General features: G+C 31.5%; 10 protein-coding genes across 22 annotated transcripts; 4 read left to right on the forward strand and 6 right to left on the reverse strand.

Moving 5' to 3' along the window:
* Nucleotides 1-7,597: 7,597 nt before the first annotated feature.
* Nucleotides 7,598-85,645, reverse strand: LOC113517221 (potassium voltage-gated channel subfamily H member 8-like). Of its 12 annotated transcripts, none has more exons than XM_052894637.1 (17): nt 85,332-85,645; nt 84,135-84,442; nt 46,089-46,202; nt 27,345-27,575; nt 25,712-25,849; nt 23,051-23,235; nt 22,635-22,869; nt 22,397-22,560; nt 22,012-22,228; nt 18,482-18,661; nt 16,594-16,793; nt 13,810-14,059; nt 13,622-13,737; nt 11,934-12,217; nt 9,863-10,064; nt 8,721-8,870; nt 7,598-8,445 (listed from the first exon to the last, which is right to left on the reverse strand). In XM_052894637.1, exons 3-17 carry the CDS (start codon nt 46,162-46,164, stop codon nt 7,972-7,974), a joined length of 3,102 nt encoding a protein of 1,033 aa, XP_052750597.1. In that variant the 5' UTR covers nt 46,165-46,202; nt 84,135-84,442; nt 85,332-85,645; the 3' UTR covers nt 7,598-7,971. The 12 variants fall into 12 exon arrangements, with proteins under 12 accessions (XP_052750597.1, XP_052750596.1, XP_031768323.2 ...); XM_052894636.1 differs by having other exon boundaries at nt 23,042-23,235; XM_031912463.2 differs by having other exon boundaries at nt 23,042-23,298; nt 84,135-84,391; nt 85,427-85,644.
* A 13,084-nt stretch (nt 85,646-98,729) lies between these two features.
* On the reverse strand, nt 98,730-105,539 carry LOC113517390 (protein kintoun). The gene is made up of 3 exons (XM_026902046.3): nt 103,398-105,539; nt 101,343-101,463; nt 98,730-100,265 (listed from the first exon to the last, which is right to left on the reverse strand). The coding sequence occupies exons 1-3, from the start codon at nt 105,422-105,424 to the stop codon at nt 99,822-99,824; spliced, it is 2,592 nt and encodes an 863-aa protein (XP_026757847.2). The 5' UTR covers nt 105,425-105,539; the 3' UTR covers nt 98,730-99,821.
* Nucleotides 105,540-106,618: 1,079 nt separating this feature from the next.
* Nucleotides 106,619-112,174, forward strand: LOC113517464 (rRNA methyltransferase 3, mitochondrial). Its single transcript, XM_026902131.3, has 5 exons — nt 106,619-107,179; nt 109,245-109,492; nt 110,348-110,503; nt 110,876-111,179; nt 111,919-112,174. Exons 1-5 carry the CDS (start codon nt 106,776-106,778, stop codon nt 112,085-112,087), a joined length of 1,281 nt encoding a protein of 426 aa, XP_026757932.2. The 5' UTR covers nt 106,619-106,775; the 3' UTR covers nt 112,088-112,174.
* Nucleotides 112,175-116,568: 4,394 nt separating this feature from the next.
* On the forward strand, nt 116,569-212,572 carry LOC113517409 (transmembrane protein 132E). 2 transcript variants are annotated; one of them, XM_052894664.1, is made up of 21 exons: nt 116,570-117,029; nt 189,906-190,737; nt 192,437-192,583; nt 194,611-194,878; nt 198,822-198,965; nt 199,459-199,633; nt 201,519-201,667; nt 202,510-202,711; nt 203,369-203,541; nt 203,961-204,129; nt 204,668-204,940; nt 205,498-205,629; nt 205,975-206,015; nt 206,477-206,681; nt 207,244-207,550; nt 208,190-208,295; nt 208,370-208,491; nt 208,865-209,154; nt 209,243-209,320; nt 209,654-209,826; nt 210,365-212,572. In XM_052894664.1, the coding sequence occupies exons 1-21, from the start codon at nt 116,999-117,001 to the stop codon at nt 210,377-210,379; spliced, it is 4,032 nt and encodes a 1,343-aa protein (XP_052750624.1). In that variant the 5' UTR covers nt 116,570-116,998; the 3' UTR covers nt 210,380-212,572. The 2 variants fall into 2 exon arrangements, with proteins under 2 accessions (XP_052750625.1, XP_052750624.1); XM_052894665.1 differs by lacking the exon at nt 209,654-209,826 and having other exon boundaries at nt 116,569-117,029.
* Nucleotides 212,573-213,278: 706 nt separating this feature from the next.
* On the reverse strand, nt 213,279-216,356 carry LOC113517500 (39S ribosomal protein L16, mitochondrial). Its single transcript, XM_026902184.3, has 5 exons — nt 216,191-216,356; nt 216,025-216,102; nt 215,013-215,170; nt 213,928-214,170; nt 213,279-213,554 (listed from the first exon to the last, which is right to left on the reverse strand). Exons 1-5 carry the CDS (start codon nt 216,231-216,233, stop codon nt 213,339-213,341), a joined length of 738 nt encoding a protein of 245 aa, XP_026757985.2. The 5' UTR covers nt 216,234-216,356; the 3' UTR covers nt 213,279-213,338.
* Nucleotides 216,357-217,801: 1,445 nt separating this feature from the next.
* On the forward strand, nt 217,802-227,127 carry LOC113517302 (transmembrane protein 17-like). The gene is made up of 5 exons (XM_052894639.1): nt 217,802-217,906; nt 218,959-219,118; nt 219,209-219,322; nt 219,980-220,202; nt 226,622-227,127. Exons 2-5 carry the CDS (start codon nt 219,017-219,019, stop codon nt 226,903-226,905), a joined length of 723 nt encoding a protein of 240 aa, XP_052750599.1. The 5' UTR covers nt 217,802-217,906; nt 218,959-219,016; the 3' UTR covers nt 226,906-227,127.
* On the reverse strand, nt 220,594-224,285 carry LOC113517303 (glycolipid transfer protein-like). Its single transcript, XM_026901953.3, has 5 exons — nt 224,149-224,285; nt 223,687-223,742; nt 223,167-223,279; nt 222,801-222,951; nt 220,594-221,585 (listed from the first exon to the last, which is right to left on the reverse strand). The coding sequence occupies exons 1-5, from the start codon at nt 224,282-224,284 to the stop codon at nt 221,415-221,417; spliced, it is 627 nt and encodes a 208-aa protein (XP_026757754.2). The 5' UTR covers nt 224,285; the 3' UTR covers nt 220,594-221,414.
* On the reverse strand, nt 224,676-226,772 carry LOC113517301 (uncharacterized). Its single transcript, XM_026901950.3, has 2 exons — nt 226,633-226,772; nt 224,676-226,340 (listed from the first exon to the last, which is right to left on the reverse strand). Exons 1-2 carry the CDS (start codon nt 226,633-226,635, stop codon nt 224,685-224,687), a joined length of 1,659 nt encoding a protein of 552 aa, XP_026757751.2. The 5' UTR covers nt 226,636-226,772; the 3' UTR covers nt 224,676-224,684.
* Nucleotides 227,128-261,579: 34,452 nt separating the features above from the next.
* LOC113517249 (magnetosome-associated protein MamJ-like) lies at nt 261,580-262,315 on the forward strand. The gene has a single exon (XM_026901874.3). The coding sequence runs from the start codon at nt 261,623-261,625 to the stop codon at nt 262,121-262,123; it is 501 nt and encodes a 166-aa protein (XP_026757675.1). The 5' UTR covers nt 261,580-261,622; the 3' UTR covers nt 262,124-262,315.
* A 3,768-nt stretch (nt 262,316-266,083) lies between these two features.
* LOC113517411 (magnetosome-associated protein MamJ-like) lies at nt 266,084-267,560 on the reverse strand. Its single transcript, XM_052894661.1, has 2 exons — nt 267,438-267,560; nt 266,084-266,734 (listed from the first exon to the last, which is right to left on the reverse strand). The coding sequence occupies exon 2, from the start codon at nt 266,715-266,717 to the stop codon at nt 266,253-266,255; it is 465 nt and encodes a 154-aa protein (XP_052750621.1). The 5' UTR covers nt 266,718-266,734; nt 267,438-267,560; the 3' UTR covers nt 266,084-266,252.
* Nucleotides 267,561-275,042: the final 7,482 nt, after the last annotated feature.

Here is a 275,042-nt window from a genome sequence, read left to right on the forward strand (position 1 = left end):
AAGTAAAATAAAGAATATAAAAATATATTAATCTCATAGCTAAACATATGAGTATAATTTTGACAACCTTGAAAATGTAAGCGTCGCTTTAAAACACTGCTTCATGTTCCAATGGTTGTGGATTTCATCTTTAAACAATAAATGTAATTATAATTTAATCTTTGCGCAGTACAAACATTTGTATTCACATATATGTTTCTTGATCTGAATGTCTTTCATGTATATACGAGTATAAATGCCGATATTTATAAAAAAGTATTTTTCTATCAATTTTTGGTAGCCATACTACTTTTACTTAGTCTGAGACTAGAATCCTGTTTAAGGGAATTTTAGCGTAATATTATAAAAAGGACCTAGTCAATAGCAAATTCACGACCTTTTTCACCTGGTACCAAACCACTACTCTTATGACAAGACATAATATATCAAGTACACTTACATTAAGTATAGCACGATGAGAGTAAAATTCACAAATATTATTCTTAAGTTACGTTAGGTACTTAAGTTAACGTTATTCATAAATAAATAATATAGAGGCGTCAATAATTTCAGAAGGAAAAGCTTGATGTTAAGTTTCGCAATTTGTCGATTTCAATATAAAATTTTAATCAAAATTTAAAATCTATTATGAAAGTTTTATTCCACTTATCTGTAAAGAACTCCAAAGAATAACTTTACGCAGATATCCAAACTTTGAAGATAATATAATTCAAGATTTTGACAAACTTTCTTATCTTCCTTAATTATTATTTAGTTTAATGGCAAAACATTTATTTACTTCTACCTTTACATCAAACTAACTTCTTGTCTCTTCTTGTTGTATGATGTTGCTTTAAAAGTGAATTGAAGGTGTTTCTTACAGAAAATTGAAAGGGGGTTGTTAAGAGACTGCTTTAAAATAAAATTATGTTATTAAAACACAAAACAAAATATTGCGTTTGAACATTTGGCAGTTTTTCTTACAAATTAGTATATTGAATTTAATATTAATCGAAATATAAGAGATTTACAATAATTGTTAAAATGAAAAAGTACAACAAAATGTAATTTTTACAATAAAATTAAGAAAAAAAGATTATTATACAGTGGATTTAAGTTAAAGAATTGACATTTTATGAACATTAAACATAATTGTAAATAAATTAATAATTGAGTGAATGAATGAATGAATAACTAAATAAGGAAATAAGTAAATAAATAAATAAAAATCGATTTAAATAAATCGCCGCATGTTTTTATCCGAATTCATTCATGAATATATGGTATATGTACCTATTCTTTGAATTCTCGTAGAAACTAATAATGAGGTATCATTTGTATCACCTTATTAGCTAGAAATGCGACACATAAAAAATCACCCAGTCTCTGTAGAATATAAATTTGTTGAAGTGAAAAAATCTATAAAATATTACTACTATGGAAGCATAATAAAATTCATGTATTTTTAGGGTTCCGTATCTCCAGAGGAAAAAATGAAATCCTCCTATAAGGGTTCCATTTTACCTTTATCCTTATAGGATCACTTAGTTGTTTGTTAGTTCGTCCGTCTGTCGTCTGTTCTCTTAAGATTGCAGACTTAAGAGGTGCTTTAAGAAGCAGTGGAAAATTAAGCTTCTAAATCGATCTAATCAAAAGTCACGGCCGTTTATGTTCCATTTATGTCGCATATTTTGACAAGCAACGAGAATTAAAACCTATAGGGTACTTTTCGTTGACTTAAAATTATTTGGCAAGAAGCAATGTCATGTAGCACAAGTAAAGAAAAAATTCGAAAAACTTGATGATTTTGTTCCGAACCTTCGTTGCGCGAGTCCGACTCACACTTGACCGGCTGTAACATTATAATCATTATGTACCGTCTATTAAATTTCATTAAATTTATGAAAATCAAGCATTCTAGACTTTATGTCTGCTGCTTTATTATTTACATCAAGTTCAATGAAAACAATTAGTACACGAATAGTACGTTAGTATGTTATAGTAATGTCTATGTTTATGACAAACGAATATGCGGTTAACGGTACTTTGACAAACTGGAAGTAGAGAAATTACTAGTGCAATACACAAAATGTAGGTTATAGATGCTAATACAAATATAGAGATACGTGCAATTCGTTTGGGTCGCATTTCTATAGCGCGATTATATGTACGTTGTTATTATTTATAGATGTTTTTATGAGCTTGTTATTATTAGAAAATTGAATTGAGAACCTTAAAAGTTTTTTTTTATGCAACTTAAAATAGTAAACAAGCTGACGGCCCACCTTATGGAAAGTGGTAATCGTCGCTTATAGAAGTTTCCGTTTGGTATATCATGTGCCAATTAGATCTCAGATTTAAATGAACTTGCGATTATTACGTGAACTTGACTGAAAAACTTGACTTAAATGACTGTTCGACAAACTGAATGTCGAAAATGTATAATTCAGTGTATTAAATAAAAACATGTGTCATAAGTATGATATAAAAACATTTATTTCACAATTTAGGTGCCTATTTTTTATTTGAAGTGGAACACGTACTGACGGCCTCCGGATGAATTATGGTATCAGTAATACGTTACATTGTTTTGTATTTCATAGTTTTTGTTTTTCTCTTTGTTTTTCTTTCGCTATTGTTCACGCGACAACTTTCTGAACTGTAAAATAATATTAGGCTCTTCTGGCAAACTCTCACATAAGACGCAATAATGTTGGTACATCTACACATACTTATTACCAGTAAATTGTATATTAATCCCTATTGATTAATATTGATTGACAAATATTCCCTATCTTATGTAGGATCTTACCTTACGTAGGGGACACTTTGTAGGATATTTGTCATACCCATATACATAGTATAACGTATCCACAATTAGGTAATACAGAACTATAAAAAATGTAATATTTAAGCATATTACCAATAACGCCTATCAACTTAACAATAATACTAATTCCCGATAATTTAATTATTTGGCCCATGTTTCAAAAGTCCAAAATTTTGAAAATATTATTAAAAATGTTTGTCATTATCGATATTCTATATTATATCTAGATTATATTTTTAAATTTATCGTACTATTGTGACAGAAATATACAAATAAAATCGATAATTTATTCTACAGTTTTTATTAAAATTTATAGCAGCATTCATATGCAAATTTACGGGAACGCTCACAGGCCAACTACCGACTAGCGGCAAATTAAAGTAGGCAGTGCTTCGTTCGCACGACCTACATTTACGTCATTACGTTTGTTAGGTATGTACTTTAAAAGCTGTTAAAGCAACCCGACTGAGTGCTTACCTGACTGCGAACAATCGGGTTAGTTCAGTAACGATTTTGTACCTAAGCTTACTATAGTATATTAGTTGAAATCATATCTATATCTATTAGTCATAATATACCATGAAATACTTATTATATATACATAGATATCTGAATAATTCTAAAGACATGTTTAGCATATATAGTGATATTTTACAGGTTGTAGATATGTGTATGATAATTCAGGAAGAGTGAAGTAAGGATTGCCATTTGTTATGTAGGTCGACCTACACGTGGTCTATTCTAGTAACCATTGAGATTAATTCCTATTGAATTGGCTACGCCACGCTGCTTTTTTTTAAGGAGAAGGGATTGTTAGTAATGCGGATTATTACTCACATCGTTAACAATATACCCTGTAAGAACGAACTCCATGTGATCCCCCCTGAAAACCATCGTGCTGAATTCCAAGTGTCATCATGATGGGCTAACTGACCTGTTTTTCATTCACACGTATCATCCCTCACTGGTACCTCGCCAGTGTATACGTTTAGCGTAGGCGGGGTTACCATTCCATTATCATCCATTAAAAAAAAACTGCTTTTTTATCCTCATTGTTCATTCTCCATTGGTGCCCTGCATAGTTAAGTGCACCATTCAATTTTCATATCATTAAAACACTTCTGCATTTGCGATGGAGGTCAAATAAGTATTTTAAATGATATAATTTATAAATTATATGAACAATATATTGTGTCTGTAGATTATTACATATATAGTATGCAACATATTGTTAACATATAAGCCGATTTTTTTTAAACTATAACCAGTTTTATATTCCGCCACTTTTCTAGGAGGTGAGAGGCACTCGTTTGTATATATTTATTTAGGCGTTTATGTAAGTACATGTAGGTAAAGTAGATATTGTAATGAGAATGAATTAATTAGCTATTAAATAATAAAATGAAAATGAATTACTTGTTACAAATTTGTATGGACGGCAGATTTTGCAAATTTGCATGTTTGCACAATTTTACAATTTTTTGTACAAGTTTACAATTTTCCGCTCCTTGTAAGGAGCGGAAAATATGTACACATATCTACCGACTGCAGGTTGCGGACTATACAGTAAATCTAGTATATGTGTAGCAGCATGTATAGAAATGAGATCACAGGCCACTGGATTACACAGAAGAAATGAAATACCACCACCTCAACATCAAATTGTCTTTATTAATTTTACTGTAACTATCTTTTGTACTACAAGATAAGGATTCACAATAATACTTATGTACAAAATATTTTTCTTACGCACATTTTGAATGCGCAATGTAATAAGTAGTTTAGATTTCAATAAATGTTAAAGATTAAGTAAATCAATAAATGAGAATTTAGGCACTGCACGTGTTTAAACATCATATCACATTCATGGCCTCTATACAACGTACACCACGATTATTATTCAATTATACTAATAAGCGTTTCCGTTCTTATATCAATTATTATCAGAGAGAAATTGGATTCCATTACACTGTGAAATAATCAGGTTGAACATTTATTTTTCCCAAACTTTTATAACATTGTAAAAACGTATCTGTAATAGTCAACACAAAGACTTTTCAGAACATTTAAAGAGTTACTATGTATATACATATATTCTATTGTTGGATATATTTGAGAAGTGTGTATGTAAAAAGCACATTTGCTTATAAATTGCCTGTCCCATTAAATTTGTTTTAATACCATTATCAAGAAACAATTTTATAGTGTAGGTATATACAAATAATAATGATATTGCTTAGAAAGGTAAGTATTAAGTTTAGTACACTCTTCAGTAATGAATTTCAACCATTAAAGCTATAATTGCACATTATCAGCGATACCTATTTGTCTTTCACTCTAAAGAACATTTATATATCCTATTATATAATATAATTTATTATGTAATGTTAACTACTACGATTTAACGACATTGCTATTATTAAAATTGAAAGATATACTATCGTCAGTTTAACATTAAAATGTCTTATGTCAGGAATGGGGGACTATTTAAGAGTAGCTGAAACATTACAATTATCTGATGAACGAATTTATATGAAACTTGGGTATTATTTATAATTTTACTTAATAGGTTACATACATTTAAATAGAATAAAGAGTGTAAGAAAACGTCCAAAGCTCCACAATTGGGTAACAAATACGACTGGATCTGTACTTTTTCATACTGGCTGTTTAAATGTTCAGTTTTTTTTCAGGCTGTACATAAGTATGACACTTTATATTATATTATAGATATTTAGATTATATTAAGAATAATTTCTTAATATAATCAATAATAATATATAAAAGTAATAAAAATATAAAATTACGATTTGTGCGATAAATATCTGTAATAATAAGACTAATACATATTTATATCTTTGAAAAGTAATTTAAATTGTTTTTTTTTTAAAAAAGGTTGACGTCAGTAATGAGCCACGTTTTCTAAATCTTATTATTTATAATTTTACTTTATTCTGTGTTATGGTATTTACTGACAAAAATTACTTTATTTTTAAGGCAAACATCAGACATATGTGGTCAGCTGACATACCTTTGTTAGTAAAGTGTAAGTAAACCCATACCATTATTTGTTTATGTAGATAGACAATTACCTGGGAACATTCTTTAACTACGTTAATTTAAAGGAATTTATATACATTCCATATATTTATTAAAAACATTGAAATAACAAGGATAATACTGGATTTTAGCCAATCATCTTAAACAAATATGCCTTATTTAATAAAATAAACCTTTTATTCAAGTTAACGATTCATACTGACAATATTGGATAAGTTTTCAATATGTATTGTATTTTATACTTATTACTTACACTATTATTATGTCTAGGTGATAAGGTGAATATAGATTAAATACCAAACAGTCTGCAATTTAATGAATGTAGATAAAATAATAAAATCAACACTGCACTAAAGTAGTTAAATTAGCCGAGTATAGCCGTTTAAGTACAATTTAAGTATATATTTTTTTATATAATTGGCACTACTATCTAACAAATATTCCTAGGATGTTATTTTTTATTTAAATAACAGCGAATAAAAGAAAAATAATAAAAAGTTTATCGTATTAGAACTTTAATTATTGTGTAATTTAAAACATTTAAATGTTAACAAACAATTTGTGAATGAAATTTGAATCCCTAGTTTCTTTTCTACGCAAAACTACTGCATCAAATTTATTGAAAATTTTTACAATTGTCTGAAGGTCGAATTTAAATTCTGGAGTATGATTTATTCAAAAACCACGCGTATAACCATCGGGGATAAAAGGGGATATTTATAGCATACATTTTTGTTTATTTTATTTTTAGATGACTAAATTGTTTAAAGTTGTTTTTGATTATTTAATAATTATGCGAAGTAAAGAAAATTAGATTATAAATTTTTAATACGGATATAAAATAAGCTGATTACTATAATATGTATAATATTACTATAATGGGTAACACACTTAAGAACCATAACAAACTAAGCGATATTAAGGTATGTAGTATTATATTACTGTTCATTCGTTGCATAGAAGCTCAGTAAGGATAAATTAATTAATATAGCTACTATCTTTGACGTAACTAATTAATCATACGATTAATATAACAAAGGAGTAACCAATCTCACATCAACGTCTGGGTATCTAAGTACCTAACATGGATTACATATTACTCGTAAATGAAAACAATTATGTCGTTTATGTGTAATTCTTATATAAAAATAGTTCTCATATTAATGATTACATAAATGTTTTTAGTTCTCTAAAAATACTGTTATGTAATAATTCAATAAGATGTAAAATGAAAAGTTTTCATTGATAACAATATCACTTTATGTAATTTTTCATATAATTTATTGAAAAAAGCTTATCAGAATTTGGCACCTTTACTCAATAGGAAAATATGTAAAAATAATACTGTTTAGTAAAATGAAAGGAAGACGTCTACATTTGACACAATTATGTCAACATCATCGAAGAAATGATGTTTTTTTTTTATATCATTTTGAAAATTGCCAAAACATATTTTTGATATATGCATACCTATAGGTATCCTTAGGCTTAGATTTTATCTACATAGCTTATTTAGTATTGTCCTACATATATACCAATATAATGTTATCGGTATCTTCATTATATACTATATTCATTTAACTATTCATAAATCACAAAAAATATTTTCTTATATCTAATTTTTATGTTGGTATATAAAGATAAACCTGAATAAATTTTTATAAGGTCCCCTTTTGGAGCACGTAACGCTAAATAATTAAATATTGGTCTATATTTTAACGTGTTTATTTTTGGGAGGGCAGAGGGGGGGGGTGTTATACTTTATGATAATCGTTCCCAAATCTTTCAACATACATTTAGACAGTGACTAGAATATCTAAATACTAAGCTAACAATAACACTTGATATGTACATCTTGTATTAAATACGAAGATAAAAATTGATTAAAATAGTAGATTCGTTGATAGAAAAAATAACACGTATAAAATCTTTTTTGTAAGCTTATAAAACAGGCATCCAACAAGCGAATCACACTAAAGAAGAAGGTAACAATGATCATAAATTATATTGATATTAAAAGTATTTTAAATCTAGTAGTTTTATTTCATTATTAAAGGCTAATGAGCAGAATGTACTAAGTAATATGAAAATGGAATATTCATTTAACTGTTGATGTTATATTTAAGACTCCGCGTGCTAGGATGAGAGGCCTTGGTCGCTAGTAGGCGCTCCGAGGCGTCGTGTAGGTCACTCGTAGAGTGTCTACTTCTCTTTAAATTTGATACTCTTTCTGGTTCAAGCAAGCGTTTCAGTTCTGGTTGTGTATTGAGATCCTTGGCACTTCCGCTGAGGCTTCTTGTAGTTTCGAATTTCTCGCTAGCCGAACTGGACGGCGTTTGACTTCCATTTTCAGATTCCACTATTTGTTCGAGTACGCTCGATCTACGGGCTCGAGGGTCATAGTAATCTAGAGTTTGTGTCATAACAGGCGCGAGATTGGCCATCGGGTCTAAGCCTAGTAATAGCATGACTGTGGCCGGATGCTCCATAATGTATTGCGTGACGCAGTGAAGGAATGGTTCGGTTTGTGTACTCCTATTTGATTTTGGTCGTTCTGGTGTAAGTGGTCTCTCTTGCTGTAGGAAAAAAATAAAGTAAATGAGTTTATTAAATACTCCTTATGCTTTTAACTCAAACTTATAGACCGCGAAGGTTGTTATTTAAATGAAATTTCTGCCTCACTTGTTGAAGATGGAAAATGTTGATAATAAAACTAAATCAATTCGAATGATGTTTGTGAAAAATTAATGACAATTTCATTTTCAAACAAACTTCTTTAAAGTGTGGAGAAGACTGACCATAGGCTTGAATATGGTCAGCCTTTACATAAAATAAGAGCATGGAAGCTTGCCTGATCCCAACAAAATACGTCTGGCGGGTGACTACAACTGCGTGCAAGCTGATTGGGTGGTGCGTTCCATTGCAAGTTCGGATTGGAGTGCGCTGCGTGCCAGCCCGCTGGCCCTGTCATTTCTTGTAGAGCTTGGATTGCATTTCGAACCTAAAAATACCAAAACTTCAGAAAAAAGCAACAGGTATTAAATAGGTGGTATAGTAGGTAGTATGGTCTAATCTTCTTTGATTAATTTGTTGTATACGGTTTGACATTGAAATTGTTACCATCTTTTGAAGTGAGTATTCTACTAGTATTCCGCAAGCGGAATTGAACATTTTTATCAAAGAAACATAGATCGAAAACGATGAAAAAATTTGAGTTTCTCATTACTAATATGGCGCATTGAGCTGTTAAGTTAGTATGGGGGTGAAATTTAGATAATAAACAATAATGAATTTGATTTAACCAGAGCGTTTCGTTCGCACTTTATACAGGTACATGTATCTAATAAAATAGTAACTAGACTGTCTTTGTCAAGCTAGATCTACTGGACAATTATTTAAGAAATAATGTGTGTGTAATTACATAGTATTTACCTGGGATGGATATACGTTATATCCATTACGAACTCCTTATTACGGTAAAATATTTTATTTTTATGAGAATTTACAAAAATTATTATGCGAACGACTTTTCGAGTACGGCGATTATATGGATTTAAGGGAATAAAAGTCAACAGCATTTTCTTATATATTATAAAACCGAGAAAATGGAATTTGTGTCACTCCTATTTAATCTAAGTAGGTGGTAATTTCTAAGACAAGAAAAATGTGGAGAATAATGGGGAAACAACAAACATATGTATTATTTCCATTAGTAATAAACATTTATCAAAACCTTGAAGTAATATACCTATCTTAAGAAGTGCCTTAACCTATTAACAATGTAAATAAGATAAAATAAAATTAACATACACCTACAATATTCTCATCTAATTATTTAGGCATACTATAAATGTCTATTTGTTATTTGGCAACATAATTATGTTATAATATTATTCCTACTATCTGAATGATATCACGGCGGTAAGAATTTGTTTAGTACGTGACAAATGGGTTAACGTTAATGTGCTAATATGAGATTACTATTTGACTTGCCTCCATACTGAGTGCGGCTACGTCGTGATGTAGACTGGAGACTTGAGTGTCAAGCCTTTCTACAGATGACCTCGTGTTGTGCACCTCCAAATTTAATCCTTCTAATGAATCCGCCCTCGTTATCTTTGGAGTAGCAATTGAGCGCTGTCTCTCTATCCTTTCTCGTAACTCCCGATGCGAAAGCCGCTGTTGACCGTCCGACCTGAAAATTAATTGTTACTGAGTACATAATATAAAGTTACCGCCGCGTTTTCTGTCTATTTATATAAGATAAGCTCAGAGTACATTATTTACTGTAGGTACATAAATGCACGCAAAATGCATGCATGCAATGCAAATACTAATTAGAAATTAGTTTCTCTCAAGAAAATGAAAAAAAAAAATTGTCATTTGAAGAAGAATTATTTTTCGTGTGTATTACTGAAATCAACACATTGTTTTCCCCTAAGTTTTATCCGCAATTTCACCCATGTCACTAGGATATATTGACTAGCCGTGATAAAATGTCGCCTATGTCCTCTCCATGACAAATACTACGTGTGTACTAAATTTCATGACGATGACGATTGGGCCGTTAAGGTGCCAAGAGATACTTTCACATTTATAACGTTAGTAATAATAGTTGATACATAAAATTAGAGTGAGAATTCCATTATTATATGCAATTCACGGAGTTAATCATTTTATATTTACGTTATTTTATTTGGTTATGACAGTAATGCGAGGTTATACCTATACTTTACTCGTGCGAGGCCAGGAAAAGTCGGCTAGTTCTTCGTATAATATTGTTTAAGGCGCCTACATTAAGTTTTGTACCTACAATTTAATTATACGGAATAAATTCAATTACTGGGGACTGTTTGTAAGTTTGGAATAGGGTAGCTAACTAAAATACGTATAGTGGAGATGAATAGAAGGAAAAAAATATTACAAAAATCTTTTAAAAATAAAAAAAATAATGTAAATGAACAAAATATAAATAAGTCTATAAAAAAAAGGAAAATTAGGTTCAGAGACAGAAATAAAGTTGAAAGAAAGAGACAGATAGTTCTCTCTTTGATTGTGTAGTTTAATCGAAATAATGTCTATAATTTAAATAAGTTATTACTATTAAAAATTGATAAATTATAAAATATGCTAAAACAAGTGATAATTTAAGACACGTATAAAATAAAATTAGATCTAGGAGGAAACTTCGTCCGCTCGTAGATCGATTTCTTTAGTTCCGATGGGAATTCTCAAAAATCTTTCCTTAATAGTGGACGCCTACGTTACACGAGGAGTCTCTGCGCCAAATATTGTTTGGAGGCTTCGTGTGTCCAGAGATTTCAGGATTAGCTAGTGAGTGGCATTTCACATATACCTAAGTACACATTCGTTTTATACGCTTGACACTTTAGTAAACAATCCAAATGTGTACCATAAACAATCAATGATTTTTGTTTATGGAATTATCAGTGCATAAAATAAACTAATACTTTTTTTATACTGCTTAAATCGGCATACAAGTTGATGCCCTGTTTGATTAAAAGTGGTAATGTCGTCCATAGAAATGAACAGGACCAACTGTGTATATGCATGGGGGATACTGTAATTCCCACGGTACCCCACATGCGTAATTTCACTAGAATAAAAATATTTTTATTTTCAACTTTGAAAAAATGGAGGTTTTCAAATCAGTCGTATTTTTTATATTCATTACCTCATAAATCCGTCAGTAATAAACCGATTTGAACTTTTTTTTTATCTAAAAGGATATACTTATAAATTGGGTTTGGTATTGGTTCTTTTGATTACTTTTTATCTTATTTTACAAGGAATAACTTAATTGTTTACTAAATGTTAAGTGTAGGAATATAAATTTATACGTACATTACAGACATAGTACACAACTTCGATATAATTTTTAACATATATCGAAATAGATGCCCTAGTTTAACAAATTTTGTTTTTCACCGAAGTATAATTTTATGTTACCTAAGTAGATGGTTTCTTATTTTATATAATTATTCAAATTATTTCCCAAATTTGGATAAATTACTGTGCTTATTAGTTTAAAATATTATCAAACCTGAATTTAGGATGGCGCGGACTATTCGCACTAGATGTAGGTTTCTTCGGTGATAGAGCGTGGTCTTCGGCAGCGTTCTCGTCGTCTTCTGATATTGACGGTAACGTAAGTGAAGGGTGACCGTTTCCTTCAGATTCTTGTTCTGCTTCATAACCTTCTCTCAAGTTGTATGTGAGATCGTGTTGTATGTCATGGATGAATTCTTGTTGGTATTCAGGGTACAAGCGAAGCACTTCAGCCAAGCCACCCATATGAATACATTTCAAATCACAATAGGTTAAAGCCTGGAATTATAAATATGTATGAAATAAAATTATTATATATATATATATATATATTTTCTTTTTCTAGTTGAATGAATTCCGCAATAATAAATAAAGCTACACATATATCTGAAAAGAAATTTATTTAAAATAACTTTTAAAGGGATCGTTAGAAAGAGTTAAAATATACGAGTACATAGTTTGATAATTAACTAAATTCCTACAGCTGTTACTGGACACTTAAATTAGATTTAATTTAATATAAATTATGTAGATAGGTAATTGGATACGGAATATGAATAGCATCAAATTGAGATTTTCTTTAGGAGGGATTTGATTTCGTAATTTGACTCGAGCGGTGATTTAATTTCATTGCTAACAGTACAGGTAGAATAGTACCACTGTACGGAGGTAGGCGGTGGGTTGGTTGGTATGCAAAAGGCATCACTTTAGCTCTTTATTAAAATCGAAGATCTAATAAGTTCATGCATATGTAAGTAATGTAAAGTACGCAATCCTTTGCAAGATGACGAGTAAAAAGAACATGATTAATGCAAATAACGCATGAAAGGTAAATGTATTTACAGTACCTAACATTGGTTATGAGTGCTTCTTGACATATTATGTAAATATTTTCATTCGATTTTGCTCAAGTCGCTATCGTATCATAAAATAGATATAAGATTATTTTCAACTTACTTAGATTATATAAAATTTAAATAATCTTCTCTAATACTTATTACATTCAAGTAAGTATTCTATGAATATTTGTCAGCCTGTTTTTATTTTACTCTTATTAATACTTTTGAATTTATTTAACTACATTCAGTAATTTGATGAGTTCAAAAACTCAAAAATTTAAATAACAGGATCTTAGATAAAACAGTACAGTCTGTGTTATAACTGTACAGTTATTACGGAGAGTGGGTATAATAGTTATCCTAAATAATCAACCTAAGAAGTTATACTAGAATATATCTTAAATAATCAATAACATACGTAGAAAGATTTAATTAAATTTGAGTTATCGAAGTACTCGTAGAAAGGCTGAGACTTCCCATAACAAAACTATTCAAACAAGCTTGAAGATGGTGTCGCCGATGCAGAATCGGTAATGTACGCAGTACTTTTCATATAATTTAGACGTCTGCATATTAATTCATGATTATATCACCTCAGTGCCGTAAAACAGAGTAAAATTTATTATGCTCCTACCTGTTACAATCATCTTTTACGTAATTAAATTGTAAATGTAAATATATATTTATTTATTTTACAAAATAAAAACATAATAAAATTTACAGCTATATATTTATAGTTATAATTAAATTGGTATCACCCTTAAAAATATAATTCACCTTAAAAGGTCAAATAACTGATACCTATTTAAAAACTAAATATTACTCATTAAATTAATATATGTACCTTCACATCGCTGCTCGATTTAACGACCACATCAGGATTATTAGATTGGGGTTGTCCCGTTCCATTGTAAGCTTGCAAATGAGTATTCATATCGCAACCCACTAAATCTCCTTTCCCTGTTTGATTACAATAGTTGAATTAATTGATACGATCAACATAAATTTCATAAACACTATTAGAATACTCACCCAAAATTGCGACCACCATGTCATTCTGCATAACTTCCATAGAACCGTTGCAAATGTAGTAAATGTACGTGAGCGCATCTCCTTTATGAACGAGATATTCTCCTGGGGCGCAAAAGTTGTTACGGATATGCAGAGAGAGCAACTTCAAACATCCCTGGGAGGCTGACTCGAATATCGGAAGTGATAATATCTCCCGATGCAAATGTAATGATACGTCGCCTCTGAGTTCCTCGGGAAACTCCTTCAACGTCTAAAATAAGTAGACCCGTAGTAAACAGATAATAAAATAAGATTTTCGACAGAGTAAGTTCATCTCGTTTACGACTTCAAAGCGATGATCATTAAATTTGCCATTTTATTATATTATCTATAAGCGAAAGTCGTATCAGACATAGAACGTTTTCAGACGCTTTTTATTGTGAGTCTAGAAATGTGGTCTAACTATGCTATTAGCGTCAGCCGAAGTTTATAGCTTCAAAGTGTTTTTGCTAGATCACCAAGTTTGTTACGGAGACTCTAGACACTTCCTAAGTTTAAATTACATATTAATTACACAATATCGTCTTTCTTGGTTGTTTTCATCAGATATTATATAGATATATAAAAGTAGGTACATAAAAAAGAGAATTGTTGTGAAATGAAGAGAAAACGAAAGGATCAAATGATATATTGGTTTTTATCCACCAGGTGAGTCTTTAGCTTGCTTGCCTTTCCAAGTTAGTAAAGAAAATTATTGTCTGACTACTTAATAACCGTGAATCGAATGTGTCATTTATATATATATATATATATATATATATATATATATATATATATATATATATATATAACGCGGTAGTAACGCTGTTGACCAAATACTACTAACTTTTAATATCTTTTTATGTAAAATTAAGGAAAATAGTAAAATACAACCGTATTATGTGACATTTAGTAAGATTATAAATATATATTTGATATTTTTCTTATTGTAATTCCATACGATAATTCAGTGCATTCAAAAGAAGACGACACAAGAAAATTAAGTATAAAAACAAAGTACAAATATTTACTTTTCACCTCCTTGTCAGATTGCATGTGTACGCGTAAATACTTCTTAAACAAATCTTTTTAACGGCACAAGGCTGGAGAAAGTGACAAATGTAAAGCATTTGTTATTTTCTCCGGTTTTGTACAGTTACGTACTCGTATGTGTTGAATTTTATGTCTTTGAATTTGTTTTGAAACTAAAGCCCTACGTTAACTAGATATCGTTGGTATATTCTAAGGAACACTACTTTTTATAAAAAATGAAGAATCTATCAAAAATGTTAAATGTTTAAAAAATATGTTAACCAATGATCTACCATAAAAAGTTGTGGAATGTGTTATAAGCTTAAATTCAGTTTTTTTTTTCAATATCTAATAATAAGATTTCATAACCTTTTACAGCGAGATTGGCTCCATTTTTAATATGGAACGTTTTTGATGACATCCGTATAATGTTTTTCATTAACGTTATTTTTGATGTTGAGGTTTAATATTAAGCAAAATTTCTATGAAATATTATATAATCTTTCTGAAATATTAACCCTTATTTAATAAATCAGTCATCGAAGTTTAATGAGGCCAGGTTTAGAATATCAAAGTGTCATGTCGACGTCACGAACATCACAAAGTATATGATTTGTACAATGCATTGAGTGTAATATAGGTGTATAGATGATCATAACAATAGATGATAATTATCCAGCAAAAATATTATGGGAATCTATTCCAAATACATTTTATCATATTATTGGTAATAACACACATATTAATGGCTCCTTTAATGGAAAGTTATGCTAGTCATCTATAGATATGAACGACATCATGGATATCAAATCACATCATCCTATCAAAGTATAACAGGCCCACATAAAGGACGTGGGTCTCTCACTATAAGTAGAAGATATTAGATTTTTATTTGCTAGCTAGATAATAGCTAGTCAGGATTGTATAGAGTTTAACTTTTGAAGTATTTTTCTGAAGATATCGATATTTCTTATTTGATTCCTTCATTATAAATAATATTGAAAGAAAACTATTTTGATTACATTTTTAATTTTAAGACCAAGTATTGTATATATTTTTCCTTTACCATATTCATAATAATTATTATTATTTACTAAGTATTTATTCATAGTAAAATTCATATTATGGTTATCACAGAATTACTCTGTGAGGCCCTAATAGCCCCCGTGCGTTTTACTATTTTTGGGGAATAAGACCTACATATATATAGGCGTTTGTATTGAATGAATTTCATTAACCACATTATTATTACTTGATATGATATAAAATTATTATTTCAAAATTAATATTTTCATTTAATTGCAAACTTAATTGAATTACAAAACATGACTTGACGTCGAATTTTAGCGATACTTTTAATCCTATGTCATTTGACGTATCATAATGTTACAATAGCTCGTTCCTGTATCTGATACCTATACTTTGGATGTAAGGATATAAGATAACAATTGGTTAGTGACAAAACTCTACTTGAGTTAAGAAAGTTCTGTTCTTGTCACAACATTAATAATGGTGAAATAGGTAAGAACTTCTACAGGAAAAATGAAGTTCAGAAAATGTCACAGAAGAAATATAATAAGAATACGAAAAGCTTTACTGCAAAGACATACTTATATATTATTGGGTTGTGTGTGAGTAGTAATGCTACGCTTATCAGACAAGTAATTATAGGAGAATAATTAGGTATCTATCCATATGTATGTGTTGTTATTAAAAGTTATTTAATATACTTACTTCATGGATGTCTATACCGTGGTTAAGTGACCACATGGTCTGAAAATAGTCCTGCATTCGCTGCTTTAATTCTTTTGGCACTTGGTTCAGTGACAGAAAGTCTTTTAAATCACGCCATTTTGTTTGGTACATGGAACGACGTGAGTACATTCGCTGTATGATAGCTGTTACATTACCAAATACCACGGCATGCATCAATGCTGAAATAATAATTATAAATATATTCTATATAAACATAAATTATTTTAGGTCTACTTTCATGAAACTGTTCGACACGAATTTGTCTTTTTCAAATAACATTTTTAATAAGTATAAATTTTTCATGAACTTTCGGAAGACTTTAAAATATGTAAGTATTCATAGTAGGTAGGTAGGTAGTATACAAAATAGGTACAGTCAAAATTTTGCAATTTATTTAGGGAAATTAAAGTAATTTGAAACGATATTCAAAAGTAAATTATAAAAGCACCAAAATAATATAATGGCCGAGGCCGCGTCGTTCATTTTTTTATGAAATTAGATATTTGTTGTTTTTTACTTAAAATATAATATATTATTACATTACTATTACCTCTATATATTAAAATAAATGATTATGTATTATATGTGTATTTCTTATATAATATGTATAATAATTTCAGTATGTTACAATAATAATTATGTAAGTACTATAATTATGTCACAGATTTTTCATCACTTTTGCTCTTCATACGCTTTCTTTTTTTATCTCATGGTTAGCTAATAGAGAATGCCATATGGCAATAAGGTCGACACTTGTACAAAGTTTTGATATGCAATAATGAATAAATAAATAATATATTATTAATCTAATTTTACTTTTTATTTAAAATTCTAAATTTACACTTTTATGTAATTTTTGTACTAAAATATGATGATTATGAGAGATGATGACTCTAAAGTTGTTAGTGAAATTGTCAAAGTTGTTTTATGGAATAAACCTATTGTACTCAAACTAAAACAATATTAAGATACCAGATAACAAACATTTGAGAGCACAACCCATAACGCTGAGTTGAGCCAATTTTGTAAGGTTCATTTCCTAAATGGACCCGACTCCGAATCGTTGTACCCGTGACCCTATTTTATTATGCAAAGTGGTGTAACTATGTATATGATTATGTAACAATAATATTAGATAATTTTATTACGTAGTTATACCCTTAAGTATGTATAAATTATTACGTCATAAATTTATATGTTTCAAAATTTAACTGAATCCTTTATGTTTGCATTGAGCGGGTTTCTAGAAGTTGCTAAGCAAATAGAGTACAAGATATAAATATTTTAAATAAATACTTTTATAGGTAGTAAGTAGTACCAATTCATATTAAGTAGTATTATCAATTCATAGTGTCAGTAAATTGAACGTTAGATAATACAGGACAGGACATGTTATCATAATATATAAGAATTCCATCAATTTACAATGCATACAATGAAAGGAGAAGAAAATCTAAGAAAATAATAAAACTATTAAAAAAGGCATTGATTATTACAGTGATATTTAAAAAAAATATTTCTCTATTTAATTTGTGATATCCATTACATAAGAATTCAAAGACAAATACAATATAGTGTTTAAAGAAATGCTATAAAATATAATCAAGTAAATTAAGTAATCAAATAAATGCAACTATAGTTTTTTTAATAGAATTTTATTATATTGTAAATAAACGAATAATCGACTCGATTATGAATCTGTTGATGTCCAATAGTAGGATATATTAACAATCGATTAATCGAACGAATGTTACGATTTATTACTAATTTGTATAGTGAGTGTTTCTATGATATTTTCAACGAGATTTCATTAAGTTATAGCGAAACAATATATCTTTTAGATAACATTTAAACTTGATATTCATACCTCCAATTAGCATAGTTATTATGCTAAAGACCTTCTCTGGCAATGTGTTGGCGGAAACGTTACCGAAGCCCACGCTCGTCAGCGATGAACATGTGAAGTAAAGGGCCGTGACGTAGGTTTCGCTATGGGAAATGTTGGGAATTGGCATTTTCAGTCGTTCTGCTAAGTTATTGATCCATCCTATAGACAAATAAATACAATTAGTGGAACTTTGTAGTTATTAATATTGATATATTACGAATATGAGTCTACACGTGATAATTATTTATATTACTTATAGATTTATATTCACATTTATTTAATATTATTAAATATATTGTATATTTATCAGTTTTGTAATTTATAACATCCTACTAATATTATAAATATGAAAGTTTATAAAGATGTTTGTATGTTTATTACTCAATTATGCTTAAACAGCTGGTACACGATACGAGTAACCAAGTTTACACTAACTTGTGACTACGAATACTAGTAAGGTATTTTATATTCTGATTCATACGAGCGAAGTCGTGGGATACAGCTATTTTAGTTACAAAGTTTTAGTATCACACATACTATTACATACCAGACACTACACATTTATATTACATATATAACATTGAATTTTTAAATTATAAAGCTTCTTTATATATTACGAGTTTGGTGGGACGAAATCTATAGAGGTAAGGTCGCTTGTTTGTATATATCTAGATTTGTTTGGCTATTATCACATTGTTTTTATATCCTTTGTGTATACAAGTATAAAATAAGTTAAATATAAGTTGCGAATCACAGTATTATTGAATAAAAATTTACTAATAACAATAAACAATATTGATTTACAGTTTTAAATAAACGCAATTGAATGGTGTTACAAAAGTAAAATAAAATATTTGCCATTATTTCGTGTTTCATAAGAAATAAATATAAACATAAACGAATAAGTATGCATTTATGTAGGTAAGTACATATAAAAAGTAATGATCCTTCAGCGAAGCACTTAACTCGGTATCGAGATCAACCACCCCTGAAACGGGTTTGAAAAAAGCTAACAAAAGCTTTTGTTTCATGAATTTGTACGATAATTGAGAAGCATTGGGACAATCGATGAAAAATAAAGTGATGTAAGTAGACATGTTATTAATATCTTTTTAGAATACAATCGAAATCGTTAAAATCCTTTAAAGGGAGTGTTTTAATAACAAATCTGAACAGTTTTATTAAACAAACATGGGGCGAATAACGACAAAAATATTTAAGCCATCCATATTAATACAGCGCGTTGAACTGTTAAATAATATGGGAGAAAATTTTTGGTTACTTTTTATTTTCAACCGACTTCACAAAATTGTTCTCAATTCGGTTGTATTTTTTATTCTATTTTGTATTCTATGATATCCATGGTGCTGTTTATAGATTACCTTTTTCTATCAGGGTGTCCGTTTGCCTATTTACTATTCTTTGTTGCATAAATAAATGCGGGCAACAGTTGCGCTACAAATGTAGGTAGGTGCACAAAAAAATACATACAATGCAATTTTGTGCACATTTTTATACCATTGTCACTAAGATTAATTTGATTTACGAGTATTATAAAGGTGCTTTCCAATACCAAAGAATTAGTCGGCTACAGTGAAATAATTTATTATTGACTAAATTCGAACTCATGACCTTTACGGTCTGAAGATGGGGCAAAAACCAGGGGGCCATAACTTTCTCAACAATAATATTACAATTTCATTATATAATGGAATTTGAATAAATTAATCACACATCGTTCATAATATTGCTTCAGCTGAATTCGGATTACAATTTCCCTCAGCCCGGGTGAGGTCATGCTCACGGTCAATTTAACATCGAATGCTTTATCAGAAACAGCCAATTTTAGAAATAAGTGAATCAGTGATTTGTAGGTACCCATTTATTTTTATAGATAGTAAGTACTATTGATTTACAATAATTTAAGATTTTGTTGTGCAAAAAAAAATAGCGTCATCAAATATAATAAAATTTATATGGAATCAGTATGATGTAGGTACACTATATGGATTAAAAAGAATTATAAAAATAACTTTAGAATAGGCGAAGATATCATCAACCCTTTCCTTTTTGAAGTCGCTTAAGAACTAAACATTGCTATTCTTACTATGAAATAGAGTAGATCATCATCATCACATCAGCCTTTAACTGTCCACTGCTGAACACAAGTCTTCCCCTTGGAGGATTTAGCCAGTAGTTGCGACGCTTGGCAGGCGGATTGGCAACCGCAGTTAGGTTTTGGAGATGTTCTAAGAGGGACGATGCTGCCTCAAACTCACTATCTCACGACACCCTCGGGAAAGGAAGGGGTAGCCTATTCTATGCCGGGACCTCACCTAGATAAATACAATTAAAAAAAAAATCGACTACATAAACGAAGAGATCAATTAACACAAATTCCAAACTTTCCATGTCATTAGATTTCTTAATGGTATATTATATGATTGAAAATTATTAAAAAAAATATGTCGTCCAAAATAAAGCTCCCAAACTCATACTTATATATGAAGTAAATCTCTAAAACCACCTTTTACGTTTACTACTAAGTAATTAAAATATCTAATTAAATAAAGTTAATATAATAAAATATTAGTTATTTAGGAGGTATTAACAATAGAACTTATGTCGATTAATCGCGGCAAACAATGGCATTGACATTTCGACAATCGATGACAAATGGTAGTCGCTTATTGCAAAGCTGGCTTGTTGCTTTCGATCAATGGGTGAATATAGTGTTTTATATCAATCTATGTTTTAACAATTCGACTCTGTTTACTTATATATTTTTTTAAAATCTTGTAATCCTTAATTAATATTCTCTTATATTGATAAAAAGTGCATTTAAGTTACGTTATAGTATTTATGTGTAACAAGTAACTTTAAAATAATATTGAATGTTCAATAATATTATATTTAACTAATTTTGTAACAATAGCTACCTACAGATGCGCAATTTTGAATGTGTGGGATTATTCAAGGAGTTTAATTTTATCAGGTTTATACCCACTTCTTCTGGCGTTCAAGGTTGTATATATATATTTTAGGGCTTCGTACCTAAGTTATAAAAAATATCAATTGATCTTTACAAACGCTGAAATTATACTTTATGATTATCCAAACTTGTTTTATCTTTTTTTTTTTTATACAACTTAGAATGGCAAACAAGCTGACGGCCCACCTGATGGAAAGTGGTAACCGTCGCCTATAGACATGAGCAGTACCATGGACATAACAGAGTATACTGTTTTGCCCATGATACCCCTCATGCGTTGCCATTTCTGAGGACTCAGGTGTTATTCCTCTGTACCCAGTAAATTCAGGCCATATCCCACCCTTCAAACCGAAACACAGCCATGCAAACACAACTGCTTCACGGTTGAAACACGAATGGGACAGAGGTACCCAAGCAATCGACTTTTGTACAAAGTCTCCCACTGGTAAGGCTGTGGTATCCGAAAATCTACAAAGGCTGTGGTATCCGAAAATAACGTTGTCATGTACTTACTTACCTAAATCCCAAATTTCATGTTTATGATGTTCAATTTCTTTTTCAGCTATTATGAACCAGATACAGGCCAACCAGTGCGCCACCAAAGTAAACGACAACATCAACAGTGTCAGTATCAAGGCAGAGTACTGCGAATAACGATCCATTTTTTGTAACAAGCGCGCAAGTCTTAATAACCTCGTTAATTTCACTAAATGCACGTTACCGTGTGTTGACTCCTGAAACAGACAAATTACAATTCAATTTGCGGTCTCCAGATTTAGGGACAACTTGGAATTGCTTGTTAACTTTTCGTTTTCTTGGAAGCCGATCAATTGAAAGTGCTCGTTTTAGCAATAATTAAATAACAGCACCGTAAAATTAATTAGTTTGTTTTGTTAGCTTACCGCTCCGCTGTAGACATCGGACGCGTAAAGTAGGTCAAATGGTAGCGCGGCCAGGAGATCCACCACAAACCAGGATCGGATGTAATTAAGAGCTATCGCTTTCGAGTCCGAGACTACTTCACCCTTTTTACTTACAAACGTTGTACGAAAGTTTAGTAATATATCTAAAATAATGTAATACATTAGTATCATGAATATTCTTATGAAGTAAATTAAACAATATCTTTATTTAACATACCAATAATGAACAGAGCTTCAACTAGGACGTCCATTGTTACACTAATTCTCGGATGACCTTCGTCAACAAAACTGGCGTTATAAGGAACGACAACTGCCACGTAAAATGTGGCTATGAGAATAAGCCAATCCCAAAATGTTTTGAAAACACCATAATGTGATATTATTAATCTTGACCTTTTTATTGCCGATGTTTTGTATTCAGGTAGCGGTGGGTCCGAGGAGTGTAACAAATTCTAAAATGTAAAACAAATACTTACATATTCATTTCACATCATCCACAATTCTTTTTATGAAATTATATAATATTTGTAAGAAAATTAATAGACCAAGGCCCATATTACTTATTCGTAATTATAATAAAGTTGTATTGAGTCTTCTCAGCGAGAGTTTCATAATAAAGTTTACCTTACTAACATTGTTGAGTTTAAGTTTTGTCTTCATTTTATCTGGCTTATAATGTCCCGAAAGCTGGTATAGTACTGCCCTCGAGCGCCTTCTGCCCATATTGGCAGGCGAGGGTGCTTCAGGGTCAAGATTGCCATTTGGGTCTGGAAGTAGGCAACTAGATTCAGCGCGAAACCGGGCGCCCAAGAGTGCCGCTGCGGGTACAAATGGGGATAACGCTAGAGTGACCACACCAGCTGAAGGCCGCACCGCGGCTCCTGCACGCATAAACCACCCTGTTACTATCTTGACATTGATATCTTTAACAAACTACAAATTACTACTTTGATAAAGAATAAACAAGATTATCTTTAATATGCTATTAGAAAGAGATCTCTTAGTTATCGTAGTTTAAATATGACTTCGATTTATTTTCATATTATCAGAAGACTAAGATGAAAAATAATTCAAAGTGCGTTAACATTAAGCAAGTTATTCGAGGTTAAGTACTATATGATCTTTGAATTCTCTTTCTAAGTTTCAAGAGAAGCCAGAAAATCTTGTTTAATTTAAAAATTATGGGATTAAAGCCAAATCTCAATAATCATTAATGAAACATTAATCAAAGAAAATACTTTTTATGAGTCTTCAGTTTCATCAAATAGTAAAACTAAATAAATTGAATTTTATTACCATTCAATTATGAGATTTAGCGTTTAAGTAAATGTCACCAGCTAAGCAAAACTATTTACCATGACATAAAAATAAGTAAATGATGTAATATATTTGACTTATAAATAATATAAATAAAAGAAGTAAAATTTGGCAGCTTCTAATGATGTAAATAAGCTATCTACTTATTTAGTGCGAAGTCATGCTAAGGTGTCTCTTAATATATATATTTATTTATAGATAGATATGTATGTATGCGCGATGCAATATGTATACTACAACACTATCTAATAAATAAATTTATAAGAATAATGACAGATCCATGCATGTTATGACTGAATGTTTATATGAAAATATAAAATGAAAACTCAAAATGTAGTCACTTTGTTACCAATAGATAATTAAACTTTACTAACATTTTGATATTCGTGAAATAATATTATTTGATGAGCGGAAAGTCAACAAGCCAACTATATACGTAGGATTAAATAATACATTTCTATATGACGATATATAATAATAATATAAAAGCGAAATATCTATCATTCACTGACAAACCCCGAAATCTTCAGAATTATAAAATCAATAATCTTGAAGTTACTTCAGTTTTTCTTGTGACAAAGACATATGTATGTAGGGTTTTGGGAAATGCAAATGTCAACTGAGAAGAACAGAATTCATACAGATAAAACTGCGGTTTTTACTTCTACTCGTATGTATAATCGAAGCTTCTATGTTATAATATATATGAATATGAAAAGGAATCCCTGTGTAAATAGAAGATCCCTTCGGAATTTTCAAAAACCCTTTTCAAGTTTGTGGGCTTTACGGTTTCAGAGATTTCGTTGTCAGAAAGTCAGAAATGAAGTGTAATAAAATATTTTGCTTATTTTTATTTCGATTTCTTACATCTCAATTTTGCATAATGAAGCATTTATATTAATAAATATTCAGCGAGAACATCATAATTTTGCCTGAGGATTTTGGTTGCCGTTATAAATTTTCATATGCCCCCATTCTTTATGGTACGGTTAAGCCTTGATAAGACAACTAGATTATTGTATAGGTATATGCTTCTTTTATGCTATTAAATAACGTACACTTTTTTGATAATTAATATATATATATATATATTGAATGAACATAATTACATATTTTAATGAGAAATTGCCGTAGTTATACATGTTTAATTAATATAAAAATGAGCAAAATAAATGATTTTCAGTATCGAAGAAGCAAACACTGGCGACATAGTAATGACGAAATGTTTATTTATGCTAATGATATGTTAAGCATATAAGATAAATATTAATGAAGTAATTCAGGGTGGTTTTAAATTACTGAAATAAGAGAAAATTAAATTACTGAAATGTGAAAACATGTAAGTTAAGTGGGTTGGGTTGGTATATACCTAATTATGTAATTATGTGAAAAATTTCGGGAACGAATAATCGTTATAGAAGCAGAAAATATGTTTATTTATTCGTAATGATTTATAAGCATGTTATTTACCTTAACAATTTAAAAACCTCATGTGTATGTACTTTTTGGAATAGTAATATAATCAATGTCTGTGTAGGTAAAAGTAGTCAAGTAATGAAGTGTACTAAGATATTGTAAAGTGAAATTGAACTAAGTAATGCAACTCAGACTGTCTACAGACTAATTATATCAATGCTACTAGTAGGTACATAGTGGATAGTTGATACAAACAGTCGTAAGGAACTTTACCGTGCGGTGATGCTCGCAACTCGCTAAGGCCCAACTGGGAGCTACAGGAGCTCAATCTAACGCTATCAACCTTATAGAAGTACCTATAGCACTAAAACAACGTGCTCAGTATGAGTTAATACAAATGCATAACCGACAACAACTTCACTTAATATTATTATTATTATTGTTATCAAATAGCCTGGTAGCAAGACCTCGATATAATACAAAACAGGTTCTCGTAATCACTTTCGAAGCTAGTATTTTTCTTTACAAGAGTTTCAAGAGACAACCTTTATAAGTACTTACCGCTATCAAAATCCTCATTAGAGTTCATGGCGGCCATCTTGGTGTTTGTGATGTCCTTGAACGAGGCGAGAAATAAAACCACTTCTCGTTTCTCATTCTTAATTGGGACGATGTCGAGCAAGCACCAAAAAGGAGTACCTGTGAATTAAAAAATAATATTATTTTAAGATCAACGAAATCCTTCAACTATGATGGGTAGATACAACTACTGATGAATGTAATATATTGTATATTGATATTGAACATAAGGAAAATACTTTTTAAATTGTTGTGGTTATCTTTGAATCACAATTATTGATTTACGGAAATACGCAAATATTTCGTGTTATTGACTTCTGCAACAGGGGCAACGGCAACATGTCACTAAAATCATGATCCCCGTCACACCCGCCAGTTACGCATTTTACAAAAAATATTATTTAAGCTAATTAAATATGTAATGTTTATTGTTTCTTTTTGCAATGATTCCAAGTATACCAGATACCATAACTACGTCATTCTTAGAGGCAGTAAATGAGTGGTGACGACAAACATCTGCGTGCTTGTAAAAGTTTAATTTTGTCGAGTGAAATCGTAAACCCCTTATTGGTTTTGAGTTTACGATTGTTGCTCGGACAACGTATTGCAAACTGTTTGAAAAGACTTCAACAAGTTCTTAAAAATATTTTTGTGTAATAAAAAAAAATAGATTCTTTAAATTAGCTAATTGGCTCAAACGGAACATGAGTTGACGAGTCATACGTAGTATCCACTCAACATAAAAACGCAGCGGATTCAAAGAGAAAAGGTCCGTAATTTTATAAATTGATTTCCGGATCTGACCCAAATCAAACACTAGCTCGCTTTGAAATGGAATTAAAAAAGTAGCTTTGATCAATTCGTATGTGAAATTTTGATGAGGCTGACATTGTTTAAATGTGACTAGATTGGAAAAATATAAACAATGTATTCTTTGAATTTTCATGGAAATTATTTTGGTTTTGGTTTCAGTAGAATTAAACACTACACATATAGGTATAGTATACGTACTTCCATTGTAAAGAGATATGGAATAGGAATATAGGATATTGCCATAGTAGTTAAGAATTTTTCTTAATGAACGAGCATCAAATCTATTGAATAACTGCCGCAAATTTCGTAAGTTTTCAATAAATATCTCCAATAATTTATATATTTATTTATTTCCATAGATTTATTAAAGAGAACAGAAGAAATCATGAAATTTTATACATTTTTTTTTATACCACTGAGGTGGCAAACAAGCATACGGCCCACCTAATGGTAAGTGGTTACCGTAGCCTATGAACACCTGCAATACTAGAGGTATTACGTGTGTGTTGCCGACTCTGAAGAAACCTCTTTACCCCCCTTTTGAAGAACCCCATGCTGTAGTCTCTTGGGAAAACCTCGAAAAAAATTTATAAACGAATAAAAGTTATCAATATGTATAGATGATTTTTTAAAATTAATTATAATTATAGAGTGCAATATTAAAGAGCACATAGAAATTTAACTTAGCAGTTTAAGCCACTATACAAGGGATGAATGAGGGTAGTAGTACCTAAATAAACAGTATATGTATACAAACATTGTCAGTACCTATTCAACTTTATTGTTAAAATATGCTGCTTACCAATTTTTTTATAAAATATGAGTTCGAGCTTGAGCTCGTGTTTGGATTCGAGAGCTGCATCGATCTCATGTCGATGCTCCTCGCGGGTGTCCGGTCCATGTAGAAATTTGCACGCACAGCCCTTTTGCATGATGTGTGCTCGTGCCCACCCAGTCAGCTCACAGAATCCATCTGAGCAATATACGATTGGGTACGCAGGTACTTGAGCATTGCCCAGGACGAAATTGCTATCTGTAAACAATACAAAATGAAGTATATTAGAGATTTTTAATCGCTTTCAGAAAATTAGTATATAAGCCGTAGAATTGTTCAAAGATAATTTTGATAATGGGATGAATTGTAATCCCCGAAACTTTCTTAGATTGTACATCACATATGACATTGTACAGTGCTATTTTATATGTTACCTAGTAGAGTCATTTATCATTTTTAATCATGAGTGTTATTTAAGAGCGGGGGTGATATAAAATAAAAACCACTTAAGAATAGATCATAAAAATATATTTGTTGTCATTTATACATTTTAAAATAATTTACGGTATATGTACTTAGTGCAGATAGGTAGGTTTAAAATATTTAAATATTAGAATTGCGATCGTGTTAAGGTAGTATAAAAAAAAGTAATGATTTTCAGCACACTATAATTAAATAGTCAAGAACTTATAAACTCATATACAGCTAGGTGGACGATGATTAAGGGACTACTCACACTTATTCAGCTCTATTCAGTTTTTGTCCATAGAAAACAACGATTTTGTATGGAGAGGTGTACGCACCCATTCAGCTTTTCGCGTCTATTCTGCTTTCGTGGCAACTCAGTATAAAATGTGGATAAATGTGTATTTATCATGCGAATGCTATAGAGAGCGTTCAGCGCTGTTCTGCTGCGTTTACCGCTGTTCCGCCGTATTCACTGACAAATGCGGTGAAACAGCTCTTTACAGGGATGTTTCGCGACTCCTTGTCGACAAGTTGCGACCTGTATTGTTTTTGCATTGATTTGATTTATTATTGCGTAATCATTATGTACGCAAGGATTAAAGAGTGCAAATATATTTTATAGTAATTATAATTATTTTATTTTTACGAAATGCAGCATATTCAACGCCGTACGCAGTAGATAAGCGTTTCAGCGGAGATAGCACGCTATGACGGCTTTTCTCATTCTTACAAAGCCGTATGCGGCTGATAAAAGCTGAGCTGTATAAGTGTGACCAAAATCGTTCAGCGAAACGCGAATGGAGTTGAATAAGTGTGAGTAGTCCCTAAATTCTTGTTCTCTAATAAGCTTCTGTAATTCATTAAAATCCACTGGCCACTGGCTAAGTTCGACGGGATTGGTTATTAAAGACTTAAATATGACAATGGACATCACGAATCAAAATGATGCTCATGTTATTCTTCACGTACTGCTATTTCAAAAGATTAAGTTGCTAAGACTCACGTTTCCTTGCTCTTTAAATAGACATCATTGTGTAATGCTGTTTCATGGCAAATATAACACAAACTCTTCAATATATTTGTCTATTTGTATCTTCATTACCAATTTTTGTGAAGTTGGCAAAATATTTTTTTTTTATTTGACTATTGCAAGTAGGTACCTAAGTAGATAGGTTCAGTAACTAGATTTTACCATCGAATACGTAATAAGGATACTTACCTTATTAAGAAAATAGGATGTGTCTATGATAGCTTTGTATGTCATTTCATTTTAATCTACTTATATAGAAGAGAAGGGATTGCTGGCAATGGGGTCTAACAGCCCTATTGCTAGCTATAAATCCTATCTGGTCGACCTGCATGAGGTTCTCCCTGGAAATCGTCGTGGTTAATTCTTATTGAATTTGTCATGATGGGTCAACGGACCTATCTTCACCTATCGTTTCTTATTGATGCCCACGTCAGCGTGTACCGATGGCGCTTGGAATACTATTTTATTTTCACCTATGAAAAAATCCACTTATTGATATATTTAATAATAAAAACAAAATCTGTATGATATCTAAACGCATAACCAACAAAATTACTGCAACTTAAAAAAAAAAAAAAAAGAAAATTTTACGCATGTTCGCACTCATAACAAGAGGTTTTTGTCCTCATTATGTAAGTTGGCATTGAAAAGGAATTTCCCGTATTATTACAAAATATTTGCTTTCAGCATTATTTAAAAATGGACTTAACCCACCGGGTCAAGTCTTCTTCAAAATTGTACTATAAGAGCTATTATTATCGAACTCCCACTTAAAAAACAACTTACCTAACAACGCACTTGCCCTTCGAAGGAACCCCATTGATGCATACTAAGACCTTTTTCTTGTGTAACTTTAAAGGAGCTATGTTAAAAAAGTCCAAATGGAATCTTATACCCATACTAAAAGTTGTTCATCTTTATGTATTGAAAGGGACTCTTTCTATATTTAAAACGCAAAAACTAATATGTTATTTTGAAATGAAATTTAATCTGACAAGAAGTTTTATAAGAAATTTGTTATTATAATTTGTTGTGGGCAGTATTAAAAAGTTGAGGCTGATTATAGCTATGGCCCATATCTGTCATATGTTATATGCACTCGTATATTACGAAAGTGTCTTTATGGCTAACTTTTTTAATTATTCACTCACATATTTTCGAGTCAAATTTTTAATTAATAAAAGCTACATATGTATAATAGAATATAATACGCACAATAGGCCAAATGAGAGACTAAGCGTGGAAAAGAGAGTCCAATTTACATTAATAGAATATAAAGAGATATCAAATGTGGAAAAATATTTAATTAGTTTTATATATCTTGCTGTGTGGTCTCAGCGTAGAATAGGCCAATCCTTTCTTTTCCGTCTGTGTCGTAAGAAGCAACTAAGGGAACTTAATGGTCGAAGGATGGGTAGCAGCGTCTCTCTTAAAACATCTCTAACGCTTAACTGCGGTTGCTAACCCGCCTGCCAAGCATGGCAACTACTGGCAAAACCTCCTAATAGAGGGTCAACTAGATTTAACAGATGAACGACGATGATGATTAATTAAAACCGACCGGCTAAATGCATTACACGCAAATAGCTTGAAGTTACAAATAGTTCATTTAATGTGAAAATATTATTGACTTAAAAATGATTTTGATAATTTTTATTCATATACAGATCAATCGTATTCTATTAAAGTAAATAGATTTATGTATTATAGGTATGTATACAAGCGCGACCAATATGTATGTATATATTATACATGACTGATTTGAACTCAGCTCTAGGGTACTAAATGAAACATTCTGGAAGAAATTTTATATCAATAAAATGTTTAATAAAACCATGTTTTTATTTACTTATTCTTTATTGACATTATAAAAAAATGTTACGTACAAAAGGCGGACTGAATATAGCATTCTCTATCAGTCAATTTTTGGTAAAACAGGAATGTGATTATGTGGTGAAAAAAGTGAAAAGTGTTGTAGATAAATAGTTACAGATATATCTATATTGATTTACATTATTATTATTATCTATGTTGGAGCTATAATCTCTTTGTAACTGTAATATTTTTAAAATTCTTTTTTGGTAAATAGTTATATATTGTACACCATATTACCCGTTGACATTGATGCTTTTACAATAACATATAAATAAATAAATGATTTATGTTTTGGTTACAATAACCATTATAAAAGTTTATTAAGTTTATTTTTAATTTTTCACTTACAGTATTAAAAAAGGCAATGGCAAACTTTTCTATTTTTACCACAAACTGAATGTTTGTTTCTCACGGAGGTGGTGCCTAATCAAAACAACTCCTGGAATTTCTGGTTATTTTATAATGTCTATTCAAAGGCATCTCATTTTATATGAAAAATTTCAAAAATATGAAAATATCGATTTCTTTTGTTTTGCTTGATGTTTATAAAATAAAAGAACTATTAAAAACCAAAACATTGGATTTCTAGGTACAGACTATCTCATTATTTATCATTAAACTTTCACATTAATCATTTTTATCATCACAACAATAAGTCGTGGCGTTCACAATCTTTAACCTGCCACTGTTGGGAAAATTTCTTTCTATAATAATGTAAAATAGTGGCAAAAAGCATGGCTTCTGTTATGACTTTTAATTTATAATATGAGCCAAATTTATTAAATATTGTCAAAAAAATTTTATAATTTAGAGAAACTTTAAAATTTTCTACGGTAATAAGTAATATTACTGAAACTCAATTCTTTGTTGTCTAGATATAAAATCCTTCAACTTAACTAGGGAATATAGAATTTTGTTAAGCAATGTGCAATGTGCTATGAAATGTTATTTACTACAATGACTGCATGCAGGTTCTCAATTCGCTTGTTTTTTTTTTGCAATATACATAATATTATCGTCCGTGTATCCTTTTAATGCTATTTTCGACAATTTTAAATTGATATAGAGAATTCATTTTGATGTGATTTAACTTATCTACGGGGTTTACTCTCGTGTCGGTTCCATATTAATTTTGTTACGATTGATAATCTTGTTTCTTAATGCGGATAACAATTGTAAGTAGTTTACTAAAACCAGGTTAGCTTAAGTAGTTTTTATTTAAAAATCTATATCTACTTTATAGCAGATAAATATATTTTTTATATAAAAAAGACATCTGTTTGCCTGTCCCAATAGTGCTGTTACAAAAATTATAAATACAGTGAAATTATTAAGCATGCAGGAAGCTGATAAATGTGCCGTTAATTTGTCATTCTTACTTAAAAAATAGGTAAGAAAGTTACGTAATAGGATTGCTCTTATATTCCGCAGCTAAGTATTATAAGTAGAATACCACCTACAGTCCAAAATTGTTTCAGTCACTTAATATTAATCACGCCAAGTTAAAACCGTAACACATGAACTATGGAACCCAATTAATGCGAGTCTGACACGCTTCTAGGCGGGTTTTACTTATGAAACGAGGGTTTTTGAAAGTCATCAATTAAGAAATGTGTTACAACATAATAACGGTAGTCTTGCTTCTACATGTTTATTTACATTAGTATATACTCTAAATTGACTTCGAAAAAATAAGGAGGTTTTTAAATTCGGTTGTATTTTTTATGTCTGTTATCTTAGAACTCCGTCATTTATAAAACCAATTTGTAAATCCTTTTTTAATCTGAATAGATATATTTTCACATTGGTTTCATAGAAATTTCATCAAAATTGGAGTAATTGTTTGGTTTTTAATCAAAATAACTGGTTTTACCTCAATTGAAGCCGGTGGCTTTTTTATAGAAAAAAATCTACTTGTTTTGTTATCCTTTTTCTCATAATACTCGTATTTGATTATAACTGTCTATTACTCGTACTGTGCTTGATATTTCTGTAGTGAGCATTAAGAAACAAAAACATGGAGTCTATCTCTGACAGTTGGTTGATTAATAACAGATGTTATAATAATAATATTTTAAAAATAAAATTCGTGGTCATATTTCACATTTTATCTAAAATCCTATAAACGCCTTTATGATTTATAACTGAAGTAATTTACGATTTAAAATTTCCGGGTAAGATGGCGTTCCAGTTCAAAAAAGTAATCATATAATGTTTTTTTGTTTAGTAGGTACTTAAATACTATCTCACGTTATGTATTACACATAATGTAGTAATGTAACGTATGCACATATTTTGCTACTTTATTTTATATTAAGAGGAAACTTATTCGTAATTTTGCAACATTTTTTTCATACACATATCGATTACTGAATTATTTTGATATCGATTTTTGCTATCTTCCTAACTCCATATAGAATATTAGAGATGTATTAGCTTATTTAACTAAAAACAATAGAAAGTATATTAAGTTATAAATTTCACTTTTTAGTTTTAATATATACTATTAAATCGCCATCGACAAGCGTACATTTTATTTATTAATAAAGTTTAAATAAATAAAAATTATAATTGCTTTTCTAATAATCACTAATTGAATTAATTATATTTTAGTTACTTATGCCCAATTATGTTAGTGCAAAGTGGTGTAAGTAACAATTATATTTTGTTTAATTTTTAAATAAAATTAATTTTGTATCCCAAAATAAAAATAAAATATTAATATTTTTAATAAATAAGAAGATGCTTTTTTTTTTTACAATGACCCTCACAATTACCGTTTTTAGTAAAACTTTAAGCAGTATAAAACAAAGTAATTGTTTGTAACTTCGCTTATTTCTTTTAAATCACGCATCGGATTTTTCTGAAGAACATTTGGACAGGCATGGATTCAGATATTTTTATAGAAGGTCTATATGTTTGCAATCATGTAAAGCCAGGGTAGAACACTAGTGCTATATAAAATAAATAGGTACGGTGTAGAGTGAGCAACGTGATATATTTCTCCCCAGAAGTTAACTTGATTACTCATAGGCGCGTAATATTTCGTTAGTAACGTACCTATGGTTAGTTGCCTCGACACCCAGGGGCAATCACATAAGGCCACATATGCGTGGTATAAATTATATAACAATATCATTATCATCATAAATAGATAAAAACAGACACAAAAATTATAAAAATCCGTAACACAATTTATCGACATTTTAATTTCATTTAGATCTAAACCTTTCGGATTCCAACAGGCGTTACTAAGCCAAGATTGAATTTTTCAATAGATACGAATTCTAAAGTCGATACTGGATATCGGGAATTTAATGAAGCGAGACGCCGTGACGTAAGCACCGTATTCAACTTGAAGAAGACTTCCATGTGAAGACGAAACAATTATCGGTAACGACAAACATAGCAAAATTATATATTTTTTTATATTCAGGATCATTAATTAAAAATGAACATAAGTTTTAAAAATAAATTTTAAAAGTTAGTGCTGGATATTTTTTTCAAAGTAATTTGAATAAAACATTTGTTATATTATATACTTTTTTAATCCAGCATAGTTTTATAATGTTGTTATATTTATATAGTTGGCATGTCTGGCAGCGTTGATTTTATAGCTTTTCCTTTTCCAGCAGACCACGAAATGGCGTTTTCCTTTTAGTGCTCTATACTTGAGGCAGACTGGTTCACGCATCGCTGGAACAGCGTGAAATGAAACTCAAACTTAATTATAACGACGTCAATATTACAGGAAAGACTTTAGTTGAAGATCGCATATAAAAGCAATAGTTAAGTGAATTTTAATAATTTCCATTTAGTATAATTTAATATAATATCAATTTAAAAAAAGAATATTTTTAACAAAAGTTCATTCTAAGTTGCATTAAAAAAAATATCCTCGTTAGTTGTCATTTGCAAGTACATGTTAGGTAATCCTGTTGTGTAAACACGATTTTCATCAGCAATTTTCTTAACGGTCGTCAGAGACACTTTTAACACGCGAGTCTTTTCATTTTGCTTCACATATGTATGTGTCTAAAAATAGAAGTGTAGGCTACCAACCTTTTTCAAACCTATATAGTGACAGAAAAATAAATAGTGACGTTCTTGACAATCTTCTTGTCTTAGCAATTTTGACGGAACTATATTTTGTATCGCGACTTATTATATCTAGATTTATTTAATGTAAATATTATTAATTATACAATTTCGTACTAAGTCTTTCTTTCTTTCACTCCTTCTGAATTTATATATATAAATATCATCAAGCCCACATCTCTACATTTCTACATTGGTGACTCCCTTTTGAACATTTTCATTCATCGATTTTTGGAAGAAAAAAAAATGACGGAGAGCGGCACCGTTTCCACAGTACGAGACGACACGTCATCCGAGGTATTTAAAGTCGCAATTAAAGTTTCACCATTTTGGCCAGAAGAGCCAGAGATATGGTTTGCTCAAGTCGAAGGCCAATTTGCTATTTCAAAAATTACTAGCGATCTAACAAAATTTAATTATGTAGTCGGACAACTAGACCATCAATTTTCTAAAGAAGTTAAAGACATTATTATCAGTCCGCCAGCAGAGGGAAAGTATGAAAAGCTTAAATCGGAGTTGGTTAAGCGCCTTAGTGCATCCAAAGAGAAGAAGGTGAAACAATTGCTAATGCACGAGGAGCTAGGCGACCGTAAGCCTTCGCAATTTTTAAGGCATTTGCAGAGCTTAGCCGGACCTAAGGTACCAGATGAATTTCTTCAAACTATTTGGACCAGCCGTCTTCCTCCTCGTATTCAGACCATCCTTGTGGCACAACCTAACGCAGATTTAGATGTGTTAGCGGATCTAGCAGATAGAATTATGGATCTCGCACCACGTTCACCTCAAGTTGAAGCGACAGCTCGTGATGATGCAGCTGCAGGACCAAGTTCTAGCAATCATATGGCGAATGAAATAGCGGAGTTGCGCAAGCAAGTAAAGTCACTTACCATGCAACTAAATCGTCGCCAGCGCTCCAGATCTAGGAAGCCTCAACGTAGCCGATCAGCATCAAGGTCTCATTCTAATTATAAGAAATTTCCCGTTTGTTGGTATCACCATAAGTTTGGCAGTAAAGCTAACAATTGTATCAAGCCATGCGATTACAATCAGGAAAACTAACAAGGCAATCGATAGCGGCGACCAGCGATTGCCCAACCTCCTGTAGTCGCCTTTTCGTTATGGATCGGAATACAAAGACTCAGTTTCTCGTCGACACCGGAAGCGATCTCTGTGTCTTTCCACGATCACTACTACGACAACGTCGGCCCAAGACCAATTATCAACTGCGTGCTGCTAATGGTAGCGTCATTGATACCTACGGTTACGCACATTTAAACCTAGACTTAGGTCTACGTAGACAGTTTCCATGGCGTTTTGTAGTCGCTGATGTAACAAAGTGTATTATAGGTGTAGATTTTTTATCCTTTTACAATTTAATGGTTGACTGTCGCAATCAACGTTTAGTAGATAATACCACTACACTCACTGCTACAGCTTCACTTTCACACCCATCCAATACAATACAGTCTGTAAAAGTTTTGATAGGTGATTCTAAATTTCATAATATTTTAATTGATTTTCCTGAAATTACACGACCAGCAGGGGTACATAGGACTATTTCACACAACACAGTTCATCACATACGCACTACACCTGGCCCACCCGTGCATTGCAATCCCCGGCGTCTTGCTCCGGACAAGTTGAAAATTGCCAAACAAGAGTTTGAGTCCATGTTGGCTAATGGCACAGCTAGGCCTTCAGAGAGTCCGTGGGCATCGCCATTATATTTAGCTCCGAAAAAAGATAACGGTTGGCGTCCTTGCGGAGATTACCGTATGCTAAATGCACGGACGATTCCTGATAGGTATCCGATTAGACATATTCATGATTTTACTCATTCCATTTCTGGATGTAAAGTGTTTTCTACTATTGATCTTGTTAAAGCCTATAATCAAATACCCGTAAGCGTTCAGGACATACCGAAGACTGCCATTACAACCCCATTTGGTCTATACGAATTTCCGTATATGACCTTTGGTTTAAGAAATGCAGGTCAAACTTTTCAAAGATTTGTTGATGAGGTGACTAGGGGATTGGATTTCTGTTACTGTTATTTGGACGATTTCCTCATTTTCTCCAAATCTGAAGCTGAACATGAGCAGCATTTACGTATTGTCTTTGCCAGGATGAAAGAATACAATATTGTAATTAATACTGCAAAATCGGTCTTTGGCGTATCGGAAGTAACCTTTTTAGGCTATCGAATTTCCGAAAAAGGTACTAGGCCCCTGGATACTAAAGTGCAGGCGATCAAGGACTTTCCTCCAACAAAAGATGTAAGGCAGCTTAGAAGGTTTTTGGGCATGATAAATTTTTATAGGCGTTTTCTGCCTCATGCTGCCCAAATCCAGGCTCCACTTAATTCTCTTTTGGCAGGTACAGTTAAAGGCTCTAGTCCTATTAATTTAACTGGAGACACATTGAAAGCCTTTGAAGCCTGTAAAGAAAGTCTCTCGAACGCTGCACTGTTAGCTCATCCAGATTGTGAATGTAAGCTAGCTTTAGTCACAGACGCCTCTGATACAGCTATTGGTGCAGTACTTCAACAATTTAAGAATGGTGCATGGGAACCTTTAGCATTCTTTTCCCAGAAACTCAGCCCTTCTCAACAAAAGTACTCACCATATGACCGAGACTTGTTGGCAATTTATGATGCAATAAAATACTTTCGTCATATGCTTGAGGCTAGACATTTTACAGTCTATACTGACCATAAACCGATCAGTTTCGCTTTCCATGAACGGAAAGCCAACTGTTCGCCTAGGCAGTATAGACATTTAGATTATATTTCCCAGTTTACCACTGACATTCGTCATATTTCGGGTAAAAATAATGTTGTGGCTGATACATTATCACGTGTTGATGAATTGCAAACACCAGTCAGTTTGAAAGCCATAGCTGAAGCACAGGAAACTGATCCTGAATTATCTCATTATCTAGATGAACCAAATTCTTTACGTCTAGAGAAACGAGAATTACCTGGGAGTTGTATCTCATTGTATTGTGATATCAGTACAACAACTCCTAGACCATTTGTTCCCAAAACCCTCAGAAAGGTAGTATTCGACAGCCTTCATTTTCTGAGCCACCCCGGGTCTAACGCGTCTGCTAAAATGGTAGCTCAACGCTTTGTATGGCCCGGCATCAGAAAGGACTGCAGAGTGTGGGCTAAGACTTGTCTGGCTTGTCAGCGATCTAAAGTAAGTCGTCACGTGTCTGCTCCGTTAGGCACTTACAACTTACCTCGAGCACGATTTAAGGTAGTACATATTGACCTTGTCGGTCCCATGCCTCTGTCTCAGGGTTATCGGTATTGTCTCACTGCCATCGACCGTTTTACAAGGTGGCCTGAAGCAATACCGATAACCGATATTTCAGCTGAAACTGTCGCCAAGGCTTTACTTTCAGGCTGGATTGCTAGATTTGGCTGTCCTGAACAAATTGTTACGGACCGTGGCCGCCAATTTGAATCGGCGCTGTTCGAACAATTATCTCAGATTACAGGGTTCGAACACAAACGAACTACAGCCTACCATCCAGCGTCTAACGGCCTTGTTGAAAGATTTCACAGGCAGCTTAAGACTTCCATCATGTGTCATGCGAATAGTACTTGGACGGAATCTCTTCCGTGGGTACTATTGGGCATACGAAGTTCTTTTAAGGAAGACTTACAAGCTTCTTCAGCAGAACTTACTTATGGAGAACCTTTAAGGCTTCCAGGCGAATTTTTCGACCGCCATTTGGAAGGTTCTACTGATGTCACTGATTTTATGGCTCGTTTACGTTTATTCGCCAATAAAATCAAACCTGTTGCTGCTTCTCGTCATAGAAGTGACAAAATATTTATTTTCAAAGATCTTGCCACTACCAATTACGTTTTCCTTCGCGAAGACGCATTGCGTAGTTCTCTCCAACCAGCATATACGAGGTCTGTCCGGAAAGTTCGTATAAAAGTGTTCTGGAATGCGAGAAAGAGGAGTGGGGAGGCCAGGTAAGCGCAGGACCCCTTCCTTATGTCCCTAACAATGCTTCAGTTCTGGTCTGACCGCCGTGCGGTGCGAACTGGCTTGTCACGCCATCTGTGAAGTTACCTCTTAACGAAACCCCGTCGGCATGGAGCCCGCTTCCGTTGAAGAGCAGCGCGTCGTAATCAAGTTTCTCTCGAAACTCGGCAAGAATGGCCGTGAAATTTTTGCCGATCTAATTCGATAAGACATCCGGGGAACCACGAACAAAAAAATCAAGAAAATCCCGCTCAAATGTCAAGACAATGTTGATTGTTTTTTTCGATGTTCGGGGGATTGTCCATCAAGAATTCGTCCCTCCAGGCCAGACAGTTGATGGAAAATTCTACGTCGATGTGCTCAGACGCCTCAAAGCTCGTGTGGCACGAGTTCGTCCAGAATTGGCGCGAGAGGGGCGTTGGATTCTTCACCACGACAATGCCCCTGCCCACACCTCTCTTGTTGTCCGTGAGTTTTTGAGTAAAAATTCCATTACGGTGACCGAACACCCCCCCTATTCGCCGGATTTGGCCCCGTGTGACTTCTTCTTGTTCCCAAAAACCAAATTGGTACTTCGGGGGCGGCATTTGGGGGACATAAATGAGATAAAAAAAGCTACGACGGGGCAGCTGAGAAACCTACAACCAGAGGACTTTCAAGGAGCCTTCTCACAGTGGAAACGGCGTTGGCACAAGTGCATTATGTCACAGGGGGAGTACTTTGAAGGGGATAAAATTGATTTACCTGAATAATTGTAAAATAAAATTTTTAAAAAACTTTTATACGCACTTTCCGGACAAACCTCGTACAGGACCTTATCTTGTATTGCTCAGAGGTGACAAAACCTTTAAATTGCTAATCAAAGGTAAAGAAGTCACTGTTTCTATAGATAGGTTGAAACCTGCCTACATTTTAAACGATCACACTACACTTAACAACCAAGACACGAACAATCCTGTAGCTAGGACTACTCGTTCTGGACGTCGTGTCCGATTTCCAGATTTCTATCGCCCTTAACCAGGTCTCATGGGGGAGAGTGATGTAGGCTACCAACCTTTTTCAAACCTATATAGTGACAGAAAAATAAATAGTGACGTTCTTGACAATCTTCTTGTCTTAGCAATTTTGACGGAACTATATTTTGTATCGCGACTTATTATATCTAGATTTATTTAATGTAAATATTATTAATTATACAATCTCGTACTAAGTCTTTCTTTCTTTCACTCCTTCTGAATTTATATATATAAATATCATCAAGCCCACATCTCTACATTTCTACAGAAGTACTCTTAGTATTTGTGTTCCTTACCTGTCTCTAATGTAAGTTTCTGTTTAGAGGAGAATATGCCAGATAATCGATAATTGTTTTATTATATTCCTACGAAATGATATAATTAAGCAATTCATTATTTATTAGGTAAGTATGTTCAATAAAAATATTAGGTACCTATTTAATTAATAGATCCCAATATAGCCAATTTCATATAGATGTATTCTTAGATACTATATTACGAGTACATATATAAATATGGTGATGAATTAATAAATAATTGTATTCAATTCAAGACCTCTAAATAGGAAGTTGTCTCGTGTGTATAATAAACATTTAAAATATTTCGATGTTTATTAGGATACTCTATACTTACGTGGGATATTTGAAGCGATCAAATTTAAACCGTTTTTAAACAAGTAAATGTGTATGGCAAAGTAATAAAATCAAAACTGCTAGATTACTAATGCCGTATTTATTTTAAATAAAATACTTAAGTTTAGTTATATAACTACTATAAAGGGGAATCTAATGACACTCTTAATAAAACGGTCAAGTGCGAATTGCCGTAAGTTAAATTAGTATTTTCTTTAGAAAAAAATTTATTTCATTACTTCCTAATTATAATTTTCTTTGTCATAAGTTTTGTCACTCTGAAGTAATTTGTATAAAAACATTCATAATATATGATATAATATACGAAGCTTAACTAAACATTATAGTTTATTATTATAATAGATATAATAAATGTGAAAGTTTGTAAGGATGGATGATTTAAATAAAATTTGGTACATGGGTAGGTTATATCTTAATTTAGCAAATATAGGTACTTATGTACTGATTCTCGCAGGTGTAGCTAATAAATAATAAAAAAAAATCTAGATTTATTCACAATTGAAGCCTACACGTTGCGTGAACGTACTTAATATTAATATATATATACATCCATATACCAGAAAAACATCACCTTTGTTATTTCGACGGTAAGATAAAAAATGTATAAAGTAAATAAAATTGAGCTGTCTAAAACAAAATAACACAATGGAAAGGTTATATGTCGTAGAATTTTGTAAGGTTCATGTGGGTAAGTAAGATACGTGCAAGTACTCGTACTAATGTCACAGCGTTATATATATTTTAAGCGACTTCTAAAAGGAAAAGCTTCTAAATTCAGTATTTTTCTACGTATCTGTGTTTATGTTTGAGGATTATTTTTCCAATCGATGGGATCTTTGTTGTCATTGTGAAAATCTTTTTTTTGTTTACGTTTTTTACGTTTAAGCTTTATATGCGTGATGTCATGTGTTTCTCCTTTAAGTTGAAATTTTCAAAAATTCTTTCTTAGTGGATGATTATTATTATCTGTTATAAATTTCAGATTTTTAAACTTAGTACTTTTGGGTTTGTATTGATAGTAAGGTAGGAAAAATTATTTTATCAATTATAAATATATATGAAGGTACTGAGAACTAAATATATATGACCGTGTGGTTCCGGCATAGAATAGGTCACCCCTTCCTTTCCTGTGGGTGTCGTAAAAGACGACTAAGGGACGGTGAGGGATGGGCAGTAGTGTTCCTCTTAAAACATCTCTAAAGCCTGACTGCGGTTGCCAATCCGCTTGCCAAGCGTGGAAACTACTGGCAAAATCCTCCAAGGGGGAGGCCTTGGGGGATTTTATGTTGTGTTTTATGTAGAGGATTATATGTAGTGGACGGTTAAGGGTTGACATGATGATGATGATGAAGGTATTAGATTTATCATAATAATAGAAAAATATTTAGATTGAGACAAAACTGTACTTATTCATGAAAGCGTAAAATGTTATATAATGACATTATACTGTTTGTTTTAAAGGCAAAGTAAAACCGCAGTTAAAACTTCATCAATCAGTAATGGCTTCATTCAACTCTAATTAGTTAATTAACTGTCAGAACAATTACCGATCGCAGCAGACGCAACTTTTAGAAATTTTAATTTACAAGTTTTGTTTATAAAAAGAGTTTTTGATTCGCGCATTTATCATCTTCGTAGGCACGTTGGTAAGTAAATATTCCTAATTTCCTGGGTTTGATTCTCAATAAGATAATTAAGGAACATTTTTTTTAATTGTCTCGTTTCTGGGTGTTCTGTGGAGTCCGCAAATGTTTGTTCTCTGATTTCTTATAAATTAGGGTATCCAAGTTTATGAGTTAGGCTTGTGTGCCATTCAATATACTGCATGTACATATATTATTTAGCTGTGTAGGTTCCGGCATAGAATAGGATATATAGAATAGGATTGCAGTTTATGTCGCTTATTGTAACCTTAAAAATCATTTAGGTTTAATTTTCATATCCAAAGCACGGAAGCTTGCTCCTCAAAGAATAATTTTAAAATATATGAAATCTGCTTATGTTTTTTAATTAGTTAAAATGGAATGGTAACCACGTCTGAGTTATTGATGTAGCTAGCTATTTTTTATAAATTGTTTTTAACTCCAAAGTATTATTCAAATGTGTTTAGTTATTCATGCAAACAATATTTAGATGACTGAGAAACAGTCATCCATGCATCTTTGTAAACTTTAACGTTTATAATATTAGTGGGATTACCGTTGTGGCATAATATGAATTCCATTATAACACTAGAAATAACTTTATCGCGGTCATGACTGCCGTGGTGCATGCTCGCGAATCTGTAGCTAATTTTACAACCGTTGGTTGCATGGCCGGTCAATGCGCCGACGATTCACAAGACACAGAAATAACTATTTAATTGAAACTGGCGCCATATTCACCGATTTAATCTGCAATCAAACTACTTCAGTAATATGATGCACATCAAATTTAAGCTCATAAGTAGGTACTACGGGTTGCGTAAGCACAAATTTCATAGAAATAAATTCTAGAAATAGACTTTGAAATTTTAAAGTACTATATAGTACTTACAGTATAACATACCTATAACAAATTGCAGTTCGTGAAATTGTACTTCATAAATGACGTACAGATGTAGAATTCAATTGAGCAAGGAACATTAAAGTTTGTATAGATGATATATTTACTATGTAAGATGTCGATGAGGTAGGTATAATGGCAATGTTTAATCCATTGCTATATATTATTTAATATAAAGCATTGCGGAAAGTAAAAATGATTGCCCATTGAATTGCGTTCACATTCGCTGTAGATTTCAATACCGCCCTCTTTACGAGTTTTTTATTCTCCCCACTGGGAACACTCAGCATTTAATATTTCAGGTTCAATCGTTTATTAAGAATTTGTAGGTATCTTTCATATCCATTAAACATTTTCAAATCAGTGAACGTTAATTAATAATTCAGGTTTTATTGATCTCAAATCGATTGTAATATAATTCTATAAGAGGCACCGGAGAAAGATGATATCTTCTTCGCTATTGAGACAGTTTTAATTTACGAGAAAGTCATATCTGAGAAATAACTGAACTCCGTAGAGTCTCCTAAACAGATAGGATTTATGAAAGGTTTCAGGATATTAGATTTTCTCTGTGAAAATGAGTGATTGTAATTTCATATTACTATTACTCGTGGAGGGGTGTCACAACAGAACTGCTGATGATACGAGTAGTTTAAGATTTTCAATATTACCTTTTATATATACCATAAATTAAAATAATATATCATATATTAGTCCATATCCATATCCTAGATATATTGAATAAAAGTAGCCTGTCTTACTCCATAATTACATACATAATTATAATTATATATAATTTTATAAAGTTTGATTGAGCCGTTAAGACGTAATCAAGTAAAAACTCATTTTCACATTTATAATTAGTAAGGATACCCGTGTTGAATAAGAAACATTAGAAATAAAATTTTATATCAAACCACCTGGTCAATGTGATAACAATTCATCTTATATCTCTCAAAGTTTCGTGCCCAGTAATGGGATTATAATGGGGTTATTACAGATGGATGACGTAGGCGTTCAATAAGAAAGGATTTTCCGAAATTTCCACGAGAACCAGAGATAATTCTGCCGGTTCGTGCCGATGAAGCAGCGTAAATAAACAGCATATGCTGACGTTCTCGCAACACAGAACTGCTGACGAGTGCTATGCGGAAATCAAATGCTACTGATTGCGTATTTATTATTTGTTCGTACACAAAATCATCTGTAACGTGTATAGCTATTAGTAATTGTTGCTTAATACAATCTAAAAGATTTATAAACAAAACGTAGATAAAATATACGATCTGCTCTAACAAGTGAGTTTATGAGGAATTCTATAGTTTAATCTTTACCAATTTATATCCACAACTTTGTCCTCATGACTATCTTAATTATTAAATTGCGTGACGATTTGTCGAGTCGTTGAGGTAATAAATAATATTTTTTATAAAGTAAGTATCGTTAGTTTTTACTAATGATATTGTTCAAGTGAATATAATATGTTCACTGGCTAAGATAAAAAATAGCTTATGTCCTTCTCTGTCTCATATGGAACGTATATACCAAATTTCACAGTGATTGGTAAATCAAATTGACTTTCACATTAGTAAAAAGAGTATAGTAGTACATATATAGTATATAGTTATACTTTGTTTATTATTTCTATAGTTTATTAACATAGAAATGAGAAGACAGCGAGTGTAATGTAACCACATCATTCCCGTTGATATTGCGCTAAAGTTACCGCTGCTAGTCCCTCAGCTCTATTATTCACGGGAGCGTCGCTTCATAAAATGCAGGCATCACAAACTGCTGTAACCGCTTCCGCCAGGCACGTTAATTCTTTTTTAAAAATAATTCTACTTTGGTCTTGTACAGATTTAATTTTATATATATATATATATATATATATATATATATAGTTTGAAAAAGCAATATTATTATCATATAAAAATAATTTTATTTCTATTGTTGATTTTTTCCGTTTAGAATAGATCTTTACGCCGATTACAATGTATTTCATTCTTCTATTACAGACTCTTTTATATAAAGGAACAACAGAAAACTCAAGTATACACGGAAACGATCTCTTTATAAATAAAGATAACGCAATAAAAGCTCCTTGAATGGATTGAATTTTCATCTATGCAGAGCAGCAGGGTGAAGATTCGGAATCGGACGTTTCATTCATACAGTGCCACGTTCTATTTTATTCACCTACTTGTTATTCAGAACCAATCGTAAGTTAGAGATTTATGAAAAAGCTTCGTTACAGTGTTTGTTCAACTATTTAGTTTCTATTGGAGGTTGTGAAAAGGGAAAAAATCCAAACAAGTTGGTAGACTATGCAAATTTTGCTTTGAATAAAAGGCCTTTTCTATTCAAAGTTTTTATTAGTATATTTTTAATATAAATAAAAACTTTATTATAAATTTGTAAATTAAATAAATATTTTAAATATAAAAACTCCTTAAATTAAAAGATTTTTTAATTTTAATAAAAATTTGCTAAAGTTAGATTATATCGGAGAAACAAACATTTAATTTTGAAAATACTTAAATATGTAAATATTTACTAATAGAAAAAAAGGCCCTTCGTTTTTAAAGAGCTTCATTGTCATTTCAAAATCCATAAAAACTCGATATGCGTTTTCAAATTGAAATTATTTTATTTATGGTTATTGATATAATACTATTTACGTTAATATATTTATAAGAATATAGTGAAATCTCAATCAGCAAAAGATAACGCATCGAATTGGCCGCATACAATAGTAGTTGCCATTAAAAAGGAATGCTTCTGTATAATTTTATGTTTCGCTTAGTTCCCTTTTTAACTGTATATTAGTCGAAATAAACACTCATGATTTCCATGGGTACTTCTGTCTCACTTATGGATTTAGAAATTGTCTTTCGTGTTTCTTTATGGTATAGTATTTTTAAATTGTATTGATTTGAAGGACAGAAAGGTATACCATTTTAATCCACAGGATTGTCTGTTGTGATAGTTATTGTTTGCTATCAGATGAGAGACGTTAGCTTATTCGCCACTCCAACTTACATAACAATTATATAAAAGTAAAAAGTGAAAGACAAACTCACGTGTGCCATCAAACCGTGTTGCGATGGTATCGAGGAAGGTATTCTGGGGCGCGAGCAGCCCCTTGCGTGCGGGCATCCCCCCGCACCGCGCACCCGGCGCACGCCACTCTCCACCTGCACACAAGTATAGTGATATCCTAAGTAAATATTACAAAGCAAGTTTTCATGAGCGTCGGAAACTACGAGTATTTGAACAGATACGAATCTTTGAAAGTAAACATAGTAAGTATGTATGTGTAATCTGCTCTTTATAAAGTACCCCCTTTTTGTCATGTTTTTTATTACATATATCTACCTATATGGATGCAAGTCATTACATAGGTTCATTTGTTAAAATATAATGTACATAGTGATTTTGTTTTAATTGCATTTCACCCTTATCACTTGCTAAAAGCATTTCAGGAGAAAACTTTTGGCGGCCGCACATCGCACCGGTTAGAGTAGAAACTCTTCCGGATCTTCTATTGTGACAGTAGATCAAAAAGATCTACGATTAGTGTCTTAGGCGTAAGAAAGTTGTGTAAATGCAAACAGATAAGGCAGAGAAAGCCGACCGCATGATAAATGCAGACACAATAATGGTAAATATGCTAGGATATTAAAGTAACTGATTTAAACTTACATTACGAGAAGAGTACAGATATCGCTTTAAAGAAGCTGTTACCTTTCATAATGTATCTATTTTTGATGGAGGACACGGGCTACTTTTTATCCCGTTCTATCAATGTATTTCATCACGCGGATGATATCACGAATAAAAACTAGTATTACATATGTTATGTTCAAGTACATTCGGCGTGCCATTATCCTAAGAGCGTTTATAACGAAGCGTAACAACGATGCAAATATCTGTCAATTTTTAAAAATAATTGAAGATTTCTAAGGTTTCTGATTGATTATTTAAAAGTACTCTACGAACTTAAACGTTAATCATGCAATAATATTATTATTAATTTTTCCTGTTACTGAAAATTTTGATATTGATGGCAAAAATATATTTAAAAAATTTCAAAGCAAAATATGGTGTATATTTTATTGCATAATTTACCATTTCATATATTGCTACATTACGTTCGTATATGTTTTAATGATGGTAAAATACACCCGCCCTCGATATCGATTTACCAATTCATTAGGGAGTATGCTACTGTTCGGTTAAATCGATTTGTACGAAAACATCACTACATTAATCAAAAAATTATTTATATTAATTGTACAATATCTAATATTGTTAACATCTATACTGTAAAACAGTTTTTTCGAGTTTTTTGCAGTGTTTCGGTTTGAAGGGTGCAATATGGCGTGAATTTACAGGGTACAGAGGAATAACACCTGAGTCCTCAGGAACGGCAACGCATGGGGAGTATCATGGGCGAAACAGTATACTCTGTTATGTCTATAGGTGACAGTTACCGTTTTCCATCAGGTGGGCCATCAGCTTGTTTGCCATTCTAAGTTGTATAAAAAAAGTTTAATTAACTGAGAATTTTGTGCAAATATCTCTTCTAACACAGTATTATTTTATTTTTAAAAAACAAGTAATTAGCTCTTTTCAATCATGAAAGCACCTAAGTAGTTCCTAACATGATAAATATTGTATATAACTTGAAGAACTAGTAAAATTATATATGTAATATTTTGTGTATTTCTATTTGTGTATGTGTATTTCAAAGACTAAAAATAAAATAATTTTGCGTATGTTTGAATTGAGTATAATGAATTTTAAGAAAGACTATTTAATCTGATAAAAATATTCAATTATTATTGGCCTGTATGAACTGTAACTTTTCATATGAATTAAATTTTATATTTCATAAATGAGTTTATTTCTTACACCCTAATTGCAGAAAAGTATGTGCTAAAATAGCAGTTAACAGTCTCGTTTAGTTAAAAAAGGAATTAAACTTGAGATTTAAATTCAACTTTTAAACTCCCTTGGGATGTATTCGACTTCGCCTCGTCATTCCAATCTTACTCAGCTACCAATTACTTTATTCCCGGTCTCTATAGTAAAGTATGATAGATTATAAATTCTGTACTAAACTTTATTTTAATACTTGTGTTTTGTGCTTAGATGTTAATTTTTTGTTTCTTTATTTCAGAAGTTTATGGTATTTTCATTTGAGGACATATCGCGTTTCTGGACTTTCATTACTTAATTATATTTCTATTGCAATCTCTCCTAAAATAATCAAAGCTACTGCTTCCAACAGGTCCGGATTTTCATTAGCTACTACTATAAATCTTGCTGTATAATTAAAGCTTTATTTAAGGTGACCCATAAATTGAACGATGCTGGAATATGCCTGCAGCCTTTCTACCTTCTCGTAAACTTTTTATGTTTCATAAATGCGATGGCAGTAAATATGAATTAATGGGTATTCGAGGTTACGTCCTTTCTCTATCCATATTCTTTTAGCTTGACATAAACACGCTGTGTTGATCTTGCAGGTTGGCCAAAGCCATAATTTGATCATAAATCCATTATTATGGTTCCTGTAATTATAACCAGCTGTTCGTATTTACACCCCGCTCAGCTTTTATCTATACGTTTAGAGATCGCTAATGATTGGTTTCAATGCTCACCAACCAAGTGAATAGAATAATGACCACTTATAAAAATGAGCAATGAATAAGTACTTATTAATGAATACTACTTATTTATTGTAAGAAGTATAAAATTAAACATTATTTGTATTGGATTAATATACATTCATTACTTATTAAAATTTCTTCTTTGATAATGTATTCCTAATTAATATTTAAATATAAAAAAAATGTACATCATTATTCATTCATCATTATTCATTTTGAATTTATTTAATTCGGTTGTAAGGATCAGATTCTTTTATCAGAAATTAGAATAAATATTAACTTAACATTACTGTAAATACTACTTCATTAGTGGATCACAACTCAAAAACTTTCCAATACTATAAAGTTCCAAACCTATCTGGCCGACACCGATGGAATGGTTTGTTATATTCATTGAAATATGATATATTAGTAGCAGGAATAATTATCTACTAGCAGTTTCTTTCTACCATAAGTCAAACAGTATCGTATTTCGGTATCTGCTTTTCATCGTTTTATTTGCAATCAGACAAGTAATGAAATATCTAAAATATCAACAAGTACCTAAGTAATTAATCTATTAAGACATTCTACATAACGACTATTCTCGACCGTCTAATTAATTGGAATAGTTTATGAAGATCGATGAATCTTGGTATGTACAAGTTTGCCCTGATCGTTTCAAACTTTTAAATTGAACGATAATTCCCTGTTGTCACGTTATTGAAATAGGACGAATAAACCGATAATCACCATCTTACCTGTCATACACACTACCTCGTACCTGATGTTGTTGCTAGGTAAAATGGGGAAATCGTGACAATTGAGTTAGTACTTTAAATGTAAAATCAGAATATGTAGTATCGTCATTATCAAAAACCTAATTTTAAAATGATTACCTAATTATTAATTAAAGAGAGATTTTGTGCATATGTAATTCACAATGACTTCTTGTCCGACTTCTATATCTGCTGTCATAATGTTTACTAACCCAACTTGTACGCAGGTGTTTCGGTTGGAATGGTGACATGAGGTAATTAACTTATAAGGAACTGAGGCATGACTGCTTAGTCTTCAGGAATGAAACGTTTTGCCATCTTATTGCTAATCCCAATCTAATAAAATGAATAAACCAATACAAGTTAGTAACACTTTGCTAAACAGAATTTTCAAATAAACTTCTCGCAATTCGTCCCTAGTTCTAACGAACGTTTCGCAGGGACAAATTATAGCAGGCTTCTGCCGGAGGCGCGTATTATAATTACGGCGTGTTGAGCGGTGTATTAATTTCTGTGACGAACTACGGATACGTCAAGCACACATTCGCCGTGCGACGAGTTCTCGCAATTCATACAGTGCTCTGTATGTGCGCTATGCACGCTTGTTCCACTAAGCAAATAATAATTTTATGCTATCTTTATGATGATTCTATCTATTTGTTTATTTGACTAGGGATTAAATTAAATTAGATGCTTATCAAAATGATTAATATTTTATTATTCTAAGTCAGAGAAATTTTCTAAATATGTCGTCTGCTTGATCTCTGTTACACCGTGTTTCTGTCACCAACTAGTTGCACTTGCTGTATTTTGGTTTGAAACGTAAAACATGCTTGTGAAATTATAGAGCACGCAAGCATATGAACTTTTCCTCAGAAATTACGACGCATGAAGCATAAGCATTACGCTATATTTTAAATAACTGCTTATGTCTATAGGCGACGGTTACCACTTTCCATCAGGTGGGCCGTCAGCTTGTTTGCCATTCTAAATTGTATAATTTTTTTTTTAAATGTCCATTGTGCTGTTTATGTCTTTAAGTACTTAACAGTTCATTTTACATAAAAAATATACCAAAGGAGTAAAAAAAAAACTAAGAAAAACAAAAAAAAATTTGTATAGAGTTTGTTTTTTTGTTCTTTTAAATTATTGAGTATACCACAATCATATAAATTTATGTATTTACGATTCTACACCGAATTGACCCTTTCCTAGTAATTTTCCTTCCGTTGTGGTTTTGATCCGATTTGGTTACATTTCTGGCACATGTGTGACATATATTACGTAAATACGCATTATATTGTATTTGAAACAGAAATGCTGGGAGAAAGGTATATATTGTATTAAACAAGCTATTATTATCCATATTTCATTTTATATTTTCTAGTAATTATTACTTATACAAAATTCACATTTTCCCATCTCCGTTTTCCAACGTTTATTTACATTATGTGAATTAAAATAAATTTCCAGACGAATATATATGATTTTCATATTTTAATAGACAGTTTGTCTACTTTAAACCTATAACCAGTATTAATGTTTTAAAATACTTTAATAGCTAACTAAAAATTCTTTTCCTACTACGTTGGATTTTATTTTTTAATACATGTAAAATTGCGTGATTAATGTAACATCTCATTAAACTTTGTAGAATGAAAATTATTTATTCTCCTGAATACGACGAGCGCACTCGCTTATTTTCTAATTCGTAACACAAAGTTTTAATTCCTTTTACCCAAGCATGTAGATAAGTATGCTTTTCCAATACGTGACAAAGGATCGATATTACTGATTGAATTCTGAGAACAAAAGATATTCAGGGCGCGATTAAGCTATTTTCCCAATTCGGGCAAAACATACTTGCTGCCATTTGAGTATTGTATTGTGTTGATGACGAACAAGAAATCATGACGAACAAATAAGTAATACCGGTATGTGTAGGATAAGCGGCACCGCCTCATGCTTTTTTTAGTCGTCAGTCGTCCTCTATCTCAATTTTGCCGATGCTCATTTTTGGCTCTTTAAACAATTACGTAATTTCCTTTATAGATCAAGCTCTGAAATTGTCATACCGAGTGTGTAAGGTGTTATCATTAGTTGTCAGCAATCTGCGATTGGGTAAAGCGGCTAATATCCTAATATATCCATAATTCCCTAAAGTTCTCCATCCTTATATGTATAATAATAACCAGGATATCCGAACATATACCTAATCCTTAAATGTAAACTTTATAAGATTTCTTAAGCAATGTCTATTAACAAGTACGTGAGGATTTTTTTAAATTGAGTCCCTACAAATCTTTAGGAGGAATGTTGTGATTTCCTCCCCCTTATGTGGTATTTACCTGTGAAATTTTTATATAATAAAACTGATTCCATTGTGTTTATTCATTTTGATTCATTTATTTATTTCAATGAAATAATAAGAAAAATAATGATGCAGGCGTTCATAGGCTACAGTAACCGTTTACTAGCAGACGGGCTGTATGCTTGTTTGCCACCTTTGTGGTATAAAAAAAAAGAATAATAAGTTAACGTTAAATTTTCATAAAATCCCCTCTATAAACGAGACTTGGTGAGATTTTGTCACTCTCCTCCTCTCGTCCCTGTTTTAAGCTCACGTAATTAATGGACACCCGCTTATCTTGTATATTCGTGGCAAGCTCTGTCCATAATTCAAATAATAATGTTAAACAAAAATTGAGTAATGAGTTGGCTCACACGGTACAATAAGTTTAATTATTTCCTAAGTTAGAGCCAAACATTTAATAAAACAAAGAAGCTATTATACATGTAAGATCGTATGTATCTTACATACGATCTTACATGTAATTATATGATAGTCGTAGTATAAATTGAGTTTAGTTTTATTATATATTTAGTTTTCATAATATGTATAATATATAGAATTAGAGAGTAGAATTATTAAAAAAGTTTTTTATAAATTGTTTAAATTGTTGTTGTTTAAATGAATTATACAATTTTATAAATTGTATAAGTCATTTAAACAACAATATCCACAATATGGATAGTCCACTATCTTAAGCGTTTCTCTAGTTTTAAAGGTTTGAAATTTAGTAGGAATCGATCTTTCATCTTCGCTAGTCATAATCTAAATATTACCTATTACCTATATTACCTACAAAGCGAGGGTTATAAGTTCAGTTACTAATACAATTTTAGCTCATTTGCTACTTTTTGGCTATAGAGCATCAGATGAATTGTTTTTACGACAAGAGTTTTGTAGTTCTATAATAAAGTCGTATGATATAAGATATATCTCGCAGCTTTACCCATGTGTATCAGTACATAAAGTATGCTAAGTTAGGATATAACCTAACAAACATCCATCTATTATTAGTAACTTTTGCATTTATTATATTAATAGAATTAGTAAGAAAATTAAAGTAACAAAAGATCAACAAGCTAGAGTGGTAATGAGTGCAGTACAAAATTGTCATTGGTAATAGATTGGATTTACATCGATATTAAATCCAAGAGTTGTTCAACTGTTTATTTATGTATATTTTTTATTTAGATTTTAATGGAGCAGGAAACGGTAGACGTTTTTTATTTGTATATTATTGTTTTTTTTTGTTTCCTTTATTCTTGTTTTGTATGTTATTGCGTAAGTCGCATGATTCTTTGAATAAATTATTTCTTTCTTTCTTTCTTATATACAGGATAAAATAAAATATAAAATTGTATTTCAGAAGATTCAAAACAAATCTGAACATGACATATAACGTATAATGTTTGTTTTCTATAAAATAATTCAGAATGAAAATTATGAATACTGAAATAAAAGTAAATAATAGTTTTTTCTAAAATTGTAAAAATGTATATTTTTGTTTAGATAAATAAAAAATAATTATTTATATTCCTAGTTTTATGTTTGAATTAGCTTTAGAGTTTTTAAAATTTATTTTCCATATAAAGTTTTTTTTTTAAACTAAATGCTTTTGAAAAAAAAAATTTACTGACGAAAATTTAATCGAAAATAAAGATATCAAAAGCAATGACGCATGATGGTTAAATGAGACAATATTAATTTTCGAAAACTTTTCCAAATCCAATTTCGAAGTATACTAACGTTTCATTATGCATTAGAATAATATCTTTTATTATTTATTAGTATCACATCGTCAGAACGCGCTAAATGAATGGATTTATTAGATACCTACTCGCACTGTACACACATATATATCTGAAAAACTTTAGTTTTCTTTTGGGAAATGAAGGGAATGGGATATATGATTCTTGGATATTAGACTATATGGAGCGATGTATTTCGGTAATTTTATAAAAAATCTTACCTTTAGTTACAAACAATCTCCGACAGAAGCTACTAATGATCATTATTCAAGTGATGAATTAACGTCACTCATTAGCTGATTTTATGGGATTAATAGCAATACTTTGTTTATTGACTTACTTATTACCGCTGATGTGTTTACTGTGCATCGTTCAAGAGTTTATATTAAGGGTTGATGTAGCTCCGTGTTAATTAGAGCACGCTAATTGCTAACGTTATTTCGCTCACCGGACTAACAGTACGAGAGAAACACTATTTTATACATAATTTGTTCGAGTTGAAGTACCCATATTTTTTCTTAAAAGCAGATAATACTCTAAAAGCTTTTACTTAAACAAATAACAGGGAAAATAATGCACGATATTGTAAACAAGAAATGCTGATTCCAGGATATTTATACTAGCATTCGCCAAATCTATTGTCTCGAAATATTTCACAGAAACAATCTTGGGAACAATGTTCACTGAAATTAACTGTAATTTATTGCCTAGATGGCATCAGGCGGTACCCTGTGAAACGCACTGAATTTTCAACAACGCATGATTTAAAACTTTGCATTTATCATGCTCAGGCAGGAATTGCCGCTTCGGATTGAATTATTTACGTTTAAGTTTTATTTATTCAAATACCTACGTTAGTAATATATTGAAAATATCTTATTGGTATAATACACTATTCTTTATTAATTCTTATTTAAAAGGTGCGCTTTTGTCAGTGGAGCTCTTGCTCTACTCACTACGATTTGCGGCAAGTCTCTTTACTTACGATACGACACTAACTTTTTCTTTGATGTGCTTGATGTAATTGAGCCTTGCTCTTCCCTTTCCCTTCCTTTCTTCTATCTTATTTTCTATTATGATGTTTATGATTTCGTATGTAATATAAAAATATAATATTATCATGTAAATAAATGTTATACCTACACATGTAAGCAGACAAACTTACCTGAATTATTTACATAGGTATATATTCGTTCAATCTTTTTATTTTGGGAATTATGACATTTAATACTATTTATCAATAGTCATGTTTGTAATCTTTTGCGTGGACTTCATTGTAAATTAATATGTATATATAATATTATACAATATAAACTTACTATTAAGTAATATTTATGTGTCTAATTGAAAAGATTAAATACAATTCGCTAAAACGTTACAGCTAATTAACCTAATTAGGTATTATTTTATAAGGCTGTTATTAAAATTAGATTTAATAACAAATATTAATATCAATTTGTAATATTTATTCATAAAAACATTATTTTGTTGATTACTTATTATTCTTTAGACTTTAGCAGGTATTAATTATTTATAAAAGGTAAAATGTATTTGACTTAGTCCAAAATGTCTTTAAGGCAAAATTTCAAAGTAAACTTAGGAAGTGAATGAAATATGAATTGTATTTAAGAGTAGACAGACAACTCGCCTTATATTTTGTACCTATTAAAATATAAAGTGTAAACGTAAGTAAATACATACGTTTACATGTACTCATATGTACCTGCTTATGTTTAGTTTACATAGGCATTACCTATGCCTATGTAGGTATTCATTCATAATAACACAAACAAAATAATAATATACTTCTTTATGATTTAATTGTAGCCAATAAATAGATTGGGTTTAATTAAATAACTATAATGAACAAATTGAATAACTCTCCCCAAGTAACAATGGTTTCTATTCTTTTTATACTAATATTATAACTATGAAATTAAAGATTTTTTTTGATGTTTGTTATTCATTCAATTGGATTTTAATGAATGAAAAATATTCATCTAAAACAAAGCCTGGATTATCAACCTGGATTAATACATTTTATCGTAATTTACATGTTCCCAGCCGCAGGGTAGTTCGCAGTAGCTAGTTGTCGCTAGCCACGAAAATAATATTTAAAATTTCCATGCAAACGCTGTGGTTACGAATTCGATTTAGTATATATGAAAGGTAGAAAAATATTTTTATATTTCAATTTACATATGTTTGTTGGGGAAAGTTGTTCGGTTTTATGAATACTATCGCTGAGTTTCAGCTTTATGCATGTATTTCAGTTTGGTGTTTATTTTTTAATTTCCATTTCTCCTTTGTAGTGTATTGATAAATACTATCTACTTACATACGAGTAGATACTAGGTTCTTCCGAATTATTAAATGCACATAAAAATACGTAACTCATAATTGTAATTTTACTGTATAACCTTACCGTCCAAACTAAATAAAGCCTATAAAATATGTACACAACTGATTACTGATAGAAACAACTGACGGTCAGCGAACGATTTTAGTACCTACAGTCTCCTGATGTTAGTAGAACATATTTATCATGTTAAATGTAAGTTGAGCCTGCTCAACTGTACTCACTACATTTAATGCAACTGTTTAAATATGTACTACAAAAAATCGACTTCATTTTTAAGAAAATCCGTGCGAGAAAATTCAGGAGCTTTGTACGTTTCCAATATACCATTTATTCAAAATTGACGAAGATATCTCAAAAAATACATCAAAAACAGTATTTTTATATATATGTTCCTCAAAAACGCCTCTGACTACTCCATTCGAAATTGTAGTCGTATCAATATATGTATAGTCTATAGCTAGATTACACTTCATTGTGAAGTTTCCTTATAACAATGGTAACATTTGATTGTGAACAATATTATAGAGTGTTCCGTATACGAAGGGTCCAAAGTCCGAATAGAAGTTACTACGGAAACGTTGTCAGTCTGTCAAAGGATCTAGTGTCCCATCAAAATAGACGGGGCATGATATTCACTTGTGCTCGTATTAAATTATAACTAACAATAACACAAATATTATTAGAGTACAATTTTTCTAAAATTCCAAGTATTTAATTAAATTTTGACTTTTAAAAATAATTGTTATTTAATATCTGTTCACATTTGACTGAAATGTGGGAATAAATCTTATTATACCACTGCAAATCTTTGCATAATTAGAATCCATATATACCAAACAATTCAGGTAAAGTGGTAAGAACAGGCTAATATCCTTCTATCAGTAATAGAATAAACCATGAAAGTCGTTTGCTTGGGTATACGTGTGAAATTTATGTTTCTATTTCGAAGCAGGTTGTATGGTTGTGTTTTGGTTTGAAGGTGTAACGCCACTATCTTCATGAATAACAACGCGTGAAGAATAATAACGGTAAAGAGTACGTGATACATTACAGTGTGCTGTTTATGTCTACCAACAAAGACACATCGGGTGATTTATTAGCTTGTTTGCCATTCCAAATTGCATAAAAAAATTGTGTACGATTTTTTACTTAAACAATTCTTGATGTTAAAAGTCAGTAAGATCCATGTTTATATAACAATTAATAAGGACTAGAGTTTCAAGCTTTTGTACATTGTTTACAGGGTCATATTTTATACAAACATCATTTAGAAATTGAACTGTCTCATCTTATTTTCCTTTTCTCTGTAAAGTTAATTAATGCTTTCAAAAGGCTTGCGTCTTTTCAAAATAATCCAATTAGTAGATAGGTCGGTTCTGTGGTAAGTCAAATAAAGTATTTTATTTTTGCTTGAAATTTCACTTCATTTCATACCATTTGAATAAACTTAAAATATATTTTACATGAAATACATATTGTTTGTTTTGAAACGTTATTATCCATAACAGATTAGATACTTACCTATATTAAAATGCAGTTATAGCTAATAGGAATATCTAAATAGTCTCTCTATTAAAGATAGGTGAACTTATTCTTTAGAGGAAATTTTTTACTCTATATCTACATAAGGAATAAGTTCTTTTTTAATGGATGACAATGGAATGGTAATCCTGTCTGTGTTAACAGTGTCCGCTGGCAGGGCACTAGTGAGAAATGATAGGTTAGAATGAAAAGACAAGCCAGTTAGCCCATCGTGATGAATACATTTGAAATTCAGACAAAGACAATGTCTATTGCCACCGTTGTGAAAAAAAAAACGGCATAGGTACTCGAGTCACTTACGTTTTATCAAGCATCGACTATCTAAATCAGAATATAGTGGACAGCCTTCTTATATCACTCGTTTCTCCGATTAATTGATGATATAGTGGCATCGCGTATAAATATAAGATTTTGTACAATATCTACCATGCTTGATTGGGGTAATTTAAGACAGAAACTTTTCTAAATGGCTCGGGTCTGGTATTCATGGTTAAAACACAGGAATAAATCTCAGTGTATTTATTGTTTTGGGTATATCCCACCTATTTATATAATAGTTATAATATAACTGGTTATGCCCTCAGATATTCATTGTCTAGTTATTCTTAGTACCTACGTAATATCTTGGGGTTATTGGTATGTTTGCGTCGTACTTAAGATTTGGTTTGTAATTTGCATGATTGCAAACAGAATGTTAGCTGAAAACTTATAAATAGACCCACAATAAATTAGTGTTGTTGTTGATTGGTGCCAGATTAGAACTTACGAGCACTGAGGTTTTTTTAATCGTAGTATCTAATAATTTAATTATTGTAAAAAAGTAAACTGATTGTAATACTGATAAAATTAAGTGAATGCGTCTAATTAAGGAATAAAAATTTTGATTGAAAAATAAAATTATCAAAAGCGGTTTACAATTAGCAAATATGTCGTATAACATATATTCATCAGAAATAGAACCGAATTGGAAACCTCCTTCTTTTTTAAATTCGTAAAAAAAGTAGGTCGGTAAGAGTAAATTAGGTCATGGTGATCTGTGCTGTGTTCACGGAAGTTGATAGCCGGGTTAGCGCGAACGAAGCTGCGATATATAGCTAGTCATTACATTTACAGCTAAAATGACGGACGTGATACACGGACTTATCATAACTTGCAATATATCCCTCGCGTGATGTATACCTGTATCACGCGGGAGAAAAGGATAGTTAGTAATGATGGACTAGAAATTCCATTGGTGATAATATATTTTATTAGATTGACTTCCATGTGATTCCTCCAAGAAACCGTAATCAATTCTTCTTGAAATCACCACGATGGGCCAACTGATCTGCTTTCATTCTCACTTATCATCCCTGACAGGTGCACCGCCAGCACATACCGACAGCGTAGGCGGATCTACTGTACTATTATTACCCATTAAAAAACTGTAACATGTAGGGTAAGTAATTAGATACAGCTTGGATTTTATTGTAAACACTCAGATTTTGACCTTGGGCCGCACAGCGTGGCTTTACTTCATACTCTCCGTAAAATGCTAAGAATAGGTACAAATTATAACGATAGAGTATACAAAAATCAATTGTTTATTTATTAGCAGAGGTCTTTAGGTCTACATACATTATATTTTTGGAAATAAAGTAGGTAGTATTTATATATTATATTCAACCTTTACTAGGATTTTCAATGTTTAAGCGAAACTTTTTCCATAACCATTCGCTCGCCTCCGCGTGTTTGAGCTTGCCTCAAGAGGGCTTGTCAAGTTTTTGCGAATATTGAAATAAATTCTCAAATATGCTTCAGATGTATTAGATAGATATCTGGAAAGTATGAATATTATATAATTCTATTAATAGTCTAGCTGTGCATATGATTTCATCCTCCGCACAAAATGAAATTAAAACAATTATTATTTGATTCTTGAAGAGAGTGATATTATGACAGAGAGTGATATTATTATTATTATTTTTCCAAAGAATGGTTGTGGGTGGAAGAAAGTGCCTTGAAAAACGCACGGTGGAGGACCGCCACTCGTCCAGATGATTGGGATGAAATTTAAGTTTATTTGTAACTACCTAGGTATGTTTTATCTAACTTTGTACTTAGAGGAATTGTTTAATATAATGCCTACGGCCGCTTTCTACGATCGTACAGTTCACCTGATGGATAAAGTGGTAACTATTAGTAATGCGGATTATTTGTCCCATTGCTATAGTCCCCCAATCACATGACCAGTACCGTATATGGACATAATAGAACCCTCAAATTATGGAATGAACTCCTTGTCGTGGTATTTCCAAGAGATTATGGCATGGGGTTAATCGTCTTCAAGATACTGGTATGGTGGCGTTCATAGGCTATGGTAACTGTTTATTGTTACTATTTCTGAGGTAATGCAATTATCTAATTTATGTAAAATGATTTAAGTAGCATTTTAAACACAATTTTATTCACTTTAACAATGCCCTTTATGTTATATAATACTCACTTCAAAGATTTTTCGTCATTTTTCAGAAACTTTATAGGCAACTTTTTTCTCTGTATTTTCGACTTATTTTATTCATTATAATAAGTCATATTAAATATTAAACTTATGTCAGTATTTATGTATAAGTAATTAAAAATAATGATAAATAAATATTACTCTAAGAATGATACAAGTTAACTATATAGATAAAATTTTTATGCAACTAAGAATGACAAACAAGCTGACCTGATGGAAAGTTGAAACAAGAATGGGAATAACAGAGATACCCCCTATATGTTGCCATTTCTGAGGACAAATGACTATTGTCAAAACGAAACAGCAAAAACAACTGCTTCACGGTTGAAACACGAATGGAACAGAGATACCCAAGCAAATGATTATTGTACAGTCTTCCTTTGGTATATATATGATATGTGTTGGAGTAATGTACAGATAATAAATTCATATTCATAAATAATAAACATTTTTGTAGCTGGCAACTTGGCCAGCTGACCTTTTTATATGTCTATTTGTAATTTTATATTTATTCTTTTTCATATTCTTTTTGATAAATTTATTTTTGACAGCTTTTTCCTTGTTATTTATAATATATAGTTTCAAGTGCCATATGTTTTACTGTTCTCCAGTCACAATAATATTAGATTATTTAATGTAAAATATTAGCGAACGCATTTATAGTCTCTGCTTTCCACCCCACGTAATAGCCACATATTGACAACAAACTTCAAACCCTTATTTATTTTCATAAAAATGATAAAAAATATTTTTTGTCTTTTTATAAAATTTCTTTATCGAAAAGAATTTAATGGTAACCCTACCTCTACTATTGGTTTACGCTAGCAAGAGAACAAAATGAAAAATAGGTGATGCTAGAATTAGGTTAATTAATCTATCATTACGAATTTCTATCTTAGACCTGACAGGGTACATCGCTAGCAATGAGGCTAGTCCCCATTACTAACATACGACAACTCATGTGGAACTCATTACTATTACTACACTACCTACTTATTTATATATGTATCTCGTTAATATTTTTATGTTTCAATGAAAACTCTAAATATTTAACAACATGACATTTTATTTGTGAAGTGTTTCTGCTACTTTATAAGATTAAATTTGCATAATACCTACCATGTAAATTATGTAAACAAACGAAGAAAGTTAAGGACTTACGAATAAATATTATTCATTCAAAAACGACTTTATTTAATCTTTATTATTTACAGTCTAAAGTAAACTTTAGATTTATATTATTATAATTTCATTTGGAGCAAAAGTTAAAGTTATAGAGTAATGCGTTGAAATACAAACATAAATATGACTGAAGAAGTATATTTAAACAATACTATCAATATATTATTAACCTACTATGAAAACATCTTTTAGTATTATGGATGCAGATGAGTTGATTGATATTACAATTAAATAATTCTAAGGCGTTAATAGGTATGCATACTTACTCCCAGCTTACTTTGAAAGGGATTCTGTGTGAAGATAAATAGAACCGCGTTAGGTGGTGTGTGAGTAATATATCTATATTTCTGTATATATATATATATATATATATATATATATATATATATATATATATATATATATATATATATAATTTTTCTATTTATACCTGAATTATTTTGGTAAATAATTCTATTATTGTTGTACTGATAACTATTATCTGCGTTGTTATTATATGTATGTCACCACATTTCAATTTTCAGTGTCGGTCAACGTGATAGCGTACGTGACAACCCTAGTGTAGCAGGCGTCCATAGGCTATAGTGACTGTTTATCATCGTACGGGCTGTATGCTTGTTTCGTGGTATAAAAAAATTGCATTTTTAAATTGATTTTCACATTATTTCGATATTTTCGATTAACCGATAAACTGAAAATTACGGAAATGATGCAATTATTCAGTTCAATGGAGTTCCAATAAGTACTACGCACATTTATATCATGTGGAATTTATGTATATAATATTTCTAAAGAATTGGTGTTGCGCACAGCCACTACTCAGAAGTAACAAGTACCTAAAATCAGCCATTTATTTAAATCGCTACTCTTTGTTATGAATGTTATTTATTTATTATGCTTAATCTTTCATAATTTTAACTTTTTTATTTTTTTATATATATTACCTACCTACTTACATTCTATTCTTTCATAGTTAGAATCATTATGATACCTTTAAAAACTTTCTGATATTTAGGAATAATTAATTATTAGAGAAGAAATTATAATAAGGCTCATGGATAGTTATAAACTATTAAGAGTTTTATAGTAGCATAAATAAATATAGCTTTGCTAAAAAATATCTTCAGTTGAAGTTATGTCATTTTAATTTACTATTTACATAATTAAAAATCTACTTTACTACTATAACTGCAGATGACCAAACTTTGAACATAGTTTTTGTGTATACAAAATCTATATATGTGTATAAATAATTTCCGTCCTACAGAAACTCTCAATGGAGATTAGTAATAAATATCTATATTTAATGTTTTATAAATGGTTTTCTAAGAGAACCGCAATCAGCGCAACGTAAGAAGATTTAATGTTAAATAACTTTTTTTATAAATATATCTTCAAAGCATATAGCGTACGATTAGACGGATAAGCTTTTCTACAGGTTTTTATTATGTATGGCGTTGGATATACGAACGTTTTATGAGTAGCAATCCGTCATTCTCGTAGTGATATCATCTGTTTCATTTTTCAATGTGCGTAGTTAATCCAATGGATAATCTGTACCTAAATAATTATCAGTTAGTAAATTTAATAAATGACGAATGAAAATATTCAGAACATATGATTATAATTAAGTGCTTATTTTTACTATTTAGTTATATTACATGTTTACTATTTTTCTAAACCTTTATTAAATCGTATATCTTTTTCAAGAATAAAAATGTATTAGTATTATTATTTATATGTTATTCTAAACATAATTATGCCTAATTATCTTGTAAATTGTATTAATTAAAAACTTAAATCATAATACAATAACAGTATAAATGCTTGTTTTTATTAAGAAAAAATAAGAAGCGTTTATGACTAACTGAAATTGTATAAAAATAACTTTGTTTAATTAATAAATTGATTGCAATATTTGCGAAGAAAAAAAAAACAATTAACGATTATGAATGGTTTCGTGTGTAAAAAAGTGTTTTTCAATAATTTTTTAAATTGCATTGGAATATTTTGCTATCTCGGCACCACGGCGAACGTGGAAGTAAAAATCTAATTATGGAATGTAATTTTATGTAAAAAAAAAATGTTGATTGAAGTCTTGCAGGTCAAAGTCAAACACCAGTTAAGAATTACTTTTTAATCCATATACCAATAGGCTTCCGAATACTAATGTAACTATACTGAGTTTATCTCTGCCTAGGTTAGTCTAGGCTTATTGTTATTCTATCAGGAAATATCAATAAATTAAGTATATTCATAAGTTATACCGTAACATACAAACTGATCTCCTTTATTGAAATTGGCTAAAATGCGAATCTTTGCATTCTCAGAAAATTAATTCTCTGCGTATAAGTACTGCGAAATTAATATGAAATAGATAGGCACATTGTACAAATTGAAGGCCAACCATATAAAGGTTGACCACAAGGGAAATATACTTGGCAAGATAACAAAGGAAGGCGGTAGATAGAGATTATACAGAGTTCATATAAATCACGTTAGATCAAAGGGATCTTCTAATGCAAGAAAATTAATACTAATCTAATACATGACTTTGTAGTTAAAGATCATACTACAAAAAATATTCAAAACAATGTTTACCTAAACAGTGTATAATAAAATTTTGTTTAAGTGATTAAATACCTATTGTTTAGTCAGTGTAATACTGTTTATTTATAAGTTTAAATGCCAAAGTCTTATAAATAAATAGATTAATATAATTAAATGTATTAATTCAAACAATTTATTTTAATTATATAAGACTTTCTTTTATTTATATATAAAAAGAGATACGATTTTGTAATATCGTCAAAACATATATTGAACACCTGTTTATTGTAAATATAACTTTTGTCACAATAAATATGAGAAAAAATAAACATCAAGGTCAAATTATGGACTTAAATATCCCTAAGGGATCATGTTTTCTTCCAGTCAACTTCAAATTGCTTAGAGATATAACTGGAGTAGTATCAATATATTATAGGAATTGTTATATAAAAAAAGCTCAAGACGTATAATTAGAGACGAAAAAGCGGTAGGTAAGTAGGGTAAATGGAGCACATTCAACCAAACTATATGCACCCATTTGTAACCAGTCAAGTGACATTTATTCGCAAATATCTACAAAATATCATTAAAATCGGTTGTGCGGTTTCGAAGATATTCGTTTACGCTAATCTCTGAAAGGAGACACAAAACGCCAGCTTTTTATATATTAAGATAATGTTTAGCCTCGGTGTTTTATTTACGGCAAGTATTCAAATTTGTACGCTGTCCTACGAAATAAATTATATTTTCTTTTATTAAATTTTATTTGGGGAAGCTTCAAATGCAACAATTGTACAACAATATAAATTTAGAGGATTTATATGTCAGTGATTGTAAATATCCTCCTCCTAGACCCATGTTTAGAATAACGATGCCAATATTAATCTTTTTTATACCAGTGTGGATGGCAAACGAGCATACGGCCCATCTGATGGTAAGTGGTAATTAAAGTAGGTGTTAGAAAAGATGAAATTAATATTATGTTAATAAACTAATAAATTGCCCATTTACTATCTTTATGTTCATATATATTACTTAGTTGATAGAACTGAAAATATGATAACAATAACTCATACTGATGACTTAGGGACGGCTCTAAGAGTCAAGTTTTGTCCTGATTGAGAGAGGGTCGGGTTAAATTTCTCATCGCTTCATCTCAACTCTCAACTGAAAGCTGCGCGGTTAGTGGAAGTTACAAACCTCAAGTAGGTACTTGTTTTTAGTGTATACTGTTCAGATTTCGACTAAACCTGTGATAGTTGTGGTTACTTTATCGTTATTAGGTACAAGGTATACATACTATTTTGTTCGGTTCAAATATCTTATAATATAAATGTTTGTTGCTCAGTTACGCTTGAATGGCTAAACGGATTTTAATAAAATTTTAAACACGGACGAATCCAAGCGTGGATTACAATAAAAGTCTTTTAACTTTTACTGTAATCCACGCTTGGATACAACTAGCGTCTATTTGGAGTGAAATGATAATATTTTTTGATAAGATTTTTGGTGCTGTATATTAGTTTATTGCGCCACTACTTTATGAATTTTTATCTTTATTTATATACTTTAGTAATTTGTCACGGCACAAAATATTATATTTGTATAGATAAGTAAATATTAAATAAGGTATCTACATAAAAGTATGAAATGTGTAGTATTAGTAAATAAGGAAATAATTTGTTGATCACACAGTAAAATGCTTCAAATTGTAGATTTTACCTACTTCCTACATGCTAACGTATTAGAAAGAGACGAGTTGTGGTAGCTATTAATCAAAATAATTGTCTGTAACAAGGGGTGGTAATAAATTTATTATTGTGTTACTAGTCGTCAAGGAACGATAAGTTCTATCCGGTTAAAACTGGGTGCCTTTAGGAGGTTATATTATTTAAGATACCAATTGTAGAACCGGATAGACGGTTATGGTTTTCTGCTAGTACTTAATAGGAGAAGTGGGTTCCATAGGGGTCGTATGCATAATTTTTGAATTAAGTTAAAAATAGATAAAAGGACTCTGCATGGTGTGACCGCTATAATTTTCCCGTGTGAAAAGGGTTTCGGATTGTTACTCTCTCTAAAGTGGTCATTGAATTTAATTTTAAATCTAAATTTAAGGAAATAATTTTTTGTTTTTCTTTATTTTTATATTTTGTATGATATATTTTATTATTTTTTACTTTAAACTTCATTTACATTCTTAGGGGGTTTTCATTAATACTGTGATCTAATTTAGAATGCATAATATCCTGCTCGTGTTAATAGGTGATAGTTAATATTTTTTTAGGTAAACTGTAAAGCAAATTGACTATTTTAAGTTGCGTAAAAGAAAACAAAATACGCAAAAAACCTATAAAAATATTTTAATAAAGATAACAGAGTATTTTAAATAATATTATATACATAATTTAAAAAAATATGTTAAAATTCACATAAAGCAGACCATGTCTTGTTATTGAAAAGGCTTCATGGCTTCATGCAATTAAACGTTAGGCTTCGATACATCAAGGCAATATGAAATAGATTTTTTTTGCAATTTTTGGATTTTTCCTGTAGAATTTCCTTTTCTGTATGTATTATAGGAAGAATTTCACAAAATACGTATTGAATATATTACGTTCAATACATTTTGTTACAAAATTTAATAATAATTCTAATTTAAATTTTGTGTAGAAACGTATACACAGTTTATGATAGAGTTATTTTTTTTAACTACTACGGTGGTAGACATGCAATTGACTTAGTATTTAAATTTAAAGAATACATATGTATAAATATACTTTAAACCATTATGACTTGAGTCTGAATATGAAAATTTTGCGGAAACTTGTTCATTTTCATGAATATGATTTCGTTTTGTTATACTCGTTCTATACAGGTACTTTGTAAAGGCATATTAAATATTCTGTTATAACTACTGAACTCTGTTAATCGATTAACTAATAGTTCATCTAAATATATCTTATGACCTGACTATAAGCCAACAATAAAGGTATTTATCTATAAGTAAAGTCAAAAACACATTAGTGATTCATCAAAACGATTTACTGTGTCAAGTTATCTTCCAGTAGTTTCATATACTTGGAGTAAATGAGATCATTTTAAACAAATAACTAATTAAGTCTCATGCAATGACACGTGTTTCATAGTTTAGACAAAAAACGATAATTCTATGTCATTCAAAATCAGGCAAACAGGTATCTAGGACACAATACAGTATACTTAGACCAGATTAGTTTTAGAAAAATTCGTTTCTTAAATTGACCTAACTGAGAATCAAATTTTGAACTTCATTAACGTTAAAGTTAAGCTACGTAAGTATGATAGCAACATAAAGGTTGACTATCCCGAAAATATGTTATTCGATATTCGAATACATAAATCCTTATTAATTATGGAGAGGTCGTAAAAAAATTTATTAATATTCACTTGATATATAGATCTTTTATTAAAGCCTTCTTGGATATTACTACGTTCCAATATTACCAGAAAATGAAGGCAAGTCAAGTGTTTCATTGACCATAATAGTAGCAGTCAATAATGGTTTAGATTTGCTCTTAGTTTGAAAAACCAAGTTTTTCTCTTGTCAAAAAAAGATTTTGAATACAAAAAATTACGCAAGTAATGAAAAAATCTAGATATATATTTTTATGAAACTGAACAAAACGTCACGTATTTACATATGTAAACGGTTTATATCTAGTCTTATATATTTACGTACATAATACATATAACTTTTGCTTGTGGAAATGTCACGACAACCGATTCCACTAAAATACATGTCGCAACACGTGAACATAACTTGATTTGTGCCATGTATTTTAGTGGAAACAGGAGACAAAAACAAGTTATTACAATTTCCCCCGAGAACGGAAAATAACAGTTACCGTGAGAACAAAGTTATAATAATTTTTATTACGTATATTTTAACCTTTAACCAAAATTTTATACCGTAATTGTGACCAAAAAATATTTTCAGTACGCAGAATTGTTGTGTACGTGTTACACTTTTAAACGGTTTTTAATAAAAAGCAGAACAAGTAACATCTGTTTTAAGCCAAGAAGACATATAATGGTTTACCTACATTCTAGAACAAATTTATTAGCATCGGAAATCATTCGGCGCTATTTGCAAACAAGTAATGTGAACAGAGCCGCTGTATTTATATATAATTATTACAAAAATATGTTTGTTTACCATCGATATAAGGAACCCTACGTCATTGTCTAATACAGACAATTAATCTAGGGTGCATATAAAAATAACTGATTCTGACGGAATGGTTGATTTATCAACATACAGAATGAATTATTGGGGTTAGAAACTTGGAAATTTGAAATTTGAATTTATTTTATTAGTTAATTTAAATGAATGTAGTGAATATAGGAAAAGATTTCCTGAAAATCCCACGAGAATAGGAGATAACGGGTTCCACGCGGGAAAGTTGCGGTAAGCAACTAACGCAATAATGCTTTTAAATTCAGGTGAACAAACTAATAAAATGAAAAATTGGGATGATGACAGATGTAACGATAGCTATTAAACAATTAAAGTGTCGTTTGATTTTTGGCTGTGATCCAGCGTACCACTCATATCGCTACCGTTGCAATATCTAGCGCAACGCCGCGCGCCGCGCACTCTACAATGGGTTTTATTAAAATAACTGTTAGGTGTATTAAAAATAGCATTACTTATCCCTAAATATAGACGGTGGTCGTCGTTGACCGCAATTAGCCACGTTCATCTACAATGTTAGGTAAATCCTCGTTATAATTAATAAACAAAATATAAGTAGCGTTCTGAAAATACAACGAATTAACAGGAAGGATTTAATTGGTTTTATAAGCTAAACCATGCATTATCATTGTAGCACTAATTGATCAAAAAAAAAAAAAATGAAAAATTAGTAAGTCGTAAAACATGACGACTTATGAACGCAATATCTATGAGGGTTATGTGTGGTATTTTACAAATTACCAATGACGTCTCCGGATTTAACTAGCAAGCTGACAGCAGATCAACATCCGGACTCGACCTAACCTTGGATACATCATGTTTCACGACATGCCTGTGATTCAGTGTTAATTTTTATTTGTATTATATTCGTACAAATTTATATTTGTAATCTATTATAATAATATATCTATCTACTGATCTACTACGATTATTAATGAACGCTGTGAAATGAAGTCTAATTTCTTTAGAGAAATTACAAATAAATTCATATGTATGAGATAAAACGCGACGGCGACATGCAGGGTCTCATTGTTTCTCATATGAACACTGACTTAAACGTATCTATCAATAGATTTGTTTATCATTTGTTTTGGGTTCGATTCTGGATCACTACTAAACTAGGAATTTCAAATTTTAAACTCATCCGTAAATAACACAATTATGATACGTCAAAATAGGCCAAGAATTCATACAACGTATCATTATTTTATAAGTTATTCCAGCATAAACCGAATATTGTTCGAATCCTAAAGATATTATAAACATTTTTGTATGTGTGTTACCCAATCATGTTTAAATGATTGGTTTGAGTGAATTTTAGTACTTACGTAAACTCATCATATCACAAAAGATATTTTATAACCTATTCCTAGAGGCAAAGCCATGAGTTACAGCGAGTTTTAAATATTGCATGATTTACGACATGCTGGCGCGAAATTGGGTCTTTGTTAGATGATTGATGTGTAAAGATCATGGTAAAATTGTCTTAGATTGGTTCCATATTGAGAGATATTTTCACTGCTTTTTTTCAACCGACTGCACTAAAATATCTTTGTCAACTGATAGAATATATTTTTTTTTATTGAAAGAGTTTACTCCCCGTTTATTTCATACAATTTCTGTCGAAACCTATATTAGTTGATTAAAAAAAAAATAACGTCGATCCTAATTTCACTTTATAATTTTTTTTATACAAGTTAGAACAGTTGACTAGGGGACCAGCGAACAAAAGCAGAGCCATTAGGCGTCATCTATATGCAGTCTACAGAATATAGTATATCCCGCCGCCGATGGTACTTTTCATGTGTTGCTGTTTTTGAAGACTCCAGCCTCCATCGTTATAAGAACAAAATATAACATTAGACATGGTCAGGCATAATAGTGAGGTATTTTTTGCGTAAATGTGTGCGCATGTGGTATCAATGAAGGATGATAAGTGAGGATGATCTTAGGTCAGTTTGCATGTTATGACGGATTAACCAAGATTTAAGCACGAATAATAAAGCTCTTTGTCGTGCGGATTGTGCGTGTGTCGTCTTTTTTCCCGTGGTTATTATAAGAGGTGAATAAAACTTAAGTGTCGAGGGATGGGCAGCAACTTCCCTCTTTAATTATTAATAAGGGAGGGGGAAAGGGATTGTTAGTAACGGGGTCTAATTTCCTAATTGTTTTAATCAATACACCCTAGCAGGTCGATTTTCACTCCGTTTCACCTGAAAAGTAATGATTATTAATTCTAATGGAATTCGTTACGGTTGGCTAACGAACCTGTTTTTATCGTCACCTATCACTCTTTACTGGTGCCCCGCCAGTGTATACCGATAGCGCAGGCGGGTTACCATTTCATTATCACCCATTAAAAAAAATATTAACAAAGCTTAATTGTGTTTCCTAACCTACACTACATACCTGTACAACGTGGCAACTACTGGCAAAACTCCTCCACTGGAAGAGGTTTGTTCAGCAGCGGACAGTTAACGGCTGGTATAATGATGATGATGATGATGAATAAGGTCCAAGTAATTTTACTGAAGTATGTATGGATCTATAATTTATTTTTGTTCAAATCTAATACAAATATAATTCTTTTTTTTTTGGATGTATGGATCGAAGTGTAGTGGAATAATGATCCTACCTTAATGACAGAATCTTTTGCATATTCTTTCTGTTTTTTTCTTTGTGAAACAAAATCTTAAATTATTAAGAATTAAGAATTGTTGGTTACGTGGCTTGGCAATCTCCCAACATCTGGAAAACAATGCAACTTGCCTTGACTCGTTAATTGGTTTACTTTTTGGGAGCAATAAAAATTGGTACAGGAATGAACAATATGGTTTACAAATTAATCCAAATTTCGGATTGAGGTAATGCCGTTTTAAAATAACCACTGGTGTTTCTGTACACGGACTTGATAAAATAAATATTGCTAGAAATAATTGTGTTTGGCTAGGAATAAACATCCGATTGACCTTGTGTAACAGCAACAAGTAATAATTAAAACATATATAACATACATCTATTAATAGAGTGAATATTGAACAATTAATATATTATTTAATATATTCAATTATTATATTATTTACTAATAATTATTTAAAAAACTTACTATAAATGTTTTTAAAGTAATTAATACTAGTTTTGTTTTCATAATATTGTAAATTTTTAGTTCAAGGGTTCTTTTGGAGTATCACTTGAAAAATAAAGAAAATAACTGGGTTCGAAGGCATTAAAACTTTTTCCTAATGAAAACATAATAATATTAACTAATATAGATTAAAACAACTAGCTCAAATTTGTTATATGTATATAAGTTAAATGTCAATAACGGATATTTTAATATATTTATCAGAAACAGCAACATGAGGTTCCATAAACATTAGTATTGGAGTTCTGTAATGTCCATGGTGATGCTTTAGTCTATAGGTGATACTTACCAATTTCCATCACAGAATGGTAACAGAGGTATGAGTTTGTCAGCTTGTTTACTATTCCTAGTTGCAGCAATAATTTTGAAAAGATCATAATATTGTAATGAGTTTTTTTTAAATTATTGCTCGTTAGATCTATTAATATCGTTAGAATAAAATTTAGTAGAAAATTGATTAAAGATGTTTTAATAAGAAAGATTAGAATCGGATAGTGAAATTTATAATTATTTGATTTTTTACGTTTATTTTTTTATAATTGTTGTAGAACCTGATATAAAATTAAAATATAGCCATGTCATAGTAATTAATTGACTCCCCTTTGCTAAATATCTGCTAGCTGGGTCTCTTTTCATAAGAAAAGGATATTTTTAATTGATTATTTTATGGTCACATTATTATCATACTCGTCAGGTAGCAGAATTTATGTACTGTTTTATAAATTTCAAATTTTCCTTCCTTTGCATCTGTGTTTACGTTTTATTTTGTAAATGTAACTTGACTCAAGAAGTAAATTTCTCAAAAATAACATTCTCATAAAAAGCGAAAAAATGTTTGAACTGGTATTTTTTACTAACCTTTTTAAATAATTTTCATGATGCACATATTGTGTATAAATCTCATCTCATAAATTTTATCTAATACGTACAGACTTGTGACAGATTCATAGAAATGTAAATACAACAATAGGTTTTAAGTAATTCCTAATAATTTAGTTATAAGTATAGCTAAATTTACTCATATACCTATTTGTTACATCCATTGAATTAGTTTTACCTATCTGACGTCTATAATTAAATCTTGCAAGTTAAATTTGATCCATTTCTTGGTAGATATTCAATTGAGGGGAAATTTTGCGTATTGTAAAACGGATGACAATACAATATTATGGTATAATTGACATCAACAACTGATGAAATATCTATCTATATTCTATTATCAAAATAGCTATCTTTATGAAATTTATAATAAAATAATCCAACCATTGAGTTTGAGCATCTTTTAATTTTAAACAGGGATTAGGTCTAAATTTTCACTTGAAATAACTACATATAAGAGTGTGTTTTAAAAAGTGTTTTTTAATATTTTTTATACCAGGTAGAATAGCAAATAAGCAGACGGGCCATCTAATAGAAAGTGGTAACCTTCGCTTGTAGGTATGAGCAGTATCATGGACACAACAAAGTAGACTGTTTCGCCCATGATTTGCCAGTTCGAGGACTAAGGCGTAATGCCTCTGTACTCTGTAAATTCACTGCCATAAATATATTTTAATCACTACATGTATAAAACAATACGATGGAATTAAAAAGAAAATGATGTTTGACGACGAATATTAGAAAAGATTAAAGTATAAAATCGCTAATCAAATCTTCTTTTAAAGAAAAAAGAAATAATATTTTGGTATCCAGCCATGGATATTCCAATACGTCTTAGAGCCTCAGGATTATCTTACAGGGATTTGAGTGTTTCCATTGGTGTGCATTATCTACGAGGTTATTTTCCTATATCCCTTCAAAAGAATAGACCCGTAACTAAGCTAAATCCGATAGATTTGCAGAATGGGAAATAAAGGAAGTAAATAAGAGGCAGAGGTTTTATCTATTTAAAAAATACGTAAAATCTACTTTGCATTGTTGTAAGTTGTTTGAATATGTTTGAGCATACAAACATATTTTAAGAATTTACAACAAGATTTTGTACAAATAAAATCAAACTTATGAGATTAAATGCAAACGCTAAATAATTTATACATAAATTTTATTATGTCGAAGGGTCGAATTTTTTTTGTGACATATAAAGGTCTTCACCTAATGACCTTTTTTGTTAAAAATTAGAAGGCACATAGTATATATATTAGGATATAATATATAATTTCGATTCAACATGCACATAACCATTTATTTACTAAAAAAAGTTGTGTGCATCAGCAAAATGTATTTCATAAATATTCTTAAAAAAATGTTCCTCTGATTCTGAATAACCTGTGGCCTACTTTCAGCTCTAGAGGTACTAAGTAAATACATGGATGCTTAAATGTGTCTATTTCCCTCAGCTTTTATTTTTATAGCCTTTTTGTAACATTTCATTATCTTTACTTTCTGTCCGACTTATTTTTATAATTGGATAAATATTAAATAAAACTAATTCGTTGTAGCACTTTAACACAAGTACTATGACTAATTAAGAAAAAATAAATATCTTTAATAAAATTTTACATTACGATAATTAGGTATTTTTTATTGACTACAATAGGACTATATTTTCATATTAGATTTTAACTTTAATGTAAGAACACTCGAATTAATTTACGTATATATTAGTCGAGAATGTTAGTACGATAGGGTTTACGATATTTGTTTCATTTAATAATAAAACACCTTTAAAAAATCTATTATAAAATAGCTTTTTAATTATTTATATGTTTTATTTACCAGATAGCTACAAAAAAAGATTAGTTAATATATAATAAATGCCAATAAATAATCTATTATAAAAATGGTCATATCGCTAGCTATTCATTGTAACGTTGTAAGTATCTAGCTGTTATAAATCATCTGTTATTTATTTATTTATTTATAAATATTTCACCACACTTATAGTATCCCAAATCGTGTAGTGAGCCATAGGTTTATTTTACAAACTTAAAAATTTTGAATACATATGAATCCTTCGGGATTCAAATGTACTAATAGCCATTTTGACTGAAATGAGATATTAGCATTTGAGGAGCTCATTCTATTTCAATATTTAAAAGTTAAATTCGCAAAAATATTTCTATCTCCCAAATTTATGCAAGATTTCATTTGCTGTGAAAATGCTCTGTGTACCAAATTTCAATCAAATTCGTTAAGTAGTTTAAGCTTAATTGAGTAACGTCTAAAGATCTTTATAAACTTTTACATTTATAATGTTAATAGAAGAGATGTTTGCTTTATTTGATCTGCTTATATATCAAATAAGTAGGTAGTAGTACTTACTTACTTGTTTTAAAGCCCAACCTAGGTCCCACCTAGGTTTTTTAATTTATGATATAATACCTTTCTTTTGATGATATGTACCTAAGCAAGTCGCATTACTTATCTATATGAATTAATATTTATCAATCTATCCCAGGAATTCGGTTTTGAAAGTAATCTAATATTTAATTTATAAAATTATAGCAAAAATATATATGATAAATAATTGTAAACGTAGGTGGGTTCTTAATCTATGGTTGGTAAAAATATATTTGAAATTGGATGACATTTTTTGATAAGGTTTGTCCAAAGGTTTGTCTAAATACTTTTTGGGTGTGGGTAGGTTTACTTAGATAGGCGCATTGTGTAATTTTATAGTGTATAGTATAGTACAGTATAAGTAAATATAACTAGCGCTGCGGTCTGTGTTTCATCAAGGATACGACTATGGGCATCAAGCATTTATTATTAGTTGCTATAATAAACAACAAGATAATTATTAACATGACTATTCTAAAAATATATATTTAAATATATCTGACAACTCTAAAAAAATTCAAAAGTATCATGAATTTTCGAAGTCCTTACGTGGAATTTAGATCGATAAAAAAGGTATTTAAGACAAAATTTTTAAAAAGAAAATTTTACCCCCACTAAAACTTTCATAAACTTGTTATCAATGCTTAAATAGCTTTTGTTATATTACGATAAATAGTTTCAGTATGTGTGGTTTCCATATAAGTAGATTTTATCGTCTATCTCTGTGGATTACTCTATCAGGACCACTTAGTTTTTGGTACTTTACGGATAACTTATCTGTCGGTCACTGTTATCAATGTTAGAATTACCGCTAAAATATAACTAAACTACGTACAAATTTTTATTGCAGTAATATAAGTCGTTTAAAAAAAATCCGTGCAATATTCTTTAAGTAGTATTGTTTTTCGTTGATACCTAACTATGGTTTATATGAATAGATGTTAGGTACCCTTTGGGGTTTTCAGAAAAAAAATGTCCTTTTTTATCAACTAAACTTGTCATAATCCGTTTAGACTCTAAAGAACATAAATTTCAATATATTAATATATAAAAAATATATATATCATCTGTAGGTTACGTATTAAAGATAGATGAGTGTAATAAGTAATTATCTATTTTATATATTTTCATGAAATAAGGAAATTATAGAGTTAATAGCATTCCTTTTTCGTCAGAATTACATTGAACAGAAAATTACTAAGGACGGTTTCCACCAGTACCGAGTAACAAGATAACATACTAAATGAATATTTTAAATAATATCTATGTATAGGTTGCAGGTACCGATTATCATTTGACGGAACATAAGTTTTATTTCCAAACCATAAATTAAAGTAACACAAAAAATTCATACATGTAATTAAATTGCCCATCGAAAATTATGTATTGAGGTCCATAAATCAATAACTTGATAGGTAATGTTCACACACACACACACAAAGTAATTAACCAATAGGATGTAATTACTGTTTCACTTTTGTACAAGTGAGTGGTTATTCAATTAGGAGATTCCATAGAGATAATCAAATGAATGCAAATAAAATACAAACTATTATTAAACTAAGGAGGAAAGGATTAGCAATTTTAAGGTGTTATTTAGTTTAGCAAATACACAACATTTAAAAAAAAATCAGCATTTCAAGAGCAAAAATGAGGTCTATGATTGATAACAATAAACAAATAAATAAATATATGAACATATAAGTCCTGTTGAAATTTATATTTATGACAGCCAACAGATGAGAGGTAAGTTGAGTTTCAGTTTTACAATAAACATCGGCTGCCGACCCTTAAAGAGAAAATTTATAAAAACAATGAATACAAAAAATACATAAATCATATTTTATCGGAAATAAAGAATTGCGTTTAATAAAGTTTTGTTTTCATTGGTAACTTTAATACCTTTTTCATTTTTTTATTTGTTATTGCTTTTTTTGTTTAAAGGTGGGCTTTTATCAAAGAGTATTCCTTAATGATACAATGATCAAGTTAAAATTTGGCAAAATAATCTTTTATTATTTTTATGTTGTAGCATAATGGGGATATTTTATTGAACTAGGTGTAATTTTGCTTAAGTCCATAGCATTGATTACAATTATTTTTATTTAAATAACAATCGGAGATTGATGTCTAACATTGAACGTCGTATAAATTCTACTAATAATATTAGTAGTTAGTCTTTAAATGTAGCAAGTCGCACGCGTATTAATAGTAGTGGAATTAAACAAAATAATTCTAACTGGGAATATATGGGGATAATATTCCGGTAGATTTTACTGTAAAACAACTGCCTATATTTGTTCAGATTTTTAAAAGTTGATCTAATTATAATTGGTACTTTCTCACTGTCAAATATCTCATTATTTAAATATCAGTAATAGTTTTTCTTCTATTTTAGTTATTCGTCACCAGTATTACGCTATAATGCACAAACTATACCTTATGACGAAAGCAAAATTGCGTGGGCTATTTGTTTTAGTAAGCTAATTTTATACACATTATGATATATAGACGTACTCTAAAATGTTTAACGTAAAAATTACTGATATTAAACATATGACGTCAAGTTTTAGTAAAAAAGTATGATTCAGTTAAGTAATTTATAAATATCGCCACCTGAAAGAAACTGGGCTGCTAAAGATGAATTGGTAAAACAATCCATTCCGGAGCGATCTTGTGTGAATTTTAGTTGAATAAATACTCACAATTCGAAGAATATTCTAGTTTGGAACTTGCTTATTGTTTACAATTTGAAAGCTGTGATTGTGTGATGTGATAAAGAAATGTATATGTTTTCAGTCATAACAATCCTGTCACATTGTTACAAATTTGTAATATTTATGTGATTAAAATAAACAAATTTATCTAGTAAATAACATATAGTTGAAAATCATATATCATTTGTGTTATTATTATTTTCCATAATTTTAATATTAAATTTATGTAATAAATGTACCTATCCATTACTGAATGCTTTTTTAATATTTTATACTGGGTATAAATGTTAAATTTTTTGGTTTATTTTTATTTTGTATTTATATATAATGTATTTTAACGATTTTTATTGTAACTATATGTAAATTCATGGAAATATGGCATTGTTATTACTACTTTCAAAGCTATTAGACCTCTAATGCAATCCTTAACACATACGTCATCCGGACTGGAAATTAACATGGAAGTCCCAGTAATAGTTATTGCAAACGTTGATTCTCAAATAACTAGGTCATTGGTGTTTGAATGCACCAGTGGTATCTTCATATCAATCAATCAAATTTAATTCCAGTTTACTAATGAAAAGTTGGAATATATTAATTTACCTTCTACTACAGTAACTACATTAATATAATATATTAACTAACCCGGCAAAAATTGCTTTGCCCCCTACTGACATGTACCGGCTTCATTTTTATGGTTCCTTAATGTGAAGATATGTCCGTCCGTTCATTCGTCTGTCACTGCGTTATATCTCATCAACTAATAATGTTATCAAACATTTGAAATTAAAATTTGGAATAGTTTTACAAATTCATTGGTCTACATATATTACAAAATATTTTTAATATCTATGCCAGGACCTAATACTCGAAATTATAGTACATACACAAAATTTCAAAATTGGGCTACTAGTCCAAATAGAGTATTATATGATAAGACTTCATTTATATATTTTATAACTGATTTTTATTTATTTTTATGTCGCGTAATTTTTCCAATTAATATTGCAAAAGTTAGAAAAAAGGATTATCCCTTCTACCTTCTTATATCCTAATTTTCTGAAGCGTAAAATCTATAATATTTAAAATTTATAAAGATATATGTGAATATTGAAGGAAAAATAAAACGTTCTTTCTAATAAGCACCGGTTTTGTAAAATTATCAAAATACCTCAAAAACAAACTATGATATGCAGTCCCGTTTTTAATCACAATAATAATATACTATTAGCCATCTATTTTATATGAGAAATACAAAAAATAATCTCATATTCATGTAAAGAACCAGGGTGTACGAGTTCAACAAACACCTGATCGCCTTTTTAAGGAGATAAAAACTATCCTATATTTAAAGTTAGAGCAAATAACATATTTGAAAAGTTTCATTAAAATTTGTTGAGCAGTTTCGTGAATAATGTTCCTGTGTTTTCACATTAAGTAGGTACGTAAAAGAGTTTGTATTTATGTCCATAGAAGTATCAAGTAGGTAGTACAGTTTGCGGCAAATAACTTGAACATAACATTGAACAATACTCAGACGCTTATCTACTTATAATTTTATATGTGGTATTAAAATCTCGCCCGAATGGCAATACACACAAAATACGTACTTACACAAACTGCTGCTCATCAGAATTAATTTTCGCTTTTTGTTTATAAAGTAAACTCATGATACAGCTAAAACCACCACGAGACAGGTCATTCTATTATAATTGTTATTAATATGTGTAAATATCGTAAATATGAAAATACCAGATTCACATTGCCATACAAAAGCAACATCAGATCATCAAAAGCAACTACTTTACCAGAGGGAGACTTTGTACAAAAGTCGTTTGTTTGTGTACCTCTGTCCCATTCATGTTTCAACCGTAAAGCAGTTGTGTTTGCATGGCTGTGTTTCGGTTTGAAGGGTGGGATATGGTGTAAATTTACAGGGTACAGAGAAATAATATCTGAGTCCTCAGGAGAGGCAACGCATAGGCGAAACAGTGTACTCTGTTATATCCATGGTACTATTCATGTATATAGGCGACGGTTACCGCTTTCCATCAGGTGGGCCGTCAACTTATTTGCCATTCTAAGTTATATAAAAAAAACTCCGTTTTAATAATCTAGTATTGTTGAATTATTTTACAGCTCACCAACCCACCTAACAGTAAGTAGTCACTATGGCTAGAGATGTTATATGCGTGTTGCTGACTTTATTATTATAAATGAGAAAGTTTATAACAATCGCCACCCAAACTGTGAAACGAACGGTTAACACTAGGTATAGTATTATATTAGCTGTGACACTAGACTTCGAGCAGTGATCTAATAATTTTCCTAAATTCACCTCTAAACGAAGACGTCGTTTAGAGATGAACCATGTGTCGCAAAAGGCGCGTGAACAAAATGGCAGTCGAAGATTGATAGTTAATATGAAAGCTTGTGGAACTTCTGACAGTAACAATGATAGTCAATCTTCGAGTGTTGGCAGTTACACACATGCTAATAGTAGCTGAATTAAATATATAATAATCCTATTTAAATAAGCAGTGTCAGTAATTAAGTTTACTTGAATAAAAAATATGTTATATATACCCGTGGGTGTCGCAACAGGCGACTAAGGGAATTTAATAGTCCAGGGAATAGATAACAACGTTCCTCTTTAAACATTACCAAAGCCTAACTACGGCTGCCAACCCGCCTGCTAAGCGTGGCAACTGTTGGTAAATCACGCATCAGAGGAAAACCTATGTTCAGCAGTGAACAAGCAATGGCTGATATGATAATAATAGATTTCGTATCTAAATTCTAGAAGTTGTTATTTCTATAAAATTTTAATATTCAAATGAATGCCGAATAATGAATTTTTCGGCATTCATTTGACTAGAAATGTTATTGTATAATTAAAAATTTGTACATAATTTAGTTGAATGCACTCTGTTTTTAATTTGACTTTATTTATTAATTATGCATTGTTTTTTATATCAATGATAAATATAAAGTTATTTGCTGCTATCTGTACATATGTATAGAGACGCTTTTAAATTATTAAGAATAAATTATTAATTGCATGGAAAGCGACGGCCGTTTATGGCGTGGCCCTTTTATGAGGTTTATTTAACCACAGCCTGACCTCAAAATACGAGTTATTTATCTGCTAAAAGAGGTGAAACACGTGTTGAACTGTTGATTTATATCTACCTACCTTCTAACAGTGAAGGACTGGCGATCATTAAGAGATGAGGTCATCGGTAAACATTTTAGTAAACGTAATGCAATAGAAATTAATGTAGGTGTTAGGGTGGTGCTCGATCAAGAAAGATCAGTGAAAACAAAAATACCTAAAGACGTTCACGGAAATGAATTATATTATAAAACGATCAAATTTTTTTGTTAAATTATATTTTACGTCGAGTTAACAACGTCTAATAACTTCACTTATTTTTGTTAATGATTACTTGTAACTGCGATACTTAATTCGAGAAACGATTGTTTCGTGTAAAAGGATTAATGTTTAATCGTGCTATTACAAGGATCTATGGGTCTAATTGCCTTGTTGAATTATTACTATAATGAAATATTTTTATATTCTCTTACTACTTACGCGCTTTTATTTCAATTTTTGTAATAGAATAGTAATCCATCATCATATCGGCATGACAACATGACGAATGACTGTAAAATTTAAGTTAACTGAGTTAAATAGATAGGTACAAACGAAAGTTGCATATACCAGCAATAGTTAAACTATTAAACTAACCATTGGCTCGTAATAACTGGTAGCTTGTGTGATGATGATTCTATACCTAATGTTTTGTTACATTTATTTATGACTATTTATGTTCATGACTTCGTTTACTGAGTCGTACTGAGCAACAAAATTCCAAATATGGTAGAACTCCTATTTAGTTAAACTTAGTAGTTTACCAAATTTTATGAGTCATGACAATTCTATAAGTTAGTACGTTAAAGTGCCTAGGGGTTAAAAATAAATATAGTTTTTCACATTTTTATAATATTCTGCTATATATATATGCGATGCGAATAATTGTTAAAGAAATATTGTTAAAATATGAAAATATCTTTTGAGTAGTTTTAGGTACAAATATACGCGTACGTTGCAAGTTGTATTTTGAAAATTCATCACGTATACGGCTTAGAATTTATCCCTCAATGCCGCAGCAGCATATCGAGGAAAATATCTATTGCTTATATTACTTTGTATAAGAAAACTTCAGAAAATATACAAGTATATGGCAGGCGTAATCTGTATAACTATTTATATTTTTATATAATACTATTTGAGCAGTATTTAACTACCAATACCTATGTACTTTGTTTTCTATCTAGAAGATTGATAAATAATAATGAAAATAAAAAAAATAATTGCCTTAACCTAACTAATTATATTATCCTTACCAATATTATAAGTGTGAGAGAGAGTTCTTTGATTGTTTGTTACCACTTGACGTTTCAAAGGCTTGGTTTATCGTTTTGAAGTTTGGTATACTCATGGTACTCGTACAAGAGACGGAGAAGGATATAGGTTACTTTTTATCCGCGTCAAGAAATCTATCCAGGTCACAAGGACAAAATCGCTGGTAAATCTAGTTTTATTATAACAACACTTTTTTGGGTTTTTAAACGTTTACAACGTTTGTATACAATAGTTTGTATCAAGAAAACATATGCGAGTTGCGTTGCATGTAGTATGGCATGAATTGCGAACGCAATGCCTAACGCGACTTGCTACACAGTTATTCGCTTATGTTTTTAGGTTGTGCTGCTTTAATACGACGCACAATAGATACTCACTCATTATTTTTTCTAACACATCCAGTTTTATTCCTTATACATCCTTATCTTGCTATAACATCCCACTTTAGGACACAGGTTTTTCTATTAGAGGAGAACATAGCCTTTTACTATTAAGTAAATTGGGTGGATTCGAATAGGTTTTTTATAGTTATTCTTTTCTCGCACTGGTGCATTTCGTTTTGTTTCCTAAACGCCTTTAATGACAGAACAAAATAAGTCGATAATATATACGCGTTCGTATTCCGTTTCTACATGGAAAAACCACCACGTGATCCTTATTCATTTGGCAGTAATTATTCGTGTTTTCTTTTATACTCTTCCCCTACGCTTCCCTAATTATACTGGTTAAATAAAATACTATATAAATGTGTGTCTTAGATTTGTTTCGTAATATAAAATAAAAAAAATTTGCGTAGACTTTGGTATTCATATAATATATTATATTTATTAGGAATTGACAATATATAGGCGAAATAATCTGTTTTCTGTGTTTTAAACAATGTTATTTGTCATGACTAAAGGAACTTAATGGTAGAGGGATTAGCAGTGGCGTCCTTATGACATCTCTAAAAGCCTAACTGCGGTTGCTAACCTGCTTGAAAAGCGTAGGATCTACTGGCAAAACTCCCCTTATGGGAAAGGCTTATGTTCAGCAATGAACAATTAACTGGCTGAAATGATGATGATAATGATTTGTTATTAAAAAAATGCGGCTCAGTTAAGCATGTGGCAACATTCTTTGCGTGGTAATTAGTAATTTCTATCTTAATAACTGGATAATGTAATAAGGTCCAACTTTTACCTTATTTATATATATATATATACACATACATATGACTGTGTACATGATAATTATGTATTAGTGTGTAGGTAATATCCGCAGTCAATACTTATTACTTTTATGTAACTAAAGATTGTATGGTATAATGAAAAGGGTATAAGAACTTTGATATAGGTAATTATAACTGTTGCCTTCGTAAATATTTCTATCGGGCGTTTAGTGTAACGTAAATAAATATTTCCCGCTTGCTAGTTTATGATTGTGCTTTCGTGAAAGTATTTGTGTATTGGTAATGGCTGCCATGCTCCAACACCCAAATAAACTGACTTCATTAAATTATAGTCGTATACAGTTGATTAAAAAGAAACAGAAAACATTGTACCTGGCAATTCTCCATGCAACAATGGTGTGCATTTTGACTGAAACATGAAAATATTTAATATTCCTGATATTTACTGAGGGTAATTGCGACAGGCGTGACATTTGATATATCGTGCATGAATTATTAAGAGAAATGATAGATCTTCATACATCTCGGCTTACACGGACGAGTAAATGTCAAGTACCCGTAATAATAAATATAAGCAATGATTGAAATAGATCTAAGTAGGTTCAGGTGGTTTAAGAGAAAATAAAGGATACAAAATTATTGACCGTATTTCAAAATATTTTTAATGCATAACCTTTTATTTGTGAATCCTCTTTGAAAAAAAATCCTTACAAAGACTCGATTAGGTGGCATTCGAATCTACATCTCTTTTATATCCAAAGTATAATCCTAGTTAAATCACAGAAGTAATATTATTATTCGGTAAATTATCAATTCTTTTTTCAAATTGGGAATCCCATTGCATCCGACAAAAGCATTCAAATAGTACTTCTACGAATTTGAGATCATGCACACAAGTTTCAATTATTCAGAAATCAAATTGACTAGTAAAATACTAATATTTTATAATATACAAATACCTACTTGTTATCAAATATTAACGGAATGATTTATTAAAGTTCTGTATAAAAAGTTTTATTAGCATATTTTTATAGAAAATATTTTTTTACAGGGTACAGAGGAATAACATCTGAATCCTCAAGAATGGCAATGCATGGGGCGTATCTCTCGCGTAGTATACTCTGTTATGTCCATAGTACTGTTTATGTCTATAGGCGACGGTTACTACTTTTCATCAGGTGGGCCGTCAGCTTGTTTGCCATTCTAAGTTGTATAAAAAAAATCTAATCAGAACCGTTGCAACTCAAATAACGTCGTAGTTTTCTCTTTGTCTAAACAAAATTGTTTATAACATGTACGGTTTTAGTTTATAAACACAGACGTAAATCCGCTTTGCTTTACGTGATTAATGACTAGTTATTTCCAAAATAATTATAACAAGTTTTCATTACTGATTGGAGCGCATTTGAAATGTTTACGTAAACAAAAGAAAAAAAGCGATATGATGATGATGATTGCATAGATGCATGTGCTGCACTTACGAACGAGAGGCGCGCCGGTGTGGCGGGATCGATTTAGCGGCTCCGGGGACCGCCGGCCATCGGATCCCTGTCGACAATGCTTGAAACCACCACACAGCACTACACTCCTCCACAATAATCTTGATTTATTCACTGATCAGATCCACGAAGTCTAGTTTCATATAACATCACTGTGCACTATTAAATCTTTCAGTTACTGGTATTCGAATTTTAAAAAATTGGCTCAGGTCTTGTTTATAGTTCTTGTTCTTAGTATTCTGTATTTACTTCTTTTTTGTTATTCCAATTTATCAACAAAATATTTACCGCTAGGTGGCATACGAACTTCCATTAGTTACGTTTATCTAATGATATCTATTGGTTTGAATATCGATTCAGTTATCGTGCGGGAGATAGGTAATATATCGAATATTTATGATAACGGTATTGACAGCCAAGGGTCGACCATTCTGCTGTGATTTTAAATTAAATTAGACACAGCGAATGCTTTTATCTATTATCGGATACAATTGGGAGATACAAAGAATATATTAATATTTGTTTTTTACAAATACGGGTCATACGACCCGTATTTGTAAAAAAAAATTATTAAGTGTGTAAGAAAAAATTAGAAAATAGACAATATATCTACGTTTTAATTTTATTTATTATCTGTTTTCTGTGAAATTTCTAAATACTTAAATAATATAAGGTAACATAATAACGTGCGATTATCAATAATTTTAAATAACCAAGTCTCAAACTTTGTGGGATGTCTTTTGAATATGACAACGGACAAAGGGTATTTGGTATCAATGCTGGCAAAGGTAGGTATAATGATGGATGATATTTCTCGGGTTCAAGCGGAAAGGCGCCTATTATGTGAATGTAAATATCGATGAATGAGTTCCCTCACTAAATTTTACCAGATTTATAATACATTAAAAATAGATAACGTGCTGTGAAGGTAAAATATAACAAAAATATCTACTTTTACTTAGTTTATCTTACGAAAGCTAAAAGTATTAACGTAACTAGATGTTATAATTGTTAGATAAATGAAATTTTCTTTCTAAACAAAGATCAGAAAAAATGGCTAAACAAACTAACTATATGATTATTTTAATTCTTAGCTCTTGTTATAAGAAATCGTTTAAATTTAAGCATAAAGAAATAAGGTAATACAGAAGATAAAAAAATTGTAATTAGTACACTTACAATTTTCATCAATTAAATTAATAAAAATAAACCATAAAAATTGCACTGTTTGCTGATTACATATACATTGAATACTATTATTTTATAGTTCATACCAATAATGCCATCCAATAAACATTAATATATTGTAACTGACAGCTAAACTCAATTCATAACTTTTACATTGGCAACAACAAAAGAAAAAAAAATCTTCGCACAATAGATTGAACAAGTAACAGTCATTAGACACGTGCTTTTGAGCGGAAAACTCGTTGTTTACCACGAGTGTCGGATGTCGCGCGGCGAAGCAGCGAGTGCGCGGCGTGAGACTGCGTTCGGGCCGGGCGGGCGCTGGGCGCGTCGGGCGGCGACGAGATACGTGAGGGGCGCGGGCGCGCGGCCGGGTGGCGCAACAGATACGCCACAGGTTGGGCGGCCCGGGCCACCCCCCGCCATAGCGCCCACACCTCCCGACTCTACACGCCAATTTACATCCTCATTATCGCCTCCAGAGTCAGCATCCAGTGGCACCTTCCACGCACCACTAGCTGCCTTTCTCTTCGCCACTACTCGTAAATAAAAAAGCCCAATTTCATTGAACGAGTTTTACTATACGTACTCGGAGTAGATTTGTACATAAGTATGTATACATAACTGTTAGTATATTTATATCTAAGAAAGCATTTCTCACACCCCAGATTCTCTAAAACACTAAAGCTTTTCATCAGAACAAAGATTTTCGGCTCAGAATAAAGCCCAAAGGACAAAGAGTTAGAACATACCTGGAACCAGCTAGATTTATAGGAAAAAAACAAAATACGGTCATGTAGTTGTGCAACAAAAGAATGTTTTCAAGATGCTGATAGAACGTTAAACGAAAACTGAAAGAGTTAAGTAAAAATAAGGATTTATATGATTGATCCTTCGCCTTTTCAGGAAATTACATTATCGATGTAGCAATGTTTGTTACATCGATAATAAAAAATAAATTGACTAATTGCATCGTATACATATAGTAATGCATTTCATTATATTATTATATTTATTTTAGTCATTATAGTTCACTTTGGAAAACACTCCTAGATCTTTATGATGTCGTCCAATTATCAATTCACCTCCGTATAAAAAAATTGCTTTTACACCTCACTCGTTTACATTATTTGCTATCTTTTATTTCATCTACTCTGGTTTTCTGTAGATATTCATATTTTCGATTCTAACACGCATCAAAATTCCAAGCATCCCTACATATCGAGCCGATTAATTTTATTTGGTTTGTAGCTATAGCACCATAATTTCAACTTTAGACCTTCACTACCACATAATAGATCCATTGCATGAAAAATTATATAATTTTACACTTACATAACTATAATAAAATACAGAATGTTTCAAGAAATAAAAAGTATAGAGTAGGTACCTACAAAAAATTGGACATTTACAAATTACCAAAGCTAAATAAATTTAATAATGAAATTGCATAATTTCACATACGGATAGATACTATTTACATAATTTAAATAGAAGATCTTTTTAGTTATTAAAATATATATTGATATCTAATATGCTTCTGATCGGTATTATATATTATACTATTAGCTTATAACGTTTATTGGTTACAATGGAATTTATGGTAGGTAAGTATATTATATCAAAGGGAGGATTACCAGTGCTGTCGTATTTTAGCCTGTCTTCAGTAAATATAGATATACGCGTAAGGGTAATAACTATATTTGAGAATATTTATTGACTAGGAAGGTAATTTTATTCTATGATTTTTATAGAACTGATATAGAACTTTCTGATACGTGTTGTACTCGTATTTATTTATAGTTTTACTACCAACATTAATTTGACTGTTACGTTATGATTTAAATCATTATTAACTTTGTACCATAATTATTGTCGATGCCTATTATTATGCTCCGGGTCCATTATTATAATTACACTTGTGTAAAATAAATCTCTTTTCTCTTTTGTTTCAATCGGCTTCAAAGAGGAACATTTTTGTGCTATTTGATATTTTTTTCAACTTTAATATGATTTTGATGATACTTCCATTCCTTGTCATGCCTTTCCGAAAAATTCAATCTCTAAATATTTTTAAGAGCAAACTTAAAGTGTATCTTTTATCTTTATGAATATTATGGTTGTATATATCCTATCCGTTTTCCAAATTTCATACAATACCATTTAGTAGTTTTTTTTTTGCGTGAAATGAATAAAAACGCATATATAAAATAAAACTAATGGTTATGTATAATTGGTTATGTATAATACAATTTTATATAATTCTTTTTGTTTAAAAGTTGTCTTATATTGTACATTATACTATTCACTGACATGAATGCTTCTTTCCTCTTTGGGTTTTCTGAAAGAAAACTCTTATAGAGTTAAGCCCGCCTTTGTACATTCCTTTTCTCCTACTATATATCTGTATGTATTATCTTTGGTCTGTTTTCTATTGTATATTTTGATTATTTAATCAATATTGTGTACACACGTATTTTACCCATACAATTTTTATCAATATTAAGTCTGTTTTATGGAACGTATTAAATTTACTTTATTATTATTTACTACGAAGTTAAATTTCTAGGTTAGTTAATTTACCTACTGATTTTCAGAATAACATTTTACGAAATTTCTTCTCCAAGATTTGTCAAATGAGATAGTTTAAAATTATGATAGGAAACTATTCCTATTGTGAATATTTTATACACATTACGTTCGATATTAGAAAATGAAAAAAAGATTATATTTTCATTTTCAGCAATAACTATCTGAATTAAGCATGCATGAAAAGAAGAAATATATAAATATGAGTTTACGTGATAATAAATGTTTAATAAAGCTTTTTGTATTATATATTTTTTTATTTAATCTTTAGTGCTTAATAAATAAGTATGAATGGTACTGATTACTATGTACAAATATTATAAATGTGAAGTTAGTAATGATACTTCAACGTTAATTACTCAATATGGCTCAATAAATAAAATTTTGACTCAGAGCTCCCTGCCGAGGTTTTCCCAAGAGACTACAGCATGGGGTTCATCAAAAGGGAGGTAAAAAGGTTTCTTCAGGGTCGGCAACGCTCGCGTAATACCTCTGGTATAGTAGGTGTTCATAGGCTACGGTAACCACTTACCATCAGGAGAGCCGTATGCTTGTTTGCCACCTCAATGGTAGCAAACAAGCATACGGCAAAAAAATAGATATCTTGGATTATAGTATCGTTTATCCTCTTCACGTGAATAATTATTTCTTTCTAACGAAAAATAAAATGACAAACTTGACTGAGAGATGTAGTCTTCTTTAGTGTCTTCTATCGCCTATTTCATAGGGAGTGCTCAGAGGAACTTAATTCTCTTATTCCACCTTTCTTTTTCGATATCGCACCACTAGGTTATGCTAAAGATTATATCCATACACGGTTGACCGCTCGCAGTCGCGTACAAGTAAGTTTGTCAACTCTTACTTGAACCGTACCATAACAATGTGGAATGGCCTTTCCCGTGACGTGTTCCCTTCATCATATAACCACGAATCCTTCAAAGGTAGCGTGAAAAAGTACTCAGTGAACCGATTCAGTGCAGCCAACCGTTGGAGTAAATAATAATCTTTTCGGTTGATTGTATTCATGGACCATATTATATTTGTGTGTGCTCAGAATGGTGTGGTCATTTGTCCTGCTATAATATAAAAAAAGTGGCAGTACTTATGATTACTTGTGATGATATTGATCTGTTCCACACAAAACCGCAAGCAATTAAATTGCATGTAGCAAAATCATTCTTTGGTTCTCGCCCTGCTGCACCTAATTGACTATTTTAGTAACGTTGTTTTGCTTTATATTGTTTTTGTTTTGTTATTATATATTAAGCTAAAAGGTGTCTCATCAAAATTTATAACTTTTTAATTATTATATATATGTGTATATATGCGTGTGTATGTATATGTATATGTGTATATATGTATGTATGTATATATTTTGCTTATATAAAAACCGATCAATTGTGTCATTACGCAAATGTGAAAACGATTCATGGCTTAACATAGATATAAATTTGATTATGTATTGACTGTAATTCAGCTGTACGTTTTCAAAAAAATAAATAAATAAATTAGCAGAGAAAGTTTCTAACAGGATTTAACTTCTTATTGTTCACATGTTTGTATTACTCATTTGAAGTACAATTAGTAAGTATTGTTATATGTTATTATTTCTAGTAATTTTCAGAACGTCTCTATCGTCGTATATAATCGTCTCATAGACAATATATATAAAAAGCGATTTATCGTTTGTTATAACATAACTTTTTTTTTATTGTGGGCTACTTATAGACGTGCTTGAATAAAAACGTTCATTTATGATTATACATACATACATACATACATATCCGTCACGCCTGTCTCCCATTAGGGTGGGAAGATACAATGGAACACCAAATGCTTCGATTCAAACAAACCATTTATGATTATATACTTGGTAAATTAATAAATGCAAATTATTAAAATAATTTATAATAAAGATAATTACAAGATATAAAAAACTTCAAAACGGTTGAAAATAGAACCTTCTATACCATACGGAAAGTCCCAGATTCTCAATTTACAAATTTAAATATTTGTTTTTGTTTTCGTATAACATTTTTGCATTACCAAATTGGAAGTAAACAAATACCAAGAGAGCGTGTTCGTTGTTAACGTCGTTAGCTTTCCTAATTTGCAGCTTTAATTCGGGTTAACCAATCTATTACATACCTATCCCATTTCGTCTTCGAATAGCTGTAGGCAGGATTTCCGGTTTCCAATTAAGCTTTATACAGGATACGGATTTTTTAGGTCAAATATTCACATCGAAAGATGGAATAAGGGAAATGATAAAAGGATAAAAACTCAACGAACACGGACAAAACAATTATATCGCATCACCGATAAAACTTCAACAGTATCTTTTCCAACCTTGATATTCACAAAATCATAAGAACCCTGATGGAGTCATAATTAAAAAAAAAGATGGAATAGGAACTCGTAGTAATAAGCTTTGACCTCATAAGTCGGAAAAGATATATTATCACCGATTCCATAGGGCACATAAAAAACGATACCTCTTATATGTATATATATATATATATATATATATATATATATATATATATATATATATATATATATATATATATATATATATATATATATATATATATATATATATCAATATATAGCAATGGCAATAACTATAACTAATAATGATATAACTATTGAGTACTGTGTGTATACTACATAAACTATATACTACACTATAACTACTACATAAACTATCGTCACTAAATATGTTTACATCGGGTAAATAGCGATAAAAAACAATATTCATGATGTTATTATTCTCCAAAAAGTGTTATGAAAAAATGTGTATTTTTCAAATAATAAAAATTAAGATTTATTTTAGATTTATTAGAATAAAAATTAAGACTTTGACCTTTGACTCCACATAGGTTTAAGTACCACATACTACGTCAAAGACGCCTTTGAAATATAAAAAATAAACATATTAAATATTATTATTTACACCACGTGTATTTGTTAGACGCTGTAAGTACACGAACTAATATTTCACTCATAAAATAGCGTTACGTTCCCGTTAAGCCTATAGAAAAGACAAACCTCGACTGACATCAGCGTCACGTTATAATATTGAATAGATTAATTATATAGTAGACATTGATATACAAAATACTCAAGATTCACATTTCCATATAACAATAAAGCCACTTTCATCACCATGGTTCTACAAGCCGTGCGGTATTCAGCCTTCCGTATACATTTTTGAGTATACTTCGTCCGGTAAGCCTCTTTTATTATATCACTCCATCGTGTTGGAGCTCTTCCTCGATTCCTTCCTCGAGGAAAAAGAGTTTCCTTTAATATGACCGATAACAATAAGTATCTTTAAATTAAATTAAATCGGCGCTTCTTCTTTTTTTTCTTCATCTTTGATACTTATATATATTAGTACCTTGGATTTTTGCTAAATTTCATGCGTGTTTCCATGGGACTTCATAAATAATTATCTCTATGTTTTAAAAATACTGTTATTGGCACTGTTAGGTCTATTGTTCTAAAACTGTAATGTATATTGTTGTTAATTAATCTGTAAATGACTGTTGCCATAAATAAATAAATAAATAAATTATCTAATAATTAGGTAATTATATCATTATCATCATATTAACCTTTAATTGTCCACTGCTGAACATACGCTTCCCCCTTGGGGTATTTTGTCAATAGTTGCTACGCTTGGCAGGCAGATTGGCAACCTCAGTCAGGCTTTAGAGATATTTTAAGAGGAACGTTGCTGCCCATCTTTCGCCCTCCTTAGTCGGCTCTTACGACACTCACAGGATAGGAAGGGTGGCCTATTCTATGCTGGGACCACACGGCCATAGGTAATTATATACAATTGAAAGTTACTCCCCTAAAGTAGTGACCTCCTTCTTATTTGAAATCGCTTAAAGATATGTCGTATCAGCCGTTAATTGTCCACTGCTGAACATAATTTCTCTCATAAGGGGGGTTTGTCACGCTTAGCAGGCGGGTGTGCAACCGCAGTTTGGCTTTTGGTGATGTTTTAAGATGGACGCTGCTGTCTATTCCTCCACTATAAGCTCTGTTAATCGCCTCTTACGACAACCATGGGAAAGAAGGGATGTCCTATTTTATGCTGGGACCTACGCGACTATTAAACAATATGTTTTGTACTTATTTATTTATAAGCTTTTTTTCGCAGTTATTTAAATTATTTATTATACAGATTTGGATAAAAATTGTCCTAAAGATAATTTGTACAGATGAAATTAAGAATAATGACGGTCTTTGGTATGTTTGTATATTTTATCATTATTTATAAAATCGATATTGCGTTATATCGATTTTATAAATAATCAGATTAGGAACGCACTTAGCGTTCTTAATTAATAAATAACCAAATTGAATCAACTATTTCATAAATTAGGTCATTAGATTAGCATGAGTATGAAGAATAGAGGTATATAGATTTAGCTACATCGGTTTATTTTTAATCTGTAATAGAGGCCCTCGTTTAATAAAGTAACTTCATCAGATTGTGAGGTATTGATTTCCATTACGAAAACACGGTAATGGATTAAACGATAAGTGAGACAGTAGTTACAAAATATTGTTTCATTTACGAGCATAAACATAGATAAACATAAATTACGATAATAGTACTTTTAGAAATTTATCGTAACAAAGCACGATACTGTACGATTTTACTGCCACGATGTAAGAACAAAATATGCAGTTGTACGAGTATGAATTGAAGATGCTCTCTCATGCTGTGCATGTCCATGACGCCGCGAAGTTAAAGCGTTTCAATATAATTGTATCCACTTGGTTACGTTATATTGTGACGCTAATATATAGCATCTATAACGCAGAATTATTATTTTCGGAACTCGGAATGAATATTTAGATGAAGTCACATAGGTTCTTCAGTATCTATTTTATAGGACCAAAAGATGAAAAGCCAAGTACGCGTATAATAGATATTGCATCTATTTAAATCTAAATCTGTGTTTACAAGCAAGCTTATCGGTATAAAATGAGCACGAACCGACGAATTTATAAGTAAAACATTATAAAACAATATTGGAATGTTTCCCGTATGGTCCTGGCATAGAATAGGCCACCCCTTCCTTTCCCGTTGGTGTCGTAACAGGCGACTAAAGGAACTTAATTGTCGAGAGAGGGGCAGCATCGTCCTTCTTAAAACATTTCCATAGCCTAACTGCGGTTGCTAATCCGCCTGCCAAGCGTGGTAACTAATGGCAACCCCCCCCCCCCCCTCAGGGGAAGGCTCATATTCAGTAGTGGACAGGTAAAGGCTGATATGATAATGATGCTGATTGTAATTTTTACATTTAAAAGCATAATTGCTTTATCAGGCTTCACTTAAATTATATTTTAAATCTAAAAAGTTTTGAATTAATAAAGTTAAACAATCTTTATCAGGAAAGTTTAACAGTTAAGTAGGTACTGTTATACGAGTACTATTTAACAATTTCAATACTTTTCAAATAACAGCCTTGTTATTAATTACCTACGTAATTTAAAATTCTGTTCATAAAAGTAATATCGTTTGAAAAATTCATATCAAAATCGGTTCATAATTGTAATATCAACATAAAAAATTGCAAATTTAGAATCTAATGCCTTTTAGTTACCTAAAAATGATTTGTATATAATAATACTCGTATAAAGGAGCAAACCTTTCCATTTTTAGCCAAGTTGAGATTTTCTTAGAATTTAAATTTTAAGATCAAGCGAAATTTTATATCTTCCGTAAATATTGAGAATACTGCAAATTCTTAACAAGAAATACGAGAGGGAATGAAATCTTTTACTTATTTACTTAATTTTCAAGTGACTTCAAACAAAGATGTTTTGTGTATAACATATTATTACAGAAGTAGGTTCGATATCTTCGTCAATTCTATGGCTAAAAAAAGATTTAAAATTCAGTTGGTATATATGTAAAAAAAGCAATTTAATTTATAAGTGATGGTTCTTAAAAATAACTAATACCGCCTACCTTTGTGAATTAGTTCATTTTAGTGTAACAACTACATCGTCGATCATAACAGAGCAACATAATCGCCAATAATGGTGTTTTGAAATCATGACCAGCATACGAACGTTTCATCTATCGAGAAGGCTTTGAAGTAAAGAGGAGAATAACAATAACGGCATTCTGGATAATTACCATAACTAGGAGCAATTAAAAGACTTTTACATCATAAATAAGAAGAACAGAATTTATCTTGATAAAAAATGGTTAAAATTATGAAAATCAGGTACAATACAAACTCGGAATAAAATTCAACGGTCTAGCAATATGTATGAAAGTTAATTGTGGTTGTAATATGTAGAAATTCCATGAATACCTGATAAATAAGCTGATGGTGACCACCTACTAGTTACCTTTACACAAAACTACTACGAATATGCTAAAACACAATACAGAAACTTACTCTCCGTCTATCCCTAAACTCAATTGCACTAAAATGTTTCATGTACCTATTTTTACCATGTGAATATGTATTTAGGTTTGTCCATATTTTCAATGGAATCATTGATTCCTAAAGGAAAATATGTTTTGCGACGTTGATCCGGTCGCCTGCACGAATTTCATTACTGCACGGATTTATACCGCTACCTAAACAAAACACGTGAATTTACTATAAGTATTCATGTTATTTCTCGTTCTATGTTATTTCATAAATAAACCAAGCGAAGCTAATGAAAATACGGAATTATGTTGATGTAATGCATGAAGTAGATAAGTAAATAACGGTTTAATGATCTCACGTAAGCATCATATTTTAACATTGTCGAAACTCGTATGTAATGAAAATCTGTTTAATATCAACCATTACAGTTTGCTTAAAAACCTTAAACACGATTTTGCTTTCTTGATAATTTCGTATAGAAATTGGCATATATCGTTGCCTTGTGAGAATCTTGATTATAGCGGAAATAATTTAATTAGCCATGAATGTAATTCCTCTTGGAACATTTTCTTGTTTAATTATAATTTTAACAGGTGAATATAATATTGACAATACGTCGCATTGAGGATGAATAAATGTTTTATAAATAAGTATGCAAAGTTCCCCATATTAATAAGGCGCGTTCAGCTGTTGAGTTGGCATGGAGGAGTAATCAAAATTTTGCTGTCGTATTTGAATTTTCATTTTACGAAATTTCTGTCCTAATCTAAAGAACATTAGATTAAAATATCACGGATACATTTTTAAGTTTTTCATACTATTAATAGTTTCGATTTTGCCCTATATTATACATTTTGTCTACCGTGGGTATTCCTTTAATGAGTTTTATATTGTATTATACACAAGCTTGACAATTACGGGCAAACTTTGACCACCATAATTTATAGAGTCGTGGAGAGTTACATAGATTCGTAGAGTACATGTCTATACATCATAAATCAAGGTATTGTACTGCAGCGTCCGCGCTTCACCAAGACATTTCTTAAATTTTGTCATAAATAATATAATAAATATATATTTTCTCTTTATCTTGACTTATCCGGATTTAATATGAATTTTCATATTTATATTTATTTTTACTATCAAGGCACGCAGTTGGTTAAAATAAATAAACTTTATTAATATAGTGAGGGGAAAGGGATTGTTAGTAACTGAGACTGAGAATCCCATTGCTAGCAATATACCCAACCAGGTCGACCTCTTCGCGGTTCTCCCTGGAAACTATCATGGTTAATTCCTGATGAATTCATCATGATGGGCTAACTGTCCTGTTTTCATTCTCATCCATCACCCTTCACTGGTGCTCCGCCAGCGTATCCCGTTAGCGCAGGCGGGGTTACCATACCATTTTCATCCCATCAAAAAAAATATTAATATAGTATTATCAATTACATAATTTGAATTTTCAATACGTAATTTTTAGACAGAAACTAGTTTAATAACTAAAATAAGACGCTATACCAGTTACAGATATCATCATTTCAGCCATTTTCCCTCCACTGCTGGACATAAGCATCTCCCATAGACTGTTTATAAAGAACGGTCCTGAGCCACCTGTATCCACTGACTCCCTGCAATGTATTTCAGGTCGTCGCTCCATCTAGTTTGCGTTAGTTTTGCGGGCATCCTCGTTTCGGATTCTTTCACGCAAAGAGACTCCGAGCATAACCCTCTCCAAAGATTATAGATATAGTATTAGGCAATTTTACTCGTCTTGAAAAATCGGTTTCCCAAGAACTTGTCAGAATGTTTTAATTTAGTTATCTAACTAAATACTTTTTACATGTACATATTTGGTTTTACTTGCCCCTAACTTTAAAATAATCTTATAGTGTACTAAAACGTTAATCTTAACTACATTTTTTAGAAATATCTAAAATACTTTTTGTGACAGTTTAATACAAATCTCATTGCATTATTAACGTTTTAGGTTGTTGTTCCAGCATTTTTAAATATTTTAGAATATTGACAGATTTTAGTATGGGCATCTGAAAGAAAAAAATGGCATTGGCAATTCAGGAATCTTGTGAAACGTCGCGTTTTCAATTTAGAAACAAATTCGGTTTCTGATGCAGAAAACCTACATGTGGTGAAGTTCTGTTCCAATAAATTAAAACAAGCGACTGTTGTCTGATTTTCGTATCCTATTCTCAGTTTGAACTATTTCAACGATTAGTTAAATAAACAACTGCTGCCTAAGTATTTTAAACCGCCTACATTTTTTATATCGAATAGAATTTACCTAACCAAGCCGTCATGGAAATTTTAATGAATAAATTTAACCTCATCTAACCGGAATTAAACTCACAAACATTATGTATTATTATTATACAGACACAGTTAAAAAAGCTAAATTGACAATCACAAAGATAAAAACGCATAAAGCTTAGGCATAAAATAAAAAAAAAACTTGAGCAAATAAATGACCTCTGCCTGTAATAAATGTTTTACATAGTCATCGAAATATTATCTACGGTGACTTTAGATTTTAGAATGTTCGTGTCCAGTAAAATCACTTTAAAAATTAATGAGTGTTCTTTTTAATATATAAAATTCTACTATTATTAACCGACTTCATTATAATAATATATATCTAAAGGGATTGACGGATTTTACTCTACACGAATATTTTAAATTCTATTTTCATAGCTAATGAAATGGCTTAACTGATTTGAATGCGGATTTCACTAATGTATTGCAGTTTGCTCTACTTAACATTTAGTATTTGTTTTATTTGGATCGATTCAGAAATAAATAAAATATTATTATATCAATCTAAAGAATCACATATAAACTGTTATAAAATAAACAATCAGTTGAAATGGCTGAAACTTTATGACGGTATTAGGTACATAATTATAACCTCTAACCAGTCACTCATCCCTTATAGTATATAATACAATAAGGGATGAGTGACTGGTTAGAGGTCGTATCGCTAATGTAAGTTAAGCAACCCCGACCGTGGTTCCAACTAGGATGGATGACTACAGTCCGTACTATATGGGATAGAGGCTACTTTTTATCGCAGTCAATAAATATGTTCCGGCCACGAGGACGAAGTAGCGGGCGAAAGCTAGTTGATACTTTAGTGGTGGACTAATAAAACAATTTGTATCGAAAACTCCGGAGTAGAAACTTACCTAAATATCTTTCACTTCTGGGCCTCAAGCCATTGTTCAATGTAATTACTCTTGCTTAATTAGTTTTAGCAGATAAATTACTCTATATTTTATTGCGTATTGATTGAACAGAAGTTTGTTGTAAATTTATAATAATCTAATAAAAACAGACATAACTACGATTTACGTTCAAGTTTTGATTATATGATGTCTTTACGGGATGAATATACTTAAGTAATTTACAAACTTAGATTATAAAGTATGTTTAGTTTATATAAGTACATTATACTAAGTATGTTATACTAGTAATGTTTTGAAATATGATGCTCTTTGATGCGTAATTAAATGACGGTATCTTTCATAGAAAATATTTGAATTTACTACTGTGGGCCTGCGATATATAGTATACGTTATACTATGTCTATGGTCTACAGTAGTAATTTTCACTTCACAATAATAAAAGAACTATATATAGAAGGGGCGAGGGGAGGGATTATTACTAATAGAGACTAAGGGCTCTATTGCTAGCAATATATCCAAAATTAAAAGCTTTGGTATGAAGATAACTAATGATCGAGGAAAACACTTAAGTACCTTTCTGGGAGAAATTGCGAGAATAAATGATCTCTCCGGTTACGTCTGTTGAAATTATTTTCTTTAAAAAATACTTTTCACATTGCTTTTTACCTCTTGGGAAGGTATGCCCGCTTAGTGAACGCTAATTACACAAGTAGGACAGCTCTTTTTAAGTTTATATTTTTAAGGTCAACGCTTTAAAAACCGTACACACATATAGCCTTACATGAGGTGATACAAATGTATGCCAGTTATAGGGTATAACTTAGACTATAAAATATATTGATTGTTAATATAAAAGAGATGTAACATAATGACATGGGGGGGAGGGATTGTTAGTAATGGAGACTGAGAATCCCATTGCTAGCAATATACCCAACCAGGTCGACCTCCTCGCGGTTCTCCCTGGAAATTATCATGTTTAATTCCTGATGAATTCATCATGATGGGCTAACTGGCCTGTTTTCATTCTCATCTATCACCCTTCACTGGTGCTCCGCCAGTGTATTCCGTTAACGCAGGCGGGGTTACCATACTATTTTAACTCATCAAAAAAAAAAGGACATAAGTCAGAGTGAGTCTATCTCACTAAAGACAAAATAAAGCCAGTGTTAATTAAAAAACCATCCTTCAGTAAACTAGTATATTATACTACGTTCACAAAATCACAATCTTTCAGAACCTTATAGTATCTTACACAAAACATAAATTATATTATTCATACACCATAGTTATTGTTATATATTATAAAATATTAAATAATATGCATTGTTTATGACAACAGACGTTAAATATACCAAATTAATATAAACACTGGTTTAACTTTTAGTTATTTATAAATATATTTTTAAAGACTAAAGGCACAAGAATAATTTAATTGTAAATTAATAACTGGTTCTATAACTGGAATTTAGAAAAAAAAATACAATAATTGCGAGGCAGATCAAGATCAGCTAAGTATATAAATATAAGTAGAGGTATAAAAAAGATTTTGGTGAATGTGTAAAATGTTACTTACAAAACTGCAAGTGTTATATTTTACCCACTGAAACATACAATATTAGCAAACAGATTCTAGCATCCTTGCTTAGGCCGTTTCTAAATTCTTTAGTGGGCAAACCTAAATTCTAAATCGTGTATGTAGTGCAGTATTAGACTAAACAATTTAACAAATAAAATTTAGGCTCAAGATTCTTATTCAGAAATAAATTCCTAGCACTTGACCTATATAACATCAGTAAATTACGTATCTAGTTTGTACCATTTAAATGCAATTTTTCTACCAAATATTGTCTAAAATGAGCATAACTTCATTTGAATGATTATAGATAAATCTACTTTTAACTTTACTTTTAACATGGCTAAAAATTAAAAATAATTAAGATCAATAATGAAAATTATTTCTGCATGCCAACATTTTATCATTTTGAATGATATTATTTTTTCAAATCTGTAAAATATAATTTAATTGACTTTATTATAGTTGAACACACTGGGATTAAAATTTTAAGAAAATTATATAATTAATGTAAACCATTGCCATAAACTAGCACATCCAACAAACAATTCTTAAGTATCTTCACAATGCAAAGGAACTTCAAACAATTACAAAATCCAAATACTACATTTTCTTTTAAATACTCAAAGTATTTCAATAATATATAATTTTTTAATAAATTTAACAGAAAATAATTGAACTGAATAGATGGAAATTGCAAACCTCACATATCCAAATCAAATATGAGATCGTTTTTAAACGCTACCTCTAGGTACTGGCCTTTATTTAAGTTATCTGGGTTGTAAAGATTTGTATTATGTTTGATGTTATCACAGGTAATCTTATTAAATGATTTAGAATCATCTTGTCTTTTTGGTGTTTTTGTGGATTCACTTGCTGATTCCCATATCGTAGGCTCTGATGGAGCTTTTGCTTTGTAATCTATGTTTAAAATAGACTTAAATTTCTCCTTCTCATCTACATTATCTTTGAAGTCATCATCATATATGTTGGTAGATTTATTACTATTAGTGGGAATGTTGAAAGTGGATGGGGAAATGGGTGAATCCAGTGGCGTCGTTTTACAGTCAGCTTCAGCATCTGAGGTATCGGCGAGTCCGCTGTCACGTCTTAGTTTGAGAGCAGATTTCAATCTTGGTTTTGAAGTCTACAACAAAATAGAATTTATTGTTAGAAACATAGTATTCTATAAGAGATGTAGTTTAATGGTTTAATCACTACACTGCCTTATAACTAAAATATTAATAAGTATAGTATTATGATGTGATTGTATAGCATTATCTGTGCTAATATTTATGTTGAAATGTGGACAACTAAAATTGTGTATGTCAATTTAATTTCATTAAACAATAAATTCTCATTCATTAATTCTCAATTAATAAATAAAAATAATTTAACATTATCTATCTTAGACTATAGCAAATTTGGAATCAATAATGTACTTGAGAAAGTTAATACAACAGATGACTATTGCCTCTGGCTATATACATCATCTGGGAACATTTAAGGCCTAAATAGATAATATTTTAAAGTATTACAATATTACATTGCATTATTATACAGTGTTTTGTTTTATATACGTTCACAATTATTGTAGACAAAACATATATATATATATATGTTTCCAATAAGAATATTATTATCATAGTATGCAAATGTGACGGGTTATTTAAACCATAAAAAAATTTACAGGTAACATAACTTAATATTTGATAGCCAAAAGTTATGATTACTAGATTCAACTCCAAAAATTTTACTTGATACAGTATATACTTTACAGTAAAAACTGACCAAATGTTAGCTGTTACCTGCACCATACAATAATGCATATATGATATTCATGAGAATACCTATATTTATATGAACAAATTTATTTTGTTTATTACTGTAAACATTGTTTTTCCCTCACTGCTGCTTACTGGTTGCATTTTTCTTATTGGGATAAAAACTCCTATATCTCAAGTTGGAGGAAGCAATATACACTTATCAAATTTTATTAAAATTGGTTGAACAATTTCAAAGATTAGAGTGAACAAACATATTGAATCAAATTTAATAAGACAAAAAAATTTCAAGCTTCTGTATAATCTGAATGCGCTGAATGAGGCTGATAATATTCATATTCATTATTTTTGAGTCATGCTTTTCTGGTGAAAAATGCATTATTATTTATGTATAAAAATAGTTATATTATTCAGGTTATGTAATTAATGTATATATATACCATATTTGAGTTGGTAACATCATCCTCAGCCTCACTTTCACTCTTGCGCTGCTCCTGATTTCGTTTTTTGCTTTTTCTTCTTTGATTTTTCTTTTTCTGACCTTCTATGGAGGAGTTATATCTGAAATAAACAATTAAATAATTGAAATAAGCACATGCTTTGCTAATTTGTCATGTCATGACAGCAATGTTGACAATATGATAAGAATGTTATGGAAAATATTAATTTATCTGGTGTAACAAGCTGAATTAATCTATGTAATGAATGATAACATAAATGTTTAGATGCTTATTATTATGGGATATTTCAAAAATCAATATAGTATGGGACAATTAATAGCTTTACTTAGTTTAAGTGTATTGTGTTCAATATTTTATATAGTTATTTAAAATAAGCAGAGTTATGTACTATGGGTACTAGATATCTAATAGATATTCTTAAATACATCAATGCACAGTATATATGTACAATAATTATGTACTTAAAACATGCAGAAAATGTTCAGAGCAATTGAAACAGTTTATGAATACAAATACACTCCTCGCAAAAATTAAGGGAACATAAAAATTATTGAAATTTTTGGGTGATTTTCAACAGGCTGTATTTCAGTGAAAAATAATCGTACAGGAAATTTAAAAAAAGGGTTTTGAAGCTTGAAAACTCTAGTTTTCAGATTTTTTGGTGAAAAAATTTTTTGAGCTCCGGTTTCCATGCAATTCTTAAACAAAGCTGAAAATAATTTTTTTCTAAATTTTCTAGGTTTTGTTTTTCACTCTATGGGCATGGAAAAATTTTTTCGAGCTACTCCATTGTATAGGTCTCTTAGCGTGTTTATTCAGCTTCAAAAATCGCTTTGGATGGCTCAATTACGACCATTTGTCTCCGAGATATCGAACTTTGAATGCAAAAGCATCCTTTTCCATTCAACTGCTAATATCTCTGGAACTACTGGTCGCACAGCAAGCGGGCGCTGAGTTTCTTTATCTGCATAAAATTTTCTTGATTTTTTTCGATTTTTTTTTTGATAATGAATTTTTAAAAAACAAAAAATTGAGTAAAAAGTGAAAAACAAATGAAATTATTGATTTTTGAATGGATTAGGGTGAGTTTAAGGGACAAAAACCTTGTTCCCTTATTTTTTCCAAAATTTCAATCAATTGGTCCGGGAAAAACCGTTGAACCGATCGCTCCAGGGATTTGGGGGGTTCTTTAAGGAACAATAGACTGTAAAATTTTCCTCAAACCTTAGCTTTCCCGCCCATATTAGCGAAGATACAGCCAAGTAACCAAAAAAGGAGAAAAAGTCACTTTTTTCCACTTTTTTCAATTTAATGTTAGAGGTGGAAAAAAATTTTTTCTTCACTAACTCTTGACTGTGCTTAATTGGAAATTTTATTCAGATAAAGAAACTCGGCGCCCGCTTGCTGTGCGACCAGTAGTTCCAGAGATATTAGCAGTTGAATGGAAAAGGATGCTTTTGCATTCAAAGTTCGATATCTCGGAGACAAATGGTCGTAATTGAGCCATCCAAAGCGATTTTTGAAGCTGAATAAACACGCTAAGAGACCTATACAATGGAGTAGCTCGAAAAAATTTTTCCATGCCCATAGAGTGAAAAACAAAACCTAGAAAATTTAGAAAAAAATTATTTTCAGCTTTGTTTAAGAATTTTTTCACCAAAAAATCTGAAAACTAGAGTTTTCAAGCTTCAAAACTCTTTTTTTAAATTTCCTGTACGATTATTTTTCACTGAAATACAGCCTGTTGAAAATCACCCAAAAATTTAAAAAAAATTTATGTTCCCTTAATTTTTGCGAGGAGTGTATTTGTATTGTATATAAATTGAATCTGCTGGTGAAATAGTATGATGTGATTTTATTAAAATAAATCTTATAACTGATTATCATATATATCTAATATAAAATTCACAGATCTAAATTTTTTATGCATTTGTCTAAATTATGATATAATTAAATATTTGTTAAATACAAATTACTTTTCGTTTGGAAAATTCAAATTTGATTAATAAGTACAACATGATGCTTCTGACTCACCTGTAGAATTGTCTTGCAATGACATCATTAAATCTAACAGTCTTTTTCAAACTAGATTCTTCTGGTATGCAGTCAGAACTTATGTAATCCATAGACGATGCAACATCTCCCATACTTGACTCAGAGTAGCTTCTTGTCATAGATATTTGTTTACGGAGTATACTTTTTGCTCCGCTTTCATTATTTTCAGTCTCTGTCCACACAATCTCTTTCTCTTTTGTAGTTGGACTTTCTATATTATCTTCATTGTAATCAAAATTATTTGATGAAACTACAATATTTGTTTCTGTACCTAAGTTGGTCACTTCAACAACAGGAGTTGTAACTTCTTTATGATAATCCAATTTTGTTTCATTTACAATTCTAGGTTTTGATGACCTACTCACCTGAGACATATCAAAATATTCACTAGTGAAGGAGTCTTCACTTAAACCAATTTGGAACTTCTGAGGTACATCACCAACAACTTCTAACTGCAATATAACATTGTTATCCCATGCTTCTCCACTGACATTTTCAAACTTGATTTGTTCTTCAAATATAATAATAGCTGCATAGTGAACAGGAACAAAGCCTGAACCAATTGAAGTAAATTTAATGTAAATTTTATTGTCATCTTTTTTTACTTTTACTGAATCAGGTTCAGTGTTTTTCACATGGAAAGTAAATGCTACAATTTCATCCATAACATTATGTGTATATGATGGCAATGTATATCCAAGAGAAGATACCAAGAATGGGTCTTCCAAAGGCTTTTCACTGGGATGATCATAATTTTTTAAAAGTGGAGATTCAGGAGTTGAGGGTAAGTCAACTACCAAACCATCCATGCCACCCTCATCACTTTGGGAACCTGAATTTTCTTCACTTTCAACTCCACTGTCAACTTTTAAAGAATTTATATTATGGTTGTTACTTCTTTTTATAACTGGTAAAGTCACTATAAGCATGTGCTTAGACTTATCAAACTTTGCATTACCACATTCATCATTCACTGGGTATGGCAGAGTGAGGTTCAGTTTATATTTTGCTGGCTTTTCTGATATTAGATTCAATGATTTTTCCTTAACATCCAATATACAATCTTTTGTAGATGAAAGCATTGGTAGATTAACTTCAATAACTATATGACTGGGAATAGCAGAATATTGTTTACTATCTTTTTCATTAGTAAACTCTTGAAGATCTACATTCTTTTGTTGTTTTATAACATACTTAGGAATAGTATATCCATTTTCAGTAGTATGAGTAAATTCTTCTTTAACTTTCCTAGACTGTCTTTTTTGTTTCTGATTTTGGTGTGATATTAGTTCTTCAGTGGGTTTATCCATTTTTTCATTATAGATATGCTGAGGGTACATTTTTTCTAAAACTTCTGGCGAGATGTTCTCAGTTTCTTCATCTGTTGGTGGTACATAATTAGGATCTTCTTTTCTAATTACAGCAGGTGTACTCGTTCCTTTGTAATGCGACTTTGGAAATCGGAAGTTATTACTATCGAAATGAATATTGTATGTTTTTTGTAAACCGTCGAAAGCAGTTTTGTTTACTAACTCACGAAACCGTTTGTTAACCTCCGCCATACGTAAAGTATCGGGATGGAACACTACGTCATATATCACGCAACGTTCTTTTTTATTATTGTAATCTTCTCTTGGAGGTATTATTGAGTACGGCAACAACCAGTTCATACCTTTTATGCCATTTATTTCTTGAACGCTACATGACGGCTTATCAACATTCTCGTTACTGCAAATGTTGATAAACGCCTTCCTGTCGCCAGCGACACTAGTTTTAATAACATAACCCCCTTTCGGATTAATGAAAGTTACATCGTAGCCACGTTCCTTTTCAAGTTGGGTCATTTCTTTTTGATACAACGCTTGATTTGCCGGGTCACGTACTTCCTCGCAGTAATCGGTTAACAAATCTCGAAACTTCTTACACTTCATTGCATCTTGTATGGTCTCAAGGTCGCTTTTAGTAAGTTGTGATTCTTCATCACGAGGTTTTACTCCTGTTGCCATTTTGATAATGTATAGAGCGATTTATAAATAAACACTATTTTATTACGCATTCACAAAATTTCCAGCTGATGACAGTGATAAGAATTAGTAATTGTTTTGGCAATATTGGTATTGCTGATAATCAGGATTGCCAGATGTGAGTTACCTCCTATATTTATTCCCCAAATCGATACGATTTACAGGACTGTTACCCAACCACAAACTTATTTTTATTACGCTTTGCTATGTGCATTAAATAAACGACTAAAAGAAAGTCTTCTGTTATTATTGTATTTCTGTGCGCAATTTTACTGAAATCATATACCTCTATATACTTATAAACTTACCAAGTACTAAAACTATTACCCAAAATTACAAAAAAATAATTACTCAAATTTCTATAGGTCTTCACTTTTGTCTAAGAATAATTTTTTTCAAAATTTCGCGAACAAAAAAATATATACCTATCCAAAATTGAGAAAATATGAGTATATTTTCTCAATTTTGGATAGGTATATATTTTTTTTAGACTTCAAATTATGGTCAGTTTTAGAGGACCTGCTCTAAACGACACAGCAACATTGAGTCTCTTAAAAAATCTTTGGAACAAGCAGTGACGAAATTTTTCGTGGAAAAAGTGCGTAAATCTATAGATTTGTGGCCAGACAGTTTTTTTTTTATGGGTGAAAATGGTATAGTAGCCCCGCTTGAGCTAATGGGATACGCTAGCGGAGTACCAGTGAAGGGTGATAGATGATAATGAAAACAGGGCAGTTAGCCCATCGTGATGAATTCATCAGGAATTAACTATGATGGTTTCCAGGGGGAACCGCGAGGAGGTCGACCTGGTTGGGTATATTGCTAGCAATGGGATTCTCAGTCTCCATTACTAACAATCCCTTTTCCCCCGAGCAAACAGATTAAAGGCCTTGTATAAAAGCCAAAGGTGGCTATTTCGAATATAATATTTTTTAATTTTTTAACTAAGATTAATAAATATATAGGTATAAATTTTAGTAATATTACATTACTTCATAAAAAAACTTATGGCTGAACTAGATATAGGTCGTGTACACATTAGGAAAACTCGCACACTACTTACCTACAATTTTTTTTCAGGTCTCTGGTAGTTTGGTAGTACCTTGTATGACGTTTATGGTACATTCTTAAATTTAAAAAGTGTATTCTTTATAATGTCAGTATTAAAGCACTTGCATCCAGAGCCCTAAGACATATTAATAAATAAAAAGAAATATACTGTCATACTGACATAGATGTACATGTGTTTTTTGTTTATTTTAAAATATCTAAGTAGTTTCTTTTTATCCGGTTATTCTTTTATTAAAATTATATACTTTATTAATTATACAATATGTCGAAAAATATTAGTCGTCTATTAACGCAAACACTAATTTCTAGCCAATTATTGACCGATAGTTCATTTCGATTTTATGGAAGATGGATGCATAGAGATCCTGCTAAAGTAATGTTACCTTTTGAACCAAAATCTAAAGTTAATTTAAAAACAGAAAAAGTTATTAACTTAGATCCTGAAATTCTAAATAAATCCAAGGAAACGTCAGTGGATTCTATAGATGAGAACAAAAAGCCGGAGAAAGAATCAAAAATTTTTAACATTGAGAAGTCTCAAGAAATTAAATCAAAACGAGAAGATAAATTAAAAAAGAGAGCTTTTTATCTAAGTCAAACTAAGGTTTTTGACGATAATAATCAGATTATTTTTGAGAAAGCAAAAGAAAATGATGGAAGGATAAGGTAAATTTCTAATTCTGTGTTAAAATCCTATAATTTGAAAGTATGCATATTACATTTTCTTCTTTGTTATAATACTAATTAGTTAGTGACGTTAAGACCAGAAATGTGCCACCACTCCTTTTCATCTCCAGAATTTTGTAAGAGGGTCAAAGAATAAAGTATTTCGAGTTTTCTCTTTCTCAATATATTTGAGAAAGGGAAAACTCAAAATAACCTACTATACCAAGCTAGGTTTGGCTAGTGTGATAATAGTGGGCTATATATACTTACATGTGAAGAGACTCGGGCTCAGCAGTAGAATATTTATGGGTTATTTATGTAGAGTTGAGAAATTTGCCACTTAAAAGAATTCCTTCCAGGTCTTCGATAATCGTAGACAGACTGTTAAATTGGTGGGGAGAGCTGGTAGACCTGCGTTTTCTGATTCTTCGGAAGTCACGCGCGGAGTGCCTCAGGGCACAATACTCGGTCCATTACTGTTTATTTTATATAGTGCTGATCTTATAAAACAGATACAACATTGCAAATACCATATTTATGCAGATGATGTTCAACTTTATATCCCGGCTTCTCGCAGAAATGTCTCAGGAAGTGTTTCAAAATTAAATGAGGATCTTGAACGTATTGCGAATTGGTCGGTTAAAAATGCAATGATGTTAAACCCCAAAAAATCTGTATACATGGTTCTAGGATCTGAAAAACAAGTAAAATTTATATTTAGCCAGAATCCTGACATATATATTACCGGGGAAAGAATTGACTATGTTAAAGAAGCTAGGAATCTTGGAATAGTAATCGATAGTGAACTACGCTTTGAGACTCATGTTCTAAAACTAGTTCAAAGCTGCTTTTATCGTCTAAGAGTTCTATATCAAATTAGAAATCTTCTGAATGAGGAAGTTCGTGTCACTCTTTGTGAATCATTGATCTTGTCTAAATTGAATTACGGCGATTTAGTGTATGGACCTCGATTGCATTCTAAAACTCAACGTCTTATACAGCGAGTACAAAATGCATGTACTAGATTTTGTCACAATATTCCGCCTAGAACGCACGTAACGCCATATTTAAATAATTATTCCACCTTAAACATGTCCTCTCAGAGAAACTTTCATCTCGCTTGTACAGTATTTGACATCTTAAAGTATCGGCGACCGGAATATCTATATTCTAAATTACAATTTAATTCATTCCATGACAAATATAGTACAAGACCCACGCGCTACTTATTAGCAGGGCGTCCTCATAAAACTGTGGCGTTTGAGGGAAGTTTCCGCTACCAAGCTACGAAATGCTGGAATAATATACCACCCCCAATAAGATTGTCTAATAGTAAACACATTTAAAAAAAAAAACTTAAAATCTTTTTAATTAATAAACAAAAAATTGGAATACCCAATAGGTACATAGCCGAAATATTTATTGCCTGAATATCTGAATGTGACAGAAAGTGATCTCTGACTACCCCTCATCTAATGGTATCTGTTATTTATTTATTTATGTAGAATATAATGTCAAGTGGAGGCAAATATAATGGACACATACAATGCAGTTTATTTATATATATATATTTTTTTTTATATTGTAAATTTTTAATGAAAAGTTTCGCGACTGACTCTTGGCCACAGCAGAATATCAGTGTTTTGCTCTTTTAAGGGCAAAGCAATAAACTGAGCTGTGACCATTTTGTGTTACTATGGCACACGCATGAAGGAATGTTAACAAAGGAGATTGTTAGATTATGTATTTTGTTTTTGTATTTTTGTTTTTTTATTTGTGCTTTTTTTATTTTTATTCTTTTGTCTCTTTTGCTGTGTATTACGTGTATGTTTTTTTTTTATTGTAATTTGTGTGCTGTAAGTAATGCAAATAAATTGTCTATCTATCTATCTATCTATCTTAAGTTTATTAGGCCAAATTAACAGTAGGTAAAATTTTTTAACCTACTATAATTTATTTATAATAGGTTGTATTATGAGAGTCTATTTTGTTTTGTTAATTTCTATAGGTTATGATTAGTGATTTTCATCATGTTACTTACCTATTTAAATTTGTTTATTTACAGCAATCTCTTAGTAAAATTAAAATCAAAAAAAGGAAGGAATCAGTCAGGTCAGATATTAGTTGAAGGTTGGCGGATGATTGTGGATGGTTTGGAAGCTAAATGCAATTTAAAATATGTTATATTCAGCCGCACAGAAGACTTATATAATTTGCGACCATTTTTGCCTTCCAAAGGGGTGAAATTATATAAAATACCATATAAACAAATTGCACTTTGGTCTGATGTTGAAACTTCTCCAGGAATATTTGGTAATTTGACTATTTTTAATGTATATGTTTGTGTGGTTTTTTGTTTAACTGTGACTATAAAAGACTGTAATAGACTGGTAAAAAAAGTGAAATATCTTTTTAATCAAACAATATATATTTCATATATATATGATATATAGTAGGAGCAAAAAAGGTGTCAGATAAATTTTTAAGGTCAAACAACAATATTATGATATAAAAAGAGGATATAAAACCCAACAAGGTGCATTGTTTACAAGTCAAGTTACTGGGTTACACTTAACTAATTATATGTTAAATATATTTCATACATAGATTGATAATTTCTTAATTGATCCACAACTTTATCTTATTATGGGAATTGTTAATTCCTATTGCATATTTATTTATTCTTTATTGCACAATAAAAGTTTGCACAAATGGTGAGCTTAATGCAATATATAATGCATATGGCATTCTCTACCAGCTAACCATTAGTTAAAAACAGGGAGCATATGAAGGGTAGGTGTAGTAAAAAATATGTGACAATAATAAATAATCATACATAATACATAAACACTACTCTTAATATATATAAATATAAATAAATAAATATATATATATAACCATAAGCATTATGTGATATAGTAGCTATTGAGTAACTTATAACTAGAGCTGGTTTTGAAGACTTAACAAATAGTTAATATATATTTACTTAGTTTTACTTTTAGTTAATTTTTAAATATTAGAATAGAAATTTATGGACAGATTATATGAAAGATAGAATAAAAGAATTTTACTAACCTATAGGTGTGCTGGTCAGTAAATGTAACTAAACTTGAATTAAATGGCTCGTTAAATAGAAATGTTTTATAACTATATAACTATGAATTTTAGGTGTATTTGATATACCATCACCTGACAATGTGAGGAGTTTCTCCAGACCTTTGCCTCTACAGTTTATATGTGACAATATACGAGTACCAGGAAATTTGGGTGCTATCTTCAGGGTTGCAGTAGGTGCTGGATGTGAAAAAGTTGTATTAACAAAAGGTAGGGATTATTATAATTTCTAAGTAATGCAATTTTTAAGTTGTAGTTTTATATATGCATTTAATCTACTGTCTATGACAGTAATAAAATAGAAATAAAATGTAGAATAGAAGGCTGCAAAATTTTTAAATTACCCATTATAGAAAAATTACTAATAACTAAAAACTCTAGTACAATATAAAATGGATGTGAGTCAGACATTAGAGGCCTGAGAACTGCTACAAAGTTAAGCAGTTGAAAGGTTAATAAAGTATGTAATCTAATATCATTCCCCTTTACAGTTACTTTAAAACTATTATTGAGAGAAATTGAAATAATTTAAACATAGATAATAAAAGTTCTTTTACTATTATACTGCTAATTTGTTTATAGGGTGTGTTGACATTTGGGATCCAAAAGTTATAAGAAGTGCTGCAGGCGCCCATTTTAGACTGCCTATATACAATTCTGTAGAGTGGACAGATATTCCCAAACATTTAAATCAGGACACTACAGTGTTCATTGCTGATAGTAATGAAAAAGTATTGGATGAAAATTCAATGGGTAACACAGATGAAAGCTGTGAAGGAATGCATATTCCTGTGCTTCCATATTATGGTATTGAATATACAAGTTTTAAACACATAACATTAATAATCGGTGGTGAGACAGAAGGAATTAGTAATGACAGTTATGCGTAAGTTGTAATCTTTTTTGTTATTAATTTAATTATAAATAAACAATTTAATATAACTTTATGGGAAACAAATTATTTTCTGTGATATCAATGGTGCTGTTTACCTCTAAAGGCCGCAGTTAAACAGATTATGATTAAGCAAGAGGTAATTAAATGACACTAACAATAGTTTTAGTTATCAAGGTTTTTCCAAGTGTCCACAGCATGGGGTTTTTAAAAAATGGGATAAAGAGTTCTTCTCTTCAGTGTCGGGGATGTGCGCATAATCTCCTTAGTGTTGTAGGTGATCATAATCTATGCTAATCGTTTAAAATAAGGTGGACTTGTTTGCCACTTCAATGGTAAAAAAAGTTTTTCTTGGTTTTGAAATATTAAAATATTTTAAGGGTTTTAACGTTGATAAATTCAATTTCTCATACTTCACTATCAGTTCGTAAAAATGGATGCAGACTATTGTTGTGACTCTGGAAAGTTCTCGGGAGTACTGATTTTCTCAAAATAGGCAAAGAAATAATATAGAGACTTGAACACTATAAAAATAAGTTGAAAATGGAGATCCTCCTCTCCCTCCACCCTGGCAAATGAATGAAATTTGCTTAATTATTCTGTTAATTGAGGGCTTTAAACACCTATTAAAAAGTGAAACTGAGTGCTTGTTTGTATTTTAAAATACCATTTCACTATGCTGTTTTGGAACTTTAAGTGTTGTAAATAAAAAATAAATGAAGTTTTTATTCAGTTTTGCAGCGACAAAAAATGGATTAAGAGTGAACATTCCCCTGCAAAGAGGTGTCGATAGCCTTAACACAGGCATGGCTGCAGCTGTTATTGCCTTTGAAATAAGGAGACAACTCATACAAGCTTGGACGCGAGAAAAATTGGAGAGGATAGGATTAAATGCTACATAGTATGTTTTATTATTGTTATATAGTGTAGTTATAGTAGTTTAGAAACTTTGTAGTTATATGTAAGGAATACACGAGTTAATAAAACAATGGTTTTATTTTTCATGTTAGAATAAGATTGATTAAGTTTGGTGTAAAAAGACAGCAGGTTTGCCAAATCATAAAAATATAAAATTTAAGAAGTCAAGCAGGGAGTTGAAGAACATTTGAAATTGTAATCAATTTAGGGAAAGAAAAAGAAATATAATTTGAATTGAATATTTGTCAGGTCTGATTTCAAATTATTTACTAACTAAAAAAAGCAAGGTTTTTTTATATAATCTTCTATATACAAACAATGTTATTTTGCGGTAACAAAAGTATAATTCATAAGAAATTATAATGAACCTTTTATTTCATATAAATAGGAATATTTTATTATAATATTTAAAATCTATATAAGTATGTATCAATAACATCTAAATGATAATTATTATATAATAGAAAAGTTCAGTGTATGTGTTGACCTGCCTTTCTTGCTTTATTCCAAAGATATTACCACCAAGGATAGAAAGTATAGCACGGAGCACATGTATGTTTAACACGCTTCATTCTAAGTACAATTGCTAAATAAAACCGAGTTTAATCGCTAGGTGGAGGCACTTTAAATATGAAATGCTTTCAATTTTTGTCTGAACGAGAAATAGCAGCCTACGGTTTATTGAGTCAGTTGACAGTCTTGCATTTTGCGGCTAACAACCAATAGACCTTAATCTCCTTAGCAGACATTAGAATTTATTGCTATTCTAAACTTTAAATTATGCTTAACAAGTAATGCATATTTAGTAGGGAAGAAAAACTTCCCGAATGTGTTGCAGACTTTTTTATAATTACTTTAAATTATTTAAATGAAAATATTATTGTAAGGGGGTCGGTAATTATATAAGCTTAAAATAAAGGAGGAGATGGGTTTGGCACCACTTTTCAGTCCACAATATTTTCCTTTTACTGTATTTATTATTTATTTTATGGGACAAATTTCAAGTTATGGTGGTGGGGTTATTTTATCATGTTTCACCAAGGCGGTATGGGTCTATATAATAAAATAAAACCTTAGAAGTAATAAAATGTAATTGAATATTTTTTTTATATATATATCATGCATTTTTTATTTATGAAGTTCAGTCATGAAATTTCCGAAAAAATATATTCTACAGTGACATTAACGTAAGAGCATTGGCATATATGTACCTACCTAAGTTAATTACATAAATGCCAAAATAAAGTACTAAATATTTTTTAATAATCGTATAGACTACCACAGTGGAGACCAAACTTTATTTTTATGTCCAATCGGGGTTATTTCTTCATTCGCTTTCCTACAACGAATGTGTTGTAGGAAATGTTCCAAGTAAATTTCTTTTTATGATATGAAGCCTTCGTGATCTTCTGTGGCTATTTTTCCTTATTCTAATCTACTAGTGTGAGACTATCGTGCATCCTTTTTGTTTTATAATTTTATATTTTTTCGTCCACGGTATATTGTTTGAAATATTATTTGAAAGAGTGTGTCAAATTCTAAGCACACAGTACCTAACATCCCTAAATAATTAATATTTTTATTATTAAATCACATATATTGCGTAATTATTGGTCCTTAGTAAGTATCCGAGTGCTTAAAAAAAACTGGTTATTTTTTCTTTTTTGGAAACTTAAGTCTTTGATATCAATTGGTGTTTGTACATAACTACGGATATACCACAGTTAGTGATCTCCTACATTATTTAGGGAGTATTAGTTCTAAAGTTATTTCTCGTTTTAGTTATATAGTTCTTATTAGTAGTTATAGTTACTTGCTTTTTCTACTGTAATATTTCCAATTATTAAATTTCATAATACAATCATTCTTAAAATTATTTGCTTTCTTAAAATATATTCCTGATTTTTGACTTGTTGGATATGCTGTTCAATAGTTAAGGGACCAACGGCTAAGCTGATTGTTAGATTTTTTGTCATAATATCTATTTATTATTAAGAAAATTACCTGTTGTCAAATTAAAATATCGACTGTGAGAGGAGGATGTGAAATTGATACAAACATTAGAATCATTTTCCCTGGCAATCAAGTGACTTTATAGTAGTTATTTTTTTAAATAGATAATATGGTGTGATGATACATACGGTGACCTCGTAACGCTTGGGAGAAAAGGATTGTTGATAATTCTTTATAGTTTTATGTAGTTAATTTCTGGTATGAATGAAGCAATGCACTGAGTGAGATCTCGAGTGTTAGTTTAAAATGGATTAGGTAACGTGCAGTATCTAACATGCTTGTCCTCAAGAGTGGGTATCATCGAAACCGCGATAAACCTGTAGTAGTTTTAAAAAGAATATAAAATACTATTGGGCATATGACACAGCGCCATCTATTTCCTAACTACGCAGAATTTGTGCTATGGGTACTAGACAACTGATAGGAATTCTATTATTATAATAAATGCAGTGTATCCGAACCTATACGACATCATAACCTTCAAGAAAAGAACATATTCCTATTTAAAAGGCCGGCAATACATCTGCAATGCCTTTGGTATTGTGGGTAATCATGGACGGCGGTAGTCACTTACCATCAGGTGAGCTGCATGCTCGTTTGCTCCGCTTGTTAGATAAAAAAAAAAAAATGCGAAAGTTTGTAACAATGGATTAATGTTTACTTTTTCATTGTTTAATTTTTACTTTTTCACGCATAAACTACTAAACGGAATTGAATGAAATTTTGTACACGGGTAGGTTATATCCTAAGTTAGCGCATAGGAGACTATGTGTTAGTCACGTGAGCGGAGTCGCGAGATACAGCTAGTACTTAAATATTTTGAATTAAAGCATCGAATAAGTACCAATTCAACACAGATTCTGTATCGAATCCCTATAATTAAATAACTTCAGCTCATTGAACTGAGCACATACCGTAACTCCGAATCAGGAAGTGACTTCGAGAAAAACTTTAGGTACCCGACCATTAGAAAGTTTTCTGAATTCGGGATGGATTCCGAATTATTTCTTAAACGTGCCAAAATACAAACAAATATACTTAATATTTAAGCTTATTTGATTATCGCAAAATAATGCACATACTAAAATGCTGCCAAGTTTATTTGACGTCATCAATATGCGTATGGAGGCGTAATTCTAACTGCGCTTTCTGATCTAGATACTGATCTGCCACTGGCCTTATTGTGAATTAGGAGTATTTCTTATAAAACTAATGTCTTACTTTTAATGACATAAAACAAGATTTTGATCTGAAATATTCCGAACTGGGCCTATACCTATTTACATTGAATTTACGGTGTCAACGAACGGTGTTATTTTATAGAAAAATATATTTTATAAATTGCATATTGAACTAATAATATATTCAATTTATATATATTATATAATGGTATACGATTCCAATAAAACAAGAATTATAATCATTGATTATATTAATTATTAACGTGTTTTACTTGAAAATTAGGTATACATATACATATATATTATTAATTCTTAATGTACTTATAGCGCAGAAAACAAAACGATTCCTCAATAACTGTTATAAAGCTTTTTAGATTGACGTTTCATGAATAAGAGAGTAGTAAACAAGTAAGATGCATAAAGAAATCTGTAATCCAGCTATGGTATCCATAAAATTAGAATTTTTTTTTTCAAGGTATGAGGTTGAAATGTGGATACAATTTTTTAACCATTCGTATCTACTCCCTAAATCGACCAGGGGTGGTAACCGCATGGTTTGCGTGTATGAAGAATCAATTTTATTTGTATTCTGACTTTTGATTTTCCTTGGGGAAAGTTGTTGTGTTTGTTTCATGTTACTACTGTAGAATACTTGCAGAATTTTGGCTCGTTACCTTTTTGCTTATACTCGTACGTCCTGCATTGTACTTATAAACTGAGTACAAAATCATTATTCTTAAAGTTTATATAAAAAAATATTAGTATTCTAGAATGTATAGTTTTTTAATCAGTGTAGATATTTTTTGTAGTAACTGATTAGTAGTTTATATTTCATCATATAATACGTACTTCTTTTAATTTTTATATGTAGGTCTTTAACCTAGAGTCTATCTATTTAAAGGACTCATGTCATAAGGACATTAAAAGATTGGAATAAGTTTCACTTTATAATTTCTATCAACCTAGGCCACTAGTTTTAGAAATTAAGCATGAATATTAGCTATTGTATTTATAGATCATGGTAGTTTTATCTAAATTGTATTAATAATTATACTGCTTGCAAATATCTAGGTACGTTTTCATGTCCATAGACGTGGCCTATCTCAATCTTATGGAAGGAATTAGGGGATTTTTCAAAGGAGAGTCGATGGTACCTAGTTAAGGATGTGAAATGTAGGAAGAAGGCGTCGTCGGTCAATACTGGTGGAGGTGGCGCGGTGCGGGAGCGGTGCGCAGGCGTATTCGCCCCCCGAAGCCCGCCGTCCCGTCTCAGCGCGCCGGCCCACTCACGCAACTTGCGAGTCGGCCGCCGCGCGCTCTGATCGCTCGTGAGAGAGCTTTCGTCCTCGATCGTACCATGTGTGATGTTTTCATCACAGAGGGGAACTGTCAACTATACTCCGCACATGATCTCTTTCGATATGAATGAGTAACGCGCTGGAATACGACAATAATCGCGGAATTGACGCCGAAGGACAACTTTCGCCGAGTGTCAAGTTTTTCTCGTAAGCTCGTGGCCGTTGACACTGCAGCGTGCGGTGGATCCCGCAGTGCGCGAGTGTGTGCTTAATTGGCGAATACAATCGGCAGCATCAGCTGAGTCGCGTAAACATTGTATTTTGTAGTTCAGTGGAGGACTTGAGATGACACCATATACGTCTCCTGTTTAAGACCTTTGCAAATCTTGACAAGGATACAAACATGCGGCGCCTTATTCTACTACTGTTAACAGGTAAGTCTCGATACTTTTTATATCTAGTTTTGATATAATTAATGGTAATGATTTATAATATATCTATTCATTGTAGAATTGGTAAATACTCTGTACTACTCTGTACGATACAATTCATGAATGTAATTTCTATATCCATTATTTATATATTACATCGGTATTTTATTCATAAAAGGAATAAGTATTTCTAATTAGGTTATAGTACAGGCAACATAAAAACGTTTACCAGGCCTGAACCCAAAGATGTTAAAAGGGCTACCTGTACCATCCGAATGCGTCATCCATGCAATCCGCGTCTACGAATTAACATACCAATTTCTAATTTCGTTATTTCATTAAAATAAGGTTCTCGTTATGGTATATTCTTGGTATTTATCTTTGCAATTGTTGCATGTTTTAAAATGTGTGTTTGATTGATTATACATACAGGTCTCATAGTATCAGGACCTTAAGTTCGATATTGTTGCAAAACTGTAGAGAAATGTATAAAAACCCGACGGCAAATTTGTTGCCCAGATATATGTCTGGGCAACAAATTTGCCGTATAATAAAATGTAAAGAGTATAAGTATTTCAAATCACAAATTGTTTTTACATGTCACATAACGCATAAATTAATTTAAACATTAAGCAAATGTAGTAAAGTATGCTCTAGTCCATTATTACTCCTCTTCACTAAAATTTACCGTCGTAATGTTGTCATACCGCTCTATTTATCATGGCCTGTGAAAAATAAGTTATAAGGTTGCCAAAATATCCTCGTTCCGACCCTCCGAAGAACAAATGGGAAGGTTCGCAGAAAAAAGAGCATTTTTTTACGTGCGTCAATCTCATTTTGTATTAACCGTTGCGGTTATATTTAATGTTGATATTAGATTTTGACTGATTTCAAATTCTGTCCTAGAAATAAAATTTTGTATATGTGGGTTATTATTATATTATGTAAACAACAGGTTTACTTTTCATCCTTAGATTTAAAATGGTAGTAGACTATGAAGGTCATCTATCGAATTCTGGGTAAAAGAGGATACAATTCGCCTCATGGATACTATTGTTGAAAGTTATTCTATTGTTATATGAACATCTGTCAATATAACGTTATCTGTATGATGCTGAGAATGTTGTATTTGATTAGTTATAAAACGAAAATGGCAAAAACGCCATAATTATTGTAATTTATGCTTTACATTTTGCAAACAGTAAACGTAATAAACAAAACGAGTAATACTATTAAATGTAATACATACTGAATAAAAATTAAAAAATAATAAGAATATTTCTTTATAACTCGGCTTGTTTTAAACTTAAATGTCTTTTTAAAGTCTGTATCAGCCAAAGAGGCACCTTCTCAGATTTATTTATTTATGGCAGCTGGCGACAGGTGTTCGATGCAGGTAGGAACACCGCAATCATTTCGGCAACAATACGATGAATGCTTTTATTTAGATAAGTTTGCAGTCCATTTCTGTTTTTTTAGCATTGAAAAAATCAATAGGGCTGATTAAAGTAACTCTTATTATGAAATTCTTAAATTATTTTTAAATTCCTCGAACATTTTAATATATATTTCATATCTTTTTGTCTGAAAGTTTTACGTGATCTTTATTGAAAGACAGCGACATTGGAAAGTTTCTCAAATGATCTGCAGAACCCTATTCAAAGAGAATTTGATAAATCTCAAAGTTTTTCCCGTGAAAAAACACAAAAGTTGGAAAAAAATTTCGACCCCACAGTACCCTCATCAATCTACGGTTATTGAATTTGCTAGGTCGCATCGCGACTGACAGCCTCCAAAGCATGTCATAAAACTTTTCCGTTTATAATATTTTACTTGTAGTACCTATCATTTATTTTTGATTCAGTATTGCTGTCGTTATATATAATAAGAATTATTAATTAGTATAATCTTATAGTTTAATCTTTAAGTTTTTTGTTCATGTGGTTATGGGCTAAAATACAGCGTATCACTGTGTAAGTAATCGCTTTTTTCAACCCTAAGATAGTATAAAGTTTCCTAAGGTAATAAATACACCAGGACATAAAATTCGTTTTATTTCCGCTGATCAATTGAAACATAAAATTTTAACCATATCTTAAATTCATTCAAAATGAAAATGTAGTTTGTACCAAACTTCTTTCTGTGCATTTGTATTTTTTTTTTGTTTGAAGAGACGGATGTAGTCTGCACCTGGCCTTTTAATTTTTTTAGTTGCCTTCTACGTGAGCACCATAACATCTGCTCAAAATTTTAATATATAGCGTCAATATAATTAACAAATCTATGGCAGATTCTATTTATAATATTAGTAGGATTGTAGGGTTAGTATCGATACAGCAGTAGATATTATTAGTTTTACTTCTCAATCCAGGTTACTTCAAACACAATCTTATAAGTCTTAATTTACTTTAATACTGTAATCTGTGGTAATGTCGCCAGTCCAGCACTATGGTTTGTCTCCTGTCAATTTTCTTGGTCTCCATTTCTCTATTTTAGATGTCCAAGGATTACCATCGTGAATGTTCACCTACTCATGTCCATCTTAACTACTACTAGGGGCAAGTTTGCAAGTCCAGTTCCTTTTCTAATTGTTGCGATGGAGATGTGATAAGTGAGATACCCATCATAGATCATTCCATCGCCACTAGCCTCTTTTAAAATGATTGAGCTCCATAGAACGACATAGTTTCTTGCCATGTAAGTATCACTTTGTATACTATAGCTATTTATGTCAATATCTTCTCAAATTATGATTTACGATTTGTAAAATCATATATTTGGAAATAAGATACAAATAGCAAAATTTATTAATGGATTATATAAATGGATGTTTTTCTGATAGTATAAACCGTAGATATTGAAATACGTAAAAATTTCGAACCACAGTTTGCATTAGTAAATTCCTTAGTTAAAGCCGTTATTTATTCAGTCTGTAAATAGTGATTGTTCTTCTCAAATTATGGTTATACTTGTGAAAGCGGGAGTGTAAATGGATTGTTATTAGTTAGCATATTGTACATGTTTTCTTTCCCGTTATATAACAGTCGTCATTTGTTTTGGATAACTTCACGGGCTTTTTGTTTATTTCTATTTCGGGTGCTGACAGCGAGCGCATAATCGGAACGAGTGCAGGAGTCGATAAGTGGCCGGCGCCAGCTTTCATCTCGCTGTGTGTGAGTGCTTACGCGTCGCGATACGTTGCGCCTGAGCAACCGGCGGTGCAGGGGTCGCGGCCAAACATGTAGTTCGTACATTTTACGCTGATATAATTTATTACAATTTTGATATTTATTAATTAAAAAATGAAATATTTTATAATGGAATTGTATACTTTCAATTAATTTGACTGATCAGCAAATGATCATTATGCCAATTATATATTCCTTTTCTTTTATATTAATACCCGCCCACTATGTATTTTTTATTATAACAGATTGTAAATTGTTAATCTTTGTCGGGTGCCCACGTTCGCTTAGTGTGGGGCCCATTGTATCTTGTGTTTGTAACTTTGTGTTTTTGTCAAATAATAAATTTCTATTTTTATTTTATTTTTAGACTATTTTATGTTAAATTGACTAAAAAGTTAACTATACATACTACATTATGTATAGGTCGCTTTCTTTATCTTAAGAGAAAGAGTAGCTAAGGTGTAGATAAAAGTATGAACGCTCTTTTTTGTAGGTAGATCAACGATCACTTAGATTTACAGTCACATTATAAATCTAAGTCAAAAATGTTCTGAAATTGACCAGGATGTGACAAATAAACTACAAATATTTTAGATAGTAATGCTAAATAAGGACTGTGATAAGCAAAACGGTACATTAGGCGGTGTTTTAGTAAGGACTTATTTGTAGAGCTAACTGTTAACATTGTTAGTACTGATAAAAAAGGTACATATTTAGTTACTAAAAAAACTGACCTGTATATAAAAAGTACCATAGAGATTGGTAGGCAGTCGCGCAGGCGTTTAAGTTCATATTTTCTTAGCATACTACAGAACAAGAAATAAATATATAGAAAATTAGCTCTTTTGTCATAACTGCGATTCATAATATATGTATATATCATATTATATATGAAGTGTATCTTATAATATTAACTGTTAGATAAGGTTACGTGTAGATAGTTCTCCAATACTCAATACACAATAGTCAAGAAGAACACTCTTGGAACAGTTGTAAGTAGTAAGCTGATAGAGTCAAAGGAATATTAAACTTCATTTTGGGGTTCCATAATTATAATTATCTATAAGTTTGCCCCTTGTGAAGACGGAAATACGTGCCTATTGAAAATAGTTGAAACTTGACAGTAAGGTTCATTATAGATCCTATTGCTCTCGCTGTTAGTTTATCATAGTTTACTTGTCTCTATATCTTTAGCATTATATATAGTTTAATATTTTGTATCGTTTGTGATTTTATTACTAACCAACATGAGCGCTTTAGTCATTTCTATGAACAAGTTTAGAACACAGGTTAAATCAGTGAACACAGAAAATTTTAAATGTTTTGTTTAATTATAATGTCTAGCAATGTATCAATTATAATTATTTATATTAACTAACTCCAAAAAGTTACATTCAATACAGTTCTTTTATAGTAAAATCTATCAATATGTCGACTGTTACCGGTATCATACTGCACTTTTTATGATGTGGATATCCACTGTAACATGTCTCTACGAAATTAAGATGGTGTAAAATAGAAGACATTTTTGCGGTTAAAGCTGTGATAAACAGTTAGCCTTTGTATAAACATCTGCATAACCATATAATCATATGTAAATTACCTTTATTATTACTACCTTTTCGAACATATTTTATTTTCGATGAAATATATTATTCTATCATCTTCCATTATTCCGTGGTTCAAAATTGCCTACTTATAAATTCATGAGTGTAGGTGGGACTAAAATTGAACAAAAATTTCAATTTGTAAAAACATGATGAGCTTGTAAGAAGAGATTTCCCAGTCGGGCTACTTCCGAGTTTCCCTCAAGAATTCGAACCATCCAAAATAAACCTTAGTATAAATAAACGGATCACAAAAGTTTCCTCATTTGCTGCTTACATTAAGAATACAAAGGAATCTATGGGCGCGAACAAAAAATACGTGTCCATTGACATTCTGTATTTTATGTTACATTTTTTTACGTGTTTTACATTAAGCGTGTAGGATCTAACGAAATGTATTATCCATTTTATAATTCCGATAGGCATATCTATCGCATATAGAGATAAGTTCACCTTTGCTTACATTGTTCCATTTACGAGTAGTACGGTATAGAACTAAAAATTCCATTAAATAAATTATATCTAAATTAAGAACAATAAACAAGACGTAAGAAATATGTTGTTCTAAGTAATCAATAATATAAAATGTTCGCATTTAAATTGAAACAGGAAGATTACGATGATGTTTAGAAAAAATTTAATATTTCAAACAAAGTAGAAGATGCAACATTGTCTCACTGACGATCGTGCATCTAAACAAAGAGGCTATTGTTCTGCAAATAGGGATATATTTTCTCACATCGCTTTAAGAGATAAGTGGGCAAGTTATTTCCCTGGGGAGGCGGGAGTGGGTGGACAAACTGATCCAGCTGTGGCATAACTGTTCAAAGCAGAATTTGTAATTAAACCACAATCGATCCATGAACTGTGTGCCTTGGAGATTTTGTTCCTTATTGACTCGTAATTTTCATGTAAAGCCTTCCGTATTATTGAAAATGAGCGTAATTGATAATCAATTCACAATCATAGTCTCAATTAATTTATATATATATATATATATATATATATATATATATATATATATATATATATATATAAATTAATTCTAAAATGGGTTTAATAAAATGAAAATTAAAGCTCCAGCTTGCTTGCTATACGTGTCACAGCGGTAAAAAGTAAATAAGCTGATTGTTTGGTTTTTACCTGGTGAATACCAATGTTTGATCATATGTTGAGTTTTTTTAATTGTGTAATTGCTAATACAGAAATTTTTATATAAGCTTGATAGCCATTACATTGTCCTACCTTATGTTATTATGAAAGTTAATACAGTTTATTGTTTTAGTAACATATTTTAACATTTTCAGGTTCAAGTCCTTATGATTCTGAACTACGTATTTTGGACAACAGTCACAAATAAGAAACTATTTTATACAAATTTGCTTAGTGATGTATGCCCATTTTCAACTACGTAAATAATAACATATAACCCCTAGTTTGAGAGACCTTTTAAGAAGAACAAGGGACAACAGTCATGATTATCGACCTTGACGAGCACGAGGGTTGTACGTCGGCACGTGCGTCGAGTGAAACGATAATGATAGAGTGGCCAGAGGGGAGGTATAATCAACTCAATAACTAATTCAAGTCATTGCGCTTTACTCTCTGTAATGGCCCTTTTTGTGGCACCCTTTGCCGTCGTGTGATTGTATGAGCAGAGGGTCACTTCAAGGATGTTTTCATGAAAATATTTTGAAAGGGTAGGTTGTTAAATGCATATTCAAAATGTTAAAGCTTAATTTGGTACTTGACACCACAATACGAGAGTATATGCCCACTTTAAATGCCACCGAGGTAACCGGAATGTAGTGACAATATGTTAAAATTTATAGTTTTAAAAGATTAATTGACTTAAATGTTAAAAATTGTCTTGCGTTGGTATATGTTAAATAAAGTACCATGATATAACACATTGAATTTAGCGTTTATATTATTGCATAGATGTACGATATTCTTTTAGATTATAAGTATTTTTGACGACATTGTGTTAAGCTGAAACGTTGACATGAAAGGGCTTATAGGACTTTCAACCCGTTCTTTAGTTTAAATACAGCCGTAGACGAATACAAGACAAGGAGGTAATATGTAATTAAAGACTAAAAGGCTTATTACGAGTCGCGTATAATTGGGTCAAAGAGGTGAAGGACGTGGGGTTATAGTGGTATGAGAAAGGTGCTAGCATTACTCCATGTTGCGTACGAATAGCTATATTATTGCCCTCGATATTACAACACCACATTCTCTACTGGAAACTTTATGGAAATGTGTCTCACGACCCCTTTGGCCAAAAAATTTGGCCAGGTTTTTGCTGTCTCATCTAGCAAATATTTTTAATAACAGTTCTTTGTGCTATTTCTTATTATGGTGGTAAATCTGCATTAAATTATTCTAATGTAACTATGATTCGTTCGGTATTTTCAATTGAGATGACATAGTGAACTACAAATATAATACAAAGTTACATGCAATATAATAGTGTGAGGGGTCGTACAACGGTAATAAAATTTGATTAGAGCTGATCATAAATCTTTTTTTTTTTCATTATCTCTTGGCGTCGCCTGTACCGTCTACGGCGGGAGACAGCGCCTAAATCCCCCATGTTTTGACATACATACCCGCTGTATTTATGACACATAACTCGTATGTACCGATCTGACACGAGATTTATGAAGTCTGCATGTGTGCCTAGAAGATTGTATTGCTTTTATGCAATAGAAATCTGATGTTTTGTTTTAAAAGATTTGATTTATTTTTTAAGTCAATTTTAAGGATCTAGATTCTGGATTTTTTTTCTATATTTTAGTTGTAAATGCAGATAACCAATTGAAGTCGTCAATATTTAGCCAGAGTACTCATATTAAATAAGTACTTATGCATAGGAATCTATTGTTAATTAGAAATGAGAACGAAGAATTCTATTCGCTCTATTCATTAACATATAATTGTTATAGTCCATTACCGAATGTTCAGTTCATTGTTTAATTCAGACCAATTATTCCTCTTTGCAAATTATGACTCGTTATGATTAATAGCAGATCTAATACGCATTATATTTTAGCAATATATTCATTAATATTGACTTCTTATTCTTGATACTGATGCCATAAAAACTTGATGCATTATAGATAACTTGTTATTGAATAAACTGTTATTTTTATAATCAAGTTTCCATGACAATAAATCTCAGTTGTCGTAATCTCACATCACTATAAAATCTGTCCGTAGCTTACTCAGTGACATGTGGGACTTGAGAGTCAGTTTTGGGGAGATCCATTAGAGTTACAATTTGCTGAGTCACCCTCACTTTTTGGGCGCATGTCTGGGTTACACAAAGCTTTATGTTTTGCTTTGAAAATATATTTTATCCATTTATTTAGGTCACAGTAAATGTCTAATAAAAAAAAAAACATATTGTGGTCACGATATGTATAATGAATGAATCAGAAATGAATTTGGTTTGCCTATAATTGGGTATATAAATATAAGGAGTGGGTCAGATTTGAGTATTGAGTACCACCACTGGGTCACTACAATCTCCTTAAATAAGTATAAAATCTTATTAAGCTCATAGAGCTTATCATAAATTAATCTCGTACTTCCCGCATGATAATATTCCGTTTGAGTGAAATTAATGACACTCTGACATGACGATTATTTATTTTCATAATATTTAGATATGCTCATAGATAAGAGTGGAGTGATTAAGTCTATATGTCTTAGTTCCGGACTGGCAGCGGTCACCGCCGGATGCGGTGGAACATGGAAAGCATTTTAAGCGTTGTTCTAATAATATGGTTCCCTCCATTGTTCTATTTTATTTCGGGCTTGACCAATCGATCGCCCCCGTCTCGATATCAAACCGCGCTGTATGGGATCAAAGCCGCAACGAACTTGTACTTTTTGGGTTTAGTATCGATGTTTATATCCTATATACTACTATGTGCAGGTGCTATCTATTTTTATCACGATGGTATGGTGTATGTATGGTGACGATAGGGATTGAATTTTTTTTATAATTTTGACGATTTATTTTTACCTAAAGCGTTTATCCCTTGTTAGTCCCGGTATTTAATGTAATGTAAATTGGAACCTCTTTTCCGCACTTAGCCTCTAAATCCCGGTATTTATTGTGTAAGAGTTTTTTTTTTATGAATTAAAACATTATTTTTCAATGCGATTGTATTTTTTTTTTTGCGATATCTTCGCCAGTTTAGAAGAGATTTTGATATTTTTGCAATAAATAAGATTTCATTTCGTCATGGTCCAATATTAATTTTGCCACATTCGAAATACCTATTTAGCTGAAGAAAACCTTAAATCATTGCAATACCGTTTTTCACAATACGTAACATTAGACATTTGTGGTGGTTCATGAAGCCACATAATGCAGTAGCAGACAAGATACATACCCGCTATTTAATACTTATGTAAAGGTTAAACGTAATTTGATACTTGTTACACGAAAGCATTGCTCGGTATACTTAGTCATATGAACTAACTAGGGTCGGTAATACTATTTGTAAAAAATACTATATGTAGTATTCACTAGAGAGAGATTGTGTACAAAAGTTGTTTGCATGGGTAACTTTGTCCCAATTGGGTTTCTGCCATTAAGCAGCTGTGCATGGCTATTTCAATTTGAAGGGCGGAGATATGGCGGTAAAATTATTTGCATTATGGGCACATGACAGTGTGCTCGTATTTAGCTATGACTATGATGTTGTTTATAATTTTAAGTGACGGTCACCACTTTCTGTCGGGTATCGTGTTAGCTTATTTGCCATTCCAAGTTGCATAAAAAATATATCCAGTCGAGTCCCAGAAAGCAGTTTTACATGTCTTATTTTATTATAGACTATAAAGAATTTATAGCGCGTTGTGTGTGAGTGTAGAATATGTTGATGTCGATTCAAGACAAGAACGATGTGTCTAGGGCTAGGTTGACGGGGATTTGGCCTACATAGTCGAGGTCTGGAGACTGGCGCCACTTCACAAGGGGATTATTGCCAAGTGCCCGATAATGTAGAGCACGAAATATTTTATGGACTATGGAACCATGTTGCCCACTTTTATATTTATTCCATCTACTACCATAAAACGTTTTTTAACCTTTTGACCTTATGACAAGTACTACAAAGTCGTAGTACTTGTTGTGTCTCTAGCACTCGACTGAAGTCAGTAAGTACTTTATACTACTTTAACTTTTTTTAAATATAATTGTGATTATTAATTTTAAAATATTGCAATTAACTTTCATATTTTCTCTGTATTTTATTACTGTGCCCATGTACTATTAGACAGTTAAATAAACGGAAAAAAATAAACACAGACTAAGCGGATAGGTTAAACTGAAATTTTAAAATGTTGTAAGTTGGTATTTTTTGTATAATTTTATTTTAAAATTAGATTTTATATTGCTTGTAAAATATCCGTAAATGCAACGGACGGCTATGTTTCTTCCAAGTATTATTTCCTTGTCAGTTTATAATCGTATTAAGACCGTTCATTATTTTAGCTTAATGAAGTGTGAAAACAACGCATTTATCTGTCACTTTTTGAAAATAATTTATTAATTATCAATGTTTCTGATTGATTATTTTAAAAGTACTGAACCAAAAAAAAATTTTTTTTAAATGGAATTTTGATGCAAAAAGTATTTGAAAAACGCCATAACAAAGTATAAAGAAGGTGTAAAGTTTTCAGTGGTAGATTTATATGTAATGTATTCTATGTTTCACGTTTTAGTTTGTAGTTAGAAAATTTTTTAAAAAATCGATCAGAAATATTGAAAAATCTTCAATTGGGTTTTAAAATTTACGACATTACGAAATATACAAAAATACGGGCTAATTCGTTAACTCCTTATAAATATTTTACAAAGACGATATCTAATTAGTTTTGTCTTGATCTTGGGAATGGTTAGTCTGTGATGGCATTGTGTTTGCAGTCAGCGATTGTTGCTTTATAGTCGGATATTTGTGCGTCCAATGACATACTCCATGGAACCTAATCAAATTCAGCTCTGTTCTATATGGCATAGGGTTCAATTTAATCACATTTTAAATTGCAGTCGCTATAAGTAACTAGAATTCAGGTCCAGATGGGTCGATTTGTTTGCCATTCTCAGAAAAAGTTCTTATCTGTGCACTTACGGTCAAGTTTTTAATACCAATTCTTATCGAAATCAAACCGTTGGTTTAATTAAAAAAAAATATATGTCATTAGTTGTCGGTTTCGCACGATATACTAATGAAGAAAACGAGATCAAATCTTCTCCCTCACTTACAAACTTTTTTTATATATGTATATTAATTGAGGATTACTAATAAAGATTAAAATTCGTCTTACTAAGTGGCATTATACGCCTCTATGTCTAAATGTTTATGAAATACCGTTTTCAATGGAATTAGGAAAATCATTTCTAACTGAATGTCTTCGTCATAACTGAGACCTGTTATTATTTGTCAAGTATCTAATCTCAATGATTTACGTTAAATCATTAGGTCTGTCATACATATATCTGGTATATACAAATATTTATTATAGTATACTAACTACAAATGCTATGTCAGTATTAAGACAATGCTATTTTGTAATGGAGTTCATCCCATCTGTGTTACGAGTGCCTGTTGGTCTTGATGGGCAGATTAAACGGTCTAACTGTCGTTATGTTTCGCCCCGCGTATGGGCATCTGCGCCTTAAGAACATGGAGGGGTCGCCACCCTAAGTATTTATTTTGATATCGATCCGTTCGTAGCCATGCGAATTTGTTTAATTTAGATTCTTATGGCTATTATACGGAGTTATGGTTATACAATTTAGTTTTCGAATAAGAATATGTCTTCGTAATTATCCCTTTTTGTTTTATCGATTTAGACTGACTTCTACTTTATATTAGCTCCAACAAACAAGACAGATAAATTGTTGTTAACTTAAAATTATGTTTGTATCTTTTGGCGTAATTTGTACAAAAGTATGACCTACTTAGGCGTTTTGAGAATTATATGCGTCTTAAAGACTTCAGTATATTATATGATATATAATAAATACTTATTTATAGCAATCTAAAAATTTGATACTCGTAACTGTAAAATTTTTGTCGTCACATGGCGTATTTTTAAATAAAAGAAGTTTGTGTAATATTAAAGTTTGACAGCCAAAGCTCACTCACGTGAGGATCGGGCATGTTGTAAACCAGCTGTGATAGTTTTTGTTGGGTTTTGTACATCGCAAGAAATCCAAAAGAGAAATTTTAGTTCAATGTTAATCTTAATCTTAATATAATCCTCAATATTAAAACACTCATGTCAAAGGTGTAGTTGACGTCATAAATTGCGATGGTAGGTTAAATAAAACTCAAGGGAGAACATTGGGAACCCATACAGGATACCATTCGTATAAGACGTTCACGATAAAGAGAATTTAAGTTTACCTAGGTAACAAATAATAAAATCCCTAGGCTATCCCTAACCTAGGTCTCAAAGAGATATGTTAAGTAAATCTTCATACATCGAAGTTTTTTTAAACCAATGCTATTGTTCTCCTTATTGTAATGTGGATATTGTTGGAGACCTTTATAATGTATGTATTAGCACATGTTAAGTTGAACCTTTTTCTTTTATAGCTTCATGACGTAAGATGCGGCGTACACAGTAATGAAATTAGATAGCGCATAATTATCTTTTTCCGAAGCACGGCTGTAGCTGTAATATGTACTGTATTACGTAACTGCCTATTGTGATACCACCCTCATTATTAAGCGACAGCAAACAGTAAAAAGGAGGTTCTCAATTCGCCTATATTTTTGTGTGTGTATGTTACGTGATACTTTTACCAACTTTTTGAACCGATTCAACAATCGATAAAGTTAACATCCCGTATAGGTTTCGTATTAATTTTATAACGATGGAGTAGTCTTATTTTTGTGGAGCAAAATAATTATGTCAATATTTTAATGTTATGGTTGTATATATGTTCATAAGAGAAATATAAAGATTTTTGTATTATCTAACTAAACGTTTTATTGTTTTTAAAAAAAGAGAGAAGGCAAGAAATGGATCATAAATATACTTAATGTTTTAAATAGTATGTGACCATCTTATAAAAATACTGTCTAATGACATTTAGTAAGTTACTCTTCGATGAGAATCTAATTAAAAATTATTGTGTCACTCCATTCCAAGGTACGAGTTCAAATAGTATAGCTACGAAACTTAACCATTAAGCATCTGTACATATAATTGGAGCTTGGTTTGAACACTTATTGGGATAATCCTCTTATTCGAGTCTATCAGACAATTGTAGACATTAGATTTTTACTAGCTAAGTGTAACGGGGAAAAATGTACCAGAAAATATTTCCGAGAGAATAAATGTAGGTTTGGGCGTTGCTAATGTGTTGTAATTGTTACAATGGTCGACAATATTTGCATAAAAGCTTTTAAGGGAGTTAAAACACCAAATGTTCTCACACCTTTAAATTGTTGCCAGACAAACGAAATGGGCTTTATTATCGTAATCGTTTATTTTTATCGCCTGTTGCGACAACAAAAACAATTTATCTATTTAACCAGACATCACATTTTTATAATATTAGATAAAATTTAAAACGTAGCAAGTTTATGTTTCTGGGTAAATGAAGCCTTTGTCGGCGACGTTTGTTATCAGGCGTGTTGTGTCATAAGTTAGCGCGGGCGCAGAAAGTAGAGCTATATTTTATGCTGCCATGTTTGTCACAAATGTTAAGACATATTCGTAATATACCTAAATAAGGGCCAAACATTGGGTCCAGTTATCTTCAAAAAGTACCAAAGTTAGGATCCAGTCAGGTAGGTAATTAGCATAAAACTTCTATTAAATGTATGGATCTAAGCTGGAACATTTGTTTTTTATCTACACTAATATTATATAGAGGAAAGATTTGTATTTTTGTGTGTATGATTGTAATGAATAAACTCAAAAACTATTTTGTTGATTTCAAAAAATTTTTCACCGTTAGAAAGGTACATTCACCCTGAGTAACATAGATATATTTATTGCTAGAAAAGATTAGGGATCCTTACAAAAATTTTAATAACGTCTCAAGGTCTAAAAAATGCTATAAAATATCTTTCGTCGCGTGCGCTGTGGTAACTATTGGTGATAGAACAAAAGTATGTTCTACAATATTAAAGAAAATATCAATAACTACAAAAAACTCCGCGATACTATATGTCCAACTATTATCGTTATGTCACAATAACCACTTTTTAAAATGTTGTAAAAATGACCATTCGTGCGAAGTCGGGTCGGGCCGCTAGTTTAGTAATAAATCAATTGTTATTTATTTGTTAATTATAGCGTTCTTTTTTACTCTTATTATGCTCTATTGAAAGAAGTGTGTTGTCTACTTCGGAACATTGGCTTTTCCATAGATTGCCAGAGAAAATATAAAAAAATTCCATAATTGCTTTTAAAGGAGTTCCATTAAAGGTGATGAAAGACTAAAATAATGTTCTCTTTAAATCACATACTGTAGAGTCTGTACACTGACTTATTTAATTAATGTCAGTTTGGCCATATTGTAGCTATTTATTTATAAATACCTCGTTAACTTGTGATCTGTTTATAACTTAACGACGTACTTCAAACTGTAACTATTAGCACTAACTAAATTATGCTAATTAGTTGGACCTTACTAATATAATCAGAACACTTCTAGCTCTCGTGTCGATAAGATAACAACTACCCTACTCTACTTAGTATTATCACAGAGTAAGGAACTTTAGGTCCAATACTTTTATTATGCTACTGTTACATCACGATAATTTTTCGTATTTCTTGTATTTCTCGGTTTGCCCAATAGTTGACTGGTAGAGAACACCGTTCAGTGTTAAGTCCTTTAAATGTATAATACATAAATTTTACTGTATATTAAAGTTTAAATAAATAAATGAATAAAATATATAATTGCTCTGTCTAGATAAGTCCAATTTGTTCCACCCAATCACACTAATCACCAGGTTCTCAAACTATACCCTAGTTATAAGGAACCAGGGAACCAACACTGGGGGGTACAGCTTAGAACTCCTAGATCCGAAGTTCATTTCTTAATTTAGCCTGGCCGGGAATTGAATTCGGGTCTTCATTTACGCAAAGAAACATGCCCACCACTGCACCACGGAGGTCGTCCATTAGATGACTAGTAGAAAAGATTTCTTTAAATTGCATAATTTTTATATTAAGTAGGGTATGTAAAGCCCAAGAGGTTTAAGTGGTACTAAAAATCCAGTTTTTTTTTAATGTATTTATGCATGCTAAATAAATAAAAAAAAAAATAGGATATGTATCATGTAGATCAAGGACTAAAGAGGGTCAATATTTACGTAAATCTATTTTAATTAGTCGTTTTTCGTTTTATTATGTGCATTATGTATGGTATATGCTCAGAATACATAAAAGATTTTTTGTTAGGTATTATTCTAAACGATATTGCAAGCTAATATTGATGAAAACCATAAAACGTGAGTTATAATCGTCGCAGGCCGACAGTAATAGCTGTCGTATGATTTTATTGCTCTCTCGGCTGTTGTAGTCCTCACTGAGGCATTTTAATTATTAAAACGGCCAATGTTATACATATTAATTGTTTTAAAAGTACTTTATCGAGTGCGACAGTAAGCACTTCACGAAATAACTTCGCTAAAAGGAATTTTTGGCAATTTGTTCAACAACGTGCTCAATTGAGAGTTCCATTTACTCAATATTTCGATGAGAATTGACAGATTTACTTATCTGGAATATCCCGGAGGTTTCATTATATACTTTATATACCTAGGTCAAGAAAAAACTAGTAAAATTTGTGCGGTTACTCAAGTAATTATATGATATTTTAATGTGCTATGACGCATATCTTGATATATGCTTAAAGAAGAGTAGGTATGCATTTTTTAGTTAAGGCTAAATAATATAAATGAGTAATTTTCACATTACTTTATCTTTCTGGATTTTGCCATGACATCACACATAATACATAAATCCGAAACAAATACGCGCATATAAATTGGTTCGCCAAGGGAGTCGTAAAAGAAATCCATATAACGTAGGGCAGATGCGTCCACAATTTTATTTCTGATTTTCATACTAACTTAAGTTTTAATAGGTAAATATCATAAATATGAAAACACCTCCTATTTTGTAACTTGTAATATATAATTTAGTCAACTTGTCCACCTTATTTTATTATGTAGCATAATTTTGATTAAGGTAGATCTGTTATACAAATCTGAAATGTCGACATTAAATGTCTTGCTACACATGTAATCACTTCTACCAAAATGTAACTCATAATTTCAAAAGTAAGTGTATTAAAAATTTTGCGAAATTATTGCAGAATAAAAGTACTTACTTCTTATAATGAAATAACATCTTATTTATTTAATAAATAATAGGTATGTATACGAATATACCTAATATATTTTATATATAATTAGTTGAATTTCATGTTGTTAATTAAAACTGCATCCAGAAACATGAAATTTTTCACAAGTTTTTTATATGCGATTAACTTCCATTTTTCAAAATTCCAGCAAAAAAAGGACATAAAATTCGCGCAGGCGAAACTGCGAAAAATTTTATAATATAATTATCTTACACAGTATATAGTGTAATAAACTTATAATTGGATAAATTACGAAATGAGTAGTTTTATAAAAGTCATATTTAAAATTAATACTGATGAAGTTTCAACACGCGCTCTTTGCACATATACCTGTATCTTTTAAACACATATATTTCTATTTGTATGTAGAATGCGAAATATTTAGGTTGCGGCAAGGATATTACAAGTATTCACTTCTTATACAAATGCGATTTTAAAAGCAGGTTGATTGCTTATATCATAGCATATTATAGCATTTCAACGAATACCAGGCAGTTATTAGATTAATAAAGGCCAATATACAGGCTTAGAGCCACAAATCAGGACTTGCGCCCCGAAAAACGTTTTAACAAAAAATTTTGGCAACGTATTAAATAAAATGTAAAAAATAAGAATATAAAGTTTTTTGTCTTAATAAACAAAGCTATAATTTATGTAATGTAATTAACTAATTTTAAGTCGGTGTCAAACAAGCATCAGATTAATTAATTACGTAAAGCATAAAATGATGGCAGCGATGAGATTTCACTTTGTATTTTTGTATTATTTTCTTGATTATTACTTTGAAGAGATTTATAGATTTTTTTTTTGCATATTTCTCACTGATTATCGTTAGAAATAATTAGGAAAATTTGTTTTTGTTCTATTAAAGTTGTTTCGTTTTTAATGTAATCGAATAAATTTTACTTGAGTCTGTTAGATAATCTGCGATATTTGTTATACATTGATATATTAATAGTTTTCAGTGAACTAACCCAGTATAATAATGATGGCTTTTTTACTAACAAATGACACTTGGAACAATCATAAGAAACATGAAATTTGAACAAAATAAATATTTCTTCTTACTTTAAAAAAAAATCACTCTAATATTGCACAGAAGATTAAACTATGATAAGAGCAAATAAAAGACAACTTTGGGAGTGTTCCTAATGTTTTTTGATTCTGTCTGAAAGCCTGTCTAGACTTTATGACGAATAATCGAAATTGATGGAGTATTTAGTGTGTCCTCTATAGTAAATATGCACATAATCCTCTTAGAATTATTCAAATCAGAAAGATTATTATATTAAATTTCTTTACATAAGAGCAAGAGTTTAAGAGCTATACTGGTAGAATTAGGAAAGAGCACAAAAGATTCAGATAGCTCGAAGTGCAGATAGAACGATCCTGGCTCTCAATGACGATTAGTAACAAATGAATAGTCATTAATATTTCGTTTTGTACCAGGCTCTAACCGCATCATTACGCTTTCCGTGTATTCACCCTCTCCCGATAAAACACTGCATTTGGTACCCGCTGCGGCACTGAATCCAACAGCTTTTATTGCACCGCCGCACGGCGCTGATGTAATTTAAGTCCATTAATCTCTTCCGAGTTGTTCGGCGTTCCACTTATGTTAGACACCTATTGCAATTGTTTTGCTGGTAATATTATCCTTAGGTGTTAATAAAACCCATAATGATATATTTTTTTTAAATTTGTCATTGATATAGTTAATATTTGTTATGGAGAAGAACATAGTCTATTTTTATTCCTGCCAATCAAGGTCTCTTATGGAATATTTTTACTATCTCAACATTCATACTTTTTTAAAATAAAATTATTTCAGATGAAGTTGCCATGAACTCTTTTTGAGACTTTGCTAACCTAAGGGATACACCTTTTTCAGTCTTCGCTTTTAACCAGAAAATAAAAAGGCGTAAATGCCACTATTTTTATTCAAATTCTGCCATCATGATCGTTCAAATTTTCTAAGTGAATATAAACTTTTTTGACGTCTTTCATGTTGCCAAAAATAAACACGTCATTATCGATTTTATTTTATAACATTTTAAACCTATTTAGTGACGTGTATCTATTGTTTGTAAATGTCTGGTGAGTGGTCAATTAAGAATTCTCAAATATTGCGTTAAAGCATTAGTTTCGCTGAGACCAGCGGCAACCGATAAAGCTGCCCATTGACGAGATTTATAACCGCGCTAAAGTTAACGACTTGCCCACTCAACCACCATTCAAGACACGCACTGCAGCTTGTTTTTAGACGAAAAATTAACTTTTTAAATTTCCAAGAACAGCTGACTTTAAGCACTCTTAAAGACGTGACGCCTGTAGAGTTTTCTACGTAAAATTTCGTTAGTGCTCCTAGGACTTGCTTGTTCAACATTGTTTTTGACTAGTTGATAGTTAGCTTGTAACTAAGTAAGAATTGCAGAGTTCGTGACGCTATGCCCTGACTTTACTATTATAAATGAAGGTTATATTGTTAATAAAACCTTATGAATATTTAAATACAATATTGCATGTTTATAGCAATAACTGTTGTTGAAAACTATTGAAACTTTTAGGTAAAAGTTCAAAACATTTCTTTGACATAACGATTAATGTCTTCCGACAATCACGTCCTGTAATGTATTGTTATTTCATAATCACTACAAAAGTCGGTAACTTAGATTAATATCAAACTATTAAAACATATGTTTACCTACATCACGGTGTTTCATAGTGTCTCGCTCCAACATAGTCGTGTCGTACGGTGACTTTGATATAAAGAATTTATTTGTACCGCCGATATATGGAGCTTTGTATTATTAAACTTTCTGATGGCAAAGCTATGTGAGGTGCGCGTGCCGCAACATTAAACAGTTTCTTTTGTTGGTAAAATGTACAACGATTAACTGGAAGCGCCTATTGTGCTCACTACTTGCGAATGTTTGCCGTAAGCTGGGCTACGACTAACAATGACCCAAGCATTCACAAATAAACTATTCCCAGATTTAATGAATAAAGTATAAAAGTTTTCCTGCTCTTTATAATCGTAATACAGAATTCAAAGTTTTATCATAGTACATACGTGATAAAAAAATAATTGTGTTTCAATTATTTACACATTTTTAATAATTTTTAATCTAGCAAATATACGTCGAAAGTTAAATAAAAGTTATTGTACTATAAGACTCGTGTGGTACCGGCATAGAATAGGCCTCCGCTTCCTTTCCCGGAAGTATCGTAACGACTAAAGGAATTTGGTCGAGGGATGGGCAGCAACGTCCCTTTGAAAACTGTACCAAAGCCTAACTGCGGTTACCAACCCGCACGCCAAGCATGCCAATAACTAGCAAAAACCCCTTTATGGAGGAAGCCTATGTTTGTCAATGGATAGGTAATGGTTGATAAGATATGATATGGTATTATAAAATAAAAAAGTTTTTACAATTTGTATCACATTTGTTTAGAAATTATCTTCATAAATGTTGGTCAAAGCAATAGATATTTTACAGTTCAAGTTCGTTTTGAGCTATAGATGTATTACAGTTTCATAGTAAACAAGTAGAACAACAAGAACAGTTGCAAAAGGTTAACTAAATACGAACCATTTATTTACGCAACCTGATACCGCAGCCTATATTAGTTGATGCTATGTATTTACAGTCCTTCTCAATTTTCTAAGGAGATATGACTAAATCAACTTTAAAGCGACGTCATAAACTTTGTGGAACTCAAATTGAATCTACATTTATTAGTAAAGATTTATGTTTTGGTTCCTAAATTTTTTTGCTTTTATCATGGTTTATAATATCGTAATTTTTACAGAATGCTTGGTAATTGAGGTACAGAATAAATAGTGAAGTAGTACTACGTAGCCGAAGGGACGGTTCGTTATCGATCTAGGAACATACTGACGCACGCTGACTTTGTAACTGTACATAATGGGCATGGCATGACTATTGTTTTTCATTTAGATTAGGGTTACAAAGGTTGGCTCTGTTGAGTCGTTATTATCATTTTTTAGTACTTTCGTTACTAAGGTACAATATTTAAATAGAGATAGAATTGCAGTACAGATGTATTAAGTTTTGTACGTATTATTAATATCATTATCTAAAATATTATTATTTAGATACACTTGTGACAAATTAACTTATTTATATATACCTAAATAGCAAAAATAAAAACATTATTATAATAATAAAAATAAAGTGAATTGTACAGATGAATTGTATAATTATTTATGCACTTCGTGAAATAATATGGTTATTGTAATATGTATTTAATGCTATAATGAATAACATTACAATAAAAAACTCACATGGAAGGATCGATGAAGGTCTTGACAGAAGGCCAGGGTTGCGCTTTAAAATTATGAAAGAATGTAGGTCGACCGAAGAGCTAGTAGGTACTAGCTATTTTTACTAAATAAAAACTTTGTGCAATTCTACAAAATATACATGTTACGTAAATTATTATAGGGTTTCGATTGTAATAATTAATATCTCTTTAGCGACCTATTTATAAAAATGGAGTTGACATTTTGCTCAAAGGCGATCCCATTTATTATCAAAGAAGCCTAATATTAACTATTTCTGCCATGCACCTGTTACTAGCAAAAGGTCACAAGTTGTATTATATCATGTTTGTGTAACAAAGTTGCGTTCCGCGCAATATGGAGCCGAGTAGTCTAGCCATTCAGTGTCACCGCGTTCTACCGCCGCCACCTCGCCGCGCCGTCGAGACAAACTGGGGAGTAAATCCCCTTCTCCTAAACTTAGAAACAACCAAGTTGACATTATGACTACCTAGTCATAATGTTGATTTCGTTGTTTCTGTATCTCTTGTAAAGAATATTACGACGCACGACTGTTGTAGAGATTTTTGCATTGTATATGGTGGCACATGTAGCTTAGTGGCAATGTAAATTAGCGTCTCTGTCCACTAAACTGATCCAAATCATTTCATGATTTTCATTTATTGATACACAATTTGAGCCATCAATATATTATAGTAATACAAATCCATCACGCATAGTTCGTGGTTTTTAAATTGATGTAAGTTTTTCTGTGTATTTAAAATAATAAATAAAAACATTATAACTTTTACACTTGCTTTTAATAAGGCATAATAAGGACTATCTCGATATCTATGTTATTATTTCGATATCAAGTAAATACTAAATATCTACTAAAATGTCAATAACCGAGAATGTCAGTGGGGCGATTTTGGGGTAGAGATTGAGAACTAATAGAAAATTATAATTTACGAGTACAAGACATTGTTATATCATCACGCTATCATAGTCGTGGTAAAGTTAGTATAATTTATAACAAGGCTTATTATAATATTATAAGGTATATTATAACACGAATACATATCATTCCCACGTATCAGCGGTTAGGAAACTCTCACACGAGAAACACTAATTCATTCTGTAGATACGAATGTAAAGTTTTATGACGTTGTTCGTTTTATACATTGTCGTTAAAATTTGTCTAGTGCCGGTCGATGTGGGTGTTTTATAGTCAAATAAAACTTAACAGTTCACTTAGACTATTATTTTATTAATTACATTTACCTACTGAAATTATATTAAAAAAAATATTTTTATAAAAATAATAAAAATGGCTATATAATAAAATTGAATGTACAATATTCTATGACAATATCAGAATGCTTTAAAAATAGAATGAGTGTCATTTTTCTCGGGTTTTTCTAAGATTAGGGAAGTAAACAGAATATTGATTCCAATTTGAATCATGATGTACATTTTAATTGGACAATTAAATGGCTATTATATCAATCAAAGAAAAGCAATCATTATCTATTGTTACAGTTAAGTAAACTGTTTTATAGTTCGAAGATAATTGAAAGAAATTAATTATCTTACTATTTCACATGGTTAGGAGACATGTTTGTTATTGGGTTTTATTTTGAGTATTTCTTCTCTTACACTTGTCTATATATAGTATTAAGAGAACCCTTAGTTGCTTCTTACGACATCCTAAGAATGAAAAATAAGTAGTGATTTGTCGATGCTATATTTTTGAACTTGTGTATAACCGATGTTTCATTTCAAAGGAGGTATATTTTTAAATTATTTGAATTGAAATCTGAATTCGAAAATTTTATTACTTTTTTTCATCATATTGATGATATAAGCCGTTAACTGTCCACTGATGAACAAAAACTCCCTTTATTAGGCATCATAAGCGGAGTTTTGCCAATAGTTGCCACGCTTAGCATAATGATTTTGTTAATTGAATAATTAGTACCTAATTACTAATTTCATAATTTGATTACTAAATTAGTAATGTACTAATTTTCGTATTCGAAAGATTTTACTAATTAGTAACAACTTATTCTATCTAATCTACTACTACTAAATCTGTTCCTTGCATCTACTACTATAACAGGTTAATGGTTAACAGTTAAAGAAAAAAAAACGGCAATATATTCCAATATATATAATAATGAACAGACACCTATCAACATTTCCAATGTACATAATAAAAAACAGCGGTTAACAACATTCCTTTCCCATATACATAATTACTATTACATAATTAATTGATAAAATTTACTTTTCCTACTTATTTTAATTATTACTATAAATATTTAGCAATTTTTACTAGATATGAATTGGCAACACTCTTACTCATTAATAAAAAAAGACATACCAGCGATCGGGTCGAGTCGGCTATATTCGTACCGACTTGTACATCAACAAGTACTAATGAATGACATTAGTATTCGAATGATATTAGTAAGTTGGACGACATTAGTAGTCGAATCATTTGAAAATCATTCGAATAATCCGAATGATTTGTTCGGTCGAATAATTACTAGTCGTATTAAAAAAGTCGCGCATCTCTAGTTGGCAACCATAGTTAGGCTTTGATTATCACCTTTAATCTCCTCTTACGATATCCACAGGAATGGAAAGGAAGGGGAGGTTCATGCTATATCGGGACCATATTTCATAAATTGGATACATAAAGATTTAAAATTGAGAATATTTTATTATTCCATCGTCGCCCCACTTAAATATTTAATTTTCTATTCTGAAGTTTACATATAATTTTTAATAAGTCTTACTTACACACTATTTGTATTTATCAGCGCTATTAATGTGATCTTTTGTAATGGAACTTTCATGTCGGTACTACTTATATATTTATATTTTTACATTAAGTAGATTATGTAAGAAAAAATTGCGACATGCAACTTGCTAATTTAATTCCAAGTCGATAGATTCGTGGAACTTTGTTTTATAATTTAGTTTATAGACTTGCGTAAAGATACCGTCTTACTATTAATTATTCTGTACTTAATACCGTTCTCAACTTGTACTTCTAACTGTTTAAGAGTTACTTAAAACCTTACTAATATTGTAAACGTAAAAGTTTGTAGAAGTGTTTGTATGTTTTTAATTTAAATGAAATTTAGTATACATATAGATTTTTTCTAGATTAATACATATGCCGCTACATATACAAATACCGCTATCCTAATTCTAGCAGGAACTTACATTCCAAATTTCATGTTTTAATCTGGACAAGTTTTGTTATATATTTAAATATATTAAGATATTAATATCTATTTTTATTTATTTATTAGATGTATGATAGTATGCAACAAAACGTCATTTAATAACGTAACATTTAATAATAATTCTAATTAATTGTATTAACAAAGTATCTGTAATATTCTACCTAAATTGCCCTTTAACAACAATACAAATTCTATACCAACAGCGAGGCAACACAGCGTGCAACCGTGATTAACCGGCTTAGTGATCGGATGTTCAATCAATTGGAGCTGATATTTCACCCACAGAAGGTCGGACTGGGTACAGAATTCGCAGCTTCCATCAATAGTTGTTAATTAACGTTAACTAAACACCGCTTAATGATACTTTACTGACATAACAATGCCAGTAATCGGAATTTCAATCAAACAAAGCAAATATTTTACTTGCAGAAGATCATTCTGCTGGTTTTGCAGTTTTCATTATAATAAATAGTGTGTAAACGGTCAAATAGGAGATATTAAATCCGTGTTTTGAATAAGATATTAATTAAATTTAAACGTGGATGGGTATAAAGGAAGGAGACGATGAAAAAAAAAAAGATAGTTGAATTATGTGAAAAATTATAATAATATTATAAAAGTGTAGTGAGTCCAATTATGACGGTTAATAGGGATCAGTAGAAGGCTAAGGCAGGAAAGTCGTAATCATTATCATCCATTTAAATTTTTAATCATCCATTACATCTGAATATTTAAAAAAAAAGTTTACGGTTTTCCTTACTAACTTAACAGTTGGACGCTTTAAAAATTTTTTAAAATCGTGATAGCAGAAACGATCTGTTAAGGATTGGCTGCACTTGATGAATGAGTGCAAGTAAATGCTGTAAGCATTAAGATTATAATTTTAGCCTTGTATCATTCATTACTTAACTTTATTAACTCGATTTCGGATATAAAAGAAACATGCCGTCTTTTTATTTATTTATTTTTTTTATATACAATGTGTCTCTCTTGTATGGGTATGTGTGCAAGTACAATATTGAAATTGTTTTTGCGTACTATAGTTCAGATTGTGTGCCACAAAAAAAAAGACGGACATCAATTGTGGCAAAACAAGTTCTTTTGATTTGAAAACTAAACGAATGGACTGGTTTTGATAAATTATATATATATATATATATATATATATATATATATATATATATATATATATATATATATATTCTTTATTGTACTAAAACATACAGTAACAACAATAAGTTAATGACAATGTTAGCAAAGGCGAACTTATCGCTAAAAGAGATTTCTTCCAGTCAACTTAACACCGTGGCATAGGAGGAGTGGCATAGTAAATTTCTAAGAGATCATTCTCTAAGCATGCCGTTTCAAATAAATATTTTCCAAATCGATTTACACCTGACGGAGTTATGAGGTAACAAACATTTAAAACATCCAAGTAAATTGAGAACCTCTTTCTTTTTTATATTGGTTGAAAAGGCACTTGAAACCTTGTGTATATTTCTCTTTTTTTTATATTTGTATGGTTATGGCTAAATATCAGTGTGTCATTAGTGGTTTGTTGGTCGTACATTAATTTTGTCATGGCTCACGTTGCTGTTTTTGTATAACGTGTTATTTTTTATAATATGGTAAGCTCAATATCAATATGTTATTATGAGATTTAGATTATAGATTTTATACTTGTATTACTAAATACTCGTATATGAAGCTTTTTGAGGGCACATACATATGCACAGTCACAGGTCACAGCTATTGTATTTTCTGTTCAGTGAATATCACATCAAATTTCAGTACAAAGCGGTATGTTGTACCTAGGCTACATATAAATTCAAAGGCTTGTTTTGTGGTTAGGCGAATGTATAGATCTTTTATACTATCTACCTATTCTGTGCTATCCCTATCCATTAGTCGAATGGCTCTGATACCCATTACAATTGCTAAACAATACTATTATATAAATAATTTAGTATAAATTCTAGGAGCTATCTTAGTCCTTTTTCGGGTCTACAAATAACTGGAACTGTTTAATGAATAAGTATATACTATGAAGTCCCGAAAGCACAGAATATGTAATTCGACATTGGTGCCTAGATTGAGGACGTCCGGCTTTTTAATACAACATTTTTAAATTCACACATTCCTAAATCGAGTCCTAATTCTAATTTGGTTTTGTATAATATGTTATTGGTTATTCAGCTGTAAATTATATATTATATATATAATTTACAGCTGCATTGAATGGAGTTTATATGAAATACGAATTGAATATGAAATACTATAGATAATTACAAACAGGTGCTCCCCTTAATCTATGATATTTTGTGTTTTATACGTATTTACTCGGTGTAAATCTAATCAGGATTATTGTCACATTCAACTTTCATATTCACTGTTTCAAAAAAAGCGCTAAGTCAAATAATTTCAATATTTTACAAGTAATGTAGTAAACTAGTTGTACTATAAATAGCGTGCATGGTTAAAGATATCATTACCCTGCTAATCCTGTTAACTACCTCTCCCGATCCTCCATTTAGCGTCGTTAAATGCCCTAACGAAGTTTTAATAAAACCATTTTATCGAAAGAGGGTGCTTAACTCCTTTAGAATATCGTTCAAGTCCGTTAAAAGCATAATTTATCGTCTAGTGAACTAGTGACTGAACCGGATTTTTAATAGATATTTCCTGTCATTTATGAGTATATTTTGTTCAATTATTTAAGTACAATGTATGAGTACTCCGAGTAACTATTTACTTATTTCTTTCAATTAAACTTATGAAAAATAGGTAAAAAAGTATGCATTATTGTTGAAATTATTACAGAAACAGTCTCTATTATGAAAATAGTAACGAATCGTTCATTCGATCAATTAAACGACTTTTGATTTGTACTACTATTGGACATTAGCAAAATGTCTTCCTTATACTCGGATAAATTATTTATGTGTTTAAGTTTTAATTAAGATTTATTTAAAATAGGTTATATAAATTTAGGCACATCATAAATAAAAAATCTGAAAAGAATTGAATAGTTAATGGTGTAAATGGAATACAAAGGGAGAGTAACTAGAAAAGTTGGTCGAGGGTGCGTTCGTCAAAGAAGTAATCACCTAAATTGACAATATTCTTAAGAATGTAAAACTGATAATGTCTATGAAATCTTTTGTGTGTTAATGTATAGTAGACAAAAGAAATGGTTCAGAATAAAAGCTTGTGGAATATTGTGGTCACTATCAAAAGAAAAAACAGTGTGTTTATAATAGTAAACTATAGCTTATATATAACAATACTCGTGCGTTGTACCTTAAATAATGAAATGTTCTTATACGTAACTTTCTGTATAAAGTTATTTCTTTAGAGCTCTGTGCAATTTTCTTGAGAACTCATTTCAAGAAAACTTAAAAGTTCCTGAACGGAAATGCAAGTTCTGCGAATAGAGAAGCGTAAATATTTACAGTAAAATAAAAGTATCATAAAAGGGGAAAAGATTTACACACGGTACTATTAAAATTTATTATGATGATTTGCGGGTGTTAATGTTTTGGATGCTACTGTGGAACTTTACAGTTTTCGTTATGAGAATTGTAATAAAATATATTAACTTTGCAGTTTGCTGTATACCGAATATTTATATTTGTGGTCAGCCTATATGAATCATACAATCTTTGATGTCCTATATCTACTGCATTGCGGGGAAAATCGATTGATTCGATTTGTGCTATATAAGTAATAAAACTACCTATTCGATGTACTCTATAGAGATTATAATTATCAAAGATACAATATGTACAATATCAATATTATAATTCAGTATATGAGCCGACATTAAAGTCGGCTGACATATTGAATTAACGATATATAATTGAGAACTTATATTTAGCAGTAGATCAATGAGTAGCTGTAATGAAATGATGAAACCAAAGTTATGAATTACGTTGGCAAAGTTGTCTTGGCAGTTAACATCTTTATATTTTTTTAAATGCTATCATAAATATAGGTATATAGGTATACATTATTGTCTATCCTAATACTGAAGTACCGTGTTCGTAATTCACTGTTCATACCAAAGGTTGACTGGTAGAGAATGCTACTAGCGTTAAGTACCTTTTGAAACATATTTTATTTTGATAGATAAATAAATATATACGTGTATGAGAATTTTTGTATCATAAGTAGGTATGCCCCCTTACGGGGGAGGCTTATGTTCAGCAGTGGACAATTAACGGTTGATAAAGTGATGATGATGATGGAGTAGGTATGAATCTCATATGTATCTGAATAACGATTATTGTTTCAATTTTTAGTTAAGTTGTTTTGGACTGATAGTTCAATAAATGTCAAAATTTAAAAATATTAAGATATACCATTAACGCTGAATGCCGTAACACAAGGCACCGGTATTATGGAACCTGCCAGTAATGGCAGCCGACCTAACGACGGGGAAATTGAGGTAAAACTCTGTTTAACTCAATATTAGCATTGTGGCCAGTTTGCCTCGCGATTATAAATACAAAGCTAGGATAAATTTTTATTATTATACAATTTTTCAGCAGATCTAGAATATTTTAAGTTGAAATGCCTACGGGATTTTAAGCAGATTTTATCGTAACATTCAATAATTATGTTAGCTTTAAAATAAATTTATATTAAACTTAATAACTCAACAAAGATTAATGCATAGTAATGTATGGAAGAAAAATAAACTATTTCTTATATTTGATTATTTTTTATATTATATGGAATGGCAAATACGATGATGGCAGTGAAATTACAGATTACGAAAGATTAACACCATATTTCCCAGGAATGGGAATACATAAGAAGTACCATGAACATCACAGAATATTCTGTGATTTTCGTAGCATTTGATGGAAACTGGTAATCCTTGTTTATACCTATACAGTTAACACAATTTAGCAATGGTTAGTTAACCGCTGATATGATATGATCTCGCCCTTCAATCCTTAGCAAATCGCTGTATGTTAGTTGAATTGTGTTTGGGTTTAATGAATATGTTAAGATTAGTACCAAAGTCTGTCAGATTACAGATAGTGGCCAAAGTCTTATGACAGCAGCAGACCGGCAGTACACCTGCAATGCCGCTGGTGTTGTAGGTGATCATGGGCGGCGGTAGTCACTTACTATCAGGTGAGCCGTATGCTCGTATGCCCCCTGCGTTGTAAAAAAAAAAGGTATCCATAGCAACAGGATAATAAAATTGTTTGATTGGTCTTGAGTGTAGGTATTAGTAATTAAGGAAGTGTTGACTTCAATTCGCTTATAAAATGTTCCATCCTCGGAACCAATAGAAATATATTTTCTGATTCTACTTTATTTAAACACTAGTCGTTATCCACGGCTTCATTCGCTACTTGATTGATTGTGTTAAAAAGTAGCCTATGCCATTCTCGATCAAATAATAATAATAGGTCTGTCCGGAAAGTTCGTATAAAAGTGTTCTGGAATATGGGGAGGCCAGGTAAGCGCAGGACCCCTTCCTTATGTCCCTAACAATGCTTCAGATTGTCTGACCGCCGTGCGGTGCGAACTGGCTTGTAACGCCATCTGTGAAGTTACCTCTTAACGAAACACCTTCGGCATGGAGCCCGCGTCCGTTGAAGAGCAGCGCGTCGTAATCAAGTTTCTCTCGAAACTCGGCAAGAAGAGATCAATAATAAACAGACAATGTTGATTGTTTTTTTCGATGTTCGGGGGATTGTCCATCAAGAATTCGTCCCTCCAGGCCAGACATTTATATTAATAAAGACTCTCTCACCACGACAATATCGAACACCAATCTATCCCAAAACCAAATAAACAGATAAAAAAATTGAGAAACCTACAACCAGAGGACTTTCAAGGAGCCTTCTCACAGTTGCATTATGACTTTGAAGGGGATAAAATTGATTTACCTGAATAATTGTAAAATATTTTAAAAAACTTTTATACGTACTTTTCGTATACCAAATTTTATGACAATTGGTTGGGTCGTTAAGGTGCCAAGAGATCAATAATAAACAGACAAGATCACTTTCACATTTATATTAATAAAGACTCTCTAGACATATCGACCAATCTATATAAACAGAATTACAATATATGAGTGGTTGTGTCTCGTATTAATCCAGCGCATTCGCTTTAGGTGCATTGCCCGATGACATTTAATTAAATTGACTCGTGTCCGCAACGAATCGCTTGACCACCCATTTGTCTGATGGACTACAATAAAATTTATATATATTAAATTTGTCGAGAAACCTATTAATATACCAGACGAAATTTTTAAAATTATAATTACTTGTTTTAAAATTATAAATTTAATTTCTTCGTCGTCAGTCCTTCACTTTTCAACTGACTTCAAAAGAAGCGGTTTCTCAATTCGTTTGTATTTTTTTGTCCTCTTAACTTCGTTAATCTTAGCGAATTTGTAAAATTCTTTTATTATCTGAAAGGATAAACTTACAGGTTGCTCCTATAGACATTTTATAAAAATCGGCTCAGTAGTTTAATTTTATATAAAAATAACTGGTTTTGCTACAACTGAAGTCGGTTCTTTAAGTGGAACACAATCTTTAATTTAATAAATCATGTCAGTCCGTGTATACGAGTACTAGAACTATTAATTTGGATTTTGGAATAGTTTTAGAATATTAGTTAATTTTAAATTTTAGCGTTGTTTATTTTATATCATCGAGTCCCGATCGTAAATATGTTTTAAATATTGTTGTTAATTCACATAACAAATGAAATAATTGTAATAGTATTGTTTTTTCTTTGAAATTTTATAAAGTACCTATTATTTCAAGTGGGATATCATATGAAAGAGTCTTATATTTGCATAGTATGATTTTTTTTTATTTTATACAGTATTGTTTCAGACTTATTCCTTTAGTCTTTTAATAAGAGCAACAGAAGCCAAAACAATATTAGGTATTTGGAATATTTGACAGTCTGTATATTTGTTCCGACATCCGCAAAAAATTGCTACATTAAATTCAATGTGATTTTCACAATTGTATTCTTGAAGGTCTACCTTAAAATTTGGTGTATATTTTATTTTGATATGACGTCTAGAAATGGTTACCTACTTCCAAAACCCACGCTTAGAACTTGCAAGCAAAAGCTAATGTAAGTATGTATGTATAAGATAAACAAAAAACCCATTATTCAAATTTACCCATATATTTGGCCAAGTTTGTAAACAAATCACGCGAAATTAATTCAAGATTGGACCCAGGGGGAAGAATTCAAATACGTATAACGTCAACATATCGATGACGGCAATATTATTCCAAGTTATTAGAACCCATTACCTAGGCAACATACTGTAGAATACGATTGCCTTACGTCATCTCGTGTGCAAATTTATTACGTCCGTTAAGATCCAAGAAAGCGACTCTCAGGCCGTTATTAAAGGCGATTAACCTCTCTTGCCTTCAATTATCGGCATTATTAGTTTACAGATTTTATGCAGCCACATACTTCAAGAAAAGGCAGCTAAAAAGGTTAATTGACATCTACACTATAAAAAAATCGATCCTGATTTATCGCTATCTTTCCATAATCCCTCGTTCATTATTTTTTCTTTTAAAATCAAAGAACTTTTTATCGGATCTTATTTTAATTGAAACTATAGAAACGGTAGTATCATTATTTTCTCATCATTTTCAAACAATTTACCTTATGCTAATATAAATATATTTACTTAATATTAATTACCTACTAGTATTAAATGTTTACATTTAATATTTTCAGTCGAAAGATAAATTATAATTGTTTATCGATAGTCTAAACAGTTTGCTTAACAGATGACTTCCTATAGAAGTTTATTAAATACGAGCCGAGAAGTCAAGTGGTCAGTTAATTGATGTTGTTGTTTGGGAAGAGGCAACCAATGGGCATCATGTTGTAAGTATTAGGATACATATAGTAGATAAATAGTAAATAGTGCTGTAGGTAGTTCTATCGTGAGTTTATGGGGCACATAATCAATTTTTAAATTAGTGGGAAATATACACTTCAAGTTATTGAATATCTTGTGAGATGAAAGGCAGAAAGATCTAAGTATACGTAGTTTACGTGAGTGCCAGTAAATTTTTTTTGCTCTCACATGTGTTAATTTGTATTTGCATACAATACCAGTACAATAATATAATATTCTGTTAAAAGTATGCTGTTATATTTTGATAATATCAGTATACATCAGTAGCTAGTTAATGTAGTAAAATATAATATTACGTACCTAAAAGACCAAGTGGTATTTAAAATATGGTCTATGTATTTACTTTCATTTAAATATATCGAGAAACGAACAATCTTTACAATCTTCTGCATTTATAATTTTACATAATAATTATATTTACTAAGTTGCTATGCATATATTTTCTTGTTTTGATTTATATTATAACAGCAAATTTTAATGTCATTGCATTGCGCCGTGAATGTTTCGAAACATATTTAAGGGAATTGAGAACTTGTAGTTGTCAGGCCTGTCCGGGACCGGGTGCATGGGCACATAGTACGAACAGAAAGCAGACGCATTCTCGTCCGACATGGGCGCGCAGGCGCAGGGTCAACGGTCGGGTTGCGCTTATGCCTGGGAACTAACGATAAATATTTGAATTTCAACACTTATACACATGCTTGGCAAATTGATTATGTGTGGTCTGGATACCGAGTGTGGTGAGCTGAAACAAGTGTAACAGCATATGTTCTGAAAGAAAAAGTATAAGCAGTTCGATAAGTAACCTTTCAAATATTGGTAGGCTATACTGCTAATGAATTAGGTACTTTCATAATTGAATATCATAATGCGTATCTGTATTTTTTTATACCTACAACCTATAATTGATCTTCAAATCATACACATACACACATACACAAACACATATTATCCTGTATGTACCTATTTATTAGGAAAAAGTTGTATTATATTTGTGGTTCTCATAAGATGGTATGAGCGGATAATAGGTCACTAAAACCATAGAAAAATTCATACCTTTTCTATAGTTTTAGTGATCTATAATAATGTATAATAAATGATGTTTATTTACATTTTAGTCATCTAAAAACTAACTAAACTTTTGACTCCAAAAATTTCAATCAGTAAAATAAAAAAAACTCAAAATATAATAAAAACTCAAAATTTTATGTGGTTTCACCGCATAGCCATATTATCTTTAATACAGCTTTAAAACCAACTTGTTTCGCTACTTCTTATTTGTTTATAGTTATATCTGTTATTAATAAAACTATGTCGATGATGTAAACAATGTTGTACGAGTAATTACACTTAATCAATATTTACATAAGAAGATTTATAAGATCAAATGTACTAAAAGTAAAAGCACTTTCATCTATAATTTCAGTTGTAAAATATAAACTGACACATCTCATTATTTTTAGGTTTTATAAATATAATGATAGTAGTTGGATGGCTTTTTTTGCTTAAAACATATTAGGCGGACCCTTATAGTGGAATATCGAATGGGGCGGATCGGTACGACTGCGGGCAGTCAAAACATATTTATTTATAATTTTCCGGTCATAAATATTAATGGAACATTCTTCTGAGAACCTTTCGATTTACGAGATCATTAACAGTATATTCAATATTATAATGTTAGAGATATAAATAATTACCTATTCATTAGTTCGAACAAAATTTGGGTGTTTGAGATTTACTATAATATTCTCCATTTTAAGGAAATAATAGACAAGGTCTAAATTATTTACATAATTTTGTCTATGGTTTTGTTGTACTTAAATTTTATAAGGTACCTTTACGTTGATTCGATTATGAGTATGTTAAAATTATCTCTTGGTACTTTGTAGGTTATTAATCATACAAAATGTATGAAACATTAATAAATAATACGTATTGTATTATTAATTATTTATATAATTAGCTTTTTAATTAAAAAATACTAAATTTAATTAAATTTATAAGACAAATAGTATTTTATAGGTAATAGAACTGCCACTAATCTATACAAAATAAAATTGGTAAAAAGTAACTTTTGGATGCAGTCAAATAATTTTTTTGTTTATAAAGTATTAGTTATGATTAAATTGATTTCGAGTCCGAACATTTTACTGAATATATTTCTGTTGCAAATGTTGCAACAAATACTACACCCGCATAATTTACAACGCATTGAGAATTGATAAAAAAATATATAATATGAAGTTCAATATCTAAAAAAGGGTAAACATAATTTTAATGAGGTGTTTTGTTGTCGTTTTTCACACTCGCTTAAAAAGGAATGAAACTTTCTATGAGAATAGTTACGGTGGTTGTTTAATACGTCATAATTGAAGCGAATCCTAACGTAGTGTCTACAATTTGTATAGATGTCTATTCAATAACATTGTGAATGGAATATCATTACAATTATCTATCAGTGGCATTGATTGTATGAATTACGATAAAAGTATCTTAATATATTATATACTCCAAGATATGCTCCATCTATTTACAAAATTTTATAAATATCCTGTTAACTGAGAATAAGTAATAAACATTTAATACTTTATTGATATTATTATAAAAACAATTGCATTCAGTTATATAACTACTATTGTATTTTTATTCAACTTATATTTTGATTATGTTAAAAGTTTCTTTTAATATATATTAGTAGTCTATAACAAAACACAAAATGTATTTTAACCCGAATTAGTGTTTTGTTATAGATATTGAACTAACAATTTAATTAAACATATTGAAGCAAACATTTGAAGTTGACCAACTAACTCTACTTGCACTGCGTGGCAGTCTCTATTTTTCTTTTAATAAAAAAATTATAAAGTTCGTGTTACTCAAACGCAAAGAACTCATTTTCTTGTTCACTTCATCACAATGCTCTATTAAGGAGACAACGTTCCAATTTTACTTGACTTCATTTAGAAAGGAGTAGCCCATTACTAGATAATTTGGTATGCGCTCTTGTGAATGCACTCGGCACCTTCATTAACAGTTCTCGTTTCAGTTCAGTTGAATGAATGTTGATGTTGTATAAACCCATAAAGGTATGTATGTAGGTATTTGCTTACGTAACTTTAGGGGTTTATTCATCAAAATCCGTAATAAATTTATAGATATTTTCAATTTAATAATGGTTAAGATGATAACGCTGATACAGTTTTTCTCACAAGACTGTGATTTTGCAGTAATTACGCACTTTTGTCCACTTTTGTACATAGGCCACCATAACTGTTAGACTATCATATGGAACGGTCCTGAGTCACCTGCACCCACAAATTCCCTTTAATGTATTTAAGGTGGTCGTCCTACACTGCATTTGCCCGTACGGGGTCGCCGCTCAAGAACTCATTATTGGAGGTATACTCGTAGTTAATAGTATATAAATGCAATAATATGTAGGTATAATAATAGTGAATTTATACTGTGATCCGAAATTGTAGGTGTCTCTTTATTTTTTTTATGTATTCTTATTTTCTCCAACAGGACATCGACACGTTATAGGCAGGCACAATAAAGCATACTTTTTTTAATGGGTGATAATGGAATGGTAACCTCGCCTGCGCTATTGGTGTATACTGGCGGGGCACCAGTGAGTGGTGATAGGGACGATAAAAGCAGGTCCGTTAGCTCATCCTGATGAATTCCACTAGAATTAACAATTGTATTGCTAGTAATGGGAAAATTAGACTCCATTACTAATAATTCCTTTCCCCCAATTAAGCATACTTGTAGACAGCAATATACTTATAAGTACAGTAAGTAAGTAGGAAAAGTTTTTTTTTAATGGGTGAAAATGGAATAGTAACCCCGCCCGCGCTATCGGTAAACACCGACGAGGCACCAGTGAAAGATGATAGGTGAGAATGAATCTGCATTCATGTCAGTTGGCCCACCATGATTAAGTTGACAAGATTTAAACATGATGGTTTCCAGGGAGAATCGCGTGGAGGTCGACCTGGTTGGGTATATTGCTAGCCTCAGTAGGAAAAGTATAAACGTAGTGGTAGGCACGGTGTAATATGCTGAGTTGCTGTGTATATATTACCAACTCTTATCAATACCTAAGTGGCTGGAATAAAAAGATCCTTATACGGAGAATAATAACAAGTAGAGAAAACTGTCGAGAATAAAACGATAATCAATTGTTTGTATTAGGTGCACGTATTGCTCATCTTGCAAAGACAGTTAGAATTCTGCTTACCTAAATGTTGTTTCTTTAGAAACAAAGCTAAAGCTTTTGTTCGTGGACGCTGAGCACAGAGCTGTTGAGTTTTACGACCCATTAAGTACATTATCAAGTTTATTGCGTAATTTAAATAATTGTTAGTATTTAAAGTATTAAACCATTTAAAAGAATGTAAAACTGTACAAAATTACGCATTGTAAGAGTAATTTTACCTGATTATTAAATTAAATGTCATTTAGGTATTTTGAATATGATTTACATTTCTGAATTATAAATATTAGAAAAAACAAACATTGTTACTATTGTTTTTAACCATTGTTACAAACCTAGTTAAAAAATAATATCCTAAATGGCTTATAGTAAATATATAATAAAATAATTAAATACCTACTAATCCTGTCATCATGACCACTAGCCTACACTGAGTCAATTTAAACATTTCTACCTAATGTCTATTTTTAATAATATGAACCTAGCTAACACAATTATTATACACCTACGTCATCTTGCGTAAAAATTTGTTTTGTGTCTTTTTGAAGTGTAGTGCTAATATTGACAGAGAAACGAAGTGGTGTTGGTCCACTGATCATGATATTCTGTCACTCATTCTAATCTAACTACGTCTTTCGATTTCAAAGACAGAAATTTAAAAGAATAACTGTCGAGTTTCTTGCGGGCTCTTCTCAAAAGATAACAACTTTCCGAACCCTGTATTTACAAAAAAATGGCGATTTAAAAACGTGTTTACAATGTCTATTTGAATAAAGATGATTTCAATTTAGATTTTTTATTTTTTAATTTCACATGCTATTATGATATCCAAAGTGTTTTAGATTAAAAATAATACTAAATTATTTCATTTGTCTTAATATTTCTTATTCTAAGATATTGTGTTAGTCGTATATCATTGATTCAATCATGTACTGTTCTTCATATGTGTAGAAACACATTTAATATTACCGTCCTCGATGGCACATGAAATCATTGAGATACGGTAATGCTAACATGTAACGATTCATATACTTTCGTATGTAAATATTTCAAACATCTTAATTATAACAAGATTTCATAACCAGCACATGGTAATGAAGCTCTAAAAGATTATATATACATACATACATATCTGTCACGCCTGTCTCCCGCTCTAAAAGATTATATGTTTCTATTATCATATTAAGTGCATAAGGAGGCTGATGGCACTCATTTCTTTCAGCATGGAGATGCCATTACCCTTCATGATTACATAAGTACAAGTTTTGCTTTGTTCCCTTCCGCAACCCTTATGTATTTAACAAGAGCCTTTAGACCTCTCTCTTCAACATGAGGAGGGATACTTCCAGTCAGTTTATAAATTGAGTGATATCTATCATAGTACGAGGTTTGTCCGGAAAGTACGTATAAAAGTTTTTTAAAAATTTTATTTTACAATTATTCAGGTAAATCAATTTTATCCCCTTCAAAGTACTCCCCCTGTGACATAATGCACTTGTGCCAACGCCGTTTCCACTGTGAGAAGGCTCCTTGAAAGTCCTCTGGTTGTAGGTTTCTCAGCTGCCCCGTCGTAGCTTTTTTTATCTCATTTATGTCCCCCAAATGCCGCCCCCGAAGTACCAATTTGGTTTTTGGGAACAAGAAGAAGTCACACGGGGCCAAATCCGGCGAATAGGGGGTGTTCGGTCACCGTAATGGAATTTTTACTCAAAAACTCACGGACAACAAGAGAGGTGTGGGCAGGGGCATTGTCGTGGTGAAGAATATATTCTGGACGAACTCGTGCCACACGAGCTTTGAGGCGTCTGAGCACATCGACGTAGAATTTTCCATCAACTGTCTGGCCTGGAGGGACGAATTCTTGATATCGAAAAAAACAATCAACATTGTCTCGGCTCTCTCTGAATCTTTTTAGCCACTTGTTTGGTTCCTTCACAGCATCATCCCCATAAACTGTTCTGAGATCGGCAAAAATTTCAATATTCTTGCCGAGTTTCGAGAGAAATATTACGACGCGCTGCTCTTCAACGGAAGCGGGCTCCATGCCGACGGGGTTTCGTTAAGAGGTAACTTCACAGATGGCGTGACAAGCCAGTTCGCACCGCACGGCGGTCAGACCAGAACTGAAGCATTGTTAGGGACTTCTTTCTCGCATTCCAGAACACTTTTATACGAACTTTCCGGACAGACCTCGTATATACTTATTAATTTGTAAATTCACTATTAATACGAGAATATATAATATGTTCCACTATTTATGTTTTTTGCTTAAAACTTCATTTTTAACCCTCGTAAAAATATTAGTACTTATGACTACGTGTTTTTGTACATATATAGATATATTTTTTATCTATTGTAGTGAATAAAATAAAAAAAAAATAAACTTTTCGAATATTGACCTATAGTAAAAGTCAAATATCTACTCTAGTTATACACCAGAAATACGAGTCGAACGCTTTCTCGAATTCCCGAAGCAAATTGGTTAAACTTCGTAAGACGCTACCTATCAATTTAAGGAGACATTTCCAATTAAACTTCGCTCCCGCTTTCCTTTCGTGTTCTTGACTTTTTAGCTTTCAAAATTCAGTCTGGTCTGCGCGAACTGGAAAAGGTATTTCAATACCCGTGCCCTTTTTGTAAGACATGGGTCGTTAAAGTTGTTTCAAATTTAATTAAGTATTACGAGATTTAGATTCAACACAACAGTAATTCTAGCCTTTGTGTAGTTGAAAATCCGTCGCGCCCCACGTGACTTTTGAATAAATTATACGTTCACGTCCCTTCTGCCGTAATAATATTGTTACAGTAGCTAAACTTTTATGTACTACATAAACTATCTTTCTTATAAAAATAAACGTGAAATAACCGCGTAACATGTTAGCTTGTACTTACTGTATATTCCTACATTATTTAAAAGCGTCCTTTTACCCATACCCTTTTACGTTTTGAATCATTCATCAGTCATTCAAATTCAAACCATGACCTTTTTTATAATGCCTGAGTAGGTTTACATATATGTTTTTTTATGCAATTTAGAATGGCAAAGAAGCTGACGGCTCACTTGAGCGAAAGTGGTAACCAATACCTATAGACAATAACAGTACCATGGACATAACAGGGTATACTGTTTTGCCCATGATACTCCCCATGCGTCGCACTTCAGAGGACTCAGGTGTTATTTCTCTGTACCCTGTAAATTTACCCTTCAAACCGAAACATAGCCATGCAAACACAACTGCTTTACGGTAGAAACACAAATGGGAAGACGAGGTGCCCAAGCAAACGACTTTTGTACAAAGTCTCTCTTTGGTAAAAATTTTAAATAAATTAAAATTAATGTTTAAATTGTAATGAAATTTTTCGTGTTAAATAAATGAGTTCTGCCATTCAAACTCTCATTTACTTTTCTCAGAAATTAATATTATAAGAAAGAATCTTACAATATCAAATTTTTAGTTTAAGAACTAAAGAAACGGTGTGATTACTTTAAAAAACAAAAACATTAAAAAACAGTTTCTTACGAGATGTATACGAACTAAAAATGATGACATACAAGTACTTGTTTGCTGTTAAGTTTATGCAGATAGGACACGTTCTCAATTAACTTTCACAAAGTCGCATCTCACTATTATCGACAGAAACTTCACTGTTACTGTATCAAGTTAAGGGAAACATTATTTAAAACCATTTGTTATAATTTCAGCCATTTTTGTATGTTTTTAAAAACTTATGAAATATCTTACTTTGAGCTCAGTACGTTGGCTGGAAAGTTTGGTTTTTTAATTAAAGATATTTATTTATTGATGAAAAATTCATATTTTATGTCATATTATTGTGTTTTATTTGTTTTACACTCCATTGCACCAGTTACAAAAATAATAAATACAGTAAATTTTAATTTAAAATTTTAATAGTAGTTTTAAGTGTCCCGCGTGGGCATTACAACCATTTCTGCAATTTTTAAATATTTTTTACTATCGAGCAGCAATACACGTGTCTAATTCGATGTAACTTACATAAAAAACTTATTTCTAAATAAGAATATGTTAAAATTAAATTTATGCATTGTCACGCACGAGGGGTGCAGTTGGCGTTCATTATAATTTTCTTTTTGTTTTTTCGAGATCTATGCCATCGATATGGCTTTAATACATGTCGTGATATGTATGTTGTTGATGTAATGTAATGCGTCAAGTTTTGGCCTTAAATAAAGCTTCAATTATAGCTGTAATCAAGTATGGCTAAATTTTGCATCGGAGTTCTTAATTATATCGAATAAAAAAATACATAAAATTTATGTCAAACGACATTTAAAGAATTAACAAAAACAGTATTACAGAAGGTTTTAGTGCAAGATGCCGTCAATAAATAATTTATAAAATCCCAAAGTAAGTAGTTCAGTAATAATGTGTTTAGTTTCTATGTAAAATGAGCTTTTTGCGAGTACCTCGATATCTAGTCTATATCAAAAACTAGAATCCTAGACGATCGACTCTAAGTTTTCAACTTAGGGTTGACCGGTTATTGTAAAAAAAAAAATAAATTTATATACCTTAACTCAGATCAAGACTAGTTCTTGATCCTAATTAAAACCCTCTATTTTTATTTTATAATTATGTAAATATATTCACCTCCCTGTACAATCTCTGAGCAAAACTTCTCATTAGACGATGAAATTTATGTGAAAATTAGTAGGAAGATAAAAACATCAGACTGGTTCATTAGCGCTGCGGGAATGTGGAGAAATATTACAATATCTCCTTACTTTTTTGTATCTTAGAATGACAAATAAAGTAATGACAGTTTTTTTGCAGTTTTTAGATAATTTGAGATTATATTACATCTGTATATAGGTTAACATATTCGTAAATAATATTAGATTTTTATTTAAATCATATATAATGTATATTATTATATGCTCTTCTATATTTTTTGTCATTTTAATCAAATTTTATGAAATCGTTGAAAATAAATCGTTTACCAGAGGGAGACTTTGTACAAAAGTCGTTTCCTTGTGTACCTCTATCCCATTCGTGTTTCAACCGTAAAGCAGTTGTGTTTGCATGGCTGTGTTTCGGTTTGAAGGGTGGGATATGGCGTGAATTTACAGAGTATAGAGGAATAACATCTGAATCCTCAGGAGTGGCATCGCATGGGGGGTATCATGGGCGAAACAGTGTACTCTGTTATATCCATGGCACTGCTCATGTCTATAGGCGACGGTTACCGCTTTTCATCAGGTGAGTCGTTAGCTTGTTTGTCATTCTAAGTTGTATAAAAAAAAACAGAAACAATCTTTGTTAAAGAAAATTTTATCAACATGTCACCACTCTTTGTCATACCTAGGATGCCCAAATAGGTGACTAAATTAATAAATTACAGTGTAAGGAAATCTCTAAATAAGTCCCTTATAACAAGTCATTTGGCCAGTGTGGCAATAGTGAATTACACCCTCTTTTATGGGAGAACTCGTGTTCAGCTATGCATTAATAGATAGTTAAGTAAGGAATGTACTTTCTACGTATTATATTCATCACTGTTTGCTGAGCGTTGATAACAATAGCTAATCAATATTCATATATGTAGTTAAAAATGCGAACATATTAAGATTCAAAAGACATTAAGCGATTTAATGGGGTCTCCTTATAGTTTCTTATATCACATTTATTGTGAAGTCTGTCTAAACCAAATTAATATATTTTTTTTAAATTGGTACGCAGTGGCACCACGCTATTAGCGTTTTGTATGGTAGATACTTATTGCTATTTTCTTTTGTTTTATTAACAAAAAAAAATATAAGCTACTTTCCTTAAATTTCATCTGTCATACAATGTTTCTGCATTAGTACAATTGTCACTACAATGTATCGTTATTTGTTTTGCACCTATAAATTTGTATTCATTTTGTATCGAAAAATTGAATTTAAAAAAAAAAAACAATTATATAATGACATATGTTTTACTGAACCAGTTGTTTTTCGTTTTTTTATGTTTATTTCGCAGTTATTGCGCCAAACGGCTAACACTAGGCAGTAATCTATTATTTCGCTTGAAAATTACTCATTTAAAGTTTAAATTCATATCGCCAAATGTGCGTAGACAAAATGACAGTTGGGGATTGTTAGCTAAAATGGAAGGTTGTAGAATTTCTGGTAATAATAATAGTAGTCAATCTTTGAGAGCTGGTAGTCGTCGCAGTGTACCAGTGGTCGCGGAATGAAATAAAATAATTCTAAATAAATATCCAGTAATATAATAAATATCCTCAACATTTAAAAAAAATGGAATAAAATAATTAAATTTCATTTTTGAATCAGTAGGAAACAGAAGTTTTTAATCACGCCAAATAGGCGTATATCAATTTTTATAATGATTTGTTGATCTAACTGATCGCCACCATGAGAGTAAGTAACTAATAAACAGAAAAATGTCATTATCACATCTGTAATATTAGCAAAAATTAACTACTATGACTGATTTCTATATTTTACATTACATTATGAAGAAATGTATCCAATTCAAACTTAAATTCAAATTTTTTATACTTATTTACCAAAAGTTGTACATAAGCAAATATATAATATAATAGAATGTCTTCACCCATTGATAGTCACGGTTGTAACCATAAAACCATAAACATCGATTACGTCCACTACATTACTGACATCATGTATGTGTCATGGATTGCCTCCAATAAATTCTACACAATAAATTGTACGGATACTTTATATGCTATGCTTTATATTTAAAATCCAACTCGAAGGATCAAAAAATATGGAAGATACTTCCATACTTTCGTGATATTGCTCATTAATTATGCTAGTAAGGGTTTTATTACATAATACCGCCCTGCTAAAGCGCTGTTCGTATAACTTTCATTATTTATTCTTACTAAAATTATATGCATGCGAAGATAATGTGCATATGTAACACGATAGGTATGTGAGATTGTCCGTTCGGCATTAAAAATAATAATTGCAATTTCGTAATTTTATAAAACTATTTAACGTGCTATTTATATGATTTGGGATACAAAAGTGTTTATCAGAGGGAGACTTTGTACAAAAGTCGTGTGCTTGGACACCTCTGTCCCATTCGTGTTTCTACCGTAAAGCAGTTGTATTTGCATGGCTGTGTTTCGGTTTGAAGGGTGGAATATGGCAGTGAATTTACAAGGTACATAGGAATAACATCTGAGTCCTGAGGAATGGCAACGTATGGGGGGTATCATGGTGAAACAGTGTTATGCCCATGGTAATGCTCATGTCTATAGGCGATGACTATTAATTTCCATTAAGTGGGCCGTCAGATTGTTTGCCATTCTAAGTTGCATAAAAAAAATACCATATTTGTTATTCCGGTCTGTCTGTCTATGAAAATATTCGAATTTGCTTGATCGTTTAATCATGATTGTGTAATAAATAAATTAAAATAAATTTGTACATGAGTTATGGCTGTAATCTGTAAGGGAATAGCAGAGGCGTTTGTCAACTGTGGCCGTTGATGGTGTACGTAACAGTTGACATGCCCATATATCTCTCAAATATATATGACATATAAGTTTACCTTCGTTACATTTATTAAATTACTAGTTTTTTTTTATCGAAGTTTTCCATTATTGTAAAGTTAGTCGATTATTAACAAGTATTTTTTGATACATACAAATATCTTTACAAATTTTAACATTTTTTATAATATTGTAACTACACACTAGGATTATCTTTATGACATTAAGGGAGTCTTACAAATCTTGCCAGGATTAAACTTATTTCGGTATTTTAGATTTAGTGGAAAATGTACTGGGTTGAATTCCAGCCAAATAAATGTAACACGGGTGTAGCATCCGCTGGGAGTACCCTTATAAACTATTTTATTTACTTTCTCCGAACCCGAACTAGCCCGAGAAAGGGAACTACGCAAAATATACAAGTAGATTTTTATAGATACTTACTATAATAGGTAGTTGTGTATTTACTTTGCATGGCCTTGATCGATAAGACGATATGAATACCTATAAACCATATTCCTGACAATAGCTAAATGTCGGATATCTTCGTATCATCATGTATAAAATTATCTCTATCTCTAAAATTTAAATTTAATATAACAGGGAATTAAATATTCTAGCCAGTGTAATTTCAATTTTTAGGAGAATTACATTACAACGACTCTACATTTAATTTTAGATGGTTCTTATCATAATAATTTTGTTAAAGTATTAATGGAATGGACCTTCAGAATCGATCTAGAGCATTAGAATGCTCTAGAAAAAAATTAAAAGTAGGTACTTATATAACATTTCTATAGATTTTTATTTTAAATATTATAGGTTTTATATTAATGTTTTCTTGTATATCATTATCATTGTTTAAACCATGGTAATGATATTTACAAAAACAACCTAAAATTTTTTAATTCACCAACCCTGAAAGGACAGAAAATTCTATTTGCTGGCGTGGCAATATCGATCATGTCGTAACACATTAGCGTGATAGCATCAAAACACTTGTCGAAGTGTGTCGCCACTCTGCGTTATGGCGGAGGCAAGCGGCCGCGCCAGGGGAAACGTCCAATGGAAACATATCGATGATTATACGACCTAGTGCTCTGATCATCTAGAAAACATCCTCTGTAATTTATTATGTGTGAAAATAATAATATATTTTTAAAGTATCTCACTAAAGTGTTAGAATCGTACACTATAAATACTAATATGACATATATATATATATGCTCCTTTCGTTTAAACTATTTAACTATACCACACTATAATTAATAATGTTCATGGTTGTGCATATTTCTAGACTATGCTTACCATTGTTGATCAAATTGTTTGCGAAACTGCTTAATTTTCTCTTCGTTCATTTATCAAGATTTTTTCGTAACAAAAGTTACATATAACTTAAAATTCAGTTGAGAATATCTTTATCTAACCCATTATTCATCCATTTCAAATGTATTTTTTAATAAATTACTTTTATAGCTAAAAACAACAAAAGGTACAAGGCTGTTATTACAAGCGATAAGAAAAATCTTATAAGTTTTAATCTGGTTTTACTCTAAACTTGGTATTTTCCGTAACTACCCGACATTTGCCCTTACTATTTACGGTCCAATGCGACAGAATGATTAAACTTGTAACAGTCGAATCCTTGCCGCTTTCCGGGGCTAACTCTGTGAATAGATCAGCTAAATACGTATACTGTTGCCGAGGCCTCATTTGCATAATGGACACAGGCAACGCCCGCACCCTTCGAAACCTGAAAAGCGACCGACAAATCGAACGCTTGCGGTAAAACAACGAAGCGGCTTCAGGAAACTATTTCACAATTCAAAAGCAAGTTACACAGTTTCCGCGCAGTGCGACTTTGCCGAGTCACGCAATAGATTCGTATTTGAAATAAGTGATCCATTTCCTAAATGCTAATGTTCTACGAATGAACGTAGAATAAAAATTAAAAACGCAGTAGAGAGATTAGGTAGAAGATTAATAAATATAGCCAAAACTAATTTTACGAGTATAAATCCATCTTTGTTTCGTGCACTTAAATATTTTTTATGGTAACAGCAACGTTTATAGTTTTTTGTTATCGTATCCTACTGCGTTATAATTAGTTAATACCTACTCTACAAATACTTAACTATTTCTACTGCACTGAATTTGACGTGAGAGTTTGGAAGGGAGTTCCTTAATTTTGCAGGTTAAAAAGCTATAGGCAATTAGAGAATCTATTCCTTTTTGAAGTACGTTACCTTATACGTACGTTATTAGATAAATGTTGATAGTGGGGCACGTCGTGTATAGATTCGATTTTAATAATAATTTTGTAGGCTTATATATATTTTTACATAGAAAGGTTTATTGACTTAGCAGGAAGGGATTTTCTTGGACTTCCTATAAAACATTTCTTTGAACGAAGAATTTCTTAATGAAACAAGAAATTCTAATGTCGATCAAAGCTATGTTTCATAAGAAAGGGTTTAAGTAGGAATAATTATTTAATAAATTATATTTCTTTGAACAAAATCATTATTTTTTCTAAGAGCTTCATCATAAATATTAATTTTTACTTACACCTTTTGTTTCAGGTAATAAGCATTTAGTACTTTATCAAGAGATGTTCGCAAAAGTGTTCGAACATCGATGTGGTCGTGAGCTCGTAAGTATGTTGTAGGTATGTCAAAGCATATGCTGTCACCCGAGACGGCTCGTCATTCAAGCTTTCGAGATGACATGAAATTTCACGCTTGTCGACGTCTCAACCAAACATAACATTTCTTTGTCATTTCTCGCCATCTAGACGGGCGTCCGTAGTTTTTATCGCGTTTCCTCGTACTCCTCTCGTCATTTGCGAAGCCCTTAAGCGACCCTGGTGTCGACAATGGAGTTTTTATCGAGACATCGTCTTTTTCTGTCGTACATATATGCGTCGTTTGCCGGTCATAAAGTTCCGACTGCAAGGACTTGTCTACTGAACCGTCGGATCTTGACAATTTTCATGATTTTCGTCGGCTCTTGTTCATAATATAGTCATTCTTTTTAGTATCAGTGAAACTATTTATATTTATTTAAAGGTATGTAAACAGTAAGAAATGCCAGTATATACCTAGCTGTATTTCGTGTTATCGCCCGCGTAAATCAATACATAAAGTATTCTATGTGTTACGTTAGGATATAATCTATCTGTGTATTTATTGAAGTGTACGATAATAACCAAAATTTCTTTCATTTTTCTGTCCCTGATCTGATATATTTGATCTTTTTATATCAGGTTTCTTACAAGGTAGTCAGAGGTACATAAATTGTGCAAATTACTGCATGGATTTTGGTGAAATAGGTGGTATGGTGATGTATATTACCTAGCTCGACACATAACATCTTATTTACGTTGCGAAAATCTCTCATTCTCACAGGAACATACAAAAATATACCGTGCGAATGACGTCGCGAGCTCATAATTTTCAGTAGGCACATACGTATTTCTACTAATATAAATAATATTAAATAATTTTAAAGACCCGCTCATCATCAAAATAGAGGCACATTTATTTTTTCAAAGTAATCATATTACAGTTGCCCAATCACTTATTTACGTATTTACTCATATTTATCTATAGGTGTAAATATGGGTATAAAACGCATACAAATTCAGCTTCACATCGTAACATCGAAAATCGAGCACGTTCGGCAAATTTGTTTTACGTTCACATTCAAACGCATTCATTTGTAAACACATCTTGAGATAAGTGCGAGTAACTCGTGCAAGTTGAAGATAAAAATAATTTAGTAGTCCCCCTACTGAGCATGTTATCAGCTGGCGCTCGAGTTGCGTATGTTTACCGGGGTGCTTGCACAAAGCAACCCAATATATCAAATTGCCGGCTCGACTTTGCTATGTGCCGCGAGATATTGCTATAGGAGTCTCCTGTAACTTATTACTGTTTGTCAAGTTTCTTGATACCAATCATTCCGTTACACATACAAATTTTAAGAATAGATAAAATAATATTTTTTCATATGTTATATATTTATTTTATTTTATTATTGTAAAATACAGAAATAAACAAGAACATACTAGTGGTAGTCTATATAAGAGGCCTGTGTTCAGCAGTGGACAGCTGGTATTATGGTGATATTACTAGTAAATAATGCGTACTCACCAATGAATGCCGAGATTGTTCATAGACACATTTAAAAATATTGGAATTTAGAATACGAAATCGTGTGTCTACAAGTAAATTTGTTTAGTAAGGAAACGGCTACTTTAACGTTCAATTAAGTTCTGATTTGTTATATTTACAAATTACATTGTTAAATACCGAAATTACAGTAATAATAAGATAAAATCTAAAATAAAAAAATTATATATATAAATTTTTCTCTTTCTTAAACATTTAAAAAATATATAAACGAGTATAAAAATTTACAGTATATCGAATTCATAGATTGGCTCTATATCTCAGCTCGTTCCGACGTCGGTTCAGTCAGAGTGGAAATGAAATAAAAGTGCACAAATCACGCGTGAAATTGAGTTCGACCCTCTGTTAAAGTCATTGTTCGCTTCGGAAATCTGGCAGCATCGGTGCTCTCATACTAAATTCGTAAGTATTTATTGGCAGTTAGATGTTCATCATCTTTACTTTAAGTTTCTCAAAAATGTCGAAAGCGTAATAGTAATTACCTTATACCATAAGAACAAATAACTAAGATATTTATTGTTATGCCATACACTCACATTAAGAAGTTCTATGTTATTTGAGAATGAGATTGAACGACAAAAAAGATGACAGTATCGTAATCTACATTTTTTACTAATTCTCTGGTACTAGACATAACAATTTATAAATTGCTCAACTAGGCAGGACTTTAGAATTAAAATCCCCAGATAGCAATCAAGTATTGTCTGCCTGAGCTTCTTGATGGTAAACGTCGTAAGCTATGCTAATCTGAGAAAGCGTTGGGTTAGCCCTCTGCCACGTTAGTTCCAAATGCATTTGGCATATTTATTTTCTTAAGAATTAATTATTCATACATTTCATTTCATGTAATATATAATTTATAGAATGTTAAAACCGTTGCTTTCAGAATTGTGCGGATTTTATTTGTCATTTTCAGTTCGTGCAAAAAGTTGAAAGGATACATAATTCAAAAGTTGGGGTCCTGAAGCAGTCTGTGGGCGGGTGAGGATGTGTAGGAAAGTTTCATGTTTTCAGCACGGACGGCGCCCTCGGGACTCATTTATCTGCCAACACAAGGGATCCAGATAATTAATTGAAATTATGCTGTTAGCCTCGCGTTACTGCATATCGTTATTGAAAATATTTTGATGTCGTCGATTCATGCATCTTTAACTATATTAATTCACGTTATCAACATAGAGATAGATAACGCTATAGAAATCATGTTATTTCAGCTACTACATACGTTTCATTAACAATGTTCAGATTGCTTCCAGGTTGTAAATTGAAGCAATAATGGTCCGGACTCAGGTTCTGTCGGCATTGCTTCCTCAGCTAGTTCATTTCCATTTTATTCGTGACACGTCCGGTTATGCAAATGATCTTGGAACTGAACGCTGATGCCAGCCTCCGAGTTCGCACGCTAGGCTATACATTTCTTCAAACACGTTCACTCAAGATATTATTCACCATTATGACCTGTAATACTGTATGTCTTATTACTGAAACTAAACAAATCTGATTTAATAGATAAAACTTGTTGTGAAAATCTTCGTGAGCATACATAAAAAAATTCAATTTGTTTCGATTTTAAAACATTTTCTACCAAGCATTTATAGTTCAAGTCTTTATTTATTATAAGGGTATTTTTATGTTGTTTATCCCACAGCTGTATTCCTGTGTTGCCAGAATTTACAAGGACATACCACTTTGACAATGATCGATGAAGCTCGTACCGTCCCGGGAGAAAGCTAAAGCTGTCTTGGAACTCACGATGGTTTTAATCCCAAAGAATGACATAGTTGTAGTTAGAAAGTTATTAAGTGACTTCCTCATTTGCTCTTACTCTCATTAAGTGAGAACTAAAAGCAAAGGTAAGCAAAGCTAATGAAAATCAGCAAGTCACAAACAAGTCAAGATTTTGTAAGTTAAGAAACTTCTACTGTGTAAACTGTTTTTGTGTAAATCACAAAGTTTTATCTTTACTTCCTTGCATTTGTATTCATGGCATATAACAGATAAATAAATATTATAAGTTTTATTATTGTTAGAATTAACCATAAGTTTAAATGAAATAATTAAGAAAAATCACAAGTTTTAATGAAATATCTCATAAGGATTACTGCCTAGTAATCTTAATGAGGTGTACTAAGCCTGTATACTCAGTACAACAGGTTCTGTGTATATTAAAATACATGTAGATCTTTAAATGGCTCGTGTTATAGCTTACAAAATAATATTCTTTTTCCAATGCACAAGCCATGAATCATTCGTGATCGAAAGTGTTGATCTATAGTCACACCTCTGCAGTGAGTTATATTCATTCTATTATCCTAACATGAATCTTTAATGAAGAGACTTAAAGTTCCGCGGTCGATCAAATTGTTTTCCCTAAATTCCAGGATATTAAAATCGTGACTTACAGAACGTTTGTTATTAAGTACATAGTTACATAAAATTGTTCGTCGTGAACACGAATTGTTCATTATGTAAATCTTTCTTTTATACAACTTGTAATAGTATTAAGGTAATGTCCAACTAGACGCAAAGTGGTAACCATCGCTTAAAGAATACGAGCAGCACTAAGAACATTATTGAATACACTAACACTTATGGTGTCTCAACATAAATTTTATCTCTATATCTCATCCTTAGCACAGCAATGCGAGCCCAGTTGATTGGTGGTAGAAATACTAGTGAGACCATTATTTTTATATTATCATATTGAAGTTGGCAATTACAAACTTAAATTGGGTAATTGCTTTTGATTAGTCAAGATTTTTAGAATTTTCAACCAATTTAAAAAAAGAAGGAACTTCACAATTCGACTCTATTTTTTTATGTTTATTAGCTCATACCCCGTCAGTTGTAAACCGATTTGGAAAATCCTTTTTTTTTTATCTGAAAGGATATATTTACAGATTAGTCTTTTAGAAATCTTATTAAATCGGTTCAATAGTTTAGTTTTTTAATCGAAAGAACTGGTTTTCCCAGTTTAAATCAGATTTTTTTGTGAGACACAATCTTTAATTATTAATTAAAAAAAGTTTAAGTATGGTGTGTAGATTTTTTATCAAGTAAGAAAATTCTCATTAAAATTTCATCTTATAAAAAACTTATTATTTTTATGTAATTTTACAGATAGTACTATTAAATATTGGGCATGCTATAATTTCTTATTTATTAAGTAGATGAAAATAATGATACTAGGTATCTGTAATCCTCGATAAATTCAAATATATGAGATATTCTATTTGTCATAAATTAGAGCAGTGCCTTAAATATCTCCGGCAGTAGCGCCACAAGTTTTCTGTCATTCTAATAAAAACTAATTTAGAGAGCGACGGGAACGGTAAAGCAAACTCCCCGTTTACCTCTTGGGCATCGCTAATGCATACTCACTTTAATTAAATTACCGCTTGGGTAATCGAAAAGTGCACCAGGATTCTATCAAAGAACACGCTTACTAAAATCTAAAAGACATCGGTTAGAGCCCTTTTGCCCGGAATCAATGTGAGTAAACGTTATTGAACGACCCTTTTGATACTTTGTTTTAGACTTGAAACGACTATAAAACCGCATCGTTAATAGAATAAGTTTTGCTATCGAAATGTTTAAATAACACTGAATTCAAATTGAAATTGATATTTCCCAAATTTTAATACACAGAGACAATGAGCCATCGCATTATCATGTCTGTGCTGTAGTATGAGACCTATAGATAGAAATAATATAAGACTCTACTACTACCTTAAGGGTCACCAATGCCGTAAACGTAGGTATTTTTTAAAATACTCATTGTAATCACTTTTACTTCGTGTCTTGTATATGATGACACTTTATTACACATTTCTCTTTCATTAATTACTTCAAACTAGGTGAAATTAGATAAGAATTCATTCAATGAAATTGTTATCGAACTCTCTACATTGCTTTAGATAGAAATTTTACTCAATATTAGTAGCTTCACATATTGAATGAAAGGAATGTGTAATATCTCAATATTAAGTTAATGCTCCTTCAATTTTGCTCCAAAAATAGACTGGGTTGTGAATGTGTACGTGAGATGAAAAGTCCATTTATGTACATTGTACAATAGTAATTTTATCAATACCTAACTTTATTCAGACAGCAAAAACAGTTTCCAGAATTTTATTGATGCCATAAAAGTATTAACCACAAAAAATATCCAGAAAGATTTTTTTTTATACAACTTAGAATGGCAAACAAGCTGACGGCCCACCTGATGGAAAGTGGTAACCGTCGCCTATAGACATGAGCAGTACCATGGACATAACAGAGTATACTGTTTCGCCCATGCGTTGCCATTCCTGAGGACTCAGATGTTATTCCTCTGTACCCAGTAAATTCACGCCATATCCCACCCTTCAAACCGAAACACAGCTATGCAAACACAATTGCTTCACGGTAGAAACACGAATGGGACAGAGGTACCCAAGCAATCTACTTTTGTACAAAGTCTCCCTCTGGTTTTTTGGGTAAAATTCCGTAGTTAATATAACATTATTATAGCGGTATCCCGGCTTTGTCTGTATGTCAATTGGGCTAAAAGGTATCCTGTATAATAAATAAGATATATATCCATGTATCACATTTTGTTCAAATCCGTTCTGCTTATTAATTGAGATTGAGTAACAAACGAATAAACATACAGACGTGAATTGATTAATAATTTAACTGTCGATCAAATTGCCTTGTATTTCGTAACTTATACAAACGTTATAATTAAAGTCGCGCTGTATTCTATTGATCAATCATTGTTCATTAATGAATGTAGGTTATTCATTGGATCTCTGTTAGTGTTCATTAAATTTTTTGTCGGTGTCACCCTCGCTGCCTATATCAATTACTATCATATTTTAACTGAAATACTTAAATATTGATGTGAATAAAAATCTTTGTTTGTAACCGACGTAGATACTAATAACTACTAATAATGATTCGTCATTTTTCTTTCGTTGGATGCGAAAAATCTTAATAACAACTTGATGATTTGGAATTATAGACGCAGTGACGTGGTGCTTACTGCAAGATGCAAGCAAAGCTTCGTAAAGACATGTCTGAGAGTACATATGCGCCTGTTTTAAAAAGCTTCCCCCCACCTTTTACCTGAAAAATAATCTAAATACGTCAATAATGATATTCCTAGTTTATGTATCTAATAGGCAGGTATTGTCTATATTATCTGTAGTTTTAGTATGTTCGTTTACCAAAGTAAATAATGCGCCTGAGAAGCAATCTCGTTCACGAACTGTACTGCAGATTTAGCGCTCGGTGCTACAATTTCCCTAAAAGCTGTGAGTGCATTGCATCTTGCATCGTTGCATCACGCTTTTGTATTTTCAATCTCGTGTGACACCACAAATCTCACAATCATCTTGATGGCTTCGTCTTGTATTAAATGTTATATAATGTAGACCATTTTATACATAGTACTATATTAAATACTGAAAAAAAATTACGTAAGTTATTTTAAAGGGTCAGAAATAAAAGGCGCAGATACTATTTACAACTTTAATACTTTGACAATACGATAATCCAATACTTTGTCTACTGCAAAATACCGCGAGAACAATTAATTGCAAAACATTGATAATAATAATCAATAGATTTTCAATTCTCATCATTAGTTCGATGACAGCTGTAAAAGCTGTCATTTATTCTATAATCATTTATTCTACTCAAAGATTTAGATTGTACTAACATATTAAAAATATGGATGTTACGGCTTTGGCTTCCCGTTCCACAGTCAGATTAAGTCATTTCAAAACACTTAGACGATCCTTAAACTACTATTGGATCGTACTATACTATTGGACACCAACAGACTGTCTTATGCTTTTTTTGGGATGTTAATAGAAGGATAACTTCGTCTGTTGTTTCGGTATACGTTGGCAGGGCACCAGTGAGAGATGATAGCTGAGGAAGAAAGCAGGTGTAACTGACCTGTTTGCCTATCGTGAAAAATTCCACAAGACTTAATTGCGATGGTTTTCAGGGGGATCCACGTGGAAGTCGACCTGATTGGGTATATTGTTTGTAATAGAACTGGTAAATCCCTATTACTAATAATTCCTTTCCCCTTACTTTTTTATGGTTAGGTCAGTTATTTGATTGTTTATATTTTTATTGAAACAGATCATTTCATACTATCATCATTATCATGTCAACGTTAACTGTTCGCTGCTGAATAGACCCCTATTGGGAAGCTTTGCCAATAGTTGCTACGCTTGGTGTATTGGCAACAACGGTTAGACTTTAGTGATGTTTTAAGAGGGTAGTTGTTGCCCATTCCTAACTTAATGATAGATCATTAAGTTCTCTTAATTCCCTCTTACGATACCCACAGAAAAGGATGGGGTGGCCCATTCTACGGCAGTACTGCACGGTAATTTTGTACTATACTTTCGAAGAAATAATCTAGTTACTTGGTTAGCATCTATGTTATGATAACCGTTGCGTTATCATCATAACAACTTATATCAAATAAAAAATTTGTAACTCTCAATTTTCAGCAGTTTTAACGTTATTAAGTAATGAACATTAGACACAAACAAACATTCGCATTTATAATTCAGTAGGGTGGATGCCAATTTACAGTTCCCTATTGCCCCCGCTGATTATTTATGTTGAGTGGCATTTGTTAATTGTACCTACCTATATTTTTTGGTTCCTCTGGGTCGTCCAAGTCCATAGGGAGCCAATACGAAGCGATTGAAAAACCGATTGGACAGACGTGTATGATGATGTAGAACTGCGACTTTGAATTCGGCTGCAATGGACCATATAAGCAAATGTACATCGAAATCACGGCAAAAATAAGATAAATTTATTATTATTAACTAGGTTGTTAACGGTGTATACTATCAGAGAGATAGTGTAAAAATTTAGATAGAGAAGACTAAATAAGCATATATTAATTTGTCCATGACTTAATACGCCTAATTTCACTTTCATAACGGTCGATTAATAAATAAATTTCCCACCAATTAACATTGAATAAAAATAATTTCATATTTTCACGAAAAAAAAAAACACTAATTTCAAATGTAGCAAAACTAGTTTATTTTAATTTGAAAACTATCTTACTGAACAGTTTTTGTTAAATATTTTATGGAACCAATCTGAAAGTATATCTTTTCAGTTTAAAAAAAAATCTGAATTTATGATAACGGAGTTACAAGGTAACAAAAAAGGTAACGAATTGAGAAACGCTTTTTTAACTCAGTTGGATATACAAAATTACCTTCTTCTTGTCTGAGTTTTAAGCAATAACAGCATCAAAACTAGTTTAGCTGTGATAACTAAATAATTTTTACAATATTAATTATGCGCAAGTAATATACGAGTATACCTACACTAAATTTCATAATCACCTTTACAAGCAAGAACACTTGATAATACCACAATTTTTTATTTAGCTAACTATATAAATTATATACTCTGACTGCTTTTAACAATATTAGCTATTCCACGGACGTGGTAAATGCATATATATTCGATTAAGAAGAAATACTTGTTTCCTGGTAAATACGAATTATAAAAAAAAAAAAACTCAATAAATATGGACCCTTTCTGTAACGAGTTGAAAGGAAAGATTTTGTGGGATTTGCGTCGCACAGTTACGTTTTTCGGATTTTCTATAAATCGTACGACCTTTTCCGTGTAAATAGTTTTGTTGCTGATAAATTTTATTCTTGTTAGAATATCCTATTTTATTTCTCAAACTGCTATTTTGAATTGCTTTGAAGATTTATTTAGATACTTATCGTATTTATAGAACTAACGTTACATAATATAATACTATATTAGTACAATGAGGTTTTATGGTTGGCGGATTTATGAGCCCCTGCACAACCAACAGGGATAGCTTATTTATTCAAATATTTACAATCTAACGAAAAGATTTTAATTTATAACTGATCGTAGAATGTAAAAACATGGTTCATATGTTTAACATATTGAAATTGCATTTTTGTCAATAAAAAAAATAACACAAACCAATTGGTTTAGAAACATAAAAAATGTAGTCAAAAGAATGTCGGGACATACTTAACGTAGATTTTCGTAGCAGTCACTAGGAATTAATAAAATTAAAGAGGTTTAATTAAGTGGATTAGCGTTGTAGGTCTTAAGTTTATCCCCAATAGTTGCAAGAATCCAAATACGGTTACTAGCCCACGCATACCTGACGTATAAATTATGTAGGTATACTTTTTTATAAGACTGTAGTAGACTTGACATTATTATTTATATTAAAATCGTCTATATAAATATATTAGCCGGTACAGATATAACTAAAAACTTTCTCGTTTTTTAAAGTAAAATACTTCTTTGAAGAAACCAATTATTACTAGTTTAATTTTACAAAAATAATTAAAATATAGTAAATAGCGCATAATCAAACTTTTGACTATACATTTTTCGATGCACAGCTACGTCATGTAACTTCAAGTAATTTTATGCTAGTATAACCTGCAAGAAGGCTATATGCTATTAGATACTCTATATACACAGGTTAAAATACATAATTCATTTTTGATATTGTTGATCGCATATCTGTGTACAAACCACCGAGACTGAATGGCTCCCTGCTGTGATAAAGGTGATCTCAGCATGGGATCACGTATTACTGGAACAATTGTTACAAGCCATTTTACCGATCGAATAAACTGCACCTAACTCGGAATAATTTCGGTGATTCCTTTGATCAGATTAAAATAATTTTACATTAAGTAAATAGGCAATGTAAGTAAAATACTATAAAAACCAATAGCTAATTATTTTAATAATATTCTACGTCATACATCGTAGACACCATTGTAAATATAACTAAAATTTACTAGTGATCCGCCCTGGCTTCGCATGCGAAGATATATTCGTAAAAAAATAAATTAGAATTTTAAATTAGCTTTAATAATCAAAATTGTGATACTTTAGGTTACATTATTTTCGTAGAGAGCTCTGAGTTTTTTGATAATAACATACAGCACATGTTATTCGCTGATAATATAGCTTTGTATAGGTGAAATAATATGTAAAATAAGTTTTTGAGTTTATTCATTACAAACAAATACATATAATATTAAACCTTTCCTCTTTATAATATTTAATATGTATGTTAGTCTACAACGTAATATATCGGTAAATATTATTATCAATGTAATGTAATAATTATTTACCTTAAAAATCCTAAAGCAACTGCAAAGCAATATTTACTTATAATTCATAATTCCGCGTTCTAAATTCAAATATGTTATGTATTCGTATGTTATGAATATCTCATCGTTTATCTATAATATCAGTGTGTTTTATACATTTTAATATAAGAAATTTAATAAAATATAAGAAAATTGTCAATATTAATTGAGTTATGATTAAAGCTATTATTTTTTGCAGATCAGAATCTACTTGTTAGTATCGTTTATGTTTTTTTGACATACAAACATAATGTAGGAACTCATGCATTATGTCGGAACTCAGAACTATAACCATACTGGAGTCATTTAAAGTTTATTGAACCTAAAAGAAATGTTCGGTATAAACATTTAATTGTTTTTATTGCAAGTAAAATGTACAATAAATTTATTATATCTTTGTATTGAATAAAATACTAAGAGAAAAAAATTAAGATCACAAATTGACACAAAAACTACATTCTCTTGCGATATCTATTAAAATTCCTGTCGGTGTATAAGCACCCTTGCTGATACGGTATGGACCCTAGCATGACGAAATCGATTTTATAGAGGTATAGGTATCGGTTTAATGTGCCGAGACTTGCTTACTATGGTCAACAGGAAGTTAAATTGTTTAACTATGTGGTACTAAATAAGATTTATGCATAAATACCTAGTGTGCAGAGTTGCAAAGCTCGTATATACCGCCGTCATGCGGTTCCCTAATAGGTACTATAAGAGGGTACACGGATACATTGTACGTAATACGTATCCTCTTGTACGTTACGTAACATAGGGAAACTAGAGAATTTGTAATTAATCTGAACTATATTATTTACTGCCGTGTGGTTCCGGCATAGAATGGGCCACCCCTTCCATTCCCATGGGTGTCGTAAGAGAGTTGAAGGATAAACAGTGAAGTCCCTCTTAAAACCACACCAAAGTTTAACTGCGGTTACCAATCCGCCTGCTAAACGTGGCAACTACTGACAAAACTATGAGGCCTATGTTTAGCATTAGATATATTAACGGCTGAGATGGATATGGTATGGTATATTATTAACTTAAAAAATGGTATACATATTAAAAAGAGTATTGTGGCTCAATGGTAGGTATACTATGTCGACTACCGCAAAAGTCATGACTTTGAATCTTAATGATATACACTAAAAATATTGACAATGTTTTTTAATTAACTGTCCGGTGATGGAAAATATCTAGCGCGCCTACGGTTTGTGATAAGTTCTCTTTCTGCTACGATGCGTTCTAATATCGTCATAGTCGTAGAATACTGACGCATCTAACAAATTCTACATATAAAGATCCGTCAGTATTCTACGACTATTACGATATATTCAACGAAATGTAGGCAAGTCAAGTGCTACGGTCACTACAACTTTCAACATATGCTTCTATCCCATTAGTCCTTCATTATCATTTCAGCCTTTAACTTATCCACTGCTGAATATATACCCTTCCCCATAAAGGGAGTATTGCCAATAGTTGCCACACTTGGCAGGCGGGTTGGCAACCGTAGGCTTTTAGAGATGTTTTAAGAGGGACGCTGCTGCCCATTCCTCTACCTTTAAGTTCCTTTAGTCCCCTATTACGACACCCACGGGAAAGGAAGGAGTGGCTTATTCTATGCTAGGACCACACGGCTTTCTATCCCATTAGGCTTTAGGTGATCATATTATATCTGCAGTATATCACTTCTTCAAGTCATCTTGTTCTTCACCATTATGTAAGAACTAAAAAACTTAATATTTTCCAACTATGGAAAACAGCATTGTTCATGTTTGTTGGGTTTCTTTTCTCAGTGTATTATACCTTCGTTAATCCGTTCCAATTTTTTTACTTCTGACAAAAATAACTAATGTAAATTCTGTAATAGTGTTCTTTATGCATTTACATTTTCTTCCGACAAAAGGCCCTGCGGTCGACGGTAATCTCTTTTTATCCTACCTAATCTTATTTTCTCGCCCTTTACGACGTGGAAACTCGTTATGTCGCTAGCCGACTTCTTTCAGTCCGACGACTCTTTAAAAATATTGAACGCCTACGTGCTTGTATATGTAGTCCCAATTTTAATATGGCTCAGTTGAAATGCGAACAGTATGGTGAATACGATATTCATTCGTATCTATAACAAAATTGTAAGGCTTGAAAAGTCATAGATATTTCTTTTTTAATAAAAATTACTAACTACAATTAAAAATTAGATAAGCTTAGGTAACTGAATACAAAAGTACTTCAGAAAAATAAGAACAGATGTGGCCAGTAGGTATTTAAGGAACGTGAACCTAGGCATGCTTTGGTCTTAGTCTTATACTTTGGTATAAGAATTCCTATATAGGCAGAGTTAGATATAGGCAACAAAACACACATCACCTCATAGTGATATTCATTATTGGCCCTAATATTTTATAGAGAAAATTACGCTATCCACTTACACTATACAACTCATCACAAGATAGCGTTGTAACACATCCATTTCTATATCGTTCAACCGTCTGGAAAAATTATATCGACAACAAATTTATATTTAGATATAGGTAAATAAATATACAAGCAGGCTACATCTGTTGGGCATTGCCAGTGAGTTATAAAATAAATCATAACACGTAGGTATGAAAATACCATTGAAGTTTTATTCATGGAAAAAATATGTTCTGTGATGCTCTATAGTAGAGCTCCAGGTCACCTTATTTAACAAGCATATAAGTCATTCGTAAATCCTTATTTCTCAAGTTTACAAATGAGGGATGAGAGTACAAAGATCAAGGGTTGCTCTCCGTGTCTATTTGCATTTAGATGGGCGCCGCGAGTTATTGTACGGGGCGACAACGAGAGAAGGGTGGTAGAGACAGTGCCCTCGTCACCGGCGCACAATCACTGCGACGCCGCGACGCCTGTCGCCTGCCTCTCACAACCCGACTAATTACTGACACTAACAACCTAACCTGAATAAATTTTAACTGAAATAACGTTATGGCATGTCCAAACTGTATCACAAAATTAAGAGTCTCAAGCCGCAAACATTTAATTTAAATAATGTTTGTTGTTGTCAGTGTTCACGAATGTTATTAGTTGGTTTATTTAATAGAATATACGTGATTTATATTGGAGTATTAAAATACTATAGACCAATTGGTGTACACTTATCGAAAGATTATAATCACACGTTTCAATCATAATTATGATATATATTAAGTTATCTTAAAAAGGACCAATGACTTCATAATTTCAATTAGATTTTTGCTGCGTCGTTCTGACTTTATTTCATATTCACTACAATAAAAAAAATCTTTATTTAGGTATAGTTCGTTATGTTAAAACATCATTGAGTCATGTCAGCGTAATAATTTAATATTATACTAAATTGTAAACAACTTGACATATTAGGCCATGACTTCAATGAAAACCACACTAACGATCTAAGTGCCTACATATCTTTCGGTATTCAAAAACCGGCAACACTTTCACAGTTCTCAAGTGTAAATCAAACAAAACAGATGTAGCACGTCATACACAAACAGGTGGTCGATTGTAAATTATTGTCATTAAATATCAGATAAAGGTGTACCGTTAAGTGCTAACGACAAGCGACAAGTGGGTGCATTCGCTCCAACAGGCCTACGCATATTACAACAAAGCAAAGAAAAACCGCATGTATATTGTACCGACAACAAGCACATATGCACTTACGAGTCAACGTAAATGTGTAAATAAGCCGAAAATGTGCGGGGGCGATTATTTGAAACGAAGGATGAACACCTACTAGTTAAACTTGCGTAATAAGCCATGAAATGGTTTCTGTTACTAATTGACCTTAATAAATCACGTGAATGTACATTCACACAAAGGAAAGCGTCAAGCATCATCTCATTTGAGGGAGGTTTCGAATACAGAGCGTGAGAGTGTTAAACTTGTGGAAATTTCCCTAGAGGAAATTTTCCTACAGATGTATGTGTGAATTTTAGAAATTTTCATATCTTACTCACTGTGTATATACCCTTATAAATTATGTAGTGAAGCGTAAATCATTTTCAAGAGGCATATTGCGCGTAGAAGCTTTTCATAGGAGAGCTCTCGAGTCGAGTGGGTAGGTGCTCGTAGGTGCCGTCTATACAAGAAATAAGTTGAGTTCGGTGAAGTCTTATAGACTGATGCTTTTATTTATGATCTACTCAAGAGTTGACATTTATAATAAAGTTATAACAGTATCTAGACGTTAGTTAATGTTAATTTTATTGAAACATAGCTGGATGGTACCTAAAAGTGGATTAAACAAAAAGTAAGGTATAAGAAAACGTAATGCCAGTCAATCTATTTGTGTAAAATTTACACCGGTAACTATATTGGTTTACTCACTTTGAAGCCGTAATATTGCGGCAAAATCTCCATCATAACACTTTACTTTGATCTCATTCCGGTATGTACTTCAATGAAATACCAAACGACTCAGTTATTTATTTGCTGATATTAAACGAAACATAACAAGAATTAGAGATATCCAAGTGTAACGAATTATCTTCGGCAAATAACTCAGGGCTGTTTGTGTGGAATAAATCAACATTAGCAAAATTGTTTCTCCACTATCAATCAACAAGAGCATGAAACAGGTGTTGAGACGTATTATCGTTCATCCTTAGCTCGTAGTGGGTTCTTACTCGAGGGTCGAATCATAGTAATAAAATTCTTATTTATATCTAAGTTATAGCATCTTCTAGCAAACAAGGTTTAATTTAGTTTAAAAGTACAGATTAAGAATTTAGATGTTTGAAGTTTTTAATTAAAAAAGAAATAAAAGGTCTCAGGGAACATTCTTTGAATTATATTTTTTTTAATTTCGGGATTTTCTCTGAAGAACCTAAAGGAGAATGACTCCAATTTAAAAAAAAAAGTGTCTATTTCACTATAAGTTTAAACTGTCACACATATAATATGTATACACACAACTAATGCCATATTGTGTATAGCGCACATATTACCGAAGCTATTCTATTTCAGGAGTTGAATTATCGTTCATACCATCCAGTGAGTCAGACGAGACATTTTCTAAGAATCTGTGATCCGCAGGGTTGGTACTGACCATACAAATACGAGTAAGATTATAAGTATGAAAGACGGATAATCGGCGGAATCGATTTAGAAAAGTTTGGTATGGGAATACCTTGAATAGATATAATATAGACTCCTTTTTTATTGGTCCCTTATGATATGGATAGAATTAATATAGAGCGGGGAACAACAAACAATATAACAGAAGCGCAATATTAAGCTATAAGGAAATTTGTATCAGCCAGTCTTACTTCACACGAGTGCAAATTAAACAAAGCTTTCAAGAAATATCTGACAATTAAAACACACGTTACGTGGTTTGAGAATAAATAGCAAAACACACAAGACAGACCCGGACAGCGATTTTGTTTTATATGTAAAGATACTTGGGAAGATCCCATTTTTTATTATTATAATGTTTTTACGATGGTTCTTAGGTTGAAAGACTGATATGCCGATCTTTCTATTAGTCTAAGAATAATAACCAAAGCACTTCATTAAGTTATACATAAAAAAATTTTACTTGAATTTTAACAAAGATATTAGCTTAAAATCCGGACAAGGGATTTTTATACCGTCTCAAGGTGTTTATGAGTCCTAATAATCCTTAATCTAATTCCAACATTAACTTGATTTCGCAAACGATTTAATTTCCGTCGATGATAAATTGATGCTTAACATGCTGGGTATAAATAATTTTATCCAGAATCTTAGTGGGTAAATGTAATAAGGGTAAAATATGGGAGAAAATAATATATTTATCTGGTTTTGTTTAAATTTCTCTTAAGTACACTCAATATTAGTCGATTTAATTAAGTTGTTAATCTATGTTTATTGATGTTATAACCAACGTTGATATAAATAAATAGTGTTATGTAAAAAAATATATTTAGATAGATAGATACTCCTTTTTGTTTCCTCCATAAGATTACAATAGTAATATATATCTAAATTCGCTGTACTTCTTACATAGCTGTTTGTTGGTCAGTCTGTTTTATTAAAGCTGAGGTAATATGTTGTAAGTATATAAAATACCTTGACATAATATGTTACAGATACACAGCCACACGAATAAAAGGATAATGCTACGGCTTGTCCGGGTAATCTATATTATTCTCCCCAAGTTACTTAATTAGTTACTTAGGCAACCCTACCCAGTCGTAATGAGTTACGGGTACGTGTCACACATTCCTTTTAGGATTGCACTGTCTTCGTTACTCATATAATATTTTGCCTATTTCACAGACAGGCGTGTGGTTTTGTCTCATTCCACGGGAGAAGTTCTGTGTTAAATTAGTTTGGACCACAACGTATGATAACCTTGGAAGTTTTCCGCTGACATTTATTTTTTCTGTCGTGTTTCTTTTTCGCGAATTGTGTTTTCCTTTAGAATAATAACTTCATTTATTTTACGTATAGCTTTTGTTTTGCCTTTGTACGTAATTCATTGTATTGTAATACAATGTCTTCATTCTAAATCCAAACAATTTCTAAAAATTTCTTATAATTTAAAAGATTACAAATAATCGTTCGTCTTTGATGAAAAATATTTATAGCAGAACAAAATTATCCCATTGAGTAACTGCAGCATTTTAAATAAAATTAAAAATAAACTGCGTCTCTGTTAAATTGCTGCTGAGCACTGAGCTAGCAAGTTAGTGGGAGTTGGTCATGCAACTATTCGAATACAAATGACACTGCCTTTACGAATCATAGTGTTTGTAGCAGTTCCTTAGAGTCAAAATAAGAGTTACTCAAAATTGCTAATTATTGTGTTAATAAATTTCGATTATGAATTATTATATGTTTTAGAAATTAAAGGATGAATGGAAATTTGGTTATTTTTCTCTTTTGTAATTATGGTTATGTAGGTACTTACTTCTTGTGAAATTGTTTTGTGGTTACACTATAGAATAGATTTATAAGTGTATAAAATAATTCTCGAAAGCGAAACTACAGATATCACATTAACAGGTTAAAGGAGTCTGTTTAATATCCGCTAGTAATACTAAACTTTAATAACATCATAAATAATCATAAAATTTTGCTTTGTTTCAAAATTTGTAGTAAAAGTATGCAAACAAAATAAACAATTTTACGGCTTACTAAAAAGTAATACAATCGCGTTTACGTACATGGTAGGTATGTGAATTGATATGTTTATTTATAGACAATTTTAGATTAATTAGAAATAATATTATAGTAATTATTTTTAGTAGAATGTACCTAACAATAATATAACTTTTAACTATACAATAAATCATAAAATATTATTTTCTACGTGAAAAGTTATTGTAACATTCAATAACTCGTAAAAAATATTATATCGACTAAAAATATAAAGGTGAAAGTTGAAACGTTATACGTACGTAAATGTCTTTTGCATGATTTTCGTTAATAAATCTCAGAGCAGTTAAATCTGCTATAGGTTAAATTGGTTGCGCAATTTTTTCCAACATTGTTTGTGGCCTGTTTAAAATATTACAAACCAGAAATATATTTAAATTTTTAAGCAATTCTCAAAATAAGTAGGTTTTTAATTCTACTATATTTTTATACTATACAAGATTTCTTTGCTAAACCTGTAAAGATTTTGATAATAATTTTTACAGATATAATTGAGTTTAATGATGACACCATAACAATGTAGTGATGATTAATGATGCCTTTTTTTTTTTCAAAGTAAAATACAAAATTCAAGACACGCTAGACTGCATTATCTAATATGTATATGGAACTTCTCGCTATTTGTCGCTGTATTTTATTATGACTGAAGTTGGTCCTTTTTTTTCGTAACAAAATGTAGCCATTGACGCTTGAGATAGAGTTGCGAAAAGCCAAAAGGTAGTGATGCCGATTTCGGCCGCAATTACTCTGATTAATGATGGGGCCCGCCCACCGCCGACTTACTGTTTGGACTGTTATTGTATTTGCTGCAGACAAAAGACCAATTCATCGTACACATGTATTATTATGTTGTTTCTACTCGCTCTGTGCGAGTAGACATTTTGTATAGCTTACACAAAACGTTTATGTACCAACAGAAAACGAAGCCATTATGTGTTTACTCATATTATGTTGTCTTGTTGTTTCTTTTAACAAAATTAGTAATTACGAGTATGTTATTTTATAAAGCAATTAATTAGTCTTTATTTAATTTGTGTTGTGTAATCACGAGCTAGTAAGATAATACATCGAAAAGTTAAGATTTCCTAGCAATTTCAGCTCTGTATTAATTGATTCTTAACCAATTCGGGCTTCTCATGTATTTTTAAAGCAAAGCAGCAATATCTGTGTTGTTATGCATCGATATTCGTTCAGAAAAACTTTTGACTCAAGGGGAACAGAACGCTTTCGAAATGAAGAGTAGAATATCATAAGCATTGCCGTGTGGTTCCGGCATAGAAAGGGCCACCCCATCCTTTTCCATGGGTGTCAAACGAATAGAACAAAAATGTTTCCATAGACTAATTTTACTGACTTATCTCGCCGTGTGGTCTCGGTATAGGATGGGTCACTCTTTTCTTTTCTGTGGGTGTCGTAAGTGGTACTAAGGAAATTAACAGTGGAGGGATAGGCAGCAGTGTCCCATCTTAAACATCACCAAGGCCTAACTGCAGTTGCCAACTCGCCTGCCAAGCGTGATCCATCACAGAGATATATATATATATATATATATTCACACAGTATCCGGTAACATTGTCTTCACACAGCTTGTGTTACTGCTGACAAAACCTCCAATAAGGGTAAGCCTATATATATATATATATATATTCCTTACTTCTGGTCACCTTATTACTTCCCATTAGTTGAGCCTTAGAATGTACTTTTATTATTACAGGAAAAAGACGAATAATCAGACGACATTATGGAAAAACAAATACACTGAATTGTCGAGAGACATATCGACATCTCGGAAAATATATTTATATAATAAATATCTAAAAATAATTTGTAATCCAGATGTAGATTCAGTCAGTAGATACATGATCCATCACAGAGATAAACCACCCGAAAAATTGCTAATACCTTTATATGATAAAAGAAATACAATGTTTCCGGATACTGTGTGACAAGCTTGCGTCGTAAAGAAAAGCCACAAACATAAGGGCTTGTACTCAATAACCGTCGTCTCAAGGCTTTACAATCCATGTCGAGTTATTGATGGGCCATAATGAGACGAGACTGGTGGATACGAGCCATATCCCAACATTATTGGAAATGCCTTTGAACAACAAGGAAAAGTGTCTTTTTTGAGGAAAATTGTATGCAACGATTATTACAGAATTTAGCACATTATCGATGTTTGTTTGTGACAATATATATATTTCTTCCATTACTTTATATATAGCCTTAAACAATAAGTCATTAATAACAAACCACAGAAAATATTTATTCCAGATTATTCTAAACTTTTAAAACCATAACAAAGCTAATAATGCTACATTTCTATAAATCTTAACTATAATACAATTTAATTGACCATCTTCTAAAATAACAATCAAAATTTATACCAGTACTTAGATACAATTATTTATTTAAACTAAAAGTAATTTAATGCCCCTTCAAGGTTATCGCTACCCTTTCAACCAGACTAACTAATTCCCTCACCCGCTAATAATCTTGAAGCATAACCCTTTACAAAACATGCATAATCCCTTGCGGTATCACTAAGATAAATACACATATACTGAATCTGGCCACAGTTACACTACAAATTAATATCCCAAAATCAATTATGTGACTGGTATTGGTAAATAGAAATTGTGACTTTAAAAAGGCTGGCAACGCATTAGCAACTCCTCTTAGGGTGTTAGTATTTATTAATGATCACTTACCATCAGGTGAGCCACATGCTCAATTGTCATCTTTTTAAATAAAAATATATTTTTCATAATATTATTTCACTTAACTCGCTGTCTTTTTTATGATTTTTCAAGAATGATTTAGAAATTAGATTTCAGAAAATGAAAAACTGAATTTATATACAATTTGGTACACTTGTACCTTTCATAATAATCCTTTAAAGTATCATTGTATAAATTCTCTCTCGGCAAAATTACTCTAATTTTAGCACTGAATTTTCAGGTGCGAACGAAGTAATAAGTATTTTGCAAACGTATAATAATTTATTTTATTAAAATATAGCGAGTGTACCATTGTAGCTATGTAGAGCATGTGGCTGCTTAGAATTGAAAAAGGCAAACAATTTATTTAGCAGTCCACCCTTCTCAGTCCGCGCAGGGAGGGCCATTATTTTTTACGCGGCCTTCTTTTACCTCAATTTTTCCCAGTTTATTGTCGTTTTATACAAATTTCAGGAGCAATTCAGTTCGGTTATATCTACTTGGGAATACTTAACAAATAAGTATAATTTTATAATCTCTACTATTACAATATCAATGGAGGTAGTAGGTACTTTTTTTATCATGTAATACGTATTAGAATTTTTTTTTATTTATAGAATTTTATTTCACCACACTTTAATTTCCTAGTTGACGGCAAGCGGCGGCGGCGTGGCGGCGTGTTCCGTTATAAAAAAAGAAGTTTCGCGAATTGATATCACATTTTCCGATCGCTCCCTCGATTTCGGGCCGGCGAGGCCGGCGAACGAGGGTGGCGGGTTCACTCCAGGGGATGTATAACTGCCACTGAACTAATCCTTAGATACGGACCAGGCGTGGCCACAGCTCGATATCTACTGTTTTTAGCACAAAATCGTGGTAGGCGGACGTGGAGCGTTGGTTTAGGTCAAGATGGAATGAAATAATCTGCAGTTAGTATAATATGTATTAATGAGTTAGATATTTTTATAAATTTCTTTGTGAACTTTAGATTAAGTTATTCACTTCTCTTACTTTCACAATAATTATAAAAAAAGCTAATAACATTTAATGTGGTTAACGTATGGATAGTTGTGAACTTAGCAGATATTGTTATATCAACTAATATTATTCTAGAAGGAAGGGCTTGTTAGTAATACGGAATGCCAGTGCCATTGTTAGCGATATATCCTGTCAGGTTGACCTACATGTGGTCCTCCCTGGAAACCATTGTGCTGAATTCCTGGTGTATTCATCACGAATGGGCTAATTGACCTGCCTTTTCATCTCACCTATCATCCCTTACTGGTGCTCTGCCAGCGTATAACGTTAGCCCAGGCAGGGTCAAAATTCCCTTGTCATCCATTAAAAAAAAAATTATTCAATTAAAATACTTAGACTGTTTGCATTGATTTAAATCTGAACTTTGTATTAGTAACTTACATTCACTATTCTAAATTTTAAATTCATTAAACCTAGTCAGTGGGTTTGGTTGCACTGAACCATTATTGTCTATTCCCGTAGAAATTTCACGAAAATTTCTTCTTAATACTTATTTATATTACAAAATATTTTTTTGTAAAATTTTGCGGTTCTGGTTAAAATCATAGTCGCATCGACTTACGGTGCGTTGTCAGCCAGGTAATATTATTTTGTACTGCCTATTTTATACTACATTCGTTTTCCAATACGTTCTCATTGGCTTCTTCATTATTTATGAAGTTTTTGCTGTTAAGAGATATATAAATGAATTATTACAATATTCAGTTTTTAGATAAATAATAGAACTTCATTTCATTGTTTAATAGTTGTGCCAATCAATTGTCAATTTCTCCAGCCAGATTGCTTAGCTTAAATGGAGACTTGAATCACACATCAAATTAATGAACGCATAAGCGTATGAATACTTAGTGATCAATAAATCATCAGTGTTTCGATTATAAAGTGAAAGCGATTATGTTCCGACTCCATTAAATGAATATCTAAATATTTGACCATTCATAACTCTGTTACCGCTGTTATGACGTTTGAGTACTTTCCAATACAGTTATTGCCCTTAATTATATTACTCTTGTCTTCATAAGCTCATCTTTTCGGTATATCCAACTAAACCGAATGACATCTCGTATACTACTTGTGTTTTCTCATTATCTATCCTTATTAACGCGTCACTTTCATGATTGACTCACTGTTAGCAGAATTCTAAAAATGTCACCAGATTTAAAAAAAATGTTATTGACTGTTTACACTCATAAGTTAAATATAGTGCACTGCGGTAATATTATATATTCTCAGTTTTGTTTTTACCTAAGATAGACTATTTGTACAGAAATTTAGGTTATTGCCAGTTGAATATCTACGGTAAGGATGGTATGGTATGGTACGTAATTACTAGGAGTTAAATGAGTAGATATACCTTATCAGTAATTCAAATTGTAAAAATAGCTTTAAAAATTTGAATTACTTGATATTTAAAAATTAAAGCTTTTTTACTTATAGAAAATACAAACCGACCTGATACTTACTTAGCGCCTATCTGAGTAGGTGCTGGACAGAATATACAGTTCCGCCCGTGGAGACCATTTATAATATTTATAATAAGTTAAGACTTATTAAAGTTGTTCGCCCTTTGTATCAGACATTATATCAGTTATCTGGGAGATAATAGATAGCTATTTCTACTTATGGAGAGCAATACTCAAACACAAACCACTTCTCACTTTTGCAATCTTTATATATTTCACCTGGTTGTAGAATAAGAATAGAATGTTATATTTCCAGTTTTTTTCATCGGGCTATCAGAAAACTCTACTAAATATTCGAAAAAAAATATTTATGCAGTAGAAAGATAATGTCTGATAAAACCCTATAACAAACCGACTGGCCAGATTGGTATGCATGTCCTATATACCCAAGCGAATTTGAATAAACAGAAAAAAATAATACAAACATATTCTGACTCATATATATACCTAGATCGTTATACATAGACATATTTAATACAATTAATTTCTTGCACTCGTTATCTCGTTCATGTACATATTAATAAAAACAGAATCCTAAATAAACAAGGAAGAGAACAACTAATTATGTTCACTAATAGGAAAAGAATAAATAAATTATATTGCAAATAAGGGTATTTACTCTTGGGAGCAATGTTTGGATGTTATTTAAAGTACCCTTCTGAAATTTATGTGTAAAGTAGTTATATTTATTTTCCTTGGATTCTTAATAAAGGATTTTAATTACATCCATAAACTGCGTGTAGACGATTCGATTTTTATAACTGGTTTGTATTTCACAGTTGATCTATAAGAGACAGCAACATTTTATTTAGAGTTAGCCTTGCAACTCGTATAAAATATATTTGTATAAATGAAATAATTTGGCATATTTAAAATCTACATACACCGTCCATAAATTTCATTTATCTTTATTATAAAATTGAATTATTAATATTTTCTGTAACAAAAGCCATCTATCAAGCACGCGGAGTCACGTTTTCAATAGCACTGTTCATTGGAGCAATGGATGGGAAAACAGGAAAATATGCTTCCTATAATAACATATTAATTTTGACGTTGTTGTGAAATGTAGCATCCTTATAATCAGTAATGTAGCGAGAAATATAGTACATTTATTTAACGAATAATTAATATACGCTTAGATTTCAGTAGTTTAAGTAAATAAATTGGACATATTACAGAATGCCAACTAACATTAAATAAGCAAAGATGTGTACCAGACAACATATTATGAATAAATAATATATATGAATAAATTGTAAATACTTACATTGAATACGTAGAAAACACAAAAACTTATACAAATAAATGTATTCATAACATACCTACTTGTATTGTATGGGGTTCCTTCGGGGCAACCTTTGGAAAATAAGACAGTGCAGCGTGTTAAACCGCTATACCACCAAGGATTATTATGTTCTTAGAAAGTGAACTAAGCATTAAAAATTAATATTATATTATACCTAGTTTGAATATCTATTTTAACTTATACGAAAAAGGATAGAAAACTGAAAACGCTGTGAATTTTTCTTTGTTCTAAAAGCGTCACGTGCTAAAGCCTTTTATTATCTTCCCACACTCACGGGGTTATGTGCCGCGTGTTGGCGGAGCGGTGCCGTTTCCTTGCAAATGAAGCAATAACTCCATACCCTGAACAGGAAATTCGTTCCTAACTACCTCGGCTGTGTCACAGTTGGTACAAGCTACGCAAAGTTGTAGTAAGTTTCCTTAACTGTACCTGTACTTAGCGGAACTTTTATCAACTAAGACTTTTCTGATGTTAAATGTGCTTTCTGCATAGGAGATGATATACCTATAGTTTGTTTTCATGTTCAGTATCTACGTAGTAGAGTATTTCTCATAATATCTCATTCCTCTTCTCTTATTTCTATTTTTATATTAGAACTTTATATTATGTAATCATTATACAGAGTGTAACAGATAGTGTAACTATTACTAAACTAAATAATTTTCCTAAAATATAAACAAAAATATATCTTTCATATAGACCCTACAGTTACTTGATCACTTCCGAATATTTTCTCAATTACTAATATTCCTTTAGATTACAAAATTTCTTGATTAATTCTTTAAAAACACTAATTATGTGAATATTATTTTAATCTACCAACTTATGCCTTTAAACTAGCAAACAAACCGATTTAGTACACAATCAATATAAAGTCAATCGAAAGATATTACTATTGATCGCTAGGGCAATACCCAGACAAGTTCATTACCTATTGAAGAGATCTTATATAACCTACATTGTTAAGATTTTATTCCACAAATAAAACCGACTTAAATTGGAGTATAACCAGTTATTTTGATTTTATGACTAAACTACTAAACCGATTTTGATAATTTTTTTATGGCACGAATACGTAAATATATTCTCAAAAAAAGGATTTTTAAATCGTTTTACAAATTGATGGAATATGAGGTTACAAAGATAAAAAAGTCTCGGTGTTTTTTGCGTGATAGAATTCGAAATGAGGATATCCGCAAAAGAACAACAGTGATCAACATAGCCCGAAAAATAAGCAAGTTGAAGTGGCAATGGGCAACTAGTCCATTGCCACACTACACATTACATAGCTCAAAGAACCGACATCCGATGGAGAAGAAAGGTTCTTGAGTGGCGATCCCATATGGGCATAGTGACGACCTCAAATACATTCAGGGAATCTGTGGATGCAGGTGGCTCAGACCATTCCTTATGGCTATGGCCTATGTTCAGCAAACGGATAACGGCTGATGATGAAACATAAAAAAATATAACCGAATATAATTGAGAACCTCCTTCTTTTTTAAATCTGTTGAAAACCTATGCTGTAGGCTCCGTATACAAAAAATATTATTTTTAAAAACAAAGAAATTATCTTAATGTTAAGGAAGGAGTGTGAGTGAAAGTAACAACATGGAGAACACCGAGATTCATAAAATACAAGTAGGTGTTATGAATTCCGCGAAGTTTTCCTACAGTTGGACGTGACACAAATCCCGGTTCAATATGAGATGAGTGACGTGTCGCACCGAACCGTAGTGAGCGTAACGCGTGAGTCGCGACCATCTGTCAAGAAATAGAAACAAAAAAGAATTTACATGTCTCCTAATTTGATTAACACCGTACTCTTTGATAATACTCACATTTTCGTTAGTAATAAATAGTGAAAAACACCACATATGGATATGCCCTATATTTTTATGAAGCTCATGCACTGAATTTTTTTATGCTGTACCGAGTGGTAATAAAATAGGTTAAAATTACAAAAAAAAATATTTACATTGTTATTGAACTTTCTCTTTATGTTTATGTATTTTAGGTAAATAATTATTGTCTTAAGTTGTTGAGCAATATATTACATTAGTAAGTATATCTTTATACAAAAGTTCGATGAAGTCATCGATCGGGTACACAAATAGTTCAGTTCAAAAATGCAGGGTTGTTTGTAAACATCAAGTGAACCGAACTGACAGCCCACTTCATTGCATAAAATGCAGTCGGAATTGGAACCGAGCCAAATTTTAGTTTGGGCGTCCTTTTATCTTTCGTCAAATGCCAAAATAAAACATTTAACATTTCACACATGCTATAGGTGCACTCTTGATAAATAAGGTAAATTTATTTCGCATCATTTTCGCTTAATATTATTTCTTTTTTCCCAGGGACGGTGCTAGCTGTTGAAGTTCATTTTGAAAACAAAGACAGCGGATTCTTCTTGAAGCACACAGCAAGATGGAGTGGCGCTGGACCACCGCCCGAGCCTATGGGAACCGCATTACCTGGCGCATTATTATCCCTTGACCGGTTTACAGTCCTGCAAGGTTCATCACCAGCTTCAGTTCGAGCCACGTATGGACCGTTTTCAACGAAACAAACTGTACCTGCCAGATACGCTGTACCAGACCCCTTAGAGCCTCCCAGGCGGAATGCAACATTATTAGAATTACAAGATGCAACAGCACATAGACTCGATGTGTCAGCACATCTTGTATTCCGAGAGTTGCCACGAGATTCCCCAGTTCTAAGGGTATTGTTTCATACTGGTGGTGAAGGGGGCGCTCGACGAGCAGCAGCGCGCCCTAGACGGGTCTGCATAACATTACATGCTAGTCTTGGATCGAGGTCATTGACGGCTACATGTGGACCAGAGGGAGAGGAGGGTGCCTGTTTAGCAGAGTTAACTGTACCAGCGGCCTGGTGGCCTGCCGATGGAAAGGGCAAACGACCACCTCGAACTGTTAGGTTAGCTTATAGTGCTGCTGAAGCTAGTAGTAGTGACAATGGAGATGGGGCTTGTGGACGTGTTTCTGTACAGCCAGCTTGGCCGTTGGGTTTTGTTACGTTAGCTGGTGCTCGGGCAGGATATCGAGAAGCAAGAGCAGGAGATGCAGCTCTTTTACTCCCCCGAGCATCCTTGTATCCACATTCAAGATTACATTTGCCATTCGTAGTTCGCCGAGACTCCAACCATAATATTGGGCATGTTATTATCAGGTTTGTATCACTTTTAATATTATTGTATGAATAGAGAATACTGTTCATTTATATGATAACAAAAATTACTTGTCGTTGCATTTAATATATGAAACTGATTTTACTTACACACAGCCGAATATTACGTCTTATTGACGTTACGCATATAACAGAATCTATTAGTACTAGTAACACCAATAATTTATTAAATAAATTCTAAGTTGTGTGACATTCCAATGTTTATTGTAAGTGAATCTAACGAGTCATATTGTGTTACCTCCCAGGGACTATACCTATTGACCTAACAATGTGTTTATTGTACCCACACATTTCAATATATTTTCACTCTATGAGGCCCTTCATGTTGACGATGACAAAACAAGTTTTATTCTTGTATTATATCAGATGTACTTGTACTCACTATTCCACCCAAGTGAACAGGTTTATTGCATGTAAACTAACGCAAATAGGCACTTCAGAACGGGTATTTTATAGGGGCAGTATATTGACCGTGCTTGTAGTTCTAGCAATATTTTCCATAGACAAAAATTGTATAAAAGTATACATGATAATAACTCTTAAATAAAATACTTTTTTCCTTTAATACAAAAGTGTGCCACATTGTGGTTAAATCCATAGAGCTAGCTACTGTCGGCCTCCAAGTTCCAATTAAAACTTTTTCCGTAAAAGCTTATATTTATATATTTTGTAAAGAAAATCTTGTATCCTACCGATAATTGATAATACTCTTTTGTTCCGATTGTTTAAACGTCGATTTCAATTCTAAGATCTAAGATACTAATATCATTATAGGTTATATATGTAGATATTTGTAAAATTGTAGTGAAATTAAACTGTTTTAATATGAATTTATCAGTTCTAATTCTTGTTGATCTATTGATCGTTGCTATTACAGTTATAAAGAAATATCCTTAGAGTAGTAACGGTTTAGCTCTATTCTATATCTTCTAGAATAATCTTATATTTCTGCTTTGATACTTTTGTACAGCATAATGTTTTGTATTTCATATACTTAATTCTTGCTTTATATGGCTCAGAGCCTAGAATATTATATTCAGTGAGTAAAATACGGAAAGGTTCCCGAGATTCACGCTTATGTAAAGCGCATTTTCCCACGTTCTATATGTACGCCACCTGCTTCTAAAGTTTATACTGTATCAGTACTTTGAAATACGAGCAGCGAGGGCGGCGCGGGAATAACGTTGTATTGTAGCTAATGTAATGTGTGCCTAAATGGAAATTTATAACCACTTTGGATAGCCTACAAGACACAGAGAACATTATTGTACCGGCCATTAGGAACCTATGTAGTGCACTAACTTCTAATTTTACTCTTCATTTTATGTTAGTATATAAATATCGTATAGCACTATTTATTCTTACAAACTTAGGATCTAAATTTTGTCAAATTACCGTACTCATGCTATTTGTCAAACGGTGCCATTGCATTAACAACAATTTAAAAAAAATATGCATGGACCCTAAAATATGGCGGTCCCCGTGCGATCGCTTTTCCGAACTTATTTTTCTACGTATTTCGTTCCAAGTTCTTTAGTATGTTTAGTTTCACTAATATGTTGCTCTTTTTGTAATTATTAAACATACTCCGTTACACTTATATATAATGCAGATTTATTATTACACTATTTATAATTTAGATTAATCTTTCTCCTTAACGTATTTATTATCTTTTTGATAGAATGAAGGTGAAATCAGGACTCAGACTAGTGAGCGTAACTGCGGCGAACTCTCGATGGGCCGTCACCGCTGAAGTGAAGCCTCGCGCCGCCACAGTAACCGCGACCCGACTCGAGCAGCCCTTGCGAGATGACGATGGACTCGACACGTGAGTATCACAATTTAAACTAGTTCAAGCTGGAACTCCAGTTAACGAGCGGGAAAACTGCCAACTTAAAGGGTCATTTTGCTAGTAGACTTTTGACGACAAAACGCCCTAGAAATAATCACTAGTTTATAATGCTCATATTTTAGTTTGGTAGAAGTTCTTTTTAACATCATTTGTAAGTTTGAACTAGATTTTGATATCTGACTCTAAAAATGCATTCAACCTCAATGACATTGGACAATTGTGGTATTCAAGTACTAAGCTGATAACGTTGGAAAATAGGATTTCCGCTACAGCTAACGTAGAGCCACTAAGTTTGAAATCGTAGTGTGGTGCAAGCTGCTGGAAGATAAATATGACTAAATATGGGGAAATAATTAAACTAATAACTAAAGAGATTAAGATAAACAAAAAAATTATATACTATAATGTGACACAACTGTAAAAAAAAATGTGTATCTAAAAAGTTTATCGGATTTGTAAAAATTAATAAAAATGATAAGTTTACAATGTATCTCCATGAGGTATTCTTATAGGCGCCTGAATGTAATCACAAAACCTACTCATAAAAGCTTGGTTTTACCGTTTTTCCGTGTATTTTTTTAAATATTACATTGTTATTTTATAATTTACATAATATCTGCTGTTTAAGTAGACACGTGTCAAAAGACATGACTTCCTTATGGGACCACGTACGTGAGGTTCATCGGCCCTGTTTGTTTACTTAACGGAAGTTTTTGTTTACCATTGATAATAAACGAGGTACGAAATAGAAATGAGATTGCAATACGGTGTTTGTGACGTTGCATCCGGGTAATCCAATACGGCGATGCAACCGGGCTTATAGGATTTATTCCATTTTTATTTTCTCAACGCTCGCTTTCGAGTTTTTCGATTCATTCCGCGACACTATTAACGTAAGTGGGTCAGCTTGTACAACAGTACGATTCAGTTGGGAAATCAAAGTATCAAATGATAAAAGACTGTTAAAATTAAACTTTATTACTTGAGATATTTTAATACATACGAGTAAATTGTACAAACATATACGCAGACACACACACACACACACACACACACACATAATTATCCTGTAATGTTCATGATGCTGTTCATATGTATCTATAAGCAACGGTTATCACTTTTTATCAGGTCGGCCGTCTACTCGTTTGCCATTCTAATTATCATGCAAAAATAAAAATACAGACACTAACACTCAGAATCTTACTGTCGAAATTTGAAGTCACCTACGTATGAGAAAATTTATAGATTTTTATTTTTTCAATTTATTTTATAGCTATATTCCATATCTGTATAACTTTTATACGGAACGATTAAAAAACTATTTATCTATTATATTTTATTAATTTTGCCGTGTGGTCTCGGCATAGAATAGGCCATCTCTTCCTTTCTTGAGGGCGTTGTAAGAGGCGACTAAGGAAACTTAACGGTCGAGAGTAAAATAGCAGAGTTCCTCTTAAAACATTACCAAAGCAACTACAAGCCATTGTTCAGCAGTGAACAGTAGACGGTTAATATGATGATGATTATGATGATTTTATTAACAGTATAATAATAATTATAGATTTAATTTAGTAACATAAACTATACTTGAAACAGAATGTCTATAATTTTTAAATCACAACAATTAGAACTTAAACTTTTAAGATAGATAGATAAACACTTCATTTGAGCCATTTATGATACACTTAAATTAACAAATGAGTTACTCACGGATATTCATGGATCTACTATTATCTAAATAGTTATTTAACAGGTGGTTTATTGTTACGGGTTAGTCAAATTAGAAAAAACGTGAGTTTTATATAAAAAACTAGTATTTAAACGTAGGTTGTTTCTTAGAATAATTAATAATCTATTTAATATATAAAATTTGTAAATACTTACGATGTAAATACATTTGTGAATATCTTGTGCTTATTTTATTTAACAAAATATTTGCGAACCTAATAAAATATTTCATTAAATCCATTAATTATATCTATTAACTTGTGATTCTTATATAGTGATATGGAAGAGACCAGTGGCGCTGGAGGGCCTGGATGGGAAGAGGTTCTCACCTGGTTGGTGGAAGTTGGGGCTGAAGGAGAAGGTGATACTGAGGGTTCAGAGGGTGAATCTGGTCGTGGCACCGCTCGTCTTAGCTGGTCTGCTAGAGTATCGTCTGCTTCTACCTCAATGTCCACCACTGAAGATCCACCTCATGAACACAGAGTTAATACACGACTTGACATTGAAAAGGATGACATTCAAGCAGTACTACCTATTTCCAAGGTGAGTGCCATTAATTTGATATTGAGATATAATTCTTTTAATAAGGTATTATAATAATATCTTTCGTTTATTCTAATACTTTAGTTAGATCATTTAATTAATTCAGTTACATATTGGATTAGACGAGCTTTCAAAGCGAATGCTTGAAGAAATAAATGTGACAATTCTTCTGTCGAGTATTATGTTTTATCTCAGTTTTTTCGAGCATTTAATCGTCCGTGCTTATCAAATATATTTATACGTGGGTACCTAATTGCTTTTTAAGTGTGATCTATCTACCAAGATTTTTTTATATTGATAACTGATTTTTCAACTTGTGGGTTGAATCTAGGACCACAAAGTCTTCCATTTTTATTTAATTCATTTACCATATAATAGAACGTATCTAGGTAAAATAATTACAATAAAAGTAACAACATCTAAACAGGACACAGACATGTTTTACTCTTAAATAAATGTGAAAGATGATTACAATCTCAGTTCTCCACTCAATTATTCGGTCGTTATTATCGTAGCAGGTGCCCGAAATCAACAATTTATAGAGACATCGATTGTGGCGATAAATTAACCAAAAGGTATTTTCTCGGCAATTAATGGAACCAAGGGGGCTCCTTTTATTACTACAATGATATCTTTATCGAGTTTCAAAGGTTTTTATGATAATGGATAGCGCTAAAGTGTAGCAACTATATAACCGTAAAATAAAACGTTTTAATTAAAAATTAATTGAGAAATAGTATGGGACATCATTTTACCTCACTATCCGTATGCGTAGAGACTATGTGAAAGTAAAATGAAGTGGCTAACGTGTAATGGTGCACTCTTTAGTATAAATGAAGTGGTGTATAATGAGAGCTTTATCGCGAGCTAATGGCGCCTGAGAGGTACCCGCCCACGGCTGTTGCCACGGCCTCGTGTCGATGAATTTTGAATATTTTTACAATACACTTTAATATTTTCCAAGAATATTTCCTTATATAAGAAGTCTTTACAAAAAGACAATATTTAACTACTATAAATTATTTACATAATAGGTTTAATGTTTCAATTTATACTTTAGATGCTTATATTTACCATATCATCAACTATGAATATATCGTAAGGACAGAAAGAAGTTCTAGAAAGAAGTGGACGAACTGTGTCAAATATAATATAGTTAGAAAGGCAATGAATATTCATATAACTGCAATAAGACGTAAATGGAACAGTTTAATATGTCGCGTAGTATATATATATATCGTCCATCGCAAATAATAAATTCTGAGATATATTCATACCTTCATAATGAACGTACCGATAACGTAACAATAGTTTCAGCTATTGCTTACCGAACGTTCGACGTAAGTGATAGACAAGCAAGTTAGCTTAACGAAGCCCACAAAATTTAATTGGGCGTACGCCTTGTGTAGACTAACTCGATTAATAATGAACACAGTGTAATAAACAGATTACAACTATTTAAATAAAATTAAGCTTAGTACCATTTCATCACGTTTAAAGTAAAATTAATTCATATATTTATATAAAAAATAATGGAACGTTCATATCAATCCAATATCCTGCTGTATCCAACATCCACGAAACTGTAACTTTGCCTAAGGACGCTCGAAAAATCAGTAAATAATCCATCATTCTCTTACAAACAACATGGTAACGTGATTGTTTTGTATTAAAATGCGCTTATATGGACAATTTATGTCAGTTTTTTCAACAACAGTTGCCAAGGTAATATATTAAGAAGACTGATTAAACCGAAGCCTATAGCAATATAGACCTTCTAGAAACTGCCAAACGAATCCATCGATGGAGTCGTTACCGCAAGTGAGTCTATGAGATTGAATGAGAGATCGAACATCATTAACTCATTCGAACCCATAACTCATGATCCCATTAATGGATTCGTTTGCCACTTGTCGAGGGCATGTTTTAAATACTGTGGGACCTAATACTAGCAATCCCTGACAAGCGTTGTTTTGCCATCTACAGTAAACAATTTGAAGGTACGTGAATATCACGAGATTTGTATATATAAAATAATGATATATCTCTAATCAAGAATTAAAAGCCAGCTACGTCTTATATTCATGAAACTGCTACTTTCTGAAAGGAAGGAAAAACCGATAAATGATCCATCATTCTCTTACAAATATTACGTCTTTGTTTTGTATAAAGATGCATTTACAGAACTCAGTATATATATATATATATATATATATATATATATATATATATATATATATATATATATATATATATATATGTCTTTGATATATAATCTAAGAATATAAATATTCAAATAAAAACCTGTAGAAGTAATACAAGTGTTCTCACTTGAATGATACTTGATGAATTGTAAATACCATTAATTACCAGTATCAACATTAATATCTACCTTACAGAGCTGCTTGTATAGAATACTTTTAAAGCAAAATATCTTCAAAAAATATTTTCATATTCCTACCTATATTTTTTGAAGTAAATAGTTCAGTTTATTTAATGCTATCACTGGATTTGAGATTATTAGATATACCCTAATATCCTTTCTGTTACACCCTGCAAATAATAATTGATTTATCAATCATTAGTAGACCTATTAAGAGAGCATGGCTGGACGCTCTATCGACCTTAAACCTCTTCATATCGCTGACTGACGGATGAATACTGCTTATCTGCCCCTTGACTCTGCAAAATAATTAAACCGGCTTGACTAATGAAGTGTAAACCGCTCTATTAATATGTAGAATAGTATGTTCGTAATTAGTTGGAGAATTTGAAGCATCATTGTTGTTTCAGTTAATAGTGAAAGTTCTATCTTAATGATACTTAAGCACAAATCGGTACGTTCCATTACAGCGGTAATGGTGTTTGATACAACATTAATAAATACACTGGTTGGTGCAGTTCTAGTTATATTTATCGGTTTTAGTTTTACTTAAAAAGACATATTATAATAAAATTTATAGAGTAACAACAAGACAGTCTCGTAGTAGTAGTGTCACACAAAGAGCATCTCAACCGCTTCCCGCTACGTTTATGCCGGTCCGCCATGTTCTAGGTGTGTATTAGTTTTAACAAATGGTCATAATTAGATTTTATTTCATTTAAATTTAAATTTTTTGTTATACCAACTATAACTCTTAACTGTCATCGTATTATTAAATTTTAAATCATCGTTATTAAGACGGATAAGAATATTAGAAACGAGAAAAACTAGGTGAATGTAGATACGAGCATAATAATATAAGAAAACAAAATTAGTACAATTTAATAGGTATAATTTACCACAGGGAGACTTTGTACAAAAGTTGTTTGCTTGGGCACCTTTGTCCCATTCATGTTTCTACCGTGAAGCAGTTGTGTTCGCATTCGGTTTGAATGGGATCAGGAATTTTACAGAGAAGGAATAGGCATGGGGGATCATGGGAAATAATATACTCTATTATAACCATTTGCTCATGTTTAATTTCTTTCCAACACTTGTTTGCCATTCTAACACTAATAACTTTTGAAGAAAATTTGTTTAATTTCATAAGATTGTTCTAACACACACAACATTATCTGTTTACCATGTATAGTTCATGATAGGACTACCAACGGGACGATTAATTGAAAAAAGTTCCCTTAACGTGTTTATATTTTTTGTAAATATGTAATATATAATACACAAAAGAAATTTCCAGGCTGATAGAAATAAACACAGGATCTCATGAATACAAAAGTTAGTGTGATCTAAAAATCGAACGCGATTATTAAGTTATACCACTATAGTAACGTGGACGGATTTTCTACTTGGATCGTAATTATTGCCATTTAATTAATTACTGGTAGATTAGTACCAGATATTACCTACGTATAGCTAAATTAGGTCTTCATTCCAAAAGCATGTAATTTTCAAAAGATTTTTTGTCGCCTAAATATTTTTTTTGTCTTTAAATTTGAACAGAATTGGGAGGTATTAAACACGGCAGTGTTGACCGGGCGGCAAGTGTCACAGGCTATGAAAGTGCTGATAGTGTCCCAAGCGGGTCAAGTAGCTGATGTTACACTACAGAGCTCCTGCCACTCTGAAGACGAGAGCGTATTGAAGGTAAGTGACGATACTCAAGTACATAAGTACGCATATTTATTATGGCACTCGACATTTACAACACCTTCGTATTATAAAGTTATAAGTTTTCCATGTATATATCTTCGAAAGCGCGCATTTATTTTTAATTTAAAAAAAATTGTAACAAGCCTTAAAATAATGCAAATTTTGTGTTTAATAATTACGACTAATGTACCAGAAACAAACTTCGCACAAAGTTGTCTGCGTAGCTAATGCGCTCAATAACGACCAAATAAGTTTAATTTGTAAATATATGGGCACATAGAGATATGGCTAGGCCAATGAAAATGAAAATATAAGCATTAAAATAAAGCTGTTTAGCGGCTGATACATGAGTGGGACAGAAGTACTTAAACAGACGAATTTTGTATTTTTCTCCCACTGGTATTTATAAATCTATATAACCTAATATTACGTATATTACAGTAATTTTTATAAAATGGTATATAATATGAGCTATACTATTACCTAGGTATCATCATCATGCAGTTCAGTTTATGTGGATGGATCCGAGATACGAGGCTCGTCGAATGCCTCGGTGATTGTCAAATACGGCACTTACACTGGCTTAGCTCGCTTCACTGTGTGGATGCCGGAGAATCCATTAGAAATTGACGTGGACGATAATCGATTATCGCAGATCAAAGGTAAGTTAACGTTCGCAGTGTATTTAAATAATGAATTTAAATCCACACCGTAAATTTTATTCTGTAACACAAAATTGTGTGAAAAACCGGTTAAACTTGTATGAAGTCACAGTTCTCGCGAAAAAAGGCGTGTTAAATAATTCTGTTAACGCAGTATAATCTGCCTAAACCATTCACAGAGCGGGTTTGCACTTAATGTTTTTTTAACCTACTTCAAAAAAGAGGCGGTTGTATGTTCGATTTTTTGTATTTTTAATGAGATAAAAATAGAATGGTAATTCTGCCTGCGCAATCAGTATACATTGGCAGGATTTTAGTGAGTGATGATAGACGAGGATAAAATCAGATTTCTGGATCATTTTGATTATTTCACCTGAAATTGAGATTTCTAAGAATCCAAATCCCAGGGGGCTTCGCGTAGAGGTTAATTGAAATAATATATCGCTAGTCATGGATACACTAATCCCCATTACTAACAATGTCCTGAATATGGTGTTATTTTTTGGAAAATTAGAGTAGGTGCAAAGTTAATAATTAACACGCACACTTGATAATTATGTTAATGCTGACCCAGTCGTTACGCACATAAGTAAAATAATGTTTTTTTTTATACCACTTAGATAGCAAATAAGCATTATGGCCCACCTGATAGTAAGCGGTTACCGTAGCCTATGAACGCCTGTAATACCAGGGGCATTATGCGCGCGTTGTCAAACCTTAAGAAATCTCTTTACCCCTTTTTTGAAGAATCCCATGCTGTAGTTTCTTGGAAAAACCTGTATGTAAAAAAATATGTATAGATATTACATATGAAATATTATAAGTATAAACCCAAATGAATAAAATTAAACAATCGTGCGAACCTGCGATATTCACCGGTCGTTTCTTTATAATTAATTATTCAGATTATTCAGCGCAAAATACTCAAATGCTATATTATTATAATATTATGTAAAGGTTTATATTAAGTACTTAATCTGGGTGCGATACTACATAGGTGCCTATTATGAATGGAGCTGTTCGTATCAACGCTTTCGCCCACACATAATTTCAACCTTATCAATGCTTAAATATATTATACCAGACGGCCGTCGTTCTCGTTTATTGATGCAATCATAACAATATGTTATTACGCCATTCTTCAAATAATGTGTGGACTCTCGAATTTTTATTTTAAATTTGAGACATTGCACCATACACAAAAATTTATTTATTTATTTACATGTACATTTACTTATAGATTTTTTTGACGGGTTAAAATGGGATGGCAGCCCTGCCTGCGCTAACGATATACGCTGGCAGGGCACCAGTGAAGGGTGATCGATGAGAATGAAAACAGGAATTAAACATGAAAGTTTTCAGGGGGAACCACGTGGAGGTCGACCTGATTGAGTATATTGCTAGCGATGGGATTTTTAGTCTCCATTACTAACAATCCCTTTCCCCCCTATAATATAGATATTAGGTTATATCAAAATGTACACAGGCTGACTTATCCCTTAAAGGTATTTCTTCCAGTCAACCTCGATAACCTGAAAGGAAAAAGTATTTATTATTTTATTTATAAATACTTAACAAAGCAACGTCGAAGCTGCTTCTTTACCGTATTAGTATTATTCTAAGGTATTAATATTATCTGTAATGAAGTTTGTTGACTGTCATGCAAGAACGGGTACAAGTCATCTCTTTTTTGCTAATGTTCTATTTTTATGGTACTAATCTAAGCTAATTCAAGTTTAAGGATACATAGCTTTAAAATATTTGATATATTTTTAGGTATGTCTATCCAATGAGGAAATCCAATATTGCAAGCCGGGGTGAGCTCTCCGTATTGCCTATTATATGAAGATTTTTTTGTAATGTTACAATAATATCTTCTCCGTAGGTTGGAAAGTATCAGACGAGTCGAACTCAAAGGATAGGCTGAAGCGATCACTGACCGCGCGCGGTTGGGGCGGCGCTAGACCTGACGGGACCAACTCTTTGACGGATCAGCGTACCTGCCGGCTTCGGTATCAGCAGAGTAATGTCGAGGTAAGAGTGTACATTTAAGTATGTAACTATATTCTTTTTATTGTTATAAAAGTTAACAACAGGTTTTAAATGTGCTGTTATAAGATAGTTCACAACAATATTAACAAACAGTAATTAACCCATAAATTGAATGATCATTTTTTTTACTATTGAAGCTGACTTCGTACCTAACAGAAGGAAGTAATATCTTAAAAAAAACTTCCTAACCTACATCGAGTACTTTTTTCGTAATATTTCTTAAAAAATCTCGAAAAAGAAATACTATTATTAAATTAATTTTTAAATGCCTTTTGGACCTCCAAAGTACGATCATCATCATCATCATCATTATGATAATTGTCAACCATTAACTGTCCATTACTGAGTATAAGCCTTTCCCAGAAGGGAAATTTTGCCAATAGTTGCAATGCTTGGGAGGCGGGTTGGCAACCGCGGTTAAACTTTGGAGATGTTTTAAGAGGGACGCTGCTACCCATCCTACCACCAGTTGGTAACCACAGTTAGCAGTTAGACTTTGGTGATGTTTTAAAATGGACGATGCTGTTGTACATCCCTCAAACATTTAGTTCCCTTAGCCGCTTCTTACGATACCCACTGGAAAGGAAGAGGTGGCCCATTCTATGCCAGGACCCACACGGTGATGGCCAAAGTAGTTATCCTAGTAAAGGATAAATTACGAAAATTCCGATGGATGATAGCTCTACCCATTAAACTTTTTATTAGATGTACTTTTGAGGACCAAGGTCTATAACCTGTTTCTGTATTAGATATTGCTTTGTTTATTTTATCCTTCACAGCCAAACACTTTATTTAATGGATGCCTGATAATTATTTTATTTCAGGTTTATGCAAGATTCCTTGCCAAAGATCACGATTCTGGCCGCGTGTCATACTTCGTGTCTCGGCGTACTTGGCTCAAGGTGACCGAACTGGTGTTGTCACTGATGCGTGTATCAGACCCACGCATCGCGTCACTCCGGGGCCGCGTCTTGCAAGGAAGAAGCACTGGTCGGACCGAAGTCCAAGTGTTGTCCCCAATCACTGGTAAACTTCCTGCTTATTTATAATTTCGATACATTTTAAAATCAGGTCCAGAAAAATAACTTAGTGTAGCTATTTAGTCCTTATCATTATAAAAAAATATACTCAATAGGATAAATTTAATACTACGTTAGCGGATAATTAGATAAACCTAATAATTGATCAATTATGTTTATCAAAAGATGAATACCATATTTATGAATAAAACAACATAAAGGTAAATTTACATTGCATCAGTTATTAGCGTCGGTGTCAGCATAAAAATATTCAATGGGAATTTTCGAGTCAATGCTGACGCGACAGTTCTGTTCTGACTTATAATCAATTACCGCTATAATAGTTAGCGGGTTAACATTGATCTCTCTAGAATTTGGAGTTAATAACTGACCCAATGCAAACCTGCATTTGTTATTGACTAACTTATACTCACGGCTTCATTCATGTATATATTTTACTGTGATTGATCAGGATAAATAGTAACCTGTGTCCTTCCTCATGCCATACATACACACACACATGTATAATATATACGAAATATATTTTATACATGTATATCAAATTTCTTGAGGATTGGTTAAAGCGTTAAGAGGTAATATACCAACAAATCCACATTTATAATATTAGTAAGGATTAGGATATTAACAATCTATTCTTGTACAGGTCGTGTAATAGGTGTCCGTGAAGTGCGAGTAGTGAATGATAAGGTGTCAATCTCGCGGTTGCTAGTGCGAGTTATCTCTGGTCTTCAGCTTAACATATCTCCTGATTCAGCCATAGAAAATGGATATGTATCAGAAACCACAGTTACAAGACGCCTTACCGCACAATATCAGGTGAGCCAACGTAATACTAATCTCCTTATATACCTACTTACTTGGTATTTGTTTATTAGAACGCTCAGGATATATAGTTAAAGATTTTAGACTTATTTCTTTAATTTGACAAATAGAAGGAGGTGAACCATCATCATTCATTTCGAGCCTATCGCTGTATCTCGCATTACCCTTATTTCTAATGGTATTTTACAATATCAGAATGATAGTCACATAATTAAATCGATACAAAATTTTTGGTGTTGTTTAGATTTCGGACTTAAATGTTTAAAATTCAAATAATCTTTTCATACACGCTCGCCGGTTACGGGTACTTTTAATTTAGGCCTTCTTCAGCATGTCGCCTATTTGATCGCATTACGTCCGTCTAGGGCGGCCCCTTAATGTAATGTTATTTAATTGTAAAATTTGTATTTTAGGAAGGCCTACTCGACATCGACATGGAGTTCTCAGATGGTAGTCGCACAGCATTGCGAGACGTCGCAGTATCTGACTATTATCTGCTAGTGGAGAGTCTAGACCCTGAAGTGGTGGCATTTGCACCCATGCTGGCCTCGAGGCACCCAAGAGTTATAGCTGTTGGTGAAGGTGCATGTTTGCAGATTTTCTTTTTAATAATTTTAGCAATTTTATTATAGGGGAATATAATAAATACACTAGACTTCATTATGCATAAGTTTCATCATCCTATTTTATGAAAATTATAAGTAAAGATGTTAACAGCAAATGAATATTATTAAGTTTTTATATAGATATAACAAAATTAATTGTAACAACATACACTCAATAATCAAGCTACTTTTTCTTAATATTCATTAGAAGGTACCTATCTATAAAAAGAACATGTACATGAGTTTTTAAAAAGTATAATGTATTTTTATTAATAAACACGTAGTGAGAAATATGTTGTAAGATATAATAAGATTTTTAACCACAAACTACTGACTTCAATCGTGATAAAATTAATATAGAACCAACACCAATATAGAATAAACCTTATCAATTGATAAAAGAATCATCAAAATTAGATCAGTATTGGTGAAGGTATCGCCTAACGTACACACACAAAAATACTGACACATTATGGACCTGTTTCTTACTAAAGTATTAACGTTATTATCTATAGGTAGCGGTGAACTCCTACGAGTTACTCTTCTAACACCCGAACAATGTCGCTCGGGACCACTCCGAAGAGTCGCTCTCCCGGGGAAAGGAGATGCCAAGACCCCAGCCAATATTAAAAATATACCTGGAGCTTTGGCAAGCGCAGCTGCGAGTGTAGATGTGGATTTTAGTGGCGGGGATGTTCCGCAGAGACCTGATACTCCGCAGAATGATGACATTATGGCGCGAGGTGGCGTTAGAACTGGAATGGCCGATCTTAGCGACGTTCTTAAAGGTAAATAATGATGAGGTAATCGTCTTACAGGTGTAATAGCTTAAATTGTTCGAATTAAATTAATAAATGAACTTTTCAAAATTAATTGTCTATGTTTGTGCTTTTATATACTGATTGCGTTTGGTTTCTCATAGTATAAGTTCAACTTCCAATTGATAAATTCAGTACCTAATGAAAAATATCATTAACAAACCAAATTCACCCGAAAGACGATGTAATGGCTCCGGTGTAAATATTAATGTGAGCAAATCTAAAGCTAGCGATCATCACAACAACAACGGTCGATAATTGCATCTGACTACCCTATATACTCATTTTGGCTATCAACATATTATTATTTTTATATTTAATATTACATTATTGTCTTAATGTGAATGGTAGGTTTGCATATGCAATTTTTGATAAAGAATTATACTCTTCAGAAATGTTACGAGCATATGTGGGAAAATCTTTTGCATGGTTGTGTTAATTTTGCCTATAAGTGTCGTAAACAATTCTTTAAGGATCTTGTAAGTCCTTTTCCGGTAGTCGAGTACAAATAAATTTATGTTTTAAAGGATTCTCACCCTTCAAAGATGAGAACAACCACGAGCCGACAGTGCAGGCGCAGCAGTACGGTTCCATCTTCCGAAGCAACTCCGCCGTGCATCCCCGGCACCCGCCTCCGCATATGACGCCCGTTGAAATTGGTCAGTATATATATAGTATATTTACTAAGTATAAATTAATCTTCCTAAAAAACTGGCAAAAGAGTTTATTGATAGATACGTCTTCACTGCCATGAGCACAACAAATAATAAGATGCGTTACGTCGCCGTATTGTTCAATTTCTTTCGCACGAAAATATATCTATGATTTGTTTCGTTTGCAACTAAAGGTAATAAATACCTATAATAATAAGCACAGTAAAGGTAGCAACTGACTTATATAACTTACGATGTATTATTATTATCATCTTTTATAACTTTGTTTAATTGTGATGAAATATCTATTTGAATATTATCCAGCAACTTATTTGAAATTTTATTTTTCAGGAATGTACGTTTTACTCGGTGCATTCTGCTTCGCAATTGTGGTAAGTAATTTTCATAATAATGTTATTTATTTAAAATAAATACATATAAATATTCCTTTTTTTTAGCAACTTAGAATGACAAACAGATGGTTCACCTGATGGAAAATGGTAACCGTCGCCTATAGGTATGAACAGTACCATGAACATAACAGAGTATACTGTGTATGTATATATATTTTTGAACATCTACTATATGTCATAATAGTAGATGTTGAGTAATTTTAAAGGTAGAATGAAATAGGGAATAGATATGTAAGGGAAGTTAGATATGGATGTCTGTCGATGCCCACTCCTACGTCCACTAGAAAATTATCTGATATCTGTTATTAGTTATATTAAAAGAGAAAATTTTTCTAATAGCCATGCCAATTCCTATTATAGCAATTCCATTAAATATTTTGTCTACTACATCATTACCTCTCAAAAGCACACTCACATGAATACATTGTAATGATTTCCAGGTGTTCGTAGTGTCATGCGTAGTGTACGCATCACGGCTCAAGCCAGCTGGCAATGAAGGGGGCGCTACCGTCGGACGTAGTATGCCGGCATTGGTTGAAGGTGGGAGATTACAAGTAGCCGGCCTTGTTGGTACCACTCTTGGCTTGGCGAGAGAGAAACCGTCTAGGGAGTCAACGACTAACGCCCATGATTGGGTGTGGCTAGGTAAGTTTGGTTGAGAATCTTAATTTAATACTAGCTGGTTCGGTTAACTTTGTTTTGCTCATTACGGATCAATTATTTCATGTCATATCTTTAAACTATTTTAAATTGTGTGATGGGTTTCTGAGATTAATGTGAATTTTTATATAATTTAATTCAATTTTTATATAATAGTAGCTACATGCCGCGGCTTCGCACGCGTATATAAATTAGTATAAAATTACATTCAAATTTGTCCAGTGGTTTTTGCGTGACAGAGTAACAAGTCGTCCAATACATATTCAATTATTTTGTGTTTATAATATTAGTAGGATATGCAAATAAGAATATAAACAGCTTTTATTTTTCTACATTTGATAGATTTTTAACAAACATGTTCACTAAGCACTTTAATTTGCTACTTCTTCTTGTTCAAATATACTGTAAATCAACTTCTATTAATAACTGTGAGCTCTTATATGTAGAGACTTTTTCAATTTTACTAACAGAACAGAGTATTCCACTCACGACCTTGACATATTTTTATATATGCCTACAAATTATATTAAAAATATACAAATTTTAGGACGAGCAACAATCGAACGCAACGGCAACCGTCACCCCGCGAACCGCAACTCCACACAACCCGCAGAGAATAACGGAAATGGCAACCATGAAATGCGTATCACTGCCAACCCTCTCAACTACAATTACGTGGATCCTGATGACGCGATCAAAGATAATGGAAACGTAATGGTTACCAGTTTCGATAATCCAAACTCGATAGAATTACCATCGCAGAACGATAAAAGGGAGAAGGTTATCGATTCAACCACGTATTGCAAGAAACCAGCTCGACACACTCGTCAGGCGTCCGGAGATGGTCATTGGCAGTAAGTAGTACAATTAATTTAATAGGGGGAAAATTATATCTCTATATCATACTACTGTCCTTAATTATTAGAATACTTACTTACAAGTTATCTTTATATTTGAAAATATAATTAATTTTGAAATTTTCGCTACTACTAAAATTAGACATAATATATTATTTATCAATATTTATACGATCACTACATTGAAAATTACTAGCTTTTAACCGCGACATCATTGGTGTAATTGTAAAATGTTTACTGATCGGGACAAAAAGCCTATGTCCTTCTCCATCCCATACAACATGTGTATACCAAATTTCATAGTTATCGATTAAGTCGTTAAAGCGCTTTTGATTATTAATTTAGTTCGATTGTTACTTTCACATTTATAATATTAGTAAGGGTAAGGATATTCAATGAACAAGTAATCACTGTGTACCTAATGTGTAGTGTGATACCTAAGAATATCAATTTAAGAATATTTATTTATATTTAAATCAAAACAAATATAGTCCACTTGGTAGACCGAATAAGTTCTGTCAAATGATAATTTAATAGCAATATTGTATTTGAGAAAAATTATAGAATTTAGATAATTAACATTTTACACACTGTATAACAGTAACTGAGGTATAATTTAATACTTTCGGACTTCAGGGTGGATGCTTCCAATCAAGATGACTACCGACCTCCGGTGCCTCCGCACAGAAACTCATCGACGCCCCAACCGCAGCTGCCCGTCCCGCCACGAAACCCGAGCAAAGTAAGCCAAAATATTATTGGAATATATCAACAACAAATTTGTTAGGTATCTAATAAATACACTGTTTCTTTTAGATTTTACCCGAAGCCGTCATGCCACCAACTAGACGGAGTCACTCCAGGAACCATCATAAAAGGCACGATCGCGACCACGAGTCTTCGAAAAGGTCTCCCGAACATGGCCGCCGCTCAGACCGGTAATTTCAACAACACATTCAGATATTTATAATTTGATACTATTGCGAGTGACTAATATGATATCTCTCCTTATGAATACACACCGTCGCCTATAAAAACAAACTGCCACCGAGTCATGGCTCATGTTGTTCTATTTCTGGGAATTAAAGTATCCCTCTGACACTTTTTTGATCGCAATTAAAGAAAGTTTTAAACTTTAATTTATTTTTTGTATTATTGAATAATTTTTACGTATATACGGTACATCAATCATGGGCCAATTCAGAAGTTTTTTTTTTCATTGAAAAGGCTTAGTTAAGGAATTTTATTTTTTTGGAAATTTTCAATTATCCTACTTTTTTTATAAATTTGTGCATACTTTGGTTGTTTTAGAATTATTGATTTGAACAAAGTTGATGCCCCGTACCTGTCAAACCGAGATATGAAAGACTACAAGCGAGAACAGAACCCCATGCATCACAACGACATTGGCGACAACCCCGTGGAAAAGCTGACTAATAAGGAAGACTGCGCTAGACTGTTCGAATTCGACAACGACGCTCCGCTCGTAATGGAGAACAAGGACTACAGAGAGATAGTGGGTCTCAACAGAGGTACCGATGACTCGAGACGCACGTTCGTTAAACCGCAGAGTCCCGACTACATGCACGATTCAGGAATAGGTACCTATTCTGATTGCTATAACCAGTAAATAGGCATGTTTACTTTAATGAGACCAATAATTATTATAAGTATTTGATTTCTTTTCAGGACTACCTGAGTTGCAGATGAGGCATAAAACCAGATCGAAAGAGCCGAAAGGAAACTTCGTAGAAGCTCAGACTAAAGGTTAGTACTTTTTAGAAATTTTAAAAATGTGTTTAAGTAATATACGATTGGTATCCATCGACTTCTTGTGTTTAACATTTGAGGTTGTCACTTTAGTGAGGGGGCGCCCTATGCTCTACTTGCTTGTACAGAATAGCCACTCAAAAATATTTCGTTCCTGTTGGATATAAATTTTTCCAGCAGTGACTAATCCATTGTCACTTCAAATTTATTGAGGTTATGTAATCTCTTCCGCTTCTAGTATTATGGTTCTATTGGTCACTTCAACATCTGTTACCATTTTATCGATTAATACTTACACCACATACTAACTTGGTGACGGTATTTGTTCAGGGAGCAGTTCCCCAGAGGTAAAACGCGCCACAATCGTGGGCAACCCGATGTACTCCCGGGGCGGGGAGACACGGGAGGACGGTGAACCGCGTGCTGACGGCACCGAGGCGCTTGGCCTCGACGACCTACACATGGACTACAATCAGATCATGCACTATTTCCACAACCTCAAGGTATAAACACACACCGTCCCACCATGCTTCTAGTGTAGATGTTGCTGTCGCTTGCATCGGTAACGTTACCAGCTCCGTCACCGGTCACCGCCGTCCTATGCGGTTCTATCATTACGTGTTTCGATGTTCGATGTGTCTACCTACTCTCTTATGAACTATATACAGCCTACATTTTGATGCGTTTAAAGTGGTACTAGCATAGTTTTGTATCAGTACTACTTACTATACTTTTTATACAAATATACATATATATGCCGTGCAGTATTATAATTAATATAGGTACTATTAAGGTTCTAACTTCTTCACTATCCTGCAGCAAACTTTAATCTTAAGGCAATTGCCTGCATTGTGGCACCCCTCACCTATAATTAGTCGACCAATCATTACTTTATCATCAAAGTAGAATGCTAGACGGCAGCTATCATTAGCCTAGACACTAGACAGTAGTGTAATCTTCACTATACTTATAAAAACATTCTATTACAATATACATTAACTGGTAAAATCTGACTTATGCCCGTTTTCAAATTTTTCGCAGGAATCAAACGCCTGAGTAGAGCAGATCATTGCAAAGATCCGGCAGATATTGTCTACGTTTAAATATCAGCATATCATCAAAGCTCCTCCAATCGACGTATACAATGTACCCACTGATACGTCCCGGCCAACCGAGCTCGAGGGCAACACCATTGACACGCACAACAACAATAACACGTATTCGACAAACGATGCGCCTATTTATGAGAACATCAACAACGGTAATGTCGTTGCACCCACACAAATGCTTTGCGACTCGATCGCTCATAAAAATAATTTTATGAAAACACAACTGAAATTCTTGTTGGAGCATTTGAGCGAAGCTTACGAATAAACTTGTTGTTGACCGTCAAGGTATTGCCCTCTACAATATGTGTCTAAATGTGGATCCTTGCAGTGATCAGAAACGAAAACATACACAATGTAACTGTTAACTGTTTTATACATATATTATCATATAACGTATTTACTCTAGTCATCTACAAAGCTGCACATATTTAAGTACCTAATAGTAATAATTGTGTGCATGTAGTTAATACTCATTACGTCAATGGTTATAATAGATTTATATAAAGACACTGTTGTTTTATCTGTATATTAATTGATATATTTATTCTTTAAATTACGGGCTAACCTTTTCTCTTAAACCCAACATATTCTTGCGGACCTACACCAAATAAGTATATACATTGACGCTGCCACAATATCCCAATACCAAATACAAATTAATATTGCATTTGTTCTAGATTTGTAAATATTTTTCCATTAGAAGGTAAAAATGCTACCTCACTTTTGTCTAACTTATAGCTTAGCTTATATCTGTACGTATCATTCTGCAAACAATTTAAGCAAACAGTAACATATGTTATAACAAAATATTCCACTTAGAAGGCAAATATTGTTTATCCTATCTCTTCAGAATGGTAATATATAAATAATAAATAGGTATTAAGACTGCAAATTGCCAGTGTTTAGGGAATTAATCATATTTTAGTAAGATTAGATTGTAAGGCACAGAACTAGTCAAATATATTATAATCTGAGCTAATTGTTTGCTCAATTCTGTTATTTATACTGTTTTTATTATCTCAACCAATGCATTCTTGATGGATCATGTTCCTCTGTTATGTACCACCGCATTAATTTACGTTTGTAATTTAATATTTAATAAAGACATTTAATTGCAAAGATTATATTTCAATTATGTATCGTTTAATATTGTAATAATATAATTGTGCATTTTGTTACAAGTGTATTACAGGAACTATAATCTCAGATGTTACCTATTTATAAGAGGTTAATAATTATATATATAAAAAAAAAACTTTATAATGCCAGAATATGAAAATCAACATTAGATATATTGTATGTTCGTCTATTATACTGCATACCTGATTAATGATTAAATAAATATTGACCTCATATAAATAGTCGGTTATCAAATCGCGTATTGTATCTTGAACATAGCAATGGTTTTTAACTTGTGATAAAATGACTGCTAGGGAACGATTTAATGTGCAGTCGATTTTATAAATAAAAAACCCATATCATATATGAATCTAGCGCTTGTATGATATTGTAAACACTGTATTAATTTATTGAAGATGTACATTGCATTTACTCGTAAGTTAGTTACTTAGGCTTTGTAAATATTGTTATGACGTTATATAATTTATAGGTACGGAGATGACAATGCAGAAATAGATAATAAATGTGTTAGAGTCGCTTAACATAATATGGACCGAGTAGAATTGCACACAGTATGGTGGAATGTCTGTTACAGTGGTACACTAAATAGTAAATGTTTTGATCTTGTAATTGTGTATTAATGTGATCTTAAATAGAACAAAACAATGTCAGAAAACTATATAGTAATATTTAGCGACAGTTGGGGAGTACAAAAGACGTTTTGCGACGTTTTCTGTACTGATCAACTAGTATTAGCAAAACTAAAACATGATAATCTATAAAACACTGATAGCGTGTTATTTGGCTTTTGTCGTTAGGTTAGGGAAATCACAAGATACTAAGTACTCTACGCTGTAGTATTTGTTACTGTAACATTTGTTTTTTGTTGAGTTTTTGCCATAGTATTTAAGAAAGGAGTTTATAATTATTGCTACAAGGTTTATATACATGTATGCAAACTGAGGCTTGTCACGAAAATCCTTTCATAAAATATCAAATTTAATAAACCATTATTAATTAATCTCGTGGTTTTATTTCTAAAAAGAGATATGTTCAGTTTTGTCACATTACCTTATTTAGATACCTGTACTACTATTAACTATTTCGCATGTAGGTACCAATTTTTTAAAAAGGTCTAAGATCATAGTTGTCAATAAAAAATAATGTGTATGAGAAATGTCTATCGCGTATGAATAATTTTCTCATCAAACGCTGCGTGTTTGAGTAATTTCATGACTGTTGGTCAAAAGTTAGTAAAGTACACAGGGCCTATATGTCAAAGACTCTGTTTCTGAATGCGCCACAGTAAGCTATTTCTTTATTCGAAATTATGAGTCGCTGGGTCAGAATAAAGAAGTATTCGCTTTGTACCAATACCCCAAAAAATATCTTTTTATTGTGTCTAACAAAATCTGACTTTCCACAGAATTTTGTGAATTTATAGACATTATTCTATTATATTATATGGCTGACATCCCATTACTATAGTAATGGGATGTCATTCAATGGGATGGGATTTAATTCAATAATAAGTCAGTTAAAAATATTTTTAAAAACAAACTTTTAAAATGTAACCACTATTTTGCAGACGCGGTTTATTTTTATCCAGTTTGCTAGATTAAACCTAGACAAATTAATATACATTGCAAGTTAAATTAAATTTGTAAAAAAAAGCATATTAGTTGATATATCATAAAATAAACCGCCATTACAATAAAACTTCGATCTCTTATGTAACTATTATATTTGAACTAAATATTTATATATAATATAAAATTATGAAATATTTACAAATATTTACCATACCACACATGATCAAATGGTGATAGCATCCTATGACAACCTCCCATGTTATTTTGTATTATATATTTCATAGTATAGTAATTCTGGTTATTTTCTTCTTTCCATTTCTCATTATGTGCTTTTTTCTCCAGTATTTCCTGGGATACAGGTTCTGCCTTAAATGGTAGTCTTTCAGCTACTATTTTTAACATATTATATACCTAAAAATTTTTAGAAGTATTATTAAAATATGAAAATCGTGTATTTTTTATGTGAAAACGCGACAAACTAGCATCGCATGATTCACCTGAAGGTAAGTGATTATCCCAATAATGATTGATTAAAAAATTTTGAAGTATGCGAGACCTAAACCCACGCTTTCTACACCATGCCAGGGCCAGTGCTATTATCAGCATGACTTTAATTTGTATTATTCTTGGTATTTTCTATAGGTGGTGTCATGCAAAAGTTTTGACACTGAATATATCAAGGCAAAATGTACCATGTATATATAAGTATAATCAAAGAAATTACAATGTATTATGTGTCATAATTACTTTTTTCATTACTAAATGTATGGGATACATAACATACCTCAGCATATTCACATTTGCCACCAACTTCTAAAATCACCCTACCAGCCTTCACAGGAGTCACATAATGATCTATAGCTCCTTTACCTCCACCCATTCGCTGGCCTTGTCCTTTCTTAGTGACAGGTTGCCAAGGAGGATCTACACGCCAAATGGCAAACATTCTTTTTTGATCTAATTTACGAGCGACTACCAGACGTGCCATCTCAAAATGTTCAATACGTAATCTGCCACCACCAGTAGCCTGAAAATACAAATTATAAACAAGATTTAAAAAAAATAATGCTACAATTATATTAGAATAATTGTTAAAAGGAAAATATGTTATTTTGGTCTAACTAAACAACAGACATGTACAACATATCTTTACTTTATATTTAAAACCACTGTTTCAATTTTACAAATTTTATTACATATTATAAAAACTATAAATTTATTGTTGAATATTACTTATATTACAAATATGACTTACTTGTTAATAGTTTATCCTTTTTATTATGAAATTAAGCATTCCCATTGTATTTAGAATAAAGAAGGACTTATGATAGGATTTTATCCCTCTCACATAGACAAAGTTGACACAGCTAGTACAATATATTTTAAGAGTAAAAATAAAAACAATCAGTAAAAATTACTAATATAATAAAATTGTAACTACAGGATGTCTGTATATGGAGGATAATAAGAAAAAATAATGAGGGGCCTTAATAAACCAACAGATGCCGAAACAATAATTTTTTTTTAGAAATTTTGTCTGTTTCTGTATCTTTGTTCTGATATCACACAAACAAAAAAAAAACAAGATAAAAATTATAGTGGAATATAACAACATTGACTAATTGGGGAAAAGTAATTGTCAGTAATGAGATCAAATAGCCCAATAGTTAGCAATATACACCCAGTCCCCCCTGGAAACCGTGATGGCTAATTCTTGTTGATTTCATCATGGTGGGCCAATGGACCTGCATTCATTCTCATCTATCATCTTTCACTGGTGCCTCATCAGTGTATACCAATAGCACGGGCGGAGTTGCCATTCCATTTTTTCCCATTAAAAAAACATTGACTAATTTGGTAATAACTCACAATAACGCCATACTGCTTCAATTGTAGTTGAGTATGTAATGGTTCAGGGCCTCTCATGTACCTTAATCGTTTCTGCATCTTTGGTGGTTTTAAATTTGATGGATACATTGGTACTTTTTCATACACACGAAGCCTTTGACGGTCAGGTATTTCAATGTCTGAAAATGAAATGTAATATTCTTAGATTCTCTAAATCACTTTTATCCATAGAGTTTATAAGGAAATACAGAAAAAGGAGGATATTAAACCAGGACATTCAAAGGATTATTAGCCACACAATGCAGATGTTACTACACTTTGGTAAGCTAAAGTATGATTGCTCTTAAAAGTTATTAACTTGACCTAAATTAATTAAGATGTTTATATTTAATTACTATTGTCACAAAGAGTATACTATGTAGTATAAAATTATATAATGATAATTTATCTTAACACATTTACGCTGACGGTGTGAATGTGAATGCTGCGGCCACCATTTTTTGGCAGCTCCGCTACACCTGTCCTTAGTAGTTGCAGGATGTCGCTGGATGTGCAGGCTGGTGCAGGATCATATTTTGTGATGTAATATGAGTGAGACCCATGATTAGCAGTGGACAAAGGATAAGTTGTTATGATGATAGTGGATTCACTGTTTTGTTATTTTAACATTGTGAGCTTAAAAAATTTATATCAACAGTAGAATACGACTAATAATAATATCATAATACAGTGAATGCTTTATATAAGCAACCTCTCTATAAGCAACATTATTTATATTTTATTTATTCTACTCAGCTTAATAATAGAAATAAGTAAAAATATTTTCCAGACTGTAAAGTATTTTTATACTCCTTTTTCCCCTAGAAACAATTTTTTCTAATAAGATTTTTTTTTTATTTAAAGTGGTTCAAATGAGTTCGATGAGCTTATATAGAACGTTCACTGTACAAAATTGGTGGTGAAACTGTGTAGAGACAAGTTTCATAATATTAGCTTATTATATTAATATTAGCATAAAAAATTATTTACTTACCGTCATAGTTTTTGGGAGGCGGAAAATATTTAATTCCAGCAGATAATGTATGTTCAACATTATTTGGTCGCAATAAACCTAAAAATTAAATTATAAAAAAATTAATCAAGTTAAAACAGAACGTAAATAGAAAAAATGATTTGTTAGATATCAAACAAGCACACACCTAATGACCACTGAAATGATCGTAATAACATTTTTAAAGACATCAATGTGTATTTATTAAAATGAATTCATAGATAGCATGAAATAAATATAAACATGAAATGAAGTTCTTGGTTAAGAATATAATTCAGTTGAGGTTATGTTTAGTGATGTACCGAGTATGGATGATTCGAGTACGGATGATTCGAGTAGATATTTTTTTTTATTATATAAGGGTATTTGAAAATACCAATGCTAATGGTTTACATTGGGTTTTCTCATTGTATTTCGCATATAAAGAATTGTATTTTAACGCATATAATCTGATAAACTAATAGGAATTGGAACTGAATTACTCGAATACGCAATACACAGATTAAAGAGATTAGTATGTCTAAAGAAGCAATGTACATAAGTCGGAGGCAGGGTATACGAATACAGGTTAAGAGAAACGGGTTGATAATAAAAATGCTTAAATATTGTAGTTCTCTTTTATCACGTCTTCATAGGTAGGAAAACAAAGACTAATAATGACAGAATTGTAAAAACATAAAAACAATAGAAATATTAAAATATGAAAGACGGAATATGATGGCCAGTTATATAAAAGACGTATTGTGATGGTCAGTAATACGCCACACAGGTTGAATTCTTAAAATATTCGTATTGTACTCGAGTTGGATAATAATGAGCACATTACTAGTGTTTAAGTAAGTTTTTTGTTTCTCTTTCAAAATTTTATTAATATTTTAAATAATTAGCAAAAGAAAAATTAAATAACCAAAAAATTAAAAATATATTTCATAAAAGTAATGTTCAAGAATGAATTAGTATATGGGAGAATTATTTAAATAAAAAAGCCGGTCAAGTGAGAGTCGGACTTGAGCAACTCGGGTTCCGTACAAAATCATGAAGTATATTTTTTGTAATATAATATACAAATTTACGGTTTTCATTATTTTAGGTCAATGGGAAGTATTCTATAGGTTTTGATTCCCTTTGCGAATATCAAAATATGCGATGTAAATGGAACATAAACGGCCGTATCTTTTGATTGCGTCGATTTAGAAGCTTGATTTTCCGCTGTTTTAAGATTGCAGACCTGAGTATAAGATATTTATTTCAACTTGATAACTCCATGCGTTCCTAAGAAAAAGGGTCTTGACAAAGGGACAACAAAATGAACAAAGGGACAATAGCTAGAGAACCTTAGAAACTAATAAACGCCCAATGTCAATTCAAATTGTCATATTTTTATTTTATTTTTTGCAGGTATGTATCACTTTGAATACAAAAATGTTAGTATAAAATTTATACAACCAGTTTAATCAATTTGAAATATTTAAGTTTAATCAATGTAATAATTTGAAACAAAAGAGTTACCTATTTTACACAATAAAATAGGTAACTCTTTTATGACACTAATCAGACTAAACATAGATATCGATATTTTGGACAATACATAACATATGCTATAAATAATAATCTAATATTAAATAAAAAAGATTTTTATGTTTGTAATGAATAAACGCAAAGAATACTTAACAAATTTTAAAAATTAATTCCTCTGTAGATACTTATATTATCATAGAGCAACACAAGCTTTATTTTATTAAAAAAAAAAAAACGAAATCGGTGCGAATCGTCAGTGTATAATACTGTGAAAATTAAATCAATGTTCGAATATCTACTTTTTAGTAGTTGCATAGATTTATTTTCCAGATTCGCCATCATCCAGGTCAGACTCAACATTAACAAGAAATACTTACTTATGTAGCAGCATTGACAGATTAGGTTTTTTGCAAATTTGGTTTAAAAAAGTTTCTAAAAGAATTAGATAATTCTTGGTGAAATTTTTGGATAAAAGTGAAGTGGGCTTGGAGCAATTTTGGTAATTTTGGATAATAGTTTTAGTAATTGTAAACCCTGTACCGGTATATAAGGTAATTAATTAGTAAAATATATAACTGCAGATAACGGAAAGAGGAGAGGAAAAATTACAAACATTAGTAGATTATATATTCGACACAGTTTATGTAGAAAGTATGTGATATAGATTGTATCTAAATTTGGTAGGGTTATACGGCAATATAATATTTTCATACACTAGCCTGTAATGAATTGGCAAGAATAACAACCGATAGTGTATCAGTCGTCCTCTTTTCACTATTTATATTTGAATAAGAAGAAATGAGGCAATTATTTCACTTACAATTTTTATTTTACCATTCCTTCCATGTAATTTCTTGTTCTTAGTCGTTACCTAAGAACAAGTAATGTAAAATGTGCCATTGACATAAAATATCAAACATTTTCTTTACAATAACCTGCTATGATTTGACAAAAATAGCAACTGATGGTGTATCTTTTGTCCTTTTTTTACTAATTATATTTGCATAAGAAGAAAGGAGGCAACCATATGATTTACATGCTTTTATCATTCCTTGTATGTAATACCTTGTTAGTAGGTTGTTACTTAGACATATTATTTTTCAATTCTTGCATTATACATATATTTGTTCTTAAATACGTTATACTCATCGATGAATGAATCGAAGATCGGCTCTAAAGGGCTAGAATCTAGTGCCCTAAAAATAATTAAAGAAAAAGTTATTTTTAAAATTTGATTCCAAAATATTACAGTATTTTTATAATTACAGAATTTAATATATTAGACAATTTTGGCTAAAATTATTAAATTGGACTTGAGATTAGACTGTTCACTGTTCTGTGCAAAATTATGATCTCTGTTTTTTTAAAAGTCCTAAATAAGTTTATTTTGTTTTGTAGCTTCCAATTATTAAAATAGTAAAAAAATATTATTACCGAAGTTCCCTGTACTGTTACAATGAAATTTAAATTAATGCTTTGGTTACAAAAGTGTCTCTACCTAAATGTTTACTTATATACAACTTGGATATTTGTAGTAGCATTTTTTCTTTATACAAAGGTAAGTAATTTAGAATATTTATTAGAAAAAATATTTAAATTGCAGTTATATGTTTTCAAACAGTTTAATATATAGCACTTTCTATTCCAGCTGGATATTTTGGGTCACCTAACAAAGTATTTATCCATAACTGTATTTACATTAATTGTTGTAATTGAATATGCAAGACTTTATCTTGGTCATTATGGAAATTTATCATGTCGGGTAAGAAATATAATAATGCTATCTTTTTAGTAACTGATTTATCTTATTCAGTATATTTTACAAAAATATTCTTTTAGGTCAGTGGATACTCTTAGGGGCAAGCTTATAACTGCTAGTCTGTCTTGTCTTGTATTGTCTGCAAATTTGTTATAATTTCATCTCATCACAATTTCTATAAAATTTTGCAGAGTTGCTTGTTGCACATGAAACCATAGTGGTTTTTATGTTTTATTATTACTTTATTATAAAATTGGAAATGTGTTATTTTTGCTAATAAGTAGTTGGTCTTAAGGCTGTTTCAGTTTGATGTGAGATCAGAGTAAAGTGTAGCCTAGTTTCACTGCTATATATGTATGTAATATATATATATATATATATATATATATATATATATATATATATATATATATATATATATATATATATATATATATATATATATCTGTCACACCTGTCAGAAACAATGGAGTGCCAAATGTTTCGATTCAAACAAATCTCTATATATACATATATTCTTAAGGTTAATTTTCAGATGAGTCATTATGTGATGGCTTATATCATGGTACTATTATTCATTTTTTTAGGTGACAGTTACCACTTTCCATCAATGAATATATAGTTCTTATTATAGCTTGTTTATCACAGATTTTTTTACAGGTGCCAGAATTAGCAGGATTTCTCATGGTGACTGTATTAATGCAGATACCACTAGTCAGTTTTTTTTTATTCAACCCATATTTATTAAGCACTCCTACAGAAATAATATTACATGCTGTCCTATGGGGTCTAACACTTGCTGAAATAGTGCTTAGTTATTTAGCACTAAAACAGGCATCCTCTTTAGCAAAAAGTATTTATTTAAGACAAATAACACAAACAGGTAAGGTTTATTAATTTAAATAAAATTTAAATATTATAGAAAATCTAAACAATACTAATTATTAAATTTAACAGTGTTTTATATAAAAACAGTAACGTCATATTGTTATGGAAATCTTACATTATATGAAGTATTACATATCTTAACTAGAGAAAATAAGAATAAACTATTCAACTGAATAAAATTAGATTTTACATGTTAGCTTTGATTTCACATTAGGCTATTTGTGGAAGTCAAAGTAAAAAAGTAATAATATTGGTGTGACAATGAGAAATAAAATTATTGTGTTAGTATGTGTGTTTATACACACACACACACAGTATTTGATCTAATTTCAATTTGTTTCTTATAACATAGATGTAAGTTATGATATTAAATAAAATACAAAATATATAATGGAATTATTTATTGTGTTGTTATACAACATTTAATGTTAAATAATAGTTTGAGTTTCGATGAATAAGGCATGTATCACAAAATCACAATGATTCAATGGAAAGTGCATTTGTATGAAACAAAAATCCATGTGTTAAAATAACCAAGGTTTTATTAACTATAAATTCCTATATTTCTTTCTTCAAAACATAGTTATATCTGATCTTAATTAATACTTTCATTACATCAAATTAAGATTTATTATTGGTATCAAATATAATTTCTAAAAATATTTTAATACTGAGTGTTTTATAGTGAATTAAAATTATTATCAATACCTACTTTGCCTCGCAAGCACACTTCAAGGCACTGTACATTTAACATTGACTAATTGCAACATAATATCTCATTTTAAACACAAAAATAAGCCATATGATGATATACAGCCCACAGATATACATTACAAAAATTCATATTATTAATGAAACTAATGATTTTTAGTAGGTAAACATTATATAATAATATTTGTTTTAATTACAGCCTCTTGTAGCAATACTTTCTTAGGTATTTGTTTGGATGAGAATTATTTTTGAATCTTTTTCATTTACAGTCTTACAATATTTTAAAAGAAATTGCACAATTTGTAATAAATAAATCATATTTGTTACATTAATTTAAATAGCTTGTTTCAAGTCCTTATTGATTATTTCACATGTTAACAAAATTATGATAACAATTCCTGAATTATATACTACATATAATTTAGCTTCTCACTACAATGATCAATACTTTTTTCTATCTACTTTTTCTTGGTCTTAAAATAAATATTTTGAAGATTTATCTGACTTCATCAAACATATTGTTGTCTTTGAAAAAGTTGTCAATTTTACATCTAACTAAATGTAGTGTTATATTAAAATGTAATAACTTAGTTTCAAAAGATTTAACATCATCAACATCTAGCGACTTCAAGATCTGGGGAAGTGTAGGTGACATCTTGCAAATAAACTGAAATAAATGAACAACGTACATAATATGTAGTATCAGTGAATAAATTGGTGTCAAATTATTTGTTCAAAAATACAGAGTATTAGAACACAGTGTACAGAGCTAACAGTAATGTTATGCTGTTAAAGTCATTTTCGCCTTTCATAGACAGGTTTTTTTAACGAAACTTAAAAAGGAGGAGATCTTGCAAATAAGCTGAAGTAAATGAACAATGTACATAATATGTATCAGTGAATAAATTGGTGTCAAATTATTTGTTCAAAAATATGGAGCCTTAGAATACAGTGTACAGAGCTAACATTAATGTTATGCTGTTCAAGTCATTTTCGTCTTTCGTGGATGGGTTTTTTAACTAAATTTAAAAAGGAAGAGATTTTCAATTGAACTATTTTTACATTTTTGGATATGATTACCGATTTTGTGTTACAAATTTTAAAAGTTGCCAATATTTGCATTTACTGAGACTAAGTTTACTAAAACAGACACCTTGCACAAAAGTTATCTGCTAGAGTAACTTTGTCCCATTCATGTTTCTGTCACTAAGCAAGCTGCTTGCATGGCTGTGTCCTGGTTTTAGTAGTGGCGGCAGTAAAGTAAATATTTAAGTGAAATTATTGGGTGTATAGGTTTATGTTTGTATATGTTAGGCTGAATTTTTTTGTGGAACTTAGAATGGTAAACAAGTTGACAGCCAACCTGTTGAAAAGTGGTAACCATTAACTATAGACATGAGTAGTACCATGGACATAACAGAGTATACTGTATCGCCTATGATACACCCCATGTATTGTCATTCCTGAGGACTAAGGTACTTCTGTACCCTGTATATTTACTGCTATAGCCCACCCTTCAAACCAAAACACAGCTATGCAAACACGATTGCTTCATGGTTAAAACAGAATGGGACAGAGGTACCCAAACTTTTATACAAAATCTCCCTCTGGTGAGGGACTTTATACAAAATACTCTTACTATAATAATAGAGATGAGATGTTAAGATGTTATCATCTTAACATTAAGAATTATATGCATGATATAGGCATAATAGTATATTTTATAATGTCCATGGTGTTATTCTTGTCTATTGGAGATGGTTATCACTAGATAGGATGTCTATTTCCTATTCCATGTTGCATATTTTTCTTCAGTAATTTAAAAATAAATTTAAATATTGTATATTTTAATAATGTCTTCCATAATTATCTATAAACTTACTGCAAATATTTGTTGAGTGATCCAGTTGTGGTATTTTTTAACTGATCCTTCATAAGCCACTAAGAATATTTTATTCATATTTACATCATAGTGGTTTGATTTTAAATGTCTAATTATTTCTTGAAAAATCAGCTCAAAAAATAATAATGCTCTGTAAAAGAAATATTAACATATATACATAAAGAAACAAATATATATTTAGTTATTAATTTTTCAGTATTGTCTACTATTTCAAAACATCCTATTTTATTTAATGAGTGTTAATACTAAATATTTTATTAATAACAGTAAACACAGTTTATAACAATGTTACATATTACATGATGACTTTCAAATGTTATGAAGCACAATTGAAAAGCTTTTTACCTGTTTAGCCACAATATGCTCTCAGTAGCTACTGTTTTTCCTCTACCAATCTCATCAAGCATTAACTCAAGTAAACATGATGTCTTATCAAACACACATGCTTTTTTTATTTTCTGCAAAGAGAAGAAATATTTTTAAAATATATATTTGTACAAAAAATCTGCAAGTATACATACATGTTCTAAATATAAGTATCCTTTATATAGTGAATCTAAAGATAATTTACATTTCATTTTAGACACATAAATACTACGGTACAATTTTTTAATAAAAAAATGATAGAAAATATCTCTTTTTATCTAACATAGCACTATATTTTAGAAACCATTTATCAATTTATATAATTAAAATAATATCCCAAAAATTACTATTTACTGTTCAGTGATAAAGAAATTTAATAATATTTAATAAGATAATATAATTTTAACTTTAGAGTGAACCGAGATTATAGAATACCATACTATTCTCTGATACATCCTACATGCCTATAACAAAAACATTCCTTTAATAATATACTTACATCTATATTTCCTTGCATATCATATTTGACTGGGGCATATGTTTTGCCTAGACGTTCTGAAAACATAATAAATATTAAATTTAACTATAATAAGATGTACACCAAATTATTAGATAATTATTAAATTAGTGTTTCATGACTAAAGATTAGATAAAAGCATCCAAGAGCATACAACCTTACATCTTGTTTGTTTTTATGCATAACATTATTAAAAATGTGTAATTTTTTTTATAAAAATACATTTAACACAAACAATTGAACACATTATAACTGGGTCATTTGTATTCAACTGGATTTTAAATTTAGTTAATAGCTAATTTAACATACACTGGGACACATTATGGACACTTATAAAACGTCAAAGTTTATGAATTGGTTCTAATTACTATCAAATAACCCTGTAAGAAAATCTTAGAGAAAATGTAAGTAGATTTGTGGAATAGTTTTACGTTATTCACTTACCTACTAAAGTCACTAAATCTGATGCCGACTCTAAGAATTTTACTACGTTTATTTTTCCATCTATAACGGGCGGAAATGGTTTTATAATATCGTAGAAAACATTTTCACTCGCTATTTGTGTAGAAGCATTAGCCATTTCATAAATATGTACTCTAGATGAACTAGGTTTTTTACACAAAATTTTGCAGGAATTATAAAACACGATCACAAATTATTAAGTCATCACTTATTGCTATGTTGAGTTATTTTACGAGAATAAAGGAAATGATTTCGTGAATTCCTGAAATCAAAATCATAACAACGAAACGTCAAATTTAGAGTTGCCATTAGTTAAAGAGAATTATTATCACTTCTTATCCACATTAAATTATAGCATTGAGAATAAAAAAGTGCACTATAACTGTCCGTTAGTCCTATATTCTATATCTTTCATAGAATAAAATACTTTTATTATGTACACCACATATTCCTTTGCGATATATCTATTTTCCTCACTTTATTGTCATTACGTAAAACACTACTGTCCTAATTTTAATTCAATAAGAAAATGTTTGTTTTAATACATTTCCCAAGTCATCTTCTACTACAATAGTTAAAACTTTACTTTTAGGTGAAAATGTGAATGGTACCAAAAATCTTTTTTCAGGTAAAAGGTTGGTAAATTCGTAAGAATCTAAAACCATTCCATTTGACTCATCTCGAACTTCTACTATTCTTATTCCAGCTGTGGATATTATCATCATCTTATTTTTATCAAATTTCAAATATCTTGTTATGGCTTGTCTTTCTCTTCCGTATTCATTGTTAAACCATCGATGATAAGATAATAGGACTGCACAGTTCCTCGTCCAATATATGGAGTCGTTTCCATTTATACGATTAACGTTTTTTTTAGAATCCGAGAGTTTATTTGTTATACTGGAATAAACACTAGAGGGTCTCGTAATTGGTGTAATATTTGGACTTCGTCTTATTATGTCAGATTTTGACATAGAAGCAAAATTTCCGAGTGTAGTTTTACTTCTTGGCCCCAAAACTCGTAGTGGTTCTGCTACATTCATTGTAACGCTGATATTTCGTTGAAGTGACACTGTAGAATGTTGTACTGGTTTTCCATTGTAATTATTCATATTATCTTTAATTAAAGATGCTCTTTTTTCACCAACAAGGAAAACACGATCGATGTTATCAAATCCTCTTCCCATAATACCATCTTTGGTATGACCGAGATCAAAGGTATGTCCTAATTCATGAAACACTGAACCCAAAGTAGTTGCAAAACATCCTCCTAAGGTCCCACGGTAACCGCTGTCGTCCATGAATCTATGTGTATTCACTGGTGTTGAGTCTAAAAATTTTGGAACAACTTCATCAATACATGTTGGCCAAGTATATAAACAAGCTGTTCCAAATAAGGCTAGTCCTCCTCCACCTAGTGCAGCATACGCTTCAGTTATGGAAACTATTTCATCATGAGTCATAGGTTTATCAATGTCAGTCCCTTTAAATCTTGTGCATGATATAAATCCTAAAAATTTTCTTTCGTTGCTGCCTAAATCTGAAAGCATTATTTCTCTTCCAAAATGTGTCCATAACTCTGCTTGTTTCATTTTTCTTGCCTTATTAACATTAAGGCTACTTCGGAAAATGATACATTCTGGTTTCTTGAGAGTAATCTCATGTTCAAGCTGAAACGTCTTTCGTCCAACACCACTTTCAAATAATTTTTCAGCTGTTATACTTTGAATTAACTTTGAGATTATTGCTATTCTAGAACATGCACTTTCGATTGAGTTGTCAACATCAGGTGGGCTTTGAAAACATCCATCATGACCTTGACATATAATGTAAATTGGGGTGACTCTGAGATTTGTCTTCCTTGGTGTGTAATCCAAGAGCAGGGTCTTTCGTTGTTGTTCACCGTATTCTAACTCGATCACGTTTTCTCCTCTTTTAAGTTCTAGTATTACTTTAAATTCTCCATTATAAACACTCCATTGAGATTTGCTTTTAATTCCGTCACTTGTGATCGTGCATAATAGTTTATCATGATTGTTGGAGTTTCCTCTTGTTATTATCCCTTTAATTAAAACCAGAGAATAGTTTACAACTTCTCCATTTTGAAAATTTGTTACAAAAATTGATGAATTACGTTCATTTTCATTATCTTCATTCTTTCGGTTGTCCATTACCTGAAATATGTATGATTAAGTATGAGATTGTAATGTTTAAATTTCATTTAACCTTGATTGTTTTGCACGGCCTCTATTCATGATTTTTATTAGATTGTTTTAACGCGTAATTGGTTCAAAACGATATTTTTTACGATAATTGTTGTTCAGTTAAAGAAGTAAGCGTTTATTAAATGCACAGGTCAATTTCACGGCTTATTTTAGCCAGTAGAGTAGTTCGTTTTATTTTGTTCCGAACATAGATTGCAAAGGTCGTGGTAAATGAATAGTTTCGCACTTAGGAATGACTCACCATGATGCGGCTAGCGTAGAGCGTGCAGAGCCGGCGCGGCGGGAGGACTGTAGGTGCGGGCGGCGCGGCGACGGTCGGCGACCATTCGCAGGCAGCGTGCAGCGCCGTTCCTTCTCACTTCCCTCCTGGTCGAATGCTCATACGTTAGGAGTGCGCATGCCCGCCGATGCAGACCGCCGCGTTTCTGTAACGATTGCGTTTGCCAGACAGGTACGCGACTGGCTGTCTCCACCAACAAGAGGGAAATTTGAACAATGCAGCAAACAGATGTAAATGCGTCACTGTCATTTTCAGTTGTTTGTTTTATTTGTTTCGATGATATTGTTGTGAACTATTTCTTAAATAATGCCACTATGATCTTTGGAGTGATTATCTTTTGCTTTTGTATGTATATATAATGTATTAATAATGTCTGTTAGGTAGCCTACGTATAAGTATTAGGTTTCAGTTTTCATCGTTTCAAATTAGCCTTTAGGAATAGTTTAGCTTATTAATACTTTATATATATATATATATATATATATATATATATATATATATATATATATATATATATATATATATATATATATATATATATATATATATATATATATATATATTATTGAGTTTTTCAGAAGAGACAGGAGCAATGAAATGTCATTGAGTATACTTACTGTACAAAGGATTTTACAGATACAGAACACGGCTCTCCTATTCCAAAGGCAAAAGACATTTATAATATTGATAGTTATAGATATAATTGAATGAATTAAAACTATTGTTTTCTTTAAAGATACATTTTTCATTATTACCTAATTAATAAATGGAAGGAAGAAGGAGAAAAATAAATATGACAGTAACATGATATGACATGGTCAAAAATGGCAATCTTTTTATACCACTGAGGTAGCAAATAAGCATACAGTCCATCTGATGGTAAGCGGTTACCGTAGGTTTTGAACGTCTGCAATACCAGGGGCATTACGCGCACGTTGCTGACCCTGAAGAAACCTCTTTACTCCCCTTTTGAAGAACCTCATGCTGTAATCTTTTGGGAAAACCTCGGCAGGAAGTTGATTCCATAACCAATGTATGAGGGTTACCATAGGATGTACATACCACAGACAAACAAATTCAAATCTTTATTGTGGATTAACTTTTTGTCTGCTATTTCTTACGAAGAGATTTCAGAAGAGGGGAAAAGTACAGACGTCATCCAGTAATAATTTTATTATATTAGTAAGAGCATAGGTTAGTAGGTTAGTAGAAATATAATAGCATATTTGTTTCACTCTATAGTTTTTTATAATACAGTAGACAAGCAAGTATGGGGTTTACCGGATGGTGTGACTACCACTACCCATGAACAGCTGCAACATTGAAGGAATTTTTGGTGTACTGTCGGCCTTTTCAAAAGAAATATGTTGTTTACTTGAAGGTTATGATATATCGGTTCGGAAATACCGCTGTTGGGAATGGATTCCAGTGTGGATGGAGCCTGGAAGAAATTGCCTTTAAATACGTCCAGATGGAAGCGGTGAAAATTTAGTTTGTTATTGGGCTGTTACTGACACAATATTAAATATATTTATGTTTTTAATTTGAAATAAGCCAGTTTTTTTTTTTAAATTTTACGTCGAAAGTGCTACATCAGCTAGGAAGCCTACAGTACTGTAACATTTAGATGTCTCCAGGGCATGTAGAACTTATTTAAAATTAATAATTTCCACTATATATCGAGTATATTTTGGCAACTTGTTATAAATTTCAGAAACCAAACAAACCGAATTTTACAAAATATAGGTACATGCGTATGTCATTCTACAAGGTATCAAAAATAATTTACCTGAATATAATACATATATCTAAAGACAGGACATTATGAACAGTTTCAGTTTTTTAAAGTGTGGTTTACATATATTTGTTTTGCAATATGCACATCGAACTAATGCAACGTTTATGTAATTTAAGACCACGTGTATTCTGTGATGTCAATTGTTATAGACGACGATTACTAGTTGCTATCAAATGGATCGTATAGATAGCTGTTCCCAGTATTTTTTTAATGGGTGAAAATATAATAGTAATCCCCGCTTGCGTTATCGGTATACGCTGGCGGGGCATTTGTGTGGGATGATAGATGAGGATGGAAGCAAGTCAGCTAGCCCATGTAACAAATTCCACAAGAATTAACAAGGATGGTTTCCAAGGGCAACCACGTGAAAGTCGACCCGATAGGGTATTTTGCTAGCAATAGGGTTGTTACATCCATTTACTATCAATCCGTTTTCCCACTACTGTTCTCAGTTATAGGCGTATAAAAAAAAGTAACATTCTACTGCTAGGTACGTATTTCTTATAAGTAAAGGCTACTTATTAGCTGCATAAGTATTACGGGAAGTTGTAATTGTCTCTTATGGGTGCGAACAGCACCATGGGAATTATACCTATGATACACAGCGAAGTCCAGTAAGTAATAAGTTCTTTTAAATCGTTACTTTTTATGACTCTTCTGTATAGTTCCGGATATTATCATTAGCGTATTTAAGAATACTTTTCAAATGCATTTTCAGACATGTCTTTGCTAAGCTTCATTCAAATACTGGGGCGGGTACCAAACAATTCTGGAATCGGCACGGCCCCCTCCCCTTAAATATGTCTATGGATATTATATTGGAGCACGGAATCCCTTATTCGTGCTTGATTTATATTAATAATATATCTTCTAATATGAGGAACTAGGCAACGAACATCTGGGGGTAGTTTCCTAAATGGACTCAACTGAGAATTGATCTTGGTATCTTATTTATACACAATAGTGCAATGGAGGCCTCAAATTAACAAGTACATAGTTGAATATATTTATTTTAAATAGTAATATTTAAAAATAATATTTATTTACTTAAACCTTAAATTTTGAAAAATTGTGATTGTTTAATTTAGATAACTATGTATTATAGTGAATTATCCCATTACCATAAGAATGTGAAGAATCCTTTTCAAGTCCAAGGACTTTCACATTTAACATCAAATTTAAGGAATTTTCACATTTAACATCAAGTGTTAAATCTGAAAATTAAGGGAGGTTATTGTTAGATAAATTCCCTCACAAGTCCTCTGGAAACTGTTTGTTAATACTTGGTGAATTGGCCTCATCTTCATCCTTCATCTCGCCAGTATATATTAATAGCACAAGCGGAGTTACCATTTCATTTTCATATATAAAAAAATAAGCTGACTTTTTTATGGAACATACGAGTACAGGCTGAAGAGTTACATGTCGGAAAGTAGAAAACGTCACCTACATAAATTTATTTTATGGGTCTATAAATAAATGGGGTATATTGCTAGCAATGGGCTTATTATATGTCATTACGAAGAATCCATTTCTCTCATTGAGCGTCACCTATATACTATACACCTATAGACATCACAAAACATGCTGTAGAGTCCATGATTTCTTTCAATAATTTTCTATCATTTTAATTTCTGAGGACTAAAATATTATGCCTTTAGATCTTGTAATTTTACTGCCACATTTTACGTTTAAATTCTCTCCAGTTGTTTAAAATTGAGCGCCTGATGAAATGAGTATTCGTATATATCTCAGAACTACAAAATGGTTATTAATATCTTGAAGGACCAATGGACTGTTTGATTTGATTTAACTTTAGGTAATGTATTTTATTTTTACATATTTTACATTATTTTTATTTTACAGAAAGTACTGTTTATTGTATGTTCGCTATAGTAATGTATGGTTTGTCGGTTCTAGTATTACGTTCCCCATGACTTCAATTAAAACTCTTCTTGTTGTTAAAAGTTTCGTAAGCACACATTATATTTATTAACTACCGGTTTAAATTACGTGTAATTAGATCGGTAAAGCTCGACTAGTTTTGGAATCAATTCATGATCCTTAGTCATGGGTGACTGTGACGCGAGCACCAGCCTGACTGCGTGTCTCGGCCCACTAAGCGCGAGCTATAGATTTAGAATTAAATGAAAGAGATGTTAACCATGGCTATAATGTAGAAGAGCTGGAGACTCAAGAAATAAGGTATTCATTGAGAGATACACGTTTAACTAGAGATCCAGGTGTGGTTTACAGTTTTTAAATGTTTAATTGTGCTGATCATGTGTTTGTACAAGATACTGAACAACGTTATAGATAGCTTTGGCGAAAAGTCATGGAAGACGAATACAGTTCCTTGATAGTAAATATTACATGGGAACTAGTTGATCGGGCTAGAAATGACATTGTGGTTAAGTGCAAATGGGGTTTTCAGTTTAAAACAAATACTTATGGCTATATTCAATGCAAAAATGGGCTAAAGATTATTTTAAAACATTTGTTCCAGCTGTGAAATTATCTTTTTTATTAGCTATAATAAATTTAGAGATTCATTATATAGCCAGAAGCATTCGTTGAAAATCCTACTATGCTTTGGAAGATTAAAAAGGGTATTTATGGATTATAACGGGCTGTGGAATGTTGGAATAAAAGTAAAATTAGTTTAGATCAAAGCCATTACGTACAAAAGATTTCGAATAAATTTCGAATGCAGGATTGCAGGTGTCTTGTGCAGTCTGCTAGGGAGTGCGGGCTGAAGCTGGAAAAAGGGGAAATCAACAAGATCTATCAATAAATTATAGGTTACTTAATGTATTTGTCGTGTGCAATAAGACCAGATATTATTTTTGCGGTGAAGTACTTAAGTCAATTTTCCTCTTGTACTATAGCATTATACATGGCTGCTGTAAAGAGATTAGTAAGATTTTTAGTGGGACTATATATGGGTACATACATAAATTACACTGGGCAACAAATTTTGAACTTTGTCACTCCACATGGACTTCATTTGTATTTTTGATGGGTGACTATTAGTAAAAAAATTTGTTATTAAAAAAATATTGGCCAAGAATTTTATTTATTGTTGTAATATAAATATTAAAAAAAAATTATTTTCTGATACAAAAAAGCAAAGACGTTCTATTATGAAATTTCAATTTTAGATTTTCTGGCATATTTAGCTTCTGATTGGTCCCTTTTTATCATCCAGCAATAATCGGCCAACATTCTGTGGTTCCATTTGCCCTTATAACGTTTTTCCATCTCTGAAATGTCCTGGTGGAACCTTTTTCCGTGCTCATCTCTCACGGCACCTAAAATCTCAGTAAAAATATCTAGATGTGAGCCTAAAAAAATAATCTTGAGTGACATGTTGCAACATAATGCTTGATAAGCCAATAACAGCTTGCTAACAAGCACTCTGTAGTTGTCACTCTTATGATTACCTAGAAACAACTTTCTTGAAAGATATCCATGCTCGTTTTTCCAGATCATTCATTTTTCTTCAAACACTGGATCTTTTATTAACTTCCTGATTTGAGTTCCAACGAAACTACCTTCTTTTATCTTCGCATCTGCTGATCTGCTTCCCAAGCTGAAGTCCAAGTAATAGGACAACAATTTTAAAATACTTACAGATTTTGAAAGAATATGTACTGTTTGATTTTTTTCAAGTAACAGCCTTGTGTTTTTCTTGAAATTAATACCGTTTATGTCTATAAGATAGAAATAGCAATCCGAAACGTCATCTCTTGGTTCGGTCCAAATCATGGATGGCGGCATATGGGGGCAGCCTTTCTTCCAATCAGTTAAATTCTTAACACAAATTATGCAACAAATATGAGAGGGCAACATATATGTCTTGATGAGCAACAGAAAAACCAAAACACTGGCGATAACTCTCCAACACAAGTACAGTAAAATTTGGTCTTTGTTTTTGAATGTTAATTCATCACAAATATAAAAAAATGAATCAGAATCGTTATTACACTTTCTCGCTAATTTACACAATGTCAACAATTACTTATAAAGCACCAAATCTGAATCAATACAAAAATAATGTTATGTCTATTTATTCGCAACTGTTTACTTGCGTTTATTGCCCTAGTACAGATTATGCTTATCAACATATCACAAAAAATCTGAGGCCAATCGAAACAAAACTACTGCAATTTATTAATGAGGGTAGGTGGCTAAAACAATATTAGCTGTCAGAGTCCGTGTAACATGACTAGTATTGACCAGTGTTATCTTTTAGGATATTTCTTAGGTTATTTAATTTTTATTGCATATAATATTCCTTTCAATTTCTTAGCTCAATATTGTAACAGAATGCATATTTTGTGGACCGTTTTAGTATAATTTTGTGGTGTGATTACTTCGGATACGTGGTTATGAATTTCTTATGTTCGATACCTGGGGTTTTATTGAAATGGACGCAAATAAATAAAACTGCAAAGGATACATTCAGTTTCTAATTGATTGTAACGTTGCGGCGTGTGGACAGCTCAGTATATACTGTGTCATCTATGTCTATTATATGATAAGCGTAAAGGTCGACCTGATAAGCTACATTGTTAGCAATAGGGCAGCTAGTTCTTGTTACTAACAATCTCCCCCCCCCCCCTCTTATAGAGCTTTAATTACTATTTATGTACCCAGGCGACTAAAGGAGAAAAGGTGTTCGGAGTTACTCTGGGAATAGAAGGAAACAGATTCCAAATAGACAAAACCGTAGTATTATTATTATATAAAAACTATTTTTTTGTGTCCATGTTATAATAGATCATTGAAATGTATAATACGTGTTGTATTACATCATTGTTATTGGACCTTGTAGGTATCTATCTATTAGCATTGACATGAGTTCCTGTTTTGATTTAATTTATAGGTACGTTGGTTCAGTACAGTTGTCTCCTCGTTCGACCTTCAGCTGTTCACTGGAACTTGTTAGGCTCAGTTTCATTACATGAATTAGATAGGTATTACGTTATGTTTATAGTTAGTAGAGAAATTGATAGGTATATTAGTGAAAAAATTAAATTGTATTTGGAATAGTCAGAAGGTTAGATCAATAATATCCAAATCTATTCTTAATTTGAAATCGTGATAGTGAAATTGTATAAAAAAAGATTATAATAATTTAGGTACGGAATCCAAAAGAGGATAATTATTTCAGGTAGGCACTTTTTAATGGATGATAAAGTAGTGGCAGCCTCGCTTTCGCAAACAGTATATCTTTGCGGGGCGGCAGTGAGGGATGATAGGATGAAATCAGCAGGCCTACCACGAAAGTAACTGTCAGGTCAGTTGACTTATCGTGACGTATCCCGAAATATGTCCATGGTACTGCTTATGTCTAGGCGACGGTTACCACTTTCCGTCAGATGGGCCCTCAGCTTCTTTGCCATTCTAAATTGCATAAAAAAAATTAAGAATAAACCACAATGGTTTCCACTAACTATCCTTTCTCCCCCTAGGTACGTTGGTTTGCGTAACATAAGTATAGTCTTGTTTTCGATTTTCTGTCCGCCCAATTTAGGCAACGAACTCTTGTACACTAGTGCGGCAAGCTATTTACCTATTTAACAAATACTGCACGACAACTTGGTGATTAATTGCAAATTGTCAAAAATAATGACTTTACGTAAAAATATTACTTCATAATCTTTAGATGCACGAAAAGTACACCTATCAGTGTGTACACACGAATTATTTAATTCAGATAAAATTTAGAGGCTTCATGTTAAAGTTCTCACTATATTTTTATAATGTTACAAAACATACGGAGGTTCATGGACGTTTGTTACTCTTTAAAAATAATAATATGTAAATGCTACAAAACTACTGTTTTATTTTTCTAAATTAAACAGCTGTAATATTTAGTATGTAATTTAATGGTAAAAATATCAGGTTATTTACTGTAATATTAAATTTGGCATCAAAAATCAAATAGCTGTTTGTAATATTGGTAGGTAATTGTACCTACATTATTACGAATAGCCATAGCCTAGGTATTTATTTCATTTTTTACATAAGTCGTCTCCATAGGCAACACTATCTTACTCATATTTCTGATAGCCAGTTTCACTTGTTGTCAACGTTCGTCCTAGTGGTCAAGTGTGGGGATATCATCATCTTCCTACCCTTATCCCAATCATTTGGGGTCGGCGTAATATGGTTTTATCCATATTATAAAAAGATTTGGTTTTTAGTTTTAGGACCGGTTACCTGTCTGACGTCAACCCTCTTTGGGATATATTACCACTTTTATTATCCTTAATAGGGAGTAGTTCACAGGTAATTCATTTCCACTGGGAGGAAAATGATTGTTAGTAATGAAGTCTAACTGGCCCATTGCTAGTAATATACTCTATCAGGGCCACCTCCACGCGGTTCCCCCTGAAAACCATCGTGATTAATTCTAGTGAAATTCATCAGGATGGGCTAATTGACCCGCTATCATCGTCACCTATCATTTCACTGGTGTCCCGCCAGCATATAGCAATAAAAATAATAATTTTCACTTATCCTTATCAAGCAGTGTTAAATAACTAATAATAACAAATATATAAAATAATAATACCATGAATTATTATTTTATATATTATCGTATAATAGATTATTTATTATTTATTATTATTTGTTCAAATTTGGATCTTCTTAAAAAGCATTAGAAGGTTTCTCCAGAGTCAATGTTTACATGAACCGCATGTATACAAGTAACAACTTAGTGTCGGACTGTAGTTACCATTATTGTACGTAAAAATATTAATTATCCATTTAAGTAAACTTTACCAACTTTGACGATGATTATTATATTACAATAGTATATATGAACATTACAATACATACATATGCATGCATACATCAACATGCATCAACGCGCAGCAGTTCCGTGCAAGACGTACGGATGACGCACCTCATACTCCGCAGTCAGTTGGCAGTGGTGTAGATGACGCAGCCGGCACCGTTTGATGATGATGTCGGGTGCAGGAAACCGCCGGGGCTGTCAGGAGCCGGTCGTTGTCCCACTGAACGCAGTACTTTCGCTTTTGACGGCGAACGAACCCGGCCCATTACTACCGCACTCACGCTGTTACACCATCAGACCACTCGGTTTTGGCTGCGTTTGCCGTACTGGTATGCATACTAATCGTACTTTATTTAGGGTTGTGATATTTAGATTTCTCCACGCTACATCATACCGTTGCTATTTGTATTGTTTTATAAATAGACATTTATGTAGGGCTGCGTCATACGATGCCGTGCATAAAATTACCTTTCAATTTTGCTATTATACTACCGGCTTGTTGAAGTTCGAATCGATAAAATGTAGACTTTAAACTCAGTTCTGCCAAATACAAAGAATTGTGTATATTGTTCCGTTTTCTTTATTATATCTAAGTAGGTAGTTAATGAGTAAGTTATATGAGTAATTGACCAAATTAATATTAATTAGGTATCTATTATCTAATGCATGAGTAATGATTCACAGTCTTTCATTCTTTAGGAGGGGTTCAATCCGATTGTCGTCAACGTACGGGGTCATCTAAAGTGATATAGACTAAAATTAAGGGCGATAAAGGATTTTTGAAATTGTCATGGAAAGATGTGGTAGAAGTCTATAGATAGATAGTTACTCTTTATTATTTCTTTTCCTCCAAAAGTTTACAATAGTCAACTTGTTATAGATACAAACAATTACAACAAAAAATTACAATGAGGAATCTATAGGTATAGGTGTAAATATAAAGTACATAGGCATATAATTTGTATACCAATTAATGCTTCTAGAATCTTGAGATCAAATTAAATTTAATAAAGAAATATTATTTGGTTTCAGATGATCCAGTTACATCTTGTTTTTTACAATGTTCTTAAGGAGATAAAAAAATCGGGAAACTTAATTTGCTTTCATTATGTAAGAAAGTTAGTGTATAAGGTTTTTCCACTTCATTACGTCTTGTGTAACTTTTGTAACATACATTGTGTACGTCATAATAACCTACCTAGAGGAAAAAATATTCCAATAATTGCTTAACGTTAAACGCAGCAGTTTGAAAACCACAAATTATGATAATATGACGTATATAAATGTTAAACACTTAATAAAAAAAACAAATACAGGTCATACTTAGGTAATATGTTTCGGAACTTGTGGTGATACAAGATTTATAAAGTTATTGAAATTATGATAATTAAACATTAAATGGAGTGACGACGTAAAATGCATTGCAGGGAGTCAGTGGATGCAGGTAGCTCAGGATCGTTCTTTATGGTAGTCTATGGAGGCTTATGTCCAGCAGTGGACGAATAATGGCTAAAATGATGATAATTAAACATTTCTGGAAAGATGAATTTCTATGTGCGACTGTATTTTTTATTTTTGTAACTAAGCAGATTTCTGCTTTGTTATAATACAGTACACTCTATACTCATAGAGTAAAAAGTGTAACCAGAGGGAGACTTGGTAGAAAAGTCGATTGCTTGGGTACCTCTGTCCCATTAGTATTTCAACCGTAAAGTAATTGTGTTTGCATGGCTGTGTTTCGGTTTGAAGGATGGGATATGGCGCGAATTTACAGGGTACAGAGGAATTTGAGTCCTCAGGAATGGCAACGCATGGGGGGTATCATGGGCGAAACAGTATACTCTGTTATGTCCATGGCTCATGTCTATAGGCGACGGTTACCACTTACCATCAGGTGAGCCGTCAGCTTATTTACCATTCTAAGTTTTATAAAAAAAACTACAAGAAACAAAGTTTAATTCTTAGAAGTAGTAATAACAACGCATTACATTCGCGGTGTCATAAGTTTGATCATGTTTTTGTACTATGGTTTTTATTTCCATTGTCAGTTTACACATAATACATAAAGATAATGTCCATATCGTTGACACCAAACAACTTAGTCCTTTTTAATAGTCAAGTTTCAGTAAATGAAAATGGAATGGTAACTCCACCTGCATTATTGGTATACGCTGGCGATGTATTAATGAGTGATGATAGGCAAGGATGAAAGCAGATCTTTTGGTCCATCATGGTAAATTTAATAAGAATGAACCAAGACGATTTCCTAGGAAACCGCGTGGAGGTCGACCTGACAGCTATTTACACTGTATTGCTTGAAATGGGATATTTAGACTCCATTACTAACAATCCCTTTTTTTCCTCAAATTTTTGGGTTGTAATAGATATTGCAGTTGTAACCTTTAAAATTCTTGGTGCTGCTTGTTACTTATCTGTAGAAGTTTATTAGATCAGGAGTTACTAAACTTTTAAGACAACGAAACGCCCACCACATACCTTTTATTTTATAGAACCCCGTATAAGAATAAAAACATTTATTAGAAATATTTTAAAAGTATAAAACTTTACAGTTTCCTTTAATTTTTAATGTAAAGAATAAAATTGTTTCACTGTATAATAATTTTGCGGAACCCTGGTGACTTTTTTACGGAACCACTAGGTTCCGCGGAACTCGCTTTATTATTAAATGATTTGGTAGATGTTCAATGTGTTGTTTATTTTAAATTAGTCTATTACTTTTATCAGCTATTACTATCAAGTTATGAAAAACGTTGATTTAGATAGGTACGGATGAAAGCACCCGCTCAGTTAAAAATTAGTCTAAATTAAATTAAATCAGTCTAAATTATTTTGTAAAATTATTTATGCAAAGTAGTAGTGATATAATACCATTGATAATAAGAAATAAATATAATCTAATATAACCTGAAATAGTCTATTTGCGGTACATTGTTTATTTCTAACCTCTCTAGCGCCCGATAATTTTCACGAAATAAAACTCAGTGCATGCCTTCGATCCTTTCAAATTAAGAGTATTAAGTAGTGATGTGGCAGCAATTTTTTGTATCAATGTGTTATGTACTCGTTAAAAAAGAATCGAACCTTGACTCGAGTTTAGGTTAACTTTTTAAATTTATTTTTGAAACTTAGTTTTAATGAAGATAAATAACATAATTGTACAGTAATTTAGAATGTTTTTTTGTTATTTAAGGAAAAAAATATAGAATAATGAAAAAGAAATAAGTACCCACGATAAATACTCGATTATTGTTTGAATACTCTAAACATTCGAAACTTGTATTCCAATACTGTGTATCTGAATTCAGTGTAGTGAGTACTCGATTACTTATTAATTATTCGAGTCAGTCTGACTTGGCACATCACTAGTACTAAGGCGTTATTTGGAAAAAAAATTCCGGGCACAGATCATGTAGTTTGGATATATGTTAGACCTGGCGCGTGCCTAATGACTCTTATAACTTACAGGTACGTGGTCCAATATTTCGAAACGCTGGTCTTTGTTAATAATAATGAAGATCTGCGTAGTTTCATCACAGTTCGCTCGTTGAATAATAACGTCCGGTTGAATGAACCATTGCATTGTGTCCTTGTTTTCTGTGATTTTCCATGGCGGAGTGCCGTGGCACGTGCCAGTACTCTCGGCTCGTCGCATTCTCTTCAACATCTCATTCCTCATGCAGGCTACTGCTATAAATTAATGTCTCACTGAACACAACTACCAAGACAAATGTTAAAGGTATGTATCTAGGTATTACCCTCTGTGTAAGATAAAACTAAATTCCGCTAAATTATTTTTTAGTTTAAGTACAGGTACATAGTATAAATTTAAAGATATACTACAAGCTACATGACAATGCTCCAACGAGACTATTGCAATCGTAAGGATTCAAAATTCTACTTACATTTTATTTATCGAAAATCAGGAAGACTATTAACCACTCAGACTTAAGAATTAAAAAAAAAATATAATTGTAGTTCGTTTGTTAGTGATATTCATTCTCACATCATCAGAAAATTGTTTATAATTCATTAGATTTGCAAAATTAAAAACTTGTATATGTTTTATTAAAGTTGATTAAGCGAATGATGTGACGGCTTGATTTCTCTGTTGCAGGGCAATTAAAATGACTGATTGATAAAGATAAATCCATCAATAAAAAATTGAAATTTCATTAGTTTTTTGGAAATGAGTTCTTAAAAATAAAAATAAAAAATCGAAATTCAAAGCTCGTTCTAGAATAGGTGTGGCGGTCTGTAACCTTGGGTATAGCTCATTACGATTTACTTTATGGAGTTCGTGTTTATTACATTTTGGGTGGGTTCTTTGAGATAGGTATGTAGGTACATTATCCATCATGTAATTTTCAATTTAGCTGCCTCAAACGTGAGTTAAATATTAATAACGTTGTAATAACAATTTTTTACTTTCTTTTTAGATTTAATTATTCAGATTTTATTTTCGATGTCAAATAATAATTAAAAAATAAATAATCGTGTCCATGTTTTTTTTTAAATTTATTTTATATTTAAATTAACACAAAAAATAACACCATCTTTAAAAACGTAATACCAACAAACATAATAACAAAGTAAAAAAATACCAACTTTAAAAAGGAGAAAGTTCTTTATTCACAATATTTTTTGGCTGTATATTTGTTTAGGAGTATAATACCTTCTGTTCAATAATATTCAATTTTGAACCAATTTCACTTTTATTTGGTATGGGTTAACTCTCATATTGCCTTTTAATATTCCATATTTATTATTTTTGCTACGATTAAAATAGCTGGTTTTTTTTTGTCGTTACCATATTTTTTTTTTTAATTAAAGGCAATTTTTATCAACAAAGCAAGTTTATTATGGTTCTTCGAGATGTAGGTTCTTCTATTGAAAAGAATAGCATCTCATTCAGTGAAGTGAAATTCGACACCATATAGGAGGCGTTCACTTTGCACATCGTTTAGTAGACCAGTGGAGCACTGTTATGTTTTTAATACGGTTATTTTTTTTGCTGATGACCCTGATCGTGTCTTGAGCCCTTTAACTAGAACAGAACCATCTACAATCGGTTAAACGTAGGCATTAAGCTTGAATTCGACGATTGAGCAAACTTATATAAACTTATATAGGTTTAATTTAAATACATCAGGAACTTGAGAAAATGAGCAATCGGTATAGAAAATATACAGTAAATGGTTGGCTGGATGTATACTTGATAGTATATTTGCTAAAGATCCTTTATCTGCAATTTAAACTAAAAGGAACAAACTATAATAAGTTGACGGCTCACATGATGGAAATTAGTAACTGACATTTAATAGAGATAAGAAATAACACCAAAGAATTGACTGACTGTATTGATATTCAGAATTAGGCAAAAGAATTGTTCATCAATATGGTATGATTTGTACACAGCTGTACTGTAAAGCACACACTTATGATTTGATAGACTGACATATTTTGGGTGCATCAATATTAAACTTAAATATTAACTTGATCTACTTTTGACGGGAAGTCCTTTTTATTGTTCATCGATTTGTTACTATGGACAATCCAACAATAGAGGATCAATTAGTAATATTGTAGGCACATCATGTTGAGTAATTGACAATTGCTAAAGTTTTCTATTCATGAATTCACACATAGCAACAGCGCGTAATATTAATGCAACGCGTTCAATAAAGAGAATATTTCATGAATCAAGTAGCCACTGGGGGGGCTACCTACGTGCCACCCACCATACTCCACCGTAATAATGTTAACAATAGCTACTTACCCAGCTTGACCTATTCGAATCGGCCATTCAACATCCGTACGAGAACTGACCACACATACTGAATATGAAATTCAAGCTGTTAATATGTCATGTGTCTTTTCGTCAGAAGTAAGCATTTTCGAGCTCGGGCATTGACCCTTGCATTGCGTAGGCTAGCTACTTTCTCTTGAAGTTGGCGAGGGGCGCGGCAAAGCGAGGTGAGAAGGGGGTCCTGCCAAATTAAGTGCGTGAACGAAAGGTTGCTCGCAACCGTTCCGGTACATTGTTTCTTCTTGTGAATTTCAGGATTGGAGTAGAAATGCCTGGAATAAGTAGATGTTTATTAATATTTTATATTGATAAATTAATTCAATGACATGAGGACAACAGTTGACTAAGTGAACAAAGTTCAATACACTAGTGCAAGATAATGAAAACTGAAATAAAAGCCTGTACTAAGTTGCTAAGCTAGCCTACTAATAGTAGGCAAATCTTATGAAAAGGGACCCGTTTTAGAGTTAATTGGTCGTTAAGTTAAAATAACAATTAAATTTATTATTTTTTCTACTGCCTATCTATAAGTAAGAAACTATGTATACTTTAAACTGCAAATATTTAAATGCTTAATGTTAGTAGAAATTTAATTTGATATAGCTTTATAATTAAACAAGAAAGAAATTTTGTGTTTTGTAAGCGCAATTTTTCTTTCGGATTTCCTTTTCATGATGTTCTAATGTAGGTATAATATGTATATATATGAAAGGGTCTATGAACTCAAATATGGTATGGTTATTTCTATCTACTGTTGATTCTAGGTGATAACATACTGCTAAAGAATTGTATAAGCACTGAGACGCTTTCTACGGCTTCTTGAAATCAGAATAAGTAAAGAAGTGAACGGAGAAATTGTCAACGTTTAACGGTTTGGCTAAAAATGGAAACAATAAAACGAGTAAGTCTGGTTACTTGCTGTGATGATTCTCTTTAAATTCTTTTCTTTTATTTGATCTTGGTATGTTATAAAATTAACAGTTTATTCGATTATCTTAATGATTCCGTGAATATAGTACAGAAATTTCTAATTTATCAATATTCAACTACGACTGATAAAATAAAATAGTTAACAAATTATATACCTACCTATACAAATATATACTTATTGTCCTTTTACCAATAAGCACGTAATTTACTACTCTGTATCATAAATACAATTAAGAGCATTCATACCGAAATCTACTAAGTATCCGTTTTTTTTTATGAAACGAAATATTATACTTTTACACCTTTACCTCACGCATTCACATATTTTCAAGTAATAAAATATTTTAATTGGTAATTTGGGCTACACAGCCTATTTTTACCTGAAACCTCCTAATCAATATGTATTGATTAGGGGGTTTCAGGTAGAACTATCGCTTTACATGAGTGAATAGGGTACATTTTACATAACTTGTCAAGTTGAATAGGTTTCTCGTAATGAGGATGTAATTTTTTACTTATTTGTGTGAAACTGGGTTTTAATCAGCCTGACTATTGATCAGAAAGAAAAAACTTTTTATTTAGTAGTAGATAAATAAATACTTATTAATGTAATCGACCGACCTTAGCCATACTTGTACAGATTTAAAAATGTATGACTAAATCTTATTTACAATATTACTTATAATTCGCTGGTAATTAATTCTAAAACAACTAATTGGGGAAAAATAACAAAAATAAAGAAATTATTTTTTCTATAAATAATTAGGTTCAGAATTAAGTATCCACTGGATATTTAAAATTTTAGGAATATTAAAACTATAACTTTTTACTGATGGCTGTATTATTATATAATATAAAAAAATAGAAAATTTTGTGTTAAATAATGTAACTGTTATTACCATTCATGTCAATCAGCGTTTACTGATATATTTTTTATTTTGCTGATTTTATATTTTACCAAAGCATAATAATTATTAGTAGTTTGTTAGATTGCTTAGTATATGAGGATGATAATTTTATAGAGTCGAAATGTTTTATATTTTTATAATGTTTTATAAATGTATTGTTTGGTATAAAGTGTCAATGTTTTACTTTGTAAAACAGATGTAGAAAAAAAATCAATTATAAAATTAGTAAAGATTGTTTAATATATTAACGAAAAGATATCTTTCATAATAATATATAGAAATAAACAGATATTAATTTTTCATTTAACTGGTTGTAAGATGAATTGAAGAATATTCCATTCATCACTATCTTTCTGGCTGTCTAGTTGCTACCAGGGTATAAATAAATATAATCACTTATTCACTTATATGCTATCATGAGAGAAACGGCACACGTTCCGACAGCTGGTAAAAATATTAATACTTACTAAAAAGTCTGAAGCGTAGTATGTTATCTATATGTGGAATTATATTTTAGATTACAGATAATTTGTTAGATTTATGATAGTTTCAGGAACTGACAGGTTTACAATTCCTGAAACCTTTTATATGTTGATTTGCGTACAGATATTGCTATAATCTTATTAACTAAATTCGGAGATTAATTTTACAGGTCCTACGGAGCTCTTTCATTCACTAAATTTATGACGATCACGTTGCGTGTTTGCGTTGCGCCGTAGCATACGTTACGAAAAGCATACGACGCCGTCACTACAGGAATACCAATCGGGCTAAATTGGGCGGCTCACAAAGGTCGGAGGCAAAATAATTTATAAAAAATTGCGAAACGCGTACATAAAAAGAGTTGGCACATTGGACGTGCTTACGAAGGAACGTTCTCTCTTTTGAAGGTTACACCGCGAAGCTGTGTCTATACCGTTAAAACAAAACTGTCCTCAGTATAGAGAACGAGTTTAACAATAGTTTATAATATAACTGTAACTATGAAAAGAGATACAGTTATATTATATTCACACTTTAAATTTTAACAAAAGTTGAATAAAAAAAAATAATACACGTAATCTGCTGAGATCTTTAATTAAAGATGTAAATGTGTTGTGCGTGTTGAATATGATATAGATGAATATTATGAATATTTAGTTATTATTATATATTAGACAGTGTTTAGTGGAAATAATACAAACTTTTACCAATGTAAATTTTAAATGATATATTTTGATGTTCTACGCTCCGTAGTCGTGCGGTCTACGCACTGCCGGCGTGGTGCGGTAGGCGTAGTGCGCGCACGTAAGTTCGGCCCGCAGCATGCGGTTGCCCGGGGTCGGGTGTCGTATTTCTAGAGCATTGAACCTCTGCAACCTTGTGCGTTGAGCTCGACCGCTCTCCGCGCGCTGACGCAACCACTCCAGCCCCTTCTCCACTTCGACCGCAACCATATCGCATAATTGCTCCTTCAGGGCACACCTGTTCTGAACGGGTACAATGAAATTCGATGTTACCATTAATCGATTCTTGAAAGGTTGATCTTAATTGGAGGTTAGGTTGTTAGGTTTACGCAACTCATAAACATCACGTCTATGTAATATTTATCTTGTTTTCGCTTATAATAACTATTTTATCAATTAACTGAACGTGTTTTGCTTATAAAATTGTACGTGATTATTTTAAGTAAATATATATTACAAAGCTGTAGTAAGCAGGTTTAACAAATTTATTATTAATTTATTTCACTCGCGTAGAGATGATTATGATTTTTGTGATGTATTGGTATTAGTGTTTTCTATGTACCACTGTTTGTCTATATCCAAAGATGGTATACAATTTATTTTCTGGTGTTTGAAATAGAAGTAAAACAAGGCATTGAAATTGTAATTGTTTCGGAACTATTCTTTTAAAAAATAATGTGATGCTATTCTAAGTATAACAAAAAATATTATTATAAAATATGAATCTTCATGTCAAGGTTCTTGCTAGGAAGATAGTATTGAGTGGCAAAGGATTCTATAATTTTTCCATAAAACTTCATCTGTTTTTAACCGACTTAATTATAACTCGTCTTATACATATATACTGTTCCGGAAATATAGACACTCTCATATTTACTCTCTGCACACGGCCTATTTGTACATAACGCACATTTATTACAATAAATTGATTTTTACGCGCAACTTTATCCGTGAACGTGATTGAGATAAACAGTAGCCTATGTCCTTATGTATCCAAAGCGTTACACGTATATAAAATTGTATGACGTTTGATTGAGCCGTCAAGAGCCACTAAAAAAACAATTTCACTTTCTTATTTATATTATTTATAAAAAATTGAATTCGATTTATAAAAGTATATCATATAAACCGTGCGGCCATGTGGATAATTTAGTATGAAAGGTTCAAAAATTATTTTGATATTTTGTCTATGGTTCAAGGAGAACTTTGTTATATTTTTTTATTGTAAAAAATGTGCTTGCATTCTCGAAGGGGTAGTCAAGAGATATTCTACAGAGTGTTGCCATTGTAATAAACATGAATCTTGTTCACATTTCGTCGAGTATGTCTTAATCTAATATAACAGAAAACAGCTCTAAGGTATATAAAAAGTTATTACCATGAAGAATTATTTGCAAATATAAATTAACCCAAGTTTTGGAGCCTTTCAGATTTTAAATCTTTGCGCTCTATGTTTTATTCACGTCACGTGCCGACCCTGAAAAAATCTTAATAAAAACTTTTTTCTTAATATTTGGACTGTCTGCTACGCTTTCGGATTTTAACTGCTTGTATCTATGTGGTTTCTGTATTATCTACATTACTTAGTGTTCAGTACGTTTTTATATAACAGCAAAAAAGACCTATAGTACCTTGTGTATATGTATAGTGTTATAGTGTGTTGTTTAACCCTAAAGGTTTATAAAGGTCATATTGTAGGCATATATTTTGTTTGTGTATATCAGCGTATATACGTATATATGACATCGTAGCTCTTAAATGGATAAATTGATTTCAATGCAATTCAAAATTGTTTATAATAGTTTAACAAAAACCTTTTTGTTGAGTTTTTCTCTTTAAATAAAAGCCAATAAAAATATATGAATTGTAAGATCCCAGATACAGTAATATAATATACGAGTATTAGTAAAGATCATAAAGTATAGATAGTGTTTAAATCTTGTAGCGCACGTCTGTTGCAATCGTCACGTGTGCATCTAACGATGTCAATTAGCATGAAGCATCGGAGGGGTGGCGTCGAACAATGAGGTTGGTACAGCGGGTGCTAACGAGCAGCTCATCCGCAAATAGTCCGCGAGAAGTGCGAAACGGTCGCGGGGCTACAATTGGCTTGCCCTGAGAGCGTTGCGAGGTGACGCTTACGTAAACCGCTGACATAACCGAGTCGACGACCGGCGCTTGTGCAACCATCGCCGAACCCGCAACCCCACATGCCGCACTTCCCCTCACCACCGTCACTCATACCCCACCATAGCGAATTACCTAATTGTACCCAAAATGCATTAAAAGGACACTGCTCTATCGCTTGAGTTACAACATCGGCTCTTATTAGTGCAATAACCTTAAAATTTGCCTAGCTCATGACGAACGTGGATCGAGCGTTCGACATGAAGACATTCGTTTGACATTTCAATATGTAAAACGCATTATTTACATAATGTGTGTATGTGTTTATGTTTACTCGTAAAATAGTACGTAATATTTTACTCGAGATACATTGACATTGATATATTTGTTCAGGACTAGATTGAAATGATGTATATTTTTTGCCTAGGTAATAACATTAGTTATTGCCTAAAATGTGTGTCAACGTATTGTGTATTCTCCACGAGCTACAGGAACCGCATCGCCGAGTGAGTAGGCGGATTGTGTTTATACATGTGACGTATATGGTACAGTTATCCTTAGTGAACGAAAGTGAAAACTAAATGCGGGTTCGGTCAACGACCCCATACGGGTCGTCGACCGAGCCAAACTGCAAAGGCCGTTTGTGAGTGCGGAGGCCGCGCGCGCGACATTTAAGAGCGTGGTGGACACGCCCGCGCCGGCCTGCGCCCGCGCCCGTATTGCACACCGCGCACCGCAACTGTTAGGGGTTTATTACACTATGTAATATAATAGAAAACATCTAAATTAATTTAAATCACTTACTACAGATTACTATACTATTGATTTACTATTGGTATCAGTAAAATTTTTTACAAGATCGTGGGTATCTATCTTTTGGAATGATGAAGTAAGATTACTTTTCTTTTCCAATTTGAATTGAGGAATTTAAGTTATACAAAATCATTATCATGTCAACTTCTTAACATCCCATTCCTGGGTTAAGTCTCTCACAGTAAGAGAAAAATAGCTTACTAACATGAATGCGACCAGATAACTTGGTATATTTCGACTTTTTAATTATATTTTATTTATATTTTATCCCTTAGTCGATTAATATTTTACATCATCCTAGACTTCCTATATATATATATATATATATATATATATATATATATATATATATATATATATATATATATAATATAGTATATCTTAATATATGTAGTAAACAGCACAACATAAATACAGCACGACCACAAAATTTTTATAATTATAAAAAGGGAAAGTTATAGACGCACGTTGAGCTCATATACAGTCCACACCAGTTTTCTTAATATATAATAAATGCTTATAAGCTTATCACAATAGTATCTACAACAATTCTAAGTTATATATAGAAATATTAAATTACAACGTGGGCAATATACCATTATTATTTTTGTTACATTAAGACTGAAACTATACTATGTAGTTTAGATGAAAAATATAAGATATTTTTTAAAAGAGAAAATCTTTATTGGCAATTTTAAATATACTACCTCCTTTCTTTTTAGGGTTTCGTTATCATTTGAAAAATCGGTTCCATTATAGGTAGGTATTAGTGGTTATACACTTGTGTTTTCTTAGATATTGTTTTGTTACTTATGCAATACTAGGTACTTTAAACTTATCAACATATTTGCTGATTTGTGTTATCTTAATATAAGTAATGCAATATTAATTTACATTTAGCAGTGACAGAATCGTATAATTTGTAGAGAACATAAAAACTTTCATTGTAAAAGGACATATCGTTCGCCATCCATCTTTTCGTTGTGTTTTAATTAAATATCTCAACAAATAGTTTTTCTCCTTTCCTTACATACCAAGTGTATAATTAAATCTATTTATTTATTTCTTTTTGTTGTGCTAAAGAATAAACTATAGTTACAAATATAATAAATTATGATTCGTAATCTTTGAAAGAGGCCTAGGGGTAGAATATTCTAGAGCAGCCAGTAAACGGTTGAATTAATGATGAATTTGCAACGCGTCCGCTTTTTTCTATCGTCGTAAGCGTGACGTGTAACGCATCATAAAATATATATTGAATATATAGTTATTATAAATCGTTCATGATTACGAAATTTGGGATATTAAATGACTTTATTATTGTAAATTATATATATGTATTACATATGAAAAATATGCGATCGTTTTGGTGCAAGGAATGACATCGGTAGACATTATTATTAAAGGTACTAAGCGCAGGTAATCCTACTTAAATATTTCTTCTACGCAACAATACCTAAATTTGTTTCCTCTTCCGGATCTATATTATAGAAGAGTATTATATATTACAAGCAATACATTTTCTCTGCTTCATGTTTGTAGACAACGATTTTATAAAGTTTGTAATTCCAGTAATAGGTATGTATATTAGAAATACAGAGTACAAGTAATATATAATAATAGTTTTTATCCATTAAAATATTTATTTATTTGCTGTAGTCTGTCTGCAGGCATTCGGATACAAAATTATTTAAACTTTTCAGGAAGCGATGTTTTTCATACGTTTCTCGTAATTACACATTGTATAATGTGCCTTCGTGAAAGTTTTTGATACTTCCTGCACTTAAATACAAAATGCGTATTTCTTTGCTGACATGTGTACGAATTATAATAATAGAGAATCCGTACAATGCTCAAACGCTGTTAGAATATTTATTCGTAAGGGTGTCTTAAATCACAGTTACATTTAGCGCTTTCATATTTATGAGTGTGCCAGTAACGCCATAATCAGTCAATTTTTAAAGACAATATATTTTCAGTATTTATGAATGATTTATTTAACAAGTTTCTTTGTAGTTAATGTTAGTTCTTATGCGATAATGTTATTATTAAACTACAAATTTTTATTCATAACTGTCCGCGTGATTGGAATATTTATTTCTTTATTTATTCTTTATTACACAATAAAACTGTACAAGTGGCGAGCTTAATGCCATATGGGATTCTCTACAAGCTAATCATAAATATACATATATAATAATATGTATATTGACTTAGACAAATATAGTCTATGTCTTTTTTGCATAAGAAATGTGTATACTTTATGGAACTGTTAAAGTATCTAAATTAATTAAAACAAACTCACTTTCAGATTTATAATAATAGTAAGGATAATTTGAATTTTGTGTTTAACGTTTCAGCTATAAGAGTACTTTTTAAATAATCTTATGAAAATTTTGAACTTCATTTTAAATATTTTATTTTTAATTTTGTATATTAAAACCTTATATAGAGTTTTGCAATACCTGTATTAGGTTAGAACTTTGATATAACATTCTTAAATTGAAATAAGTCCAAAAGCACATAGTCAATAGCGTAACCTTCATGTGTAGTAATGAAATAGTATTTTATTGTAATCAAATAGTTGGTTACGATAGTCTAATATCCATTATGTATAACATATACAATAAATTCTCGAACGTGCGAATATTTAAATTATCTCTATATCACCCACTGTTAGTACTACCCACTCATATAATAGTTGTAATATTCTATTGGAATAAGAATGACAATCAATTAAATATATGACTGTATTATAGTAAGTGTAGGTAAGTATATGCTTATATTTTAATGTATAATGATAAATATCTGACTGATAGTACTCTGTTTGATTGTATTTGATGTAAATGCATAATCCAAGACAATATCCATCAAAATCAATTTCTCGATTTTCATTTTCAAATGCCGCCGTAGTGCTAAAATTTTAGATATACTTTAATAATTTATACTTGTAAGTAATTGTAATTACAATTACTAATAATAATACTGAGAAATAAAAGAAATAGATGCTAATTTGTCTTTAAAACGTTAACTGCCATTTTTCTTAACTGTTAAAATCGTTAATGACTTTTTCGAATTTAATGCCGGAAAGTGAAAAAAGAGTAAGTAATGGAGGCGCACGATTTACATCGCTCAGTCGGTCAGTAGGTGACTGTTCTACGGTAGTTATAAATGCCTACATTTTGAATGTACCGCGACAAGTTCGATTTTTAGGAAGCTGTGCGACTATGCGCGAGATTGCTTTCAGAGAAACAACGTTGAAAATATTTGTCTGACTATTTTTTTGGATCCAGAGATAGATAATCTTTTAGTATTTGTATACGAATGGTCATAATACCACCATTAGGGTGTGCCGTTCAAATATAATTTTATTACATACCTGAATCTATTGAAAGTCAAATTTCTACTCAACTATTTTGCTACATCCATAATATTATACCGTAGATAAAATTTTGTTGAAGAAATAACCGTGGATATAAAACTACGTAACGAATTTTTAGGTGATACTCTTTAAGTTTTGTTGGTCATTTTGCAAGTAATCTAGAAGCTCGGTACGGATTTACATAGGTATCGCAGTAGTGGTACACCTTAATAATTTTTCATTCTCTTTCAAACAATTATTTCTTAAGTGAATACAAACTTATCAACTGTTTTATTGCTTTGACGTTATTGAGCCGTATTATTGCGAGTGGGGCTATGTGGCCAACTTGGCTCAACTAGGCCGCGCTTCCACAACGGGTCTTGACTTTTTGTTCGTGATGATGCGGAACAGAAGAGAGAAATTCGTCGAGATAATGCAGCACTCGCTAACGAGGACACGGTCACGAGGAGTCATCGGCTTCAAACTCGATGAATGTGGAGCACCGATGTGTTTCTCCTTATGCCGCGTACAACCTGTCCGTACAGTGCCATAATCGCCCGCAGCCAAACCACAGAGCTGGTTTTCGGTCAAACAATCTGGTTAGTGTTGACATGAAGATTCATAATTTGACGTTTATAGACTCGCTGCCGGGCGGCAGAATAATATCACGTAGTCGTTTACCGTACAACGTAAACGCATTAGTATCAGATTTAGTATGTGATAACAGGAATATTTTCTACAAGAAGACTTTCTTTGGTCGTCACTTTAAGGACAAAAGAGCTATTCAGCCAAGAAAAGGCAAAAATTGCCCATTATATTTTCGAAAGCACAACGAGTTCTTATGTAAGAGTTCAACGTGACACTTGCGTGAAGCGGCCCGCGCGCCCGTTCAGCGCGCCACTTTCCTTGCGGCTTAATATTTGGTTAACGCTCTTCTCGCTTACACTGGTACATCCATTGCAATTACAAAAAAAGTAATTGATTATTTGTATTATTCTATTGATAAGTTTAATTTAGAGTAGATAGTTTTTCTATTTTATCTCTTGATATCCAAATTATAATCTCGAAAGGTTAGGTGGTTCTGAATTGTTGTGATACCCATAAGCTGAGATCATGAAAGTATTGCTGAAATTCATAAAATAATAGATATACGTCTAGGAAATATATGTTTTAAAGGTATAATTTGATTATATATGTTTGTCGTAAGGGGTATATTATACTAAACCAAACCCCATTGATTGCATATATAAAACCAAACGAGTTTACTGAAACTAAAATAATTTTTAAATTTCTACCAATATAGCAAGCCTAAAATAACCAGCATCAAGATCTCAAATTAATTTTTCAATTTTCCATTTTTTTATACAAATTGAGTGACACTTAATCGATCTAATAGGAATCTAAAATTAGTTTCATATTTTTACTCTTGGCTAGTTGTTCAATTTCACGAATACCAATTATTTACTATACGCATTACGAATAACATGATATAATTAGGTATGTCAGGAATATCTGTAATTTATCTGTATGGGTATATTAAAAAGATAACACCCATAATTACCCAGTAGTCCACACCTGATTAGTATGCGAATATTGTTTACGTTCGTGTTTTACGATGTAACTGATAATATAAACTGTCAAATGAGCGGAGGATGTTTGTATTAGTGCTGATGACAGCGTGTCAAGTATCGTTCGAAGAAGACTCTCTCGTCAGCAGCCGCATCACTCACGGGGTCAACGACCCGCGGCTGCGCTATACATTTGGCGAACAATGATTTGGAGTGGCGAGGTGAATGGCCGCGCTCGGAGGGGCTGAGCGTGGGCAGTTATTGACCCATATTGGAGGTGAAATGTAGATCAGTGGGCGAGAGCGGCGAAATTCGCCGCTGAGTCGAGCGTGCGCTGCGTTGCGTCGGCGCACGTTGCCGGCTATAGCGAATCGCGCGCGTCTCTCCTCAGAAACCGTTTTGGCGTTTATCGAGTATTTACTATCGATTTACAACATTAATTCATGTATCTATGGCATTATTTATGACATTATGTACCAATGTCGAAGTTTTGATTGTGACGGTATAGATGAAAAGGCCGCGAATATAATTTATTACAGTCTTAATAGATATCTATTGTTTTCGTATGGTAATTAAATTTGGCGAAAACTTTAGTAATTAGTGTAGACATTATTTTTTTAAAGCATTTTTCTACTTTATATTAATACAAATAACGAGTAGGTACATAAGGTGCGATTTTCAGATGCTGTTATCTGAAAGTGAAGTCCTAAATTATCAGAATAACACGATATCTATAAACATATATAACGGGAAATTAATGAATTCACCGTATTTGAAGAAACCCTGAAGAAGACTTTCGGATAAAGTCGAAACAATTGTCGCAAACACGGTAAGTTCGTTAATTTCCCATTATATATGTAGACAACGTAGTAAAAATTAATATAAATTTTAAAAATAACATGGTCGAAATAATATTATTTAATTTATTACGTATATTATATAATAGTAATTCCTCTTTTCGTAAAAACATATTTTTCTTCTGAAAATTTACTGTATCTAAGTAACACTTAAGGAAGGAACGGAGTTTTGAACTCGATTAGCTACCAGTCCAATGACGGAAGCTTATATTGTTTATTGATATGTCATTTTACTTTGCATTTTTATTCCTTAGTGTTTTAATAGCTTCACTAATCATCATAAAATTTAACATTCACTTAGAATTTGCAATGAAGATCGATGCTACTTTTATTATAGTCAAATCACTGTACTTGGGTCATGCAAACGACACAGGTCAAAATTTGTATCTGATCATGATTAGGTCTCTGTTATGCATGTATATTCCTTTGACAGCTGAATTAATAACAATATCCAACAACAAGAGTTTTAAATCGTATTAATGACATTATGGTTAGTAAATAATAATTTAATCTTAATATCTATGTTAGTTTATATATATTAGGTCTCCTCCATCTGGTTATTTATGTTTGCAATATTTATCAAAAAAATTTCTTGCTTTTTGTACAATGAACATTAGACGAAGAAAAGCAATAACAAAATTGATTTTTTTAAAACGTCTTTACAATTACTTATGAATATTTGAATAAAACATTTGTAATACTAATTATAACAATAGATAATATTCCTTGTAATACATAGGTATACTGTAAGCCATTGAGACTTATCACACATTTATTCAGCGTCGATTAACTTTATGGTCTGATATTACATTAATGTTCAATAAAATTAATTTTATTGTAGTTAGTACATAGTATAATTGCTTACACATTACAGGATATTTGGACTGACTGATTAATAATAATCTGAAACCTGTCCGTGTGCGTCTTGAGGTTGATTAGGACAAATTGTTTATCTAATAGAAACAAAATATAATCTTATATAGATTATAAAGATATATTATAAAGAGCAGAAAGGTTTGTCTGTTTATTACAAATAATGGACAAACTCAAAACTAAATCGATTTTAACAATTAATTCATCTATCCAATGCTACAGTATCAGTGACCAATAAACGTTATATATTGAATATAATTGAAAATTCTATCTAATCTTGCGAAACGGATCGGATCTCAAATTGTTTATATAATAAAAATATTTGTATATATTTAAAATATGGAGTTTTTTTAATTCGATGGCGGGACCTTATTATGTCTGTCCTTTGTTTGTATCAATTTAAATCTCACCAGTTATTTTATTGCGATGCTTTCTGAAATTCTCAGACACAGTTAATAAAACTAAACAATTTTTATTATGCGACATCTAAATATAAAAATTTCATTTATTCATTATCAAATAATTCAATAGCCTTAACAATTTTGCATAAAGATGATTTTTTTCTATAATTTTGAAATTTTTTTATTTTATAGATTTAGACATAATTTACAGGATGTTTGTAAATGCAATAATATGCATTCTGATTTATGGCCGCTGAGCCAGGCTTGCTAGTATTATTATTATTTCCTGTATTAATTAAAGATTTTCGTCTTGCCGAGGTAAAAAAATTAAAATACGTTTATTACCAATAAGAAATAACATAGGCAGAATACAATATCACTTATATCAGAACCTTTAGGAAGTTACATTATGAAAAGTCTGCATTCTATCAGTCCCCAAACTAGGTCAGACCTGTATCTTGGGGACTAATTAATAATATATTTTCCAACTAACTCTATTTCACGCCATGTCTTTGACCTCTATATACGACAAGATACCCAGTCTTTCTATATAAGTCTATATTAGCCCCATACAGCTTCGTTTTAGAAGGTAGTCATGTCATGTACTACGAAATTGACAACGACACAGTACTCAAGTAGTTTTGTGTTATTATTTCAGCCGTTAACTTTCTACAGCTGGACATAAGCCTTCCCCATAAAGGGAGTTTTGCCAGTAGTTGCCACGCTTGGCAGGCGGGTTGGCAACCGTAGTTAGACTTTTAGAGATGTTTTGAGAGGGACGCTGCTGCCCATCATCATCATATCATCTGGTTTGTGTTACTAAGAATAAATAATAATGTTCATATATCTCGATGATAATCACCAATTTTCGTCACAATTTTCGTTTTCTGAGTATAATATACAATGTAAGCAATATATTATAATTGCTTAAGCGGAGAAATTTATTGATCTAACTTTTGAAGGTCTAAGATCGGTAGTAAAACAATTAGACCCATAAAACGTTTACGAGTTAGGTATATTGGGCTCGTATTACTACTAAACTATAATTTTGATTTTTTTTATTTAGAATTCTAGTCAATTCTGTTTTGACTTAAAAAAGTGTTGACTGTGACATCCATATAAAATAATAAATATTTATCATTACATCAAGATATGTATACAACGTATGGCCGTAAATTGTTATCACTATCTTAATACTTGCTAATCGCTACTTCCGTTGTAAATGTAGGTACTTGGTAATAAAACGTAATTGTTACTAAGAGCTATTGCTGGATGCTTGCTGCTTTATTAAATACAAAACAATCATATATAGGATTAGTCGTAATCCTATAGATTAACAAGCTGAAGTTGCAATGTTCGACCACAATACTACATAGTAAGAAAAATAGATAGTTTATTTATTTATTTAACTGTTTATTGCACCAGAAACAAAAATATACAATGTCAATTGAATAATTCAAGTGAAATACAGTAACATAAATACAGATTGAAATATATACATAAAGGTACAAAAAGCGGTCTAATCGCAAGGACAATCTCTTACAAACGACCTTTAGATTGTTGGTGAGGAAGAAAGTTTTAATATGTTATAGTCATAATTTATAAAAGTGCAATATAGCATTTGCTAAGATATAATTCTGTTTAAATGTAGGTATCTAAACAGAATCACTGCTCCAATGACTAGAATATCTATTAGAAATCCAGTGTTGCCTAAAAGTCTTTGTAATCTCTGGAATAGATAGACATTCATGCCGGATGTTTACGGATCAATATTATTATTGAGTTCTATTTGGTTATTTATTTTAGTGATGACATTTAATATATATTAAGTGGCCTGGGTTCAACGTGGTAATAGACTAATACGACCTCTTATTAGGAGACACTAATACCTAGTAGATGGACATTGATGCTTATTTTAATGATTAATTATGTATGACCGTCAATGCTCATCGAATAAACACGTTATGTAAATATATGGTAAAATTAACGAATAATTTCCACTTGGAATTTTACTCTATCATCAAAAACATTAGTATATGTTTATTACCTAATTAAAATAAAATCAATGAAAGAACGTGTCTATAAATTAAATTTTTTTTTAGTTACCTGACTGCCGAAGAAAATAGCGTCATGTTTTTCAAATATACGTAATTTGAAACCTTTACCGCAATGTGTAGCCTTTAACGGATTGAAAGATTATGTCACTGGGATGTCTTAGTTTCCTTTTATTTATAGAAGTCCTAAAAGGAAGTAGCCTTATGTCTTTATATATTTAATACGGCGGAATAAGCTGTCAAAAATGCACATTAAACATATATTTTTTATTTATAATATTATCTTTATTGTTATTTTTTATCTCCTACTATTAATTATTGTTTTTTATTTTTATTTTTGGATTGTGTAATTTCAGTGGAATGCATTTTGTTTAATTATTATTTAAACACATATCGGTTGGGGGCCTGGTGATCTGTACTACAGGTCTTAACCTATTATACTCGTAGACACCAGCTCCTCACAGCAGAGTTCCATATTATTTTTATTTTATTATATTCTAAATATCTATGTGTAAATTTAAGTTGTTTGTGAGGAGACATAAATAAATTTATTATTATTTTTTTATAACTATGTTACTTGTACTTGTTTATTAATAATGTCTTGTAATATGCATAATATGCCTATCAGCTTTTTGTACAAGAGTGGAATAGTAATATTCGATACAATAAATTAAAGAATAATGGTTTCACTAAGGAAACAATAATTTGCAAAATGAAAGTTCACTCGACCTATTTACACACGTGTGCGTACCAAAACGCCGTGATCAGAAATAATGGAAAATGCTTTATTGCCCTTCGGAACAGTTATAAACGACTCTTTGTCCCGTTCCAGACACATAAAAAGTGCCAAATTGCCGAAAGCACATTTAGTTTAGTACAATATTCCAAATGACAGGAACCTTTCTGGGAACCATAAAAACTAAGATTTCTTGAGTAAACTTTCTTTTTTATGTTTTTTGTATATGCCTATTTGTAAATGATCTAAAAACATGGGATGCACAAGAATTACTTTGATAATTACTTTGGCGGGCATGTAGGATAATATGGGAAGATAAAGCGATGTCAGTCAGTCCATAATGACGATTTCACTAGAAAACCGTGATCCTTTTCAGTAGAGACAAGCTGATTTCCAATCTGATGGAGCTGCTAATCTAGGATGATGTGTAGTACTTGTATATGGTAAGTATGAGGAATGGGGGTATGATAAGTGTGTATATATGTGACATATAATCTAGGGTGTAAAATAACCATTATGCTGAACAGCATACAAGATGAGAATCGAAAGATATGAATAAGGTACTTAGGAAACCTTCAGAGCAGTATATTGCATTGCACTGTCAACGCTCTGTTCTCTCTATGATGTCGAAGCGATTTGCTATACCCTTATTGACTACGTGTCTTAGATATCTAAAATGTAACAATTCTTTGGAGGTATCTTATCAAGTCTACGGGCGCGGTCCAAGAAATTACTTATTATTATCAAAAACCATTCATAAATTTGATCTATTATTTATAATCTTTAAAGACAACTAAATACTGTCTATACGTCACAAAACGTAGCGTTATTAGTTTAGTTTACCTATTCTATATCTACCTATTTATTGTATATTTTTACCTGTTGGTTACTTAGTGAATAAAAATTTTAAAATACTCAAATTCTAGAATAATTTTTATTAAATTTCAACTACAGTTAATCATTTTTCAATCGCGAAAAAACCACTAGAATAATAAAGTATGAAAGAATATAAGGGCTTGTTTATGATTCAATACATAGAAATAATGAAGCATTATTGTAAAGTTTCTATTCTTACGTAATTCTAAATTATAAATGAACATTAAAATTGTTTTTTATTATATTAGATCTTTTTTTTATACAACTTAGAATGGCAAATAAGCTAACGGCCCACCTGATGGAAAGTGGTAACCGTCGCCTATAGACATTAGCAGTACCATGGACATAACAGAGTATACTGTTTCGCCCATGATACCCCCCATGCGTTGCCATTCCTGAGGACTCAGGTGTTATTCCTCTGTATCCAGTAAATTCACGCCATATCCCACCCTTCAAACCGAAACACAGCCATGCAAACACAACTTCTTCACGGTAGAAACACGAATGGGACAGAGATACCCAAGCAATCGACTTTTGTACAAAGTCTCCCTCTGGTCACATGAAAGATCACAAGAAATCTGTTACTACTATATTTTAGAAGCTTTAATGTTTAATTTATGATTATTCTAGTAATGATTGTAACATGTATAGATACATTGAGTATACTCTATATATTGAATACTCTTTATAATAGATAATAAAAAACAATTCAACGTTTAAAAGCTTTCCTATTAACTACAAATAATATTATAACTATGACCTAGATTTTACACCGTCATGTTTCACTTGATGTCATTTCTACTCAGTACTTTTAGATGCGAAAGTCTTTCTCTTTACAATACGTTTATGTAGATAATAATGTATATGTGAGTAAAATGGAAAGATGTTTCTACGTTGATTAACAATGATCATAAATTTTATGGCTACTTATTAATGGGTAATATTCTATTCTCTCAGCCAGTTCAGTGAACTACTAGGCGAGCAGAGACGATGGACATTTAGTTCGCAGATAAAATCTCTATTTGTCTAGATATTCATACAGTACGTATGCATTATGTGTGTGCATGCAATTTTAGATGTTTTATTATAACTGGACTAAAATGTACCCCGAGAATTAAGACTAAAAGTATTAAACAATAAAAAAAAAAAAATAGAAAAAAGTAATTATTTCATTCATCTACACAAAATGTTTTGATTTTTTGTTTCTCATTCGAACAATCAAGGTATGAATGCTTTTCCGACTCTATAATTTGTTTCAGTTTTAATTTGAGTGAATAGGTATTATTTAAGTTTGCGTACTTCACTGTAGCTCAGGACATCACATAACAACAAGTGAGGCTGTGGAGTAAGGCACTCAAATTTCATAATAAAAATAATAAATTTAATGTATACCCATATTACACAGTACCATCTAGTTCCAAATTAATCAGAGCGGGTACCAAACAACTGATAACTATATTTAAAGATTTCTTTCGAAAAAAAGATGAGGTAAAGACAAATTTTGTGCACGGGAAAATGTTCCTCATTTGCACAGATCATTAATGTGCAATATTTAAGTGGCTAAAGTATATAGTAGTATCTATTTAATAGAAAGCAAGAATTTTATTTGTGTGGCCTAAATTATTACGTATAGGTTTATTAGGACGTGACTCCTCGTCAGGAGTATTCGTGACATGTTTTGATTTCCGTCCGATATAGCAACACAACAACCGACTTGCGACTGCTAACTGAATGTGGCCCAAATCTAACAATCTATCTAGAAACATGCAACAATAAACATCTGTAGCGGTATTGGACCATTGTTTGAATTAAACATGAATCGTTCCCAAACCTTAACATTTACCAATTCCAAAACATAATAGTATAATTGATTGTATGAATAGTGTAATTGATAAAAGATTGTGTTAAAAAAAGAAAGATTTCTATGGTGACAAATCTAGCTATTTTGATCTCAAGACAAATTATGGTTAGATAAAATGATTTAGATAAAATTTCTATGAGACTAATTTGTCTCAGATAAAAAAAATATTTTCCAAATCAGTTTAGAATTGACGGAGTCATAAGGTAACAAAGATATAACCAAAAGTGAGAACCTTCTTATTTTTTTGTCGGTTGAAAATTAAAAAGTATACAGGCAAATATAATTTACCCAGAAATTTTATAAAAAATTAATGTTTCTATTAAGAAAATACACATTAAAGTTTTGATTTTATTCTATTTTCTTAATTATGTCTACTTCCTAAATGCATAAAAAGATTGTTTGACCTGATTCTATATTTTGCTGTTTCGGTATCGATACTGACGTGTATAATTGATCCCCAGTAATTTCAGTTTGCTAAACAGTTTATTGCAATATCTATCTATGAAGATATTAGGTAAATATAAATTAATTTTACGGAAGTGATGAGATATTTACTTGTGTTTAATGTAAATTTCTATTCTTTGTAAGTTGATCCGAATGCATCCATAGCGAGTCTATTTATTTCCCACGGTGTTTATGAGAGGTGTGACGTGAATCAGTATCGATTGCTATTTCTTGGAACGGTTATAAAACGCCTGTGAGTTCTAATTATAGTGCACATGCAGGCGAATACCTTATGTCACATCGTACAAGGTTACTGTAGTGAGGAAATTTGTTCTAGACAAGTTTCCGAAAGCGGCTGGAAGAAAGTACTTTTACTGAGAGTAGTCATGGCACAGTTTCCACGGAGGCGGCTTGCACGTACGCTGCCGCCCTGCGCGGCGCCGTCACAGGCTTTCCAACTAATATTGCAGTTGTAACAACTTTGCAAATGCTTATGCACTTGATTATGTACTCGTACTGTAACTTGTAACTGGTCTGCATGGGTACCGTTATTGTTGTATTTCTGTTTCTGCTGTAAAGCTGCTGTTTATATGGCTGTATTTCAGTTATAGAATTAATTATTGTATAGTATTTTCACTTATAGAGGCTGGTAGCTGGTTATGTTTTTCTAAATTGAAATTTAAACAATTTAAAAAATTCTACTAATGCAATATAAATTTACATATTGTTTTTTTTTATAGAATAAATCTTGAATTAAGCATTTCAAAAATATTTGAAAAATATTACTTCAGAATGAATTTTATTCCTTACTTACTATGACGTCACTGCTCTTGATAGTATAATAAAGACGTATACGTTATATTATTATTGATATAAATATCAGAAATAGTTAATTTATAATTTATGGCTGGTATTAAGATTCTGTATTAAAAGTTATTAACGCATTAGATAGTAATCAGATAACAAGCGTAGCTTTGATATGTAATAAATTTCATATCATGAAAAATAATATAAAAACGCCGCAGAACTTATTCGTTATTATAGTTTGTACCGAACTAAGAACCTAAGGTGAGCAATTATATTAAAAAGTAGTTTTTTTTTATTATTAATCTGTAAGTATTTAAACTTGGAGGAACCTTTAAGTTACTCCAGCGAGCTGTACTTAGAGTTTCGCTTCGTGATAGGATTCGTAGTTTCGAAGTGATCCATAGATTCTTAAGAGGTGAACCCTATAGGGAAATGCATGGATCACCCTACAAAAGGGCCGACGACCTCAAATAAGCGTGGGGAGTTAATGGATGCGGGTGGATCAGGGCTGTTCTTTACGGTAGATTATAGGGGAGGTCAATGCTTAGCAGCGAACAGCATATCAATAGAACGATGATGATGAATCTGAATATAACAAATTAGAGGGCATCAAGTGCTTATAGAGTAAATATATAATAGTTCTAATGAATATTTTTATTTCAGCTTTGCAACCATGAAGACCTTCGTCGCACTTTTCGCCCTCTTGGCCGTGGCTGCTGCCAATCCTCTGCCATTGGTGCAGATCATCGTGAACGTTGAGGCTCCCCCTAGCGGCAACCCTGTTCTCATCGAGGACAATACACCACCCGAAACCATTGTTTTGCCTACGCCCGTTTTGCCCGAGATCGTGCCTGAACCTGATGTTATCATTTCGCCTATGCCTGTCTTACCGGAGGTTGTACCCGAACCTGATGTTATCATTTCGCCTATGCCTGTCTTACCTGAGGTTGTACCCCAGCCGGACCCCATAATACTTCCTGAGCCCGTTCTTCCTGAGCTCGTCCCTGAACCTATTGTACTTCCAGAGCCCGTCCTCCCTGAGCTCCTCCCTGAGCCTATCGTGTTGCCTCAGCCTGTTCTTCCTGAGGTCGTCCCCGAACCCATCGTGCTCCCCGAGCCTGTAGTTCCTGAGATCGTCCCAGAACCTGTTATCCTTCCCGACAACCTCAACTAAGCGATATAGCTTTTGAGTGCCGAGAACAGACTCTGGAGTAAAAAGATACTAGCATTAATATGTGATACTTGACATTCCTAAGTCTTACTGGATGCCATAATATGACCTGTCTTGAATACAATATGTTTACATAATTTATAATTTTCTGTTACATTTTACAAGTAAATAGCAATAAATATATATATTCAACAATTTTGAAGTTTTAATTAATCTAAAGGGTGTCGCCATGTTTCCTTATGAAATCTGTACTGTCGTCTTTGTTGACACCGGTGCCTTTAATATATTTCTAGTTATTGGAAATGATTTTTGACCAATTATCATATCCTTAACTGTGTCCGTTTTTGGAAACTATGGGTTGCAACCTCAAACTTTAAAATTATTTTTTTACGAAACTATCTAGTAATCTAACTATCTACTACAAATATCTATCATATTTGAATAAAAGTAAAGCGATATGAAAACTACTATCTAGCTTAATATTGTAGATTTTTTTTTTTAATTTTACAAACAATTGTAAGCGCGTAAATCTAAATTGAAAAAAATAATAAAGTAGTAGTAGTCATAATAATAAAGTAGTTATAAGTAGCTATTGCTTGGTACACCGACCAAAAATACATATATTCAGTACATATCTAACTATAACTAACTAACATAACAATTGCACAGATGTGTGATGGGTAAAACATATGTATTTAAAAAAAATGTATGTAATTATTTATTTAATTCTTTATTACACCAGAAACAGAAAAATACAATGACAATTATACAATTCAAGTGAAATACAATAACACAAATTGCAGATTAAAATATAATAAAGGTACAAAATGCTGTCTTATCGCTAAGACAATCTCTTACAAACAACCTTTGGTTAAAGGAGAACAGATGTTAAAGGAGACAGAGAGAACAGAACAGAAGTGGGTAGGTGGCGTAAGAGTTAATTAATAATTTTTACGTGTATAAAATACAAAAACCTAAATTACACAAAAAATATCAAATACATATTATTTATTAAACTATTTATTATAACAAAAAAATATGTATAATACATATTAAATACATACATAGCACACACAAGGAAATATGACAAATCCAGTAAAATATTACAGAAGGAAGGAAAAGAATAACAGTGAAAAAAAATGTGATTTGAATTAGATGTGTAAACGAAAACTAAAAGATTATGTTTTTATTTTATCTTTACATAATGGCTAGTATATATTATCTGTGATAATGGTAATATCCGACTAGTTCCTCCAAATAATTGATTAAATAAATGCAACTTAGTCATGATATCAACTCTTACTAAAGAAGAGCGAGATTTGCAATAACGATTTTTTATTGCATTTATAAGTCGTAGTTCAGTCTATAATGATGATGATAAATTAGTTATTTACTCGATTAAAACATATCGTTTTTTTATTAGGAGTATATGTATAAAATAGTATCAATTTTATTTGTTCGTAATCTTTTTAGTCTAGTCTTCATCTACGATTTCTGCGTGATCGGGATATATCGATTGATCGGAATAAAAAATTGCCTATGTCCTAAATACTAACATATGTATATACTAAGGGGAGAAGGGTGTGTAAGTAGTAGTAAGTAATAACTCCACTGAGTTGCCATTATTTACAAACCCTGTCCCATTGCTAATAATACTCTGTCAGGTCTCCACGTAGCCTTCTCTGGAAACCATCGCGGTTAATCCTTGTTCGATTCGTTACGATGGACCAAATGCCCTGACTATGCATTCTCGACTATTATTTTTCATTAGTACATTATACATTGACGGGGCGTCAATGTATAACAAAAACGCGGACGGATTTTTTTAGTGAGTTAGAATGGAATGGTAGCCCTGCTTGCGCTATAGATGTATACCGTTGGGCATCAGTGAGGGATGATACGTAAGGATGAAAGCAGGTCAATTAGCCCATTATGACGAATTTCACACGAATTAACCACAATGTGTTCCAGGGGCAACCATGTGGTCGTCGTCGTCGATACCTGATAGGGTATATTGCAAGTAAAGAGACTATCAGACCCCATTATTAACAATCCTGTTATCATCCTTTAAAAATGTCCGTGTATTATCCGAGCATATGACATTTCGTGAGGATTCAACTAATCCTCACGCTGAGCCAAGTGTTAATAAACAAACACAACAAACTTTCATATTTTTAATAAAAGTAAGGATTTATAAATAAAGTAGTTATATTCACTTACTCAATTATGCTATTCCTGAGGACTGTGGTGTTATAGTGATACTCTGTAGTTTCACTGTCATATCTTTTAGATCCAAACACAATCATGTAAGCATAGCGGCTTCACGGCTGAAACACAGGTGACGGCAGAAAGACAGTTACCCACGCAAATTATTTTTGTATAAAGACGCACTCTTGTTAAAGTTATTATTAATTCTGATAAATCTAATGAGTTCAACATATAGATGACATAATGTGCCTCATTGGTATTGTCGAGGTGACAACGTTCTTACTATAAAAATTTAAAGAAAAAGAAGTTAAATAATGAACTGTATTGCTGTATAACTGGGTAGTGATTTTCAAACTTTTTTAAACTTTACTTGGCTTACAATCTGTCATTATTATGGTGTTTAGTATTTTTTTGGTCAATTATTCTACGCCACTTCGTATAAAAAAACGTTTTTGTGTATTTCTAAGTAGTTGCATGGCGTCAGTGAAGTTTTAACAGTGCGTAAATCATTTTTGTGTGATTTTCTTGTTTTGATTCTGTTCCATTGTTAAGAGTAGTGCAGATCGCTAGAACTAATCAGAAATTTTGATTTTAAATAATTATCCAATATCGAATCTTATTGCTAGACAAATTAATACAATAAAAATAGAAAAGGACATTTTAAACAGTTTTAATTGCTTTTTTGTAAAGCGCCAAATTTTGACTTACGTTCATAAAATTTCACTAGCAATAGATTAATTTTCCAAAAAGGAATATAAGATCAGTCTCGACACTTAAATGATATAGTGAATGTATTCTTTATGGTATAAATTAATTCAATCATAATCGAGGGGATTGTGGGATTATTAATTTTAACCTTTAACTTTAGGATAAAATTTAATATACATTCATTTGTGTATACCTATCCTTTCTCTATTATAGTCTAGCATATAACTAATAAGTAATTTTATTTCAACTAATACTGCTATAGAGTAAATAAAAGAATGTGTCCAATAAGACAATTTTCTAATTGTCTCTATTTGGGAGAAGTTAGTAATACGTAATGTAATTCGTCGTCATAATGTGTCACTGCCATTGCTAGCAATATGTCTTGTTGGGTCGTCCTCATGGTTTCCTCTGGAAACCATTGTGAATACCAGGTGTGCGGCCTACTAGTACTCTATCTTGACTTTATACACTTCAAAGATCATGAATTTAAATTTGGTCGACACCAAGAACTTATCAAAAGTTTAAATTTTATACTAATTTTCCAGTAATGAAAAACATTGTAAATAAAGCAAAATAATATTATAAAAAAAACAAATTATTTCATGCGATTTTGGAAATCTCGCATTTATCACATTGGATTTTCATACGCTCAGCAAAATGTGGGCATGTCAGTATACTTCTCACTAGATTCTCTGATTATAGACATATTTAATTATTTTATAATATGTACTTTAGTATCGACACTAGTAGTAGCGCGTTGGCGTTTATGATACGGAGGCAATTCCCACGATTGGACAACGATACTAACGTCAAGTGGGACATAGTTACTTTGACATTCCAAAAAAAGTAATTTTTTTCATTTTAAATATCCAGAGAACTCCTGTCACCTTTGGTATAAATCTTAGCAACATATTATTCTCAGATTATTTAGACATAATATCTCATTATAATGTAGGTCAAGTAGAACAACTTCCCTTTGAATAACATAACACATGTATAAGTGAATGAAACGCTCTTTTTATATTTCAGAGATAATGAAAGAAAGAGTTTTATTGCAAATATACTGTTTTTTATTTAATTATAAAATACAGACTTCCTGATTAATTAGATAGCTCGAGGAAGTTCTTTAGTTGAATGAATTTTAAATTGATCAATTGCTTGGTGTATTTTTAAGGTTCAGTCCATAACATAATGTGCAGGTTTTTGAGTTTTGTATTTAATTTGCGATAACAGCGGGAAGGATGGGCTGGGGAAGAACGATAGGTTGAGGTACAATGTTGGGGAAGACAGGCGCGGGGAGTACGACAGGTTCGGGTACAACCTCAGGAAGGACGGGCTGGGGGATTTCGACAGGTTCAGGGGCAACCTCGGGAAGGGTAGGCTCCGGAAGTACGATGGGCTCAGGTACTAGCTCAGGAAGGACAGGCTCGGGGAGAATAATAGGATCAGGTACGACTTCCGGTGCGTTCTCCACTATGATCACTGGATGAGGCTCTGGCTGGATGACGGGCAGAGTAGGTGTAGGCAAAACAATTGGTCCGACCACGACTGGTTCTTCCTCGACTATGGAAACAGGGTTATTGTTGGCGGGAGCATCAACGTTGACGATGATCTGCACCAAGGGCAGGGGGTTAGCGACGGCCACTGCCACTAGGGCAAAAAGCGCGACGAAGGTCTTCATTTTTTTTTATTTTGTAGCTGAAATAAACATAGCATATTCAAATGAAACATATATTACAATATCATTTTCACAGTTAAACAAGGAATGTTTATCATGACATTACATCCTAAATTTATATAAAAAGTCATCCACGCCGAATAACTATTATTTATATTTTATTAAATAATGAATATGAAATAAAATTAATTTTATTTCTTATATAAAACAGAAATTTTATAGTTATTATTATTGATATTGCAATTTATAATTTATTATTTTCATAATTGTTGTCTAAATTTGGACTAATTAAGTTTATTTACGGAGGTTTTTGGGTAATTTTTTAAAAACGGTACTAATTAGAAATATTGTGTTAATTGTCCTGTAATATCCATATTTACTTTTATAAATTGTATTTTTTTCAGATTTTTCATATCAGAAACTTAGGAGATAAGGAAGTCTCTCTTCCTTATCTCCGAATCTATCTTACTATAACTAAAAAGTTACACAGCATAAAAATAAATAAAAATCAGTTTTAAAATGTATTTAGTTTCAAAATTTTTAGTTTTTATTTTGGAACTTAGTCTCAGCAACTACTTATGCTAGGAAGATAAGTAGTTGCTGAGATATAATGCTGTGACAGACAGACGGACTAACGGACAAAGTCGCACCATAAGGATTCCTTTGTGCCTTTTTGGTACGGAACCTTAAAAAGAATAGATATACTTAATACTCTAAACTCACCTTAGTTGTATCGATCCGTGCGGACTATGTTTCAGATATTCAGCGAAGGGTATTTATATTGATTTAGAATAATAAAATATTATATATTTATTGGTAAGATAACGTCCTTTGTCAAATTGCTACGAAATCTCGTCATAAAATAATAAAAGAAAATAAAGGAAACTAGGTATTTAAACATTAATTACTGTAATTTGTAAACGGGTATTATGCACCGAGAATTTTTTTATTGTTTATTTTAACAATTACATATTGCAACTTTGTGTGCAATAACATAGATGTTTTCCTAATTGTCAGTTTAGGATATGAACTAAGAGTATGTTATTCAAATAAACTATTTGTTTTTAAATAATGGATATTATTATATAACCGTGTAGTCCCAGTATAGAATAAGCTAGCCCTTCTTTTCCTGTGGGTGTTGTAAAAGACGTCTAAAGGAACCTAATGGTAAAGGATGGGCAGTAGAGTCCCTCTTAAAACATCTTTAAAAGCCTAACTGCGGTTGCTAATCCGCCTGCCTAGCGTGGCAACTTCTGGTAAAACTTTACTTATGGGAAAGGCTTATGTTCAACTGTGGACAGTTAACGGTTGAAATGATGATGAATGATGATGATTATTACATAAAGAATATATATTATATATTATTTAAATACGATAATCATGTTCCAATAATTAATTATTGTGTGATTGGAAAAATTCAAAGCAGGTGAGGTTTGTACCCGTATCACGAAGAAATGCGTAAATCGTCACCTTCGACGCCATGCCAGAGCCTCCTATCAGTTGGGCTATCACTTTACTAGATGCCCACATTTGTATTATTAGTAGGACTAATATTTTTACTTAATTCTGTAAATGTGCAAGTGAGTTTGTTTGTTTCATTTGTTACCTCTTAGTGCTTTAACGGCTTAAAAACACTATGAATATTGTTTTTTTATGCTACTTAGAATGGCAAAGAAGCTGACGACTCATCTAATGGAAAGTGGTAACCGTCACCTATAGACAAGAGCAGTGTTATGGACATAACAGAGTATACTGTTCCGCCCAAGATACCCTCCATGCGTTGCCATTCCTGAGGACTCAGGTGTTATTTCTCTGTACCTTGTAAATTCACTGCTATTTCTCACCCTTCAAACCTAAACACAGCCATGCAAACACAACTGCTTCACGGTAGAAACACGAATGGGATAGAGGTGCCCAAACAAACATATACACGAATTTTATGAGATGGAGAAGTAGGTACAGAGATTACTTTTTATTTTAGTCAGTATGTATACTTAGGTCATGCAGATGAAATTGCGAGTAAAAGCTAGTCAAAACTAATTAAGGTATTAAATTATATATATATCTAGCGGCCCGGTACGTGCTTCGCTACCTATAAAATGAAACAATAAAAAAAAAGGTATATTAAAGTTTAAAAATATAAACACAAATAATTGTCGCTGACAATTTGCTTTAATTGAAACATATCCAAAATAAAATGACCGCATGAATGGCACAACATCATGCTTGTACTGTCAAATACTGAAAAAAGTTTCAATATGACAGCACAATCCCCATCTTAAAAAAAGTTCGAATTTGACACAAAAATCCCCATTAACAAAATGATCCGCCATTTATTGAATTCATTTGTTACAAAAAATGTGATAAATGAAGAACCGGTCGACCGATTTTGTGCAAACTTCACATAAACCATCTACTAAATAGTCCGAACAAAGTCTAAACATTTGGTTTGGATAAGTGAGCCCGTTCTTGAGTTACAAAATTACAATGAAAAGTGGCATTAATTTTTATATATATACATTATTATTTTAAAATCTAATAATGGAAACTTCTGCGGTAGTGTTTTAAGATCGCAGACTGTGTAATTCCATACTGAACTACTATAACTTACTATAAGTAATTGCCGTGTGATTCCGGCATAAAATGGACCATCCTTTTCTTTCTCGTGGATGTAATAAGAGGCGATTAAAGGTACTTAATGATTGAGGAATGGCTACCAGAGGGAGACTTTGTACAAAAGTCGATTGCTTGGGTACCTCTGTCCCATTCGTGTTTCAACCGTGAAGCAGTTGTGTTTGCATAGCTGTGTTTCGGTTTGAAGGGTGGGATATGGCGTGAATTTACTGGGTACAGAGGAATAACACCTGAGTCCTCAGGAATGGCAACGCATGGGGGGGGGTATCATGGGCGATCCAGTATACTCTGTTATGTCCATGGTACTGCTCATGTCTATAGGCGACGGTTAACACTTTCCATAAGGTGGGCCGTCAGCTTGTTTACCATTCTAAGTTGTATAAAAACAAACAGCGCTTCTTTAAACATTGTCAAAAGCGTAGTATTTTATTATTATTATAATCTGAGCCATTAACTGTCCACTGCTGAACATAGGCCTTCCTCATAAAGGAAGTTTTATCAGTAGTTTCCACGCTTGGCAGGTGGATTAGCAACCGCAATTAATCTTCGGTGATGTTTTAACAGGGACGCTGCTGCCCTTTACTCGACCTTCAATTTCCCTTAGTCGCCTCTTACGAAAAGCATGGTAACTACTGGCAAAAGCTCCGAAGTGGACTAGTACAGCTTTACTGATAAGCTGCCTCGGTGTAGGAGTTTTCTTTTCTTGCACTGTTAAATTGATTTTCTCGTAGTCACTTGTATTCTTGTATCATTCTTAGGATGCGTAAGAGGTGTGTGGTATCTCATTTTATCATAATGCTGATCTTTTGAGCCAACCCTCTTATTCTAAGTGGCACCAAATATATTTAAAGTTTTTTACATCTGTATGGTCCCTACAGTATTGAATCAGCAAAAAAAGCTATTTGAAATCGATAACATTACTTGTTTTTGATATATATTTGTGACAGACGGACGGATGAAGTCCCATTATAATGACTCTTTTTTTTAGTACGAAATTGTAAAGTTGTAGATTTATGACATTTTAACAGAAAAAGCAAATATATTGTGTGTTCACAAAGATTTATGTCGTAAGCAAAGAAAACTGAGAATGGATTGTACAAAGTCCATGACGGACGAAAATGATTCCCAGACGCAGAGTGGAAGCGTTCAAGAAAAAATAATTCCAGGAAAAAGAAGCTATTTGGTTCGATTGATATAAAATTCCGACCGTCGTTGTGGGATTTGGGATGTTACCTGCCGAACGTTACAAACGATCAATAGGTAGATATTGTTATTTAAGTGCACGCTATATCTATTTTTACATTAGTAGATAATATTATGAATATTAAACACGCGCCATAAAATGTAAGATTAAAATATTGATAATATCTTAGATTATAGATAACATATATTGATTCCTTATATATTGTAACGAAATGTTAGTAAAACGATATGCTGGTTTGTATACAAAAAAGTATACAGATAATTTATTATAAAAAAAACAGAAAAAAAAACAAATCATAAATAAGTTTGTAACAGATAAAAAAATACCTTATGAAAAATTTTTATTCATTTCTTCATTTGTTTGTATTGACGAAAGCTTAAAGTTATAATAATAATAAAATATATATAACAACAGAAAGCCAATTAAAAGGTTGAATTGAATTTTTTTTGTGAGTATTGTAATTCGTGAAATTAATTTAATCTGTAATTGTAATATAATTTATGATGTTGCTCTGTTCAAAATATCTATGTATATCAATTGATGTCATTGAAAATTCTAGCTACCTTATATCATTAAAAGGTACTATATACAGTTAACAAAATTATTATTATTAGATATTAGGTAAAATCTAAATAAGTAATGAGCGGGCAAACATAAGCTAAACATTATTATGTTTAGTTAATTCTAAAAATTTGTCTAATTGTATAATTGTAATTTAAATTACACAGTTATATTATTATATTGGCACGTAAACTTAGAAAAATTATTTGATTAAGTTGCCATGCGAGTGCAACTGCTTTCAATGTACAAATTCCAGGAGACTGTGCATCTGACTCATACTCGTATATTCATAATGGATGAAGTCACTGTTAGGTTTGAATGAAAAACTTGACACATGACGATGCAAAAAAATATGATGCATTAAACTCCTTTTCAGGATTTTGTAAAGTCATTTTGATTTTAAGTCAAGTTTGAGTTTTAAGAATTCTTCAACCATGTAAATAATTGATTATTCTATATATATATATATATATATATATATATATATATATATATATATATATATATATATATATATATATATATATATATATATATATATATATATATATATATATATTAGTTTCAATTATGTACATAATTTTGGACAATAATTGGATAAATTACAAGAAAACCTCGAAAATAAATTAATATTTGTTCATGACAGAGTTTATTGATGTACGGTATTTTATCGAATTATGAATAAGCTCAGCGCGTTATATAAGCTTTCTTTAAGTTAAAAAATAAAAAAATTACTACTGGCATGTATGAACTTAAAAATCACTTCACATAAAAACTAAATACATATCATGTAATTTCTGATGGCACAATTATTTACATTCACGCTTCGTTACAAAAATACAAAAGGATCCAAATCAACAGTGACTTTTGAAAATATTCTAAAATAATGTGCATAAATTATAATGGGGTCATGAACGTTCAAATTTAAACAAAACTCAAAGTTTTTATAAACGCCCAGGCCCGCATTTATTCTTGAAAGTGACCTTTGAATGTCACTGACAAATGTTACCGTGACTCGAACAGCAGAAGTAAAAAATACAATTCACGATTTTTTGTTATGAGTTTTTATTTGGTATATTTACGTTTACATGTTACATATGTATTGCGTTCAACTATATTGCAGTATGACAGTGCTACGATATACTATTATTTCGATATAGCTTTGTACATAGTTTATCACCATCAACTTTTCTAATTTCTAATTGTTTTTTCTTCTATGTTTTATTGAATTTACTTTCAGATGAATGTTAGAGCTACAATTCAATATATAATAAGACTGTTACACTTCTAATTTATATTAAATTTATTTACTTATTTTGGTAAAAGACTACAAACATTTAGGTAGACTATTTCGTATTATAAAGTAGTATATAGTGTATAGTATTTACGAATACTCCTGGACTAAGCACTGTTAACACCGGTAATAGTACAAATACAGTACTAATAGGTTCCAACATGAGTCACCCCTCGTAGTGAATTCCTTTTAATGTCGTCATGACTACGCTTGAATTGCATTCTTCGTTTAAAGATACACTTCGTTCTTGGAATATACTCGATTCTGAGAATATTTTTTGTGCACCTGCTCTTGTCTGAGTCTTTAATTGTGACCAGGTAACTAATGGACCCATCAGTTACAGAGGCAATTCACTTTTTGTTTCGTCTTGGCTTAGTCGACGTAATTAATGATGTTACAGTACGCAAATAAGGCGTATGACTGTTATGAGCTCCATTTATCAATTCTCAACAGCATGATTTATTATAATTACGTAGCTGAGAGATTAGCAAAATTTTGATGTAACAATGATCATTTGTTAGAATGTGTATTAGATATTTCAATATATTTAACGTACAGTACGAATTTATTTTTGATAATTTAAGATTGTGTTTTACAAAAAAACTGACTTCAATTGTAACAAAACTAGTTATCTTAATTTAAAAACTAAATTACTGAACCGATTTTAATAAAATTTCTATGGAACCAATTTGTAGTTATATTCTTATAGATAAAAAAGAATTCCAAAGCGGTTTATAACTGACAGAGTTATGATGTAACAAACATGAAAATAATACAACCGAATAGAGAACCTCGTTCTTTTTGAAGTCGGTTGAAAAAGGAAAGAATGTGTATTTAATGAGAATTGGAATTTAACGCAATAGTTTTTTTTTTACTTCACATTGTTTTAGGGATTTTTCTGGATCTCGCATGGTTTTCAGATGAATCATGGTGTGACTAAGTGTACCGGTTTGTCATGGTGGTTGCATCATAATATGGGTAAGAAAAACAACAAAAAAATCTAATGTCTGTATATTAGAATATATAACATAATAATTTCAAGATTTGTATTATGTATAAGACCTGTATATTTATAAATCATTTTATATCAGAAATATTGACAAAAAAATTTAAAATATCATCAAGTACATTTTTTAACGATTCTTGAGAATGACTGATTTTTTTTATATACGGCAAGCAGATCTGAGGGAAAGTTACATTAAGGAAAAGTTACATTGTTTACTAACTTAGTAAAAAATGTAATTTTTTATACCACGAAGGTGGAAAACAAGCTTACAGCCTGTCTGATGGTAAACGGTCAAATAAACTCTCTGATCCGTTCGCGGGAGAAAACTTCTCTGGAACCGCCCTGTAGGTGACTATTTAGGTTTTAGCATGATGATGATGAATTGCTTGTTAATGAATTCGATATTATATTGTATGTTTATTTGTTTAACACTTCATTGAACCAACATTACAGGATTTGTTGAACAATACATATGTTGAACCATGTAGCTATATATATAATATATTGTGTTGTATGTAATGTTATCAACGTAACTATATCAGACTTTAAATAAAAATTATCAGAAGAATTTTAACGCAGTAATATAATAATTAATAAACAGTAATCATGTGGACGTGATAATGTGTGCAAGACTTAATCTACACATGATATTGTATTATTGCCTTAATAATTTAAAGTAGTCAATGAATCATGATTATTGCATTTTTGAATATCCGCTGGATTATACTCGTAGGTTATTGATTAGATTTCTAGAAATGTTTGTAAGTAAAAAAGTATATATAAACGAAGTAAGCGAATTATTTGCAATTTAAATTTAAAAACTTATGTAAAATAATAAACTAATATATCGCACTTGTTACGATATCAGCCGTTAAATGTTCACTGCTAAATATAAATCTCCCCCAATTTGAGTACAGTTCCCCAGTTTTGCCAGTAGTTGCCATGCTTGGCAGGCGGGTTGATAATCGTAGTTAGGCCTTGGTGATGTTTTAAGAGAGTGGCTGTTGCCTATCCCTCGAGCATAAAATTTCTGTAGTCGCCTTTTACGACACCCACGAGCAAGAAAAGGGTGGTCTATTTTGTGCCGGGACCATACGGTATCCTCACTTATTAAAGATGTAAAATTTGAAGTTTAGGGCCAAGTGCTGATGCACTCAACCACGCTTATAAATTGGGCTCAACTTATTGTGTATGTTTGCCTTATAGTATATCGGAATGAGATGGAATAGTAGCAATGAGAATTAATGTCTCTATTGCCAGAAATATACTCTGTCAAGCTGTTCTCTACGCGGTCCCCTATTAAAGCTATCGTGGTTAATTCCTCTTGGATTCGTTACGAGCTGACCTCACGTCGTTCTTACCTATCAGTATTACCTCTACTTGAAATCTTGGTAAGGTTTAGGAGAAGGCTTATACTGACAGCAAAGACGGAGTTGCCATTTCATTTTGTCTCATTAGAAAAAAAACTTAAGGTATGTGTTGGTAAACCTTTGTACAAAATTTATTTTCTTTTCAATTGAAACTGATAATTTTAATGTTTGATAGGTATTATGCAATTGTACATAAAACAAGATGCATTAATTAATTATGAAAACTTATGTTAGTGATAATCTTTGCTGCTAAGTCAAT

This window comes from Galleria mellonella, unplaced genomic scaffold (assembly GCF_026898425.1).
Source record: "Galleria mellonella isolate WM207_F2 unplaced genomic scaffold, CSIRO_AGI_GalMel_v1 utg223, whole genome shotgun sequence".
NCBI lineage: Eukaryota > Metazoa > Arthropoda > Insecta > Lepidoptera > Pyralidae > Galleria > Galleria mellonella.

Excerpts from the sequence above, each read along its gene's own strand:
- LOC113517411 (XM_052894661.1), bottom strand. The coding sequence starts at position 266,717 with ATGAAGACCTTCGTCGCGCTTTTTGCCCTAGTGGCAGTGGCCGTCGCT.
- LOC113517500 (XM_026902184.3), bottom strand. The coding sequence starts at position 216,233 with ATGTCTTTAAAAATGTTATTACGATCATTTCAGTGGTCATTAG. Across the intron at positions 216,103-216,190 it reads ATCATTTCAGTGGTCATTAG|GTTTATTGCGACCAAATAAT; the intron begins GTGTGTGCTTGT and ends TTTAATTTTTAG. Across the intron at positions 214,171-215,012 it reads TGAAGCAGTATGGCGTTATT|GCTACTGGTGGTGGCAGATT; the intron begins GTGAGTTATTAC and ends TTGTATTTTCAG.
- LOC113517464 (XM_026902131.3), top strand. The coding sequence starts at position 106,776 with ATGTCGAAAAATATTAGTCGTCTATTAACGCAAACACTAATTTCTAGC. Across the intron at positions 107,180-109,244 it reads GAAAATGATGGAAGGATAAG|CAATCTCTTAGTAAAATTAA; the intron begins GTAAATTTCTAA and ends GTTTATTTACAG. Across the intron at positions 111,180-111,918 it reads ATTAGTAATGACAGTTATGC|TTTTGCAGCGACAAAAAATG; the intron begins GTAAGTTGTAAT and ends GTTTTTATTCAG.
- LOC113517390 (XM_026902046.3), bottom strand. The coding sequence starts at position 105,424 with ATGGCAACAGGAGTAAAACCTCGTGATGAAGAATCACAACTTACTAAA. Across the intron at positions 101,464-103,397 it reads ATTGCAAGACAATTCTACAG|ATATAACTCCTCCATAGAAG; the intron begins GTGAGTCAGAAG and ends TGTTTATTTCAG. Across the intron at positions 100,266-101,342 it reads ATGTTACCAACTCAAATATG|ACTTCAAAACCAAGATTGAA; the intron begins GTATATATATAC and ends ATTTTGTTGTAG.
- LOC113517221 (XM_031912463.2), bottom strand. The coding sequence starts at position 46,164 with ATGCCCGCACGCAAGGGGCTGCTCGCGCCCCAGAATACCTTCCTCGAT. Across the intron at positions 23,299-25,711 it reads TAATGAGGATTTTGATAGCG|GAGCCGCGGTGCGGCCTTCA; the intron begins GTAAGTACTTAT and ends TTATGCGTGCAG. Across the intron at positions 22,561-22,634 it reads TGAAGCTCTGTTCATTATTG|ATATATTACTAAACTTTCGT; the intron begins GTATGTTAAATA and ends ACATTATTTTAG.
- LOC113517302 (XM_052894639.1), top strand. The coding sequence starts at position 219,017 with ATGAAATTTAAATTAATGCTTTGGTTACAAAAGTGTCTCTACCTAAAT. Across the intron at positions 219,119-219,208 it reads CATTTTTTCTTTATACAAAG|CTGGATATTTTGGGTCACCT; the intron begins GTAAGTAATTTA and ends TTTCTATTCCAG. Across the intron at positions 219,323-219,979 it reads ATGGAAATTTATCATGTCGG|GTGCCAGAATTAGCAGGATT; the intron begins GTAAGAAATATA and ends ATTTTTTTACAG.
- LOC113517249 (XM_026901874.3), top strand. The coding sequence starts at position 261,623 with ATGAAGACCTTCGTCGCACTTTTCGCCCTCTTGGCCGTGGCTGCTGCC.
- LOC113517303 (XM_026901953.3), bottom strand. The coding sequence starts at position 224,284 with ATGGCTAATGCTTCTACACAAATAGCGAGTGAAAATGTTTTCTACGAT. Across the intron at positions 223,280-223,686 it reads ATATGCAAGGAAATATAGAT|AAAATAAAAAAAGCATGTGT; the intron begins GTAAGTATATTA and ends TTCTCTTTGCAG. Across the intron at positions 221,586-222,800 it reads TCACTCAACAAATATTTGCA|TTTATTTGCAAGATGTCACC; the intron begins GTAAGTTTATAG and ends CATTTATTTCAG.
- LOC113517409 (XM_052894664.1), top strand. The coding sequence starts at position 116,999 with ATGCGGCGCCTTATTCTACTACTGTTAACAG. Across the intron at positions 198,966-199,458 it reads AAGACGAGAGCGTATTGAAG|GTATCATCATCATGCAGTTC; the intron begins GTAAGTGACGAT and ends ACTATTACCTAG. Across the intron at positions 209,321-209,653 it reads CGTAGAAGCTCAGACTAAAG|GGAGCAGTTCCCCAGAGGTA; the intron begins GTTAGTACTTTT and ends GTATTTGTTCAG.